At 31.8% G+C, this 288,358-nt stretch overlaps 18 protein-coding genes and 2 long non-coding RNA genes across 55 annotated transcripts in view; 16 read left to right on the top strand and 4 right to left on the bottom strand.

Annotated features, from left to right (window-relative positions):
• Positions 1-11,453, top strand: part of LOC145331027 (uncharacterized) — a 140,387-nt gene extending 128,934 nt beyond the window's left edge. The window contains exon 27 of the mRNA XM_080175629.1: positions 8,664-11,453. Within this exon, the coding sequence (XP_080031755.1) occupies positions 8,664-8,786 (123 nt within the window). The 3' untranslated portion in view covers positions 8,787-11,453. The remainder of the gene's footprint in view (positions 1-8,663) is intronic.
• A 36,217-nt stretch (positions 11,454-47,670) lies between these two features.
• Positions 47,671-65,124, bottom strand: LOC145323697 (uncharacterized). 10 transcript variants are annotated; one of them, XM_080166176.1, is made up of 13 exons: positions 65,098-65,124; positions 64,625-64,768; positions 64,354-64,401; positions 63,808-63,906; positions 61,211-61,259; positions 60,525-60,614; positions 59,057-59,185; positions 58,756-58,884; positions 56,031-56,159; positions 52,131-52,196; positions 51,774-51,839; positions 49,504-49,624; positions 47,931-48,250 (listed from the first exon to the last, which is right to left on the bottom strand). In XM_080166176.1, the coding sequence occupies exons 2-12, from the start codon at positions 64,634-64,636 to the stop codon at positions 49,521-49,523; spliced, it is 921 nt and encodes a 306-aa protein (XP_080022302.1). In that variant the 5' UTR covers positions 64,637-64,768; positions 65,098-65,124; the 3' UTR covers positions 47,931-48,250; positions 49,504-49,520. The 10 variants fall into 10 exon arrangements, with proteins under 10 accessions (XP_080022328.1, XP_080022302.1, XP_080022335.1 ...); XM_080166202.1 differs by lacking the exon at positions 49,504-49,624 and having other exon boundaries at positions 47,671-48,250; XM_080166209.1 differs by lacking the exon at positions 52,131-52,196.
• Positions 65,125-73,746: 8,622 nt separating this feature from the next.
• LOC145328016 (uncharacterized) lies at positions 73,747-88,917 on the bottom strand. The gene is made up of 16 exons (XM_080171557.1): positions 88,844-88,917; positions 81,102-81,282; positions 80,676-80,732; positions 80,326-80,438; positions 79,916-79,979; positions 79,667-79,739; positions 78,434-78,562; positions 78,224-78,352; positions 77,743-77,871; positions 76,017-76,145; positions 75,260-75,325; positions 74,945-75,010; positions 74,719-74,784; positions 74,546-74,611; positions 74,118-74,328; positions 73,747-73,899 (listed from the first exon to the last, which is right to left on the bottom strand). Exons 2-16 carry the CDS (start codon positions 81,111-81,113, stop codon positions 73,851-73,853), a joined length of 1,359 nt encoding a protein of 452 aa, XP_080027683.1. The 5' UTR covers positions 81,114-81,282; positions 88,844-88,917; the 3' UTR covers positions 73,747-73,850.
• Positions 88,918-93,848: 4,931 nt separating this feature from the next.
• Positions 93,849-104,549, bottom strand: LOC145323684 (uncharacterized). Of its 2 annotated transcripts, none has more exons than XM_080166135.1 (9): positions 104,436-104,549; positions 104,061-104,095; positions 100,375-100,478; positions 99,974-100,040; positions 99,061-99,333; positions 98,584-98,597; positions 98,168-98,236; positions 96,430-96,480; positions 93,849-94,495 (listed from the first exon to the last, which is right to left on the bottom strand). In XM_080166135.1, exons 1-9 carry the CDS (start codon positions 104,485-104,487, stop codon positions 94,486-94,488), a joined length of 675 nt encoding a protein of 224 aa, XP_080022261.1. In that variant the 5' UTR covers positions 104,488-104,549; the 3' UTR covers positions 93,849-94,485. The 2 variants fall into 2 exon arrangements, with proteins under 2 accessions (XP_080022261.1, XP_080022267.1); XM_080166141.1 differs by having other exon boundaries at positions 99,974-100,010.
• A 13,346-nt stretch (positions 104,550-117,895) lies between these two features.
• Positions 117,896-131,485, top strand: LOC145323675 (uncharacterized). Its single transcript, XM_080166123.1, has 6 exons — positions 117,896-118,044; positions 118,144-118,196; positions 122,718-122,942; positions 123,327-123,546; positions 124,924-125,083; positions 130,803-131,485. Exons 1-6 carry the CDS (start codon positions 118,040-118,042, stop codon positions 131,178-131,180), a joined length of 1,041 nt encoding a protein of 346 aa, XP_080022249.1. The 5' UTR covers positions 117,896-118,039; the 3' UTR covers positions 131,181-131,485.
• Positions 131,486-132,648: 1,163 nt separating this feature from the next.
• LOC145323666 (uncharacterized) lies at positions 132,649-141,901 on the top strand. 3 transcript variants are annotated; one of them, XM_080166112.1, is made up of 6 exons: positions 132,649-132,801; positions 133,394-133,459; positions 139,112-139,155; positions 139,821-139,975; positions 140,835-140,877; positions 141,503-141,901. In XM_080166112.1, exons 1-6 carry the CDS (start codon positions 132,697-132,699, stop codon positions 141,573-141,575), a joined length of 486 nt encoding a protein of 161 aa, XP_080022238.1. In that variant the 5' UTR covers positions 132,649-132,696; the 3' UTR covers positions 141,576-141,901. The 3 variants fall into 3 exon arrangements, with proteins under 3 accessions (XP_080022238.1, XP_080022218.1, XP_080022229.1); XM_080166092.1 differs by having other exon boundaries at positions 132,657-132,801; positions 133,379-133,459; XM_080166103.1 differs by having other exon boundaries at positions 132,658-132,801; positions 133,379-133,459; positions 139,821-139,966.
• A 3,108-nt stretch (positions 141,902-145,009) lies between these two features.
• LOC145328009 (uncharacterized) lies at positions 145,010-155,079 on the top strand. The gene is made up of 11 exons (XM_080171545.1): positions 145,010-145,188; positions 145,586-145,635; positions 146,704-146,745; positions 147,054-147,115; positions 147,479-147,619; positions 148,417-148,494; positions 148,989-149,091; positions 149,939-150,116; positions 150,613-150,724; positions 154,339-154,519; positions 154,962-155,079. Exons 2-11 carry the CDS (start codon positions 145,619-145,621, stop codon positions 155,077-155,079), a joined length of 1,032 nt encoding a protein of 343 aa, XP_080027671.1. The 5' UTR covers positions 145,010-145,188; positions 145,586-145,618.
• A 2,817-nt stretch (positions 155,080-157,896) lies between these two features.
• Positions 157,897-160,183, top strand: LOC145312381 (uncharacterized). The gene is made up of 3 exons (XM_080151652.1): positions 157,897-158,701; positions 159,355-159,441; positions 159,957-160,183. Exons 1-3 carry the CDS (start codon positions 158,433-158,435, stop codon positions 160,138-160,140), a joined length of 540 nt encoding a protein of 179 aa, XP_080007778.1. The 5' UTR covers positions 157,897-158,432; the 3' UTR covers positions 160,141-160,183.
• Positions 160,184-170,737: 10,554 nt separating this feature from the next.
• LOC145323577 (uncharacterized) lies at positions 170,738-183,928 on the bottom strand. Of its 18 annotated transcripts, none has more exons than XR_013881032.1 (5): positions 183,733-183,928; positions 182,425-183,273; positions 178,855-178,923; positions 172,295-173,712; positions 172,005-172,125 (listed from the first exon to the last, which is right to left on the bottom strand). XR_013881032.1 is itself a non-coding variant. In XM_080166077.1 (4 exons), the coding sequence occupies exons 2-4, from the start codon at positions 183,254-183,256 to the stop codon at positions 170,860-170,862; spliced, it is 1,041 nt and encodes a 346-aa protein (XP_080022203.1). In that variant the 5' UTR covers positions 183,257-183,273; positions 183,733-183,928; the 3' UTR covers positions 170,738-170,859. The 18 variants fall into 18 exon arrangements, 16 of the variants coding, with proteins under 16 accessions (XP_080022203.1, XP_080022099.1, XP_080022163.1 ...); XR_013881033.1 differs by having other exon boundaries at positions 172,326-173,712; XM_080166077.1 differs by lacking the exons at positions 172,005-172,125; positions 172,295-173,712 and adding an exon at positions 170,738-170,999.
• Positions 183,929-184,490: 562 nt separating this feature from the next.
• On the top strand, positions 184,491-189,722 carry LOC145331005 (dnaJ homolog subfamily C member 9-like). Its single transcript, XM_080175600.1, has 7 exons — positions 184,491-185,405; positions 186,465-186,574; positions 187,313-187,412; positions 187,961-188,045; positions 188,832-188,953; positions 189,140-189,217; positions 189,460-189,722. The coding sequence occupies exons 1-7, from the start codon at positions 185,292-185,294 to the stop codon at positions 189,613-189,615; spliced, it is 765 nt and encodes a 254-aa protein (XP_080031726.1). The 5' UTR covers positions 184,491-185,291; the 3' UTR covers positions 189,616-189,722.
• LOC145331021 (homologous-pairing protein 2 homolog) lies at positions 189,690-193,529 on the top strand. Its single transcript, XM_080175619.1, has 7 exons — positions 189,690-189,812; positions 190,212-190,304; positions 190,810-190,932; positions 191,294-191,353; positions 191,627-191,677; positions 192,402-192,531; positions 193,110-193,529. Exons 1-7 carry the CDS (start codon positions 189,738-189,740, stop codon positions 193,205-193,207), a joined length of 630 nt encoding a protein of 209 aa, XP_080031745.1. The 5' UTR covers positions 189,690-189,737; the 3' UTR covers positions 193,208-193,529.
• Positions 193,485-202,914, top strand: LOC145330977 (rhotekin-2-like). 2 transcript variants are annotated; one of them, XM_080175574.1, is made up of 10 exons: positions 193,485-193,632; positions 194,259-194,383; positions 194,788-194,874; positions 195,619-195,748; positions 196,172-196,305; positions 196,773-196,926; positions 197,096-197,172; positions 197,423-197,711; positions 201,205-201,339; positions 201,676-202,914. In XM_080175574.1, exons 1-10 carry the CDS (start codon positions 193,552-193,554, stop codon positions 201,823-201,825), a joined length of 1,362 nt encoding a protein of 453 aa, XP_080031700.1. In that variant the 5' UTR covers positions 193,485-193,551; the 3' UTR covers positions 201,826-202,914. The 2 variants fall into 2 exon arrangements, with proteins under 2 accessions (XP_080031700.1, XP_080031705.1); XM_080175579.1 differs by having other exon boundaries at positions 197,099-197,172; positions 201,676-202,830.
• A 3-nt stretch (positions 202,915-202,917) lies between these two features.
• On the top strand, positions 202,918-207,540 carry LOC145330996 (uncharacterized). The gene is made up of 5 exons (XM_080175588.1): positions 202,918-202,965; positions 204,169-204,293; positions 205,031-205,124; positions 206,439-206,561; positions 206,834-207,540. The coding sequence occupies exons 2-5, from the start codon at positions 204,191-204,193 to the stop codon at positions 207,315-207,317; spliced, it is 804 nt and encodes a 267-aa protein (XP_080031714.1). The 5' UTR covers positions 202,918-202,965; positions 204,169-204,190; the 3' UTR covers positions 207,318-207,540.
• Positions 207,541-207,550: 10 nt separating this feature from the next.
• LOC145330961 (uncharacterized) lies at positions 207,551-214,434 on the top strand. Its single transcript, XM_080175573.1, has 8 exons — positions 207,551-207,679; positions 208,239-208,307; positions 209,071-209,197; positions 209,851-210,370; positions 210,917-211,037; positions 211,774-212,875; positions 212,965-212,997; positions 213,698-214,434. The coding sequence occupies exons 4-8, from the start codon at positions 210,179-210,181 to the stop codon at positions 213,726-213,728; spliced, it is 1,479 nt and encodes a 492-aa protein (XP_080031699.1). The 5' UTR covers positions 207,551-207,679; positions 208,239-208,307; positions 209,071-209,197; positions 209,851-210,178; the 3' UTR covers positions 213,729-214,434.
• LOC145331015 (uncharacterized) lies at positions 214,399-220,102 on the top strand. The gene is made up of 9 exons (XM_080175607.1): positions 214,399-214,490; positions 215,106-215,183; positions 215,985-216,056; positions 216,474-216,587; positions 216,919-216,965; positions 217,604-217,697; positions 218,683-218,781; positions 219,134-219,204; positions 219,537-220,102. Exons 1-9 carry the CDS (start codon positions 214,434-214,436, stop codon positions 219,571-219,573), a joined length of 669 nt encoding a protein of 222 aa, XP_080031733.1. The 5' UTR covers positions 214,399-214,433; the 3' UTR covers positions 219,574-220,102.
• LOC145330945 (transportin-3-like) lies at positions 220,086-241,436 on the top strand. Its single transcript, XM_080175572.1, has 26 exons — positions 220,086-220,191; positions 220,879-220,983; positions 221,311-221,475; positions 222,476-222,587; positions 223,112-223,233; positions 223,375-223,477; positions 223,647-223,771; positions 224,226-224,283; positions 224,528-224,637; positions 224,978-225,157; positions 225,597-225,687; positions 226,420-226,593; positions 227,443-227,610; positions 229,648-229,765; positions 230,022-230,134; positions 231,394-231,482; positions 231,866-231,972; positions 232,266-232,359; positions 232,896-232,988; positions 235,985-236,049; positions 236,694-236,842; positions 238,272-238,412; positions 239,495-239,606; positions 240,119-240,189; positions 240,635-240,753; positions 240,947-241,436. The coding sequence occupies exons 2-26, from the start codon at positions 220,886-220,888 to the stop codon at positions 240,957-240,959; spliced, it is 2,790 nt and encodes a 929-aa protein (XP_080031698.1). The 5' UTR covers positions 220,086-220,191; positions 220,879-220,885; the 3' UTR covers positions 240,960-241,436.
• On the top strand, positions 241,393-264,991 carry LOC145330898 (putative phospholipid-transporting ATPase IIB). 6 transcript variants are annotated; one of them, XM_080175570.1, is made up of 25 exons: positions 241,393-241,509; positions 241,931-242,012; positions 246,010-246,104; positions 247,643-247,768; positions 247,966-248,067; positions 248,764-248,883; positions 249,563-249,679; positions 250,236-250,365; positions 251,979-252,126; positions 255,522-255,711; positions 256,082-256,188; positions 257,700-258,079; positions 258,686-259,145; positions 259,455-259,593; positions 259,769-259,823; positions 259,969-260,016; positions 260,151-260,236; positions 260,428-260,501; positions 260,839-260,962; positions 261,397-261,493; positions 261,934-261,981; positions 262,330-262,512; positions 262,823-263,016; positions 263,287-263,391; positions 263,838-264,991. In XM_080175570.1, exons 2-25 carry the CDS (start codon positions 241,980-241,982, stop codon positions 263,875-263,877), a joined length of 3,201 nt encoding a protein of 1,066 aa, XP_080031696.1. In that variant the 5' UTR covers positions 241,393-241,509; positions 241,931-241,979; the 3' UTR covers positions 263,878-264,991. The 6 variants fall into 6 exon arrangements, 3 of the variants coding, with proteins under 3 accessions (XP_080031696.1, XP_080031697.1, XP_080031693.1); XR_013883592.1 differs by lacking the exons at positions 241,393-241,509; positions 241,931-242,012; positions 246,010-246,104 and adding an exon at positions 247,040-247,391 and having other exon boundaries at positions 263,838-264,044; positions 264,438-264,558; positions 264,888-264,991; XR_013883588.1 differs by lacking the exons at positions 241,393-241,509; positions 241,931-242,012; positions 246,010-246,104 and adding an exon at positions 247,040-247,391 and having other exon boundaries at positions 263,838-264,044; positions 264,438-264,573; positions 264,888-264,991.
• A 1,780-nt stretch (positions 264,992-266,771) lies between these two features.
• On the top strand, positions 266,772-287,277 carry LOC145328001 (uncharacterized). Its single transcript, XM_080171536.1, has 23 exons — positions 266,772-266,788; positions 267,133-267,177; positions 271,313-271,427; positions 271,499-271,690; positions 272,810-272,920; positions 279,087-279,185; positions 279,602-279,664; positions 279,809-279,887; positions 280,666-280,717; positions 281,035-281,141; positions 281,508-281,666; positions 282,110-282,272; positions 282,662-282,751; positions 283,137-283,177; positions 283,668-283,737; positions 284,224-284,307; positions 284,617-284,651; positions 285,051-285,145; positions 285,297-285,347; positions 285,649-285,726; positions 285,881-285,935; positions 286,170-286,225; positions 286,629-287,277. The coding sequence occupies exons 1-23, from the start codon at positions 266,772-266,774 to the stop codon at positions 286,728-286,730; spliced, it is 1,959 nt and encodes a 652-aa protein (XP_080027662.1). The 3' UTR covers positions 286,731-287,277.
• Positions 273,212-274,797, top strand: LOC145323565 (uncharacterized). The gene is made up of 4 exons (XR_013881020.1): positions 273,212-273,360; positions 273,540-273,607; positions 273,849-274,431; positions 274,648-274,797. It is a non-coding gene; the product is annotated as an uncharacterized LOC145323565 (long non-coding RNA).
• Positions 276,910-278,732, top strand: LOC145323572 (uncharacterized). Its single transcript, XR_013881021.1, has 4 exons — positions 276,910-277,287; positions 277,476-277,543; positions 277,785-278,366; positions 278,583-278,732. It is a non-coding gene; the product is annotated as an uncharacterized LOC145323572 (long non-coding RNA).
• Positions 287,278-288,358: the final 1,081 nt, after the last annotated feature.

The raw sequence follows: 288,358 nt of genomic DNA, 5'->3' as shown, positions 1-288,358 counted from the left end.
AAAGACAACGTATAAGAAAACGTTATTATTAAAATTTGGGGACTAGTGAAGTGAACAGCCCATTGTACCCTCTCTCTCTAAAAAGAAAACTTATAACTAGCAATATTGTTTATGACAATTTATAAAATTTTTACGTATTTACTTTTCATTTGTCTCTGATATTTCTGAAATATTTCACAACACACAAGAAAAAGAAAAAAAAGAAAGATATTTGTAAGTTGAATGAATGTAGTTTGAGGAGTGTGTAGAATTATTTTATTATATTTTCTTCAAGGTATAGTTGATATTAAGGAATATAGCTTGGTTCTTATACATTTCTTAAATCGTCACAGTGGATTTTACAAATTTATGATTGGTTGATACAAAGGTTTAATTGATAAAATTTTATCAACAAGATATGATTTGGCCTTATAGATGAGGTTTGTAGCGTAAACTCCATAAAACAGGTGTACAACAGATGCATTTTAATTCATTTTAGTGATGCTGAATTCTTTGATCAATTTGGAAGCATCTTTCTTGAATATCAAAAAAATATGTCACACAATACAAATGACCAATGATAGGCCAGAATATATATTTAACCATTAGTCAATTAAAACTAAAATGTATACTGGCCTTTTATTAGTCTTTTGTATTGTATGACATCCTTTTTTATTAGGCACTATAAGCTGCTTTAAAATTTGACTTTGCTGTAGCAATCTTTATTTCTTAGTTGATATGGTATTGGTGGTTGGTTAGTGCATCTTTTGTCATAAAAACATATAGCAAATGTCACAATTTTCTTTCTCATGACATAAAAAAATCTTTTGTTTCCATCTTTACGATTTTGACTTAAATTATTATGGTATTGATGAAAATCTAACTAAGATTAGCAAATTATTCTAAAAACTGATTGTTTTTTTTATACAGTAATCTACAAAATGAATTCTAGCTATAAAAAATTAAATAGTTTTGACAAAGCAAAGTTTTTGAAATATATCCTGTGTGTTTATGGGTTGTGGGTAATATGGTAGGTCCACGCATTACCTGCATGATCAAATATCTCATGATTTTTAGTTCTTAATTTCTGACGACTTTTATACAGTGGGAGGCGTAGTGAAACAAGTAAGTTGGGGGGGGAAAGAACCAATTCAACGGTGTGCGGTCATTTCCGCATATTATCACATCAGCATATTGTTTCATCAATACACAAAAGCAAATTATTTTGTATTTTCACATTTTTCTCCATACCTTTGGTGTTTATGGTCCGATTTCCAAAATTTTTTCAGTTATAGATATCAAAATTGAATTTCCTGACGTTGAAAGAAAACAACTATGACGGTGAGACTGCTTTTAAGCAGTTTTTAGGCTATTTTTGTATTTTTCACATTTTTCTCCATACCTTTAGTGTTTATGGTCTGATTTAATAAAAAAATTTCAGTTATAGATATCAAAATTAAATTTCCTGTTATTTCAAGAAAATTGTATTTCTATAGGTCTACCATTGTGGTAACAGGAACAATTCAAAGACTGTTAAAGGTTAAGATTAAGTAAAAAAAAACCTCTCGCATATTTCTGTTAATCGCCGGCTACAGTGACCAGCATCTGCAAAGATTAACCACTGCTGAAAAAAATGTGTTTTAAAAAATATTTCCTTAATAGATTGTTCTTCTTCCTTAAAAAACAAGCAATGAAACGGTAGGACAAACGGATATTAACACTTATAATGTATAAGAGTTGAAGCAAAATTGTAAGTAAATTTGTTGAAAAACTGCTTGATACAGAATGATGTTTTTGGACATTCTTACATTGTTTGGACTTGATTATAGAGTTGCTTCGCTTTTAATATTTTAATTTGTTGTCCCAGGAATTAGTATACCAAAAATCAGATCAATCGGATAATTAGATCACATAAAAACTTGTTGTTTAAAAAGTAAAATATCAACATATTTAAAATGTACGTATGGACATTCTGGTTATGATTATAGGGTTGCTACGCTTTCTAAATCATACATAACTACTACAGGAATCACCATGCAAAGTTTGAAATCAATAGAACAATTCTAACATGCCTAAATGAACGAAAAAAGCTATCTGTACAGACCGACGGACAGACTGACCCTAATTATAGAAAAGCTTTGCTTTTAAAAAGAAAATTTAGCAATCACCATAACTAAGTAACAGGATGTTTGTTTAATTGGGGGGGCCTCATACGCCAACCCCCCCCCCCCCCCCCCAACCTATTGAGGTCCAGAAAGGGTACCGACCATTTAGGGTTAAACATAGAGTAAATTCGCTACTAAAACTTAAACTCTAAAGTCATCAGAGGTGTAACACAAATTTTATTTAGTTTCCTGCGAAGTTGTCTCCGATACCATCGCTAATTTTTAAAATCAAATTAACGTTTTTGCTATACAAAATGAAATATTTTAATAATTTTTAGTCCATTTTAATATGGAATATAAATATTCTAAATAAAAAAAAATAAGTTTTTTCAAGGCGTTGCAAAGTTTTAAGTTCGCCAAATTTGAGATATGCCTGAGAGCCGGACCTACCATTTAAGGTTGTGGGGAATCTGGTAGGTCCACGCATTACCTGCATGATCAAATATCTCATGATTTTTAGTTCTTAATTTCTGACGACTTTTTATACAGTTTTGTACTGTGGGAGGCGTAGTGAAACAAGTAAGTTGGGGGGGAAAGTACCAATTAAACGGTGTGCGGTCATTTCCGCATATTATCACATCAGCATATTGTTTCATCAATACACAAAAGCAAATTATATTAGAAGGGGTATACAGTAGTGGATCTAAAGGGATACTACAATGGCCGATAAATTAATATACATCCCCGGCCCTATGATGATACTTAGAATAACCCCTTCTGTAGATTAAAATTTGTGGTTGAAAAGTGTGAACACTCAACCTAATAACTTTGGGGACTATTGTCATTGCCCACTCTTTCTCTGCTGTACAAAGTTTATACTGTGTTAACAAGGACAAAAGGAGGAAAAGTAGAAAATATTTTTTTCATTAAATAAAAGAAATATATTTTTTTTCATTAAATAAAACAAATATATTTTGTATCTTGTATATCAAAATTGTAGATCCTAAATAAATTTTGTTGAGTAATTTACCACATCGTATTATAGACATCTTTCCGTGGATAATTAGTAAAAACAAGGTTCCGAATGCCTGATCTAACAAAACTGGTGCTAATCTTATGATATTTACTCTAATTCTCATGTAAAATTTCTGTAATATTAATAGTAATAGAGTAGCCCCGCTACTCTAAATTATTTTGTTTTATACCAACTAAGAACTAACGGCAAATTTTCAGATATTTAAATTATTTTTTTTTTAAAGAATTAATTAATGATTATTAAAATCTCAAAAGCTTTTTTTCTAAGTTTGTTTCAAAAATTAATTTAAATACTATGAAGAAAAAAAATACTTTATCGATGTACTTAATAGCTTAATGTACTTTTCTTCAATTTATACATGGAAACGTTTTATGGGGGCGTTGTTCAAAAAAGTGGTTTAAACACCACCAATAATTAAAATTTAAACAAAAATAAAAATCTGTATATTAATGTATTTTATATACATAGATATATTTAAATCTTTTATTACAAGCGACTTTAGATAAAGTATCAATTAATTCACATGCGTCGCATGTGTTTGAATGTATTCGCATCAATGTAAATTATGTTTGCAGGGATAAATGGAGTTGAAATATGGATCTTGAAATTGTTGGCGAATTTTATCTATAATTTAGATGTCTGTCAGCTTGTCATTGTAACTTTTTTTCTGCTTTTGTAAAAAATATTGGAAAACGAATCAGTTTTTTACTGTCAGTGAGTAAATACATATTAGTTTTTTTTAAAAGCAATGCTTTTCTATAATTATGGTCTGTCCGTCTGTATGTGAGTTTATTTTATTCTGGGACAGTTAGCTATTCTGGTTAATTTAAACAGGTTAGAATTGTCCTATCAATTTCAAACTTTACATGTTGATTCCTATAAAAATTAGGTATAATTTAGAAAGTGTAACAACTTTATATTGACTTATGTTTAAAATTCTGCTTATTAAGTTCTGACACTCTACAAGTGTTAATGTTCGTTTGTCCTACCATTTAAGAGCTTTGCTTATATGGATGTTGGCTTCCATGTTTGGTTGTTGTTAAAATGAGGAGTTATGTTATAAGATATGTGCCAGAGGGCAATTCTAGGTGAATTTTGTTAAGGGGGGCAGCAGTTCTGACACTTTTGCGTAAACAGGGAGCATAGGCTTTGTCTTTGGAGTGAGAGGATAGATTATTCAATAAAAAAAGTTTAGTTTTGGGGTGTATTTTCCTTATATCTATTTTTTTGATAGGTCTCCAGGTTCAGGTGCTGCAGGCTGGAAGGTCACTTCTGGACAGGTATAAATGAAAAAAAAATTTGTTTGAAATCTGGCTCCAGGTTTAGGTACTGCAGGCCTCCAGATGGATCCTGGACAGGTAAAACAAAAAATTTTCAGTTTTAAAGTTAGAGAATAACTTATTTAACAAAAGTTGCTACTTTATGGATAGTACTAGCGGCTACGCCCCTAGAGGCCTCTAATGGCACTTTAAATGTTTTTTTTATATTTAAAATATGTCTATGTTGCTTTTGACATTTATATTTGCGTTTAACTCTCTTTCTAAAATTAAGAAACGTAAAAAAAATTTAGATTTTTTGTGATTTCTCTTGGGAGGGTGGTGGTACCCTCCCCCAAAATAGTTAAAAACCTTCCCGGGACCTATTAGAATATACCCTTTTAAGAAGAACCCGATCAGTTCAGTGGTTAGCAAGATCCTTAGGTACAGACAAACAGACAAACACCCTGTTACTTTAGTATAAGGATTAACCAATTTGAAGATAAATTTGAAATCGGGCTCCAGGTTCAGGTACTGCAGGCCTCCAGCTGGATCCTGGACAGGTTAAAAACTAAAAATTTTTACTTTTGAAGTTAGAGCATAACTTATTTAACAAAATTTGCTACTTTATGGATAGTATTAACCAATTTGAAGATAAATTTGAAATCGGGCTCTAGGTTCAGGTACTGCAGGCCTCCATGTGAATTCTGGACAGGTAAAAACTGAAAAATTTTACTTTTGAAGTTAGAGCATAACTTATTTAACAAAAGTTGCTACTTTATGGATATTATTAACTCATTAGAAGAAGAATTTTAAATCGGGCTCCAGGTTCTTGCGGGCCCCCAGGTGGATTCTGGACAGGTAAAAACTAAAAATAATACCTTTGAAGTTTAAACAAAACTTATTTAACAAAAGTTACTACTTTATGTATAGTATTAAATAATTTAAAGAAAAATTTGTAATTGATTTCAAATTTTTCTTCAAATGAGTTAATACCTATTATCCATAAAGTAACTTTTGTTTAAGAAGTTATGCTCTAACTTTAAAAGTAAAAACAAGTAAATACTGTCCATAAAGTAGCAACTTTTGTTAAGTTTGTTTTGTTCTAACTTCAAAAGTAAAAATTTTAAGTTTTTACCTGTCCAGAATTTACCTGGAGGCCTGCACTACCTGAACCTGGAGCCTGATTTCAAATTTTTCATCAAATTAGTTTATACCATCCATAAAGTAGCAACTATTGTTTAATGAGTTTTGTTCTAACTTCAAAATTAAAAATTTTTAGTTTTTACCTGTCCAGAATTCACCTGGAGGCCTGCAGGACCTGAACCTGGAGGCTGTTTTTTTATTTTTTCTTCATATATGCTCATAAAATCCCAAAAGATGAATATTTGGTTTAATAAGTTGATCTCTAACTCTTCAAACATTTTTTTTTTTCATTTACACCTGTCCAGAAGTGACCTTCCAGCCTGCAGCACCTGAACCTGGAGACCTATCAAAAAAATTTAAATATAAGGCAAATACACCCCAAAACTAAACTTTATTTTTTAATAACCCATCCTCTCACTCCTAAGATAAAGCCTATGCTCCCTGTTTACGCAAAAGTGTCAGAACTGCTGCCCCCCTAATTAGTAAGTAGCGAAGCTACTCTATAATTTGAAATGTCTGTCCGTCTATCTGAGAAAGAATAGGGGAAACGATTTTCTCGGCTCCTGTTTAAGATAGAAGGATGAAATTTCTTGTCAACAATCTTTTTAATATGGAGTATAATCAAGTATAAAACATGGATGCCAGTCGGACTCCTTTTTAGCAGGTTTTAGGCTATTTTTAAATTTTTCTATTTTTTCTCCATATCTTTGATGTTTATGGTCCGATTTTCAAAATTTTTTCATTTACAGATATCAAAATTAAATTTCCCGTCAATTAAAGATAACAACCATGACGGTCCAACTGCCTTTTTGTAGGTTTTAGGCTATTTTTATATTTTTCACATTTTTCTCCATATCTTTGGTGTTTATTGTCCGATTTTCAAAACTTTTTCAGTTCTAGATATCAAAATTAAATATTCTGTCGTTTTAAGAAAACAAACATAGCAGTAAGACTGCCTTTTAGCAGGTTTTTGGCTATTTTCCCCATTTCTTTGGTGTCCAATTTTCAAACTTTTTTTTGAATATCAGAATCAAAATAATTTTTCCCAATGTTATGAGCATCTTTTATGTCGTCATTGTACAAAATAAAACAAGGTTTCGTGTTTATTTTCTCCGAAAAATCTATTCTTCATTTTAAAAATACACCTTAAATCTACTTGTACACATTCCCCTCTACGATTTTTTTGTGCTTCGCTACTTATGGATGTTGTCATCCTTGTTTTATTATCATTAATAAATTTATTTGATGAAACCATCTCCCTATTTCATAAAATAATTCAATAACCCCTTAACATTTGGGGGGGGGGGGGGGGGAGAGACTTAAATGCCACCTCCCCCCTTATGGTTTTTAGTAGCGAAGCTACTCTATAATTCGAAATGTCCGTCCGTCCGTCTGCCCGTCCGTCTGTTTGTCCGTCTGTCCGTCCGTCTGTCCGTCCGTCTGTCCGTTTGTCCGTCTGATCGTCTGTTCGTCTGTCCGTCCGTCTATCTGTCCGTCTGTCCATCCGTCTCTCCGCCCGTCTGTCCGCCCGTCTGTCCGCCCACCTGTCCGTCCGTCTGTTCTTCCGTCCGTCTTTCCGTCCGTCTTTCCGTCCGTCTTTCCGTCCGTCTTTCCGTCCGTCTCTCCGTCCGCTTGTCCGTCCGTCTGTCCGTCCGTCCGTCCGTCTGTCCGTCCGCCTGTCCGTCTGCCCGTCCGTCCGTCTGTCCGTCCTTCTGTCTGTCCGTCTGTCCTTCCGTCCCTCTGTCCGTCTACTCTATAATTCGAAACGTCCGTCCGTCTGTCTGCCCGTCCGTCTGTCCGTCTGTCTGTCTGTCCGTCTGTCCTTCCGTCCCTCTGTCCGTCTACTCTATAATTCGAAATGTCCGTCTGTCTGCCCATCCGTCTGTCCGTCTGTCTGTCCGTCCGTCTGTCTGTGCGTCCGTCCGTCCGTCTGCCCGTCCGTCCGTCCGACTGCCCGTTCGTCCGTCTGTCCATCCGTCCGGAAGGGTACCGACCGTTTAGGGTTAAACATAGAGTAAATTCGCTACTAAAAACTTAAACTCTAAAGTCATCAGAGGTGTAACACGAATTTTATTTAGTTTCCTGCGAAGTTGGCTCCGATACCATCGCTAATTTTTAAAATCAAATTAACGTGTTTGCTGTACAAAATGAAATATTTTAATAATTTTTAGTGCATTTTAATATGGAATGTAAATATTCTAAATAGAAAAAATTAATTTCTATTAAGGCGTTGCAAAGTTTTAAGTTCGCCAAATTTGAGATATGCCTGAGAGCCGGACCTACCATTTAAACTACAACCCCATTTAAACTACAACCTGTTTATGCATGTGTTATGAAAATTATTTTTCAATTTACATAACATTTAAAATATCTCGACAAAATTTATAAAAAGACAATTGGTGGTTTTATTATGAGTTTGATATTGCTCTTAAATTGGTATGTCAATTTTACTTTCGTATGGGAAAATCTTATGAATAAAATTACCGTAGATTTTACAAATGATGCAAGGTTTGTATAATTTAAATGCATGACTAGGTTTTTTTTGCATGATTTGTTGAACCATTTATTTCGGCGACTTAAAAAATCTACAATCTACATATGATACTAAAATATGAAACAAGACAGACATCTTTTGACTTAAAATGAGAAGAGTATAACATAGGACAAATATTTTAAAGGGTAATTTAAAGGACTATACTTCATTTAAGGTTTGTCAATATAACAAATCTATAATTCTAAACAAATTGCTTTGGATGCTTTTTCTATGCCTAGATTTTTTTCTAAAAAGCATCAAAACATTGTTTCATTAGTTAGTCAGGCTCTGTAATTGATTGAATTTATCACAAAGTTAACTTTTTTATTATCAATTAAACCTTAAATTTAGCTGTGCATTATTGAAAAAAGTGATTCTATTTTATTAAAAAAATATTAAGAGCCTGACTTTCTGATCAAATTCTTAAACATCTGGCATTATTGGGACAAACAAGCCATGGTATGATGTTTCATGACATGACCAACACCCCACTTCAATATATTTTTTGACATTTTTTTCCTTTTCTCTTTATTATCATTATTCCTTTTTTATTAAGTAGTTTGTTTAACCTGTTATGTAGGTATCTGAACCTGTGTCTACTGTGTCAGGTTGGTACGCAGCTCCAGGATACTAGCCTAGCCCAGGAGGAACTCATACCTGGACCAGATATTAAGGATACAGTCGAGTGTAGGACAATTAATAAAAGAAACACAAACAGTGAACCTTGCTGATGTTGGGATGGATCTAATCATTGCTGGAACGATATTTTAAAATAAAAAAAAAATCTAGGAGAAATTTAATAAATGCATGAATTCTGGACAATATGTTGACTGTATAAAAAAAGTGTAAATATGAAAATATATATTGAATATATATAAGTATAGATGGCTGATGTATGATGATACAACATTTTCTAGATGAATTATGTTGTTATGATAAAGTTATAACACTTTATACAAAATATATATGGTACACACTCTTGTACTCTGCTACTAAGAGTTCATAAACAACAATGTATAAACAAAATGTTAAACAAAATATAGTGATCTTTAAAGTGATATTTTCCCCAAAAAAGTGTAAATAGATTGAAATTAATGACTTATTGCTGGTGCCCAAACACACACACACACACACAAAGTGTCGGTGCTGCTAATTAATGTTAGAAAAATTGTATGTATTTCATTGGTGATAGTTATTAAAAATTAAAAACTTTTTATACAAATAAAGACTATAGCTTGATTTTAGTAAAACTTTCAAAACATATTATAAAAAATGCCAAAACCCCTTTGCCTTCCCCATATTAATCTATTTCCCATTTCATCTCTTTAAATTTAGAAATTTGATTCTCCCCCCCCCCCTTTCCCCCTCCTCTCTAGCATAATATATAATAATAAATAGTGAATAAAATTGTAAAAAATTAATAATTATTATACAATTATACATTTATTATAGTTTTAATGAGTAGTATGATTAAATGTGACTATGTCCAAGATTCATATTATTCCTACATGAAATGTGACACACTGATAATAATACAAATTAATGATATTATATTGTTAACACTAAATGAATATTTGGTGGATACCTTTAACAAGTTTACAAAATTATTTATTAATTCTATTGTTTAGTCAAATTATTAATGTTGAAAAAATTATTGAATAGAATTTTAAAAATATTTCATAAGTCTTAAAATGATAATCTTAAATAATTCTTACCTTAAAAAATTGTAGAAATAATTACCACTTTTGTAAGAGCAAAGCTGTAATAGTTTTGCATTATAAGTGTTAATTATTATTTATAGTTTGAAAATTTAAATTTTTATTATCATTTATTGATTTACGAAATATTTTCAAAATCCTAAATAATTATTGTAATAATTATCTAATTATGAAAAAATTGCCAACCCGGTGAGAGTTTATGACAAAAAAAAACATATACTTTAAATATAATTAATGGTTGTAACAATCAGTAATTTACTTGTTCAAAATCAAGCAATACAGCTGCAAAATATACTTTCTTTTCAATTTATTTTAATCTTTATATTTTTAAAATATTTACTTTACTTTTTATTAAAATAAACCATTTTGAGTATTGATAAGAAAATCTAGCTAAAGGATATAGAAGATTTTTTTAAATGTTGCTAAAAACAATTAATTAAGCTACACATTCTATAGAAAATGACTTATTTTACAAATAACATGCAACTAAAAATCATTTTTTACATTCTTTTTGATCTGATATTTGGATTGAATATTTTCTTTCATAGTTTTATTTTACAGAGAATTGAATTACAAAATATTTTTTTTCTTTTATTGAGGAAAACTTTTTTTTGAAACTTTACTTAGAAATTATGAATGACAGCTAAATAAAATGAATAAGTGCTTTTCTTCAAAACTTTTTCCAATAGCTTTTTATTTATTTTCTGTGAGTACAACTTTTATCTGTTTTGTCATAAAATATGTATAAGTACATTTATAGAAGAAGAAACATAAACATTTGAAAAGAAAAGTCTTTTTAGCAAGAGATAGCTTATTGACAGGTTGATTTACAGTAACATTATTGACAGGGTCTTTAATATAAATTCTCTTGTTTAAATAGGTTTTAATCAATAGTTTTATTTTAAATGCAAATATATGTAAGTTTTAAAAAAAGTTAAAATTGTAAATGTTTAAATATTTGCAGTTTTTAAAAAATGTGATACTAAACCTTAATGCTAAGCACAAATAATACTCAACTATAAAAACTTGGATTACTCTGTCCTGCTCTAGCCCTGCCTGCCTGCCTACCTGGCTGCCATGGTACTGCTGTAAGGAGAAAAATAAAATTTATAGTATAAGCAATTGCAAAACTTTATCTACTGCCAATAAACACAATTCCTTTGCCAAATCAATAGAAAAATTTAACAAATTTTATTTCTTTTTCCAAATAAAGGTTTATCCTACCCTATACAAAATGTAATGAAATGCTGAAATGTTAAGGATATTGGATCTAAAAAAAAGATTTTTGTCATTATTTATTTAATTTATTGTTTTTTATGGCTCATAATCTTATCTTATTTTATGAATAATGAAACAAAATATAAAAAAAATTTGGTGATGAAGCAGAAGTTTTCTTTAGATTCTATTTCTTTTTCATCAAGAAAAAAAATGTTGACTCCATGTTATATCCCTGTGATTATTGAGATTATAAGGAGCCAAGTTTTAATGTTATCATTTGTTATAATTTATTATCATTAAAATAATATTATTAAAGTTATTTTCCACGTCATTTATACATTATTTATAGTTATTGTTTCAGAAGGTTTTTTATATATGTATTACAATTTATGAAATAGTTGCCCGAATTGTAAAGCACAATATGCAACAGAAATATAAAAATAAACTTTTTTGTATAAACAACACAAACTTTGTTATACTCGATATTCTTTAAATTGGCTTTAGGACCAGGGAACGAGGGACAGACGTAATATTTGATGGAATTCGATTAGGACAAACAAATTAGAGTCAGACAGCGGAAAGTACAAACAAATATGAGATAGACTTCAGATAGGACAAACTTCGGATAGGGCAAACACAGGATAGACAAAGTTCGGATAGGACAAACATAGACGAGACAAGCTTAGTATAGGACAAACTCCGGATATGACAAACTTCGGATAGGGCAAACATAGGATAGATAAAGTTCGGATAGGACAAACATAGGATAGACAAAGTTCGGATAGGACAAACATAGACGAGACAAGCTTAGGATAGGACAAACTCCGGATATGACAAACTTCGGATAGGGCAAACATAGGATAGGACAACAATAGAATTAAGATTTCCTTCTTTATTTGTGTTGGTTAGACTTTAGCAAAGTGTTCGATAGCTACCTGCAAATCCTCTTTATTTAAAGGATGAAACCAAATTATTTATTTAAATTGATGCTTTTATGTTATTAGGGTGTGTACCCATTAAATACGATTTAGAAAGCGTAGCAACTCCATAATCTTAACCTAAAGTCCGTAGGTTCATTTTGACAATTATTTAAGGTGTTTTAAAATTATTCTATCAATTTTAAATATGGCATGATGAATTATGTAACTTGATTCATTTAAACATTTCAATCTTTAAATTTTGTTCATACTTTTTTTTATTTGATATGCGTTGATTAATTATCCTATTCACCGGATTTTTAGAATAATGATTCCTGAAAAACAAGGCACAATGTTGCAAGTGAAGCGTCTCTATATATAATCAAGTTCTAAATATTTAGGTATGCCATAAAACATTATCCTGTATTTAATCAATTTCACAAACAATTGTATATATACTTGTAAATTTATATTATGCCTGTAATAAGTCTTGACACTCTACAAGTGTTAATGTTCGTTTGTCCTTAAGTCCGAAATTAAAGCTTCTCTTTTAAGGATGTTGTTATCCTCGTTATTATAAAAACATCATAAAAGTTTATTATTTACAAATTAGATATAATCTCATCTAAATTTAATGTTGTTTAACATTCTCCTTACAAGTGAACAAAGATTAAAAAGAGGGCCTTTCTCTCTCTCTCTCTCTCTCTCTCTCTCTCTCTCTCTCTCTCTCTCTCTCTCCTTCTTTCTTATCTCTTGAAATTAAGAAAAAGGAGAGAGAGAGAGAGAGAGCATTATTGGATATTGGTCATCCCATTTCACTTCCCAAAAACCCAACTCCACTTGTATGCCTCACTTTTTAAGATGGGTAGAGTTCATTTTAGCTAATTAAATGTGCTAAATTTTTTTTTTTTTATTGTAGTGGTGTCCCTAAGTAAAATTTCTTGTTTAACGTACTGTAAAGACTCTGATACACAGCTGGACTGCTATGGCAATGCTTTTCAGATAAGTTTCATTCCAGTCATTGGACTCTTAATTCAAATTTAACTAATGTTTTTTTATATTCATTTAGGCAAAGTTAAAGGCAGTCTTATAAAACAATTGCAATGTTCTTCTACCTACATAAGACTATTGTTTTAATGTCAATACAATAAAAAAATAATACAAGCATGAGCTCTTATTGTTATAATGCTATAAAGCTGACATGACATTACTTTTGAAATTCTAAGTTAACTTTATTCTTACAGACTTCAAATAAGTCTCGTAACTAATCAATACATTATAAATGAAAACCAATTTAGATTGTGTGGAATTAAACCCACACTTGGTATACTCAACCATCCTTGTAAGGCTTTAAAGAATATTGTGCAAGGGTAGCACTATTACAGCCAACACAGACTATCCCACTATCCCCCCCATCCACTAACCAGAATTACAAACTCAATAACCATAATGTTTTTCCACCTTAGCGCCCAATAAAATTGGAAAATAAGTTATTTGCATATCGGAAAGAGTTTTACTGTCTCGCATTTTAAACACGAGTAAAGATAGAATAGAAAATTGGTTTTCTAACTTTTCTTTCTTGTTTTACATCTTTGGCAGTTTGGAGCGCAGCTACTATTTAAGTAATTTTATGCTTAACTTGATTTAGATTAAGTTATATAAGAATTAACTGTATTATCTAAAAAATTGTGTTACACTTTTCTATACAATCAAGAATCTTTAGACATAAGACAATGGCCGATAAATTGATTCACCTCCACAATTTGAAAAAAATATCTCTTCTGTAGATTTAAATTATAGGTTGAGTTTTGATAGTTGGATCAAGATTTAATAAAAGTACTCAAAACAGAGAAAATAAACTTTGGGTTCCAATAAATTTTAAAGTAAAATGCCCCTCTTCCCGTAAAAAAGAGGAGGCATTGCAAATTTGCTCTATAAGTCGTGTTATTGTAATATCTTTTTATTTTGAATGGTAAAAGTACAAAGGTACAAAGTTGGTAAAAGTAGACAATAAAAAACAAAAAGTTTTAAAAATCTATCAAAATGAATATACTTGAATATTATTGGACGTAACTATCCTTGATTTTTACCAACTAAAAACTAAATAAAGTAAAGTTGAAACATATATTTATCTCTCTCAGATATTAGAGAAGTGCATAAAATTGCAATAAGAAGCCCACACATCATTGTGGATCACACCTCTTCTCGCCTAAGTTTAGATTTTAGAATTCAATAGTTTCAGAAAATTATTAATGTAAATAGGAACCATTTTTAACGTCATTTGTTGTGGCCCATAATTCAAACCTATCACCTCCCCGACGACGAGCGAATGCGCTACGTGTTGAGTCACGGTCGCGGAGCCACTCAGAACTTAATATTACCTAATCTTTTCTGACCTAAAGTTCTAAATAAACAAACTAAATTCTTCTCATCCCTCTTCTTTTTTTTTTTTTCTGCTTTCGTCAAGGTACTGTGAAGGGGTAAAGAGGACCCTCCAGACTTTCTTTGGATAAATCCTCAATGAGCCCTCAATGTGTGTAAAAACAAACTGACAATTGTTTCCAATTGTAAACCATGACAGTTACTTAAGGTCATAATAAAACTTGCTTCTTCTAGATTATAGCCAGCTTCTACAAACAATGAAATTAATTCAGAAAAAAATCACGAAACCTTGGAAAATCCTGTTGGGGGGCAACACATCGTAAAATTTACGACCTCTATATTTGCCCCCTAAATATTATTTTATATTTATTTCGCTTGTTGGTTATACCTTATTCCTGGATTATAGCTAAAAATTATAATAACCTAACTATTGCTTGGGAGAGGTGTGGGTGGGGATAAAAGAATATTTGCTCAAATTTGTAATTAGGAGTTTCTAAGGAAAAGTTTGGATTGATGATGGCCCAAACTTTTTCCCAAATAAATAGAGCTGGAGCTCATAGCATCTGTTATAGATATACCACCACCACACAGCACCCCCCCCCCCCCCCCTACACACTCATCCATCCTATGCACAGTACTAGCTATCTGCACATAGTTAAGAAAAGAAACTGGTAGATCATTATCATATGTTTCTCTTTACCTTATATGAAACATTTTATTTATTTTAAACATTAGAGTAAAACAATAGATGGGGAAGGGGTTAAATACTATTTCTCCCCATCCCAATCAACTTGTGCTAACTCTCAAATTGGTCTTTGAAAATCAACCAATGCAATGGTGTCGGAAACATTAACACAGTCAAGTAGCAGAAATCAATTTGCTATATGCATCTATACTATAAACTATACTATTTTCTTTCGTGTTAATTGTATTGGACGTACAATTAAAATGACATCCGTACCATGATAGTTGGAAAAGTTTTGCGTTCAACTAAAAATTCTTTGGTGTTTTAAAAGACCCAAAAAAAAAATATTTTACTGTCACGCAACCTCATACATTTTTTATTTGTCCTCCCTTAACATTATATGACAAGAAATAAATTAAATAAAAGATGAAATAACTTCCTTTGGTATTATAATCATGTGTTGGACGAGAGAGAGAGAGAGAATGAAAGAAAAATGTGAATCATTATTCAATACAATAGCTGGCGAATAAACTGTCTCCAAATAAAAGAGTTAATATTATTAGAGAAATGTATAACATCATGCCTTACACACAAAATATTGTAGCAAAGCTTCTCTGTTAGTTTGTCGGTGTGTCTTCTTTTGTTCCCAGATAGAAAATGTGAGTAGATTGAGAAAAAAAAATATTAAAACAGGTAAAAGATGATGAAGTTGCCGAGAAAAAAAAAGTTCCCGAAAAGCAATTTTTTGGAATTTTGAGAATAACACTATCTAAAGACGATTCAACCCAAAAAAAATTCTTTGTCCATTATTTCAGTTTTTGTATTTACAATATTGTGCTATATTTTTTTTCTTTTTTGGGATACCCTATTCAACATTGAACGGCCAATTGAATTGGAACATTAAAGATAGTATAAATATAAACTTCCTTCATAATTTATTATCTCCATTATTTGGTTCAAAGAAAAAAATTTCTAACTTACCAGAATTTCATTCTAGCAAAAATGTAAAAATCAAGAACTTTTGAAACAATATAAAAAGTTTAATATCCTAATAAATAATATTGATTTTTATCTGAGGGCCTATAAAGGAAGAAGTTACCATAAGAAAGACTTTTGTAAAATAAAAAAATAACCAAAACCTCTACAAACCTCATTTATATAGTTTTATCTTAAAAATTATTAAGAACAAGCAAATATTGTAATCAATTATTCTAAGAGCAGGGTACAATGTAAGATCAAATCAATTAGATATAACAATACTATGGAGTAAAAAGGGAGAGAGGAGAAAAGAATATTTGCAAACTGGGGAGGAAGATAAAAAGTTTGGGGTAGTGAGAAGAGAGAATAAATGGATATTAAAGTAACTCGGGGATTTGGCCAGAATAAGGTTTCTGAAAATGATTGTCGATGAGTAACCTTTTTTTGTCTTTATAATCAGGTAATTAAAAAAATTATACCTAAGAAACCCAGGAAGGCATCAAAAGTTTTTATCTAAGCTCATCTGGAGGGTTCAAACTTGCATCGTATACACTTTTAAAACAATAAATGTAATCTCCAGAAGCGATTATTTTGTCTATCATCATTGTACATAATTGTCTTATCACTATGTTTATTGAAAGTTAATAATTTTTTTGATAATTCTAAAATTAATATTCATTAGTCAGTTTTTTCTACTGAAGCATAGCCCAACCCTGAGGTCATGTATTGAATATATCTGCGGGTTCCTGATTTAGCTCCATTCAAGATATTTATTGGCTTAGCTTCAGATATACATACAGATTACTGATGATACAACCACATTATTACATTATATAGGAATGTATTGACAAAAGAAATGAAAGTAGCAATTTAAGTTCTTTAAAGTTAATGTGTTTTTTAGAAGCTGCATTACTTCTCTATAAGTATGGCGTGTTCTTTCTCTGATATACTTACGCTCAAATTCACAAATTTGCAATAGTCCCATTGTTTACAAATAAATTATAAAAATTCCCAATTGTCTAATATATCAACGTACTTGTACATACAAATTATACACATAGACACAGCTGCTATATGCTTACAGCTGCTATATGCTTACAGCTGCTATATGCTTACAGCTGCTATATGCTTACAGCTGCTGTTAAACTGCAGGACTAATAGTTATAGAAACAGTGATTTGTCATGTCATGAAAATTTTGACAACCCCCTCCCTTAAACCCAAACCAAGTGGGTGTAATTCTAAGGTACGGATTGCAATGTGCAACGTCTGTTTTCAAAGCCCCTTTTAATTTAAGGGGAATGTAACTCTTTGAAATTATCTATATTACTTTATATTAATGTTGTTTAATGGCCCAATGATACCTGAACTTTTTCGGTGGGATAAATTATCTCTTTCTGGTTTTGTGCTAAAATTTTGAGAACGATTGCGTTATAAAAGTTCTTATTAAATTGTTACAGGAATCATCGTCATCCAAATTTTGAAACCGATAGGCCAATTTACAAAAAGGGCTAACCGTTACGTCTAGATGGGCGAGACATGTATTAAAAATTTATAAAAGTAATTGTACTACAACAAGCAAAAACAATATAAAACATGTTTGTATTATGAGCTACGTAGCTGGTACTGGAAAGATATAGTGATAATGAAAAAAAAAACAATAATTTAAACGATCGAAAGTTTTGCTACGCCTGCAGCCGCACAGCTAAATATGTAGCTGGGAAAAAATATCTACGTTGCTGCGTCTGCAACTACTTATTTTTTGCGAAGATCTTTTTTGTGCTTATAAACAAAATGACGTTATACAATACAATTGACCAATGAAAGGCCAATACACAGACTAAAATTACCAATGACAGGCCATAGTACATTTCATTCACCAATGTTAGGCAAGTATGACGCCATTTTTTTAAAGCTTTATTTTTTGCCTACTGTGACAAATAACTATTTTCTGTGGGCTAAATCTTTCTTACATAATTTAAGCAATTGTTAATCTTCAGTAAAAAGTTTTTCTATGATTTGGAATTAAATATACAATTACAGACATGTCTGTGTTAAAAATCCTTCTAAACTTTACAAGATATGAATCCCTCTCCATTATACTTTGTATGAAAAAGTTTATATAATATTAAAATGTCAAGTTAAACAGTGGAGATATGAGAGAAAAAAATGCGTTTATTACAAAGAATATGATAGAATATTTTAGCAAAGCTACTGTATAACAGTTAGTGTATGTTCTTCTGTCCTCTGCAGGGTTGTCAGATTTTTAATAATAACCTTTCGACACACATACAGTTATAAAAAAATTATCATTATGTGAGAAAACCAATCGACATGGTGCTAAAAGTAGCAGAAGCTCGATTAATTTGTGCAAAATGATATGTTTTCAGAGGCATGCAAAGGTAGGGTGTGAGGTAGAGTGAGTAAATAAAACCTGACAATGATCTACACTCCCCTAAAACAGCCGAGGAGCATTTCAAGCTAAAGAGTCAAATTTAAGGGAGATGCTAATATATAAATAGAGTCAAAGCAGTCAGCCACTCATAATTTTATTAAGACTAGGGGCTGGTATTCAACCAATTAATTCAATTTGAAAATGCAGGAAATTAAACATTTTGTTGGCGTTGAGTTGGCGTAAAAAGAAGACGCTGAAAGTCGATCAATGTGACGTCATAAAAATGAGGGATTATCCAAATACATCTCTTTTTTTATGGGTTTTCTTTCCCTCTCCTCATCCCTCATTTTATGACGTCAGAATATTTTTTTTTGAGCGACTTTCTACGTGTTCCGTAAAACTTGTTTTTTTTTAAAGTAGCTGAAGGGATATGGGTAAGAAAGGAATCGTAGAAATAATGGAAGGGGGTGTGGGGAAATTTTTACTTGTTTGTCAGAATCACATTCCCATTTCAAAACATTGCTAAGATGTGCAAAATAATGAACCCAAATGTTCATCTACAATAATCTATGTTGTAAACTGTGAAAGTAAACTAAGGCGCCAACTTTATCAATTATTCATTTCAAACTTTTACATCTAGTCTTTGACCTTTACAACTTTTTATCTTAATAATTTTTATACCCTAGAAATTTTTAATGTCGTAGCTACTTGTAAGTTCTACTGTTTTTTTTATTCCAATATTTATAAAACATTTAAGAGTATGAGGACAACAAATGCATGCAAAAGTAACCAACCTACTGGAAAAAAGAAGTGGGTGGACATTTCCTGGGTGTTAAATCCACCCACATCTCTATACCTACCTTCACAACCCCTAAAACACCCCCTGCAAAAGCCAAAGAGGTGTCAAGCTAAAAAAAGTCACAAACCCTTAAATTTAAGGTAGGTGTTAAAAAATAGCGTTCGTCATTTTATCGGTCAAAGGACGTTTTTGGGACAGTTAAGTATGTTCCTAACTTGTGGACACCCAGGGGTTAAATCCACGCCACTAACTTTATAATACACCCCTCTTATTTCCAGTAGTACCAACCCTCTTACACCTAGGGCACCTTAACACCAAGGCAAATCTAAAAGATTTTATAGGATTTAGCCCATAGTTAGGTTATCCAAAGACGGTCTTTAGAGTAGCTACGCAACTTAAAGAGAATGTTGTAACAATTAGTGATTTATTGATATGCAGAACAGGGCGATAATCAATCTCTATTAACATACTTTTTCATAAATGATATACTTACTGTTTTTATCAGATTACTTAATACAATTCTATTAATATGTACAACTTTTTACATTTATATACTAACTTGGGTCCTACGACAAACGCAGAAGTCCCAAACGTCGGAGTGGACACTTAACCTAACCTAACCTATTTTAGACCACCTTATAGGTTTTAAATGCCTAACCCCTGCTGGGGGCTTATTTGTTCATTCATATCTTTACCTAACCTAATCTGTATAGAAACACTCCTGTATTTGTCCACTCCGACGTTTGGGACTCCTGAGGTTGTCCTGGAACCCTAACTTGGTCACTACTGCTTTTATATTATTTAATAAACCACATCCGGCAATTTTTTTTCAATATTTGGTTGAATTCATTAAAAAATTTAGATCTTTCTTACGAAATATGTTTTATGCGCATATTCTATTTAGACTAGAGTAAAACACTAGAGGGAGAAGGGGTTAGATAATTGTCTCCTAATCGCAGTGTCCTTGTGCCGATTCTCAATTTGGTCATTGAAAATTAACCAATGCTTTCGGCTATATTAACACAGCCCAGTAGCAGAAAACAATTTGGTAGCAAACGAAAAAGGTCATTAAAAGGGGGGAGGTATTTATCTTTATATCCATCTATCTATAGATCCATAGGCGTCCAAGGGGGGGGGTAATGGGCCATTTGGCACCCCCAAAATTTTTTGAACAATACCCCCCCCCCAAAATAAATGTTCTTTAAAAAAAAGTTTTTGGGGGGGTATTTACCCCCCCCCCCCCCAAATTGAATGTTCTTAAAAAAAAAATTTTACTGAAAATTTTTTTTTTTGGGGGGGAGGGAGTAATCCCCGCCCCCCCCCCCCTAAACCATCCCGGGGATCTATGATGTAATTGTAAAGCACTGAAGATTCCATAAAATAGATACCTAACTAAATTAAATATTTCATTAAATAATGAAAAAGAATTTCTATAGGCGATTTCTTTTGGGAGGATGTCAGGGTGTCTCAAAACTAGTTATAAAACTTACCAGGACCTATAAGACGCTTCACTTTAAAGTATAATCATACTGGTTCATTGGTTAGTGAGTTAATTATTGTATTTTTATGTTCTAAAGAATGAGATACTACTATATATTTGAATAGTAGTGGCGCCCTTAGCATCTAAGAACTCGTGTTTTCTAAAGGGTAAAAAGGGAGGAGAAAAATAGCCTAAAACCACTCAAAGGATTGACCTATAATAGTGTGGAACCATCATGGGATCTATGTGAAGCTTTCCTAAAAAGGAGAACTCAGTATTAAAAGTAATGAAATCTGAAGCTATAGTCAAATAAACCTTACTTACTACTTTATGTTATAGGATAGTACTTATTAACTTAATAGATTAGGTAGGTGCTTTTTTTACATAATTAAATTAACCCCCCCAAAAATTTTACCCCCGGGGTAAATTAGTTTGGGGGGGGGTAATTACCCCCCCAACAGATTTGGGGGGAGTATTTACCCCCCCCAACAGACTTTAGGGGGGGTAATTACCCCCCCCAATCAAATTTTACCCCCGGGGTAAAAATTTTGGGGGGGGTAAAAAAAAAAATTTCGGCGCGCTTCGCGCGCCATTTTACCCCCCCCCTAAAATTTTTTACCCCCCCAAAAAAAAAAGCTTGGACGCCCCTGTATAGATCTGTTCTTGCATGTATTGTTTATTGTGTTAAATGCTTTGCTAACGTCAGGGAAATTATTTCGCCAGTTTTAAAATTTAAAATTGTGTTTATAAAAAAAGGACTCATTTTGAAATTAAATTAAATTTTGAAAGGAAGGGAAGGTATAATGGCAGTTTAATTCATTTCTAGTCTTTCTTACCCTCTGTCGTTTACCTGAGCTGGATCTTTTAATCCTTTTAATGGTGCGCTAGATCGGGGTGCGCCAAATTTCAGCCAATCACAGCGCGGCATTCCATACAATGCTGCGCTCTCATTGGTGGAAAGTTGGATCGCCCCGATCTGGCGCACCATTAAAAGGATTTAAAGATCAAGCTCAGAACCTGGGGTAGCAATTCAAGCAAAATTATATAAAGAACTGGTTTTTCATCAATTTTCCATCCCTGAATCCCTGAAATTTAGTACACTAATTACTAAGACATAGGTAATAGGAGTGAGTTTACCGCTTCAATTAGATATGTCAACAAGTAAAAATGAGTTAAATTACACACATACACACACACACTTACACTATTAAGACGAAATTATCAAAATTGTTTGCTTTTACTGAAAAGTGGTAATCTGTTAAAAACCGCATTGCGGAAAAATAAATCAAATCATTTTAAACCTGACCTTGCAACAGAGATAATTAGAGATGAAGGGCTAGGTAGCTTAATCTGCAAACTAGATAAACTAGAACTAATAAATTTAAAAATTGTCTACAGCAGTTCTTTTACAAGACCTATTTTTTTGTTTTTAGTGGCTTCGCCTCTAGAATCTTCAAGATCTTCGTCGAGAGGATGTTTCTCCCTTTTTAGTTAAAAAAGTATAAAAAAGATATAAAGGTTTATTTTTCTCGTGGAAATATATTTTAGGGGAGTTACGCAACCCCCTGCTAAGTATTCTAAAACTTAAATCGACTTAGATAAATATAAATCTTGATATTTTATGAATTTTATGAAAAGTGTTTTGACTATTCAATTCATCTCAATTAATAACAAACAAAAAGTCCAATTATGTCTAAAGGTGGCGAAATTTAAATTTTATTGAAATAGTTAAGAAAAAAAAACTACAGGTCTTACAACATATATCATACAATTAAAATTAGGTAAGGGACTTAGTGTTTTACAAAATTGAAAACATAGATAAAGAATAGCGAATAGGATTTCATTTTATTTCGCAGAGCGTCAAAAATATAGCCAAACTTGCATAATCTCATCATAATCACAAAGAACCTGTGCTACTTGTAAACAATGAATACCAATATTGCTAACAAAAAGATGCCAAATAAAAAAAAACAATATAATTTGTTTCCTTATGTCTCCAAAGTCAGGAAGGGAGGGAACAATGGGATGTTTATTCACTAACTTCAATAAAGACTAACTTTCTTTTCTCATTCGTTTGCTTAACAACATTGGGGACTTTTATTGAATTTTCATTGGTTAGTTCATTAATTGAGTGTTTCAAACATTAATTTTAATCTACAAGGCCTAATCTTGTGTATCATCATTGGGGAAATATATAAATTTATTGGCCATTGTCTTAACCCTTTGTCCCTGCTTCTGAGTACAAATATTCTCATGGAATCAAGAAGCATAAACAAGTGATCTTCTTATTATAGCAAAGCTACTCTTCAATGCGATTCTAGATCAGTATTTTTTAATGCATTATCTTATTTTTCTCATACATTTAATTAATGTTATTTTCTTGAAATAACAAATGATGTAGGTATTAAGAGATATAAGTTTTCCGGAATTGTATTGTAGGGAGTAGATTTGAAATCTGCATCAAATTTTAAGGATTTTTTATAAAATTCGTTTTTTGTATAATTCTTTATCTAAAAGCGGAAATACAAATTAAGTTAATTAATTTTGGCATCTGTGATTGGTGGATTTAAAAAATCTGCGCTCTGATTGGATGTCGTACATCATTCAACCAATTAGAGCGCAGGTAGTTTAAAATCCACCTATCCTATTGGTCAAAATTAATTAACTTAAAATGTATTTTCGCTTTTAGATAAAGAATTTTACAAAAACGAATTTTATAAAAAATCCTTAAAATTTTATGCAGATTTCAAATCTACTCCCTACATTAAAATTCCGGAAAACTTATATCTCTTAGTAGGTATACCTAACTAATAACATGATACCTTTCTGTTAGAAAGGTTTGCCTATTTTGGGAAATTTTCTCTAAAAATAAGATAGTTATTCCTTAATAAAGGTCTTTTTAATGGAACAAAAGTGTTTCTTAATTTAGCCCACTTTCTACTACTATTGGTTAACCCACTACTACATTAGACAAAATGAATTGAAAATAATAATTTGAATAGTGCTATTTTTTAAAGATTAGTTGAAAAATATTTAAAATATTGTAATAATATAAAGAAGAATTGTTCAACACTATGTTTGTTTTTATCCTGCATTCAATGACACTTTTAGTGAGTATTTTGGTAATATTCTTTTTAAAGAAAGATTAACACGCATACCCCCCCCCCCTCTCTTCCCCAAGGGATCTAAAGGGATAAGACAATGGCTGAGAGACTGGTGTGTATCTCCAATTAAGATACACAATATTACCCCTTCTGTAGGTTACAATTAGTGTTTGAAACATTTTGACACTCAACTTAATGAACCAACCATTAAAATTTCAATAAAAGTCACCAAAGTTGTTAAACCAACTAATAGGAAAACGTAATAATAAAAACTTTGGGACTAGTGTAAAAAACAGATCATTGTCCCTTCCTTCCTAACCTCACCCTCTATTTTTGGATATTTAAGATATTTAAACCAATTTATAATTTTTCCTATATGTTAGATCAAGTCATTTTGTGAAAACTTTATGTAGCTATTATATGTGTACCCTAAAGAAATAATAAAACATATCATAAAGTAGATAATATGACTACTTTATTCATGACCTTAAGGTAGGTATCAATAAGTATTAATTATTCCACATTAATAATAACATATAGCCACTTTTGTATAATTCCAAATAAAGGTTTACTTAGCAATTTGAAGGACTCTACTTAAGTTTTTTTTCTGATTTTTTATTGTGTCTCTGAAGATTTGTTTTTGACAATTATATGTGTAGATATATTTATTGATATTTCTTAGCATGTTTGAGGAGTAAGAAAAAAACACGTGTAACTTTACTTAATTGTATAAAGTAACAGTATATGTGTCTGTCTGTCTGTTCTGAAGGTTCTCTGTTACCGCTGAACTGATATGGTTCTTCTTTTCAGGTCTTGGGTAGGTTTATAACTATTTTGTAATAGTTTACCACCAACCTCCAAAGTGAAATCGCCCGTAAAATAAAAAAAATATTTTTAACTAAACCAAAAAAAAATGGGGGTTGGTCGACTTCCCCCTACCCCCCTTAAGTATCAAATGAGAAGGGGTATTAATTTGCTTGTTTTCTTGTAATAGAACCAGGGAAAGTATACAAAGTCGTGGATTAGGTTACTTAGAGTTAGCGCGCGTTTATTCAGGCCACACTTACACTCCCAGATTCCTGTTAATAACTTATCTATTACTCCAAAACAGCATATTATTTTTTAACATTTTTGCTCTTCCCTTTTCCCTGGAGGCTATGTGTAAGTGAAAATGGTTTGTTTTCATGTATTTAATCTGTTATGGAATCATTAGATCTACTTTTGATGCGGCAAAATCCTTTGTACAGTTACACTTACTAAATAGTACATGTGTAAGGATCATGGACATATTTTTTGTGATTTTAAATTATTTTGAAGTAAAGTTATCCCTTCTAAAAAAAATTGTAAAATACATACCAGATTTACAAGATATTTATCAATTTAAATCACTTATTCAAAATGAAAGGTATTATTATTACTGCTTAGGTTATAAAAATATATTTCTATTTTAATAAATTTTAGTTAAACCTAATTTTTTGGGTAAAAACGTGGTAAATTGGGATAAAAATTTAATGTATATAGTTTTAAGGAATAACTGTGATGTCTGTCAACTTTCACTCAAAAACATAGAATATTAAAGAGCAGAGGTGAATTCTTTAAAAAATTTGCCCCACTAATCGCTTAGTGGGGCAAAATTGTTTTCGCGAAAAATCCTTGGAAATCACATAATAAATCTACAAAAATTAAATAAAATCTTATGTTAAAAACCCTTCTATGATTTTGTTTAATTTTTGTAGATTTTTAATATGATTTTGGTGGATTTTTCACGAAAACAATTTTGCCCCACTAAGCGATTCACCTCAGGATTCATTTTTAATGAAATAGAATTACAAATATAGTAGCAACAAGATGTTTAGGTATATGTGTGGGTCCTAGGCAGGTTTTAATCTATTTTTTCGGAAGTTTTTTGTCTGCTAGGACTAATTTTATTACAAAAAATTATCTTACAACTACGTCTATGAATACTACTCTTTATATAATTATTCTATGATAATGAATTTATATTCTTATCCAAAGAGAACTATGTCTACAAATATTACTCTTTCAATAATTATTCTATGATAATGAATGTATATTCTTATTCAAGGCAACTATGTCTACTTATTTTACTCTTTCTATGGTTATTCTATGATAATGAATGTATATTCTTATTCAAGACAACTACGTCTATGAATACTCTTCTTTATATAATTTTTCTATGATAATGAATTTATATTCTTATCCAAAGAGAACTATGTCTACAAATATTACTCTTTCAATAATTATTATATGATAATGAATGTATATTCTTATTCAAGGCAACTATGTCTACTTATTCTACTCTTTCTATGGTTATTCTATGATAATGAATGTATATTCTTATTCAAGACAACTATGTCTATGAATACTACTCTTTCTATAATTATTCTATGATAATGAATGTATATTCTTATCCAAAGGCAACTATGTCTACGATTAATGCGTCACTTCAAAAGAGAAAAAATGCTTGTGTGCTGGGATAAGCAAATTATATGAGGAAAAAAATGGTTTTCCCTAAAAATACTACATTGATTGATATATACAGGTATTCTTTGAATTTAGAAAAAGACTTTTTGCATACCGAACATTTTTGCTTGGCTAGTGAACATTTGCTTAAGGTTCTATTAGCCCTTGAAAGGGGTGTCCTATGTAAGTGAAGGGGAGGAGAGTGATGCTCATACCTGAAACTTGAAATTGAGATATCATTTTCATAGTTTTTGCTTTTGAGTAATAATTCCGTAATGTTATTATTTTATAAAGGCTTTGTTAAAGTCAAAAAAATCTCTACCTGAATAACCCTGCCAGGTTTGCTGGCGTTCTGTTCCCGTCAGTCAGGTGATACATGTATCTAGTACCTAGTTCAAAAACTCATTTATGACTTTACATTGATTCAAAACAAACAGGGAAGAAGTTTATTATTCCTACATTCCTGTGTAGAAGAGAGATGGAGACCTGAGCGAGCTGATCAAAGAAAAGGTAAAATGAATTGTTTATGAGGAGAAGTCAATCTATGTTTCTTAATACAGTGTGTTTCATGAAAAAAGAAAATTTTCCCCTTTTTTCAGTCTCAATTATATCTTTATCACATTATTCCCTAATAATAACGTTTTCTTAATCGTTGGCTTATTAAATTTGGGAACTTTTCTTGAATTTGATTCGTTAGTTCATTAAGTTGAGTGTCCAAGCGTTTAATCTGTTTAATCGACAGAAGGGTTATTTTGAGTTTTATCATTGGGGACGTATATAAATTTATCGGTTAGTTTCTTATCTCTTATCTCCCTGCTATGTACGCTCTAAAAATTTTCTGGTAAATATATGTCCTTTCATCTTTGAAAAAATCTTAAAATTGTGAAAGAACTAAAGGCAGCTTTGCAGACAATTCCAACTCTATCAACCGAGCAATTTCTATGATCTTTCTAATCAGAGAGAAGGACAAACATAAATTGATTAAACTCAACTTTTCTTTTAATGAACATTCATACATAAAGTTTCAATTGGAATGATTTAAATTATTTAGGCTGTAAAAAACATTATTAGAGTAATTTTACCAAAAAAAAGTAATTGCCTTTTTTTTAAACCCCAAAGAACAATTTTTTCAATGAATCACCCTGTGTACCTCTATATTTTTACGTATAAAGTTATGGTATACTATATATTGTATAAAGATGTACATATATGTTTACTTTTATCTGCAGTATTCTCTTATACACGTACAGTTTACCTATTTTATTTATCTATTTCAAATAAAACTACTCAAGTAAGGATAAATCAATGCTTTTTATAACTTAAGTTTAATAAAAAATCTAGGATACATTATACAATCTTACAACGTTATTATGTATTCTAACACATATTATACCAACTCTTTGCTTGCATAACCTTTGTCTTTTATGGTATGGGTTTATGGTATTTCCTAAACTCTAACTATTAATGCATGAGACCAGCATAACAGCAGCAGGTAGCATTTTAACGTCTCTGGTATGAAGCTATTTTATTCAGACTCGAACCCATGCCTCATTGTATTATCAGATCTTTAATATCAGGTAAATAAATACCTAACCCTGAAAAGACCCAACCTCTGAATAAAAACATTCTCATTTAAAGTAATTAGAATTATTAAATTCAATTTGCAAAATGAAAATTTCTCTTTCTATGCCATTTTCTAGGCATAGACACGGATTTCGGAGATGAGGAAAAGAAGTCAAAAAAGTCTCAAAATCAAAAAAAAAATTTCGTTTCTCTGGACAGGTCTGGAAAACTTGATAGTTATTTCACGCATCGTATTATAAACGGCTTTCCGCGGATATAGAATGTACAATTATAATATTAAAACTAGTTTTTTTTAGCCCCGAGGTGCCAAAGGCACCGGCTAAAAAAACTGTTTTTAATCTTATGATTGTACATTTTTATATTCGTAGAAAGCTGGATATAATACGATGCTAGACATAGTTTTTTCGTATGGATGAGAACCGGTTTCTATCCACTGGATTCGAATGAATACGAGAAAAGCTGTTATTTTTCTTCAGAGTTTGATTTTCTTTAATTCACCTAACATATTCGTGAAAAAGCTATTAAAATGATTTGAATGTAGAATAAACTTCATCAAAAATCTTATAGTGCGTAATAAAAAATGACGTCATACAATACAAATGACAAATGATAGGCCGGTATAGATTTTACCATTGGTTAACTACAACGTATACTGGCCTATCATTGGTCATTTGTATTTTATAGCGTTATTTTTACTAGCATCTATAAGCTGCTTCAAACTTCATTAACCGGTACAAAAATGATAGAAGAAAATATTTTTCTGCAGGTATAATATCCCTTATCTTCTAATGCCTGGCTGGTGTAAACAGAAATGTGTGTGAATATTATATGTTTAATTACATAACCTTCTGTGTGTGTATGTTCGTGTGTATGTGTGTGTGTGTGTTTGAGTGTGTGTATGTTTGTGTGAGTGTGTGTGTGTATGGGGAGTTTGTGTGTAAACACTAAACCTTCAACAACTTTTCATTTCAAATTCTAGATTCATCTCATTTGAAGTTTACAACTTGTAATTGAAATTTAATTTAATGTGTTGAAATTATTGAAAGTTAAATGAGATTATGGACCGAAAATGTTCTCAATATTTTGCTTCCAAGGCAACCCAAAACAAGGTCGTCATTGTTGCGAAGATGTTAACAATATGAAATACATAACTTTCATTCGACTTCCTAGAGGTGATTAATTTAATTTAATTAACCTCGTAATTTAACCTTTTGATTTCAATTTTCATAAATAGCTTGGGTTATTCCCAAAATGGATATAGAATACGTGGATATATTGACAGGAGAAAGTTTGTCGTCAATTCAGGTTGCAAATGTGGACCTCATTTATTGGTAAGTTAATTACTAGGAGGGGAGAGAATATGGTTAAGGAGGTGGCTTCCAAGACAATCCAAAACAAGGTTGTCATAGTTGCAAAGATGTTACTGACATATATATTATTACCTGGATGTTGCACCAGATTTTCATGTACTTTGATAAATTTATGCTTGCAGCTGCCTAAAATAACGATACCCTCCATCCACCTATTTACCCCATCCCCTCTTTCTTCTGGATGAACGAACCGACCAAATGAGTTTCATATTAGCAAGCTAAATTGACGACAAATTTTTCCCTGTGAATATATCCACTTATACCCTATATCCATTTATAAAAAAGACAACATTGATTTAACTTTCATTCAATTTCCTAAGGCGATTAATTCAAACACTTTTTTAACTTTAGAATTAAGCTTGAAGTAAAAACAATTGTTTGTTTTTTTCATTTTATATTATTTAGACTGAAAAGTCACAAAATCATTCATTTATTGTTTTCTATATTTAACTCCCGAATGTAAAGTGTTACTCTGTAAGAAATGTCTCTGCAAGGGATTACAAAGTCTAGAAATAATGCAAGTTGTTCAGTCACAACACACAAAGCTGCCATTTGTTTGTTTTTCAACCAGACATCATTATTCAGCAGGACACTTACAATTAGATTGATCATTTCACAATTAAACTTTTTTAACTAAAGCTATAGAATAATCAATAAATTATTAATTGTGTTATTTTCTATCTCGCAAAGCGTGATCTATGAAGCTTAGCCCCTCCCCCCCCCCCCATGCTGTATAATGTAACGCTATTATTTCTATCTTGAATATAAGGTTCCAGGACAAACACAGGAGTCCCAAACGTCGAAGTAGACAAACACAGGAGTGTTAAAATATTAATTTAATTAAGTATTTCTATACAGATTAGGTTAGGTTAAGATATGAATGTACAAATAAACCCCCCGCAGGAGTTAGGCATTTAAAAACCTAAAAACTGGTCTAAAATAGGTTAGGTTAGGTGTCCACTCCGACGTTTGGGACTCCTGAGTTTGTCCTAGCACCGAATATAACAATGAAATGTATAGATATTTAAAAGTATTCATATTTGTTTCATCCACTTTAGCTCGTATATTTTACACCCTTTCCGTTAATTGTAAATATCTTTAGTTCATTTTCTATGATCTATCCTAACAATTAAAGTTTTATTATCAACGTTTTTATTTTGTTTTAATTAAAAGCAAAATGTACAAAAGGTTACAAGGTAAAATAGGTGTGAACAGTAAGGGATGACATGCATAAAATGTATAAATATTAATAGGGATGATATTGGGAATCTGAAAATCTGTATGTGTGTGTGTGTGTGTGTATATGTGTATAAATGTGTGTTTGTGTGTGTGTGTGGTATAGCCTGAAGGTTTCCCAGGGGGGCAGCGAGATTCATTTCATAGATTGGTTTCCAATACCCATACTGCAGATATACACAGACACACTATGCTCATGACCAGAGAATGTTAGAGGGCTAACAGACTCACTGTTGATGGAAAGTTTGTGAGGGAAGAAAGTCGCTCAATAAATATTCTAACGTCATACAAATGAGTAATGAGGAGAAGAGGAGTAGAAAAGAAAACCCCTAAAAAATAGATGGATAATCAATCATTTTTATGAGCGACTTTCTTTACTCACGAAAGTTTACGCAAGTTAATAAAGTTCAAAGGTAATTAACCACTAAAATACTACTTTACAGCATTTAGTTCATATTTGGGTTATAGAATTTTTTGGTTGTACACTGTTATTTAAAGGTCTAGGAAACCCCTTATGTACAAAATATTGATTGTACAAAATCAGACCCTGAATTAACCATCCACCGTTGACGATAAATCCGTCAAATTGTAAAAAAAATCAACTTGATATAATAAACAAAAACCTTTTCTATCCCTTCAAGATTTTCATTGTATCCTAAAACTTTGGATTTAAATTAATACTTCAAAGACAACTACATACAGTCATAACACAAAGCCAAAAGAAAAAAGGTAAAAAATGATTATAAAAAATCAAAATTAATAGATACACAAATTAAAAGTAAAAAATTATTTGCCTTTTTAAGAATCATTTTCTTTTAAAGGTATTAAAGTCCTACACTACAAAATTTTAAAGTATGTTCTTTTCAATTATGTGATATTTAACTTTTCCTGATCAAGAGACTAAAGTGCAGCATAGCAGACACAGGCGGGTACAGAGGGGTAGGATACAAAGCAAATTTGAGGGATGGGGGGAAGTGACAGGTGCAGTAATATTGACTGACCTTCAACCATTTTTTGTCCAGGTACAAATGCAGCTTTTTTTGGAGAACAATATGCATTATATCAATTTTCTATAAAAGTAAAGCCTTTCATTAATTAAGGTATATCCTTGCTTTCGCTGTATAGCTTTATAAAGAATTACAGGAAATATTAAATTTCTTTGCACTTTTAAACTTTTAACATTGTTTCAGTTTCAGATTTAAAAATTTATGGCATTTAGGTAGATACGGAAATCGTCTTGTGTGACGTTATAAAAATACGTCTAAATTCATCTCTTTATAGGGGTTTCCTTTACCACTTCTCCTCTCATCCTTTCATTTTAGACGTATTTTTATGACGTCACTTTCCGTATCTCCACATTTAGATGCAAACTACTTATTAAGGGACAGTGTCTTTCAGTCCGTATTTTTTATGAACGGATTATCAAGTAAAAAAAATTAAAGTGATACCCCAATGGCCTTTTATCATGAAGTTAAGTATTTACCTATTTATCTATGTAAGATGCGCCTCTCGTTTAATTTGTAAAATTGGCACTCATGCTGTATCATAAATTGCAAATATGAGGGAAAGTCCTCACCTTTGGTAAAATTGACAGGTATTGAGGGCATGGAGCAAATCTTCAAAATAAATATTCATTCATTTCAAGCAGAGCATATAGTTTTTTTTTTAGTTTTTTCACCAATCAAATAAAAGAAAATTTAGTAAGGCCTAAAAGACAATGGTCTTCAAATGTGTTTAGGGTTTTCTTTCCCACTTCTCCTCTCATCCCTCATTTTTATGACGTCACATGGCTGATTTTTTAAGACACTTTGTAAAGCTTTGGCCCTTAAAATAATTTCAAGTGATTGTATTTCTATCGGCCAAAGTACATAGTAGGCTGTATAAAAAAACGTATTTTCATTTTAATTTTTCAGTTCAAATACCAACAAAAATTTTAAAAAATAAACAGATTGCAAATTAGAACTATAAAGTAATCTTGAATGCATTCAAAAGGTGACAATGGCATTTTTTTTTCATTATTTACTATGCAGTAAGAAAAACTGTAAGGAAACAAGGATGATATCTTCCATAAATGAGGATTTATATATTGTTCTAAATCGAAACTGTTAAATAATGAGTTTTTGTTAATTGGCACTCTTAAATTAACCTTATAAAACAATATTTTTTATTCTTTGAGTATTGAAAAAGCACAAGAAATATTTGTTGAAAATACACATTTAATAACATTTTGTGAAGCTTACAAATTAAGATAATTGAATGTAGCTGCACTTCTCAAAACTGTATAGATGTATAATGTATATAATCTGTAGTGTAAAGAAGTATGGAGGAACAATAAACAAAATTCTCAACCTTTCCAGGATATACATAAAATTACTAAAATTGTAAGAATAAGCACGTCCATAGATATTTGCAAGGGGAGATGAGCCTTGGGGTTGCTAAGAATAAAAAGCACATAGACAGTATTCTTCAATTGTTTACTACCCCCTTTTCCATACAGGCAGGCATAGAACAATACAAGATGATTTACATTCCACCTTTTACAAGGTGCAATGTCTGCATATGTTAAAATGGGACAGGAAATTGTTGTAGATAAATTCAGTAACAAAAGGATTTAAAAATTAGATATAACAGTTTTTTTTCAGATTTGTAATGCCATGTTAAAGTATATTTTTCTAGGTCAAAACATTTCCCTACTCTATTAGAGCAACTTTAGTAATCTTTAGTATGTCCTTGTCTGTAAGCTTCAACAAACATTTACATCACCTTTTTTAGTGGCTACGTCACTTTTGGTAATATACATCCCCCCCCCCCTCAAAATAACACCTATTTTAAACGAGTGGGAGGGCATTTTTTTCTAGGGGCGAATTCTCCTGGGAGTGTGTTGGTACTCTCCCCAAAATAATTATGATCCTTCGAAGGACCTATGATAAGCTACTTTATAAAAGTAAACCGTATCTGTCCAGCAGTTACTGAGAGCCTTTAGTACAAATAGACAGACAGATATCCTGTTAATTTTATTTTCGATTTATTTTTATAATCTCCATCCGTGCAGCTGATCCTTATACCTGGGAAACCAGAAATTCATAGAAGGAAAAGATTTTGCAAACAAAAGAGAGGAATGATAAATTATCCTAAGAATCCTGAGGAGAGGTGAGCAGTGCTGGAATAACACAGTCAGGCAAATAAAAAATGGCTTCTTCTTTACAAGATATTTTGTAGCAAACTATTGCCCACTTGCCTGTACTTGTATGTAAAACCTTGGTTAAGACTAAAAAGTGTGAACTATTTGTTAAGCTATTTACAAGATCTTATTTGATAATTTGAATAATTTAGCATTAAGGAAAGTATGCAACCCTTTTTCTAATTACTCTGCAAATAATTGCGTGTATTATATATGTAAATAATCGGGTACCCAAATAATCTTCTTGATTTAAATTATGAAACCGGTAATATTATTGCTGGTATGGCTTAAAATTTTTCCAATAGACAGTCGTAGACAAGTTTACTGCAAATAAAGTCTTCATGGCGATACTCTTGCAATATAGGGACTAGTAACCTACCCCGAAATACAGGAGAACAGGAGAAATATTTATGTACATCAATTGAGTAGGACATTTGTTCATCTTCCCAACATTGTAAGGCTGAATGTACTATTTCAATAATTCTATTATACATACAGGAAGGTTTTATTGTGTTTAATAATTAGGGTTTAACAAAAGGTGTTGAGGCAGTATTGAATTATTGCATATTTATCCTGTGTCACCTTGAAAAGATTTGTGTACATGCTTAGGCAACAAGTATTTGTTGCATTTATCATATGTGCATATAACAAGGACAAAATTATATTTAAAACCATATTAATAGAAGGGTATAAAGGAAAATATTTGAAGCGACAAAAAGGCAAACAGAGAGAAATTTCTGTATTTATTATTTGAATGCTTTTATGAGAGAAAAAAATGAAACACTACGGTTAACAGAATTTAAAAAATCAAACGAATAGAATGATTTTTAACACATTAAAATTAATAGTCAAAATAGCAAAAAGTTAGTAACGTTACATTAAAGTGTTCTTAAATTATATTTTGACTTAAACTAATTAATTTAGATTGTTATAAACACGATTTTGATCCCTCAAGCAGTATTGTTTGCGAATATTTAGCAATAATCTGTGGAAAGGTGTAGATATGAGTTCTTTAGAAAAAGATGCACTGTTAAAATTCTTAAAAAGACTTAATGATTAATTAAGTGATGTAATTAAATAGGAAGGTATTGGCACAGAGTATGTTTGCGAATATTTAGCAATAACCATTGGAAAGATGTAAATATAAATGTTGCACACTATTTTGCAACTACAACACACAAGGTACCATACATACATATGTAGTAAACTTCAATTCCTCAGGAATAATGGACTATTCATAATTGACTATTGGTTATTATTTCAAAATGGTACTAAAGGCTACTCCTCTAAAGGACTTTATGGGGACTTAAGTTTGGAATAGGAGAGGAAATCGAACCCTCCTAATTCTCAGTTTAAGTTTCTGAAAGGAAAAGAATTTTTTTTTATTGGGTTGACCTGTTTTTATAATGGCAATTTCTCTTGGGAAGGAGGAAGAACCCTCCCCTTTGAGAAGCTACATTGTAAAAGAGAACCATATTGGTTCAGTGGTTAGGCATATTCTTTGGAAAAAAAAAGGAAGAGACACATAAACAACTTGTTTCTTATTATCCTAATTACTTAAATATTTTATATCTAAAATTTGGATTGGTTGTTTTTGTCTTGCCTTTGAATTAAATGTTAAAAAATGATGTTCTTTAATTGTACATACTAGAAAATATATTTGATATTTTTGTTGTCCTTATTTAGCCTTGTGCCTGCAGCATAGGTAAGTAATGATGTTGGCAGGGCCTAACTATGTACACTCACAGACACACACACACACACCAATACAGCAACAGCAAGAAAAGAAGAAAAAATAGTAGAGAAGAAGAGAAAAGAAATGCAGCATGACAGGAAAAAGGCAATTGAAGCTTATTGATGACCATTCTTGTATGCACTTTCACAAGACCTAACCCTTTATATACAATACTCACTCTTAAATTTCATTTTTAAATCATAGGAAATTAGTCTATTTAAACTATCAATGTTGAATAATGATAACACTGTTTAAAGAAACCAAGAAGTTTTTCTTTGTATAAATGTTAATATGAAAACATATTTTTCCTTACTGAAGTGTCCAACCATTCCACAAACATACATAACATTTGGCTGCAGGTCATAACTATGAATTGTTCGTAGTTATACCTTCTACTCTTACTAATAATGTTACATACAACAGTTTTAAATACTTAAATCAACAAGAAAATATCAAATAAAAGTAGCAAACATTAAAATCAAAAAAGTAAATGGAGAGTAAATCAGTTTTTTCAATTTAAAGATTTTAAATACTTAAAGTTTTTAAGAGTGTATTTGCATGTTGGGAGCCAGAAGCTTTTACAACCTTCAGGCAACCTGGTCCTCATCCTGAACTCTCATACCTTTCATACAACTATAGAGCAATGGTCAGGTAGCTTGTTAGTCTCTTTACAACCTTCAGGCAACCTGGTCCTCATCATGGACTCGCATACCTTGCAACTATAGAGCCTTGGTCAGGTAGCTTGTTAGTCTCCTTACATCATTCAGGCAACCTGGTCCTTATCATGGACTCTCATACCTTACAACTATAGATCACTGGCCAGGTAGCTTGTATGTCTCCTTACAACCTTCAAACAACCTGGCCCTCATACTGAACTCTCATACCTTTCATACCACTATCGAGCAATGGCCAGGTAGCTTGTAAGTCTCCTTACATCCTTCAGGCAACCTTGTCCTCATACTGAACTCTCATACCTTTCATACAACTATAGAGCAATAGTAAGGTAGCTTGTTAGTCTTCTTACATCATTCAGGCAACCTGGTTCTTATCCTTGACTCTCATACCTTACATACAACTATAGAGCATTGGTGAGGTAGCCTAATAGTCTCCTTACATCATTCAGGCAATTTGGTTCTTATCACTGGCTAGGTAGCTTTACCCATGATTTGCATTTGTTTTAAACAACACATATCAATGTTTTGATAGAAATAGTTAGAAATTATTCCAGAGTTGTCAAATTTCTTATCTTCATTTCATTCACATTTGATTTTTACTGCCTAAGATACCTCTTACATATTAATATTATTCTGTGTATCAAACTCTATACTCCCACACTTTACAATTTACAATCCAATACCTATACACACACTCACACACACACACACACACACACACATTCACATAATCTTTGGGTGCATTGTGAAGAAACTCATGAACTTGAACTTGAAAGTTAATCAAGTTTATTGATTGGAAGAAACTAATTTTGAACTGGTTTTCCCTTTCTAAAAAAAATATGAAAAAACACTTAAAGTGGTCATTTACTTATGATATTATCAAATCATTAGAACAGTACAAAGCTACCTCTTTAACAAGATTGTTTATACCCCTTTCTCTTCCCTCCTAAGGTGAAATAACTCCCGATCCAGTTTTTTAGACCCACAAATAAAAGCTTGGACGTCCGTATTTCTAACATACATTTCATAGGATTAATACAGTCAACTCTCATACCTCTAATATTATGCTTTTCATAGAATCTTCGAATTATCTATTTGAATTTTTTAAAGAAAACTTCTAAACTTGACAAATGTATAAAAAAGTACGGTAACACAGTATTTGTTTTCATTATAGATTTGTGTTTGTGTGTGTGTGTATGTGTGTGTGTGTGTGTGTGTGTGTGTGTGTGTGTGTGTGTGTGTGTGAGTATAATAAATATTGTATAATGATGAGATAAGGATTGATGATTATTCTTTGCCATGCAAGTCACAGCTGACCTTAGTCAACATAACAATAAATTCTTTCTATCTCTTTGTCGAAAGCGAAGCTTTTCTTAAATCTTTGTCAGTCCATTTGATCTCCGTTCGTCTAAAACGGATTGCTTTGGTAGGTAATTTTTGAAAACTTTGTATAATGATTCATGTTACAATATTAATTGTATAATCTAAAAACTTAGTATTAGTTACCAGAAAGTCAGTCCGTCCATTTAACCTTTAACAAATTCTAGAATTTTTTATGCCAAATTTTTATATAATTTTTTTAATGATGAATCCGATTCCAATTAGAAGTAATATAATGAGCGTAGCATCTGTAAGTACGTCCCTAAATGTAAGTAAGTTCAAAATTATGACACTCTATATATGTATATACGTTATTGTATGGTTTCCAGAATGCTAAGCTCCGCTTTTTTCGATGTTGTGATTCTTGTTTTTAATGTATTGGCCACCAAAGGATCTATAGAATTCCCTGGAGAAAAAAAGAATGATAACTTATACAAGTGAAACAATAAAGGGATAGTCTGTCTTTAATCTTTTGAGAAAAAAATAACTTATTAACGAAAATGATTACATAAAAATTAAATACTTTTTGTAATAATTAAAATAAATATTCCTCAACCCATACTTGTTTTCAATTTCCTTGCAAATGAGACCTTTTCTTCATCTTAAAAATAAAAACTGTAATTTCATACAATAAAACATTTTCATAATCATTTTTAAAAGCGAAGCTTTTTTATAATTAGGGTCGGTCCGTCCGTACGTCCGTCCTTAACGGATAGCTTTTTTCGTTTATTTAGGCATGTTAGAATTGTCCTATCGATTTAAAACTTTGCATGGTGATTTTTTTAGTAGTTCAGTTCAGAAAGCGTAGCACCTCTATAATCATTACCAAAATGTCCGTACGTCCATTTTAAACATGTTGTTTTTTTACTTTTTTTAACAACAAATTTTTATATGATGTAATCATCCGATTGATCTGATTTTTGGTATATTAATTCCTGGGACAACAAAGTATAATATGTATTATAAGCAAAGCAACTCTATAATCAAGTCTTAAAAATGTAAGTATGTCCATAAACATTATCCTGTATCAAGCAGTTTTTCTACAAATTTACATACAATTTTGCTTTGACTCTTATACATTTATATTCTGATCATTCAGTTCTGACACTAGATAAATGTTAATGTCCGTTTGTCCTACCGTTTCAGTGCTTCGCTTTAGTATACTATAGGTCTGTTACTACTACTAACTGATTGGTTGTCTGTTGAGTGTCTCTTAGCCTAAAATACATATTAATGGTAAAACAGCAAGCCCATGGCTCTCAGATGAACACAAAAAGTAAACGCTCCTATTATGTATTATATAGTTTTTAAAAGCGAAGCTTTTCTATAATTAGGGTCGGTCCGTCCGTCCGTCCGTACGTCCGTCCGTCCGTACGTCCGTCACGGATAGCTTTTTCCGTTAATTTAGACATGTTAGAATTGTCCTATCGATTTCAAATTTTGCATGGTGATTCCTTTAGTAGTTAGGTACGATTTAGAAAGCGTAGCAACTCTATAATTATTACCAAAATGTCCGTACGTCCATTTTAAACATATTGATTTTTTTACTTTTTTAAATAGCTTTTTTTCGTTAATTTAGGCATGTTAGAATTGTCCTATAGATTTCAAATTTTGCATGGTGATTCCTGTAATAGTTAGGTACGAGTTAGAAAGCGTAGCAACTCTATAATCATTACCAGAATGTCTGTACGTCCATTTTAAACATGTTGATTTTTTTTACATTTTAACAACAAATTTGTATGTGACCTAATTATCCGATTGGTCTGATTTTTGGTATACTGATTCCTGGAACAACAAAGTACAATATTATAAGCAAAGCAACTCTATAATCAAGTCCTAAAAATGTAAGTATGTCCATAATCATTATCCTGTAGCAAGCAGTTTTTCAACAACTTTACTTACAATTTTGCTTTGACTCTTATACATTCGCATTCTTATTATTCCGTTCTGACATTATACAAGTGTTAATGTCCGTTTGTCCTACCGTTTCAGAGCTTCGCTTTTATGGATGTTGTCATCCTTGTTTGTGTACATTTTGAATTATATATATTAGATCTTTTCATGAAAATACTCTTTTTCGAATTTTAGTCTTCTGCTAACCTAAAAAGTTACTTTAGGAGCCTATAAATACATGTACAAAATTTCAGCTCTCTAACTCTAATGGCGACCTAGCGCCAGGCATGTAAAATATCAACAGATAACGGTAGCACGGCGGTTTTAACAATATCTCAGCAATGTGCAGGTTTTAAGCTCTTCTGCATATTTCAATTTAAACACATAAGGACAAAGATATATTATCCCAAAAATCTTTTGTCAAAGTCTACTCTACACCTAGCGCCAGTCAGTTTTCTAAAATCATGCATTTTATACCTGTGAAAATAGAAATCGCCAGCGCTAGGTGTAGAGTAGACTTTGACAAAAGATTTTTGGGATATTGTATCTTTGGCCTTATGTGTTTAAGTTGAAATATGCAGAACACCTGAATTCATCTTCCAAGCCATTCTCTAGGCATTTCAATTTTTTTTATGAAATAACGGGATTTCAAAACTGCCCTTTGAAAAGGCCCCAAAAATATCTTTTTTTGTCACTTTTTTCTCTGCTTATAGTTACAACTTTTTAAGATATTATGCTCAGTTAAAAAAAATCGGCGCCTCCAGCACCAAAACCGGCAAAAACTGGCAGTTAAACTTCTGTGCCCCTACTTGCCCCCCTCTTTGGTAAACAGTAGTTATCTCAAGAAGTAAAAGAGATATCAACACACAGAAAGAAAGCTTTTTAAATAAAACTGAACTAAGTAACTATTACATATTTAATTTTGGGACTTTCCTTCTAGGGGCTTGTTTGGCAAAAGACCCCCAAAAACTAAAAATATGAGTTCTGGACTTATTTTTAAATATATCAACCTAATTTTTTTTGAGAAAACTTTTTTCATATAACCAAACTCAGCAACCTATACAGATTTCATTTTGGGACTTTCCTTCCAGGTGCTAGTGGAGCAAAAGACCCCCCAAAACACAAAAATTATGAGTTCTGAGCTTTTTTTTAAAGATATAAACCTGATTTTTTTAAAGAAATTTTTTTAAATAAAACTGAACTCAGTAAGGATTACACATTTCATTTTTGGACTTTCCTTTGAGGGGCTTGTGGAGCAAAAGACCCCCCAAAACACAAAAAATATGAGTTCTGAGCTGATATTTAAAGATATCAAACTGATTTTTTAAAGAAAAATTTTTTAACATAACCAAACTCAGCAGGGGCGTCCAAGCTTTTTTTTTTGGGGGGGGTAAAATTTGCTTGGGGGGGGGGGGTAATTACCCCCCCTGAAACCTGTTGGCTGGGGCAAATTTTGTTTACCTTCCCAAAATTTACCCCCAAATTTTTAAAGAAAATTTTTTAAATAAAACTGAACTCAGTAATGATTACACATTTCATTTTGGGACTTTCCTTTGAGGGGCTTGTGGAGCAAAAGACCCCCCAAAACACAAAAATATGAGTTCTGAGCTGATATTTAAAGATATCAACTTGATTTTTTTACAGGAAACTTTTTTAACATAACCAAACTCAGCAGGGGCGTCCAAGCTTTTTTTTTTGGGGGGGGGGGCGCACCCTTAAATTAGTTTGGGGGGGTAATCCCCACTTTACCCCCCCTCTTGGATGTCTATGAAACTCAGTAATGTTTACAGATTTCATTTTAGGACTTTCCTTCTAGGGGCTAGTTGGGCAAAAGACCCCCAAAATCAAAAATATGAGTTCTGAGCTTATTTCTAAAGATATCAACCTGATTTTTTTTTTTGAAAACTCTGTTAACATAACCAAACTCAGTAACATTTACAGATTTCATTTTGTGACTTTCCTTCTAGAGGCTTGTTTGGCAAAAGACCCCCAAAAACTAAAAATATGAGTTCTGGACTTATTTTTAAAGATATCAACCATTTAGGAGGGGGTATTTTAGGAGGGGTAAACAAATTTGAGTACCCCAAAAAAATAAAAAATACTAAATTTTTAATAAAATTTAAATAACCCCTCCCAAAAAAAAAAAATTACCCTGGGGGCAAATTTTGTTACCAACAGATTTCAGGGGGGGTAATTACCCCCCCCCCCCCAAGCAAATTTTACCCCTCCCAAAAAAAGCTTAGACGCCCCTGCTGAGTTTGGTTATGTTAAAAAAAAATTTCGGATCATGGAAAGAAAACGAAGTTTCTGGTTTCGTCATTTTTTCACAGTAGCTTTTCTCCTATTTCTAGCCCCTGCGGGGGGCTCTAGCCCTGCGGGGCAAAAATTAACTTTTACTTAACCTAACCTAACCTAAAATAACCCTTCAAAAGCTACTGTGAAAATACGATGAAACCGGCAACTTCGTTTTCTTTCCATGATCCAAATTTTCTTTAAAAAATCAGTTTGATATCTTTAAATATCAGCTCAGAACTCATATTTTTTGTGTTTTGGGGGGTCTTTTGCTGCACAAGCCCCTCAAAGGAAAATCCCAAAATGAAATGTGTAATCATTACTGAGTTCAGTTTTATTTAAAACATTTTCTTTAAAAAAAATCAGGTTGATATCTTTAAAAATAAGCTCAGAACTCGTATTTTTGTTTTGTTTTGGGGGGTCTTTTGCTCCACTAGCACCTGGAAGGAAATTCCCAAAATGAAATCTGTATAGGTTGCTGAGTTTGGTTATATGAAAAAAGTTTTCTCAAAAAAAATTAGGTTGATATATTTAAAAATAAGTCCAGAACTCATATTTTTAGTTTTTGGGGGTCTTTTGCCAAACAAGCCCCTAGAAGGAAAGTCCCAAAATGAAATCTGTAAATGTTACTGAGTTCAATTATGGTAACAAAAGATTAAAAAAAAATCAGGTTGATATCTTTAAAAATAAGCTCAGAACTCATATTATTAGTGTTTTGGTGGGTCTTTTGCTCCACAAGCCCCTAGAAGGAAAGTCCCAAAATTAAATATGTAATAGTTACTTAGTTCAGTTTTATTTAAAAAGCTTTCTTTCTGTGTGTTGATATCTCTTTTACTTCTTGAGATAACTACTGTTTACCGAAGAGGGGGGCAAGTAGGGGCACAGAAGTTTAACTGCCAGTTTTTGCCGGTTTTGGTGCTGGAGGCGCCGATTTTTTTTAACTGAGCATAATATCTTAATAAGTTGTAACTATAAGCAGAGAAAAAAGTGTAAAAAAAAGACATTTTTTGGGCCTTTTCAAAGGGCAGTTTTGAAATCCTGTTATTTCATAAAAAAAATTAAAATGCCTAGAGAATGGCTTGGAAGATGAATTCAGGTGTTCTGCATATTTCAACTTAAACACGTAAGGCCAAAGATACAATATCCCAAAAATCTTTTGTCAAAGTCTACTCTACACCTAGCGCTGGCGATTTCTATTTTCACAGGTATAAAATGCATGATTTTAGAAAACTGACTGGCGCTAGGTGTAGAGTAGACTTTGACAAAAGATTTTTGGGATAATATATCTTTGTCCTTATGTGTTTAAATTGAAATATGCAGAAGAGCTTAAAACCTGCACATTGCTGAGATATTGTTAAAACCGCCGTGCTACCGTTATCTGTTGATATTTTACATGCCTGGCGCTAGGTCGCCAGTAGAGATAGAGAGCTGAAATTTTGTACATGTATTTCTAGGCTCCTAAAGTAACTTTTTAGGTTAGCAGAAGACTAAAATTCAAAAAAGAGTATTTTCATGAAAAGATCTAATATATATGATATATAAACTATAACTGGTTTGTTTATGTTATGCTTATTAATTTTTTTTATCTTATTGTAAATTATCGTACTTTCCTTTTTGGAGAGACATTTTCTTAATGAGCTGACTAATCCATCTGAGTGTATACATACTTATTAGAGAGCCTAGCAATTTGTTCATTTCAAATAAAATATCCTCACTGGAGAATTTATCGTTAGGTTAGATTGAATGAAATAGATTTCTAATAAAAATATTTCTCGCATTCATTCGAATCCGGGGGATAGTAACCGGTTCTCATCCATACGAAAAAACTATGTATAGCATCGTATTATAACCAGCTTTCTACGAATATAAAGATGGTTCTAATACGATGCGAGAAATAGCTATTATATTATTCTTTTTTTAAACTCTCTAAAATAAGTTATTTTTTTTCAAATGCACTTTAGGGTGGCATTTTTACTCAACTAAAATAACTAAAATGGGGGTTTCTTTCAAAGTGACTAGTCGATCATATAAATGTCTCCCCCTTATTTCCAAATTAGTTAATTTTTTCATTTGTTTGTTTATTGTCATGTTAGGTTGCTTTTTATTGGAAATTGGGTAGCCCCGCATGGTTAAGATATTTAAGTATATGTACATAAAGGAAGGGGTCAGTTAAAGAAAATGAACACCAAATAATTAAATAATAAAAGTCTGTAAATAAGCAAAACAATACTTTTTATCTTATAAATCTGGAATCTGAAATTTTCCAAAATTAATGAAGCTTTTTGAAAATATATACGTTTTCCATGTTGTATCTTTAAAAGACCATTTTTTATAGGGTCAGGTTTTTTACTTTCCTCAAACCAAAATCAAGGTTCACTACATACTTATATAGACATCTTCTTATATATACACATAAACATTAGACAGGTATCCATCAATTATAGGTTTTTTTCTCTTTCATTATGCTAAGGACATTGTATGACCTTGGGGAGAGAGCTCCACTAAATATTGATCACTTATTTAAGACCTGGAGTTAACTTAGTCAAGAATGGTATTTCTAAGCAAGAATTAAAACATCTCAACTCTTCATAGAGACTGTTATATTAGTTAGACTTAGTTATTTGTTAATCATCTTAAAGAGTTTTATTATTAAGGTGGATTAAGAAAACGATAAAGAATTGTGTTGCAATAGAAAATGGATAATTTAAAAAACTATTATGTTTTAAAAAAGAATATCTCTCTTTGAGGAGTAGGACCTTTTTATTAAAAATAATAAAATGAAACTTGACTTCAACCGATACAAAGCAGATTATCAGAGTATACTGCTGTGCTAAGATCTTTCTACACATGCATTTGCATACAAGATACACACCCAGCTACTTTTTTTAATATAGAATTGAAAATTTTTTCCATCTCTTGAAGAAATTTCTCTTAGACTAGTGAGAGTTCAATATTGGATTGTACAGAAAGATAATTATTATTTCCCATAATAGGGATAATATGGAGAGATAAATATATTTCCTGTAATAGAGATAATAAAGAGATATAATTATTATTAGACAAATTGTATCATTTTCAATAACTGATTGTCTAAACGAGCCTTTAAAACTACCAAGTTAATTTATTTGTTCTTTTAGGTAAATCTTTAGAATGGCTTTAAACTTTTTGTTAAATCAATCTCCTTAAATGTAGTTTTTACCCCCACCTCAATCAGAGGCTAGATGCGGGCAACACAATCAGGCCAAACAAGTGTATTTTCCTAAGTTTTCTAGATGAATTGTTTTTGTACCATGAAACATTATGCAAAAAATTAAGGGTTTAAAAAAACAAATTACTTGTTAGGATATTGCTTTTTTGTTGTGGTAATATTCAATATTCCTTCTTTCTTTTTTTGATTACAATAGTACATTCTAGTTAATAAAAAAGAATGGTCATGGAAAGAAAACGAAGTATCGGGTTTCGTCGTATTTTCACAGCAGCTTTTGATAGGTTATTTTACGTTAGGTAAATGTTAATGATTGTCCCCAAGGGGTTAGGAAATTGACTCATCAGGGTTAGAGCCCCCCGCAGAAAATTTTACAGAAATTTTATATTGCACCCCCTATTTTTCATTTTAAGTTTTTAATCTAAATTTGAATAGAGAGGAAGACACTCCAAACAAAGCAGTGTCCCTAGAGGTTTAAGGCAAAGCCACTACTAAAAACAGAAATGTTGGAGCTATTCAATCTTTGGTTAATCACAGTTTGAATCACATGAATAAATATAATTTTCTACTTAGATTGGGTAACCTAGCTAGGCATACCTACTTGCTTTGATTGCACCTCTTTAAATGAGTGAAGTTCAGAAAACCTACTATTTATTTAAAGAGTTCCAGCTAAAAGCCCTTAAATATTTCTTTGCGGCTCCACTTCTACCATCTACATTAGAATTGGTAGGAAAGGGTAGAAAATAGCCTAAACTCATCCCCTGATTTAAATCTGAAAATACAACAGCCTTAAACCTTCTATGGATATATGTGAAGCAACCCTTAAATCAAGAACTCAATAGGTCTAGTAGTTATCATAATTGCAAGATAGAGACCAAAAAAACTTACTACTTTATATAATAGGATTGCTTTAATGGGAGGTAATGTTTAAATGTAGTACACTTTGGCTATAAGAATATTATTCATTTCTTCCTTTCTCTCATGACCTTCATACTTTTTTACTCATCTTCTCACAGAATATTAAGTTTTCACTTTCATTAATATTTCTTGTTTCTATGTGATGTATGTATGGAATATTAGGTGCGCTTTTACTTACGGATAATATATCTCTTTATATTCATCGCAACCTAGAAGCCTCAAGGGGCACAGGGTGATGGGTTTGAATTTTTTATTTCAGTTTTAAAAATTAATTTTAAATTTTTTTGGGGGGTGAGGGATTTTTTTCTAGTGGCGATTTATTTTGAGAAGGTTGTGGTACCCTTCCCCAAAATGATGTTAAACCTTCCCAGGACTTATAACAAGCTTCTCTTTAAAGGAGAACCATATTGGTTCAGTGGTTAGCGAGTTCCTTTGGTACACACAGACAGAGATCTTTTTGCTTATTTGAAAAAGGAACAAAAGCAAATGGTTTAACGAGGTAAAGTTAAGGGGGATATTATTTCACGTTTTAGCGGCTTATTCGAATAAAAGAAAGAGCAGTTATTATTCAAAATAATAAATAAACTCAGCATCCCAGCCATAAAAAAAATATTATTATAATTACTTTGCAATAGATCAATGTCCTACTCTGGGAATATGCAATGCAACACTGGAACAATAGATTATGATCGATGACTGTACACGTTGTTAGAAAATTGTTTCTGTACATAGTTTTGTTATGACCAGACTCAATATAACAACACAAGGTATGTACAAGTTTTGGATTATTGAAAAATAAAACTTTTATTAGTCTATCAAAGACAGAAATATTTATTGTTTGTACAAAAAAAAACATATAAACAATTAATTCAACCAATAAAAAGAGCATGAAACTCTGTTGAATCATTTTAGTAACCTGATAGCTTTGCCATTAAATTTAATCATTTAAAATTTTAAGGCTTTGAAACTTTTTCCATTTGCGGGGGGGGGGGGTATACTTCTCCGGCTAATTGTTATACCTCCATTAGAAGTAGTCTGAAACCTGACCTTAACATAACCATTAACTGAAACTACCTTATTTCCTAAACTGGTGAAGGAAAATTACAATAAAGTAAAAACATTGGATAATATACATTTCAGTATGGCTTTGAAACAGATTAATATTCGCTAGATTATAAATGTTTCTCAGCCATACCAAAAAAAACATATATAGCATCGTATCATAGTCAATTTTCGACGAATATTGAAATAGAAATCATAGAATTAATACCAGTGAGCCCGGACCTTTGGCCCATCGGGGTTATTAAAACTGGTTTAAATCTTATATTTTTTATTTTTATATCCGCGGTAAGATTGTCTGTAATACGATGCTATGAATAACTATTCCAATTATTGAAATCCCATTCACAATTTCAGAAACACTTATTTGCACTTTAAAACTTTTTTTCACCCTTTGCTTTTGAGTTCCTGTTAAGTTGGTCTCTAAATCGGTAATTTGCAAACATAACACTGTAATTTTTCAGAAAAGGTTGTCTAATCATCCTGTTAAATCAATATACATGTTGAACTTCAAAACCTGTTCTGGTGGACTTGGTTTTAGAGTTGGGGGGCTTTTATGTGGTTGTTTTTGCATTTTGGTATTATTATGGTATATTTCATTAGATTTATATATATTTAATATTTAATATTAATAGATTTAGATCTATTTAACACTAAAGTATTCAGAGAAAGAGGGGATAATGGGCTGTTCATTACACTAGCCCCCAAAGCGTTTTCTTATTCGTTGTCTTAATAACTTAAGGGACTTCAGTGAACTTTGATTGGTTGGTTCATTCAGTTGATTGTTCAAACGTTTCAACCAATGATTATAATCTAGAGGATGTCAATGTCAATGTAAATTAATTTATCTGCCATTGTTTTATCCTTTTAGATCCTTGATCCTAGTATAAGTATTAATAAAAGCCTGTTAAGAACCTAAGCTGCACACTGTTTCTAAATTGCACAAAATATTTATTTTAGATTACCATAAAATTAATCTTTAATTATAAAAATTTTCAACCATAACCCTTAATGATACATTAGATGATAATATAAATATTAAAATTTCTGTGTTTAGTTAATAATTTTCTGCTTCGCATAACACACAAAAATTATAATTAATATTGTCTCATATTCAGACACTACAAAAAAAAACATATTTACTGCTAATTTTGTAATTATTTATTCATAATTGTATAAAAATTGCCAGTTTTTGTAATTTTAAAATCAAATTTTATCACAATTAGTTTAGTATCACATAATATTTCAAAGCCTTATTGAATGCCAAGCTACTCCATAATCTGTACAGATGTTTCTTTTAAAAATAGACTTTTTTTCTTGTTTGATCTAAATTATTAAAAGTATGTTAAGATATTGGGTTTCCATTTTTTTAAATCAATGATCAAAAATGCTTAACTTATCTAATGATGTCTTTACTTTGGACAAAGAAACTCAAACTGTTGACAAAGCTTTGTGTTGCACACCTCTTTGTTCTTTGTGCATTGAAAAACCGTCACATCTTTACTGGCACCTAAAAAAGAAAATATTACATTATTTCAAATTCAAATCATTAAGTATATTTTTAATGTTTATGTTTGAAAATTGATTCTTTTTTATTATTTTTGGTACAAAAGCCATTCTATATTTCATGCTTGATTGCTTGTATATTGTTTCGTCATGTTAAAAATAGACCAATATACATATATATTTCTGGCGTTATGACATGGACCGTAGTCACAAAAACGTCATAAAAAATTTTAGATTTAAAAAATTATTTTTTGTGTCTTGAGACAATTGTGTTAAGAAGCAGTGTAACATTTAAATATTTTGTTTGCCTATGTAATGCAAAAATAAATTAATAAATAAATTATATAATCTTTTTATTTTTGCAATATGAACAAGACTAAAGAAAATATGTAAAATATTTAGCATATTCTATAAATTTAAGACATTTATTCCGTCTGGCCTGATTTGAATCAGAAAATAATTTAATTTTTCCTTTATAAATGCTCTCTGTCTGTGGTATGTATTTGTTTTCGCTGCATTAATTTATTTAAACTTCATACTTTTTATCAGGGCTCGGCAGCCGCGCGTCGGCCGCCTGCAAGCATAAGGGAACTTAACGACGAACCCCAATCTGTCCTACTTTGAGAAAGACGATTCCAGTGACGTCATATACGTTTCGGGAAAGAAAAAGGGAAGGGGGAAAGAAAATCTCTTTAAAAAAGAGATGGGAGAAAAGAGAAGAGATTTTCTTCCCCCCTTCCCTAAACGTATATGACGTCACTGGAATCGTCTTTCTCAAAGTGGGACAGATTGGGGGTCGTCAACTTAACCTTTTACAACTTTAAAAATCAGCTGGAAGTCTAAACTTAACCCAAATATGGAAAATCCTTCTTTTGATATATTTTCAAAGCATCCAAGTTGGTTTTAATTTCAAGCTCCGTCGAGGCTGACGAGCCCTGCTTTTGATAGCAGAACATTATTGTAAAGTAGAGAACATTCCTCCATGAAATTATTTGTGTCTCTTAGAAAGACCACTAGTGAAGAAAACATCTAGTCTCCAAAAAAATTAATTTGCTTGAGCTAAGCGCTTTGACCTAATTTTTGGAATAACGTTTTCTAATCTTAGCCAACCAACTAACAAACACATAAGATAATCAGAGTATCTTAGCTAAAAAAGTAAATCTATTTTATCCCATCAGATTTTATTTCAACAAAAATCATGTATCAACATCAACAAAAAAAATGAGAATTATATTCACAAAAATTATTTACACTTACTAGCCGACAACCAATAACTAGGGGCAGAAATCTTTGTTTGGAACTCTGGCTTCGCATATTTTGGATCTACAAACGTCTGCGTTGGATGTGCATTGGAAAAATGTGACATCTGCCGCGGCTCCTACAATTTCAAACTTTATATTTTTCTATAATATTTCCTCTATTATTTTGCCTTTTTAAATTATCTTATGTTTATTATATGAACAACAATAAATAATTTTGCATATTTTTTTGAAATTTATGAAAAATCATTTACAGCATTTGAAAGTTGGCGATTAAAATTTAGCTGTTTTATAAATCATTTTTACGCCACATCAAATCAAATATTCAGAAAAAAAGACGATTATCATAATTATTCATGTATTTAATTGTCAAAAAATTATAACAAAAATAAAAAAAAATCACAGTAAGTTTAGTTTAAAACAGTTTTAGCCATGCTTGACGAAACAATATACAGGGAGATTGGATTGTGTGGGACATGCAGATAAATTTAGGACACTTTTTGCATATACTATAACTTTCATCTTTTTTTACTCTGAAGAACAGTAAGTGTAAGTATAATTAGATTAGTCCAGCTAGTTTCAGAATACATAAAACGTCCCAAATTTATTTGCTTAATTTGAACATAGTTATCTTGTTGAACATGATAAGAACATATTAGAAAAGTGATTTTAAACATGATTATTGTCCAGCTTTAATTACATTAATGATATTTTTTATGGTAAATTATTATTAAAGTCTACAGGCAAAATAGTTTAATTATAATGCATAAAAATTTAACCAGATAGAACAACAATATTCAAGTTTTAAAAACTTTTCTGATATGTTCAGAAAAGGATAGTTTTACATTCAAACATAGAAGTTTTATTTTAATATGTATTTATGTTTTCAAATTGTTGTATATGTAATGCTTTTTTTTTAATTTGAATTAAATTGTTTGTCTATTGAACTGTCCTTTTCCCTAAAAAGATGGTTTATTGTGGGCAAGATCCTTTATCTCTAACTTTCAATTCACAAAGCTGGGACAGACAAATATCTCTGGAGCGAGTACATCTAAACACAGAGACAGACTTCTGTGCAGGCAAACAGTCCGCGCTGTTGGCCAGCTCCAGGCTCTGGCTGCAGATGTCTCCCAGGAACTTGGAGCAGCCCTTGGCCTTGATCATTCTGAGGTCACCGTTCACACAAAATTCTTTGGGCAGCTTGGCATCTGCAAATTTACATTTTGTGAGGGTTTATATCAACTAACTGATCAACAAGTTTTTTATATAATTAAAAAAACCGAATGGACTACGCGCATTTTCTGTATCGTGTGCATTTCTTGGGTCTTGGATATTTGAAGGTTGTTTTACTAGTCTAAGAAAGTGAGATGTGCTGACAGCTGTTTAGCAATCTGCAGCTCTACATTTATTGTTTGAGACCTTTCTATCTTTTCTTTCCCATGGGCCAAATTTTAAAAAATGAAGCTATGCATAAATGTATGTGTATTTGCACAATTCCAAATGAATTCTACCAATTTCAAATACATGTTTCTATTTAACCCATAGTCATATTGGCAAAATCCCTATAAAATCTATTTTGCTAACTAGCATCCCAAAATATAAAAATTTTTAAAATGTGTTTTCTTTTGATGCACAGAATTTACTTTTGAATAAAAAATATACTTAAAACAACAATATATCATAAAGTATTTAATGAGGAGAGGTTAAACTAAAATCTATGAATCCCAAACAGGAAACTGCTATTGTATTCCTTATCCTTGTAGATATTGAGATAAATTTGAATTTAAGTAGGTATTATTCAGGGACTGATTGACTATAGCTTTCATTCACGGCCAGGTCAAGTTAAATGTACTCTATTTCACTTTCACATTCTATCTTTTAGATTTATAAAAGTAATGTAAAGTAAAAATCAAATGAACTCTTTACAAACATTATGTTTGACTTAATCAAAGCATTTAATATTTTTATATTTAAATAGTATTTATAAATTATACTTTCCTGAAAGAATAATTTGTGATTAATCCTTCTTTTTTTATTTTTTTGAAATTATTTGTTAATAGTCTAAATATGAAAGGCTAACTTAGATAAATTTAAATTGATATTGATATAGAAGTTTCTGTTCAAGTATAATTTTACTAACTATTTTATTTTAAACTTCTTTTTCTAAATAATATATAATATGTATATAAGCATTATATTTAAATATGAGAAATACAGAACATGTATAAATTCCCAAAGAATAATATTATCCAAAAGAGCGGAGCCTACCTTTACAATTATCAAGAAGAGCAATTTGAACGCTGGTTGTACAGAAAGACGCCGGGAATTCAACACCTTAAATAGGGAGACCATGAGAAACATGTTATTTGGACAATTTTTTGATGATCTAAAGGCAATACTTCTAAAAAGTTATAGTTTGAATACAATACATAATTTTTAAAATGTTTTGTTACATCCTTTGTTTTACTAAAAGATGGTCTCCCTACATTTTTTAAGGAGAAGTATTTCTCTACAATAGTTTTGTAGGGCTTGTAAAAGAAGAAAAAAAGTCAATAAATAAACAATGAATAGTGTGCCATAAAATTGTTTTTCTAAACTAAGGATCTTTAATTTTCTATGATTTACCTTTACAATTATCAAGAATGGCAAAGTTAGCATTACTTGTACAAGCAGAGGCTGGGAATTTTACACCTTAATTAGAAGCGATGGAAAGTGTCATGTGTGACATCATAAATATACGTCTAAATCAATCACTTTTTAGGAGTTCCCTTTCCAATTTCTACTTTCCTCCCTCATTTTTAGAAGTATTTTTATGACGTTATACATGAAACTTTCCAGCACTTCCCTTAATTATTATTGAAAATTTAATTAAATGCTTTGCTAATATCAAAACATTCAAGCTTTAAAATTGAAATCATTATCAGGGCTCGGCAGTCGCGCGTCAGCCGTCTGTAAGAAATAGTGAAATCTTAATAAAATAAATTTAAATTACATCATGATGTTTAAACCTGTTCCTAAACAGACAATCCATCTTTTTGAAATTTTTTATGCTCACAAGAAGTTTAAGTTTGAGTCCTAGTTTTTATTTTATGAAAAAAAATCAATAACAATTGTGAATTTTAAATATTTCTTGCAGGTCATAAAAGAACTAAAAGATTTTTAATAAAAGGTCTTTATTTGACTCTTGATTGAATTAAGGTACAGCGTGACTATAAATATGTATTCTTAACAGAGAGAGGGGGACAATGGGCTATTTATTACACTAGTCCCCAAAATTTTATAAAAACGTTTTTTTATTTGTTAGCGTAACAACTTAGTGAAATTTGATTGGTTGATCCATTAAGTTGAGTGTTCAAACGTTTCAACCACCAATTTTAATCTACAGAAGGTGTAATTTTGTTTATCATCATTTTGGATGTACATCAATTTATCGGCCATTGTCTTATCCCTTTAGATCCCTGATGAATAAATGACCTCTGTTGACTGGTAAGGTAATGATCCCTATCCTGATTTATATGAAGTGAAGTCAACTATATGCTACAAAAACAAAAAGAATTTGTCTCTTTTTTTATATTCAATGTCTTTTTATACACAAGTCGCTGTAGTCTTCTTATGCTCTGTAGGTCAAAATTATTTTCATACCAATGAACCACAAAAATTTCTGAATGTGTAGCTACTATAAAGTTAAAATTTAAAAGATGTATATATAGATGATATACGACTCCTTGCCTAAACTTTTATTTTAAAGAATAAGACAATCCACATGAGAAATGGTAAATTTAATGAATATTGATACTTAAAAAAGATGAAAAATAGGTATAAATACAAATGAAAAACTATGCTTTACACCATATATACATATATTTTATATCTCCATTGACTAAATGTAAAACTAAGAGGAACTGATGAACATTTGGAATGTAATGGTCTCAATTCAATGTAAAAAGCAGGGATGCGGATCCTTGTTTTTCAGTCATGGTGCAACACTTTTGAATATGATGCTTTTATAATCAGAATCATTTTCAAGGTTTGCTTTTTAAGACCATTCTGGGCATTTCTCTTGAGAAGTTGTCTTAAACGTTATTTGCTCTAAGTAGAATCAAAAATACACATGTATATAATAATATTACTGCCATTTCATTTACTTTGTCCCTAGTGGTTGCGCCCCTATCATCTAGAGGATTTTAATGGAAGGGGTCAGGAAAGAAAGATGAAAGCCTAAAATAATTCAAACATCTACATAAAAAAATTCAGTAGCATAAAACCATCACAGGACCCAAGTTAAACTTCACTAAAATAGAGAACTCAATCGGTTCAGCAATTATCAAAATCTTTAGACTTTATATAATAGGATAATCCAGAATCCAGAAAACAGGAAGGATAGTAAGAAGCTGGTGGCTTGCAAGATATAATGATAGAATGGCCCCACACCTCTGGAAACAGGAAGGATAGTAAGAAGCTGGTGGCTGGCAGGATATAATAATAGAATGGCCCCACACCTCTGGAAACAGGAAGGATAGTAAGAAGCTGGTGGCTTGCAAGATATAATAATAGAATGGCCCCACACCTCTGGAAACAGGAAGGATAGTAAGAAGCTGGTGGCTGGCAGGATATAATAATAGAATGGCCCCACACCTCTGGAAACAGGAAGGATAGTAAGAAGCTGGTGGCTTGCAAGATATAATAATAGAATGGCCTAACACCTCTGGAAACAGGAAGGATAGTAAGAAGCTGGTGGCTGGCAAGATATAATAATAGAATGGCCCCACACCTCTGGAAACAGGAAGGATAGTAAGAAGCTGGTGGCTGGCAAGATATAATAATAGAATGGCCCCACACCTCTGGAAACAGGAAGGATAGTAAGAAGCTGGTGGCTGGCAAGATAAAATAATAGAATGGCCCCACACCTCTGGAAACAGGAAGGATAGTAAGAAGCTGGTGGCTGGCAAGAATCCAAATATGTTGGAGTAAAAATGAGCACCACAAGTAAGAAATCATTATCCTCACTATTTAACTCTCAATATACCACTGACAGACAACACTCAAATAGGATAAACAAGGACGCAGACGTTCATAATTCATTGATCAAAATTTTTAAATTTTAAATTCTAAATAATTATCTTTAACTTATAAAGGTTTATTGTTTGTCTGTTAAGATCTCGCTAAACACTTAACCACTTCACATAGGTCTCTAAAAGGTTCAAGGCTATTTCTTTCATAAATTAAACTAGGCTTTTCCCTCCTGATTGAATACAGAGCCTTTAGTTATAAGGAGCTTTTTTGAGAAGGGAAAAGAGCAGATAAGGCCTCCAGACAATGATCAGGCAATAAAAAGGTTGGCTGTGCCTTACCCAAACCTTGAAAAGAAAAATTAATACCCAGTTTTAAGGTCTATTTGTTGGAGACAAATTTTAGGTTCTAATTTCATTTATCTATTTAATATGTTCCTTTAAGTAGCTAGAAGGTTTTAGTTCAATATCAATGTTACAGTGGCGGCGTGCACAGGGAATTTTTTCAGGAGGGTTTGAAAAGGGAAAGACTGCCATTGCCAATTTAGTTTTAAAGGGTGTTAACTCCCTCAGTTCACATCCTTTCCTAACGACTATGACTAGAATATTTGTTTAAAAATAAATACAAGTTCAAATTACTCAATTCTCCTCTAATCTAAAATGCAAATTTAATTTTGTACATTTTGTAATCTATGTGAACAATTCGTTAAATCCAGGGAACTTGAGGGATAAGACAATGATCGATTAATTGTTATATATTTTTATTAATGAACAACATAATTACTCCTTCTTTATATAAAAAATATTGGTTAAAAGTTTGGATACTATAGAATCGAACCCTTAAATCATTATTCATAGAAGTACCCAACGAATAAGATAATGTGGTTTTAAAACTTTGGGCAACAGTGAAATTTACAGTCCAATGTCCCCGCGCCCACCTTCCCTGCTTGAAATGAGTATCTAAATTGCAAATTAATTAGCTTTCAGCTGTAAACATTTAATTAACTCCTAGACATTCAATAGATTTTATGGATTTTAGGAAAGATTTTACCACTCAACTAATTAGTGTATTTGAATAGGTATTTGCCTTTATATTTATCAAATAAATAATATATGAAAAGTTGAACTTTGTAAGATAATATAATATTTTTTTATAAAGTGTGGCTTAGCCTATAGCTTCTAGAGCTTATTCCCAAGAAATGGGTTGGATTAACAGACACTCTCCCAACCCTCCAAAACATTGAAAGGAAAAAAGTAATACGTTTGAGGTTATGATAAAAAAAAGCTCCTGAATGAAAAAATACTTCACTGAAATTTAGGAAGGATTGGTCGACACGTTTACAATGTCTTACTGGACATACAATTACACACACACAAATTACATCTTTTGTTTTATAATCTTCCTTAAACATGACCTTATTTACATGAACTAGGATTATTTCAACGTGTCATATCTTCTTCTAAATTGATTTAATAATATTTAATACAACAGATATTAGTAAAGATGTAAGCTAACCTGCACAATCAGAGCTGACCGCAAGGCTAACATCAGCTGTGCAAAGGTCAGTCAGGTAAGATTGGCATCCATTGGCCTTAATTAGTTTCACTGCATTGGCTACACAGAAATCTTTTGGAAACTCAGCATCTAAAATATTTTGATTGTTTCTGTGTGTTTAGTTGGGATAATAATTAAAGAAAATATCTACGCAACAATTAGCATAAATCATTTGTTCAGTGTTTGAGACGAATTCTTATGTATTTAGAATAAGATTTAAGATATCAATTTAGGGTTCCATTGAAATTCCTCCTATATGAGATTCCTCCAACAAACATTTTACTTAAAAGAGGCTAATATAAATGATTACTTTTAAATAATACCTTCAATCAGATCAAACATATGTTAATGATTGATTATTTTTTATCTATTTGGATATCCATAGAAAAATATTATCTTTATTTTTCAAGCCTTTTAATATTAACATCATGCACTTAAGTTTTAAAATTCATCGGCTAACCTCCACAATGTTGCGAAGTTGCAAGAGTAACATCTGTGGTGCACATGTCTGTTAAAAATTTTTGACAACCCTTAGTCTTGACCATTTGTTATCATTTGATGTACAAAAGTCCTTCGGATATTGAGCCTCTGAAGAAAAAATATCCTTTGAAGAAGTAAGGCTGAATATTTTGGAAAACTTTCTTCTTTATATTAATGTTTTTAACATCTTTGATTACATGAAACTTATTTTTATTGTAATTGGATAATATACAGGGTGCGGCACATAAATCCGGACAAATTCTAATTTTTAAACAAATGAACATAAAATCGTCAATTTTAAAGATTTTATTGAATTTTAAAAACTGGGAAGCAAAATAGGTATATGACTAGTAGTTTATTCAACAAAATTGCCGACAGCCTCAATCACCGCCTCTACCGGCCTCCTCAACCGCCAGCAGGTCCAGGTCAAAATGTACCTGTCCAAGCTGGCGTAGTTCTCATTGATAGTGGCAATGAGGGAGGTCTTTGTGGTATGGGCACGTCTATTGGTGCATGCTTCAAAGTAGCCCCAGGCCCAAAAGTCCGTTGAATTAAGATCGGGCTGCTGGGAGGCCACATTTCCTTAGGAACATGAGTAACCGCCAAATTGACAAAATCCATGTTTTTGCTCTCATTTGGGCTAGGATTTAGCTACAGTGGACTTTAAGTACTCAAAATGCGTGTCTCAATGAGCTTAAGACACACAAAAAAAATTTGGGTCAAATTTCCAACTCCTTCCCTATCGGGCCCTACTGTTTGTGATTTCTTAAGGCTCAAAATCTTGAAAAATCAACCTCATTTCGGCTAGTATTGAGCTAAAATGGATTTAAACACGGCAAAATGTGTGTCTCAATGAGCCTAAGACACTCACAAAATTTGGGGTCAAGATTCCAACTCCTTCCCTGTCGGACCCTACGTTTTGTGATTTTGCGCATTAAACCACCAGCGCATTTGGAATCTGCCTTGTTGAACATATGCGCGGCCAGCTCGGTGTACACGTCCATCTTCGTCCAAAGATTTTTTTGTGCTAATAGGTCATTACCTAAGCTTTCTATAGTGGGGTCAAACGTCCTGATTGGTCAAGTAGTTTTGACGCTATGGCCGTTTTATAAATATCCGGATTTATGTGCCGCACCCTGTACATATTTTGCTAATCTACACAAGGTTGCAAAGTTGCAAGGCTGATATTTGTGGTGCTGCATATGTCTGTTAGAAATATTTAGTCTTTACCATTTGGTTAGCATTTGATGTACAAAATTTCTTTGGATATTGAGCATCTGAAGAAAAAAATATTCTTTTGAAATGTGTTACTTTAAAGGACGCCTGCAAGAAATATCACGCATTAACTGCTGAAAGACTGCCAGAAGAAGACCCAATACCCCAAATTTAAAGCCTTTAGCTTCAATAACAAAAAAGTTCTAGGCATTTCAAAATAGCATTTTATGTACAAAGGAATTTTTGAAAGATTTCCAATGCTCATAAAAGAAAAAACAATATTAAATTACGTCGCCTAGACACACAATTATAACCTTATCTTTGTCAGAAACTTAGATTGCCTGTAACTGATTTCATAGTCAAAATCTATGAAAAAAATTCGATTTAAATTGCATTTTTAAACGAAAATCATAGCGGAAACAAAGGGGTAAACTAATACAAGCTTAGCTGTGATTGGTTGTTAAGCTGATTCAGCCTTCTGATTGGCTACAGTACATTCGGTACAACGCAAGTAAAACTTAATTTTTTTTAATGATTTTGACTATAAAAATGGGTATTTTTATTGTAAAAATATAATTAGTTACTGGAAACCTAAATTTATGACAAAAATAAGCTTATAATTTTGTTTCTAGGCCACGTAGTTTAATTTCAAAGTTTTCAACATGAGCATTGCAATTCTTTCAAAATTTTCATTGTACATAAAATGTCATTTTAAAATGCCCAGAACTTTTTTGTTATAGAAGCTGATGGCTTCAAATTTGGGGTATTTGGTCTACTTATGGCAGTCTTTCAGCAGTTAAAGCGTGGTATTTCTTGCAGGCTTCCTTTAATAAGGCTTATTATAGGAAAACCTTTTTTCTTTAATTTAAAGTTTTATTTCTTTGATTGCATGAAACTTATTCTGATTTTATTTAGAAGACTACACATTTTTTAAAGGAATCTTTAATATTTTGTTATAAATATTCAAAGGAATCTTTAATATTTTGCTAACCTGCACAGGGTTGTGAAGTTGCAAGGTTAATATCCATGGTGCACATGTCTGTTAGAAATTTTTGGCAACCCTTGGTCTTGACCATTTGGTTGGCATTTGATGTACAAAAGTCCTTTGGATATTGAGCATCTGAAGAAAAAATATCCTATGGAAAAGTGTTTCTTTTATGAGGCTGAATATTTAGGAAACTGTTTTCTTTTTTTTTGATAGTTTTTTTTACATCTGTGAATACATGAAACTTATTTTCATCATAATTAGAAGAATTTAATTATTTCAATTGAATCTATAATATTTTGCTAACCTGCACAGGGTTGTGAAGTTGCGAGACTAATATCCATAATGCACATGTCTGTCAGAAATTTTTGGCAACCCTTGGCTTTTACCATATTTGCAGCATTAGAGACGCAGAAATCCTTCGGGAATTTGGCGTCTAAATGAGAAAATTTATTAATCTATTGTTCGTAAAATTAATGGTTTATGGAAAAGGAAATTTATATTTCATGAAGGTCAAAGAAAAAAGGTTAGCAAAATATAAATATAAAAATTACTTCTTTGATGAAATGCATTTATAAACTTTTTTTAAAATCAAAGCTTTTATGAAATTAGGATCTGTACGTCAGTACTTTCAACCACACATACGTCACGGTTAGCTCATTAATTTAGTATGTTAGAATTGTTCTATCATTTCATACTTTGTTTATTTAATTTTATTTAATTTTTATTTCTTTGACAACAAGGTACAATATTTTAAGCGAAGCATCTCAATAATCAAGTATTAAAAAAATAGATAGCCTTAAACCTGATCCTGTATTTACGCAGCTTTGGAGCTAGTTTTATATAGTATATTTTGTTTTATAAGTTTTGACACTCTAAAAATGTTTATGTTTGTTTGTTCTGCCGTTTGTATACAGAGCTTTACTTTTACGGATGTTGTCATCTTTTTAAATTCATAAATTAAACAAAGAAGCTTTCAAGACTTAAAATTTTGATTTAGTTTTATTATCTATAATACAAAGTAGAATGATGTCTGTCCGTCTGTCCGTCCGTGCTTCCTTTAATATCTCTTCATGGAATATACCTACTGGTCCTCTGGTGGTTTTAGGCTATTTTCTCGGGGGGGGGACACCCCCAACCTCCCAAAAACAAAAAAATCCTTCTCAATTTTAAAAAAATCAAATTGAAATTAGTTGTTGTATTTCCATTTTTTATATTACCTCTTTCTTTAATGTTTTAGGTTGTAAAAGGTTGTGCTATTATTTTTTTAATGTAAACTACATATATATTATACAGTAAAACAAGTTTTTAATTTTGTTTTCTTTAGCTAGATAGCGCCAACTAGTTTAGTGACCTTTATACATATTTTCCTTGCTTATCATGCAACTGGCATAGCAGAGCGTATATTAAGCATTACAATGCAATGTGTGGTCTTAGAACTACTACCACCCAAACTTTATTGTTTTTAACCTAACCTAAGTGCATATAATACCTTTACATCCATCCAGCAGTGCAATCTGAACACTTATAGTACACACACTCGCTGGATACGTGTTACCTTCGCATGCCTTCAGCGGGATAAACTCAGGGTTCTCAATGCACACCTCGGCAGGGAAGGCACACTGGGGAGTGTCGACAAGGTGCTGGTTCAATAGACACTGCTCGACGGTCAGTGTGTTCCTGTTTGCGTAAATATGAAGGGATCGTCTTTTATCTCACCTTATGCAACTTTAGCCGTAAATTGTTAAAGAAAAAGTAATCAATCCTTTTTTTACCTGCACAAACTTTAAGAGGAGCTAGCCTAGGCATTGAGATGCACAGTTCAACAGGGTAAGAATAATCATAGCCGTCACAATGCACAGTTCCTGTACACAGGCATTGTTAATTCAATTTTGGGTCAGGGATCTAGAGGGATAAGACAATGGGCGATAAATTGATGTTCATCCCCACACAATTATCCTTTCTGTAGATTGAAATTAGTGGTTGAAACGTTTGGACACTCAACTAATAAACCTACCAATCAAATATAAGCCAATGTATAAGAAAACGTTGTTATAAAACTTTGGGAACTAGTGTATTAAACGTCCCATTGTCTCCCCTCTCTCTGAATTTTGGTAGTGTCCTGATGCAAAACTTTTTTACGTGGGTTATTCTTTTAATCCCTTTTGGCAATTTTTTAAAATTCAGGTTTCATATTATGTTATAATTATCATGTTTTTAGTTTGAAAATGCTTCTTATCCTAAGGTAATGTGTCTGTCCAAGTGTCAGTCTGTTTATCTGTCTCTGTGTCTGTACCTAAAGATCTCACTAACCGCTGAACTGATATGATTCTTCTTTACAATGAAGCTTTATATAGGTAAAGGGACAGTTAATGGCTAAAATGGTAAAATGTAAACCCTTCCAAGAGAAATTGCCTTCCTCACCCCAAATAAATGTTTCTGAATAAACATGTGTGCCTGCCTGCAGTTTCAGGGTTGTCAATGCATTGTTCTAGGGTTAAACTGTTTCTGTTTCAAAGGACAGGGTAAAGCAAGAATAATTACAATTTGTTATTTATGTTAATTGTCAAAAATTAGTATTATAAAGCTTTTTTTTAAAGTAGGGATCATAGAAGTGGTTTTGAAGGTTTGTAGCCATTTTCGCTGGCTTAAGACCCAAATTAAAATAAAAATACAAGTTCCTTGTACATTTCCACCCAAATGTTTTTAAGAATTTAATTGTTTTAAAAAAGCATTAATTTCAGGACCCATGCAATATTTTTTTATTGACATTACATGACTTATAGTTTTACCATATTTTATATTTGAGTTTGATTATTTCATCTACAATATTGTGTTAATCATGTAAATGTACAAAACCTGTTGTAATGATCAAAAATTTACTAAAATTGTGTGCAGTGAAAGTAAATGCAGTTACATCCGCCCCCACTCCTTCCCACGGGATAGAGACAAATCCCAGTGGTAAAACTTGCCAAAATGCGGGAGAAGAAAGAACTTGCAATAGAAGGAATATGACACACCTGGCTTCAACTAAAGTGCAGGTTTTTTGGAATGATGAAATATAATCTGATTACTTCTCTGTATTTTGAGGCTTTAAAAGAGCAAATATTAGCCTATAGTGGATTTAGTATTTCCTGGGTCTTACAACAGATTATTTAGTACTCTAAATTTAGTACTGAAGTGAAACTTCTAGCTGGCCAAAAGACAATTCACTGCAACCTCCATCCCCTACTCTCCCCCCCCCCCCAACTGGATGAACAAACTGACCACTTAGAGATATCCATGTTAGCAACCTAAATTGACAAATGTAATATTATACAAATATATTCTATATCAATTTAGCCTTTATTTCTACTGATATCTGAAACAAAATGTAAATTTTATGCACTTGATTTAAACTTTTTGATCTTGTGCTGTTCATAGTAAAATGTTTTATGAATCAATTATTGCTTAACTAAAACTGTGAAATTTCTGAAAAACCTTCGTTTTATGATTTTCTAGCATCTAGATCAAATCTACAATTTGATTTTAAAGGAAAGAATTAATAAAAATTATGAACTTAACAATATTAAGGGTTGTGCAAAAAAAAAACTTTTAAGCCTCAAAAATATTTAAAATCATCTTTATTTACTTGTGTTCAAGCCAGGTGTGATTAAGAGAGAGAGAGAAAGAAAAGTTTTGAGCATAAAGTTGTATGTGTGTGATGCACTCCTGCTAACAAATATACTCAATCAGGTCAACAACTACTATATATGACCAGTAAAATGGACAAGGAGGGGGAGAGAGAAATAGAAAATATAGAGTTGTCACATGGGGGAACAAGAATGGAAATTCTCCAAAAAGCAAACTTGACAAAATTATGCAAATATCAAAAATAAATTAGTAAATTAATGACACAAAACTGGCCAAATAACAGTTGGGGTGTTGGTTTGACCTGACAGCCAAACAGGTTTAAACATTGAAGGAATCTACACACAAAAAATTGCTTGAAAAAGTCACAACAATCAGTTAAGGCTTGGTCTACAAATTATTAAAATCGAATGATTTATTATATAATTAAATGATAATGAAAAGTCATGGTTTGATTTTACATGCAAAATCTTATTGTAGGAAAGTTTTGCTCTAAATTGAGAGAGTCAGAGGAGAGAGAGTGAGGGGTAAAAGTTAGTTATCCTTACAAACTACACTTTTTTGCGCTCCCTGCGGTGTCCTATGTTGTGGTCATTGAAAACAGGGAAATTGTTTGGGTTTGTTGGAGGGGGGGGGGTGTTGTGTGGTCATTTTGGGCACAATTCTTTGCTCTACAAATAGACTTATTCATCTATCCCCCTTTTCATATTTCTTAAAAAATAAAATAGAGTTTAAAAGTTTGAGGGAAAATTGAAGTTATTTAAGCGCAGGGTATAGAACTAAGCTTCGCTGAGAATCACAGATACACTAAAGGGTTGGAGGTTTTCAAATTGCTGGGGCATTAGTGGGGGGCAATTAGTGGTGCACTTAAAGAATACAAGATTCTGTAAGTTTTGTGCTGCACTTCACAAAACTTTTTTCATGTTGGTCTCTTTTATCAAGACAACCTTTTGAGGATGTGAAGTTCACAACAGATTTTTTACTAATGAGGAAAAGAAATTTTCCTTTGACTTTAATTAGGAATGCCAAAACTCAAATTTATTCCTATCGTTTTTAATATTTCCTTATTCCGTTTAGAAAAGATTAGTGTAAAACATTCCAGGGGGAAGGAGTTAAATAATTGTAGGTCCCCACCCCGTGGACCCTGTGCCGACTTTCAATTGGGTCTTTAAATACAAACGAATAGCATCGTAAATATTAACACAGCCAAGTCGCGGAAAGAAATTTGCTAGCAGACAAAAAAGGTCCCTAAGGAACAGGTCAGGTAGTTGTCTGGGTTATACATCTATACTTATTACATTTAATTAGACAAGCACTTACAGTTGCGCGTCAATCATTTATGCTTAACCATTTTATAAATTAATATTGAATTTGTAAGCATATAAAATAAAATATGATTTCAAAAATTTAGATTTGCCCTTCATTCCTTGCTTTGTATCCGAATCCTTCTTTAGGATGTCTTCCCCAGGCCCAGGAGTCTGGCTGTTCTATAGGATCACTTGGCAGCTGGCTTAGCAGCTGGATGTTCTAAAATATATTTTTGTGTAGCAAACTTTTTAGTGAAGTAGTTTTCTATTGGGATTTTATATTTTATGTAAAATATGTTTCTAAATAGCCTGCCAACGTGGGATTTTGAAAATATATGAAAATGTAAATTCTTTGGACAATTAGACAGAATACATTATATAAGCTACGTTTTCTGCGTCTCAATTTTATATATGCTTCCATTTACCACTACTGCACCCCAAACCACCCACCCTGACAAGAGTCTACAACCTCCCCCCCCCCCCTTGTTACACCCCAAAAACCAAAGGGGAGTGTAAAGATGGGGAAAAAAAGTCAGAGCCCATTCTGCAGCCCCCTGGCAAAACATTTTGAATGCTACTGCTTCTTAGTAGTATATGTGAGTTTATTCATATTTGTTAGTTTTTCGCTTTTATTAGGTTATCATCCTTGTCTCAATAAAAGTTTTACCTGTGGAAATGCTTTAACTGAAAGGATTGTAGCAATAAGATATGTAACCTAAAAATTTCAAAAATTAATAAAAGAATCTTTGTAAATTGGTATTTACAGCTCAGGTTATGAAAGTACCAAACAATACATAAAATTATGTAAATATGTGTAATAATATCATTTGTTGTATGCTTATGTTGAAATACATATCTATCTGACTGAAAGACTGACATACATACAGATAACAAATTATTAATTATGATTTAGATTTGAAAAGAAAATTTAAACTTACTTTTGTGATCATTTTGTTGATTTAATATAATTTTTTAACTAAGCTAAAATTCCTTTTTTAAGGCTATTAGCAAATGGAAAGTGTTGTTGTTCTGTTTAAGGTTTAATCTCCACCCAATTCTTGAAAACAGCTGTGGCAATAAACCTAAAACAAATCATATTGATGTTCATTTAATTAGTACTTAGTGAGGAAAATTAGTTTTGGTTTAATTGAACTAATTGAAATTTGAACCAAAACTTATTTATTAGGTTCTATTAACGTTTAATCTATAAAATTACTGTGCAATAAGTTTTAAAAATAAAAATAAAAACAAGAATCCTTTTTGGTTTGGTTAACTTTAACGTTATTTATATTTGTATTTCAAACAAAATTTATAATAAAAAGTATTTTAAGTTATAAATTATGTAATAGATTTGAAATAATACAAAAAAACATAAATCAAAAAAATATTATTATATAGAGAAAGTACCAACCTTATTCACAGTTCAGTGGCAAAAAACCAACTAAAATTTGTACTTTGTTGTCATTAAAAAATAAATTTTAAACACACTCCTTTTCTTTCCCCTTTCTATCTATTGTCAATCATTAAGCAAAAGTTCATTAGATCATGTTGTGCATGTAAATTATAATTATGATTACGGCAGCTTCTCTTCGATTTACCACATTAATAAACGTGATTTGTAAAGATTTGTTTTTAAGCAAGGTTAAATTAACTTAAACCAGAGAGAGAGGGGACAATGAGCTGTTTATTACACTAGTCCCCAAAGTTTGATTGGTTAGTTAATTAAGTTGAGAGTTCAAACATTTTCAACGCTAATATTAGTCTACAGAAGTGATAATTTTGTGTATCATCATTGGGGATGTACATCAATTTATCAGCTATTGTCTTATAACCTTTAAATCTCTGACTTTAACAATATATTAAATTAGGTAAATTTCTTAATTGAATTTGTATACCTATATTGTGGATGTATATATGTATATAATTTATCAGGTTCCAGCTAATGTTTCATATTTTCTCCGGCAAAATTCAAGATACTATTATTCATTTTTTGTCCTAACTCAACAATTACTTATGATAATGTAAAAATTAATTGGAATTCTTTCACTATCTGTATTTTAAATACAATATTTTAACTATTTAAGTTGTTTTGTCTCAGGCTAATAAATTTAAATAAAACTATAAATTTAGTGTTGAAGGGGCAATTAAACCAAGGCTTTTTCTCTCAGAAGGGTTCGTCTCTGGTTCCCAAAAATACCAAAAGAATAGACCTTAACTTTACTTAAGCATGCTAGGACAGCAAAACTTCATCTGTCCATCGGTATAAATAGACTTACAAACAAACATCCTGCTTATTTTGAATACTAAAAATACTAGTTAAGCTTTTAAAATTCAGTACTTTTAGATAAGTGTATACTGTATATCTTTTAGAAAGTTAACTTATCCATTTATCTCAATGCAATTGTATTATGTTTTTAGTACTTACAATCGGAGTCGCCTTTTCATCATCTCATGATTCAAATGATCTCGGAAATAACTAGTCCAAAATTAGTTTTTCTTTTCCAAAGGGATTCAATTTGTCTTTGGGTGCACACTTATAAGAAAACACCAACCAAAGATTTTTTTATTCAATCTTAACCAGACAAATGCCATCTAGCTAAAAAAGATGTGTAGATTTCATATCTGGCAACCAGAAAATCCGCAGAAATCGCATTTACGAGATCCAAAAAAGTTTCATTAAAAAAAACCTTACACCAAAAATAACAACTTATAAATAAAAAGACGACTTAGTTTCTTTTTCCTGTTCAATACTAATATTGAAACTAATTCACAGGCATGCATGTTTGTTGGGATAGTACTTTTTTAGAAACCAAAATACAGACATATTCAAAACTGCTATAGTGCATATTAGTTATTAGAAAGATTATATTTTCTTTCTTGAATCAAAACAACTTTTTGTACATAAAAACCCGTAATGTCTTCATTATTGACACAAACATGCATGCTGTATAGTTGAAAAAAATCAGTCATTTAAAATTCTCATTAGAATACAATTTAAGAAATAAAGGTTGTCAACTCCCTATGAGCTTTTTCTGTTAAATAAAATTTATAAAAAAATAAAAGAGTTTTAAAAAAATAGTGAAATAACAAATTGTTAGATGTATAGGTGATATTAAAATAATCAAAAATTGTTTCACGTTCTTTTAAATAACATATATATGCTCAACAAAGGTTGTTTATAGTTATAAATTCTACCAAACTGATTTTTAAAAGGGGAAATAGTTTATGAAGACAACACAAAATGATTTGTAAAAATTACTTATTTTTATCTTTTTTTTTAATCTTTAATAGTTTTAACGTTTTTTTTTTATGTAAATGAATAAAGTATTATTCAAACTTAAAGGATTTAATCTTTTTCTTTGAAATTTATATGTCTAAACAGTGTGAACATGAAGTTCTTAATCACGAATTTTCAAATCATTAGATTTTAAGCAAGTTTATTACAGAAATAAAGAATAATTTCGACCAAAGAAAATTGCCACAAAAAGGCTTACTGCATTATAAAACTGGCTTAATTGTATAATTGCATTCATTTTGTTTTATTACCTTAAAAAATGAGTGTTTATATGCAGCATGCTGCCTTGGTTATAATTAAACCTAAAAGTGCTCTTTAGTCAGTGACAGAGTGAAAAAAAATATATCATGTTTTATGGTTTTTGATCTCTATTTTTTATATACTTTTATCTGATTTGTATATCAAAATTAAAAAGTATTTATTTCTTTAGATATTCATACTTTGCTAAAATGCCTTGGTTACTTTTTGCACTATATTTGCTCTAAAAAGGATTCTTTATCTGACTTTCACATTTAAAATGATAGATTTTATATCAATTATTGTGTTAACTTTAATTAAAATCATAATTTTGGTTTATATGCATTTTTTTTTATAATGAAATGTAATAATTGCCTTTTTTCATATATAAGGTGAAAAAACTGACACTGAAGATATTTTTTGTCTTATATATGCTCTTAACTTATAGATGAAAAACTTTTATAAAAAGATTTATTCAAAAATGTCATTTAAGGCATGAAAATAATTTTGCAAATTAACATTGCTAAATTTTGCAAATAACTTTTAAAAATGATTTCTGCGGATTTTCTAATTTACATGGGTGTTTTCTACACATTTTCCCCTTTCCAAAAATACCTTCCTCGTAAAGATTGACTTCAAGAAAGTATATACTTTCCGAAAATTAATTGTGGGTGGTTATGGTTTTCGTCATGTCTATTAGTTGCTAGGAGGAGCTGCTATATCCACAAAAATCAATAGAAATCGTAGATCATTGAGAATTGTACTTTAGAAAAATTTTCACTACCAGCAACAACAAAAAACTGTTGTAAAAATGTATTTAAATGATATATTTCTGTTTGCCAAAACTTTTGCACATTCGGACTTTCCAGTACACTTACAAATTACTCAGGGATAAAGGGACAAACAAATTGAGAATTAACCATCTTTACCAAACCAAAATTAAATACAGGGTGCAGCACATAAATCCAGACTTTTTCAAATTTTTAAAGAAATGAACATAAAATCGTCAATTTTTAAGATTTTATTGAATTTTAAAAACTGAGAGGCAGAATAGGTATTTGACTATTAGATTATTCAAAAAAAATGGCCGCCAGTCTTATTCGCCGCCTTTCCCGCCTCCTCAACCGCCGCGCCAGCTGGCGAAGTTCTCCTTGATAGTGGCAATGAGAGAGGTCTTTAAGATATGGGCACGTCAATTGGTCCATGCTTCAAAGAAGCTTTAGACCCAAAAGTCCATTGAATTAAGATCAGGCTGCTGGAAGGCCACATTTCCTTAGAAACGTGAGTAACCGCAGGGTCCAAATTAACACAAATTTCAAGCTACCCTTAGACACGGAGGCTCTCATTTGGACCACAGTTGAGCTATAACGACGTTTTTTACGTTTTTTTTTGTGCTAAAAGGTCATTATCTAAGCTTTTTATAGTGGGGTCAAACGTCCTGATTGGTCAAGTAGTTTTGATGCTATGGCCGTTTTAAAAAGTCTGGATTTATGTGCCGCACCCTGTATTTTATGTTTTTTCAACATTAGAGGGAGAAAGGGTTAAATAACTGTATCTCCCCATCGCAACCACCTTGTGCAATGTGCAACCTTTCTATTGGGTCATCAACCAATGGTGTCGCTTATATAAAGTAGCAGAATAATTTAGAAGCAGACGAGAAAGGTCGTTTAAAAGGAAGGGAAATAGTTGTCTGTATATACATCTATACTATAGATCTGTTTTTTCAACAAACAAAAGGCTAACTTTCTGTTTGGAAGCTAGTAAAAGTGGCTGACTCAGATTATGACGTCCAAAAAAATTAACCAATGAGAGGCCAGTATACACTGTAATTGACCAATGGTCAAATTTATAGTGGTCTCTCCTTGGTTATTTTTTTTACGTCATAATCTGAGTCAGCCACTTTTACTAGCTTCTCTTTTTGCTATGTGTTATATTTTTTGTGTACTATTTTAGTGATTGTAAGCTTTTGAATTAATTAAATATTTAAATTAATATCCATTGAACTATCCCTGAAATCCTAAAATTACTTGATTTAGATGAAATTTGACAAACAGCACTAATTTGTCAAGTTGCCAAATGCAATCATTCATATTTCTTGAAAGTACCACTAGGACAACCATAATATTGTCAATGTCATGTTTGCAATGGAATGGTATTTCTAAATCAATTTAGGAAAAAGTAGGGAATCTAATCTTTGATAATTCTAGCAGCAAATTTACAGACAGGCATATAAGTATGTCTCTAAAATGGTTGCAGTTGTGCTTTACTTGTTTAAATATTACATTTACTGAACGTGTCATATAAATTTATATTTTAAAGCATTATACATAGTTTATGTTATCTAAAGATAATTAAGGTAATATCATACAGTATACCATAAATATGGTTATGGAGTTGCTACCTTTTCTACAATCAACAAATCAAAAATAATTAAACAAGATTTTTCCCGGTTGTTAAAAAAATAAATAATTTCTCAATCAATCATTATAGAAATTTTTACATTATTGTTATTTGTCAGAAAATTATATCTTGGAAAAATATAGTTTTTTGGTTCTTATATCCAAAATATCATTAGCTTTAAAATACTATTTAACAAAATTATTAGAGGCAATGTTACTCTATAAGTTTTCTCACCCGTCTGTAATTCACTATGTCCTTCTTTCTGTAATTTCTAATCATATACTAATATTCTGTATCCCCTGCTCTCTCTTTCTTTCTTTTTTCTCTTTAAGAAAGAGAAATGAAAGAGAAGGACTAACTATAAAACATGTGACTTTTAAATCATGACTTAACTAAAAATAAAAGTTCAAACTATGCCCTTGTATGTATAATTCTTTTCTCGTATTTATTCGAATCCGGTGGACAGGAACCGGTTCTCATCCATACGAAAAAACTATGTCTAGCATCGTATTATATCCAGCTTTCTACGAATATAAAAATGTACAATCATAAGATTAAAACCAGTTTTTTAGCCTGTGCCTTCGGCACCTCGGGGCTAAAAAACTAATTTTAATCTTATAATTGTGCATTCTATATCCGCGGAAAGCGGTTTATAATACGATGAAAGAAATAACTATTATGTTAAAGAAATTTCGCAAATAAGCAAGGAGCATAAAAAATATATAAATCTCAGGAATACAGGAATGGCAATTATTTTTTGGTTGCCTATTTTTTTTCTACTGCTGCTGATATGCCAGGTGCGCGTCATAAAAGATAAAATAAAGTAGAGGGAATACACTGTCCCAAAACTCATTAACATGCACAGTTAGGACTTTTATATATAGGTCGTATTATCAAAGAGCTGGTTGTCTAAAGTGCGTTTAACCATATAATCTTGCACATCAAGATAAAAGATTTGATTCAGAAGTATAGAGAAATAGGATATTCCATCAAAGCTCTCATTACTGAACTTTTAGAATATTAATAGATTTTTCTTCCCATTGCATGGGAACAATTCTATATCCGTGCTGATAAATCTAAATTTGAATGTGTAGCTAGCTGGCTGTTTCTTGCCGTATCTTTGTTGAAGGGAAACTGTCTAGTCAGTTTAGTAGCAAAACCTTGTCATATTGTCATATTCAATTATTTGCCTCAGCTCATACCACAAGAAAATAGGGTTGGAAACAGTGGCGTACACAGGGGGGGGGTGTATTTAAGAGGGTGAAAAAAGGGTTATGCTAGCCTTCCTAAATTCAAATTATAAAGGAGGTCTCGACAATTCTTTCATTTTTCTTCGCACGACTTGTCACCAGTGGCGTGTACAGCGTTTTACCAGGAAGTTGTGAAACTATTATGGAGTGAACTGAACAAATATGAATTTCTTTCAATTTAAGGTTGGTGTCGACACCCCACTAAATCTCCCTTCCTTGCAACTATTGTAACAATATATTTTTTTGGCAATTTTTTGATTTTCTGTTTCTACAGTTTATTAAAAATTTGCTTTTTTCATATTTTTAACTAATTTTAATTTCTTTTTGTAAATAGTTTTTATTCGAGCCTAATGTCTTTTGCATGTCATTTTATATAAATTACATTGTTTTGAAATGTTGATACTATCAGAATGTTTTACTAAATTTTCTTTGTCATTTTTTTGTGTCCTTCTGTAATGGTTTTTTTACTATACTAAAATTCCTAGGGTATTATTGAATATCTGATTTCCTTTGTTGTTTCATTGACTCATTTTTTTAAATTTCAATAATCTTATGTAGAAAATTGGTTTACTTGTAAGTTTTTACGGCATTGAAATCTTAGAATCATAAAAGAAATTAGAATAAAAACATGCTCGTTTTAAAAACAGATAAACAGACAAAGAATAGAGTAGATACAAATGTGTTAGGGGATTCTTTACAGGTAAACGAAGACATTTTATATAATGACTAGCGGCTACGCCCCTAGAGGCCTCTAGTGGCACTTTAAATGTTTTTGTTTGTTAAAGTTAATTTTTTATGTACGATACCACCTTATTTGACGTTGAAGTCTCCCAGATTTTAAGACAATTTTCAATTTTTTTGTCATTTCTTTTGGGAGGGTGGTAGTACCCTCCCCCAAAATAGTTAAAAACCTTCCCAGGACATATGAGAATCTACCCTGTTAAGGAGAACCCGATCGGTTCAGCGGTTAGCGAGATCCTTCGGTACACACAGACAGACACACAGACAAACATCCTGTTACTTTAGTATAAGGATAGACCTAAAGATAACATTACTCGCATAAACTTTTACTACCATTACATTTTAATGGAAAGACATAGACAGTGTCTATCCTTATAATAAAGTAAGAGGATCTTTGTGTATTTTAACCAAAGGATCTCGCTAACCGCATAACCAAAATGGTTCTCCTTTATAATGTAGCTTCTCATAGGTCCTGGATAAATATTTTTGGGGAGGGTACGACCATTCTTCAAAGAGAACCCGCATATAGAAAAGAAACATTTAAAAACCAGGAGAGGGGATTTTCCTACTAATAAAGGGGGGATCAAATTTAACCCCTCACTACCACAGGTGTCCCTAAAGGCCTCTTGGGACGTTAGCCGCTAGTAGAATATATGCTTATGAAAATAATCACATAATTTTAGACAATTATCTTAAAAGTGGCTAAAAATCATTGTATATAGTCAGATTGACAAGCAAACGGTCATTTTGAATAATGAAGAAGTACAATAAGTACATATAAAATGATAAAAAGCCTCCAGATGATATGTAGGACAAGACAAGTAGGCCAAGATATCCTATGTTGACATATGAGATACAAGTTGGAAAATTGCATTACCCATATTGTTTTTCAACCACAACCATACTTGTTCTAACAACAAAAAGTCGTGTTACATTTCATCTTTTGACAAATTTTGGTTGCAAAGTTTAAAGTCAGTCTATTGGACAGCAATGTTTATAGTTTTGAATACATGCTATAGTTTCTCACAGGGATCTAAAGGAATAAGACAATTGCCGAAAAATAGATATACATCCCCAATGTTATGACACAAAATAACCCCTTTTGTAGATTACAGTTAGTGGTTAAAACGTTTGGACACTCAACTTAATAAAGCAACCTATCAAAATTCATTAAAAGTCTCCAAAGTTGTTAAGCTAACGAATAAGAAAACGTTATTATCAAACTTTGGGGACTAGTTTAATAAACAGCCCATTGTCCTCTCTCATACTTTCGCATTATTCAACAATACACTGCATTAAGATTGTGAAAATAAATGTTAACTTCAAAGAGGTCTTTATTGATAAACAAGATTAAATATGTCCCATTGCAGCACTGTGTAAAACCCGAGGCTATGGGCGAAGCCGCTAGTTTTAAATAAAAGAAAAGGTTTACAATAAAAAATATAATTTTGTCGCCTGTATAGATAGTGCAGTGTTTGTTGTAGTAGTATAGTGGAGTGTATATATGCATTTCTCCTTTGGATTAAATTCATTTTTGCTGTGGAAAATGCAATAAACCATTCCATTCAAAATAGGATGCATCTAGTTGTAATTTATTTATATATGTGTTATGTATACTAGTCCTCCTCACATGTAAGTTTTGTAACAAGATATCTATATAATATTCATACTATTTGATGGCAAAGCTACTCTACAGGTCTCATTTTCTTATCTGTTTTGCTATAAAGTTAAGACAAGATATCAACTTTCTGTCTTTATTCTTTGAGGGAAAATTTAAAGAATAAAGATTTTTATTTTCAAAGGTAGATTTAAAGTGAACTATTTAAAAAGGCAAGTAGAGAAATGAAGAAAGTGGTTGGAATAGAAAAATCTTCTAATTCGTTTAAATAGGAAACTTATGAAGCTGATCATTAAAAGGGGTGGGGAAGGGTTACCTATCTTGATAAATAAAGATTTGAAGAACTAATAATCATAGGGCAAATTATTGGCTTATTATTAATTGTTATTTATTTACATTTCACTTAAAAGTTTACTTTACTATGGCGTAATCATTCTTGCCATTTTAAAATTATTTTTGACAAACAAAACATTTCATTCCAAAAATTGTTTTCCTTTTATCTTCATAGAAAATAAAAAATTTTGAAATTAAAAAGATATATTTCTTCGCTAAAACATTTACAAAAATATTAGAAATAATGTACATAGTACAAGGTTAGTAAATTTAACAGTTTGACAGTTGCATCAAGCAGCAGGACAATCATCCTTGTTCTTTACCTTCCATTCACACAACCTTGATAAATTTATTAAAATCATAATTAGAATTACAAATAAAAAAGATGAAAAATGTATCTAAATTTCGAAGTAAAGAACAACATACTAAAAATTGAATAGATAGAAAATATCTAGAAACAAAGTTCTTTTGACATTTTAAACTTATTGTTATCAATAATTTGGAAAAGAATTTGCTCAAAAACTGTTAGTTTTTAATGATTAGAAATAACAACCAACCTTGAAAGACATATCTCCCTTCCATTTTTGAGACACTGAAACCTGGAGACCTTCTTTTGACCCTCCAGGCAGGCATCACTCTTGGCCAGCTCCAGGCTTGTTACACAGATGGTTCCAAGGTGTTTCTTACAGCCAGGTGCTGACACAAGCTCAGCAGCAGCTGCCACACAAACAGCCTTCGGCAGTGGTACATCTGCATTTCGCAAAGATTCTATAAATTATTTGGCATTTTACTTGAATTTTTTCGAAGTAATTATATTAAAGATTTTAAATCAATTTGAAACCTTTATCATATTATTTTATTGACTTCAAACTTTAAGAAAACAACAAGGAAATAAGTAATATACCTGCTCAAAGTAGAAGTAGTAATCGTTTCTGATCTACAGATACAGGTTTGAATTCCTATTTGCTTAACTATATGTGATTACCTGCACAACTAGGAAGCACTGCAAACTCTACACTACTGGCACATACAGATGCTGGTAATTTCACTCCTAAACATGAAGAACGCCATCTATCACAATGTCAAGAGTTAAATTTAAACAAATTGGAAAATATTGGAATAGAAAAGGATTCAACATTTTGAAATGTTCAAATCTACCTTTACAAGCATCAAGTTTAGCAAATTCAATACTACTACCACAGACATCAGCTGGGAATTCAACATCTGAAGCAAGAGGTTACTTACAATGATTCATGGCAAGAAAGGTATCACTGAGGAAATAATTTGTGAAAGCTATGTTGTAATCATTCAAAGATAGCTAAAGCACAATTTTATATTAATTTAATATACATTTTATATTTATTGGAGAGATTAGCTTTAGTACCTTTACAAGAATCCAAAAGTGCAAATTCCAGGCTAGAGGTGCAAACATCAATTGGAAGTTTTATGCCTGAATTATTTAATATTTCTTATCCTTTATATTAATGCTTTAATATATATTTGTATCACAAACATAAGTAAGCCAAATAAATCTGAATGAATTTCCTATGAATCATCACTTGTTTAAGAATGTCTGTATCAATTATATAAATATAAAACTAAATTAACAGGAAACCATTTATTCTACCACATAGAAATAAAGATATTATTTGAGACAGACAGCTGCCCATTTTCAGGGACATTTAGTTGTTTTAAGTACCTTTACAAGAATCTAACCTAGCAAACTCAATACTGGAGGCACAAACATCTACAGGAAGTTGGATTCCTTAAATTATAAGGCAATTCATTGAAAGTGGACCTATTCAAACAATCTAATAAAAATCATCTAAACCATTCACAAAGATATCAAATGTGAGGAATTTTTACTTTTGTAGCCGCAAGAGCTCGAATATTTATAATAAGTATAACTTTTTATTAGATTCATTTATTTTAACTTGTGTATTTTCTATTGAATTTAATTTGGATGAATGTTTTAATTCCAATGATGAAGTTTGTTTGATGTACAAGTAACTATACATAAATTCTATAATATATGCTTGGATAATGAATGCTGGTGCATGATTTTGAGTAAGTCTGGAGTAGACAAGAATACAAACTTTAAAGTGGTGTTGTGTGTGTGTACTATCTGATACAAAAATGTATTTATAATAACTAAGACTTTGGAAACAAAAATAATATCAAAAGATGATCAGAAAATGAGAATGAAAATTATCGAAAAGATTTGCTTTCTTTATTAAATTCCCATTCACCGTTAAGAATTCAATTAGAATATACAACTGAATCTGTACAACAATCATTAACAACCAATATCAATCAGTTTTACCAAATAGAAAATAAAAATAGGACCTAATATGACTTACCTTATATAAGCACCTTAATGATGTTATGATAGAATACTTCCTACCTGTTTTACCTAGTTTAAACAAGAACTTTACTTAATCACATGGTAAGCTGACCTGCACATTGTGGACTGGAAGCCAGGCTAGGATCAGATGAACAAAGATCAACAATAAACTCCTGACATCCTTTAGCGCCAAGAAGTTGAGCAGCATTGGCAAGACAGAAATCTTTGGGGAATTTAGCATCTAAATATATTTCTTTTATCAGAAAGAGGGGTAATTTTTACAAAATGTTTATATATGAAATGGTCAAAATTAAAAACAGTTTGACTTAATAAGCGCATTTAACTAAACGCTAACACACAACTTTATGGAAAATATGCAAAAAAAACCTCTTTGTTACTTTTTTCTTATGTCATTATTTCTAGTGTTGTATACTTTAAACTTAATTTAACGAAGACGAAGAAAGTCTCTCAAAAAATCAACATGTGACGTCATAAAAATGAGGTATTATCCAACCATCTCTTTTTTAGGTGTTTTCTTTCACACTAATTCTCACCTAATCCCTCATTTTTATGACGTCAGAATTTTTTTGAGGGATTATCTTCGTCTTCGAATTTAACAGGCCTTTAGTAAAGAAATTTCAGAAACTGTTGATTTTTATTAGATATAAATAAAAATGTACAATTAAAAGTAAATTTTCTAATTTTCCTTAAGAGAATTCTAACAAAGGTTAATAGATAATGTTCTTGTCTAAACAACATAAAACTTTTATTTTATATGAGAATTTGAACCATGTCACAAAGTTAAAAATTTAAACTTATTTGACACCTAACTTGGGTTTGACATAAGTTTCTGCACAAAATATTTCTTTTGATATAAAACTATTAAAAACAAAAGGAAAAGTTTTCATTGATAGTTTTGGATAGCATATCCATATTTTGCACAGTTTTGATAAAATGTAAAAACTTTTGCATAAAATTTTACAGTTTTATGTATGCAATAAAGTTGAATTTGCAGACAATAACCAGGATGAAATGTTATGTTGGGTTGCACAAATAATGAGACCTCACAAATTATATTATTCTCACAGCTCATAATGTTTTATTTTTTTCCCATTTAAATTATATTATTATGGTTTTAATGAAGATGAAAACAATGAAAACTAACATCAACAAGTAGCACAGCCATAGATATAAAATAAATTATTTATTTGCCAAACAAAAGAAAAGACAGAGCAAGTCATTCTATTAGATGCCCAGTTATCTAATTGAAGTAAATAAACTCATACATTAGCCAAAAGTTTACATTTAATCTAAGAAAACTAATTCACTTTGTAGCATTATGTAAGTCAAAGTAACCTTAGAAGTATTAAAAGTTCACTCAAAAAAAACAGTCTATTTAGAAAATACAGCTGGGAATATCAAATATCCTTCAGAGAAATCCAACGTCCTTCATGATATTGCAGTCAGACAAAATAATTGTATACTAAATGCTCTTTGGTTAGAGAAAAATAAATTACTGCTGAACAAAATAATGTTTCCTCAAAAGCAGTGTGAATTGACAATGGATATAAAATATGTGGATAAATTGACAGGGGAAAATTTTATGTCAATCTAGGTTGATATTATGGACCTCATTTTTTAGTCAGGTGGTCCAAGGGGAGTGTATGGGGTAATGGGGTTGGGTTTGGGGAAATGTTATTTCAGCCAGCTGGGAGTATTATGGTACTTGAATCTCTGGTGCAACATTCAAGTAAAAAAAAATCAATTGGATTTGACAAGAAAGTTTAAAAACAATTAACTTTGATTTCAATCGATTCCATAAGTTCTTATTCTCTAACCTGAACAAGACTTAGACACAGCCAAGTTAATATCAGCAATACAAACATCAACTTTATGAACAGCACAGCCAGCAACTGAAACTAGCTTAGCACCATTTTCAACACAAAACTCTTTGGGAAACATGGCATCTAAATATTGACAGTTATTTCATTTAATTGTGTTGGAATATTTGATAAGAAATATTATTTGATCTTAAAATGTTAGGAAAAAGATATTCCTTGATGAGACTTTTGATTTTTAAAACATGTTAAAACTTAAAACTGATATCTAAGACTGTCCTGTTGTGCATTATTAAACTTAAAAATCAAATTTTGACCTGTGCAGTCTTTGCTAGTGGCAAGATTAATATCAGCCATACATACTTCAATTAGAAAAGGTGCACATCCCCTTATTTTCACCAATTTTTTAAACTATCTCATATGAAAGCTTTTCTTTAAAAATTGCTATACTATCCATTAAAAACTATAAACTAAATTTGACCTGTACAGTCTTTACTAGTGGCAAGATTAATATCAGCCATACAGACTTCAGTAAGAAAAGGTGCACATCCCCTTACTCTCACCAATTGTGCAGCATTTGAGATACAAAAATCTTTGGGAAACATGGCATCTAGATATTTAATGTATTTTAATAAGATTTTTAAACTGACTTATATGTAAGCTTTTTTAAAAAAGAAAATATTAGTCTGACCTGCGCAATCGCTGGAGGCTGCCAGGTTAACATCGGTCATACAGACTTGAGTAATAAAAGGTGCACAACCTCTGGCCCTAACTAACAGTGCTGCATTGGCCACGCAAAAGTCTTCAGGATACATCGCATCTAAATATAGTCTAGGTCACTTTTTTGACTTTCCCCACAATTTAGGTAATGTTGTATTTAAGAATGTCAATATTTGTAAATTATCTCTTGTAAAAAAAGGTTTTACTGTTTTAAGTGTTTAATTAATTTTTGTATTGTATTGTTGAAATTCCACAATCAACTAAATTATTATTGTCCAGCAAATGTATTGCTTGATTTACTTCACTGAGAGGTATATGCATATTGCATAATTGTGTTTGACTGCAAGACGAAAACTTTTGAAAACAAAACTGCAACAGAATAAAAATGCAGAATATTCCTGGTTGTAAAAATCAACACATAAAAACAAAAACAAATATTCCTGAAAAAGGGCAACACGAAAAACTACAAAACAACCAACTTGCTACATCGATTATTTTCCACTTACCATCTATTTCTTTCAAGGAACAATAAATGTTTAAGTATATATGTATAGCCCAGACAACTACCTGGATCCAGTAATGTAAACATTTTTCGTCACCTGCTTACTACTGTTTTAGAGGGACTTGGCTGTGCTATTATTTCCAAAGCTATTGGCTGATATTCAAAGATGGGGAAGGAACATACAGTTATTTAATTTCTTGATAATTGAAATGTGACTTGGCCCTAATGTTAGAACTAGATATCAAAACTACACTGACTTTCATCTACCTGCACATCCAGGAACCAGAGCAATCTGAATGCTGAGGGCACAAACAGAGGAAGGGTAGGTGTTACCTGCGCACGCCTGCAGGGGTATGTAATCAGGGTTCTCAATGCACAGTTCAGCAGGGAAAGCACATTTGGGTGTGTCAATAAACTCTGTATTGGAAAGACATTGCTCCACTGACAGTGTGTTTCTAGTTTTTGGGCATTTTGAGAAATCTTTTCTTTTACTTTTAAAAATCTTATTATAATTGATGATTTACTTAACATCGTGTATTAATTTAGTGTTAATGATTTATTGAGTAATAATTTAATTTATTTAGTTTGCCTATTGACATACTTTGGGTTTTATTAAAATGTAGAATTCAATATCAAGAACAATACAATACATTTTTCAAATAAATATTTTATACCAGAATTGACAGAATATGTAAGGATTACCTTCACAAACTTTTAGAGCAGCAATCCTTGGAATCTGAATACAGATCTCCAGAGGATAGGTATAATCATAATCCTGCAATTAGCATATCACACTTTTTTTTAAAGTAAGATTTATATTTATTAATCTTTTAACTTAAAAGTTGAAAAATTATAATGAGGGCCTTAGGTAAAATTTTTACTGCTTCTAAATTTAAAAGAATGTAATTCATTCTTAGCTTTTTAGGCTTTTATTTGTGTGTGTGTTCCTGCCTCGCAGAAGACAGTGCCTGCTGTTTCAGGATTATCAATACATTGCTGCAGGGTTAAACTATTCCTATACATATTATGCTATAATGAAGGGGGATCTATAATTTCTACTTAGATCTTGATTGTAATTGGGTTTCATTGCCCTTATGAAGTACTCCTACATTAAAGTGTTTGTGAATAGGTATTTATATCTAAAACAATGTAAAGACAATTTGTTGTATGATATGGTTGATGGTAACATATGAAATATGAATTGATAACGGTCAATTTGGATGATACTTTTTTTGAAGGGTAAATAAAGTTGAGAAAAAAAATATAATTTGTTAATTAAGGAATTGATTTTAATATTAATCATATACTAAATGTTGCATCAATTTTAATTAAATGACATTTTGAATAATAGAAAGATTTGCCCTTCATGCCTTGCTTTATATCCGAATCCATTTTTAGGATGTCTTCCCCAAGCCCAGGAGTCAGGGGCTGGCTGTTCTATAGGATCATCTGGCAGCTGGCTTAGTAACATTACCTTTATAACAAGGACCCTTGTTAGAAAAATTTACCAGAGTTTTTTAGTTTATTCCACCAAATGCTAACTGCTGAAGACAAGTAGGCCCAAATATTGGGTTTATTTGTGGCAGTCTTGCTTCAGTTAAATATGTGTATTTCTTGCAGATATCTGGAAAATTAAATAGCGCAGGAACAGAAAAATATCCATATATAATAACCAAAATTTCCAAATTAATCCCTACTAGAATATCCCTACCTGAGGTAAAGAATTAACTGGATAGATTGACAGGCATGCAGCCATTACAACTAAAACCTAAACAGATAAATTATTTCATTTTTATTCATTATAATCTTCTTTTATGTTAAAGTAAAATAATATAAAAAATATTATTATAATGAATTATAAATCTAAAAGTTAAATGCTGGTCTAAATTAGAAGTGCTTTTCCTCCAATCAATTATTGACAACATAACCCCCCCCCCCCTGGCTTCACCTCCCCCATTTAAATTTCACATTGAATGTTTTCAACACTTCTAAGGCTTAACTAGGGATAAAACATTAATACGATTATTTTTATCAAAAACTACACCTCCACCCTTGTTCTATTTTTTTTCAATTGAAAAGGGGTTTCTGTATGTGTTAGGCAAATAAAATATTTTTAATAATTGCATAAAATCCTTACCTTTGAAAACATGATGGTTAATACAATTAGGCTAGGATAAAAATCTAGAACTCTTAAGGCTTTAAGCTTCTAGAACTTCAGTCTTCGGCAGGTTTGACTTCTGTGTGTTAATTTTGTTTGGTTAATATCTGGTCTAATCTCCACCCCAAACACTTGAGATTTGATGGCTGTGGCAATAGACCTAAAATTAAAACACAATGTGAATAATAATATTCTAATCTAGGTTAAAATTTTAGATAGGTAGTCTTTAGACAACTTTTTTATTAATTAAAAAAGTCCATAAATAACTCTCTCTCTCATAGTATGACTTTATTTCAAATTTATTTTAGAGTTTGTTTATATTTATTCTCTGTAAAGGAAACCCATCTGTAAGGAAACACAGGCAGACATCATTTTACTCTTATATAAGGATAAAAGCATAAAAAGTGTAAAATCTTATCTAGTTCTTAATTAAGAATAAAATTGAATATAAAGAGAATGTAAAACCGAATGAAAAATGTACAGACAGAGATAATAAAACATTCCCATACATCAGTTGGTTGCATAAAACTGTAATCCCATGCATAGACGTCCAGAGGGGGGGGGGGTAATGGGGCGATTACCCCCCCCCCCCAAAAAAAAATGAATTACCCCCCCCAAAAAAAAAGCTTGGACGTCTATGATCCCATGTCGAAATTATGAAAAGCTATTACATCAAGATAAATACAAAGTCATAATATCACTACAGTTATGTCCCCATGTGTCTGCGTTTCCAACTTTTGTTATGTATAAGATAGATATTACGATATAGATAAAAAATAGAAAAATATCTCGCCAATATAGTGCCATTATTTAATGTCATACTGTTTAAATTAACCATATTGACAGAATTCTACTAGAATTCATTTACCCCTAAAAAAAACAATTAAAACGAAATGGATATACGTGGATATTTGGACAGGGGAAAATTGTCGACAATTAAGGTTACTAACATGTATTTCATCTATTGGTCAGTTCGTCCATCTAGTAGGAGGGGATCGAATGGGGTAAAGGGAGTTTATGGGGGTCATCGTTATTTTAGCCCGCTACAAGTTCCACTTAGTTAGAAAACATGAAAATGTGGCGTAACATCTAAGTATTAATATATCCATTTAAAAAGATGATTTTCATCTTGTAAACTGACTGACAGACCATCCGCATTTTATTGCACTCGCTTTGTATGATGTTCTAACTGTAAATAAACAGGGCCTGTCAACATCTTTAGTGTAATTTAGAATCTAACACCCGCATTCTCACCAAAAAATAAGAATAAAACCATTTTGTTCAGGGTTAAAAAATCTATGATTATTATTTCATATAATAAAGTTGAATTTTAAGTTACATATTTTATAAAAAAGAATTAATATTTTTTATGACCCTAACTGTACGTCTAGCAGACAATATTTGCATAATTTTCCATCTTATTGTCAAAATAATTTCCAGTAAAAGAAGGCTGCAGGGAGTTAGAGATAGATAATTTATTTTATTTTTCACTTATCTGGTGATTTATAATGTATGCAAGGAAAGTATATTATGATTGTTAGCATTAAATAGATATTGCTCCATAGATTCTTCAAGTATAAGTTTTAAAAAGGTTCTAAACAGAATTCGCACTACATATAAACGTACAAAAATATATTGAGATTGTGTAGCTTAAAGGAAAATATGTATATCAAAATGAAAATAGCTCTAGTGAATATATCAAAGGGTGATGTCTAAAATAATCTCTATTGTCTCACACACATAGAATGCTGTACTTTTCAAAATCATAGCAAAGTATCTATCCCTGTATTACAAATATTTATCATTATCACAGCTTTTCTACAATTAATGTATGCTGCTAGTCCATCCGTCACTTTTTATAGTATTTAATAGGTGCATGAGATGATATTGATACATAACAAAACAGAGATTAATTTGAAGCTCATTTTTTCGTGGAAAACTGTCTACAAACGATACATGATTTTTAAATATTGCTAAGAATCGGTTCTAATCCAGTGGATATTAATCAGTTTCGAAGCTATAATTGAATATATATTCCCTCCTTATATATATGTTGGCAAACTACGCAGTAATCTAATTAGTTCAAATTGCAGAATATCTTAAATTCTACATACAAATTCTATTGAATTCTTTGGTTTTCAAAACAGGGAACAACTATTCCTAATACAGTTGGGGGTGTGAAAATATTCTCACTCCTAACATTGTATTGGAATATTTATAAACGCTTTTTTATGAATATAGATGGGCAGAAAAAATAATCATTAATCGTTACCAAATATGTGATGTGATTACCTTTCAGGGTTATTTCTTATCCCTAAAATTTTATTGGGGAGGGGGGGAGTTAAAATTTAATATATAGGACGTCTTTGATCTTAGATATTTATAAGCTGGGTAGCCTTTTCATCTTCCCAACTGTGTTATGAGATTGAAGAAATATAGATTTTAATCATGTAGAACTAGATATGTGAAATACTAGCGGCTCAATTAAGCCGCGTGTACAGTGTTCCGACGGAAGTGAGGGTTATTCCTTTAAGATTGGACCTCAGGTCACTGGAGCCGCTCAAAGATTATTTAAGACAGTTTTGTAAAAAAGATTTTCTGGGGGGGGGGGGATACCCCCATAAAACCAATATCGCAAGGGGTGCCGGGGGTGCTTAAGTCTTTTATTTAGAGTTAAGAAAGGTGTTATAGTCAAAACTTATTAGATAGCTAAATTTGCGTGCGAGGCAATTTACACCTCTCTTGATTTTAAAAAGTTTTTTTAAAATTTTTAAACCCTCTATACTTTTGAAGGGGGTAAAACAAGGGATGTAGACTCATATCAAGAGAGGTGTGTAGGGGGGTAAAATTACATCATTACTTACATTAAATGATTTTTACTATTATGGAATATCACAGAATTTTGTCAGTTATTCATGCTTTTTGAAAGACATAACTCCGTTTTGCTATTCAACCAGCAAATTTGCTGTAGCAGCAAGAAAGGTGATATTCCTTGAATTTTATGTAGGTATCTCTCTCTTTTGATACAAATAACCAAAACGAGGCCTATATTTCTTATGGTAGAGGGATTGTTGTAACTCTCCCCTATGCCCATCATACACGCCCATGGCTTAATTCAAAACTTTTAAAATTACGCAAATATTTTAGGTTTGATACTGATTGACCTTGGCCAAGTTTCAATATAACTTTTTTAATGGAGGTTTTAAAATATTCTTTCTACTGAAACAATAAACCTGCAGCTTTAGCATAAAAAGTGTAGGCTTACTGTCAGGCGTCCCTACCACACTATGCTATGTTAGAGACGTTAAAAATTGTACCCGCTGCGGCAATACCCATTACCGCATACCATAAAGGTGAACTTTAAAAGTAGTGGGTATGATGCCTTTTACTAATACTAGCGGCTTTGCTAGAGGTGATAAAAAAAATTAAGGTGAAATTCGTTAAAGGACCAAGGAAATCTTCAGCAAAAAAAAAAAATGGGGGGGGATTTTTTTTGTTTTTTGGGGGTTGGGGGTGTCCCACCCCCCAAGAAAATAGCTTAAAACCACCACAGGACCAATAGGTATATACCCTGAAGAGTAGAATCAGATCGGTTCAGTGGTTACCGAGATCTTAAGGGACAGACAGACGGACATACAGACATCGTTCTACTTTGTATTATAGATACAGGTGCAACTTATAACCATGCAAAATTAGGACTTTTTAATTTTCAAACACTTTTTTTTATTGAACAAAAAATTTATTGAAATGTTGATCTTTTAAAATGGACAAAAATATATATAAAAAAGTTGCAAATAATCAAAAAACATTATTCATTCTTTAGATTTCAGTACACAGTTTGTATTCACTTCCGCATTATAAGTATCAAACAATCAAATAAAAAAAATTATCAATAGCACTAAATCCCATTAAACCATCCGTCTTTCTGTCTAAAATAAACAGATTGGATGAAACGTAAATTTCCTAGATTCTGTTCAAGATAGACAAATAGACATTTTTATATAAAAGATTAACTGAGCATTCGGTCTATAATTTACATGATAACTTGGTCTGACTGGCATGTTCTCCAATCTTTTTCTATAAACATCTGCTTAGATATACGAATATGATAATATGCAGAAGTGAATACACATCTTAGTAGAATATACATCTCCTGCAGAGAAAAATATTTATGTCTTTAATTTGGACAAAATTGTATTTTATCACAATATTTTATAAACAAGGATGACAACATCCATAAAAGCGAATCTCTGAAATGGTTGGACAAACGTACATTAACACTTGTAGAGTGTCAGAACTGAATAAGCAGAATACAAATGTCAAATCAAAATTGTACGTAAATTTTTTGCAAAACTATTAAATACAGGATACCGATTAAATTACATACTTTTTAGGACTTAATTATAGAGATGCTGCGCTTATGATATTGTACTTTGTTGTCAGAGGAATCAGTGTTCCAAAAACAAATCAGTAAGATAATGATAATGATATGATGTTAAAAAAGTTAAAAATCAACATGTCTGAAATGGACGTTCGGACTTTCTTGTCTAAATTAACGAAAATGGCTAACCGTTACGGACGAGCAGACCTACCCTAATTATAGGATGCAGAGATTAATCTGCTTTCCTTAACAGGACAGAAAATATTTTTTATCGTTCTTAGACTTTTTCTATTTGAATTGTGTTCCAAAAACCCAATGTGAAATATCAACATATAATTTTGTCAGAAAAAAAATAAATAGGTTGAGATTTGAATATCAAGTTGGCTCTAGCTACTATAGATTTTTATGGTAAATTAATAACCAACTTTTGTTTAAAAATCAAATACCATTAACTTTGTAATAATTGGAGTAAAGTTTTTTTCTATTTCAATTTTCATCTTTTTAGATATTTTACTTATGTTTTTATCCCATCCTATGACAATTTATTGTTATAAATATTGCAATATTTTCTTTTTATAGTATATTGGACAGTTTACAGTACAGAAATACAGTGAACAAAGTACAAGAACTCTATTAAATTACCCACCCATGGATCTAATAACATGAATAATTGGATTAAGTAAGATAATTAAATATAAAGGTTTTTGCACTCTGTTATATGTACTTTACTGTACAAAGTTTACAATAAAAATGTTAGATATTGAGATACCAATCTTTAGCTGGTTTGCCTTACATAGTTTCATATGACTGCATTGTGTTTTATGTTAGATAACAAGGATGACATCGTCCATAAGTAATAAAAAAAAGCACAAAAAATCATGGATAATAATACGGACAAAGAGATTTAAAGAGCATTTGTTTATGTCAATAATAATGATTTATAGGAGAGAAAAAATCACTATAACTACTCACGTATTTTTATATTTTTTAATATCTATATTTTGTATAATGACTGAAAGACTGACGGTCAAAGTAAATATATCATAGAGTTGCTTCGCCACTAAAAAAACACAATTGAAAAATAAAAGTTCTTTGACGTCCTTGCCTAATGATACAAAGATTACCTCCCCCCCCCCCCCCCCTCCAAATGGATTAAATTGGATTGTATTCCAAAAACCCAATGTGAAATATCAATACATAATTTTGTCAGAAACAAGGATGACAACATCCATAAAAGCGAAGCACTGAAACGTTAGGACAAACGGACTTTAACACTTGTATAGTGTTAGAACTAAATTATCATAATATAAATTTATAAGAGTCAAAGCAAATTTGTAAGTAAATTTGTTGAAAAACTGCTTGATACAGGATAATTTTTATGGACATACTTACATTTTTAGGACTTCATTACCTTCCCCCCCCCCCTCCAAATGAATTTGGGGTCGTTAATTTATGCTTTTACCCCCCCCCCTCCCCCTTAAATGAAAAAGCTTGGACGCCCTAGCCTTGGAAAGAACAGCTTTTGCATTATTAATAATGTAAGATAATGAATGCTTTTGTCAACAAACAAAAAAAAATGCAAGTGTTGTTTTAACGGAGTGGGGACAAAACACCTAATTTAAAAATGCCTAACTAAAAATGCCTAACTAAAAACACCTAAGTTTAAAAATACCTAATGTTAAAAACACCTACGTTAAAAACACCTAATTTAAAAATGCCTAATTTATAAATGCCTAATTTGAAAACGCCTAACTAAAAATGCCTAACTAAAAATACCTAATTTTAAAAATGTCTAATTTTAAAAACGCCTAATTTAAAAATACCTAATTCTAAACTATCAAAACGCCTAATTTAACAATAGACTATAAAAGTTTTTTTAATTTTTAATCAATATAATAGATTTGAAATCTGCATAAAATTTTAACCCTTACAGATCGGGGGGGGGGGTCATATTGACCCCCCCCCTCTGTTTTTTCAATGTCATTTTTTTTGTAGGTAAGATAGAGAGTTGTGACTTCATGACTTTTTAAGTTTAGTAATTATACGTCGGCAAGAGTTGATCTTATAAGGATATCTGGTCTGTGTCGGTCGTGGCGTCCGGTCAAAGTCGGTTGGGTGGAACCAAATTTAGAAAAAATTCTAAATAAATCTTAATTTCTACATTATGACTTTTGTTTATATGGTAGAAACCTTAAATTTTTTTTGGTGAATACTTAGATATCAATGACCTTCTGAGAAAAGTGGTGTTATGACCGTTTGACCGCTCCCTGACCGACTTTATGACCGATTTTTGTCCGGCTTTTACTACAGACATATATCATGAATATCGTGGCTTCTATTACAGCTAGAGGCCTAAAATTTTTTTTGGTAAATCCTTGAGCAACAGGAAACCGATAAAAATATTTTAAAATTAGGTATTTTTAAACTTAGGTATTTATAGTTAGGTGTTTATAAAATTAGGCATTTTTAAAATTAGGTGTTTTGTCAAATTAGGCATTTTTAAAATTAGGTATTTTTAAATTAGACATTTTTAAATTAGGTATTTATAAATTAGGTGTTTTGTCACATTAGACATTTTTAAAATTAGGCATTTTTAAATTAGGTATTTTTAAATTAGGTGTTTTGTCCCCACTCCGTTTTAACTCGTTGGGTTTCTAATACTTCTTAAAGCCATCTAATTTCAAAAATAATAATATAATTTTATCTAAGATACAAAGTAGAACGATGTCTGTCTGTCTGTCTGTTTGTCTGTCTGTTTGTTTGTAGCGAAGGATCTCGCTAACCGCTGAACCGATCGGGTTCTCCTTTACAGGGTAGCTTCTCATAGGTCCCGGATAGGTTGATAACTATTTTTCTTGGGAGGTGGGACACCCCAACCCCCTCAAAAAATGAAAAATAGCCCCCCCCCCAAAGAATTTTTTTTAAAATTTTTCTTTTAAATCTAAAATACGAAAAATTGGTTTGATCAAACCTCTTGGGGCAGGGCCCCTAGAGGCTAGGGGCGAAGCCGCTAGTATTCTTTAAAATAGCCACTTTAATTTTTCAGCTTCATGTCAGAAGATAAAACTAAGTTCTACATAATCTTACCCCAGTCTAAAAAAAAACCAGGTGGTTTTAATCATTTAAAAAATAGTAAAGGTAGAAAGTAAAGATTAAGAATATAATTTAAATTTAAACTTATGTTTTCCTTCTTATACATAAATGAATAATTTTACTTCCATTTTTATGTAAAAAAAAAAGGTAAATTACAGTTGAATTTTCTATTAATGATAATTTCTTTTTTATGCTTTAATAATTTTGAATTTAATTTTTATAATAAAATAAAACAAATAATCATTACCGATATGTTTCCAAGCCGAACGCGCAAACCAAACTGACGATATTTTCAATGCCAAAACTACATCATTTTCATCTGATAATATTATTATTTGATTAAAATTAGCAAAACATAATTTTGGCAGACATTTTAATGTTTATGAAATAAAAATAAACTAAGTTGAATTATATAGGGTGGGGCAAATAAGACCGGACAAATTCTAACTTCTAAACAAATGAACATAAAATCGTCAATTTTAAAGATTTTATTGAATTTTAAAAACTGGCAAGCAAAATAGGTATATGACTATTAGATTATTCAATAAAATCGCCGCCAGCATTAATTACTTCCTCTACCCGCCTCCTCAACCGCCGGCAGGTCCAGGTCAAAATGTACCTGTCCAAGCTGGCGTAGTTCTCCTTGATAGTAACAATGAGGGAGGTCTTTGTGGTATGGGCACGTCTATTGGTGCATGCTTCAAAGTAGCCCTAGGCCCAAAAGTCCATTGAATTAAGATCTGGCTGCTGGGAGGCCACATTTCCTTAGAAACGTGAGTAACCGCAGGATCGAAATTCGCCCAACTTTCAAGCTACCCTAAAACACGAAGGCTCTTATTTGGACCACAGTTGAGCTAGAACGACGTTTTACCTTTTCAGAAATGGCATGAAGTTTCAGCTAGGGTTGTCAACGCAACCCATAGTCTAAAATGAGTTTTTAAGTTTAATATGGGTCCCTAAAGTCAAGAACCGAGAAATTTTCACGGTTTTTGACGTTTTTTACATCTCAAAATCTGCCCCGTTTCACTTTGCTGGTGTACTACGGCCAAGCCATTTCAGATAGAAAGCTCTTGTCTTTTCTAGTGTCTTACTTATGTATCTAACAGTATTCCCAGCAATTTGCATAACTATACCTCACCTACAGATGGGCTGAGGTCAGATTTAGTGGGCCCTAGTCGAGAATCCAGATTAAACAACCGGCGCATTTGGAATCTGCCTTGTTGAACATTTTTTTGCTAAAAGGTCATTACCTAAGCTTTTTATAGTGTGATCAAACGTCCTGATTGGTCAAGTAGTTTTAACGCTATGGCCGTTTAAAGTTTGTCCGGTCTTATTTGCCCCACCCTGTAATTATGTTATTTTAATAGCTTTTTTGTTCAATTATATCTGGCTAGACTCAACCTAGACAATTCATGCATGATAACATATGTTTAAAGTTATTAAATTATTAGTATCGAAACCACTCTATAACTATGGTATGTGTTCGTCCAACCGACCTATTGTAAATCACAGTTTCGTGATTATTTTAGCATTTTCATTCTATAACAAGCAATTGTTCTTTTCCATTTCCAAGGTTCTGTTAGTTTTTTTTTCTGCTGCTCTACTTATGGACGTAATTATCCTTGTTTTTTAACGTCAGTTCTCTACAAATATTTCAACCAGTGCTTAATTATTCAATATAAAAATAGATATTAAATACGATTTATGTACCAAAGTGGATATTTTCAATATTTAGTTACATAGTGAAATTCTTTAAAATTTTCAGTAACTCTTTTTGTTCTTGGATTAAAGGTAAACAATAGAGGGGTAAGGGGTTTAATAACTGTATGTTCCAATCCCGTCGACCCTGTCCATACTTTCAATTGGGTCATTGAATCAGCCAATAGCGTCGTATATATTACCACAGCCAAGTCGCTACAAAAGAGCAGAAGGCAATTTTCTAACAGACGAAAAGGTCCTTAACACTGGGGCTACGTAGACTCTCGAGTATACATCTAAACTTATAAATTTATTGTTCTTAAACGAAAATATTTTTTGCTGATTAAGTAAGTAGCGAATTTCACATTCCATAAATAACAGGGATTAAAATGTTCAGTTTCTTAAAAAATATATTGAATTCCATTTCAATCTTAAATTCTTTTTTTTGGTACTGCACTACATGCCTTCGAGAAAGATTTAAGTCTTAAAGTAATAAGATTTTTTGTCCGAAGATCTTAATATCAGCTGAACGAACCGATTGTGTTTTCTATTTTAAGAAAGCGTCATATAGGTCCTGTGATAATTTTAGATTTAAATCTTTGGATAGTTTTAATCTTTTTTTTCTAGCCCCTCTGTTTCTTCGATTACTGATTGATACCCCAGATGTTAGGAACGTAGCCATTGTTTGTTATATTGTTATAGGGGGGGGGGGGGGGAGGCAATTCTCTCTATTCCCCAAAACCTCCTAAATATTTGTTATAAAAATGTCAAAATATGAAAAAAGTAGTATTGGTTAGCAAGATCTTAAGGTACAGACTTACACTACACAAATAAACAGAAACCTACAAATCACAGTGAGCCCAGGAATCCAATTTTGTGGAAAAAATTAATAACTTCCTTATTTTTCAACCAAATCAAACAATTTTTTTTTAATTAAAAGGTTTTTATAGTACCTTTTACAGAATTAACAAGATTATCCCTTCCTCCCTCTCTAGATGATTGGGGGGTCAAAATATCACCCCCAAAAATTGGTTTTTGGTCGATTTTGACCCAGGCCACTTTGAATGGCCATCACGGCCAGGGAAGTGATGGGAAAAAAATTGTGCAAAATAGCAAAGATGGGCAATGGCCCAGTGTGTCAGGTGACATGTGTCCCAGGCCTGTCAGCCAAGCAGTCTGGCTGCACTGGCATGCCAAAAATCCTCAAAAAAATTTTGACAATTTTTGCGACCTTTAACTGCGGCTGTCGGCCAAACGGCCGGTCAGACCACCTCTGGCCGCACTCCCGCCAATCCGGCTTGGAATGACCTACAAAAAAGTGGTAATACACGTGGCTGCGCCACAAACACACGCCGCCCTGTGTGGAAAAAACACAACAAAAAATTGTCATTTTTTTGGTGTGCTAACTTTGCCGCCAATTAAAGGACGGAAGGCGGCCGGCAATTATCTCTGACTTCTTCTGAGTGCAGTTAGAGCCGGCCATTGTGGTTCTAAAGATACCTTCAGATTTCTGGTAGCCCCTCCAGGAGGCCCTCAGGGTCCAATACACAAGGGCATAGTAAAATTTTATTTTGAGGTGCTCTAACTTTTCCACCACTGGTGGGAAAATTTTATGCCATGATTTTTAGGAAAGGCATTTTGCCAGATTTTTACCCTGTAAAAGGATTTTTCTCTATAATGAAATCCGGCAACAAATTATATAAGGATTATACACTAAAAATAGCTTAAAACGACCTTTACAAAAATATCTTTAGAGGTTAAGCAACTAAGTGAAAGTTGATAAGACCAATGGGATCCTCTTATATATTGCCTAATTAATGCTAGAACTTCATCCTAAAAATTTTCACCTCGTTGCTAAAAAGATCAAGGTATTTGAATCAGAGCTTAAAAAAATATTCAACGTGCTTTTTTTTGCATTTTCACCAACTTTCTTTAATATGGATTCAAGAGCTTTTTTTTTATACAAAACTATTTAGTTTCTTGTTATCCAGCGTTAGATAATTGCACAACCTTTCTAAAATGTTATTACATTACGTCCTAAGTTAATATTTGATTAAATGGCAAGTAAAACAAAAAAAATTTAAAAATATTTTTTTTGGGAGATTTTTGTATCTAAATTTCGTTAATTCCAGGGTAACAACTTCAGAAGGCCATAAAAACTTTAATTTTTTAAATTTTTCATTAATTTAAAATGGCAAACCTCCTCTAATATGATGAATTTTAACATGGACTTTTAAAATAATTAATTTTCTAAAGTTCGATTTTGGGCATAAATAATTTTTTCCACAAAGTTGGATTCCTGGGCTCACTGTGCAAATGAAATTTTTAAAAATTTTGTCTATAGTTCTTTTCAATAAGAAATACACATATTTAGTGAATATTATCGTTCTACTATAATATTATAAATAATAATAAATAAAAACGCCGCCCTGGGCTAGTATATACATGAATATATTAAATTAAATTGAGCAAAAGAAAAAGTAGAATGAAAATTAGACATAATTAGTATTTTCTTCTGGTGGAGACAGTTTCAACCATACTCTATTTCCTACATAGATAAAGATTTGGGAATTAATTTCATTGTAAATTAGTTTATAATAGTATTGAATCATTCCTTATTTATACGGGCCATAAAAGCACAATTCATTCTATTACATAAAGTTGTAAGGGTTTTTAAGTTTAAAGCTTTTGATCTCAATAACTAATCAACCGATTGCGTTCTCCCTTTTTGGGAATCTTCACATATGTCCAGTGATGGTTTTATTATTTTTTTTCTTGACCCTCAGCTCTTTACCTCTTAAATACAGAGACCCTAGATACTAGGAGCTAGTATAAAATAAAACAGTCATTCAATCAACTTCTATAAGGTTAAGGATGCTGAAATTTTCAAATATTCTAAAGTACACATGTATTAGTAGAAATAGTTCCCAGATATACAGATCAAAAAGATTTATATTTAAATGTTGATATCTTTAGTCGTAAAATGTATAGATTATATATTTTGTTTGTAAATGACAGTTTTCTAAAAAGAAGTAAATGTTTCAGAACTAAATCAAAGAGTAAGATTTGAAGAGCAGCAAGTATCTGTCTTTTATAATGTTGTAGTGAAATAAATTTTAAAGTTTTTTTTTTAAATTCAAAACTCAAATTGAAAATGGAAGGGGGTCGATTTTCCTCCTCTCACCTTAAGTGCCCCTAGAGGCTTCTAGGAAGAGTAGCCGCTAGTATATTCATGACGTAAATATGATAAAAATAAGCTAATATTGCTATGCATACAATTGAAGTAACTGAGTGTCCTTTGATGTAAAAGACAGGAAATATGTTCTAGAAGAGTGTGTCTGACAAACTCAAATCCGTTCACCTGAATAACATTATACCTCCTCATTTTAGAAGAATATCTAATTGACATTATTAATTCTGGATAGTCTCATAGGTTTTTTTCATCCTATAAAACAATGATTTTGAGAAAATTAAAGTACACTTTTACATTTTTAAAAAACATTTAAGTAAAATATTTTTGAAATGCATCACACAAAAGAAACAAAAAACATATAAAAAAATTTTCGTTTATTTTAATAACATTTTACAAAGTTAATTAGATAAAAACAATCGTATACAAACTAAATTTAAAAAGCACATTTTAAGGGCAAAATTATTATTTAGAATTATTTTTCTAAATCTAGTGTGCATTTTATAACAAAGCATTTTATTTTGACATTACTTTCTTAGTAATATGAAATTTAAAGCCTTAAACTAACACTTTACATACTAATCTATAATTTTATATCTAAATTTTTAAATAGTTATTTATCGTATCGTGTTTTCGGCAGTTTTCGCGGAAATCAAAATGAAAAAAATCAGTTTTGTAAGTCTTGATGGCCCGTAGTCATGCACGGTTTAACAAAACTGGTATTAATTTTATAATTTTTACTTTGATATTCGTGGAAAATTGTCCGTAATACGATGCTATACATGATTTTTCAGTATGGTTGAGAACCGGATCTAATCCAGCGGATATTAATTGATTTCGAAGCCATACTGAAAAAAAAAAGTTTACAAACATCACAATCAAATTTGATTTCATGCGAATTAATATTTCAATTATTATAATTAAAATGTATTTTAAAATATTACGATAAATGCAGCCTCTTTATTTTTTTCTTTTCGCCTCACTCGTTCTTTGCATCCTTGTTATTCGTCTCTAAAATTAAATTTGGTAAATCGCATCGTATTATAGACAGTTTTCCGTGGATAATAAAATATAAAAAAATTTAAACGAGTATCGTGAGCTCCAAGGGGCCGAGGGCCCAGGCTAACAAAACTGGTACTATTTTTTTTAATATTCGTGGAAAATTTGCTCTAATACGATGCTATATATTATTTTCCAGCATGGGTATTAATCGATTTCGAAGCCATACTGTAAAATCAAGATTATTCACTTATTAAAAGTCTGTAAAAAAAGGTATAAAAGAAAAGTGTAGCTATAAATTTATAACTGTTTTTTTTATTACATTATGCTGATTAATCCTTTAATTGATTTGTAACTGTTGAAAATTTTACATAATTTGAAAAATTATCTATAGTCACGGTTCCTTATTATTTTTTGAACTATTTTTTTTAAATTTAAAAATATAATTCTAAATATATTGTTTTTATGTATTTCTATCTTTTAAATGAAATGCCATAATCTATGATTTATTGACAACACCTGACTGTCAACAGATTTGTCTTTAAACTCATCTGAACATTTTTAAAACTTAAATTTGCAAAACCAACCATTCTTATATTGTCAGCAAGTAATGCTGCGCTTTTTTGGCTATGCCTATCAGGAAGTTATTATGCTTGTTATTTGTTTATTATTATCTTTATATTCCATTTTCGTCATGGTTGGTATAAATTTGGCATGATTACTATCAATCTCATCACACCTTTTTTCTTTATTCATATCAAAAACATAACATTCGCTTCTCTTCATTTGTTTTATTCATGTTTGGCACATATTTTTATTTTTGAGAAGCGAAGCTGCTCTGCAATTCAGTCTGTATCCTAACTTTCGTCGTTTGTTGGTAACTTTCATGTATCTCTTCTCATTATTATATTTTGTTTCTCATTATGTTTCCTATCCTATTATATAAAGTAGGATGCTTTTTTGTCTGTAGCGAAGGATCTCGCTAACCGCTAAACCGATATGGTTCTCCTTTACAGTGAAGCTTCTTATGGGTCCTGAGATGGTTTTAGGATATTTTTATGAAAAAGTCTGGGTATTGTTCTGGCTATTTTTCTGCCCTTTCATATACCTTCAAATATAGAGACCCTAGAGGCTAGGGGTGCAGTGGCTAGTTACTTTATAAACTTGTCAGGTTTTAAAATCTCAATATTTTACTTTTTTTGTTGTTACTGTCTGTTATACGGGAGACATGATTATGAAACAATATTAAGCTAAGCTTGTCGAGAATTTTGGACGTAAACGTTCTTTTTATATGATCTGAAATATTAATGATGAAAAACTGTTACAGATAAATTATTTTTTACATTTAAAACTTTTAGTAGCATATCTGCAATAAAAAGTTTTAGCATCAGATTATAGGCCGATAAAAAAAGAGGTGTCTACCCTATAACTCTTCCCATAAAAAATTGGGGTACTGTATGCATCCCCAGAAATTGTGGAAGTACATAAGATTACTTCCCCCCACTCTCTCAAAAAAACCATTAAAATCACTCATTTAACCTCCTCCCCCCCCCCCACCCCCCAACAAAAAAAATAAAATCTTGGATGTCCTTCAGCTTTATTAGTTTTATCGTTTAGTTGCCTTTCAATTAATGGTCTGATAGGTTTTGTGATTTTAATAAATAATAAATTTATAGCTATGGTGTTTTGTATTAAATTTAAGGTAGAACTATAATAGCTTAAGCTTATGCTTATGCTCCTGAACACAACAAAGAAAAAGCCAGGCTCGGCGGCCGCGGCTGAGCTATGCATAAGCCTCAAAAATAAACCCGTTTGTGTGAAAAAAATCTTTTAAGATGGATTGTCTACAGACATCCAGCTGAATTTGATACATGAAGTTATAATATATTTAACTGAGGTTTACACTTGGCTGGCGCGCGGCTGCCGAGCCCTTGAAACATACATACCTGGAATTTGTTTCTTTGCCTTCGTTCTGTTTTAATTCTTCGCTGAATTTTCTGAATACAAAAACCTATGTCAGCAAAAGTATTGAGTGCCAGAGATATCTGGGATACAGGGATATCACAACACAATATACTTTATTATCTTTACACAATATAAAATTCTTTTGCTGCTGTTATATCAACCTAATCTCAATGATCAAAAATTCGATATTTGTAGAGTTTAAAGAATGCATAATTTCTTAGTAATAATAATGTCGATGTAAATTTTAATCAATACAAGGCATGTCTGTCGATGTTATTTAAACCATGATCAATTTTTGAGGATGATTTTAGAAAACATCTTTCATTGGCCTATCTCTTTTTCCTCGCGGAGATACAAAGTTGGATCTTATCTGATGACGTCAATTGTTTAAAATTTACATTTGCTAGGCACTTTTCAAAAGCGTGGCTGTTCTAAAAGTCCGAAGAAATAAATCTTAATAGGTCAACATCCAACGCCAACAACTTTCTAAATCCAAACTTTCCTTGAAAGGCTTAACAAATTTTTTTCTTGTTAGATTTAAATTTTATAAATCAGACAAGGCTCAATGTAATTTTCCATTAATAATTTAAACTCGAATAGGCGAGGCTGTTGTAAATGATATTTCAACGTTAGGTACAACAACTAAGGATAACTAAGGAGAGCAAAGTCTCCTTTTGACACAACCCAATCTTTCCAGATTTTGTATAATTTTTTGAGGAACACGACTCCAGTGACGTCATATTTTTCTTTCCCGAAAAAGAGAAGGGGGGAAGAAAAAAAGAGATGGGAGAAAAGGGGGTTTTCCCCATCTCTTTTGAAGAGATTTTCTTCCTCCCTTCCCTTTTTCGAGAAAGAAAAATATGACGTCACTGGAGTCGTGTTCCTCAAAAAATTATACAAAATCTGGTAAGATTGGGTTGTGTCTCTCCTTTTCGGTCCAAACACCCAGGGTAACACTCATAACACTGCAAACTTTTTGATTACACGAACTTAGTATGGACGTCCGTGTAATAAGTTGGGCCTGTTTTAGGCCGAGACGTTCGTCCTACTCTAACTATTAATGTCGAGCATCTGACATAGAAGCAGTCATAGTGAAAGTATGATGCGGTATAAAAATCAGGATTCCAACCCAACTCCTCCCCACAAACGAGAGGATGCGCATCTTAAGCCAAGATCGGGTGTCACCTGTATTGATATTATCATCCTTGTTAGAATTAAGAATTATCTATTTTTAGAATATTAAAAGTATTTAAAAAGTCAATTCAATGAAAAAAAGAATAAAATTAGATTTTAAGAATCTTTTGAACCATTATTAAATTTACTCTTTTGACTCTTTAATCTTGAAAGGTTAAATACAATTATACAAATTAACATTCACTTAATGCTTTTGATTTTCAATTTAATAGCTGTTTGTTATTTGAAGAAAGTATGAATTTCTAGGTGAATTTAAAAAAAACAATGATGCTTCACTTCTTAATGTAAGTAAAATATGGTTAAATAATAAAGAAGCTATTTAACAAAACAAGGATGACATTCATAAGTAATTGATGTTTCTAGATAGGCTTACAGACGGTCAGATGAACAAACAGAGAAACAGACCGATACTTCAAACCATAGAGGAACCTCGCTTCCAAAAAGACGTGTAGAAATGCATTTAAGAACGTTTTTAACATAGTTTTGGGTGTTTTTGGAATAAAAATTTATGTGTTTAAAATATACCTTATAAGGTTCCTATAGTGTGACAAAACGGAGCTAGCTGTAGTTCTTTTCTTCAACTGAGAAAATTTTCTAAAAAAAGATTTTATTAAGTAAATACTTTGTTTAATATTAGGGTTTTTTAACAAAGATATTAGAGTATTTTATCGGCACATAGTCCCCCTAAGCTGTTTCAGTAAAGATCGTTAATTTACATTTTGTAATCTACCTACCTCCCCTTCATATAATTTATATTAAGTCCCAATCCAATTCGTAGCTTTTTTACCCTCAATAGATACGAGTCCCTTACCACTAATGTTGCGCATGAAAAAAGTCATAAGATCATTACTGGCTAACTAATTTATTAACCAACATATGATAATTATAGAAAAGTCCCGATTTTAAAAAAGACCAAAAAGTTTCTAGCAATGTTTTCTTACCTCAAAAAGTTCCTAAATAAAAAAAATCCTCTAAATGATAATAATTAACTTTATAAAAAAATCCCTTTTTTATAAAACTAAAATTAGACATGGTTGCATCATAATTTTTATATTTTCTGTATTTCCTTGTTACAATGACTAGGTATACAGTATAATTATGTTTATTAGTGACTAATTTTCAAAGATGACAGTACATCTATTTTTTAGTATATCTAAAACAAGGATGATAACATTCTCAAGTAGGAAAGCTCAGTAAAAGTTCTCAGTGGCCATGGAATTTTTAACAAGAAATGGTATCTGTTTTTTTTAGCTGACTAAAACTCAATAACTTTTTTGTCACAAACCGACTAACAGACTGACATAAATTATATGCTTTTGTTAAGGTCTAAATCTAATTAATATATTTCCATACATCTAAAAATTAACATAAATTGGAGTTAAACATGGAAAAATATATATCATGAAGAGGATTTTCCTGTAAAGAGGTAGGGTTTTATCAGCCTTGCGCATTCTAACCGGTGAAAATGAGAATCCATCAGACTTGCGCATGCGTATGGGGTTAAAGGGAAGATCAGCTGACCGTCGTACACGATGATGCTCATCGGAGGAAGAGTCGACTGATCTGCGCATGCGCACCGGTGAAAAGGCTCGTCGCATGCGCACTGTGGAGAGAGCGCTCCATTTTTTAACAGGAGCAGCAACTAGGTTCTCTTCTTCAGGTTCTATTATTATGTCCTCATAGTCTTCAGTCTAGAAAAGAAACGTTTGTTGAAATCTTGTATCATCTAAATGACATTCATATGTAAAATGTATTACTACTGTAAGGAAGCAAAGTTGAACATATCAGAAAATAACTTTTTTTCTTGGATGATTCCAACAAAATGTTTTTTGAATCTGCCTTGCTTTTGCCTATATATTATACCACTGGTGCGCCCCTATCTTCTGGGGAGCTCTGTATTCAAAGGGGTAGATATGGGGCAAAAAAATTGCATAAAACGGGGGTTTTTATGCAATTTTTTTGCCCCATATCTACCCCTTTGAATGATTAAATCTAAATTTAAAATAGCCTAAAAAGCCATCGCGGGACCTATGTGAAGATCACTTTAAAAAGAACCATTTTAGTAGTTTTGAAATCTTAAGCTTCAGACAAAATGTTCAGTACATAAAATATATTAATAGACACATGACGAAGCTGTGTATAGCGCCTATATAAAAAATGACGACATACAATGCAAATAACCACTGATAGGCCATTACATAGACTAAATTACCAATGGCAGCTCAAAATACATTTTAAATGATTTCATTTTTTATAGGCACTATAAAATATTGTTACCATGACTTTAGCAAAGTACGTCATGTTCAAAGAAACAATTAAAAAGTTTGTTACCTGTTCTGCAATGGCTCTGGCAATCTTGTCAATCAACCTAGAGAAATAACTTTTGATCAGAAGACTTCTAATCAAAAGTTTAACATAGTGAAATATTTTATTTTTACTTTTAGAAACAATTTTAAATTTGATATACATGAATATTGTTAGATATTTTTTTAATCAGAGCAAATTTTTATGGCTGTTTTTCCCCTTTTTTTGATTTAAAACACCAAAACTATGTGTTTCTCTGTAAAGTTCCATGGATATTGATTATATAAAAATTCAAATAATTTAATTTAAAATCACGCACTATATTATGTTTAATTTTCATAGAAATTACTTTTTAAAAAAAGCTGAAAAAAATTAATTTAGCTGTAGGTTTTTCAGAGTGTGGATGAAATCGATTAGAAAGGCTTTACCCATCACGGTTAATTCTGTCCTCTGGAACATGCTGTAAAACTGGTTTTGGGGAGCCAAGGAATGAAACACAATTTCTGATGTCTCCGGCACATTTCCAAAACCTCTAAAAATTAAAAATTAATTATTTCAAGCTGATATCTTGGTGGTATAGTTCTTAAAGTCTATAAAATAGAATATTTAAAAAAAAACGACTTGCACTGATTTTGATTTAAAGCACCCATAAACATTATTTTAATATATTGAAAACTATAGAACGCTTTAACACATTTAGTTAGTTCTAAAAAAATTATCTTAGGCTAAGAAGAAGGGAGACAGCCTCACGTCAGCCGCGAAGAAGCCTTAAATTTAAAACCTATTTGGATGCTTTGAAGTTTTTTCTTGAAAAGAGTGATTGCCATATTTTAGACTTCCAGCTGATTATTAAAACTGTAAAAGGATGATTTCCCTGAGGCTTACAGGCGGCTGACGCACGGCTGCTGAGCCCTGGAGAGAGAGAGAGATTTGTTACAGATAGAAGTACAGAATCGATTACTTATAGAGTTGCGTTTCTTCTAAAGAAAAATGTTTTTTAGGTAATTATTAGTTAAGACACATATCATGAATAATATATTTCTTATTGAGAGATTTGCATTAATTTCGTAAGAATTAGATATGTAATGTAAAGTATTTATATAATATTCATAATATTACATGCTAATAAATCTTTGTACTAATCTTAACCAAGAAATAGATTTATCAAATATGCTTCTCTGATAAGTCTAATGTTCTTTTTAAGGACATATTTTTACAAACGGTCATTTAGAATATTTATGTCAACTAAAAAGCACAGAAATAACAACTTAAAAAGATATCTTAATTTTTATTGTTTTCAGATGGCAAAATCCATTCAATTTTTTTAAATATATAGTTTCAAGTTTTTAAAATCATTTTACAAACAAGGATGCTGTGAGTATTGGTGCAAAAAATATGACGTAACAAAAAAAATTAGCCAATGAGAGGCCACTATAAATTTTACCATTAGTCAATAACGGCCTCTCATTGGCTAATTTTTTTTGTTACGTCATATTTTTTGCACCAATACTCACAGCATCCAAACAAGGATAGTAAACTTCCTTGACAATCATAAAGATTTAGTTCTCACTTAATTTTACATAAAGCTTCTTTTCTGGAAGCCATTAAAAATATTTTTCATTCCTAATTATGCTTAAAGATCATAAACATTATGATGAGTAGTAGCACATTTTATAAAGGCTAAAAGTTGATGTTTCCCCAAAGAAAAAAACCTACAATTTATCCTATATATAGAAATATGTAATATTGCCAGTAAAAAGATTTATTTTGCCCCATTTAACTTACACAAGAAGAAATAAAGAAATCTCAATAAAAAATTTACAGCCTTTCTTTGGATGGTCGAATGTAAACAATATATATGATACAGTATAGTATAGATTATAGATATGTCCTATGGGCTTGGTATATATATTATACTAGCGGCTTCGCCTTAAATTACCCTCTCCAATGAAATAAATATTCTTCTTAAGACCTATAGGAAGTTTTAATTTAAAAGAACTCCTTATTATTCTAGTAGTGAACGAGATCTTTTGGAATAAATAGAGAAAAAGAAAAAATTCTACATCTTTTGATGTGAGTATTAACGTATACGTCCTAAAGGGCCTCTGGGGGAACTTTAATAAAATTCTTTCCAATGTTCTTGGGGGGGGGGGGATATTTTCACAGTAAAAGAGAACAATGTCGGAACAGCGGTAAGTACAATCTTAAGCTACAGACACATAGACATCCTATTTCTTTCATATAAGGATATGTACAATACATACATGTTTCTCCCTCCTAAATGCTTCTTAGTTGACTTATGTTTACTGCTTTTGAATCTATTTTATAGATCATTAAATATAATAGCTATATATCTTCTATTTCATGTGTAAGTAGAAGTATATTGAAGATAAATATGAAATTCTAAATATATATTGTACTAAGAATTTTCTAAGCTGATTATTATTTCTATTTTTATTGCAGTTTTATATTGTTGGCAATAATTGCATTTGTCACGTATTTGAATAATCATGCTAAAAGGGACTGCAAAATATCACTAAAGTCAAGTTTTAAAAAGCTATTTGCAAGTTTTATCACAAGTCATAAAACTTTCATATAATGGTTAAAAAATTTGATAATCAGTAAGTTTTTAACTACAAAAAAAAATAATTTGAATATGATATTATTCAACAATAAAATTGAATGAAATCTATTGTGATACAAAGATATGTGTCGGAAGCTAAGCTTTGTAAAACACACAATTGACAATTAAAAGCAGAATTAAATATAAAATCATAACTGAAGTGAACAAAGACAACAATATTCTTATAAGCGAAGGTCAAATTAATTCTTGAACGCAGTAAGCTTTATAAGGACATGGTTACATTTTTAAAACTAGAATATAAAGATGCTTCGCTCATTACATTAGAGATAATCGTCTTAGCAATCACCATTTAACAATCAAGATAATATCATAATTATTCCTTTTAAGTATAAAATGTAAAGCAACCAAAAAAATTCAATGAGTTTAAATTAAATATAATTTGTGCCTTATTGTTACAGGAATCATCAAGCAAATTTTGAAATCAATCTATCCGTTAAAGACGTACTAACTGTTCCTTTAGGTAGAAAAACTACGCTTTTAAAAACGTTTTTGCTTGTCCTTATATATCCTAATACAAAGTAGAACGATGTCTGTCTGTCTGTCTGTCCGTCCGTCTGTATGTCTGTCCGTCCGTCCCTTAAGATCTCGGTAACCACGATCGGATTCTACTCTTCAGGGAATATACCTACTGGTCCTGTGGTGGTTTTAGGCTATTTTCTTGGGGGGTGGGACAACCCCAACCCCCAAAAAACAAAAAATCCCCCCCCCATTTTTTTTTTTTTTTTTTTTGGTATTTCCTTGGTCCTTTTACGTATTTCGCCCAAATTTAATTTTTTTATCACCTTTTGGGGCAAAGCCCCTAGAGGCTAGGAGCGCAGCCGCTAGTATATATATAAAATGATTTCTCTTAAGGATTGTAAATGTAGGTAAACCAGTTTTTGTTTTAATAATATTACTTTTGATAAATGTTGAGTCCTGACCTAAATATATTTCTCTAATACTTTCCATCATCAGTGCAAGCTACACTCATATGTCATTCAGGGAAAATAAGGGAGAAGACAAATGACGATAAATTGATGTTTATATACACTAAAATATGAACAAAAATACCCCATCTGTAGATTAAATTATTGGAAAACTGCCTTTTTCTAATGCCCATATAGGGTAATTAAATTACCGAAAGCTTAAAAGCTGAGGAAAGAGAAAACTTTGGGTACTAGCATAATTCTAAGTCAATTAAACGACCGCTCCTTCATTGAATATCAAAGAAATTTAGCAGGACGAACAAATTAAGATTAATTCATGGTTAATTACTGTCGACAAACAAAAATATTTTGTTTCATTTTTTGTTGGATTTCATCTATTTGTCTTCAATAAAGAATAAATGGGTCGAAGCATGAATTTTCCGGGACCCGTAAAAAGCTTTATTGTATAAAAGATTATATCGATTCTGCAGTTCTGACTTTAAAAAAAAACACATAGACTGCTCATGCGTAGACAGACAAACATCCTATTACTTTGCTGTCTTACCTGATTTACAGCGAGTGGTAATGAGGAAACATAACCTAAAATATTTTTACTTTCAACTAAATTTTTGAGATACGGAAAGTACCATGTGTGACGTCATAAAAATAAGTCTATATCCATCACTTTATTAGGGGCTTCCCTTCCCACTTCTCCTCTCATCTTTTACTTTTTTGATGTATTTTTATGACACTTCCCAGAATTTTTATTTAAATCTCGCTTTATTTTTGCACCTTGAAAAATATTGTTTAATTTATATCCTTGTCATAAAGGTCTATTTTAAAATAAATTCCTTATATTTTAACTTTTTAAGCAATTTACAAGTTTGTTCTGTGTCAAACGCCTTTGTTAAATCCGAAATTGAATAGTTAAAAATTTGACCTGTGGTTGTTAGAAAGAGAAAGAATGCCAGAGAGATGTTATTTGTTCTCATGCCCACAAGATTATGCCAACTAATCTATATAGTCACAACATTTATATACCAAGGATGGAATACGAGAAACAAATAGACAAATACATTAACTCTTAAATGGAAAGTAATATAATTATGTATTATCTGAGGGATTGACTTCAGCAACCGCAAACACAAAAATTCTAAACTCTTGTTATAATTTATTTTATTATTTACAAAATTTCAAGTTATTTCATTTCAGCAACAAGATAACAAGCACAAAGTGTTCTATAAAACTTTGTCTCCCTCGCTCATTATCTATGTATAAATTATGATTTCTTTGTTGAATATTTGGTTATTTATGAAGTAAATGTTTAGATAATTTAAGTTTACAACGAAGCTCTCTATAGTGCCTATAAAAAATGTCGTCATACAATACAAATGATAATCCGATACACAGACTAAATTATCCAATGGAAGGCCAATATACATTTCAATTGACCTATAGTAGGCCAGTATGACATTATTTTTATAGGCACTATAAAAAGCTTCTTTAAAACTCTTTTTTTACCCCTTCCTAATAACTAATTAACACTAGATTTTGACCAATTTTACGAAACTATTTGTAAGTTAACATAATTCAAACAACTAACCAATGCAACATGCAATACAGGTAGATAAATAGTAAAATATAATCATATTTTTATCTTCAAAGCATGTTATGACCGCTTACAGTCTTGTTTAAATATAACTGAAGGGAAGTTTATCTGTCTGCAACTTCCAATAATTGATTCTAAAAATCTATAATTACATTTTCTTGTAAAATGTTTGGTTACTTATCAGGGGCGTCCAAGATTTTTATTTTGGGAGGGGTAACCATTTTTTTAAGGGGGGGGTAATTCGGTTTTTGGGGAGGTAAAATGGCGCGCGAAGCGCGCTGCAAATTTTTTTTACCCCTCCCCAAAATTTTTACCCCGGGGGTAAAATTTGCTTGGGGGGGGGGGTAATTACCCCCCCTGAAATCTGTTGGCAGGGGTAAAATTTGTTTACCCCCCCCCCCAAAATTTACCCCCGGGGTAAAATTTTTGGGGGGGGTAATTTCAATTTTATCAAAAATTTAGTATTAAAAATGCGCGCGAAGCGCGGAAAAACTTTTTTGTTAGAGATTTTCTATTTTGGGGGGGGGGGTAAATACCCCCTCCTAAATGGTTGGGGTAGGGGTAAATTTTAAAGGGGGGGTAATCGCCCCTTTACCCCCCCCCCCCTTGGACGTCTATGTTACTTATATTCTCTAAATCTGTTACATATAAGTTGGTTTATCTTTGTTGATGAAAGAACAGCAAAATACTAACAACATTATACAGTAACATTACAGACAAACATCCTATTGACTACTCAACAAATGCAAATACCCCTTCTTCCTTCTAACATTTTAATGCACGTTTAGCTCCAGTGGATATGTTCAAATACTGAGGGGCTTTCTAACCTTTAGCTAACCTAACCTGGTCAAAATTAAGAAAAAGAAATCGTTTAAAAAGATTGTTTGTAGTTAATTTTCATTGTTTAACGGTTGCACTATATTATTGTTCTATATCTTTTTTTTACTGAGCAAAATTTTTCGCATCTAACGATCCCTGGTTCTGAACAAGAACAAATGATTCCAAAGATGCTACAAGTTTTTATTGCAAATATTACAAGAATATTTTTTCATGTTAAATGCTTTTCACTATAAGAATAGCGTCATATTTCAACGCTATTTTCATAACATAAAAGTAAAAGTGAGGTAGGAGTAGCTGCAAAAAGTAACAAATTAATTAAGTAATTCTTGGTACCTATCAATTAATTATCTTTATCCATAAGGGACATTTTAATTGTCGATTTATGTTAAATAATAGAATGTTTAATGGATAGATTGATTAAAGTAAATAAGGATTTTTATTATTCACAAAAGTGGCAACACCCCTTAAGGGGCGATTCGTCGCATTTTTAAAATGGCTTTTTAGAGGTTATTTTATGTTAGGTTCACGCTAGGCTACAATTGAATCAAGAAAAGTAAGTGCCGAGTTCTGGGACCTATGTATGGTGAAATTAACCATAAAACCTTGATGATTCCAGGTAAAATCAAAATATTTCAGCGGGGTCTTTTTGAGAAAAATAGATTCGAAAATTTCAAATTTAACTTTGCTATTATAAAGTTCTTCATAAAACCACTCCTAAAGGGAGTTAATTAATGGCCATTTTTATCAATTGCTTTGCTAAGGTCACAGAAATTCAGCCTTAAATAAATCATATATAGAGAGGTTTTATGAAACACTTCATAAAAGCAAAGTTATTCAAAATTTTAAATAGATAATCTTTGCTTTTCTTGTTATGATTATGTGGCAACTCCTAGGGGGTAAAAATTGAACTTGAAATTTTCAAATCTAATTTTCTCAAAAAGACCCCGCTGAAATATTTTGGTTTTAAATGGAATCATCATGGTTTTATGTTTAATTTAACCATACATAGGTCCCAGAGCTCGGCACTTACTTTTGTCTTGATTCAATTGTAGCCTGGCGTGGGTTAGGTTATATTAGGTTAGGTGATTGCCCCCACAGGGTTAGGCAATTGGCCCTGCAGGGGCTAGAAATAGGAGAAAGGCTACTGTGAAAATACGAAGAATCGCCCCTTAAGGTGCGTTGCCACGGAAGGGACTTTACCCGTAAATTGATATTAATTTATAACCTTATTTCGCACTAGTTTAAGTTTTTGACCTACCGTTCCGTCAGATTTCTATTCTAATAATTTTTATGTTGAATTTCTTTGCCTATGAACAGGTGCTGGATCCAGAATGGAGCAAATCTAACTAAAGGCAGCAACTCATTATCGCTGGTTATTTGCCATAGTGGGGTAGTTTGAGCCACTGGACCTTTTACAACTCCGAAAGCCTGACCTTATGTCGATTTCCTTCAATGGGCCTTGTTAGGCACATAACCCCCCACCCTCCTTATTTCTTTTTAATGAATTCGTGGTAGATTTTTTGATTATCAATCCCCCACCTCTAATTTTCAATTTATTTCAAACCATTTTGAAGAGAAGCACTTTTTTATCTGGTCTCGCTCAAGTAACCTAATGTAATCCTATTCCTTATCAAATAAATTAATCCATTTATAAATTTTGTGTTTAGGGAATATAAAAAGATAACATGGGTAATTAAAGAATTAATTATTAGAGTGATCTTACAATGGATTATAAAGAACAAATTATCTGCAATTAAAAATATTCTTAGGGGATTTTTTTAAAAATAAACTGAATTACACAAAAACAGACGTCTTTTAATGTATTACGTTCATTGTAACGCGTTAACCCTATAAACTATTCATGAGAGCCTTGAAGCTTATTTGGTTATTTAACAGATCTTTAGTATATGCAGACAACTACCTCCCTTTCTTTTTCTAAGACCTCTTTCGTCTGCTTCTAAATTATTTTCTGCTAATTGGCTGTGTTAATATAAGCGACACCATTGGTCATAGGCGTCCAAGGGGGGGGGGGGGGGTAATTGGGCGATTACCCCCCCCATTTAAAATTTACCCCTACCCTGGGGGTGCCCATTTAGGAGGGTGTATTTACCCCCCCCCCAAACAATTTTGGGGGGGTAAATACCCCCCCAAAATGAAAATCTGTAATAAAAAAAAATTTTGCGCGCTTCGCGCGTATTTTTAATACTACATATTTAATAAAATTTAAATTACCCCCCCCTAAAAATTTTACCCCGGGGGTAAATTTGGGGGGGGGGTAAACTAAATTTACCCCTGCCAACAGATTTCAGAGGGGTAATTACCCCCCCCCCCCCCAAGCAAATTTTACCCCCGGGGTAAAAATTTTGGGTGGGGTAAAAAAAATTTGCGGCGCGCTTCGCGCGCCATTTTACCCCCCCCAAAAACGAATTACCCCCCCCAAAATAAAAAGCTTGGACGCCCCTGCCATTGGTTGATTTTCAATGACCCAATAGAATGGTTGCACAAGGTGGTTGTGATGTGGAGATACAGTTATTTAACCCTTTCTCCTTCTAGTGTTTTACTCTAATGGTTATTTGGTAAATTTTGTTATTTAAACCTAAACAAAAATATATGTATCATGATCATATATGTATGTTTGTGTCAAAAATAATTTGTGGTTTTTATTTACAGTGAAACTTATTAAATGTGCCAAGAAGGTTTTTATATTTATTTATGGAAAGAACTAAACCCTTCAAGAGAAACAAAAAAAACCTTCAATATATTATTTTTTCGCTGAATTTTAATTGTTTGTTATTGCTGCGATACATGTAAATATAATTATACCTGTTAGGGTTGGGCCGGATACTTTTTTGGCCGGATACCGGATACCGGATATCCGGCTGATTTCAAATTACCGGATATCCGGCCGGATAACCGGCCAAATTACCAGATATTAAAGTAGTAAAAAAAAATTTCTTCAGAAATCTTATATAAATTTACATAAAGTTAAACTTATTCAGAAAAAAGTTCTTCTAGCTTCAATAATAAGAAAATTATAGCCATTTAAGATTTTAAAAAGCAGAGATTTTTGGTGTAAAGTATAAAAAATTATATCCAGCCGGATAGTTTCAATATCCGGTATCCGGCCGGATATTGAAAATGGCCGGATATCCGGCCGGATATCCGGCCCAACCCTAATACCTGTATTATATTTATAAGCTCTTTTCCAGTATGGTTTTTAAAACGATTAATATCCGGTGGATTAGAACCGGATCTAAGCCATACTTAAAGATCATTTATATCATTGAATTACGAAGATGATTAAAGTCCCTCCACAGATTTTGACGTCACACGATAGAAAAGCCAATAAGAGGCCAGCATAAATTTTACCATTGGTCAATTACAGTGTAAACTGGCCTCTCATTGGCTATTCTATCGTATGACGTCCTAATCTGTGGAGGGACTTTAATCATCTTCTCGAATTACATACAGTTTTTCACGAATACTAAAATAATAATAATAACATTAATACCAGTTGTGTTAGCCCGAGCCTAAGAATTTCAAGTTTTGCAATGAGATAACAAATTGCCAGAATATTTGAAAAACCTATTACAGCATTATCAGCATTACCAAAATAGGATAAATAACTATTCTGCTTGTTCGCGGTTTTATTCAGCCCATATTATTTGGTATGATGTAAATAATGCAAAAATAAGATTCCATCTTCTGCTGGGGGCCAAAATTTCAACAAAAATTTTCAAATCCGGGACACTGTAATGCCTATATATTAGGGCGGGTTCATATGGGAATTAGACAAAGAGGGGATGTGCAACAGATAAAACTAACTTAAATAAAATTTCTGACCGAAAAAGAATCTTAAAAAATTGATATTTAAAATGCGACCACTAATAAATGTATTTCATTAATAAAAAATATGCAAAGACGACATTCAAGTCATCTCTACTTATTATCTCAGTTTCTATTAGTGCTAGAGGGCTAAATATTTGTATGCATTTCCCCAGTTATATAATAAATTTCCGACTATAAGTCAGTCAAAGGCATATTTCGCTTTCTTATCCTTTATTTACCAACCTTTTACCAATGACCAGACATAAAAATATATAGCTTTTTGTCAATGATAGTAAAAAAATTATTGAATGAGAATGATGGCTTCATGGTGCTCCTAGGAACGGCCTTGAGGAGTAGAATCAGGAACTTTTGTCCGTTTCAAAATATCTCATTCCTAGCCTTAGAAATGACTAAAAAACCACCATTTTTAAAGGTTTATTGAGAATTGTCCAATTTGTAGATGTTTTTTGAGATTTTCTCAGGCTAGGAACGAGATATTTTGAAACGGTCAAAAGTTCCTGATTCTACTCCTCAATGCCTTTCCTGGGAGCACCATGAAGCCATAGTTCTGATTCAATAAATTTTCGACACTTATTTACAAATAGCTATACAATTGAACGTCTGGTCGTCAGCGGTTTTAAGACTTAGGATAAATTTCAAATCATCCAGAGGTGTATTATACTCATAAAAATCGTTTGCAGATTCCCGCTTTGGTCTCAAGAAAAAAATGTTCAAAATCGACCCACCCTACTATATATGAAAGTTTAACTTACAATATAAATTTTATTCATATAGACCCTTTAACTAGCTTTGTCTGTATGTCAATCCATGATTTTTTGTTCCTTGCTTCTTGTGGATGTTGTCATCCTTGTTTAAGATTTATCACATAATTTTTCTGAGTTGAGTAAATAAAACATATGTGCTAGTGTTAAAAATAAATATGCTAACAATGAATTAGATTTCAAATAAGTTGGAAATCCCTCCCTCAGGGCCCATAAAGCCATCTAGGGGCGTAGCCGCTTGTATGTATAGAAGAGAATAGAAGCAATTTAAGTAAGACTATGGCCAATGGATTGATGTACTTCCTAATGAAAGATAATACTACTTTTGTAAAAAAAAATATTGTTTGAAAAACTTAAAGAACTCTGCTAGTTTGCTCTAGCTAATCATGATTCAATAAAGTTTCCAGAGTTTTGAAGCTAACGAATGCGAAAACGTGCTCAAAAAAACTTGTATAACTTATTATTTCTGAGGCTGATTGAATACCTATCAGTCTTCCTGGGTAAATCTTCCTATAAAAAGATTATTTGAAGATAAAAAAGAATAAAAGTTAAGTTATTTTGAAAAAAAATTCTTTTTAAAGCAATTTTCTAAACATTTTTTTGGTCTAATTTCTAGAAGTGCATTTTTAATCACATTTAGTATTAAATATATTCAAAATGAAATTAATGCCACGATTGATCACTCATTGATCACTATAATTTAAAGATGTACTCTAACTTTGAGGACAAAAAAGTGTCTTGTCTAATTGTAGTAATTTGTTCCACTTCATGCATTTCACATTTTTTATATGTTATATAATATTATATGTTTTAGATTTTTTAAAAATACTAAATTATTGGTTTGTCCTTTGGCCCTGACACTCCTTGTTTTCTGTCACCATAGCTTCACTCACATTTTATAAGTATGAATTTATCTGCATGTCTACTTTCTAAAGACATAAGGTTTCAGCAATAAGGTAAAGCCAACAAGCGAAATAAATCTAAAATAATATTGGGGGGGGGGGGGGGGGTTGCAGATAAAAAAAAGTCGCCATTACTACGATGAGTCGACTTACAAAATCTTGAAAAAAAATGGGCTAAAATTCTTAATATTTTTTCGATAAAGCTTTTCAAAGTGTCTCAAAAATCAGCATTGTGACGTCATAAAATCATCTCTTTCTTAGGGGGTTTCTTTCCCACTTCTCCTCTCATCGCACATTTTTATGACGTCAAACGGTTGATCTTTTGAGACACTTTGTAAAGCTTCTTTTCGAATTAATCCAGTTATTGGTTACAGCTGCATAAGGATAGAATACTAAGACATTAAATAAAGCTTAAATCAACAGTAGGATCTCTATCTAATAATATACATTTAAGATTTAATGTCTACATATTTTAAGCATGTTTCAAAATTAAAACTTCTCATCCATTCGAAAAGACTATGTCTAGCATCTAATTATATCCAGCTTTCTACGAATATAAAAATGTACAATCATTTAAGATTAAAACAAGTTTTTTTAGCCCGTGCCTTCGGCACCTCGGGGCTATTATAATTTTCCATTCTTTATCCGCGGAAAGCTGTTTATAATACGATGCGATAACTAGCTATTCTTTAATTTGCCTACCCCTTCATCCCTGTTACATTTATGTATGGCCAACATGTCAAAAATGTAAAACTATTTGAGTTTGCTTGTTATGTAAGATTTGAACAAGTTTTGTAATGTTAAGCAGTGCTAACTGTCAAGTTTGTCCTTGTTCTTGTCTTGACATTTGTAAATATATTATCTTTCAATGAATTTATTATTACTTTGATCTTACACCAGATCAGGGATAAGGGATGGGAAACCTGACCAAAAATTAGGTCTCAGCCTCCTTTTAAAATTGATGGGGCAACTTTTCTTTTTTGCCTATAAAATCAACTCATTTCCCCCAGTTCCTCATTGGCTGTAGGCCAATATCCAATAGCCTGAAACTTGCTTTTAGCATTAACCAATTAATTAATAACAAACGCGTCCCCCAGTTCATTATTGGCTAAATTAATTCAACCAAACATAAATTTCTGCTATTAGAAAGACAACAATGGAAACTTTCTGCTATTAGAATGACAACAATATATATGACGTTCAATCACATCAACTTATCATTAAATTTACACATTAATAAATGTCCATATAGCAAAACATAAATTGAGAGATCGTTTTTTGAAGACTGAGTAGGATTCAACATTTTATACTTTAGAACAATGTGAAAAACTCATGTCTTTAGACAATTTAAAAGTTACATTTCATGTGGAATTGATAACCCATCTAAATGATCACAAATACAAAACTAGTTCAATATGTAAATAAAAGTGTACTGTGTTTTGTTAAAAAAAAAATTCATTAATTTTGTTAAAAATTATTGCACACTTAATTGAACTTTTCTGTTAATATTTAACGTAAAATTAATTTTTTTTTTAAATTCTTAATTTATATGTTTGCTATGGAACAATTAGTTGATAGAATGTTACCCATGTACTTATTCAATTCTACTTAATTTATTTATTAATGCTGGGGAGCTAAAGCGGTGTTTATTTCTATATACAAATTTTGGGGTGAAGTATATCCCCCCTTAAAATGTTTGAAAATAAATCAGATTTAACCATCTCAAAAAAAACTTTTTTTTAAATGGGGGGGGGGGGGGTTGGCGAAGTAATAACGGGATTCTACTTAAAGCCACTAACATATTGGTTCTTTGAAAAGTTTTTATTATATATTATGATAGGTGAAATCAACTACCTGAATTCTATTCTATACTTTTTTTCTTTGCATTCATATAATAGCTATTTCATCATTGTTCATAGTTTTCAAATCTAACTACTGCGTCACCCGAAACTAGTTTTTTAGGCCTAGTTGGAAAATAGGCCTGGAATAATATTTTCTTACGTTTCCCATCCCTTATCCCTGCACCAGATTTTATGTTTATGTTGAATAAAAAGTAAACTCTGTAGAGGGCTAAAATAACTATCTCCTCAATTCCCCAACTTTACCCCATCTCCGGATAAACGGCCCTGACCAATCAATGCGAAGAGATATTGCAACCTAGATTGATGACAATTTTTCACCTGTCATAATATCCACGTATATTCACATCCATTTATCTATGAGGCAAGTGCACACGAATTTGGCTGGAGGGTAACCTTTTATTTCTCCTTTTCTTTCCCCATTTAAAAACCTTTTGATTGTAAGGCAAAATTCAAATTTTACGATTGAAAAATTAAATTTTATATTTTACTTTATGAATATGAATCATTAAGTTGTATTTAAATGTAATAATTGTGTGAGATATGGTATTGGATTGTATTGCCTTTGTCATGTATTTTTAATTATTACTTTTATTTAATAGGCTTGGTAGGATGTTCATTTTGATATGATTTTTATTTAAACAAAACAACAATGACATTAATGTCCATAAGTAGCGAAAATGTTAAGTTGATCGAAAAAATATTTGTAAAATACAGCTTAATAAAGACAAAAATATTAGTATGCACAAAAGTTCAAAGCTATTAGTTTTTAGAAAGCAAATAGCAAAAAATTACCGCATTCCTATGGAAGTATTTGTGATTAATTCTTATAAATCAATTATCAAACATAGTCAGGTTTAAATATTTTGCGAGAAGAACATGAAAGACAGAAGAAAAGACAGATAGACCTAAGTTATAGAATAGCTTCGCTACTAAAGCACTGTTTGTTTTGTTGTATAGCAACTAACAAAGACAAAATAACCGCATGAGTCACTAATCAGAACTTGCCTACCATGGACAAATAACAATAGAAATTATCCTTGAAATATAAATTTCGGTAATTTTTACTATGAAAACATCTTCAAGGTTTCGCGCTTATGAAAATAATATGAAATCATCAACAAGCCTGAATAGCAGAACCAAATGCTGTTACTGACAACGTTTAATTGAGGTATACCTACTGATGAGCTTTGAAACTGACATGCATTGTTTACTTTATTCATTAGGCATTGTAATTTATATCTATCACACAAAGTAGTATGATGTCTATAATACAAAATAGTACAATGTCTGCCCGTCTGTCTGTATGAAGATTAATATTTTGGTAACCGCTGAACCAATTAGGATGTATTGGAGTATATCTTCTGGTCCTGTGATGGCTTTTACTTTTTTTTTTGGGGGGGGGGGATAACTTACCAAGAAATTGTTTTTTTTCTTGAATGAAAAAATATTGTTAAATCATCCCTGCCCCTCTAGGGGCAAAGCCACTAGTAAGTTTTAAATAAAAGCTTCATTTAAAAATTTATGAATAAAAATCATTGTTTTGGTTTATTTCTTAAAATGCAGTCAGTTTATAGGTCAAGGCTTTCTACTATTTTATTGCAGTCTTTAATTTTAAAATTTTTTAGGGTAGTAATAAAAAACAAGGTCAAATATATACACATAAATAGAAACATAAGCGTGCTTAAGAAATACAAATGCAACCCAGGCAAAAAACCCTGTGCACGACGATCAATAGAAAACTAAGAAAAGTATTATAAAATTATGATACGTTTACAGATTGAAACATTGATGACATGATGATTTTGACCCTAGTCATAGAATTGCTGCGCTCAGTGGCGGGCACAGGGTGTATTTCTTAAAGGTTGAACCAGAGGAAGCCAGACCTTCCTAATTGTAATTTTAAGGTTGATGGGTGTTGACATCCCCCTACATCCACCTTTGTACGACTAAGACGAAGTTTGCAAAAAAAAATTGCAAAAATGATTCTATTTCCTATTTTTCTATGGGAAAACCTGAAATTAAATACCGGAAACATAAAGTTTCCATATTTCTGAATAAAAACACATCCATATAAAATATCATAATTCCAAGAACAAAGAATTGCAATAATAAATTTTGATTTTTACAGTTGTACATATGTAAAATTTATATTTAGCAATAAATCTGTCAAAATCTAAATTTTTACCCTTTTAAGTAGTACAGCTACTCTGTGAGCAAATAAGATATTCTGAAAAAAAAGTATTCTGGAAAACAATTCTGAAAAAGTGAAATATTTATTTTATTTCCTCCTTAGTACCCGTTTCCTTTCATTTCCATCGCCAATTTTACACCGATTTTACCCCTTCAAAATATCAAAATTTTAATCTTGTGCGTTATCTTGTTTTTGCTGTGCTGATAATAAATATGATGGTCCTTGCATAATTTATACAATTTGATTTAGGAAATTTGATTTTATTTATAATTGGCTATAATTGATAGGAAGTAGAATTTCTACGAAAAATTCAATTAATTTGAATTATGATTTTTACCAATATTTCCTTCTTAGGTATTATGAAGGAAAATCATTTAAAATCTACACTCCAATCTTTCCCCGCCCTAATATCATATGCAACCAATTGCAAATTAGATACATATGAACAAAGACGTTCAAGCTTTTTTTTAAGGGGGAGAGGGGTTAACCATCTGATTAGGGATTGGTTTTTCAAGTGGGGGGATGGGGGTTAAAATTTAGGAGCAATCAGGGGCTATTCAGCCAATTAATTCCATTTAAAATTGCCGAAAATTAAATATTTTGTTGGAGTAAGGTTGGAGTAAAATTTATTTTTTGTGTAACAGAATGGGAAGTGGGTAAGAAGGGGAGAAAAGGGGAAGGGCGTTGAGGGGAAATTTTTAGTTAGAATTGTTTGTCAGATTCACATTCCTTTTCCCTGGGAGCGATTGATTTATCATCCCTTCCTTATACCTGCGCGAACGTTTTCATATGTAAATCAGAATTTGCAAAGAAACAGAAAAGAAAGTTTGGAAGGGTAAAAAAGAAGAAAAATAAAGAGAATTAAAAATAAAATCTTTTAAAATTAAGAAGAAATTTTAAAGAGAGGTGAAATGTGGAACGAAAGGGTAGGGGTCAAATGGGCCTTTGTGGGTAGTAGTAACTAACGCAAGAGAATGAAGAGAGGTGGGGAGGGTTGCGGGGTTTATGAATGATGACGGGTAAATAAAATCTGAAATATAAATTACGCAAGTGAGTACAAAATATATACGCATATTTTGGTCAATTTTAGTGTTTTTTTAAAAATGCAAAATATAATGATAACTATTAAAACAATTTTTAAGTATAACTTTTATCTTATTAGGATTACAATTAAAAAAGAAAAATATTTTTACTATATGCAATTCGTGTTCAAACACCTAAAGAAAAAAATAATGCAAGATAGACTAGGGGCAACGCCCCCTAGAAGCCTTTAGGTATTATTAAAGTAGGAGGGGGATAAGTCAACCGCCTTTCTACTTTTTTAATTTGAGTTTTAATAAAAAATATTATAAAAAAGTTTTAGGTAGGGGATTTGAAATTGGCGCATTTGTATAAACACCAGTTAATGCACAAAAATAAGGGGGGGAACAAAACAAGTTTTTAAAAATCCGAGATTTCGAACTACTGTCATCTTATGAATTTAAAAGAATTGGGAAGTGGGATAAGCCAATTAAATTTGATCCAACTACACATTAGATTGGCACAAAAATAAGTTTTAACATAAAAAAATAAATAACCTTAAAGTGATGAAAATAGGGGAGGACAATTTTTTTCAAATTTCTATATGCTTGAATTATTAAGAAATAAGTTTTTTAGTAATGATATAATCCTTTAATTTTCATTATCCTACTCCATTATTAACCAGCTAAATGTTCCCTAATTTCAGGGATGAGAAGAAGTTGGACTTTTAATACACTAGGCCCAAAAGTTTTTAAATAATTTTCGGGTATAGTTCTTTCCACGACATCCCTCCATAAGAAGCGATTCTTCGTATTTTTAAAATGGCTTTTTATAGGTTATTTTAGGTTAGGTTAGGTTATATTGTGTTAGGTGATTGCCCCACAGGGTTAGGTAATTGGCCCCGCAGGGTTAGAGCCCCCCGCAGGGGCTAGAAATAGGAGAAAAGCTACTGTGAAAAATACGAAGAATCGCTCCTTATGGAGGGATGTCGTGGAAAGGACTATACCCCAATTTTCTTATTTGTTAGCTTAAGTTTATATTTTAACTTGAGTTGATTGTCCAAACGTTTCAACTACTTTTTAATCTCAATAAGGGGTAATTTTGTGTACGTCAATTTATTGGCCATTGTCTTATCTCTTTAGATCCCTGCCTAAATTTAAAAATGGTAACTATGTAGGAGTGAATAAACTAATGTTAATTTTTATCCTTTTTTGGTACAGGCTACTGCACACATACTCTTTTATTAGGCAGCTGAGAAAGTTCCGGAAAACCCAGGTTGGACTGAAACGATTAAATAAGGACTAGAGCGACGCGGCTAGACGCACCACACCGCAAGGGAGAACAGAAAGGATACGGAGTAGTAGGGGAAGGCTGCAGCTTGCCTTTATGTAATAAATATAAGTTTGGGGGTAAACACTTAAAGCGCTCGTAGTCAGAAAGTGGTTCAGTGTTAGATCTCTGGTCAATTAAGTTACTGAAACACAATAAATTTTAAACTTTTATAGCAAAAATGAGGTAGGATTTCTATTATCTTTAATTTATTAAAAGATGTTGCTTCATCAAACTTTATCTTTATCAATAATTACTTAAGTTAAAAGATATTTTTTGCTTTAGAAAATTTTTGGTGTTAAGCGTATTGGTTGCAGTTACATATAGCAGGCCTCAAGGTAATATTTGTTTGTTACTATGCATATTTTAAAGCTACGCTATAGTTTTAAATGTCCGTAAGCCGTTTAATCTATGTAACGTAGATAAATACTAAAAAATGTGACGTTATAGTGCTAGACCATGCAAATAAAAAAGAGTAGGCTTCTCCAGTACAAAATTTACCCTGTTTTATTCAAGCCTTCTCAATTCTATTAAATGATAACCATATTTGCAGAAAAACAAGATTTTACAACTAGTTTTACTTTATAAGTTTTACTAAAATAAGATTTAAAATGCGTGTTAGACATGCATAAAATCAAAAGCGTTGTATGACTTAATTAGTCATTTAAAAGTATTAAAGAGAGAAAATCTTTTTTTTTGGCATTATTTGAATTTAATTATTCTTGTTATCTCAGATGATTGATTGACATAATTGTACGGATCATTTCAAAATTTTAAAAAAGCAAATTGATTTTATTTTATTGGTAGCACAACTACTATATCATTAGAGTATGCACTACGTACCATTGGATATAGAATATACAATATACATAGACTAGCGGCTTCGCCCCTAGCCTCTAGGGGCTTTGACCCAAGAGGTGATAAAAATTTTTTTTAGCGGCGAAATTCGTAAAAGGACCAAGGAAATCTTCAGCAAATAAAAATGGGGGGGGGGTTTTTTTGTTTTTGGGGGGGTTGGGGGTGTCCCACCCCCCAAGAAAATAGCCTAAAACCACCACAGGACCAGTAGGTATATTCCCTGAAGAGTAAAATCCAATCGGTTCAGTGGTTACCGAGATCTTAAAGGACGGACAGACGGACAGAGAGACGGACAGACATTATTCTACTTTGTATTATAGATATACTAGCGGCTTCGCCCCTAGCCTCTAGGGGCTTTGCCCCAAGAGGTGATAAAAAAAAATTAAGGCGAAATTCGTTAAAAAAAAAAAAAAAAAAAAAAATGTGGGGGGAGATTTTTTGGTTTTTGGGGGGGTTGGGGGTGTCCCACCCCCCAAGAAAATAGCTTAAAACCACCACAGGACCAATAGGTATATACCCTGAAGAGTAGAATCCGATCGGTTCAGTGGTTACCTAGATCTTAAGGGACAGACAGACAGACGGACAGACAGACAGACGGACAGACAGACATCGTTCTACTTTGTATTATAGATTGACAGGGGAAAATTTGTCGTCAATGTAGCTTGCTAATTTTATTGGTCAGTTGGGTGGATGGAGAGTATCGTTATTTTAGCCAGCTGCAAGCATAACTTTATTAGAGTACATGAAAATTTTAAGCAACATCCAAGTAATAATATATCGATTTTCGTGCCTTACCCAAAATACTAGTGTCTTAGGCTTCAAGTAGATATAATTACTTAAAATTTTGTCATTTTTGAGGAAAGATTAGTATCACTAATTTTTTTCAAAATTATTTTTGCTTATTAATGTTAAGAAATATAGGAAGGGCATAAATTTGAAATGTTAGTCACAGAGTAATAATAAATAATCCAACTTTGTTAAACAATCTTTGCAGTTGACAGGATTTCTGCTTCGCTGAATATTTCACATAATATGAATATCTGCCAATATCCCTATAATTTGATTTGTGGACCGCGCTGCCTTTTTGAATTTCAAAAAATAAGTCATCATTTAATTTTTATGTCAAATTTTGATGCTATGTCATCTATAACCACTTTTAAATAATGTCCTAAGAGCGACAAAAAAAATGCATATCGACATAAAGTGATAGGTGGGAGGGTTACTAATGGTACAGTAGTTAATTAAAGGGATTTTGCTGAATTCATCTGTTTGTTTACTGTATTACTCACTTTAAACACTTTCTATATTTATGCAGATTAAAATTTTGTTACTTATGAGTCATAGTATCAGTTAATCTACATTAAATAAATAAATTTTTATGTGCACAATTATTTTATTATAAAAATCATTTTTATTTTAACAAAATAAAACCATTTAGATTAACAATAATAGTTTGGTTTATATAAAAACTAGCAGAAAAAATCTAAATCAAGATGATTCCCGAGGTTTATAAAACGGATTGGTTCATAAATTTTCATTTGGTTAGTAACAATTCAAGCCAAGTTTTACACAATAATAGTGTTATAGGTGGGATGTCTGTTTAGGTTTGCATTTGTCTGTTGCTGGGGACTTTTAGAAAGCGACAGTTATTACACATCCGCTATAATTTAGGTTCAAGATTAGTTTTCTTGAAAACAGATGCCTTTTCTAAATGAAATAAAGATTACTGTCCCTTCGTGTTCAGACATATAAACCCCATAGAACGACTAGAAATTACTCTCCTACACAAACTAAAAATAAAAATAAAATTGAATATGCAAAAGTGAAGAACCACAAAATTTCACTTAGATATACAGACCTACATCCTACTATTTTGGCGGTTAGACATCCAATTACTGCATAGTAATATAAGGCATGAAAAATATTTTTGCTACTTCTTTGTTTTTTGTTTTTTTTTTAATGAAAAAAAGGTTAATATTTTATCCAGACATGTTTGTTGTATGTAAAGATGCGACCACAGCCTTCCATTGCTGCACCGGAAATTTGTTTCCTTGTATATCCTTTATATACAGGCTACAAAAACATATATTGCCAAAAATTATACACCCCACATATCAATATAAATACATTACAGTATTTTTATTCATGCTTTTAGTTATAGTAAGTAAGTCTATAGAACATGTTTTTTTTATTGGAGTTGAAGTGGTTTCAAACAGTAAAAAAATGCAATGGTCTACCGATGAAAACAGTATATTGAACCATACAAGAAATGTATATTATATATTCAATAATCTACAATTTTTCTAAGGAATAGTAAACATTAAACAAGCATGATATAATTATCAGTTGAACCAAACTTAGATTTAGATGGCTATCTTTTGAAAAAATAAGGCGTGGCCAAATTTAGTTAGTCCTAAACAATTGGCCATCAACCGAAATATATAAAACTGTAAATTACAACAAACCAAAAATAATTTTATTTTCATGTATGTTATAACTAGAAAGATCTTGGTTTTAAAAGAGAAAACGTAAAGGCTATAAAGTACCTACTCTTAAAATTTGTGAATTACAAACAAAATGAAAAGGGTGATTCAACTTTAAAGAAGATTTTTTTTTTGGTAAATCACAAACAAAAAAAATATTATTTTCATGTATGTTATAACTAGAAAGTTCTTGATTTTATCAGAGATAACTTTAGGGCTATAAAGTACCTCCTTGTAAAACTTGGTATATCACAAAAAAAACTTTTTGCAACTAGATGAAAATATACCACACCAATGACTTTTACCAAAAAGCTTTAAATATAAGTACCCTAAAGTTTTATGATAACGTTTTTCTATTCGTTGACTCATCATCTTTGGGACTTTTACTGAATTTTGATTGGTTGGCTCATAAAGTAGAGTGTCTAAACGTTTCAACCACTAATTTTGATATACAGAAGGGGTAATTTGGTGTATAATCATTGGGGATGTTCATCAATTAATTGGCCATTGTCTTATCCGTTTAGGTCCTTGTTTAAATATAGCCCATTGATGACTTAAATCAAAAAGCTATTAAAGTACAAAGCAAATTAATTGAGTGTCAGAAATGAAATATATTATATTATTTGTTAGCATGCTAATTTCAATTCTTACATCACCAGACTTTTTTTGTTTCCTTGTTTCGTAATACCTTTCTGTTTATTCATCAAATAACAAGGACAACTATGTCCATAAGTAACGCTATTGTAATAAGCTTATAACATTTTGATTGTAGAAACCACTAAAGTATTGTAAGTATGATTAGAAGAAAGTTTTCTAGGCAGTGTCAATATGTCGCTGAAAATGCCATTTTCATAAGGCAATTCATTTGATATTTTCTAAAGCATGGTCTCAATTCTTAGAATTCTTTGGTGATTAGTTTTTATCAACGAATATTTAGTGAAGGTCGAATGGACTGCAATACGGATATACCAAAATCATATAGTAGCAGCGCTGTTAGAAATGGCTGATTCATAAAACAAATAAAACAAAACAATTAAGTATCATTTTACAATGTAATAGTTCTCAAACAAACATTTTTGAGAAAACCTATTTGTTTATATTCCTTCAAAGAAAATATTTAAATTTTAAAGTAAACTCGTGGTAAACTTTATTTTTTAATGGTCATAGAAAAGTGGGTTTAAAAGGTAATAAACATTTTGGTATTGTCGGTGATTCGTCCTGTTTTCACAGTAGCTTTTGATAGGTTATGTTAGGTAAGGTAAATGTAAATGAATGCCCCGCAGGGTTAGAGCACCCTGCAGGTCCTAGAAATAGGAGAAAAGCTATTGTGAAAATACGACGAACGCCCTTTTAAGAGGCGATGTCACGAAACTGACAATAGCCAAACATTTTTTACTAGCGGCTTTAAACCATAAAGTTGCAAAAGCACTCTAAAAATAAACAATTTTGTGGAAACAAAAAGATTTACTCCCTTTTATTCGCTTACTATTTATCCTAAAATCCAAATATTGTTTTTAGAGCTTGCCTCTGAGGATGAAGTAGAGCTTGTCCCCGCCATTAACACCAACGACGGCGAACCTTTGGACGGCGAGAAGGACCCTGTTGTAGTTGTCCTGCGTCTGCCCGGCCTTGGCGGTAACAATCGTGGCGACAATGGCGGCGGATTCGGTGGTTTCGGCGGTTTCGGCGGCGGTTTCCCCGGATTTGGAGGCGGAGCTCAGGATAATGGTTTCCCATTCTCAGGTAAGGTGTTTAATTTATAATTGATTGAACTTGGCATGATGATTCCTATAACATTTCGGTACTCCAGAACCATTACCAGAAAGTAAGTAGATCCATTTAAAACCGTGTTGATTTTTAGCTGTTTTGACAACAATTTTTCGTATTTATCTGACTTATCTAAAAATGATTTTTAGAACGATTAGGCACAATATTCTACGCGTAGAATATCTAAAATCAGGTTATAAAACATAACTCTGTCTGTATCTTGTATTTAAATAATTATGGGATATATTTAATATTCATACAGACTTTTTATTTAGACTTCTTGATAATGTTGGTTATTGATTGGGTTATTAATTAGTCGGGTTATTCCTGTGATAATCAGAGAAATTTTTATCTCTTAAGGTTTCCTTGGTGGAAGTGGACGTCCTAGAGTTCCCCCTCAGGCCGCCCAGAACCCCTTTGACCTTGTTGGCGACATCTTTGATAGTATTCTGCCTAATCTACCCAGGGGTGATGTCAACACAGATGTTGTGGGGGATGACGAAGTTGAGTTTATTGAGCCGGTTGATAATACACCTGCTCAGAGGCCTACTGGCTGTGGACTTCTCTGCGCTATGTTCGGGTAAGGATATTTTTCACATGTTCTAGTTGTGTAGTTATTCTATAACTAGAGTTTTTCCGTAGGACATTCATTTATCTTACCACAAAATCGTCCATATCCTGTTATAAGTTTTTTTTGTCTGAAGCATAAGATTTCGTAAATTACTAAACCGATTGAGTTCTCCTCATTATGGAAGCTTCGCCTAGGTTCAGGGATGATTTTAGCCCATATTAGGTTAAGATGTTTTAGGCTATTTTCAGACCCTTTGAATGCAGAGCCACTTGATGCTTGGGGCGCAGCCGCTAGTAAATATACATATATGGTAACATTTTTAAAGCTTTGGGTTGTTAATAACTATAGGCTTATTGGGGAAAAACTGAGGTCATGAGACTAAAACCACCACCATGACATTTATAACGCTTTTCTAAAAGTACATTTAATTCGGACTAGCTTTTTCCGAGATATTTCTCTTCTATCAAAAACAAACTTACTACTTTATACTATACTTTCCCCAGTGTCCACTATAGTCCAGGGGCGAAGCAGCTACATAGTATAAATATGAAACATCAAAAGGAAATTTATCTCAAATAAAATGTAAGTACATGCTCTCTATCTTTCTATCTCTCCTCCACACTACTACAACTATACCAGACTAGAAGCATATTAGCTGGAATAAATGATCCGAACAAATAGGATGAGTAAAGTTCGCGTTTATTGTCATTCTTTACAAAGAATGCACATAAAATCAAATGAGATTAACTAACTTTAAATAGAACTTTGCTTCGGAAGAAATTTTATCCTCACTTGTTATCAAGGCTCGGCAGCCGCGCGACATACAACTTTATGCTACAACTAAAGATTTGAAAATCTAAAATAACTGGATATCTAAATCTTTATCTAATCTATGGCAATCTCCCGGTTCACAACATTTTTTTTTTAAACACTAGATATATTTAAATTGGCGGTTTACGCGCGACTGCCGAGCCCTGCTTATAACATCGACTCACTCTTGTAGGAAAAGTAAACACTTTTCTATTTTCAAATTTTGTGTTTTAAGTTTCAATCTTTTAGTGCTTCAGAAATTGTTATCCAACTGAAATGATTCATATTACTAAAAAGATTGTATGACCAATAAAACATTTATAATTAACAATATTTATGATTTTTAGCCGACACTAAACGTATATTTCGTATGGTATCTATATAAGTTGTCCAGTGATTAGAAATTGAAAAATTACCGCTCGACTCTAGACAAAAAAAAGAGATTAATACAATCAACTTTTTTCTATTTAAATTGGACGATTTGTATAAAACTAAAATGTTATCTATGAAAACAGCCGGGTTGAAAATATTTTAGGGACAAAACGATTCTTCTGTTTTAAGATTTTATGTTTTTAGAATCTTCAATGAACTGCAGGGCGAGATTGACAATATCAATGATGAAATCCACGGTGGAAACGGTTTCCAGGGCTTCCCCGGCATCGGTGGTTTGATTCCCAGGCGCCCCAATGTCCAGGACACTGAGCTGGATGTTAACAACTCTACCTATGAAGTTAAGGTAAGCGGACATTGCTCATGTTTATCTAATAGCAAATGTCTATTGTAAAACACAACACAACGTCAATGTTAAACTTAATATTTCAAAGTTGTGATTGTATGAGTATGTTCTTAGCTTATAGTACATAGTACGAAACAGACAGACAGACAAACACATGATAATTTTATACAGTATCCTTGCTACTAAAACTTTTTAAATTCATACAATGACACGGAGAATATTTAAATTAACTGGTTATTTTCAGATTTTACTTGCAATATCACAAAAGAAGTTATTTAACCTTTGTTTGTATATGACACATAAGTTTTCTACTTATAACATATCATGTCCCGCTACTGTCAACGGTCTGTCTTAAAAGGTCTGTTTGTCGGTCCAGATTGATTTGAGATTTTCTAACAAAAGATAATTTAAAAGTCAAAGTTTCTTTCTGAGCTTGGTTGAACAGTTCTGTGAAATTTCCAGGATTTTTTATTGTTTAATAAGAAAATCTTTTAAAAATTCTATAAAAACTATATAAACTATTAAATTGAATCTTAATATTCGTTAAGCCAAAATGAAGTCTTAATAAATACCTATTATCACAACAAATAAAGAAGCATAAAGTTTAATTGCTAAAAATTCTAACACCTCATCTAGATTTTAATTTTAATTAATTAAACATCATTACAACTACTTTTTATTTTATTTTAACTGCTGCTCATTATACAGTTGAGTCATTCTATTTTTCACAAACACAAAGTTTTAGACTCATATTTTATGTATTTTATATCTATTTTACATTTCTAGTAGTAGTAGATACATTTGTGTATTGTCACTTTTAATGTTAGTAACCACTGCGTCCTTGTATATTTTTTTTTTAAATCGAAATGAGTAACGACAATTTAAGCATCAATTCTACATGACATTACTCTTTTTGTGAAAGCCACACTCCTGTAATGCTTCGTTGGCTTTGGCAATTGTGAAAAAGATTTTAGGTGCCAAGATTTGGCGCTATGTCGTAGCTATGTGTCTGACAAGGAATATTCATTTCTAATATTAGATAAATATGGAAATAGAAAATAATTTTAGGTCATTTCTGTTTTATATTTTATTTTCTATCACGACCAAGAAAGAGTGACATATTTCTATCATCAATATTAAAGTAAAAGAATAGAGGGGACATGAGCTTTTATATACCTCTCCCCACAAGGCGGGGACCTTGTCTCGTTTTTGTAATGTGCCTTTGAAATCAGCTAATAGCGTCGGCGAGTACTTTCAAAAGAACAAGAAGTAATATGCGTGCAGACAAGAAAGTTTTCCACCATGTAGTTGTCTGGATTATACATCTATACTTATACATTTATTTTATCAAGAAAATACACCTTTTAGGATTACAATTAAAAATTGGTTGATTTCTTGGACATACAGTAAAAATATACACTTTTCCATAGATTTGTCCCTTTTTTACAACTTTTTTCCAGAATTCACTAAAGAGAAAATAATTTCTTTAAATAAGGAGGAAAAAACGGCAAAAGTCATAATCCTATTACCATAAATATATACTATTCTACCTAATACATGACATCCTTTACTAACTTTTCCTTATTTATTATTTGGAATTTTCTTTTTCTGACACATAATATACATAATTAGTTTTTTTTTGTATTTAAAAAAAACGAAGCTTATGGTCTTATGTTTTATTACTTGTTAATGTAGAATAATTACAAAAACTCAATTACGTCAGAAGGATTTGCCCTAGTCACATAGATTAGCTTACACAAAACATAGATAAAAGACAAAAAAGCATTATTAAAAGTAAAGATATGAATAAAAATATTTTTATTAAATAAAAAAATTGGCAGCTTCCTGTTGTATGTCAATATCTGTGCAACAATTTTATACATCTTTCATTCCTGGAGTTACTATTCTATCAGGAAGGGAGGAGGCATTGGTATGTAAAATGTACTGGTGTCCAAAGTATTATAAACACGTTCTCTCATTCATTGGCTTACAACCTTCAAGTACTTTTGTAAAATCTTGATTGGTTGGCACTTCTTAAACAAAAAATTTTAATCTACAAAAGGAGACAGTTAGCTTATATAAACTAGAAAGATAGAAATTAAGGATGAAATTTGAAAGACAGACATTTAGAAGGAGATAGAAATAGAGAGAAATATACAAACAAACAAATATAAAGACATACAGACAGACACATAGCTTTAGACCGAAAAGGAATGGTCAAAATTAAAATTTATCTTAAAATAAAAAGACAAATTAAAATCCAAATATACAATCTCTGATGTGTTTTATATTTCATCTGTTAGTAAATTATTGTGAATGGTTTGAATTGACAGGAGGATTGGCAAGTGGAAAATACTCACTTTCCTGATCACAGTCGTCTTTAATAGAATCAAGACAATTTATTTTTTGACCTATTACATTTCTGGTGAGAATGCTTCAGATCTAGGTTAAAATTTGATTGTCAAAAAATATATGACATTATCTCTTTTCTTTTCTTATTTTCATAGATTTTCCCTAAGAAGTTTTAGAAACCTTACTTAGTAAATTATGTCCTAAGATTTCTCAATTAAAAACTTTTTGTCCGATAAGAGCAATAACTCAAAAAAAATGGCAATTAACCCTTTGATTTAACAACCTTAAACTTAAAATCCTGCGCATGGTAATGATTTGCGCCTGTTTTGAGCCTAAGCATTTTTCTTATAACTCCTAACTTATAATGTGAGATACATGTTCTGCCACAGCCGCGGGTTAATTTCGGAAAATTAAAAATCCTGTTTCATTTAAAGTATGGTGTGTGGTTTATATCAATATAAGATTATTTCTTCTGTAATTTTACAACCTGCTAATCTTTTCCTGTATCTCCCCCCACTTTTCTGTAGGGAAATAAGTCTGTACAGTTTTATTTCCATTGCAGAACGATTCTATTGAAAGTAGCATGCACGCCATCGATTCACCAGGGCAGTGACAAAAAAATAAGGAAGGTAGTTCTTCCTAAAATTCCGTTTCATAGAACCGTTGTACTCCCCTTCAACCCCTTCCGCTCGCCATATTGGTGGTGATTCTTTTAGCAAACTGTCTTTTACCAAAAAAAAACCTATTGATTTTATGGCCCATTTTTTCGGGTATTTACCAAAAAGGTCAATAACAAGTCTGTACACTATCTAATAAAACTTGTAGAGTAGCTTGACCCATAAAAATTGGCAGACACTTGGTGTAAATAAGTTGGCTTGATTCTGGCTAAAAAAACTATGGCTTCACATCCAGTGATTGTAATAATTTTGTTGGCTGTCATCAATGTAGATTTTTGTGTTTGTCTATCTAAGGGCTCGGCAGTAACGTGTTATCAAAATGTAGGCTGAATAAAATTCGACATTTTGGGATTTTAGAAATGAGTTGGGTCTAACCTGATTATAAATAGCAAAGTACCTTTTATCAGAAACCCAAACGGAGGTTAAATTTGCGGCGTAAGAGCGGATGCCGAGCCCTGGTACACAATGTAGCTTTGGCCCCTATCTGATGCTTCATTAACATTTCTGGATGTTGTTTTTCATACCTATTATTTTTACTTTTTTGGGGTAGAAAAGCTACCTTACAAGTTCCAAATGATCAGTTGGTATGTTATCATTTTTGGGCTGTTAATTATACTAGTCCCCAACGTTTGATAATAACGTTTTCTCATTTTCTGGCTTAACAACTTAAAAGAGCTTTTATTGAAGTTGGATTGGTTTATTAATTAAGTTGAGTGTCCAAACTTTTCAACCATTAATTGTAATCTGCAGAAGGAGTAATTTGTGTATCATCATTGTTGATGTATTTACATCAATTTCTCGTCCACAATTTTAAAATTTCAATAAGATAGATTCTTGTTTGCTAATGTTTTTTTTCTTTTTGATTGCTATGCGATCGAAAATTCAGAATATGTTGTTTTCTTGTTAAGTACAATATCTCTCTTTTATATTCTTTATACACGTGTTCTAAGGTTTATAATTGATGCAAAATTATATTTATTTTGACATATGAGTGATTTTCTTTTCAAATAATAGTTCATTTACCTGTGTTAGAGTTTCTTAAACTTTTAACTAACTTGGGGGAAAGAAAATATTTTTAAAAAAGGAGGAAATGTTGATTAGAATCAAATTATTGTTTTTTAATTGGATATAATCCAAATCACTAATTTCTGTACATTTTTGTAGTAATTGATGTTTACTGGTTATGCCTTAATTATTTTGAATCATCATGTTTGCACCTTGTCTACTTTACTTCTTGTTTTTGCACTATCCTGTATATTTCAATTTATGGTTCAATAAATCTCCCCCCCCCCCCCCCCCACCTCAAGCTCTCTAAATAACACCTTTAAAACTTTATGGCTACCCTAATCCAACTTCCAAACCTTATCATACCTACAGGTGAAACAATCTTTATCTTTTATAAATAAAGTTAGTAGAGGAGGATTTTTTTGTTTTTCCTTCAAAATGTGGGATTTTGCCCGTGCTTTAGTTTTTTTTTCTAATTAATTGAATGCACAATCATCTTTGCAACGGAAGACCAATTCTAGCATCCACTCATCATCTTTTAAAAATTTCTGTTATACTTGAAGATTTTGATACTGTAATCAAACAAAACCTTAATTTATTGCAGGAGCAACTAATTTGTATTTAAAGACTGCTGTTTAATTGGTAGTGGGACAAAGTGTCTCAAAAATCAGCCATGTGACGTCATAAAAATTAGGGAGAGGAGAAGTGAGAAAGAAAACCCCTAAAAAAGAGATGGATAATCCCTCATTTTTATGACGTCACATGGCTGATTTTTTAGACGCTTTCAATTGATAAAATTTTTTATTTGTTTTTATTTTGATATTTTTTTTAAAAATTCTGTTGATTCATAGTGTTATATAATTTTAACACCTATTGATTTCTTTTCTCTTGGAAAACATAAAAAATAAAAAAATGAAAGGAAGCAATAAATTAAATGGAGTAATGATTTCATTTATCAAAGCCTATTTTGTTATTAAAACTTAATAAATTACTTAAGTTGTTTCCTTTTGATATTGAGTTTTTGAAAATAGCAAAATAAACATTTTTGGTGTATAATTGCAAGAAATAATTTCAAATTAATATTTAAATCTATAACTGTCCTGTCATTTATTTTTGTTTGTCTTTTTTTGGATAATATTAGTTTTAAGAGAAAAATTAAAGACTTATGTAAATCATCCATTAACAAACTATTAAAAACTTTGTAAATCCAAAAGAAATAAAACCATGATGTAAAAACATTTTGTGAACAAAATTTAAATCCTAACGAGTCCTATAAAATTTTTCTTTGATGTTATGTCTTCAGATTTTTCATATTTTAAACATGAAACTTTAAATTAGAATTTTGCGAATACTTTTTTACGTAATATTCCTCTTTTTTGCATACAAAATGACATGTTTTTTTAAATACTTAAAATTTACAGGGGTGTATTTTTATTTTTAAGACACAAGTCGTATTCTTTGACATCTGCTTTCCCCACTCTGTAAAATTGCCTGTATTTCTGTATAATGCATGCTTTTATAATAAAAAATAGTACCTTGACTTTACACGTTTAAACTTTTCAAAAGTAGGAGTATTTTAAGTTTTGTAATTTCAGTTTAATGTTTACTAAAAACCTCCCAAATCACCCATTTAATATTTGTCTTCGAAATAATGAATTTTTAATTAATTTTATTTTAATGTTCAGATCCTTGATGACGGAACAAGAGTGGCCGTTAACACAACAACATTTGCTGACAAAGATGATAATGGAAACACATTCTTTGTGCAGACCACATTCACTCAAATGATTAATGACAACAACAATAACAACAATCTTCCCGCACTTCCATCTGTTGAAACTGTGGCTGATGATTATTATGTTGATGCTGAAGGTGTCACTGAGGCTGATGTCACAGCTCTTTTCAACGATGCTGATTACGGAACTGATTATGAGGTTGTCAATGAAGCTGAAAGCGAGACTGCCAGCGAGAGCCCCATCGATGATGACAATGTTCTTCCCAGTGAAGATCCTTCCTTCAATGAGATCAATGATGGTATTGATACAGGATTAAAGCAGGAGTAATGAATCCTTAAATATGGCCATATTATTTAAAATTTAAGAAATAATATAAAGTAATATTTTTCTTAAAAATCATCATAATGGCCTTTTAATTATTTAACCATTTTAATTATATAAAATTATTCTAAATTATCTGCATTTATCCGGCTGTAAGCATCACAGGAATATAAAATTTATAATATTTTAATTCCTTCCTGATATTATATTTATTCTTTTAATAATTTCTAATATTGTTCTTACACCAATTTGATTTCTACTTCAACAGTTAGGGAGTTGAATCAATTTTTATAGAAGCAGAAATATAATCTATGATTATGGTTTGGACCCTCTAAAACTGTAATCTACCTTTCCACTTTCCCCTCTCTTGGTGAAGATATCTTCAACGCCGATACGATTTTTGAAATGTAAGATTCTACTTTCCCTTCTCTTGGTGAAGATATCTTCAACGCCGATACGATTTTTGAAATGTAAGATTCCACTTTCCCCTCTCTTAGTGAAGATATCTTCAACGCCGATACGATTTTTGAAATTTAAGATTCCACTTTTGCCTCTCTTGGTGAAGATATCTTCAACAAGAGAGACAAAAGTGGAATCTTATATTTCAAAAATCGTATCGGCGTTGAAGATATCTTCACCAAGAGAGGGGAAAGTGGAAGGGTAGATTACAGTTTTAGAGGGTCCAAACCATAATCATAGATTATATTTCTGCTTCTATAAAAATGGATTCAACTCCCTAACTGTTCAATATGAGTTTTTACTTGTGTACAAAAATGTAATAATAAAATATATTTCTGTGATAATATGAAAATGTAATCTCCAAAATAAATAAAAAAAAGTTATAACACGTTGTACTTAGTTTTTTTTTGTTGGAATGACACAATGTCAATCATATTTTTTAACGTAAATAAGTAAGCATAAAAAGAACATTGATATACTTTTTTGGGCAAATTAATGCTCTCAAAAGATTGTTTAAGTGTTCCTTTTTAACTTTTAGTAGCAAAGCTACTCTTTCACTAAACTTGATTGTCAACCAAAATTATCTAGTTCTGACTCTCTCTCTATAAATCCATCTATCTATCTATCTATCTATCTATCTATCTATCTATCTATCTATCTATCTGTCTATCTATCTATCTATCTATTTATCTATCTATCTATCTATCTATCCCTCTATCTCTCTCTATTTCTCTCTCTCTCTCTCTCTCTTCCTCTCTCTCTCTCTTTCTTTATCTCTCCCTCTCTTTCTCTCTCTTTCTCTTTTGTAATACAAACAACAGCCCTAGTAATGAATAAATGAATGTCCAAGAAAAGATACATCTCACAATATTTAGACAATTAAGGATTTCATCCTAACTATATAAGTAATTAATTCCCCCGTGAAATTCTAAAAAGATCCGTTTCTACCACTTAACCAATTAATTCATTGCAATTTCTCTACGACTATGTCCTTAGGGGAAAGGAGAAGTTTGTATATAAACTGTGGATTAACCAATTGTTGGATCATTCCAGCTTGAGTGCGATGTACTCAGGATGTGTTTTTATTATCCTCTCCGCACTGACCGCTAGCACCTTCTCATTCACATTTCCTTTCATATCAAACAGGCACATTTCTTCTCTTAACAAGGTAAATAATTAAATCACAAGTATATCAAATTAGGAAATTTTACAAAATTAGAAATTGGTTCAACGATTTCCAAAGGTCAATTAAATTTGCGATGCTTTATACAAGCAATCATTTTCTATAATATTTGAGAATCTTAATTTAAGTATGCTATGTTTAATTTAGAAAGCGTAGCAACTCTATAATCATTCGTAGTTAGTCGGTATGTCGTCCATTTAAAATATGTTGTTCATTTTTTTATATAATTTTCTTACTTTGTGTAATTATCTTATTATCACGATTTAAAATGATGAGTCCGTAAACGATCAGGCAACATCTTAATAATCAAGTCGAAAGATTAAGCTATTTTGATTATATAACGGTTATTATATTTCTTTAATATTTATTGTGCAGTCACTCTATGTTTGTGGATGTTTGTTTGTCTGTCTGGCTGGTATTATGGATGTTGTCGTTCTTGTTATATTTATCTTTAATTCATAATAATTTATATAGTAATCACGGTAGTCCTAATTTGTTAGTTGTTAGTCCTAAATTGTATATGTGGTGATCATATACTTTTTAGTTCTAATTTGTTGTATAGTTTCGCATATCGAAGGCACTTGAAGAGCAGAAGGCGGCCCCAAAATTCTCCCAGCCACAAGAAATCATTTTTGACAAGGAAATCACAAGTTTTAATTATCATGGTTATTTTATAGGAGCGTGGCAACTCTTTAAGTCTTTTTTGATCGTCTCACAATGCCATCGAAGGTGATTTGACTTTTGTGTCAGAACCTGAATTGGGACATAGTGCATTTCATTACCCTAGGTTAGGTAACTTCATTTCACTTTTCAATAAAATCTAAAATGCAGCCGTTTTTGCAGGAGGTACCATTTTCTGTGAAAATTTTAGAGGAAAATTAGACAGTTTTTAGTTAATTTCTACTTCTATTTTCAACTGAAGAAAAAATCCTTTTGTGTATATACAGAATCATTGTTGTTACTTAATCTTATTAAAAAAAAATTTAAAAACTAACCCATAATAGCCGATTTTTTATTTTGTTCAATATGGGTAAAATAAAAATATTACCATCTCCAAAGGGTTAAAATCAAAATTTCAAAGGTCTAAAATGTTGTTCATCGAAAATAAATAGCAGTTTATAAGGACTTTTTGCATCCATCTTCTCATTTAGCAGGGGAAAAAACCAAAAATAGAATCTATTTTTTCAGTGTTGACATAAAAAAAGCATTTGATAAAAAACTATAAAAAAAATTATTTTTTAAAAGTGCTAAAAAGTAATACAGACTATTCAGTCTTTACCTCTGATATTGAAATAGATGTAAAAAAAAGTCAATTTAGTATAGCAGCCAATTAAAATAAATTTTCTTATGGAAATTCTCATCAGAGCATTACTGATAAACCAAGGTCTTATTGGATAACATACTAAATGCTCCTTTAAAAATTTGTATTCTATGAGAAAATCATGTTTTGAAACGGACATTTCAAATTAAAGAGTAGCTTCAAGTGACTAGCTGTTCCCAGAGTGAGAGATACCAATGTTTATTACACTAGTCCTTAAAGTTTTACAATTATGTTTCTTGTTCGTTGGTTTTACAAATTTGAGGACTTTTTTTAATTGGTTAGTTTATTAAGTTGACTGTTCAAACTTTTCAACCACTAATCTTAAGCTCCAAAGAAGGTAGTTTTGTGTTTCAATATTGGGGATGTACATCAATTTATTGGCCTTTATCTTATCCCTTTAGATCCATGAGTTGTTTTACCCTTTGACTTTAGGGCGATATTGATCTTGAAAATAGTCTAAAACCACACCAAAATAAAAGTGCAACCAAGTTGGACCAGCGATTTCCGAGAATTTTGGATACAGACAAAAAACCTTAGTACTGTATGTATATTAGAATGACAAGATTGAATGTTTAATGTCTATTTTATAGGTAAAATTGTCTTTCTAACTCACGCTCTCTTATGCTCCCTCTCTCTCTATCTCTCTCAACCAATCTCCCTCTCTCTTTGTTTCTCTATCTCTTTCTCTCTGTATTCAAGGGTGATAAAAGGGAAATGCAGTTCTTCATAAAATGTTGTTTCATGGGGTTGTATACATCCCCTTCTGCATGCTTATGATCTAAAATATTGCAGACTATATTGTAACATACCTGACAGAGCAGCAGTAGGTCTTTATTTTGTCTTTAGTTATAAAATTTGTTTAGACTAAGATTCGTACCTTTCTCTACCATGTGCAGATGTTGCACCAGATTTTCGTGTACTCTAATAAAGTAATTCTCACGGCCAGCTAAAGTTACAATACCCCAATCCACCCCCTGGATGAACAAACTATAATAAACGAGGTACATATTAGCTAGCTAAATTGGCAACAAATTTTCCCTTGTTAATATATACATGTATTCTATATACATTGCTAAAGTAAACTAGTTTTAAAAAATATAAAAAAGATAAACGGACATTGGAATTATAGAGTAGCTTCGCTACTAATAATGGATATATTATTATTTGGATTTTCATGTTCTCTAATAAGGCTAAATTAACATTTCCCCCTCTACCACATTTATATCCTCCCCTCTTTCTGGATGAACAAACTGACCAATACATGGGTTTCGTGTTAGCAAGCTTAATTGACGACAATTTCCCCCTGTCATAATATCCATGTATCAATGTATATTCTACATCCATTATTAAAATTGTGACTATTTCTAAATTATGTTTATTTGGGATTAAGTCGGACAGAAAAACATTGTTTTTAATCATATTTTGTAAAACTAGGGGATGCGCCACTAGCATCTAGAAGCTTTTAATTCAAAGGGATGGGGAAATTTCTAAAATCATTCCGGGACCAGGTAAAGGCAGTTAGTGAAAGGTTAGTAGAATAAAACCTTTCATCACATTTTCTACCGAATCCAACTTTTGAATAACATAGTTTAAATTAAGCGACACTTTTCAAGTTCGAGAGTTTAAACAAGAACTATTTATAAAATAATCTATATTTCTAATTATATACTGCCATGCTAGTCATATATATGTCAATATAAATTCAAAAACTTTTTTATTCTTTATTTTAATTCTTTAAAGATTAAATAGATTCTACTTTTTAAAAGCTACTCTATAATTTTAAATGTCCATTTGAAAACATGATTTTCTTATAGAATACATTTTTTAAAGAATCTTTTTACAAAGGATCATTTAGTATGTTATCTAATAAGTCCTTGGTTTATCAGTAATTCTTTGGTGAAAATTTTGTAAACAAATTATCATTATTGTCTGCTATAATAAACAGATTTTTTTTACATCTAATTAAATGTCAGAGGTAAAGTTGAATAGTCTGTATTACTTTTAAGCACTTCTTTAAAAAATTATAATTTATATTTTTAATCAAATGTTTTTTTTATGTCAACACTGAAAAAAAAAACAGATTCTTTTTTTGGGTTTTTTTCCTGTTAAATGAGAAGATGGATGCAAAAAGTCCTTATAAACTGCTATTTATTTTCGATGAACAACATTTTAGAGCTTTGAAATTTTGATTTTAACCCTTTGGAGATGGTAATATTTTTATTTTACCCATATTGAACAAAATGAAAAATCGGCTATTATGGGTTAGTTTTTAAATTTTTTTTTTTGATAAGATTAAGTAACAACAATGATTCTGTATATACACAAAAGGATTTTTTCTTCAGTTGAAAAGAGAAGTAGAAATTAACTAAAAACTGTTTAATTTTCCTCTAAAATTTTCACAGAAAATGGTACCTCCTGCAAAAACGGCTGCATTTTAGATTTTATTGAAAAGTGAAATGAAGTTACCTAACCTAGGGTAATGAAATGCACTATGTCCCAATTCAGGTTCTGACACAAAAGTCAAATCACCTTCGATGGCATTGTGGTCTGTTGGTTATTCGATGGACATATTATATTTTATTTATAATACAAAGCCTAGAGGCGCTGCAGTAAATATATCATAAACATTTACATTAACCAATTTGGCTTTCCCGAAAAATGTTTAAATTGTCCTTGTTTTTATATTTTTTGCTTTAGAAACAAATGTGTAGAAATGGTTCAGAATATGATATAAGAAAGATATTCTAAAAATATGAAGATATTACTGTATGTCTGTCTATCTTCCTTTCACTCTCTTACTTTCTCTCTCTGTCTCTCTCTCTCTTTGTCTCTCTCTCTCTCTCTCTCTCTCTCTCTCTCTCTCTCTCTCTCTCTCTCTCTCTCTCTCTCTCTCTCTCTCTCTCTCTCTCTCTCTCTCTCTCTCTTTCTCTTTCTCTCTCTCTCTCATTCTCTCTCTGTCCTACAAAGACATTGCCATCAATCATTACAGTGAGTTAACTGTGAATGGAATACTAATAAACCCTTTCTACTATTATCCCTCCTTCTACTATAACCATTTCTTATATCTTACTACGTAACACTTTTACAAGTCTGACCATAGTTAAAATAATGTTTATTTGAATTATGCTTCAATTGATTTTCTAAAAGAATTAGTCGTATAAAGACAGGAAATTAAAAGTACTCGTTGTTTTGTCCCTAGCCTCTAGAAACTTCCTCCTAAGGGGGGGGGGGGGGTTAGCATTTTCATCCCCTAAGAAAATTGCCTAAAACCTTGGAGAAAAACTAAAACACGCAATATCTTAAGTTTTATCCAGACGGATTGACAAACAGGTGGACGGACAGACATTGTTCTATTTTGAATGATATAATGCAACCTAAATTAATTTTCATGCGACTGTGTTTTATTCTTTATGTTTTTAAGTTTGCCATTCCCGTTTTAGGCTTACTTTTCTTTCTCGATTCTATTGGACCATACATTTGTTAGTATGCTTTTCTCTTATTTTAAATGTATCTTGTCGTTGTTATTATTTCTTTGATTTTTTTTGCAAGCGAAGAAACGCCATACAGACTAAAATAACTATTGCTTTTATGAGTAGATTCGCTTTGTAACACTCTATTCCAAATCTTTCATATTTGAATATACCCACTTTGATGGAAATCCAGGTATACTGAAAGCTACGTATTCACACATACACATACCAATTTGCATACTACTACTTTTTCTGATACAAAGCTACTATATAGGTTTTATTTGTTTCTCGATGGGTGGATAAATCATCATGTAGTGACTATATCTTATTAAAACTTTGCCTCTTATGATGTAAAATAAAATCGACTTTTGATAGCGAAAATTAATCAATCTGAAAAATAGATCTATAGTATAGATGTACATACTGATAACTACCTGGCTCCCTTTCCAAGGACCTTTTTCATCAGCTAGCAAATAGTTTACTGCTACTTGGCTGTGTTAATATTCCTGACACTATTGGTTGATTTTCAAAGACCCAATTAAGAGTCGGCACAAAGTCCTTGGGATGGGGACATACAGTTATTTAACCTCTTCTCCCTCTAGTATTTTACCCTCATCTCTGAAATAAGAAACTTAAAAACTTTAGCCAGTAAAGCTACGCTTCTTTTGATATAATCATTCTTTATTATACCCTAGTTAATTTATATTGATTTGGTATTGCTAAACTGCAGAATGTATTATCATTATACAACATAGTATATACATAGGTATTAAGATTGATTATACATTAGAGAGATATTTACATCATTATTAGGTAGAAATAAGTCCATTGAGAACTATAAAAAAAGGTTTAGAAATACATGTTAGGTAATTTTTATGAGATACAATATCTTTTTGTGCAATAATGTCTTAATGATGCAAAAAAAAACATTTAAAACGTTATAATATTAACCAGCGAACGTGGCTCAACACTTGGCGCATCCGTGTCGGGGAGGTTCCAATCTAGGCTTAACACCACGTTATAACTAAAGACGTTACAAATCGGTCCTGCTGCTGCCACACGTCAGATGCACTACATTAAGAGTTAGATTAGGGGGAATGCCTTGGCCAAAAACAAGCGCAACTCTTTACCAACACACTTACCAGGACTTACCAATGTCGTTCAATCAAAGAGTTGCTTTGTGTTACTTTACCTAATATCCCGGTTGTTTGGACAGAATGGGAGAGATTTGGCTTTCCTTAGTTATCCTGGGTTGTTGGACTTGAGTTTGATAGTCATCGACAGCATCCTCGTCCGTATGAAGAAATTGATAAATAATTCACATGAGAAAGGGGAAATCATGATGTAAAGGTTTTGTGACTTTTCTCCATAAAATATAACAATAATGTAAGAAATCATAACTGCAAAAAACTAAAACGAAATAAAATTAATAAGATTTACATTATTTGAAATTTACCAACCCCTGTATCTCTGAAAACTTGTGAACTGTGAATGTCACCAGGAATGCGATCCAGAAGTAAATCCTTTATGCCAGCCGCTGCAACCCAGGTACACCTCAGATAATTCCCTATTCCTCTGCAACCCAACAAGATACTCTCAAAGTCATTATACTTGCATCATTTCTCCCATGATTATTAGGTCTAGAAATTTACATATTTTTTTTGCTTTTTATATATAGTAGCCTTAAAAAAGATTTACCTCAAAATTGCTGTAACTTTTTATTCCTCTTCAAGTATGCATTTTTGTTCATTCAAACAAATGACGAGCAGGGAGGGAAGGGACAATTTAGCAGTTAACAAAGGCCTAATTTGAAATATTAATATTAAATGTATATGTTGTTTTGTCCCAATAAATATCTAAATTTGAATTTGAGAAAATTACTTTACATTTAGTGGAATTCCTTTACTTACTAGCCCTTGTTTGAAAATACAACCACAAAGTCTTTCAATTAAGGACCACAATCAACCTAAACTCAGGAATGAGGTATAGCCAACAAGCGAAATAAATCTAAAATAATGTTTGGGGGGCAGAAAAATAGGTCGTCAATTCTACAAAGTGTTGCCCTCCCCCCCCCCCCCCCCTCCCAAAACGACCAAACCTATTATGAATAAAAATAACTGAAAACAATGAAAAGGGAAGAAAATGGAATGGAATGGGTTTCAAATTATTCAATAGTAATACATTAGTATGATTTACTCCTGTATATTTTCTAGCGAAGAGGAGCACGCCGTTGATATGGGCGAGGAGGACAACGAGATGGGAGAGGAGGAGCTGAAGGACATCATGTCTCTGTATCTCTTGAAGAAGAGGTCCGCTGGTGACCCATACCTGGACAACTACTATAATGATGGAATGAATGGTATTAAAAGTAAATTATTTATAATGTCCATTCCCCCCATTTTTACCGAACATTGTTAAATAGTTTCCCTTGTATTGAAAACCGTCCCTATTATTTTATCTTTTTAGTAGCAAAGCTACTCTATAATTTAAAATGTTCGTCTGTCCGTGTGTCCGTCTGTCTTAGTTTTGGGGAAACGTGATTTTCTCGGCTCCTATTAAAGATAGACAGCTGAAATTTTAGTGAAGATTCCCATTATATATGCCCATCATATACATTGTTTAGTCCATATGTCGGTTATGTGAGGTGCTAGATCGATTCCTAGAATTTTACGTTTTCGGTATTTTCAAGATAGAGGGATGAAGTTTTCAAGGATTAATTAATTTTATATTCTACATATTTTCACCAAGTTTTATTAAGATTTGTCAATAACATGGGATGCTAGATCGATTCCTACATTTTTAGGTTTTTTTTCTATTCCTATTCAGGATTGATGGCTGAAATTATCAGCGATTAATTATATGCTAATATTCTACATTTTTCCATCAAGTGATCGATGCCTAGATTTTTAAGTTTTCATGATTTTAAATGTTGCGTGATTTTTAAGGTTTAGAGATTTCCCTATTCTATCAAGTTTAATGTTTATTGTATGACATTGCTCTTTATAAATTTTTTCTTCACTACTTTTGGATGTTGTCATCCTTGTTTTTTACCTATTTTACTCCTTTGACTATGAGTAGAATATTTATATAATCTATAATAATAATTGTTGGAAATTAATCATACTTAATTTAAATGCTTTTCTCATCACCTTTTTGTTTTGTCTTGAAAAAAAATTCATAATATTCAATTTTTGTGATACATATTTTAACAACATGATTATTTTAAGGATACATTAGAGTTGCAAGGTCATCTGCTCTTGGATCTCTAAGGTAAGATATTAAATTAATTAAAAGTTGGATGAAGCTTCGTTTATTTCTTTATATGCAGAGAAGGAGGGGATATTGGACGTGAAATTTTACTTGTTCCCAAATCTTATAAACACATTTTTTTTTCGTTGTACAAACCCAAGGCGTTCATACTTTTCTACCAATAATTTCAAAGCACCGAAGGGGTAATTAGTTAATCGTAATTTGGGGTGTACATCAACTTAACGTCTATTGTCTTATCCTTTAAGATCCCTGACAAATAGCTTTTGTAATTTTACTATGCAGGGGCAGCTATTCAGCCAACTAATTCCATTTGAAATTGCCCAAAATTAAATATTTTGTTGGCGTTTTGTTGTTGTTGTTTTTTATTGCTGTTTTTTGATGTAACTGAAGAGAAGTGGGGAAAAGGGGAGAAATAAGGGAAAGGGTTTGTGGGAAAATTTTCACTAAGAATTGTTGTCAGAATAACTTTCCCTCTTCCTTGGGAATATAGTTTTCTGGAGCGCAGCTAATCTATAACTAAGGAATATCGGTAGTTGAAATTAAAATATTGTTGCTTGCTTTTGCTGTCCTACATAGATTTACATTATACATAATATATTACCATTTACCATTATTTATCATTTAGAATTGGCAAGCGGGCTGGTTTGAACAGGCTGAGAATCGGCAAAAAGGATCTCCAGCGCCTTAGACTCGGTTAAGAACCCAATCATATTACATCTAGCATCAAAATAAAATAACATCATTAATTTGTACATTATATCTATAACAGAAAAAATGTATATATATTTATATATAAAAAAAAAATAATTTAATAGCATAAAATGCAAATATTTTAATCATAAAAATTGTTTATGTTTTGATAATTGTAACATTAAGAGGAGGAATATTATAATTTCAAAACATGTAAATGAAATGTTATTGTATAATTGTAATCATAAATAAATATTCATAGATTTAATTTCTCAGATTTACTAAATTATTGATATGTTTATTACTTTTGTTCATAATAAAGCAAATATAAAAATGTTTCTTTTTATTTAATATATATTTATTGCCTTGCTTCAACTAAAGTTTTCACGGATACGGAAATAATAAAATATTTTGGCTTTTTACTTTTTATTTACGTTTCTGTTGGCAACAAACTAATTGTTCGGGTATAGTCCCTTTCGTGGCAACGCTCCTTAAGGGGCAATTCTTTCCACAAAAGCTTTTCTCCTATTTCTAGCCACTGCGGGGGGCACTAACCCTGCGGGGCCAATTGCGTAACCCTGTGGGGCAATCACCTAACCCAATATAACCTAACCTAACCTAAAATAACCTATCAAAAGCCACTTTAAAAATACGATGAATCGCCCCTTGAGGGGTGTTGCCACGAAAGGGACAATTCCCAATTATTTTAGGGAGGGGGTTAATTCATTTCTACTATAACTACACTCTCCTACTTTAAAATTTGACCAGGACTTATTCAAAGCCTTCTAAAAGACTATAAATATCGATTTCAGCCATTTTAGAGTCCTTAAGTTACACGCAACTAGCTAAAAAATTTAACGCATAAGCGTTTGAAAGGGGTGTCAATAACCAATTTAAAATTTGAATTGGCAAGGCCTGCCTTCCCCTTTTTACCACCTTAAGAAATATACCTCCAAGGCAAATCCCTGTGCACGCAACTGGTTCTATAAAACATTTATCTTATTATATAAAACACCGTTGTTAAACATCTAAAGCAAAATGACATAAAAACTTTCATTTATTGAAAGTACCGTAATTGCGTCGCTCGTGGTCCGCTAAAGTTGGGAAAATTTATTTACTGTAGCATATTTTTAGTTGTCACAAGACAGTTATAGACGCTAAAAAAGAGTGAAAGTCGCGGAGAAAAAAAATAATATTAAATATAAAGTAGTTTAAATGGTATAAAAGCATTAAAATATTTTAAAAATAAAAAATATGATATAATCTATATAAAATTAGTGATATTATGTGACAAAAAAATGTAAAAGTACAAACTAAGAGGTTTTATCTAAAATAGTGTAAAATAATAAATCAACCATGGACGTCAAGTTTTCGATGGCATTATTAATTATTCTTAAAGGTGAGAATAAAGAAAATAAAGGGATCTTAAGGGATAATAGGATGGAAGATAAATTTATATACATCACCAATGATAATAAACAAAATGACCCTTTCTGTAGATTAAAATTATTTTTAAAAATTGTTAACACTTCCACCAAATTCAATAAAAGTACCCAAAAAATTTTTGCTAACCAATAAGAGCGTGTTTATAAAACTTTGGATACCAGTATAATTTGCAGTCCAATGTGTTCAGATTCCCTGAGAATGTAACTATTAGGTGTTAATATACATCAAAATGGAATTTATTCATCCAAATAAGCAATTATCTTAAAAGTTTAAACTAACTATTACAATGATAATAAATAAAATTTTAGAGTGACATATATAGAAATAAAAAATATTCCTTATTCCAAATTATAAATAACGAAATTATCAAATACAGACTAACGTCGTAACTTTTTTTTGTCAGTGCAGCTTTTTTATAAGATATGATTTTGTTTTTGTGTAATTATTCTTTCCAATATATATGATTTGATATATATTTCCTTGGATGTTGCACCATATTTTCATGAACTCTAATAAAGTACCACTACTAGCTGGCTAAATACTCCCTATCCACTTTAAGTATCATGTGTTGCAAGCGCTCTTGCTGAATAATAGGACAATGGACGATTCATTTACTCGTCCTTGTAAATTTTTTGCTAGCGACTGCGCATCTAGCATCTAGAATCTAATGAAGTGACGAAGGAAATTCCAAAAACCTTAACAATATAAAGACTTAAACTAGAAATAAAATGGCCTACCCTGTCAAAATTTTACTGTACCAAAATGACATTAGATTGACAGATTAACGCCATGTCGATTATATCTCAGTTATGACCATTTTTCTTCGACTTTTCTTTGTTATGTTAGAAGAATGGATGTAGAAAATACGTGGATATTTAGACAGGGGAAAAATTGTCGTTAATTTAGCTTGCTAACATGGATCTACTTTATTTGTCAGTTCGTTCATCAAGTAGGAAGGGAGGGGATTGGGTAAGGAGTGTAATCGTTATTTAAGCCCGCTGCTAATTTTTACTTTATTAGAGAAAATACAAATCTGGTGTAAGATCCAAGTAATTATATATCCATATTGGTAGAAGAAAAAAATACGCTAAATTTAATAGATCTTTACTTTAAGGTTTATGTTATATAGAAGGATTATTGTTATATGGATGCCAACAACTACAACAACAACAAACACAGCAACAAACACAACAACATGGAAACAAAACTTTTACCAGCTCTCATAATATTCCTACAACTAGTAGTAGTCCAAGGCAAGGATATGCCACTAAAGATCAATATTTTGACTTAAAGTTGAAATATTGCAATCATTGCCAGATAGTTTTAATTTGTGTGGCTGTTTTAACTGTTTATACGACAAGGCATTTACTCTATATTTACTTCGGGGTAAAATAATGGATTCGCCAACACTTCTGCAAAATTTTGTGAAGCTCTCTCTCAAAGTTACTAGCGAGCATAGAATGTACCCAACCCAATATAACCTAAAGTAAAATACTATTACACGAAAACTTTACATCTTAAATGAACTCTATGATTTTTTCTATTGTCTCTAATAGAAACACTTTTGAATCAGTCCTAAATCAATCCTTGTATTTACACATTTATTATAAGATTATTTTTTTAAATAAGGGAAAAAATACTGATTTACCGGTGCCAAATCTCTATCTTTTAGTAGTGTTGGTGTAGAACTTTACAACATTTCAAGTTCTCAACAAATGGTCAACAAATCTGGGCCACACAGGAACAGTGCTCCTACATATCAGCTAAAATATAGCTTTATTTTGTATCAACTTAAAAATTCTTGGGATTTTATTAAATATCTTCTCTCTTTGGTTATATAACAATGAGCGATAAGTGGTTGAAAGTAAACCTTTAAACATAATTAAAAATAGGAAAGAATCTTTTATAATCATAATCTAGTTCTAATTATAGCTAATAAGACAATAAAATGTATTTTTGGCATAAATAAAGATGTAGGAACACTGTTATTACAGGCATATACAAGACAACCAACAATTTCAAATACAAAATAAATATGGACTAACCCCAATAGGTGAACTACAGAACAAGAAGTCGTCATTAATATTTGAAAAATCCGCGAAAATTAAAGTTTTTGGAAACAGCCATGAACAAAGAGAAGCAGGACAGGTTCTTAGAAGACAGAAACGGAACCAGGTACACTCAATACTATACTATACTAGCGGCTAAGTTCTAGGGACTTTGTATTCCAAAAAAAAAATAGGGAGTGGGGAGAATTATAACCTAAAACACTCAAACGACTTGAACGAAAATAAAAAAAACATTTTTCGTTATCTTAGATGTTTAGAGATTTTTAGAGATTAATTTGATTGAACTATTTTTTAATGAAAAAAACTCCCATTAAAGCATCTTAAAATAAAATTTTAAATGTTAAATAGATCGTCTTTGAAAAGAAAACCAGTTTTTTTTTCGAAAATGGGGAAATATTTAAATACAGTCCAAATATTTACCATTACCCTTATATAACTTGAAAAATCAAATAAAAAAACAGAATGAACAAACTTAATAAATTCATCAAATAATTTGATTGTAGGGCGCTGGATATTATGCATTACCTCTGCCTATCATGCCTCCAGATGTCAGGTACTAAATAAAGAAGCAAAAAATCACGGAACCTTTATCATGTTTTCTTTATATGTTATAATATTCATATTTTTGTGGCATGACTGACAGACCGACGGACCAAATAAATTATATACTGGAAGCTTATTGGTATAGGGTATCTTTACCCAAAAATTTCAGCCTTCTATATTGAATAGCATCCAAGGATATCATGTTTCCCCAATAGCGTTACGGACTGACAGACAGGCGGACACACAAAGTGAATTTTGAAATGATTACCTTTATTGAAATGATTAAATTCATAGATTTAAATGGGTATCTATAAAAGTAACAAGGAAAATGTAAAGACAAAAGATATAAAAGCATAAAATAATGTGTTAGAAAGAGTGTGTGTTAGGTAATTCACGGCCTTAAGTTGGGTTCTTCAGTCATTTGATAACTGCTTAACACAATCATGTGTAAGTACTAGTTATTCTGCATTTTAAACTGTATTATAGTATGATAGCGTCTATCTAGAACCCATATTTAGCTTTGTCTCTGTATCTTTATTGGAATGTAATCCTTAAGACTCTTACTCTCAATCTTTATAAATCCTTCGCCTCTTTGTCAAAGTCAAGAGTCAACCTTTTAGTTTGAGACAATGGGCTTTAGTTTAATACCATTTAATGATGCTTAATTTTATACACATTTGTAAGACTAACAAGACCGAAAACGGTCATAGATGCGTTGATGTAAATTATATGATTTAACATAAATTACCCTTAAGGACTTGAAGAATATCAAAATACGGAAGGTCTATATTAAGCCCATGAAATAAAAGGATAAATTTAAAAACTTTTGGCCCGAATGACGTCATAATAGAATATTCCATTATTCTAATATGACGGCATTCGGGATACTTCTGCTAAAAGTTTAATAATTTGTCTTCTTTAATAGGCACTATAAAGAACCTCAAAGAGGGGTCAACATTTTTTAGTGTAACTGTACAGTAGAACACAAAGTGCCAATTTTACAGGTGTACACATTTAGAGACTTGTATATTAAAAAGTGCAAAAAAATATAACTGCCATATACATATATTTGTTTCAGGAACCAACTAGGAAGGATGCAGTTAGCAACGCCTGTTAACCAGTAAGTATTTTAATTATAATTAAACAATTTTATCATTGGTGGCTTAACCTCTACAACTACAAAAAAAAACCTCTAGGGGAAATGCGGGATTTCTTGGCAGAGGGGTGATTAGCCATAGTTTTTTTTTAGGGTTTGGACCTTCATGGAGTATGGAGTAGGCTCTTTAAAGAAGAACCTTATTGGGTTAGTGGTTAGCGAGATCTTAAGCTACAGACACACACACATCCTATTACTTTTATACATTAATACCTTTTATATAATAGTTTATACTCATATCAAAGCATGAAAGTGCAATCCAGCTGTTTTAGGGATCTTGTTGGACTGGCAAATTCTCTATTCCCGGGCAGTACAGTTACCCAAGTAATATCAGGTACAAAAAATGATCATTATTGAGAGCAAAGTAAATCCACCTCCATTACCCCATCCCCTCTTATCCTTATGAATGAACGAGCTGACCAATAAGTGATGTCAATGTTAACAACCTAAATTGACGACAATTTTTCCCCTGTCAAAATATCCACGTATATTCTTCATTTCTATATCCATTTGATAGAAATGCATAACAGTTCTTACTATCTGATACTGATTTAATCTACAGGAGAAGCTTTTAACCAAACTTTTGATTGTTTTAGACTCTTTTCTGGCCCTGTTATTTTTATTTAAGGACTATCTTTATTACTTTTAAAAAGTTAAATACTAAAATGCAGTTTCAATAAAATGTTATTTTTGTAAGGATCCGAGACTAGCAACGTGGATATAAACCCAGCCCTGCTGTCAGGTGATCCTCTAGGTGCTGTATACCAGTCTGTTCCTGGTCACCTGGAGGCTGGTATTCCACCAGAGGTCAACAATCAGGATCAAGAACAAATAATAGGTAATACTTAATTTATCTAATAAATTTGTGGCTGCTTTTATTTATTTACTACTTTTTATTATTGGATTGTACTGTATTTCTGTTGATTTATACTATATACATTCTAATTTTTATTCTTTTCCACATTCTAGTCTAGTTATTAGCAAAAACAGTAAAAGTGTCTGACTATGACGTTAGAAAAAATTAACAACTAACCAATGAGAGGCCGCTATATATTTTACCATTGTGAAAACTGGCTTCTCATTGGTTAATTGTTAATTTTTTCTGACGTCATAGTCAGACACTTTTACTGTGGCCGTTATTAGCCTATACAAAAGTAACAGGATGTCTGTCTGACTCTGTAGCCTTCTTTTTATTAATGCTTTATATAGGTCCAGTGAAGGATTATAACTATTCTGGGGAGGATACCTCCACCCTTCAAATTACTATTCCCTTTTAAATTAAAAGTGGAGGGTTGTCGACTTTCCACCCCCACCCTTTCCTTAGGGAGAGTAGCCAGTAGTAGAGTAATAAACCAAAAGATCTACCATTCAATATATGAAACTTGTATGCTAATACGTCATTCAAGTTGTATCAAATGTTGTGCCAGCCAGCCAAGATAAAAGAAAATTGTCGTGTATGCAATTCTGAGTAATATTAAATTGAATAAACATTTTTATAGGGATATGTAAGATTAAATAATCTCTTTAAAATTATATTTTATCTACCTAAAGAAAGACGTTTGTACTTTCAGTTAGAGGGGAGGGGGGGTAATTTATCTCTCATGCATCTATCCTTGTATCCCTGCTTTATTTCAGACCGAGACTTTAGTGGGTATCCAAATTCAATACAAGATATTCTATTTAATCTTGAGATGCAGGATTTATTAGAAAAAGGTAAACCAAAATATTTCAATATTTCACATAGTTTTCATTTATTTTCAGTCAAAACAAGGAGGACAACATCTATAAAAATGAACATTAACCCTTGTAGAGTGTCAGAACTTAGTAAGCAAAATAGAAATGTATAAGTTTTGACAAAAAAAAAATTATTTGTTGCTGTTAAATACTGTGTACTGTTTAAAAGACGTACTTACATTTTAGGGCATGATTATATTGATGCTTCGCTTATAACAATGTACTTTGTTGTAATAGGATTCAGTATTCAAAAAAGAGATGAATACGATAATTTTAACATACAAATTTAGTTGACAAAAAAGTGAGAAATAAGCATGTTTTAAATGGACGTACAGACTTTTATGTAACGATTATAGATAATTATAGAAAAGCTTCGCTTTTTAAAAGTCTTCAAATAGAAGTACAATATTTAAGGAAAAATTTTAAACATACTAGACAAATAACCATTTTTTAAAATCATCAAAAAAATTTAGATCCTATTGAAGAAGAGCCTACGACACCCAAAAATCCGCCACTGAATGAGCAATATGAGCAACCTCCAATTAGAAGAGGTCCTACACAGAAACCCCCTGAAAGGTATATTATACAGATGTATGTACATGATTTTTAGCATTTACACTTTACTTTGATTAAATGTAACATTAAACAAGGATGACAACATCCATAAAAGCGATGCTCTGAAACGATAGGACACACGGACATTAACACTTGTATTGTGTCATAACTGAATAATCAGAATATAAATGATTAAGAGTCAAAGCAAAATTGTGAGTAAATTTGTTGAAAAACTTCTTGATACAGGATAATGTTTATGGACATACTTACATTTTTAGGACTTGATTTTAGAGTTGCTTTGCTTATAATATTGTACTTTGTTGTCCCATGAATCAGTATACCAAAAATCAGAACATTCGGATAATTAGATCACATAAAAATTTTTTGTTAAAAAAGTAAAAAATCAACATGTTTAAAATGGACGTACGGACATTCTGGTAATGATTATAGAGTTGCTACGCTTTCTAAATCATACCTAACTACTACAGGAATCACCATGCAAAGTTTGAAATCGATAGGACAATTCTAACATGCCTAAATTAACGAAAAAAGCTATCTGTCTCAGACGTACGGACGGACGTACGGACCGACCCTACTTATAGAAAAGCTTCGCTTTTAAAAATAAGGATTACAAACAATCGTAAGGTTAGAGCCACCCACAGGGGTTAGGCATTAAAAAAAACTTCCTTATTTTCAATCTATTATTAAAATATGGAGGGCTTCTGTGATTGCCAGGCACTTTTAGAGAAAGCATTCTATTTTATTGCTTCTTCCCCCAATGCTAATGCTCTGAGAAGCATATATGATTAAAAATTCTGGCGTCGTAGTGATCTTAAAAGACAGATTTCCTAAGCATTTAATTTTTTAGATATACTCCAGTGTCAAGACCTTTGCCAGACCCGTACCCACCAAGGTTGGACCAACCCTACACCCCCACACAACCTCCAAGAAGATTGGACAATAAGCGCCAGCCTCCCAGAAGAGTTGGCAATGTTCGCCAGCCACCAAGAAGGGTTGATAATCAGGGTGTTTTTGATCCATTCGAGGTAATGCATATGAGTTTTAATTTTCATTCTAGTATTGCTTCGAAACCGATAAGTATCCGGTTCTGAGCCATACGGAAAAATCATGTTACTTATTGTATTATAGATAATTATCCTCAATTATTGAAATTAAATCAATACAAGTTTTGTTGTCCCATTTGTTGCCTTTCGGGACCAAAAAAATGGAATTTTCATTTTTCTATCCGCGGAAATACTATGAGATTAATAACTGAATTTTTGTAACAATTACAAAGAAGCAATTTTTTGGCCAAAATAGCTAAGTTTAGACCAAAAAAACTGGAATTTTCATTTTTCAATCCGCGGAAATACTATGAGAATAATCACTATTATTTTCTTTATTAATAATTACAGAGAAGCATTTTTTTTGCCAAAATAGCTAAGCTTTAAATCTTTAGAACTTGACACGGGTCCTAAAGTATAGGACAATGGAGGATTAATTAATGTACCAACCAAAGTTTCGAAAGTTTGTTTTTTGTAGGTTCCTAAAGATGCTTTGTTAACCCCCGACCCTCCCCACAAGAATAACAAGGAAACAAGTACACATAAATACAATGCGCCCAAACAAACTCCACATTCAACTGCTCCGAAGGGTAAGTTTGAGTAGCGTAGCTACTTTTCAAGTATTAGTGTTGACACCCAAAACTTTTGCACTTTACTCCTCTCTTTCATAAAAATACTAGCGGCGCTGTATGCTTATGAGTATGGAAAGAAGGAAAATAGCTCAAAACCTAATTTAGATATAAAAATATCCTAAAACAATCCATTAACCTATAAGAAGCTTCCATAAAAGTGAAAACTAAATCAATAAGTAGCTATCGGAGCTAAAGTAAAAAACCTTACTGCTTTATATTATAGGATTATCCCTAAAATAAAAAAACTTCAGACATCAAGATCGTCTACTTGCTTTGTTTCATTTGGATGTTATCATTCTTGTTTTTTCTATATCCCTTATATGAAAAGTACTCTTCTTTATAGTTTTTACACATTTTAATCAAATAAATTGACAAATATTGAAGCATTTAATTTTCAAAATGACACAAAAATGCAATAAAATATAAATAAAAATATTTAAAAAGCATGGAAAATGCAAAAATTGTATGAAAGCGAAATATTGATGTATGGTTAAATACATTTTATATATTTTTGTATCTAATTCTAAGATTTCTAGGCAGGGAATGGATAATGATGTTTAAATAAACCTACAACACTTTCTTCCCCTGAATATTAATCAAATACAGAAATAAGCATTTATGAATGAGTGTAATAAGATTAAATTATAATTCATTGTTGCATATCCCCATATCCCTGATAATTTCTAGCATTAGAGAATCTGAGCAAAAACATTGCAAGTCTGTATTTGTATAGAACAAGGTTAGGCCCAGTAATTTGGAGCTGAGGCCGTTTAGGGTAAAAAAAATATTTTTTTAATTGAAAGAAAATTTCTTTGAAAGAACCAGCCGAGGTTCAGCCGCCTGTAAATCTAAGAAAATCAACGTTTACAATTCTAAATTTAGAGTCTAAACCTGACCCAAATATGGCAATCCCTTTCTTTTCAAAATTTGCAAAGCATCTAAACGTGTTTAAATTCGAGGCTTAGTCGCGGCTGCCGAGCCTTTGAAAGAACTGATTAGATCAAGAATGAGCTATTTATTTTTACCACAATCCGAATACTACAGTCAACATGGCCTCATCTATTTTACATTTCTCAGCCGCCTGGCAGTCGCGGCTAAAATATCCTTTTTCAAAGCAATTTTTAGTGTCAAAAGGTATACAACAGCTAAATCTGAATTTGGCAAAAAAAAAGGGTAGCATTCTGAATTTTCACATAAATTAGGACAAATAAAACCTACCACCCTATATTATATGAATCTTATTTATGTTTTAGATGCCTCTATAGGGTCGACTCCCCACTTTCTATTGTAGTTTTTAAAAGAAAAAGTTTTTGGAAGGGGTTCATTTTTTCTATGGGTGATTTCTGGTAGCCCCACCCAAAATACCTAGATATAAACTTTCCCAGGACCAATGCGACACAGACAGGCGCACACAGATCCGGTTACTTTATTATAAGGATAACATGTTTTCAAATAGATATCTCGGTTTGTAGCTCCTAATCTCTGGTTGATGGTCCAGATTCTATCTGTCATCAAAACAATTTTTCATAAATAGAAGTAAACGTATGACATGACAGAAGAAAGGTTAAATCTTTAATTCATGTTTTATTATGGATAATTGATTAATTTTACAGATATAAATTATGGGCTTTTTTTGTTCTGATGGTCCACGGGATTTGGCAACGAAAAAGTGTTAAATCATTTAATATTGCATTTTTGTTTCCGCGGCAACTGCATATAAATTCAAAATATGTATTTTATTATTGTTTAATGACTTTATTAGGGTTCATAACCTTGATGTAATACACATTAATGGTTTTAGAATAATTTAGTTAATAATTCGACAAGCAGTTTATCTTTTTTCTACTCTTCCCTTTTTTTACACGTTTTCATTCACATCAACGCATAATTTCTTGGACTCTTCAATTAAAAAGATTTATAAAAATACATGTTTAAAAACATATTAAATTTGTCCTTAAAAAAAAATATTTTTAACCCCCTATATGTTAAAAGGTTAACCAAACGTAATAATTAAATGTTTCATGTATGTTTTAACATCTAGAACACGACACGGATAGAATTTCTAAATATTGCACTAAACTTAATGAAATTAAATATCATAACTGCATTACACAATTTAACATTTATACTCCTACTTCAGAATTCTAATTATTATACATTATTTTACATCTTGCGGTTCGCCCCTAGAGGCCTCTAAGACTTGAGGAAAGGGAGGGGTATAAGTTAACCCTTCACTAAAAATACAATAAAAAAAATTCTTGGGAGTATGAAGATACACATCCCCTTGCCAACTACCTGAATCTATAGGAATTTTCACAGTAAAGGAGAATCATACTGGTTCAGTGGTTAGAGATATCCTTTGACACAGACACACACAAAGACATCGTGTGACTTTTTTAGGCTACAAAATTCAGTAACAAGGTCAAGCTTTTAAGAAGCGGAGCATTTCTTCTTTAAGGTTCGGTCCGTCCGTACAAACGGCTCTTATTGTAAATTTAGGCATATTGTCAGTTACAGTTAAGAAAGCGTAGCAACTCTACAAACATCACAAGAAAGTAAAGATTTTTTTGTAAAATCCTTATAAAGGAATAAAATGTTTAAGCTTCAAACACTTTTTCAATAATATAATATTTTGTAGTGTTGAAGAAAAAAACAAGAATGCATTGTTTGGCTTTAAAAAGTTGTAATTAGTTAAAAATATTTTGTTTTACTAAAGTTTTCCTAACATTTAAAACATGTTTTCAAACTACATCTTTATTTTTAAAAGCGAAGCTTTTCTATAATTAGGGTCAGTCCGTCCGTACGTCTGTTTTTTCATTAATTTAGGCATGTTAGAATTGTCCTATTGATTTAAAACTTTGCATGGTGATTCCTGTAGTAGTTAGGTACGATTTAGAAAGCGTAGCAACTCTATAATCATTACCAGAATGTCCGTACGTCCATTTTAAACATGTTGATTTTTTTACTTTTTTAACAACAAATTTTTATGTGATCTAATTATCCAATTGATCTGATTTTTCGTATACTGATTCCTGGGACAACAAAGTACAATATTATACGCAACTTTATAATCAAGTCCTAAAAATGTAAGTATGTCCATAAACATTAACCTGTATCAAGCAGTTTTTCAACAAATTTACTTACAATTTTGCTTCGACTCTTATACATTTATATTCTGTTTATTCAGTTCTGACAAAATACAAGTGATAATGTCCGTGTGTCTTACCGTTTCAGTGCTTCGCTTTTATGGATGTTGTCATCCTTGTTGGTTCTTTAATTTGCAAGAAAAGAGAGATAATAATTGAAGATTTTTCGATAACTACGTAAATACGTCATAGTATGAGATGTTTATATGTTTTTAAAAGTGTCTCTTCATTAAAATTATATTTTGGTCCATAAGGATACAGAATAAGGGGATAGGTAGAGGGGTGTCAACACCCCCTTCAAATCTTTTCATTTATTCTCCTCATCAATACTTGCCTTCCCCTGGTGTGACGATGTGCAGGCCACTGGTAAGGTCCCAAACATAAAAATTGCGCGTTTTAAACTTCTGAAATGAATTAATTTTCTAGACCCCAAGGACTACTACGCAGTAATTCCCTACAAGGACATCAACAAACTATTTGACCTGCTGAACAAGCATGTAAATGAACCTATCAAGCATGATGTACCACAAACGTATCAACACAAAGAAAAGGAGAAACCTAAAAAGAAAAAGAAAGAAAAGCCAAAAACTACAGTTACAACCTTCAGGCAAAAAGCAAACAATAATTGTACATTGGAAACTATTTAGAGCAAGCGATTTTATACAGCGAAGCTTCTATAATATATAAGTTCAAGCAATTCAAAATTGTGTTCCTTAATAAAATAAGGATTATTCCTTTGAATCCTTTTTTTGTTTTGTTTTTATCGCCGAACCCAATTTTTGCAGATAAAAAAATATTTATAGCCACTTCGGAGGGCTATCTCTACGAAGCCCCTCTAACTTTTTCTTAGCATAAAATAAGCACCAAAATGGCGTTTTCCCCAAAAGGTTCGTTTGTGTTCAAGATGAAACAAGAGTGAAACTGCCCCTCTAAATAATCAAGGCCTCGTATAAACTTTACATGATTTATTAAGATGGCTTTATTCAAAAAAAATTGTCGCATTTTTCAAATGTTGAAATTATTTCAATAATTGTTGAGTTTAACTCTAGAATTCCACATGAGAAGAAGAAGCACAAGGGACAGAAGAGAAAGAAAGTTATAGAGATCTGCGCTCCAAACAGCCACAGTCCGTTTATATTCTTTGCCTTTATAGGAATGCATTCATAAATTTTTCAACTTACACATTATTTGGATACTAAATTTAAGTCATTTGTATTGTATTACGTCTTTTTGAATCCGAATATACAAACAAACTGACAATTAAATGAATTGTAGAGTATCTTTACTCCAAAAATTCATGAATGTATAAAAATTTAGTTGAGAGCTTGAGTATCACAATTGACATCATGTTCAGGAAATAAACAGTTTCATTTTATATTATCCATCAAAATGTTAATTTATATTTTATCTAAAGAAACTCAAGACTTGTAACTCATCATTTTTCGTTCTTAATCATTCCTATGACGATATGTCATTAAGTGAGTGTAGCACCTCTTAAAAAGAAACCTTAACCAAGTCTATTTAAAAAAAACAGTTGTTTGCACCTCTTGAAAATAAAACAATAATTATGTGAAACTTTTTGTCCTAAATTTATCATTACTTCAAAATTCCTATTAAAATCATTTTTTACTTAACTTCAAAGTTTTTATCATTCTTGTTGGAGAAGCACGGCGAGTTAAATCACTACTAATTGGATTTCTGCTATGTAAGAAATTTATCCAATAAAAATCAGGGTTGCCACATTTTGTCGATATATTTTCCCAAAGTTTATAGTGATTTTTTACATGTAATAAAACAATTTTTGAAGTTAAATTATAGCTTAAGATAAAGAAAACTAGTTTATTTATTTATATTAATTCTTAAATTAACTGCTTTATACATAAAATTTCTCAAAAATGACGACTAAAGTTTAAGAATTTTAAAGTCTGATAATCTTTAAAATAGAGCTTTTACACTCATTATTTTGAAAATATTTAAAAGAAAATACATTTTTAAATATACCCTAGCAATTTCTTTTCATTCTGATAACTAAAACCAACTATCTTAACACTTTTTAAAAAAGGGGGTCATTTATGTAATTATTTTCCATAAGGTATGTGTTCTTCAAGACTTTAAAACATGAATAGAACACTAAAACTTGGCATGGAAGTTGCTCTAATATGGTAAAATGTTGAACTGTGAAGAAATTTTATTGAAACCACCCCTTATATCAAATTTTCATATCGAAATTTGCCAGGGGATTGATATACCTTCCTACACCCTGTTTTGTACACTTTTGTTTTTGACCCCAACTCCCTACAAAAAGTATTGAAATTGTGAAGAAATGGCTGCAAAACTGCTGTTGCCGCCAAAAACTGTTTATCCCCCCAAAAAATTTTGCTTGTTCTTACTTAATCAGACAATTTTGTAAAACTTTAAGGCTAAACAAGTAAAATCAATGTCCCAGTTGGACCCAAGTATAACTGAGATAAGCAAGCCTAAAGTAGAAACCAATCCATTGCTTTGAGCTAAGAAGGAAGGCTGAAATTACGGGTAAGACGGTACTAACCACTACCGCACGTAGTACAGCTTGATATCTTATGGTCAGACATGGATTTACACAGTCATATTTAAAGTTTTAATTTGTGCTTTAGAAATAAGTTAAAGTGCTCTTAAAACAGAGTAATACATGGACATCCAAGCTTTTTCATTTTTTTATGGGGGGGGGGGAGGGGTGGAAATTGTAAATTCAAACTTTGGGGGTAATCTTTATAACATAGAGGCAATGACGTCCAAGCTATTTTTTATTTGTAATTTTATTTTTATATTATTTTTTTAAATTTATCTTCATTTGAATATTATAAAGAAGGAATCTGTAACATTAGGATTTAAAAAAACACTTAGCAAAACATTTAAATATTTTTTTTTTGGGGGGGGGTGAATTTAAAAAATATATATATATTCCAAAGTCTAAGAAAGGAGGACGAAACCACATGTAAAAAAATATTGAAATATTTATGAAAATATTCAAAAGTTTCAAAGTGGCAACTCTGTTTTGACAATATTCTTACGCGGCATTCACGCGTATTCCCAGTACATGTAAATGTGTACAGTTAACAACACGATTACAATTAATTCATATACAAATGTTCTGTGATAATTTGACACTAAGTGACTTTAGAACTCTATAGCATTTGTGTGATGTTTGATTTTTCATTTGAGAAAAGGTAACAGTCTAAGTTACGGTGGAAGATTTATGTAAGATTTGTGCGTAAAAAGTAAAGTAGGTGAAAAATGCTATGTAAAATATAGTAGAAATGTTATTTGCTTGGCCAGCAAGGGAAAATAGTTGGAAAATATGCAAAGAGAACGATTCATCATAATCCATTCACCTCGCTTCCTTATCCTTTTTGTCTCTACACTTCTTTATACAGTCAGGCAGCTGTTATATTTATCTTCTCTTATCTATCCTTTTTGTCTTTTTCTCTACACTTCTTTATAGAGCGAGGCAGCTATACCTATTCTACTTTGATTTAACCACCAGGGTTCCTTATCCTTGTTGGATTTACCCTTTTTCTGTTTCTAAAATCTTCATAATCAATTCACCTCCCTTCTTTAGTTTTCTACATTAAGCTGATACAATTACATTTTTCCTAAATCATAATAATACGTTCACCATAACATAGTTTTCTAATTGTCAAACTAATTTTCTTCATAAAGAAACCATTGAAATATCCTGAAATTAGCATTCAATTTGTTGGATTTAGGCATTTTTTCTGACTGCATGTTCCATTCTACTTTGTCTTGATTCATTCTTAGATAGGCGTGTATTTCATGTAAAATTGGGAGTCATAACAATTAAGTTATTCATTAGTTGCCATTTCTATCCATGAGAAAGAAATCTTGGCTAAGAAAATGTAGAAATTCTCAACTGCATTACTGTTTGTGTATGCTTTACTCATACTCTAATTTTCTAAGTGGGTAAAGTAACTTAACAATTGAGATAGTATAGTAGATAGAGGAATACCTCTATTTCAGCAAAAAATATCATAGAGTTATTGATAAATTATTTGAATTAAGAAGGAATGGTTTAGGAACAATTTAAGAAGTATAAATTTATACCTAAAGCTTTATTTTACAAGTTTATGAGGGAGGGGACATCGGGCTGTTTATTACACTAGTATCCAATGTTTTAAAATAACTTTGGGGACTTTTATTGAATTTTGATTGGTTGGTTTATTAAGTTGAGTGTCTAAACGTTTTAACCACTAATTGTAATCTCTAGTAGGGATAATTTTGTGTATCAGCATTAAGGATGTACATCAATTTATCGGCATTGTCTTATCCCTTAAGATCCCTGATGTTTAGCAGTTTACACTTTTTCTTTGTTTGGTCTATATTCTTCTAAAATTAGAATCTTACTCATTCATTCAAGAATAAGAATCAATTGTTTTTTAATACAAATTACATGTTTATAAAATTCTAAGATAATATTAATTTTTACATTGAATTTAACTAAACTGTTTATTAAATCTAGTTTTATGCTTGAAGTGATGATTTCCTTTTCTGGGCCAGCTCAGGGAATTATCAATGTTGTTAATGTTAATAATAATAATAACAATAACAACAACAATAATAATAATAATGATAACAACAACAACAATGGACGCAGAAGAAGATCAGCTGATGAGTTGCAAAGAGTATCACAAGAAAAATCTACCAAAATGCAAAGAGTATCCAATTTAAATTTACAAAGAGAACTGCTGGAGAATGATCTCTTTGGCATGTTATCCAATCTAGACCTAGAAAGGTAAATTATTTAACAAATTGTATTTAATTGAACAGAACAAGGAGGACAGCATCCATATGTAGCAAAGCTCAAAAATTCTGGATAGACATCCATAAACATTAAACTAAAATAAAAAACGAATCCTTTTAAATCTTATAATGTGTAAATCAAGGAATCGATCTAGCACCCCAACCAATAAGCAAATCTTTAGTAAACTTTGTGGGAACATGTAAATGTGAACTTATTTAATCCCTGAAAATTTTAGTTGTCATGAAAACTTAAAAATCGAACTAGCAGCCCAACCAATTAGCATATCTCAAAAAAATTGATAGAAGCATGCAGAATTTGAAAGTATTTAATCCCTGCAAATTTCAGCAATCTATCTTGAATAGGAATTTTAAAAAATCAACAAAACTAAAAAATCTATGAATTGATCTAGCACCCCATCTATTTGACGAATCTTAATGAAACTTGGTGAAAATGTGAAGAATATAAACTTTTTTAATCCCTGATGGCGTTTTTCTTAAAAAAGAGCCGATAAAATCACGTTTCCCCTAAAACGCTCAGACGGACGGACATTTCAAATTAAAGAGTAGCTTCGCTACTAATAATAGATTCTATGTATAACATGGTTTTGTACAAATAGGTTCATGTTAGTGTTTGATTTTTTTTAGTTTGTTGGAAGATGATGGACTAAGCTCTTCAGAATTAGAATCTTTGGTGATACTCAGATCCTTTGATCTTATGAGATCAGTTTTTAGGTAAGCAATATTTATTTAAAAACATTTAAGCCCATATTACCAATATTAGTTTGCTAGCAAGATTTAAAATGGAGGGGCTATATGTAAGTCCTTATTCATACAACATCCCTATTTCATTTCTTATTTATTACGATCCCATGTTCCCAGGGAAAAAATTTTGAAAATGGGACCATAAACACCAAAGTTGGAGCTGGAAAAATGTGAAAAATAGCCAAAAAAAAACCTGCAAAAAGGCAGTCCGACATTTCAAAGTTTTTTTTTCTCATATAAAACCAAGGTGAAACTTATTTTTTTAAATTGATATAACGGTATCAAACATAGCCCTAGTATATTCACACAAAAAATAGAATCTCTGATGCAAAGTGCTTAAAATCACTTGTTCTTGTTTGTGCATAGTCCCCTACCCTTTTATTTCAAAAAGCCTCCTAGAGGTCATCCTCATCTCCTTAAAAATACTGCTCATACTGGCTAGGGGCGAGGCCAATAGATACTAAACAAGTGCAAAATTTTTACAGGTCACAGAAATGCAGAGATCCAGGCCGACTAAACAAGAGCAAGCTGGAAACCCTGATAACAAATGCACTACACCCAGAAGCAAGAATCAGTTTGTCCAAAGCATTTGACAAGGAGCTAGAAGATCCGTTTTTGGTAAAGTTATTTCACCAAAATTTTGTATCTCATATCAAAACTACTATATAATAAAGTAACAATTAAAATACTGTTCCAATTTAAGCAAAGCTTTTCTATAGTTAGGAACAAAATGTTAAATCATCATAAGAACATTATGTCATCAGGAACTTTAAAGATTATTATTTATTTTGGACTAGTGGCTGCGCCTTTAGCATATTCGAAGAAGTAGGAATGGGGAGAAAAATACACTAAACCCATACCAAAACTTGAATATAAAAATAGAATAGCCTTAAACCATCACAGGACCTATGTTCAGCTTACTTAATATATAAAAATTAATAGGTTCAGTAGTTACTGAGATCTTAAGCTTCAGACAAAGAAACCTTGCTACTTAATATAATAAGATAAAATGTTATAAAACTATTCAAATGTTTCAATTACACGTCTAGCTATCCAAAATGTTGTTAAACTCAACTAAAAATGGAACAAATTTAATATTAAGTCTGAGCTTGAAGATTGCCTAAGGTGGGTGAAAATACTAATTTCAGTGTAATATATCGAGATCCGATATTGCTGTTCTCAGCAATAGAAACTGGAATAGAGAATAAGAGGAAGAGAGAAAGAAAAAGAGAAAATTGTGAGAGAGAATACAATTTAACATTCTCCTCAACCACTCTGTTGAATTTAAAGGCAGTATGTCGACAATTTTTTTCGCCTTTAAGTTGACACATTCTTGATTGAAAAAGCTAATTTTAAATCGGTATCTCATAAATGATATAATAGATTTTAACAAGAACAATAAAAAAGGTGACGCCGCCGTTTTTAGTAGCGAATCTACTCTATAATTTGAAATGTCCGTCTTAGTTTGGGGGAAACGTGATTTTCTCGGTTCCTATAAATGATAAAAGGCTGAAATTTTATTAAGGAGCACAATTAACTATAAAACATAAATGGCGGTAGGACCGCTTTTTAGCAGGTTTTAGGCTGTTTTTGTATTTTTCACATTTTTCTCCATATCTTTGGTGTTTGTGGTCCGATTTCCAATTTTTTTCAGTTATAGAATCAAAATTAAATTTCCTGTCGTTTCAAGAAGACAACTATGACGGTCAGACTGCCTTTAAGCAAGTTTTAGGCTATTTTTATATTTTTCACATTCTTCCTCATATCTTTGGTGTTTATGGTCCGATTTAAAAAATTTTTGTTGTTAAAAATATCAAAATTAAATTTCCCGTTGTTTTGAGCAATCAGTATGTAATTTACTTTGACCTTCAGTCTGTTAGTCATAGTACTGAAATATAAGTATTAAGAAATTTAAAAAAACAAATGTTGAAAAGGTTTCGCGATTTTTAAATAATATACATGCTTTTGGCAACTAATATCAAAATTCTTATACATATTTTTTGTGCTTCGCTACTTATGGATGTTGTCATCCTTGTTTTATGTTGAATAGGCAAAAATAAAGACAAGGGTGTCTAAATCTATAAAGGCAAAGCTTAAACTGTTTTTAACCTATTTTTAAAACGTATATAAAAAATATACTATGACACCAGTAAAATCAGACTGCAGAGCCTAAATTTGAATTAAGTCCCCAATAAACTTTTTTGGGGGGATTTAAATATTAATTTTTACTGTTGCCGTGGTCATTTTGACCAAAGCAAAAGGTCTTTTTTTTATTTGGGTAAAATTCGTAGCTTTTAGAGTGTTTTGCTTCATAAATATTGTATTCTGGTATAGAGTAAAATTAGGCCTTATGATTTTACTATAAAAATTCACTAAAAAGTTAAATCTTTACAATATACCAATGAATTAACATCAACATGTTTGTGTTCGTTCACCTATTTTAAACACATAAAAATTGGCTGTAAAGGGTTAAATTTGATGACAACAAGATGACATGATGTCAACAAATGTTTATGCAATACAACAAAATTATTTTTGACACATATACACATATGATATAAAATAAGATTATTCAAACTTATTTTTTTAAAATATTTTTAAAAAGTATGTATCTTTTACGTGTATAGTTTTCATTCTTTTCATTTTAATTAAATAAAAATTATTTAACTACATTGTAAATAAGTCAATTTGTGAAAACATTCTTTCGGAAATTATAAATAATTGAAATGAAACAAGAAATCTTATTAGTTTAACTTTAGCATTATGTGTTTTATTGTATTATGTTAAATTTTTTACTAAAATTGATTGTTTTAGAAAAAAAATTATTTCCATCAAACAGAGTAGAGTTTTTTTATTATTGTATTGATATAAACTGAATCATATAAAATTGTTCTGTAAGAAACAATTTAACCCCTAACTAAAAGTTGCTTATGCTCCCGTCAAAATGATCACAGCAACATATAAAATTAATTTTTAAATCCCCCCAAAAAAGTTTATTGGGGACTTAATTCAAATTTGGGCTCTGCAGTCTGGTTCTACTGGTGTCATAGTATATTTTTGATATATGATTAAAAAATAGGTTAAAAACAGTTTAACATTTCAGAATATATAAAAGAAAACGTAAAGTAAAAACACATTTTATTTTAAACAATTTTTAGAAGTTGAACAAATATACCAGCATATCTATCCAAAAATCTATTAATTTATACAAACAAACTTACGTTTTAAGACTTAATTATAAAGACGCTTTTACTGTAACATAGTGCTAATTCATTTAAGAAATATATAGTCATTTTGACTAGAGCAAAAGGTCTTTTTTTATTTGGGGTAATATTGTGGCTTTTAGAACAATTTATATAATTCACTTTATATTGATACAATAAAAAAAAACATTACTCTGTTCAATGGAAATATTTTTATAAAACAATTAATTTCATTGAAATACCTAACATATACAACTAGAGTTGGCTCGATATAACTATCTCCCAATTGGCTAGTTTTCTATATGCATATATATTTCTCAATAAACCTATTTTCCTCACCCGGCATTACTAACTAAAAGAAAGTAAATGTTTAATAATTTAAATGATTTTAAAAAAGATATTTTAAATAATATTTTTTTACATTACCATCGCCAAAGGGTTAATATGATTACAATTTTAGTTTAATATTTGAACACACAAAGTGTCGTTACTATCGAATTCTTTTAAAACAGAGTTTTCTTAAATTTATTATATTATAAATTTAAATTTTCTTTTTTATGATTAGAAATTAAATACTTCAGTATAATGTAAATAGCAACATGAAACGAAAAAAATGAATTTATTTTTAATAAAGTAAAATAATGGGTCTTATCGTTCTGGGCAATGAGAGTTAATTATGGATTACTGGAGCACTATGAGTTTCAAACATATATTCCTTGGAAAATTTGAGCTTGATTATAGACATTTATTTCCTATATAGATCTGACATGGATCTTGAAGCAATTAAGCAGGCCGTTTTGTACATGTTAAAAATTGGAAGATTTCATTAAATAAAAATTATTGCAAATATACTTAGTAAATAAAACATATAATTCTGAAGTCTGAACCAATAAGGTGTCTTCTTTCATTTCAATTCTTTACATTTCAAAAAAGAGTGATTTCACAAAGTGACTTATTTCCAATGTAGTTAAATAATTTTTATTTAATTAAAATGAAAAGAATGAAAACCATACACATAAAAGATACATACTTTTAAAAAATATTTAAAGAAATAAGTTTGAATAATCTTATATTAGATCATATTTGTATATGTGACAAGAATAAATTTGTTATATTGCATAAACATTTGTTGTCATCTCAATTTGTTTACCCTTTACAGCCGATTTTTATGTGTTTTAAATAAATGATGGAAAACAAACATGATAATGTTAATTCATTGATATGTTCAGAGCGACCACCGCCTTTTTGATTTTAATATTGAAAATAACGTACTACAAAAAAATTACAATGAACACAATAACGTACATTTTTTGAAAAAAATAACGTACAATAACGTACCATAAAACACACACATATATATATATGTATATATATATTACAAAGTAGAACAATGTCTTTCCGTCTGTCCTAAGCTTAAGATCTCAGTAAATGATGAACTGATTGGGATCTACTCTTCACGAAATTGATATCCTATTATATTATAGTAGTAAGCTTTTTTATTTGTAGGGAAGGATCTCGCTGACCGCTGAACCGATGTGGTCCTCCTTTATATGGAAGCTTCTTATAGGTCCCTAGATGGTTATAGGCTATTTTTCTGCCCTTCATATTCCTATCAAGAACTTAACAGGGTAACTTCTCATAGGTCCCGGGAAGGTTAATAACTATTTTGGGGGAGTACCACCACCCTCCAAAGAGAAATCGCCCCTAGAAAAAAATTACCCCCCCTTAATTTTTTTTTAAAATAAAATTAAAATGGGCCGTGAAACCTTCCCCCCCCAAAAAAAAATCACCCTCCCAAATATTTTTTTTTACTTTTTCTATTATAATCTAAATTAAGCAATTGGGTTATCCAATTCAATTCCCTTCTCCTCAAGTGCCCCCCCCCCCCCAGAAGCCTCTAGAGGCGTAGCCGCTAGTATATATATAGAAAAAAGTATACTAATCCAAGTTTACTATTTGGAGGGGGGTATAAAAAAACTCAATTTGTGAGGGGGTGGGGGACAGTAAAATGACACGCAAAGCATGCTGGCAATTTTTCTACCCCCCTGAAATCTGTTTTGGGTGTTAACTACTTAATGACCTCCCAGGGGTGTATATTCTGCACAAGATTTATTTTTTTTCCCCGGCTAAAAATTTTTAAATTTTTTTTCCCCCCCTAGTTTTTTCTCACCAAGAAGGGGGGAAAATGGAAAAGTAGTTTAACAACTCTATATTTTATTTATTTTATCCCTCCTACCACACATTTTTTTAGTTTTTTTCACCAAGGAGGGGGAGGAAATGGAAAAAATGTTTTCAGTTTTCTTAATTTTTACATTTTTTTTCCCTCCAACCACTTATTTTTTATTTCCCCCCCCCCCCCCCCCTGAGCCGGGGATCCGATGTAGAATATACACCCCTGTGACCTCCCCTAAGAAAATTTACCCCAATTAAATCATGTAAAAAGTACCTACCTCATAATGAAGTTTTTATTCATCTATTTATGTACGATTAAATCTTCCAGCAGCTTTGCCCCTAGCCTCTAGGGGCGTCACTTAAAGAGGTATTTGAAAGTCCCCCTCTTAAAGGTATAAAATTGTTCGTTCGTACTTTGTAAAAAAAACAAGGATGACAACATCCATAAAAGCGAAGCACTGAAACGGTAGGACATACGGACATTAACACTTGTATAGTGTCAGTACTGAATAATCAGAATAATAATGTATAAGAGTCGAAGCAAAAATGTAAGTATATTAAAAAACTACTTAATACAGGATAATGTTTATGGACATACTTACATTTTTAGGACTAGGTATAGAGTTTCTTTCCTTATAACATTATACTTTGTTGTCCCAGGAATCAATATACCAAAAATCAGAACAATCGGATGAATAGATCGTTTAAAATTTTTTTGTTTAAAAAGTAAATCAACATGTTTAGAATGGACGTAAGTACATACTAGTAACGATTATAGAGTTGCTACGCTTTCTAAATCGTACCTAACTATTAAAGGAATCATCATGCAAAGTTTGAAATTAATAGGTTAATTCTAACATGCCTAAATTAACTAAATTAATTATTAGGGTCGGTACAGACCGACCCTAATTATAGAAAAGCTTCGCTTTTAAAAAGAAAAAAAACAAGTGGTTTTTTTTTAAAGGGAGTTTCCCAACCCACTTACCTACTTGTTAAATTTTAAAAAAATAGAAAATATTTATTGGAGGGGGGATTTTTTGATTTTTTGTAGGGGAGTTGGGGTTGTCCCAAACCCCAAATAAATAGCCTAAAACCACAACAAGACCAGTAGGTATATTACCTGAATTGTAGAACCAAATCGGTTCAACAATTGCCGAGATCTTAAGCTTAAGACAGACGGATATACAGACAGACATTATTCTACTTTGTTTTATAGAAAGTAGTATCTCATTCCTATAGGTACATGAAAACACAAAAATCAACTAAAAAATATCTCGCTAACTGATGAACAATTATAATACTTCTCATTTGTCCTGGTAAGGTTTGTAATTAGAGGATTTTTTTTTGATATTTACTGAAATGTTTGATTGGAGTATAGTTATTTTATGGCAGCTGCACAATTGCGTCATAGATCCCAGGATAAATTTATAAAATGGCGCGCGAAGCGCGCAGAATTTTTTTTATAATAGTTTTTAAGAAATACAAATACATTATTGATTTCTAATACTAATCATACATTACAGAAAAACGTACAATAACGTATGCTGAAATGTTCATATTGAACACAAAAACCAATAACGTACAAAAACGTACCAAAAAAAACTTAAAATGGTGTTCAATATGAACATATTGAACATAACGTACATGGTGGTCACCCTGTATGTTGTAAAGAATTAACTTTTTAATGAATTAATTTAGTTGAAATCAAAAGGCCTAATTTTACTATGTACAAGAATACAATATTTATGAAGCAAAACACTCTAAAAGCTATGAATTTTAATCAAATAAAAAAAGATCTTTTGCTCTGATCAAAAAGGACCACAGCAACAGTAAAAATTAATTTTTAAATCCCCCCAAAAAAGTTTATTGGGGACCTAATTTAAATTTAGGCTCTGCAGTTTGATTCTACTGGTGTCATAGTATATTTTTGATAAATGTTTTAAAAATAGGTTAAAAACAGTTTAAGGATAGCCTTAGCGGTCCAGCAGACACCGAAAGCAACAAACATAGAGACAGACATAAAAGGAATTCGTGCCTATATAATTTTGAATGAGGGTTTTTAAAATTTTTTTAAAAATAGTGGGAGGGGGGGACGTAATTTTGATATAAGGGAGATTTCTGTATAAACTTTCTCAGTATCTTTAAAAAGGCTTAACTAAAAAGGAAAACCATATCAGTTGAACCATTAGTGAGATCCTCTGCTACAAACAAAAAAAACCTTCTACTTTATATAATAGGATAGACGTCAACATGGCTGTGAATAGCTGATATCATGTTACGTAACTTAAAAACAATAACTAAATTGGCCTGGTCTGTCAGTGTATATTTGCATCAATTTAAAAATATATTAGAATTTAGCATACAGCCATTTTTGTACCTACTTATCAATTACCTCATAAGGGCGAGGCTGCTGTCCATGACACATTGACTTTGATTGCAAGACCTTTGTCTGAGAAGTCCTAACTGTGCATGGTAATGAGTTGTGCCTGTATTGGGCAAAGGCTTCTCCCTGCTCTATCTATTTATGTCGTGCACCTGACACAGCAGCAGCAGGAATCATTTTAAACGTCTTTAGTTATGAGGCGGTTACGGGCCGAGATTCGAATCTATCACATTCCCGACGACGATCGGATGCGCTACGTGTTGAGCGACGGTCGCGAGGTTTTGGGCCTAAGCTTCCCAAAATTGAAAATTCAGTAGTAGCGAGATCGTAACAGACAAACAAAACTTGATATAATGGGTTATTTATCGCTACGTATTATATACAGCTTTCCATGGATAGTAAAAAACAAGATAATAATTGTTTTTAATTTCATTATCCAGTTCTGATCCATGGGATATAAATTGGTTTGGAACCCATACTGGAAAATCCATTATTTGCATTTAATTTTGTTCATTCCTGAAAAGCAAATACTGTTTAAAGATGCACTATTTGAGGAAAACCATGCATTTAAACCTTAGACGAGTTGAACTATAAAATTGTTCTGATTCTTTCTAATTTTCTTTTGATGCATCTGTCTTTGCCTGTAAAGTACAACAAATTTTAAATTTGATTCTTAAAGTTTCTAGACAATGGCCTCTATACAGATGTAACATCTTGTAAGTAACCAGGGACAAGGGAATGTCTGTCTGACAAACAATTCTATTAAATTCATGCCAATTTATCACGAAACCTCACCAAGTATGTAATGTTATGAATGGTGCAACTATTACAAAAAAGGGCTCTTAGTATAATACATAAGGGTATTCATAAGGGTAATTCACTAAACCTCATGAGAATAGTGTACACTATTAAATAATAAAATAGCAGACGGATTCACAAAAACATCTTACTAAACAAGTCAGATGTAGGGAGATTAAAAAAATATTTTTAAATATTTCCTAAAATTAAAATCTTTAAATTTTTTTCTTATCCATAAAATTTGTAACTGTTTAAAGACAAAAAACAAAATATTTTGACAAATTTTTACTTCGACTCATTTTTAAACACCACAATTAACCCCTTAGAGCAAGTTTAGGCATAAGTTTCAAATTGATTCAATAACTAAAAAACATCTTACTTTAAAGTTAAAAATAAAATTCATCGTTCATTTCTTATTAAAACAAGGATGACAACATTCATAAAAGCGAAGCTCTGAAATAGAAAGACAAATGGACATTAACAGTGTCAGAACTGAATAAACTGAATATTAATGCATATGTCTTTACAAAATTGTAAGTAAATTTGTTGCAAAACTGATTAAATACATGTTACGGTTTTAGAACATACTGACATTTTTAGGACTTAATTTTAGAGATGCTTTGCTTATGTATTTTGTTGTAATATGAATCAGAATTCAAAAAATTAGATGACTAGGATAATTTTAACATACAAAAATTTGTTGTAAAAAAAGTAAAAAATCAGCTTGTTTTAAATGAACATACGGACTTTCTAGTAACGATTATAGAGTTGCTGCTCTTTCTAAATCGTACCTAACTGCTATGGGAATTAGCATGTAAAACTTGAAATCGATAGGACAATGCTAACCTTTTTAAATTATCAAACAAAGCTAACTGTAACGGATGGACGTACAGATGGACGCACGGACCGACCCTAATCATGGAAAAGCTTTGCTTTTAAAAAATAATAACCATAAATCATACAATACTAAATCTATTTGACGATCAACTTAATTTAAAATAAACATAAAAAAACATATATTGGTGCCTTACAACAAAGTTGCCTATGAAGCACTGATTCCCCCCCCCCCCCCATATTTAAATTATATCTGCTGGTTTCTTAAATGCTATACCTAAAGCACTCCCGCCCCTTTGATCGTTTACAGTTTGTTTTAAAATTAATGGTAGGGAAAGGAGGATTCTGTGCTCCACTAGGCACTTTGGGAGAAACTACCCATATTTTAAATTCTGTAAACTTCCTTCCAACTTGTTTCGCAATTAGGGGCAAGATGTTGTCGAGAAATACAAAATTAAACCACAACAAAAATTATAAAATGTTTGATTTGGAAAAGCATAGTTATATAGTTTAAAACTTTATTGCTAGGTGTCGCAAAAACTTTTTTTCTTTTTAATTTTTAGATGGGATAAATGTTTAAACAATCTGAAATATGTTTCAAAGTATCACAGCTATCCACTGTTTGGATTTTCAATAAATTTTATTCACTATTTAACCTATAATTTACGAGTAGTCTATGATTTAGATAAAATATCTAAATAATGTAAAAAGCTTACTCTATGTTCATTTATCTCAAAAATAAACATAGTACTAATCTCTGAAAATCATTTTTGAATGGCTTATAGTAAATTAAGCAAAAACTGACAAAATAATGTTTTAGATTCTTGTCAAATTCTGCCAAAAGTTGCTTAATCTCATCATCTAGTTTAAACTGGAAATCTATGAAATCAGCTCTAAAGCATTGTTTGCCAGAATAGCCTTCCCTTGTCCCTGGTAAGTAACAAGGACATGTGTGCATTGCAAAGGCGGCTCAACTTCAATCAGTATTGTCCTGTTCAAAAATTTTCATTCAATATGAACTATTTTCTTTTTATCAACCCCTTCTAATAAACATAGCATCGTAAAAATGGATGTGGATTAGGAATATACGTGGATATTTTGACAATTGTCGTCAATTTAGGTTGCTATTTTCCCTGTCATTTATATGTCAGTTCATTTTTCCAGTAAGAGGGGAGGGGAAAGAAGAGAACGTTATTTTAGCCCGCATATTAAGGGATACGAAAAGGAAATTTTTGGATGAATTTATTAGCCTCAAAACAGAATCGGTGATAGGCCTTGGATTAAAATATGACAAAGAGTTTTGCTACAAATTCGTTATTAGCAATGATTGTTTTTAAACGCTATTACTTTTTAAAAGCGAAGCTTTTCTAAAATTAGGGTCGGTCCGTCGAGACAGATAGCTTTTTTCGTTAATTTAGGCAAGTTAGAATTGTCCTATCGATTTAAAACTTTGCATGGTGATTCCTGTAGTAGTTAAGTACGATTTAGAAAGCGTAGCAACTCTATAATCATTACCAGAATGTCCGTACGTCCATTTTAAACATGTTGATTTTTCTACTTTTTTAACAACAATTTTTATGTGATGTAATTATCCGATTGATCTGATTTTTGGTATATTGATTCCTGGGACAACAAAATACAATATCATAAGCGACGCAACTCCATAATCTAGTCCTAAAAATGTAAGTATGTCCATAAACATTATCCTGTATCAAGCGGTTTTTCAACAAATTACTTACAATTTTGCTTCGACTCTTAAACATTTATAATCTGATTATTCAGTTCTGACAATATACAAGTGTTAATGTCCGTTTGTCCTACCGTTTTAGTGCTTCGCTTTTATGGATGTTGTCATCCTTGTTAAACATATCGCCGCATGATGAGGAATTTTTATTGAAAATTAATCAAATAACATCAATAAAAATTAGTGAAATAATTCAAATCTGTTACATATTAAACCCCAATCAATAAAGTTGGCCATAAGTTGAGTTGCTCCTGTTAGAATGCATCACTGAGATATGCTTCTTTAAGCTGTTGTCTGTAAGATATTTCTTGCCACAGACCCTTGCAATGGTGCTCCTTGCCAAAATGGATACTCTCCACGTGGTCTTTCAGGTTCATCTTTCTTTTGATTACCTGATATTTACGTTTCATTTCAAACTAAACAACAATGGCTTTATTAAATAATCTCAATAATTGACTGTACTGTGATTTTTAAAACTAACTTCTACAAGATAATTTAGAATAAAGCTTAAAAAGAACTTTATTTGTAGCGAAGCTATAATATATTAGGGTCCTTCATTTACGTAATACAGAAATTATAGCAACTGATTTACGCTTTAAGCCAAATGATCTTTTTTTTATTTTAAATGAAGTTTATAACCAGGTGAAAATTACTGTCTTTGTATATTTTAATGATCCATAAAAAAAAACCAGATAAATTAACTGATAATAGAAACTATGACACAAACAAAGTTATATATTTAGAATTCTTTACATCAGCAACATTAAATCTTAATGAAAAAAATTGATTTAAAAATCGAGAAAATTAAATCATTAAATTACTAAATCAGATTAAGTGTAAAAATCTAAAAATATATAAAATGCCAACGTTGCATTAAGATATATATTAATTGAATTGATCACATATGATACTGATTTAACTTCATCTTATTGTGATAAGTAGACATGTGATTTTGTAGGCTGTTTTTAGTTGCATATTTTTTATTACATATATCACAAGTATTAATTCTTCCCTGATGAAGACTTTCAATATGATCTTTCATTATATTCTTCCTCTTTACAACCTGTATTTATCAAACTAAACATAGATACCAACCTATATTTTAGATTAAAATTATTGGTGGATTATTTTGAACACTCAAGGTTTGTACTACCTACCTAATAAGGAGTTCAAAAAAATCTCAAAAGGTTAACATCCTAGCAAATGAGAGATTGTGTTTTTTATAAAACTTTAAGATAACAAGAACAATATAATTCCAAGTTGCATAATTTTAGCTTTATAAAGAACAATTGAAAACCCGCTCATAATTTTGTTTAAAACAATCGCCTCGGACGGACGGACATAAGATACAATATTTATAGAGAAATAGTAATGGTATGCTACTAAACAGTATAAGGCATTAACATAATCAAAATATATTTTTGTTGTTAAATTACATTGATAGAAATATTAGGTACATTAATTTTGTTTAATAATTCACATAAATACAGAAGCTCATTTGGCGAATTCCCCCAAAGTGCCTAGACAAGCACAGAACCCCCCCCCCCCTTTCAGTTATTTAAAATGAAAATAAGAGGTATTATCTGGTGTATATAAGGGTATGGCAAGAAAAAAAACTACACTTTCCCCCTTTTTTGAAATTATTTCAAAATTAATAATGTGAGGGGGGTTCTAGAGCTCGCTAGGCACTTTTAGGAAAAGTACTGCTCATTTTGACTACAGAAAAATAAAACATGATTGATATAGAGGAATTTAAACACTTCTTAAAATCAAAATATAAAAACTGCAGACAAAATTTTAACAAATTCTAGGACCTAGGTTGAAAAAATGAACTGAAGGAATTTTCAAAATTAGGGTTGATCCTTTTTTAATTAAAGGTTGTAAGGAACTAAAATCATTATACCTACCTATCTAGATTTTGAATTCTATTAATTTTTGGTGGAAAAAAAAGTTAGAGTTAAGCTTATTTAGAATTATGATAAATAGAAATGTGGCTTAGTAGACTGTTTCTAGTTGCATAATTTTTACCACACAGATGACAAGTATTAGCCATGCCATAGTGTATTCCACGAATATGATCTTTCATTCTATCTTTTCTCTGTATTGTCTTAAATAATCAAATCTAAACATTTGTTTTTAGTTAACAAAATTACTTAGTGATGATATCTTGACATGTGATTTAACAAACTATGTCTTGTTGCATAATTTTTACCACATAGATTACAGGAATTATCCATTCCATAGTGTATTCCACGAATATGGTCTTTCATTCTATCTTTTCTTTGTATTATCTTAAGTATTTATAAACTAAACATTTGTATAACAAAAATAATATCAAATTAATCTTTTTTAAACGGGTGAAATCTTGAAATGTGGCTTTGCAGACTATTTTTTGTTGAAAAGTTTTTGCTGCACAGAGGACACGTACTTGCCATTCCAAAATGAATTCCATGAATATGTTCTTTCAGCCTATATTTCCTTTGTATAACCTAAGTAACAACCAAACTAAACATGTTGAGAAGTCTTACTTTGAAGAATAAAGTAAGGTGATAATGAACATAAAAACCTTTTTATGTAATTTTTTTGTAATATAAATGAATGATATCTGGAAACATTGGTTGACAAACTACTTCTAGCGACATTGAATTTAATGCAGGGCAGTTAAGGAATTATGAAACTGCTTCATATACATTACTGTGTAGTTAACTAAAAAACATTGATGATTTAACACAAAAATCTATTCATGTAGAATTCCTTTAAAAAATATGTTTGGTAATGAGTAATAAATATCTAGATGCATGATTTTTTGAAACATGAGTTAACAAACTGCTTATATTAACATACTTTTCCCATAATTGCGAGTATTGCAAGTTTGTCCCTCTCAAATAGTCTTTAAATCTAACCTTTTATTACAAATGTAAAAAATAAAAAAATGAACATTAAATAAAAAAAGATTTAAGAATGATTAAGTGTATGATATCTGGAAATATGACTTAACAAACTGTTTCTGGTGGAAAAATTTGTATTACAATGTTGACAAACATTCATAACTCCAAAATGCTTTCCTCTTAAATGGTCTTTCAAACGGTCCTTCCTCTTTATGTTCTAAATTAAACACCAACTAAACATATTTTCTTTCCAAGTTAATGAAGAATATTAAATCTACATTAGGCTATAGATCAACATCTTTTATGATAAATAGAAATATGATTTTGAAGACTATTCTTGGTCAGGTAGGTTTTAGAACAAATATTACATTGATGGTTTTCAATCTTTAGATGTATACTTGCAACATGATCCTTCAAGCGAGCATACCTTTTGTCAATCTATAAGAAATAACAAACTAAACATCAAATTTGAATGAAAAAAAATGATATAAATTCCTAGGTGATTCAATTAAAATGAAATATATGTGTAAAATCAAGCGCATTTTTCATGTTTCTTACTATGATAAACAGACATGTGATTAGTAAGACTGTTCTTATTTCTGTAAACTCTCATACAGAGTACACACGTGTGGGATTCATTTCCAAGATGATTCCCTTTAATATGATCCTTCAGTCTATACCGTCGTTTATCAACCTTTAGAAAAACATAACTAAACTTTCATTTCGATTTAAAAAAAAATCTGTTATTATTTCTTTCAATGACTTTGATTTTTATGATATTTAGACATATGGACATGCAAACTATTTCTGGTAAGGTAAATCTTTCCACAAAAAGGACAATTATTTTCACTTGTATTTAAATGGATACTTCTTATGTGATCTTTTAGTCGCCATTTCTTATTCTTCTTATCAACCTTATGAAAACTAAACTAAACATTCACATAAAATATTTATTACTGAAAATTAAAATGTGATACACACAATCACATATCTAATAAAAATGTCCATACATCTTTTTCACAACAGAATTATGATATTTAGAAACATGCTTATATAAACTATTTTTGGTTAGATAAGTCTTAAAGCAATGAGGACAGATATTTTTTTTTTTCTGGTGAATGCTTTGAACATGATCTTTTAATCTCTGCTTTCTTTTATCCGTCTTAATCATTTAAACTAAACACATGCATATTTTAGGGCAATCATAAATATAAAAATTAAATATGGTAGGTACCTAGATTTTTATTAAAAGTTAAGATTTGTTTACAGTTGAATACCCATAAAAGATTTCTTATTATGATAGACACACATGTGCTTATTAAGACTATTCTTAGTTCTATAATATTTATCGCAGATATGGCACCAATTTTTTAATCCCTGGCCGCTGTGTACGCTCAGTACGTGGTCCTTGAGACGGTGCTTTATCTTATCAATCTGAACATTTTTATAAACTAAACATTTATTTATCATATATCATTTTCAGAAAAGATTTGATTGGTTTTGGGTATGGTATAAAATAATGTAGGGCAGAAAAGGCATATCAATGACTTATAGGGGACCCTTTACTATAAATAAATCTTTTCCCAAAACATTAGAAACAATAACTTGAATCGGGTATCTTATTTTTTTTTATAAGGTAGAAGTAACAATAGAACACATCTCTCAAAAAAATTAAAGGAAAAATTAGTTTATCCTTATTTTTCAACCACTGTAAATGCTCTAAATATCTTAACAGAAAAGAAATTACTTGAACTAAAATGGCTAAGTGTCCGAATCCTTTAAAAATACTGATAAAAACTCTCCTATGTCTGAGTAAAGAATTAATTTCAAATGTTTTTTAGACAAACATAATAAGAAATTTGGAATTAAAACGGATCATTTCTGATAACGTCTATGTTGGTGAAATCTATGTGAATTTTTGCTGTTTTTGGTTTTGAACATTTTGCCACAAACTTCACATGCAGAAAGCTTGCCAAAGTGATGTCCCTCCACATGATCCCGCAGGATGTCCCTACGCTTGCAGATCTTTAAACATTTAAACATTGCTTTTTTTCTGATTGCTGTTGTTTTCTAGCACAACTACTCACTATAGAATGAATGTGCGTACGTCCGTCTGATAAAAACTGAAACAAAGTTGCATAAAATTAATCATCCCTCAACTATTTACTTTACAAGAGATTACTAGGTATTTTTTACCATAATAGACTAGCACGGCCTTCAGAATAAACAGGTTGTTCCTAATTCTCTTAATATTGTTACTCTTACAGTTTAATGTAAAAAAGGATGACATTAGAAATGTGAAGTTATCAATACCATCATTCTTTTAAAACAAGTAATATTAATTTAATCCTAAAAATAATCTATTTTTGTTTATGGTATATGTACATGTGAGTATTGAGACTATTTCTGGTTTTAAGTACTTTGTCACACAAGGTGCAACTATGTCTCTTTCCAAGATGATAACTTTCAGCATGATCTCTTAAGGTATCTCTTCGTTTGCATACCTATAGAATAATTTCAAAACTAAACAATTTTTACAAAGAAATACAACTCAAATAAAGTTAGTGTAATGGAAATTTTTTTCTTCATTAAAAAAAAAAATTTCTTCCCCGAAATAATCATTATTTACTGGTAATCAAATTGAATCCAGTTTCTATTTCATCATGCCAAATATCAATTGTCTGCTCTAGATGCCATAGAAATATTAAATCTGTGGTGTTTATAAATGTGAGTTTTCAGACTGTTTTTAGTCTTGAGTACTTTATCACAAAAATTGCAGCTATGTGTTTTTCCAAGGTGGTAGCTTTCTACATGATCTCTTAAAAGATCTCTTCACTTGCACACCTAAAGAACAATTAAAAACTAAACAATTGTCAAATATTTTTGATTAAAAACCCTCTCAATGACAAAAACTTTAATTTTTCGGATTCTTTACAGCATAGAAATTATTTGACAGACAATTTACTTCAATGGCAAAAAAATGATGTTTATCTATGATAAAGATACATGTGAGTTTTAAGACTGTTTTTGGTTTTAAGTACTTTGTTACAAAGAGTGCAGCTATGTGTTTTTCCAAGATGGTAGCTTTCTACATGATCTCTTAATAAATCTCTTCGCTTGCACACCTAATCCAAAAGTTGAAACTAAACAATTCCTTATTTCTTACCAATAACTTCAAACAAGAAGTCCCTGTCATTTCCCAGTGAACAATATGAAGTTCTACATAAAGATAGAAAGCCCTTGTATTCAAATAAGATAGAAATATGTCCAGAATTGCTTTATCCTAATTTTTACAATTAGGTAGGTGCTACTACAATATATTTTTAAAAAGATTAAAATCTTGGTTTAACTTTGATATTCTTATGATAAACATGTTGGTGATTGTTTAGGCTATTCTTTGTTCCATATGTTTTTCCACATAAATTGCAGGAATGTTTCTTGTGAAAATGATAACTCTCAACATGGTCTCGACAAATATATTTCCACTTGCAAACCTTTAAAATTACATTACTAAACTTTTTCCTATTTCATAGGCGTTACTGAAACTGATATCTAAAACTCTCAAAAATCTAAAACAAGAAGTCCCTGTCATTTCCCAGTAAACAATATGAGGTTCTTCATCAAGATAGAAAGCTCTAGTATTCAAATTAGATAGAAAAATGTCCAGAATTGCCTTATCCTAATTCTTACAATTAGGTAGGTACTACTACAAAATATTTTTGAAAAAGATTAAAATCTTGGTTTAACTTTAATATTCTTATGATAAAGATGTTGATGTGTGTTTAGGCTATTCTTTGACCCATAACTTTTTCCACATAAATTGCAGGAATGTTTCTTGTGAAAATGATAACTCTCAACATGGTCACGACAAATATATTTCCACTTGCAAACCTTTATAATTACATTACTAAACTTATCAGTGGTAACGAGACATTGAACAAAATGAGACAATAAAAATAAATTTAAAAAGTATTCTTATGGATAAATATATGTTAGTTTGAATTATTAGTACCTAATTAAAAGGTTAGTAACATTTTTGATAATTTTAAATAAAAGTATAAAGTTAGATCAACTATTAGTATGAAACTGTTTCATATGATTGCGAAGGCTATTTTTACTTGAAAACATTTTTCCACAAATACTACAGCCCTTGGGTTTGCCAAAGTGGTGAGCTTCCACGTGGTCCCGTAGTATACATTTCCGTTTAGTATCCTTTGTAAAGCCAATTTAAACTAAACATTCTTGCTACGGGCATGTAAAGTTAAGATAAATACTTTTTACATTTAAATTTGTGATACCCTAGCATTTAAAATTGAATTCTTATTGGTGTTATGCGGGTGCCATCCTTGAAATCAAAACACTACAATTATTAATAATAAGAATTAAAACACATAGTGAAACTAAGCCTCCCCCCTCACCCTCTATAAACTAGGCATTATTGAAATATTTTATCTTAAAACAGCCAGTCTTATATTTATAGCTTTTTTTAAAATCTACGAAATCAAGTAAATTGTAAGTTATTTCTATTGGGGCATCTTGAGTTATGCGCGTATAGACTGTTTTTAGTTGCGTACACTTTAAGACATAATTTACATTGGTGTACTTGATTTAGTAAATGTAAACTTTCAATATGATCCTTCATTCTGCATTTCCGTTTATCAGTCTGAATAGTGGCTTTTAAACTAAACATCTATCTAATAATTAATTTAGATAAGATTAAATGTATTAGAATTATAAAATTATAATGGGTAAACAATACCTTACCTATACTATTTCACATTTAGTGAGTAAAAAGCTTTTCAGTTTCACTATACAAAAATCTAACAGGTCTTAGCGATTTCTAATGAATGCTTATAAATTCAATATGTTTTACATTAATATCCTTTTTTAATAGTAAAATAAATACCTACCTTATAAATTACATATTTATTTAATGTTCTTCTTATTTTAAAAAATCTTATAGATTTTTAATAGAAAAATCATACAAAAGTATTTTATGACGATATTATGTAGATATTTTGTCCCTGTATATAAGTAATTTACCTTACTCTTAAAAAAAAAAAAAAAGACAAATACAATACTTCCTTAATTATACGACAAACAAGAAGATCTATTTATGTATGCATATTGCTATGAATATGATATCTGAAAGATTATAATATTTTTATTAGAAATAGACTATTTTAATTTATTTATACAACTACCCATATACCTTTAAAATAAAATAATGGATTAATATTATAGAAGAAAAATATACCTTATATTTTTACGAAGGTACATACACAAAAAGTCTTATTATAGAATAGATATGCAGCTAAAGTTTTAGGTATATAAAAATAAAAGAATGTTTAGTTTGTTCCTTGTAGCATATCAAGCATTGCCAACTTTCAACACCATTCTCTGTCAGACACTGCATGTATTCTTCTACGTCTAGAAAATAATACGAATAAACAAGCATGAATAAGTTCACATACTTTGTAAGAAGCGAAGCTCATAAATATAAAACAATTCATTAAAAAGAGCACCCTAGCAAACAAAGATATAAAATAAGTTAATGTAGATACTTATCAAAGTTTGAGAAATCTTCACAATTATCAAATATCCTTTTACCATTAACAGCATAGAAAATCAAGTTTATCCTACGAACGAGTCAATTACAAAAAAGCTTCGCTTTCGAGATTATGTTTGTTTGTTAATTGTTACTTCATATCGCTTAAATATTGCATTGGGATCGAGCAGGCTTTGCTTTTAAGTAAACCTTTGCAATTGTTCAGTTCATTTTACAAATGACGTCTTGTTGTGGTTAAACATAATTAACATTTTTATGTTAAATTACTTCATGTTTTAATCCAACTAAAATTGAAGAAAATTAACTGAACCAGATTGTTGAACTTTACCCTCGAATCTAATATAAAGTTTATATTGTGAAATGTCTGTTTTACATATACACTTTTCCATACATACAAATATATACATATATAAATTCAGAGTTTGGAACATAAACATGAATAGAAAAACAATTTTCTTAACTGTAATTGCCAAAGTTAAAAGAATTTATCCGACATTGCAAAAAGTTTACAAGAAAATGGCTGTTATATCTAGGGTAGCAGGTTAAATGAAATAAAGTATTTTATTCTAATAACAAGTAAATTGTAAGTAGATTTTCTCAAAAGATCTCGTAAACGGCTGTTCAGATCGTTCCACATTTTATGGCAACTTTAGAAGACTATGGCAATTTTTAGGCTCAATGGCGGAGTATGTCACCATCTCAAAGAAGGTACAGGTTTATGAGAGCAAAACATAAAATAATAAGATTAAAAGAAATAGAACATAACGACATCCATACAAACGAAACACAAAAAAAAACAAGGATGGACAAACGGAGAAAGCGAATCATAGAGCAAGTATTCAGCAGTCACGAAAAAGAGATGAAGAAAAAGAGAGGCAGATAAGAGTAAATTATAAAGAAGCTTCGGTAATAAAAAATTGAAGGCCTGTTTAACAAATAGATTTTAAGGGAAACATTTATTACAACGAAATCTCATTACTGCATCATATTAGTAATAATCAGGGGTGTATACTCTGCATAATGTATATTATTAAATTGTGAAGAAAACTTGAATTAGCTGAATGCATTTAAAAGGATAGGATAGAGGGTGGGGTATTACCTATTTCATCGATTTGATCTATTTTTTCCCACCTTGAGGTAAAAAACTAAAAGGTGGGGGGGGGGGGGGGGGGGGGGAGATTTTTAGCAGTCGGGAAATAATTAATCTTATGTTGTTAATATCAAAGCGAAAAAATTGAAAAAATAAGAATTACATCTCACTATACCTAATATTAAAAAAAGCTCTTTAATTTACTATTTACAAAAAGTAGGTAGTAATATTATGTTTCAAAGTTAAAGTAAAAGCGCCAAAATATAACTAATGTATAAATGTATATAATGAAAAAATACACTTAAACACTGCATGTTAAAATCGATAAAGATCAATCACTATTTGTTCATAGTTTTAGAAATCAATGAAATGTGAATATTTTTAACAATGACTAGGTAAATATACAACATTAGGTCATTTTTAAATTGACAGAAATTTGAGGATGATTTCGCTTCATATGCATTCTCAGGGCACCCTTGGTATTCAACACTTTGCCGCACTGAGTACAGAAGTACTCATTGTGTTGATGCTGTCCCTCGATATGTTCTCTTAGGTTCTTCTTGTGCTTGACAATCTTGTTACAGATGAGACACTGCAGCATCTTGCCCTGGTCGGTCCACACTTCCCTCGCGTAGTCTTCCAGGTCTAAATAAGATGGTATATCTCATCAAACAGTTGAGGTCAATATTCTTGCTTTTGATAGTTACCAGATTCAGAATGTAACTTGCCTTCTTGACCACAACAAATGTTTAATTTGTATAAAATTTTAATATATTTACTGTTATACAATAATACAGAGGAGAATTTTTACAAAAAAAAACAATAAATAACAAATCTTATTACTAGGTATTTCCTGCAAAGTGCCTTGTCAAACACAGAACCACCTCATTATTTTGATTTGTTACTTTAAGAATCTAGGTCGGGTTAGGTTAAATTTGATACTGGGTAGCCCCGAAGGGTTAGTTCTTGTAGTGGTTAAAAATAGGAATTACCCCCTCCACGGGTTAAAATAAGAACCTCCACCAAATAATTTATTTAACCAAATAGGGTTTAGTTTTCGATGGGCTCTTTGAAGGAAAGTACTAAGCAATTTACATCATGAGTTTTAGGATAAATGCTGATTTTATACAAAAAGAACAAAATAAAATATAATATACAATAAATAGAATTATTTGGCTCCACTTATAAGCAGGACTGGCAATCCGAGGAAATTATACTTGGAACGCATAGGCTATTAGTAAAAAGGTATAATTTTTTTGTGTTCGAGTCTCTGCTTAAATCATTCCATAACTACAGACTAATGCTTCTGCTAGATCAAGCCCGTGACATCATTAGTAAAAATAGGGATATTTGTAGCTCATTGGGTCCAAACAATAATTTTATATTTTTTTATCTTAAATTAGGATTGCTATACCTACTTATAAGTTCTTTTTTTGCTCAGTAAGAAATTGTACATAGGCCTCTATTTGATTAATATAAACATAAATAATAATACAAAAAATGTAGGAAGGTTGTTTAATAACATTAAGTGAAAAAACTTTGAAAAATTCTTAAATATCATCATAGCTTGGTTTATATGAAAAGAAATAATAACATTTATTTTTTTTTAATCAAAACACATAGGATAAAAAATATACCCTCAAAACGTTTTTTTTTTCTTCTCATTATTCGTACTTTTTCACTTAACAAGCTTCATGGATATTTCTGACATGTCCACGCAAAGCAGGACCACTCCCGCACACCTTCTCACACCCAGCATAGGGACACCTGTACTCAGCCCCAAGATGTATGGCTTCTACGTGATTTTTCAGGTTATCCTTTCTTTTGAATTTCTGATCACACAGTGCACAGATGTGAATTTTTGATCTGGTTATTGGATCAATGTCGTGTCTTGCTAGTGCCTCCCAGCCATCTAAACACATATTTTGCTCTTCTCTCGGTTAGATAGGTAACAAAACAAAACAAAAAAAAACATAAATCACAAAAAGCACAAAACATGAAATAAAATACAGACAGGCCACAATATAAATTCAAAAGTACTTTAGCTTTTTAACATACTTAACATATTTGAAATTATTTTACTTCCTTACTAGGTAATAAGTCTGTCTATCTCGCTATAATTATACAAATTAAGAAACAAAGAAAAAGGATTTGTTCAAAAGAAGGCTAAATGGAAAAATCTTTGTCAAATATGCAAACTAAAATGTTTCAAGTATTTCACTAGTTACCTATCCTAGACTGTATTTAAGATTATAATTAAGACTGTTCTTACCTTTACTAGGATCAACACTAACAGAACTGTTCATATTATCCATCATTGGTTCCTCAAACGCCCCTTCATCCTCATACCCTCCTTCCCCATAGTCCTCATAATCACCAGGATAATTTTGCGCAGTTTCAGGGTAACCACCGCCGCCTTGCATCACCAAATTGCTGTCATCTTCTGTGCTATCCGTTATAGGAATAGTAGGGGGCATGGCACGGCTACTGGAAGGTTCAGATTTGACGGGTATGATCTCTTGAATTTCGTCGGAGTCATTTGAGGTAGATGGGTAGCTTGTATGTTGAGATAAAGAAGGCTGTGCTCGAGCTTTTTTGATCGGAGGCTGACTAAATGAGGCTGAATTACTGTCTTCCCCACCGCTTATACTGGAAGAATCACGTGAGAGTTTTGATTTTGTTGAAGATTTTGGCGTTGTAACTGGATGAGATAAGGATGAATTTTCTTTTTTCTCCTCGGACTTTTTCTGTTGCGTTAAACCCTTTACTTTGAGTTCTTCAGCAACAGCAAGAAAGGAATTAAGATCCTCTTGAGCCACATTCACCTCGCCGTGATACATAAAGTTCAGTATGGCGGTTAGATCAGTGTGCTTAATGCCTTTTAGGTACAATAACGGATGCTCATGCTTGTTTCGCCGCAAAATTGAACGGAAAAACGGACTGCAAGCAGCCAATATCACTTTATGAGCAGAAATTTGGTTTTCATCATCACAGGCAAGTGTTAAATCAAAAAAGTCTTTGTCTTCTCTTAACTCTCTGAAGGAATGGCTGATGTTGGACTCGAAGTCGTTCCACTTTAAACAGAATTTCTCTGTCACCCCCATCTTGATTAAGGGGATGCCTAAAATAAAATCATAAATTGTAGGAAGGTAATAAATATAATAAATTAAGATAATTATAAGCAATACCTAGTCTCTTTCAGAAATTGTTTAGTCTCAAAGATCTAGATAGCTTGAGTAAAACAAGATAGCTTTATATGTTTGAGAAAAATTGAGGAATTAGGATCCTAGTGGATGATTTCTTTAGCAAATTAATGTTTTAATTACTATTAATTGCCAAAAGTATGAGAAATGTAAGGAGAAAAAAAAGAGCTTATAAAGAAAATTGGATCTTATAATAAAATTCCAATACATGTATATTTAATTAGTTATAAAATAAAAATGCATAGAATTTCACATAACTCTTACACCAAGTCCAAATTACTACACTGCTATTAAATAGAATAAATTAAACTCGACGTAAAGCCTTTTACCCTTTATACTTAATTTTGTATTTTCATAAATGTAGTAATGTAACTTACCAAATAGTAATATGCAAAATTAGTAACTGTTCACGGTTTTAACTACATCTTATATATGAGGGAAAGTGTTTCATATGCTAATATCTGAAAATGAATTAAATAAATAAATAAATAAATTAAATAAAGAAATTATTAAATATTTGCTAAAAATTTTATAATACCCATCGGATGCCGTTGAGAATGAGATAGCAAACAAACAATAATAAAGAATATTTCAATTCTCATTGGTTGAATTTCATTTTTAAAAAGAATTAAGAAATATTATTGGATAGATTTTAATTAAATTAAAATCTTATTGGTTAAAAAACTTCAATTCGTTTACCCTATTGGACATTAAATTTCAATAGAAGATACATGTTGCCTGAAATAATATTTTCTTTTTCGGGCCAAAAATATAAATAAAAACTAAACATAGCACATACAATTATTTCTTATCTTAAGCTTTCAAGCAATGGGGAAAACTATAAGTCAAAATTTTGTTTTATAAAGAAGTTCAACTTGTTATAACAGACTCAATAGTTGGATAAAATGAAAAAAAAACCTGCTTTATGTTTCAAAATGTGTACATACTATAATGAGACCATATTGTTCCTAAACTAAATTAAAATTTATTGATTATGGTATAAGAACTACTATATTTTTTTAAAAATTTCAATATCATGTGGAATTCTTTGTAATATTGAGGCTATTTCTAATTGAAAAGATGGCAACACTTACTCTGAATGCGCGAATGCCGCTGAAATTAATAAACAAACTTCGGAGCGAAATGGCTCGTCTCGCCTTACTTTTAGTCGAGCTAGGCTAGTTGGTAGGCGGTTAGGGATCATTGAAACAGACAGTGCACTCAATAGTTCGTTTGTGGGAAGGAAATCTGTTCTCACGGAAGGATACGGCTTAAAATTCTTAAAACTAAATAGTCATATATAATGATAAATATCTGTATCAATTTATTTCGGAATGTTAATTGGATTAAGATGTTCATATTTTTAAAATGAAAATTAAATCTGTTTTTAGTAAGTTAGTCCCTGTCCCTAGTTGTCAGGTTCCGTGCCGGGTCACACACACATAAAATTCAAAATAAGGCGCGCGGATGTATTCAGTTCCTATTCATGAACCCACCCTTTTCTATTAATTCTCCCTCCCCCCTGTCATTTGAGAAAAGATTTTTTTATTTTTTCCCCACGGGTATGCTCACTATCATATTCATGAAAAGGGGGAAAGAAAGGGTGGGATTAAATAGGATGTAAAGGAGTGCAGTTGGAATTTTCCCAGTTTCCTCCCCCTTCCTGCATGCTATGTTATCTCCCCTGGTTCTTTCTCTCATCTGTTTTTCATCTTTTCTAATTTCATTTCATTGTTATGTTGCGGCTGCATTCAACTGTTTACAGAGAGGATTAAAACGGTCAATTTCCTTCAGTATTATCAATAATACATAGTGATTGAATTTCAGTTTTTGTAAATGTGATATCAATGTTATACCTTACCATAAAGTGTTAAAAAAGAATTGTCATAATTCATTTTAAAATCGTGATTTTTTTAGTTCTACCTAGTTATTAAAAATGCCAGGTCTTTTAGACACATGTGAGGAGTTATTCCAAACCAAAGATTTATATCAAGTGATCGGGATAGAGAAAAGTGCTAATGCAAGCCAAATAAAGAAGGCTTATCACAAGGTGATATTAGCAAATAATATTTGATCTAGTGGTAACATTTCAATTAAAATTAATTATAACCCAACACATTCTAACCGTGTGTTATCGTAGTGACGAACAATAAAATGTTTTAACGGTTTTATATTATCTTTATTTTTTTTTACTGTCATTTTCTTCCTTTGAATTGAAGTTAGTTTAAAATAATTTTCCTATCTATGCGCACCTATAATTTCATCTTAATATCTATTTTTTTATTAAGAAATACCTTATGGTTAAGAAAGAAGAAAATTATTTTACTGATGGCAAATCTTGATAAAAAGTCTATTCTTGTATTAATGCGTTTATTGGTATGATTAGCACCGATAACAATCTCTTATCACAACTAAATACACCTAGCCGCATTTTTTACTGTCTATAAAAACGGATATCTTATCTTTATGAGAGATAATTGGAAATAATAAACGGTCGTTTAAATTTTTGTAGTTTCTACTCAATTCTCTTTGATAAAAAGGCAACGATTGTTAAAATTAATTCTTTTTCTATGTTTGTAGTTACAGCACTGATTAAATTTTTCTGAGCTAGCTTAAAATTCTATCAAGTTATAATATCCATATCATGAATTCTTGATCTTAATACGCAGGAAATTAAGATATCAATAATATTTAGCGTCTTCAGATAAGGTCATGCTATTTTAATGTTTATTTGGGGAAAGTTTATATTAATGATATATGAAAGGGAAGGTTGTCATTTATGACAGGAAGGTGGGGGGGGGGGGGGTGTGATGAAATAAGGATGAGCAAATAATACATATAAGGGGTTATATAGGTGAATAGAAGTAGGGGTTGGCTGTTTCCGGTCATGTAGACAGTTTTTTCATGGGTTTGTTGTGGCTTTAGCATTGATTGTGATTAGAAAATAATTAAAGGCGTGATCCATTCATTTATTTTTAATAACTGTTTCTTAATTTAATGAATGTAAGTTTGGTTGGGATTTCAATATTTGTTTTTAAACTAACAAAAGAAATAGTTGTTTTAATGAAATAACAAATACCAGCATATATATTATTGGTAAATTTTTTAGGTTTCTTTGAAAACTCACCCCGATCGAGCTGAGGAATCTGAAAAAGAAACCGCTACCCGCAAGTTTCAATGTGTCAGTGCCGTTTATTCTCTCCTATCTGATGAAAATAGGTAACATAATACGTTTCTATAATGGTAATTTAAGACATAAATTGTATCTGTAACTTATTTTACATAAAGTAAATATCGTTGGAAAATTTAGATTTATTAAACGACAATCTTAATTAAGAAAACCAAACAATAAAAGATATTTCCCTGTAATTGTCTATTCAAAGACACCGTCGTTTGTTTAATGAAGTCAAGAAAGTTATATTATTGAGAGAAATTAAACCCTTTATTTTATTGTTTTCTGCACTGTGCAGATGTTTGTAAAGAAAGGAACCACCTGGCTCTATTATTCAGTGTGGGGGGGGGGGGGGGGGAGTTTATAAACATCTGACTTTTTATAAATACGCAAATATGGGTTCTTTTGAAAAAATTTCACTTTCATTATTTTTATTTATGGTAGGTTTTTGTCTGTTAGCAATAGTTCTCATAATAGGAGAAAGGTGAAAATACAAGGAAAAATGTGCAAATGTTAGCGATTTTATATTGTATAAGTCAGTCTTTTTCCATGTGTAAACCAAAGATTTTTAGGTTTAAATCATAAAAATATGCCATTTTTAAACCTTAAGTCTTAACAGCGTATACGCCTCTTGGTGCACTTGAGGAAGGGGAGGGGGGATCAAGTCGACACTCCTTTTCAGTTTAAAAAAGTAAAGAATCATATCGGTTCAGCGGTTAACGAGACTTTTAGATACAGACAGACATACATCCTATTACTTTTGATAAGAATAACAAATATTATAGGCGTGGGCTATATGATGAGTGTGGAGAGGTTGATGACGAAAATGATCCTCTCCAACAGAATAAGGATTGGGAAGAATATTGGAGAGTTCTTTTTCCAAAGGTAAGGGGTATAGTAGTTGCTCGAAATGCATTTGAACTTGAATTTAGTAAACCACATATGTTTTCCTGTTTAATGGTTTAAATTACATTTAAATGGCATATATTTATATGGGTTTAAACTTTTTACTTCGTAGGTAAAAAATATTAAGTCTTGAAATCGTTATTTTAACTATACAAACTAGACATTTTCGGACGTTACTCAAAAACCGCCTTGTGAAAGTTTTTTTTTTACTTATATTCAATGCTTACCTATATTTATATACAAAAACATTTAAAGGTTCACTACTTCAAGTACCCCAACTCATTAAATGCGCTTCGTGCAACTATCCCTTTCTATTAATGCACTAATAAATCTTAATCCCGGCTTAAAAGTTGCCATGTTCTATGGTAGATAAATTTGCTTTTCATTTAACAATTTTGGCTGGTCATATTCTTCATTCTTTCTATGATTACAACAACTTTTAATATAACAAACCTTCTGAATATTAATTTTATCACGAAACCTTTTTAATTTTAATTGAAAGTACAAATTCAGTGAACTTCTTGTAGGTGAGCTTGAAGGATATTGAAGAATTTGAGAAACAATACAAAGGATCAGATGAAGAGAAAGAGGACATAAAGAAAGCTTACCTTGGTAAGTAAGATGTGGAGTGAAATGTAGAAAATTAAAATTTACCTATGTAAAAAAAGAAAATAAAGAAGGTTCTTAAAAGGGAATAGTAAGAAAATAGAATACAAAGGGATTAAAATCAACAGTCTATAATTTGCTAGAGTAATAGGATGTTTAGCTGAATGTTATACATATTTGCTAAGGTCAATTAAACAACTGTCCGATCGATCCTGAATTTTCAGGGAAGATCCAAGGAATTGGATTTGGCCCTTACAAAAATATCACTTCCCCAAAAATACAAAGGGGGGAGGCGGATGTGCCACTTTTTGAAACCCAAACTAAAAGTCAACAAAGGAACACAACTAAAAAAAGAGTTACAGGTCTGAGATTTTGCATGGCAGTTGCTTTATAGAGGTACAATATGGAACTGTGAAGAAACGGCGGCGCAACCGCAGAAAACCGCCGTTTCCCGCCGATTTTTTTTGTTGCAATTTCTCGGCGGTTTTCGGCGGATGCTCCGCCGTTTCTTCACTGTTCCATATTGTAACCCTATAAAGCAACTGCCATGCAAAATCTCAGACCTGTAACTCTTATTTTAGTTGAGTTCCTTTGACTTTTAGTTTTGGTTTCAAAAAGTGGCACATCCGCCTCCCCCCTTTTAAAAAGTGGCCTTTCCAGAATCTTTAATGAGGCAGGAGCTCCCAACCCCTTCTTGGATTGAAGCCACTTGTTAGTATAAAATATCTTAATTGTGTCATAATATGCACTCAATATTTTCAATGAATAGTAATATATAAACTTTTCTCATAGACAGCAAGGGTGATATGAGTTTGATATTGGATTCCGTGATGTGTGCTACTGTTGACGATGAAGCTAGATTTAGGAAAATTATAGATCAACTGATAAAAAGCAAAGAAGTTAAAAAGTTGAAGGTATACCTACTTGCTCAAATAAGTTTATATTAGTTTACGTTGTTTCCCAGCATTTGTAATAACCATTTTTTCTTTATTATATGCATACGAATTTTTGTTTTATTAGTTACCATCTTTTTTATCTTGGTCTAAAAGAAAGTTATAAATACAGAATGTTTGAATTATCTTAATCTGTAAAATATTCAGGCATATACAAACGAAGATGCGGCTGCCCAAAAATCTCGAAAGCGCCATGCTGACTTAGAGGCTAAAGAAGCTGAAGTTGTAAGTAACGTTCATTCTTTTCCTACAGACAGAATATTTTGATATTGGAAAAATTATTTTTAGCAGCAAAGATACTCTATAATAAACTTTTTGCGTCACTCAATCGTTAATGGGGTAATGCAATTTATGAGCATCCAGAATATGATTTATTCTGTAGTCTGTCAATCGCTTCTTATGGATGTTGTCTTCCTAATTTTAGATATGAATATCTTAATGTCAATACAATATCTTACCAATTTCAGGCAAGAAAAGAGATGGGACTTGATGGATCAGACGCAAGCCTCGAGAATATGATTCTAGCCAGACAAAAATCTAGAGGCCAACAGGCTGAAAGTTTTCTGGACGGTCTGGCAGCTAAATATGGCGCCAAGGGAAGCCAGAAAAAGAAGAAAAAGTGATAAAAATATTAGTGGTTTTTTCCCGTGTTTGACTGTGATTTTTCGGATACATTCTTTTTAAAAGCATTTCATATCAGCATTATACATATAAATAAATCTTATTATAATTTCAGAATTTGACAATGTCAAAGGAAGCGGCAGCCACTGGGACTGTGCTCAAATATTTCGAAAATCAAAACAGACCATATTCAGCACAGGTAGTTCAAAAATTTAAAATAATTTCCACTTTACTTGATGTTATTTAGACATAAGAAATTCCAGTGAAAAGAACAGAACTATCCAGAAATGTATTTAGTGTTAGAGCAGCTAAATTCTGGAATGATCTTCCTGATCATGTGAAAAGGCCATGACTTTATCTACATTCAAGAAAAGACTTGATAGTCATATTCAGACTTTGGCCTAGATATTCAGACCTCTTACTATGACCCTACTTGGGTTCTTAAGAGTAAAATAACAATAAACAATAAAAAGATAAAATAACGTTTTTATCGCAGGAACTTCAACATTACTGTTAGGTGGAAATTTAGTATTAATAACTTTTTTATTCACGTTATTTTTTAGTTAAGCAGAGAACTGATGAATATTAAAAATTTCAGGATGTGTTTATGAATCTTCACAAGGAGCATGGTAAGCCAGTGATCCAGCGCGTCATAGATCAACTTGTTGCAGAAAATAAGCTTTCAGAAAAGGTAAGATAAGTTATTTAAACTCCCAGAAAGTCATGGGGGAAGGAAGAGGACAATTTAATGTAAATAACTACACTTATTCCCTTAATTCTAAAAGGCACGTTCTCTCATTTGTTGGCTTCAAAACTTGAAAGTCTTTTAAGTAGATCATAATTGGTCTGAAAAAAACCAACAGTGTCTAATGATTTTTAGCTACACAAAAGATATTTTTTGTTGTGTGGATGTACATTAATTTATCGTCCATTCATCACCATTCATTAATATCTATGAAAAGTAAACTTTTTAAATTGCTGATAGTAACTTCTGAACTGTCATAAATAACTAGAGACGAAATTCAGGGTAATCATACACTCAATAAACTTATGCAACTTAAAGAATAAATATAAAGTCGTTTGTATTAAAAAATGTAAAATTAGAGCAATAGTATGGTGCAAAATGAATTTTATTTAAATTTCGGACGATTTTTATAGAGTTGTTCTTTCTCTATTTATGTGATTTTTCTTTTAAGGTAAATGGTAAGCAGAAATGTTACGTGTTCAATCAGAACGATATGCCCTCAGCTAGCGAAGATGAGCTGGTTTTGTTAGACAAAGAATGTGCTACACTTGCAGAAACATTAACTTCCAAACAGGTTGGCAGAAATATTGAAATATCCTTATTTAAACTAACAGTATGTGTGTGAGTCTGTCTGTACCGTAAGATCTTGTCCCTATAGTCCTCTGAGAACGTAGCCTCTACTGTAATTCGTAAAGTACTGTTTGAGTTTTTATTATTCATTCTTCAAAGATTAAATTTTAATTTGTTACACTACTTCATATGATAGTAAATGATGTCTCTTTTCGTTATGTAATATGTATTGTATAATCAATTTATATTCGTCATTTCAATTTGTCATGGAATGGAAAATCATAATCATTTTAATAGGTAAGCTCTTTTTAGTTAAGATATTTGCCAATTGTCATTTTTTTTATTTTTACTTTCTGTTTCTCTAGGATGAATTAAAACAGTTGGATTCAAAAGTTAAGAAGTTAAATAGTGCTCTCACCTCCCAGGTAAATTAGCAACTCTGTTATTGTAGTGTAGTTCCTCATTTACTAGACTTTGTAATTCGACCATCTCTCTGTAAGATAAATATGTTAAAATGACAGTAGCTTTTTTTTCATTAGGGATTTTGAAAAGTTAAAATCCACAAATAGTTTAACACTGAGCTCTCTTATATCATTCAATATTACTTTTGCATTGTTATATCTGTACTTTAAGGACAAAGTTAACAAATATTATTGATACAACATGACAGTCTTTATGATAATGATATTTTTGTATAGGAAGCAGAAGAAAAGTTGGCAGTTCTTGAAGAGGAAATTATAGAAATGGAGGTTAGTTTTCTCTTAAGCTCTGTATAAGAAAATTTATGTAAAAATATTTCAAATGCATCCTTTAAAGAACTAAAGTTCTTAAATGCTGTTTATTATCAAACCTGCTTTAAACCTAATCTAAGCAGGGATCTAAAGGGATAAGACAAGGGCCGATTGATGAACTATGTATTGTACATCCACAATTTTTATACATAAAATTATCCCTTCTGTAAATTAAAATTAGTGATTAAATGTTTTAACTCTCAACTTAATGAGCAAACAAATCTAAATTCAATAAAGTCCCCAAACTTTTTAAGCCAACGAATAGTAAAACTTCAGTGACTAGTGCAATAAGCAGTCCATTGTCCCCTCTCTCTCTGTAATTCAAGTGTGATGCATTTCCTATTATATGACTTAAACTTATTTCAGGGGTGTATATTTTCAAAATTGGCCCGGCTGAGGGGGGATGGGGGGGGAGCAAAAATATGTTGTTGGGGGAAAAATGAAAAAAATAAGGGAAATGAAAACATTTTTTCCATTTTTCTCTCATCCTTGGTGAAAAAAAAACTAAAATAATGTGTGGGATAATATAAATAAAATACCGAAAGAGTTTTAAAACCTTTATCAATTTTACCCCTTCCTTGCTTGAAAAAAACCAGGAGGGAAAAAAATTAAAAATTTTGCAGCAGGGTGGAAAAAAATGAATCTTGTGCAGAATATACACCCCTGACTTATTTTTCTCTAGGAGAGACTTGACAAGTTGAAGAATGAAACTGTGCTTATAACCCCAGAAGAGAAAGCAAAAATAAACAAAGGACTAGAAAGTGCTGTGGCTACATGGAGAAAAAGAAAGAGAATGTGCATGAATGCCCTGGGTGAGTTTTACATAAAAAGAATACAGGGGTGTATATTCTGCATGGTTGACCCTGCCAAAATTGGGGGGAGGGGGGGGGGGAGGTAAAAAATCTGGTTTGGGGGGATGTAAAAATTAACAGAACTGAAAACATTTTTTTCCATTTTTCTTCCCTACTTTGTGAAAAAAAAACTAAAAGAATATGTATGAAGGGGGGGGGGGGAGATAATATGAATAAATTAGAGAGCTTAGCTCTGAAAGTATTTTTCATTTTTTCCCCTTACTTGCTGGAAAAAGCTAGGAGGGAGAAAAATAAAAAAAAATTGTAGCAGGGGAAAAAATTAAACTTGTACAAAATATACACTCCTGAAAAAATATTAACTAGAATATTTATTAGTATTATATATAAGCAATAAAAAGTTAACACACTTACTATTTATTTGCCAAAAAAATCTCTCAAAATGACTAATGCATTATTTTTAAAATCATTTAGTTTTAAAATTTCATTTTGAAAAGCCGCAAATGAATCAGGAAGTTACCGTAACTTTATTGAGGTACCCTAAATTTATTTATATTTTAATTCACGTAAAATATTTTTAGATTCAATCTTGGAATCGTGGCCCAAAAAGAAGAAAGATTTACTGGACGATATTGGTATTGAAACAGACGAAAGCGTAGGAGCTGTATTTCCAAGTTAGGTTGGAATACGTGTTTCAAATGAGAGGCTAATTATGCTTTTCAGTTTTGAATTAATGTATTATACCAGTGACTGATAAACCTAAGATTCCTCTTAAAATGTACTCTCGATTTAGGGGCTATGTGAAAATTGTTAGCCAGCGCGTTCTTATCATATTGAGAAAAATCTATTATTTCCATGAAATAATAGAATTAAGAAATGTCTTCTCCTTTAAAAATGTGTTCTGGAATCTAAAATCAAAGCGATGTACTTTGGTACCATGAAAAATTATTGTGGCTGTGATGATAATAAGAATTATATTGATGTCTATTTGTATTTTCAGATGATTATTGTTGTATAATAAAAATGAATACTATTCGGCGAGGATTAAAACGAAAGGAAAGAGAGGATGAGGATGAATACCAGGCGGGGCTTAACCAGTTTCAGGTACAGTTTTGTTTTGATGCATCTTTTTTTAATGAGATTATTTTTTTGTTAGTTGACAGTTATTAATGTGAGGGATCTAAAGGGATAAGACAATGGCCAATAAATTGATGTACATCCCCAATGATGATGCACAAAATTACTCCTTCTGTAGAGTAAAACTAGTTGTTGAAACGTTTGAATGCTCATCTTAATGAGCCAACTAATCAAAATTATTTAAAGTTTCTGAAATTGCTACGCCAACGAATATGAAAACGATATTTCAAAACTTTTGGACTAGTGTAATAAACAGTCCTTTGTTCCCTCTCTCTGCATTAATGTCCACTTTTCAAAGATCGTTAAAATAACTTTATATGCGTAATACACATTGTCTACAGTTTCTTTTGGGCTACAAAAACACCGGCTTTAATCTACAACTGAAATAGTTCGGAAAAAATATTCGTGAAGGTTTCTTGATTTTGGGGAGCAACGCACCGCAGTGAAGACGATTTTTTATCTACCTTTATAACATCTAACGCTTTACAATTCCAAAAAATGACATACTTTGGTGCTTCATTATCCCATATTGCTAAGCAGCGAGCAAGTCAAGTATTATGATCGCCTTATTAGTAATCTGAGAACTTTTACAGGCAGCTGTACGGAAAAGAGAAAGTATACGACTCAAACTACAAATGGGTTCAGCTCCAGGAATGCTAGAGAAAGAAATTCAAAACAAAATTAGAATTGAGGAATCAGTGTGCCAAGGAACAGCAAAGTAAGTTTTTCTTATATTTTTTAAATTTAAAAGTAATAAGATGTCTGCGGGTCTGTCTGTATTAAACAAAGGATACTGATAACGCCTATATAACTGATATGGTCCTCCTTCATTTTGAAGCACCTATTTGTCCAGGGAAGGTTATGACTAATTCGGGAGAGGATTTTCAATGAGAAATCACACTTAGATTAAAATATCCAGCCACAATAACTGAAAAAAGAATACCTATTTCTATTTAAAGCTAAGATTGAAAGCAATGGTTGACTCCTTTCTTCTCCAAAGTGTTTCTAGAGGCGTTGACTATATAATATTAAAAGTTTATTTATACTTAATTGAACAGGACACTTTTACATGAAATAATAGTTATTATATCCTAATAAAATAATTCATAATTTCTATTTTAGGTTTTTAACAGCATGTAAAAATCAAGCACAATCTTTAGAGGCAGCCAAAAATTTGTTACTTGGAAATTTAAGAGTTGATATGTTAAGGTAATACAGGAATTTATAAGTGTGGTATTAAACATTTCATAATTTCAAGCGATTCCATGAAATAAGATAACGTTTTCATGACTCCTAACTAATAGTAAAACCAGGGTGTCGGAGCCGTATAATTTTGATGCGGCTCCGGCTCCTACCTTAAAATTAATATATAAATTTTTGTTCATTATTGAATTTGATAAAATAAAATAAATAATATAAAATATTTTGCTTTTATTTGATTTAAGCTTTATAAAAGTAGAAGGATGTGTGTCTATTTGTTAAGTAACAATAGTTTTTTAGTTTATTATATGTAAATAGACCGTTGCCAAATTATAATATTACTTTAAAAAATTAGTGGTTGGAGGGAAAAAAAATGTAAAAATTAAGAAAACTGAAAACATTTTTTCTATTTCCCCCCACCCCCTCCTTGGTAAAAAAAACTGAAAGAATGTGTGGTAGGAGGGATAAAATAAATAAAATATAGAGTTCTTTAAATATTTTTCCATTTTCCCCCCTACTTGGTGAGAAAAAACTAGGGGGGGAAAAAAATAAAGAAATTTGTAGCCGGGAAAAAAAAAAAATCTTGTGCAGAATATACACCTTCTGCAATTTTCATTAAAGTTCCTCACAAAAAATTAACCTAAAAATTAAAGACTATAAGTTATTGGTTTTCGTTTTTTGTCCAACCTTTTTTTAATTGAAGGGCGTAAGTTTTCTTAAAATACACCATAATCTACATCTTTTCTTCTTTAGATTTGAATTGAATAAATTGCGACGAGGTCGGGGTAGTCCAGTGGTAAAGAAAGGAAATCCAAGTTACGCAGCTGTCAGCCTGTCTGATATTAGAATACCTCTGTTGTGGCGGCCTAAAGATCATATGGAGGTAAAATTGCTTTTTTAGGTAAATGATATCTTATAGGTTAAAGTAAATTCAAAAAGGGGGGTGCGAGGATATTTCCACTTTTGCAACCAGAGGTGGATTCTTAAAAAAAATAGGTTTGCTTCTCGCTGGTGAGGCAAAAAACATTGACTCACTCCACCAAATCAAAGGGCTACAGAACTGGGATTTGGCATGGCAGTTGATTTAATAATGTATAATGTTGAACTACTGAATATGGGAGACATTTTTATTCTGTTGAAAAAAATAAGTTATCTTAAATGAATCAAAATTATCAAATTTGGATAGTTTAGTACAAACACTATTCAAGTTTACTAGATGCACATTTCGTCTTTAAAACGCTTTGATCTTTATTATTCAATGTATATTTATAACTAGAAGTATTTAAGTTATTGACTGTTATTGTAGGATACCGGAGATAACCGTAGATTTGCCATGTTCTGTATTGTCCGAGTTGGATCCCAGATTTATGATACAGCCCTTATCTCTCCTGTGGACAGAAACAGTACAGATGTTTCCTTCAATGACGTTCTCCTTTTTAGGTAACATTCAATTTTGAAAAGCATAGCTTTTTCATAATCAGGTTATTTCCGTATTAAATTGACTTAACTTGTCAAATTTTAAAGAAAAAAAGGGGGGGGGGATACAATATTTTGCAGCAGTAGAGAAAAAAATATATATTGTCCAGAATATTTAATATACACCCCTGAAAAAGATGTTAACTTAGATAGGTTTTTTTTGCCATTTTAAATGATATTGATAACATCAGCACGTGGAACATAAGCAAAATAATTCTTTATATATCTCATAGTTGTTTCTCATATCCTTATACATGAGAGTACTAAAATACATTGGATTTACAACAGCATTTAACCTTTAGAAGATGGAAAAAACACCTGAAATCCCTGAAAAACATCAATAGTCATAACTTCATAAGTAAACTTCTATTAATCCATTCACTAATAAAATTGTGTCTTGTTTACTTATTAAACCTTTTTATTTTTTTTAGCAAAATGCCACCTTACTTTGAGTTGAAGTTGGAAGTGTACAGCTACCTGCTAACAGAACCAGTTACCTCCGCACATGCAAAGCTAGTCAAAACATTCAATAAAGCAGTCGGAACTATTCAAAAAGTCTTAAAGGAGAACAACGAACAACAAGTGGTAAGCAAAACTATTAAAATGGCTAAATAAAATTGAAGAACAAAAGATTATTTGTACAAAATCAGTCTTTCTGTTATACCTACCTTTTTTCATATTTCTTACACTTAGATTTTTTATCATTTCTAGAATGGTAGGGATTATTCCATATATTTAATCCACATTTTTTTAGCAGGACGATGGCATGCCAAAGAAAAAGAGTTCGAGACCCGGCCCTCAGTTTGATTTACTTGGTACTGCAGCTTTAAGGTTTGTTGGTTGTTATTTTTTTTTGAGTTGAGCTAGTATATGCCTTAAATTTGTCTGGCTGTCTGTTTTTACGTCGATGATTATTATTATCAGAGTTTATCGTCATTGTTTATTACAATTTTTCAAATAAAAACTTACCTATAAAATGCTTAATATTGAAGATAACTTAACAATATTTTTTTTATTAAAGACTTCATAGAATTAATTTTATTGTTATATCAAACAAACTATTATAAAATTAATATTTCAGGCTTGAACACGCGGGTGAAGATGTCAGACCACACGAACTTTTCCTGGAAGACAACGAAAACGACCGACTACCTCCTATGTTTGGCCAGTTTTGCTGTCGGCTGGCAGTTCAGCCGTACTGCAGAGAAGAACCAGTTTTGGTTGGCAGCTTATCCGTCCGGTATCCGTTGAATGAGCGGTATAGCGGCGGCAGATGGGCGGAGAATTGTTGGGCTCGCCTCATGGACTTTAAGTTATGTTTGTGGCAGAGTTTGGAACAGTATGAAGCTGCCAGGTCTCCCTCAAAACAGGTAATCTTTTTCGAACTTCCTCTATACAGGGACTAGGGATCCGAATGTTATTCAGACAAATAATTCTAAGTGAAAATTTCCCCACAAATCTCTTCCATTATTTTCCCCCCTTCTTACCCACTTACCTTCAGCTAAATAAAAACAAGTTTTACGTCAACTCAACGCCAACAAAATATTTAATTTTCGGCAATTTCAAATTGAATTAAATGACTGAATCACAGCCCCTACAAAAGTTTAGCTTTTTAAAGACATAATTTGTGTTGTTATTTTGTAAGCTACGTTACGCCACTTAGGTTTATTTAACAAGGACGATTTTGTCAATTTTATGCGCATAAATACCCTAATTTAAGAAATAAATCGGAAATAGTTTTTTAATGCACATCAACATTGGGCAAATGTTTTAATGCTAAACTACAATTTCTTGAATATGAACAAAGATCTTACATATTTCCAGGGGTGTATATTCTGCATGGGATCCCCGGCTCAGAGGGGGGGGGGGGGAATTTGTGGTTGGAGGGGAAAAAAATGTAAAAATTAAGAAAACTGAAAACATTTTTTCCATTTCCCCCCCTCCTTGGTGGAAAAAAAACTAAAATAATGTGTGGTAGGAGGGATAAAATAAATAAAATAGAGTTCTTTAAATATTTTTCCATTTTCCCCCCTACTTGGTGAGAAAAAACAAGGGGGAAAAAAATAAAAAATTTTGTAGCCGGGGAAAAAAATAAATCTTGTGCAGAATATACACCCCTGCATATTTTTCGATTCAAAACGCAACGAAAAAGGACTCATTTTTTATCAGGGACAAGAGAAGGTTTCTCTGACCAAAAAGTTTATTAAAATCTTGTAATCTAATCACGAAACCTTTATGAGTGTGTAATATTATCGATGATTCAACTATTATTAAAAGGGGCTTGTAGTAATTATGTAAGAGTATAAATTCGCTAATCTAAATTCACTAAACCTCATCAAAAGTAAGTAGATTATAAACAGGGATCGGCAGCCGCACGTCAGCCGCGTGTAAGCCTCAGTGATATCGTCATTTTATTACTATAATATTCTGCTGGATGTATAAAACTGCTCTTTAGCAGACAATCCTTCTTTCTGAAATTTCTTTTTCTGCTCACAAGCAGGTTTAAAAGTGAGGCTGAGGCGCGGCTGCCGAACCCTGATTATTAATGTTATTAGCAGACCGATTTAAAAAAATAACACAGTAGGGAGATTAAAAAAATATTTTTAAATACTTCCTAAAAATAAAATCTTTAAATATTTTTCCTACCCATAAAATTTGTAACTGTTTAAAGACGAAAAACAAAATATTTTGACAAAGGGAGAGGTCATTTTCTAGTAAATCCCGTAAAGGTGTGTGTTATAAGGCCTAAAAATAGTAGTAGAACGATAAGGTGCTCTAGATATATGTATTCCCTATTGAATAGAACAATAGGGAATTTTTTTTTTTTTTTTTGATAACCGTACCTGGATTATCTAAAAAAATACGAAATTTCTATCAAACGCTTTGTTTGGCTCAAACTGACAAAAATTTAAAAAAAATATAATTATAATAATAAAGTTTTCTATAGGTACAAGGTAAAGGTTAAGAGCAATCTATACCATTAAACAAAGGAAGAAGTCATTCTTTACAGGTTGATTTATTATAATTATATTTTTTTTTATTTGTGTCAGTTTGAGCCAAACAAAGCATTTGATAGAAATTTCAGATATTCCAGGTACGGTTATCAAAAAAAAAAAAAAAATTTCTTCCCTATTGTTCTATTCAATAGGAAATACAAATATATAGAGCACCTTATCGTTCTACTACTATTTTTAGGCCTTATAACACACACCTTTACGGGATTTACTAGAAAATGACCTCTCCCTTTTTACTTCGGCTCATTTTCAAACACTTCCTAATTAACCCTTTAGAGCAAGTTAAAGTAAAAGTTTCAAATTGATTCAATAACTTAAAACATCTTACTTTAAAGCTCAAAAATAAAATCCTTTGCTCATTACTTATTAAAACAAGGATGACAACATCTATAAAAGCGAAGCTCTGAATTGGAAGGAAATCGAACAATAACACTTATAGAGTGACAGAACTGAATAAACTGAACATATGTCTATGCAAAATTGTAAGTAAATTTGTTGCAAAACTTATTAAATACATGTTACTGTTTAAGGACATACTAACGTTTTTAAGACTAGTTATAGAGAAGCTTCGCTTATAACACTATACCTTGTTGTAATAGGAATCAGTATTAAAAAAATCAGATAACTAGGATAATTTGAACATATAAAAATTTGTTGTAAAAAAAGTAAAAAATCATCTTGTTTTAAATAGACGTACGGACTTTCTAGTAATGATTATAGAGTTGCTGCGCTTATCAATTTGTACCTAACTGCTATAGGAATTAACATGTGAAATTTTAAATCGAAAGGACAATCCTAACCTTTTTAGATTAACGAAAAAAGCTAACTGTAACGGATGGACGTACGGACGGGCTTACGGACCGACCCCAATTATAGAAAAGCTTCGCTTTTAAAAAATAAATGACCTAGAAACATAAAGAACTAAATTCTATTTGACGATCAACTTAATTTTAAAAAGCATAAAAACATATAATGGTGCCTTACCACAAAGTTGCTTATCAAGCACTGATCCCCTTCCTTATTTGAATAATATCTTTAGGTTTCTTTAATGCTATACCAAGACTTCCTCCCCTTTGGTCGTTTACAATTTGTTTTAAATTAATGGTCGGGAAAGTGGGGATTCTGTGCTCTACAAGGCACTATGGGGGAAATTACCCATATTTTAAATTCTGTAAAAAGTTTGTAAATGTTAATATTCGGAGAAGATTAGTTGTTTATAGTATTGCAGTACATAATAAATCATGATTTCAGGGAAGCTTCTAATTTACATTACCCATTTCGCCACTTCCCTCCAACTTGTTTCACAATTAGAGGCAAGAAGTTGTCAAGAAATACCAAATTAAACCACAACATATATTATAAAATTTAGGATTTAGAAAAGAATAGTTATGTAGTTCAGAATTTTATTGATAGGTGTCGTAAAAACTTTTTTTATGTAAAATTTTTAGATGAGATAAATATCTAAACAATCTTAAATATTTTTGAAAATATTGCAGCTATCCACTCTTTGGGATTTTCAATAAATTTTATTCACTATTAAACATATAATTTACGAGTAGTCTATGATTCAGATAAAATATATAAAATATGTAAAAAGCATTATTCAACTCGTTCATCTCAAAACTGAACATGGAACTAATCTCTGACTATCATTTTTTGCATGGCTTGTAGTAAAGTGAGCAAAAACTAATAAAATAATGCTTGAGATTCTTATCAAATTCTGCCAAAAGTTGCATAATCTCATCATCTAGTTTTAACTGGAAATCTATGAAATCAGCTCTAAAGCATTGTTTGCCAGAATAGCCTTCTCTTGTCCCTGATTTTTTATACCAATTTTCTTTAATTTTAGATTCGCATAGACCAAGACACAACAATTAAAGATGGCGGGGATATATTCACAATAGAAAATTATGGAGAAGGTATCATTGAGTTCAAGTGTGACACAAAGGAAAACAAAGTTATGTGGCTAGCACATTTATATCAGGTATACTTTTCTATACGATTTGACTCTTTATTTGAAGAGGTTTTTGTAAATTGTTTGTTACATAATGTTTTTCTTTCTATATTTTAAGAACTGAAGGTAAACGTTTTATGTTCATAATTCTTACTCTTAAGTATATTCAATAGTAAATCAGAATTAAAACTTGTTATGCTTGTGAAAAGTTAACCTTAAAAGTTGGCTTTTTTAAATTGAAGATGATAAACTACTATTACATTTAATTAAGGAAATAGTTAATAAGATACAATTTTATTTTAAACCAATAATTGTGTTCATTGAAGTGCTTAGAAGAATAATAATAATGACGTGTACTATTTTTAGCATGCATGCGACCACAAGCGGTGGAAGAGCGCGTCCCAGGAAAGAATGGAGGTGTTGAGTCCGGACGCCAGACCTATCAACAGGACAAAGAGCATGATGACCAGAACTCGCAGCAAGCTTGTACTCATGTACAATGAAACAAAAATTTAGTCTAATTATATTCTATACCTATATTTATTGTAATTTGTAAAGGTTTTTTAGTATTTGCATAAAATAGAAAGTACTACAAGTTAAACGATCCAATATCTTATTAGTCCCTTTAGACTACTTTTTTTTCATTGCACTCTTGTCTTAAGAAATAAAATTAAACAAACATTTGGGAAAGATAGGTGAGACACTTTTTAAACCAAACCTAAATCACAAAGGAATTCTACCAAAACTAAAATTTGGCATGACAGTTGCTTTAATGAGGAACAAAGTGGAATTGTGGAGAGAAGGTGGTGGAACCGCTGATGCTGTTTCTTTCTCAGATGCTCAATATACTACATAGAAGAAACTGCCATGTCATATTTCAGTGCTGCAACTCTTTTGGTTGAGTTAATTTGTGTTTTTGTTTGGATTTAAAATGTGTCTCATCTAATATATATCTTCAAATAATTTAATTATTTAAAAATTGTTGAGCACAAAATTATGTAATTGTTAAAGCTCAATTTAAGCCAGATGTATACATTTCTCTTCTTATTCTTGTCGTTAATTGAATTTATATCGTTGTATTTATAGTTCATATTATGATTATTTTTTACCTACTAAGTACTAACATAATTGATTAAAGTTTTATGACTATTCTGTCATATGAAGTAACTTGATGTACCTATTATAAAACTATTACGCTTTTAAGAATGCCTAAAATGTAACGAAAAGAACTGACTTAATTTTTAGTGGAAGTTTATTTAAAAAGACAAATTAATATTTCGGCCTACTGTAGTATTAAAACCTAAATAACATTTAGATTTTTTTTTGAAAATTAAGTATTAAGATTTGTTATTATTTATCTTGTTATGTACCAAATTTATCTAGTGTATTATTATATTTTGAATTTCTTGTATTATACCTCATGTTTGATGTTGATGAATACCGTGTAAAATAATATTTTATTATGAACTAATACAGATAATTAAAATACTAGTTAAAATAAAAAAATAAAAGTTGACGAAAATATAATCAGAAAGTCAAAAAATTTAGAACGGGGTATTTTTATTGCTCTTACGTTATTATTTTGACATTGCATGGTTATTTAGATAGTAATGTTTCAAATCAGTATGATAAAACTCCTGATTTAACACATAGGTGGTAAGTTTATTATTATTATTATAATAAGGGTAATATTATAATATCAGCATATTCTTTAGCTCCAGTTCATAGCTAAATCAGTGAAAAAATTTCAATATTATTGTTAACTAAGCATTTTAGTTAATGATTAATTCACTAGAGTGAAACAAAAGTTCTTTATGATTTATTTAATAATATATTTCGGTGAACATGGCCCCTTTTTCAGTCTAATGCAGTATAGCTGGATGTCAAGTGTTAGTTAAAGGGGACTATCCACGAACGAGAGCAAATGATTTTAAGTACCTTAAGCATTGATCCATAGTATTTTTTTTAGTAAATATACTAGGTTTATGTTTAATATTTGGTTTATCGACTATAAAGATAGGTTGCACCATGGTTTTATGTGAAAAAACTGTTGTTTAAAAGCTTAATGCAAAAGTATATTATTTTGATTAGAAATGTAGGTATATTAAAAAAAAAAAGGGTAGCTAACTTGTAATATTGTAAACAGTTTAACTAATGTACTTTTGCCATTAGCAGCATTTGATGCTTTTCTGTCGTGTTATTTATTTTTTTCCTTTGAACTAAAGCGTTTGATGATATTGCATCAAAAATTGCTTTACATTTCAATGGCGAAACCTAACTTTTTTAGTCGATAAACTAAGTATAAAACATAAACGTATTCACTTGAAAAAATACTATGGATCAATACTGGAAGGTGCTTAGAATCACTTGCTCTCGTTCGTGGATAGTTCCCGTTTTTAATTATTTCCATTAGCAAAACTGATCCTGAAGTCTTATAGAAGATTAGTTAATCCTTATATACTTTATGCAGACAATCAACATTGTACGGACATATTTATTGCTGGGAAATTTTAATTTATGTGTTTTTTGGCTTTGCTACTATTGGGCGTTTTCGTCCTGGCCTCATTATTCATTCTTTTCAAGTGTAGGATTTAAATTGGCGTCGCGTAGTTGAAACACAATCCAGAAGTAAACTTATTTTACTCGAATCAATCATAGAGCTATGCTATGTCGTCCAATCTACACACGCTCCCAAATAACAACTGAATATACCCAAATTACAAGTATTCCATCAACAAAACCTGAGTCTGGATTGAAAATTACGCGTAGATACTATAAAGATAATGCGTGGATGAACCAAAGATATAACAAGAAGGCAGTAAATTTAGGCGATCAAATACTTCATATTGATGATTTAAGTTCCCCTTGCAAAGACCATGAAATGGATATAGATGACATGCTTGTTGTTCTAACTGAGGATACTGTAGAGAACGAATCTGAAGAAATGCTTGGAAATAATACAGTAGTTTCCATTGATTCTGAAGGATTGTAAATTCATTTAAAAGTTTATTTGGCGCCATCACACAAATTACATCTCGTGCACTGATAGAAAAAGTAGGGGGGAAGGAGTTTTTCCTCTTTATTGATTAAGTTTAGGTTATATATGGTACTAGGTAGCCACTCAGGGTTAGGGTACCACAGTTATGAGCCCTCCGCTGGGGCCAGACTTAGGAATGAAAAAACAATTAACCCCCTCATTTTTAATTTATTTTAAAAAATAGGATGGGTTGGTAATATCAGTGCTTAACTAGCCACTTATAGGAAAGCACCGTTTCTTTTATGTCTGTCAGCAGGGGTGTATATTCTGCACAATATTTATTGTTTTCCCCTGCTGCAAATTTTTTTAATTTTTTCCCCTCCTAGTTTTTTTCAGAAAGGAAGGGGGAAGAATAGAAAAATATTTTTTTTATATTCATGATTATCTCCCCTTCCACATATTCTTTTAGTTTTTATTTTCCAATGATGGAAAAAATGTTTTCAGTGTAAAGTTTTTATCTTAATTTTTACATCCCCCCCCCCAACCACATATTTTTTATTTTTTTTACACTCCCCCCTCCCCCAGAGCAGGGTCAAATTTGAAGAATATATACACCCATGTCTTAAATTAAAATTACAGGAGTAAATCAGTGACTTAAATTCCACGTTACTTTTAATAAAAATCACTGATCTAGGAACAATAACATAGTACCTAAACTAACATTGAATTTACACAAATGAACAGAAGCTGACGAAACCTTGGACGAAGTATTGATGAATTTTCTTGAAGACCAGGATATAGAAAATTACTTATCTTGTCCTCAAATTGACTCAATGAGGTATTCGAAAATATGCGGCGAGTTTACCCTACAAAAAATTAAACGCGTTGTTAAAGTCAAAGTGTCCCTCAAATTAGTTTTTAAAACCGAAGCTTTTCTACAATTCGTGTCATTACGTCCGCATTGGATATTTTTTCGTTAATTGAAGCACGCTTTGGATGTTCTATCGATCTCAAACTTGGAATGGTGATTCTTATAAGTTAGACACAATTTAGAAATCCTATTAAATCTATTTATACTCATTACTATCAATAACTTTCCTGAAATTAAGAATTTTTGAAATAGATTTAAATTTTGTCATTTTGAATTACCTTCCTAGAGCTTCTTTCTTTATTTGTAAATGTTTGTTTGTGTGACATTCTGTTTGGTTTTTGAACTGTATACTTACGATATTTCTCAATTTACTAAATACTTGGTTTTATTAGATCGTGTCCCTTTTCTTATTAATTTGATAATTTAGTGTTACAAGCTGATAATACGAAATAATGTACTTTAACGCATCGTATTAGAGACAGCTTTTCGCGGATATATAAATTATAAGATTAAAACAAGTTTTGTTTGCTCTAAAGGCTCTAGCTAAGAAAACTGGTATTTGTTATATCAAAAGGGGGGAAGTTTTGACACATTTGCGTAAACAGTGAGTATAGTTTTTATCTTTGAACTGAGAGGATAGGTTATAAAAGAAAAAATAATTCTTATATGATGAATTCTCCCAAGTTTTAAGATTTTTTTGATAGGCAACCAGTTTCAGGAGCTTTAGGCCTCCAGTTGGTCTCTGGACAAGTATAGATAAAAATTTACCTTTTTTTGGAAGAGATATAGGTCAACTTATTAAACAAAATTTGCATCTTTTATCTTCAAATATGTAAATAACATTTAAAAATATGCATATTTTGTTAGATGAAATGACCTCTAACTCTTAAAAAAAAATTTAGATTTTGATTTTTACCTGTCCTGAGACGTTGGAGGCCAGAAGCTCCTGAAACTGGAGGCCTCTAGCTCCTAAACCTGGAGGCATATGATCATATCCTAAAAATCTTAAAACTTGGGAATATTTATCATATAAGAATGATTTTATCCCTAATAAACTATCCTCTCAGTCCAAAGATAAAGCCTATACTCACTGTTTATGCAAATGTGTCAAAACTTTCCCCTCTCTTATATTTTATTATTGTGTGTAATACGAAGCTATACATGAGTTTTTAGTATAGCAAAGAACCAGTTCAAATGCACTGGATATTAATCGGTTTGCGTAGCCATACTGGAAAATATATTAGGATTAACATATAACAAACTAGTCTTTTTTATTTCAAGTGATCCTACTGATGAAATTATTGTAAATGAAGCTTCTTTAAACAAGCAAGACTGTTCCGCTTTGTATACAAGTGCTACAGATAGGAACAATTCTGCCAATTATACTCAAATTCATCCTGCCAGGAAAACAAAATTTGATGATACCAAAATTGCTGCAATGAACAGATTACAGCTTTGATTTAATGGCTCTAGTCTTCTTCCTTCCAATAGTTTATGTAGGACAGATTTGTATTCCATTGTACTATCCATAACCTAACAAGTAACAGATAGATGGATTTATTTTGCTTACACTCAAGGCTTTTAAAAAGCAGTGATTGATGATAATATTGACTTATATCCATTTTTCTCTATGAATGTTAAACGAGACTAACCTAAATTTTGTTTTTTTCCAACAGACTAGAATCTGCTTCATGTGCTGTATATGATCATTCTAAAACATATACGCCTGAAGAAACTATCAATGATGATTCTAATAACATGGATACAGTAAAGGCACCAGTCAACATGAACGAATCTGATAACATGGAGACAGTGGAAGCATTAGCTCAGGAAAGCACTCAAGCAAACAACGATCCTGACTTTACACCACCAAAGAAAAGAAGGATAACTAGAAAGCCAGGGAAGAAAAATCCGAAAGAAAAGATTAAGAAAATAAAGAAGAACAATGTAAAACCATCCAAGCAGGGTTTCGGATCCGCATTGATTTTTTGCGGATCCGGATCCGGATCCTCCAAATTGGGTCAGTGCGGATCCGGATGCGGATCCGGATCCGGATCCGGATCCTACCGGATCCGGTTCCGGATCCTTGACAATAAAAATAAAATCACCAAATTTTTCAAAAATATTTATTCTTTAATTCGAAGTCAAAATTACTTTTAATTTTCAAGTCTGACCCTAAACCTTAAAGATTGGCTCTCATCAAGAGAATGTCTGAGATTTTATATAAATTTAGGTAGATTTTTCCATTTTTTCCGCATTTTTTTGAGTCCAAGGATCCGGATCCGGATCCGCATTTTTTTGCGGATCCGGATCCGGATCCTTGGACCCAAAAATATGCGGATCCTTGCGGATCCGGATCCGGATCCAGATCCGGATCCGAAACCCTGCATCCAAGAAAGAATTTACCGGAAGGCGAAAAAATGGTCAAAATAAAGAAATCAACATAGATAAGGAAGGGAAAGTGTACTCTGTAACTTGTGGAGATCAAAAAGGACAATTCTATCTTGATAAATTTAGCTCAGGTAATTGTTTCATTTTGTTATTTATTTTTATTTATTAACTTGCAATTCGCCCCAAGAGACCCAATTTTTTGTGATACATGTTTAGTGGTGACACACAACCCGTCGAATAGCAAAAAATTGTCCTGTGCCAATACTAAACTTCCCTGAAAATAGTGGGACTATCTCCGACGTTTACGTGATTTTTTTCTACAAATGAATGCAGTACACTGTACAATATATTTCATAGTTTCTTTCTGTAAATAACAAAGAATATGAATATTTAGTCAAATAGAAAATTTCCGCATGTTTTTGTTTTTAGAATTTCAAAACAGGACACTTTTATGACAAAAAAAAACAACTTAAACCAACAACGAAATTATGTCGGAGAAAAAAACGAAACCTATTTGAGATTTTCTGCTGTCGTTGGGGAGCAACATTTAGTAGAATCGGCGAACTTTTCATATTTTTAGATTTATTTAGCTTGCTAGCTATACCTTATTTCTATGACCAAAAAGGCAAATGACGCCGTGACTGAAGAACTCCGACTAATGAAAAATTATGATATTGTATATTTTATTAGGGGGTGTTGGAGAATGCATTTTGTACAGAGGAGAATTTGTCACTCCGCGCAAGTTTGAAATTCTAGGAGGTAATTTATTTTTCAATAATAAAGAGTTAGTTTAATATCCTATAAATTATTTACGAACGAGAGCAAGTAATTCCTAGTACCCTCTAGGAGCGATGCCATGCAATTTTATGTAAAAGTACAAGTTTCTTTTGAAAATATCCGTTTGGGAACTAGCTGCATTTAAAGTTATGTTATTGAAACAAATTCCTTGTAATTTGGTACAAATCCTTTAATATAAAAAACACCCTGGAAAAAAAGGTTTTTGATGCACAATTTGTTGAAGTATTTACTTCTGATATAAAACTCCCCAAGTCAATGAAGAAATTAATATATTAATATTTTATTAATATCAGGAGTAAGTGGGTTAATTTAGTCAATACTTTTGATTTAATATCATGAAAAACACTGTATATATTAAGATAGCTGGCAACATATTAATTTTTCTTCGAATTTGACCATTTTTAAATATGGAAGTCAGTGAGGAAGAGAAGTAGACTGAAATTTTTTTCTGCTGGTTAACAAACAGTGGGTATAGTCCCTTCCGTAACAACGCTTTTTAAGGGGCGTTTCGTCGTATTTCCACAATAGTTTTTTAAAGTTGTATTAGATCAAGTAAGGTTAAGTTGGGTTTGGTGATTGCCCCGCGGGTTAGAGCCCCCCGCAGGGGCTAGAAATAGGGGGAAAGCTACTGTGAAAATACGACGAAACGCTCCTTAAGAGGCGTTGTCACGAAAGGGACTATACCCCAAACAGTTACCTATTAAATATGAAAATACTATTGTAGGTCGCGAGCAATCTAAAAAGTACAAGCAGTCCATCAAAGTAAACGGGAGACCCTTGGAGGAGTTACTCAAGCTAATCGGCAATGAGGGAATAAAAAGGCCTAGACAGCTTATCAACAAAACTAAAAGGTATAATAGTTTCTTGCATTGTTGGTTTCTTTGCGTTTTATTAAAGAAAAATTAAGTTTTAAATGTTGTTATAATAGCTTGTAAAATTAAGAGAAATAAAGTGTTTGATATCTTACAAGGGGCTGGGATTCTGCATTCATTTGAGATTGATAAAAATTTGGATATTTTAGCGGCGTAATGTTGGCGTTAAACTTGTTGTGGGGAAATTTTCACTTAAAATTGTTTGACAAATTCCTGGTTTCTGGATTTTACTCAATTCTTTTGTCTGTTCTCAGCAGATAATAAATAAGCTTTCCATATTTATATTTCAGTAACCTATAGCTCTGATCGTTAGTTTAATTGTTTTATCTATTTTAGACATGATGAAAGATTAACCTTTTATATTAATTTATTAGTGGAATAATGATTATTTGAATATGATTTATCACGATGGGTCACAAAGCAAAGCATCTATAGTAAGATCCAAGTATGCTGATATCATCTATATTTAGATATTTACGACATATTAAAATTAATTTTTGTTTAGATTTTGAATAAACAATTTGCTTCTTTGATATTACCAATAAATGGTCGTCAATATTCGCTTGTCCGTCTGTTTATTAATCTTCGCTTTTTGAATTTTGAAATCCTTGTTAAATAATCAATATTCCTAGGATTTCTTGCAAAGCTGCTATTGATAAAACTAAAAACAAAAAGAAACTCAAGAATGGTCGCAAGAAAGTACAGCCAAGAAAGCATAAGCTTGTGCGAACCAATGATCAAAGTCCTTCCAATATATCTATCGAAAAAGAATTTGACGACAGCAAAAGAGACATTCTTAACAGTTATGATGAAAATTTTGACAATGAAGATCATGTGCTTGACACAACCTTTGGTCTATTCAATGTAGAGGATGAATTTGATTTCAACGACACAAACACAAGCTTCGAATATGAATTTGATGACATTGAACTAGCTGAAACTTCGGAGAATTATAATTTAATGAATGTTGACGGCGCTTATGATCAAGACATTCTAGAATCGAACAATGAACTTCCATGTACAACTAAAGGTTATCTTCCTGTCGAAGTTCTGTCTATTTTGTCAGTCAACGAGTCAAAGAAAGAACATTTCAATATTTACAATTCTGGAACTCCGAAAGATAAAAAGAAAAAAGAAAAACGTTCAAAGAAGGTTAGTTAAAGTTTTTTTAGAAAAAAATATTTAATTTTACATATTCCATCAGAAAATCTTTTTAGTGCTTTCTCGACATTATTATGATCATTAGGACATCTAAAACGATGGTCTTCAAAAAGTTAAAAAGTTTGTCTGTGTATTACACTTTTTACTCTAATTGGACCAAGGCACTAAGAAGCAATAACTTAAACATTACACAATTACAATAGAGCTTAAATAACTTTATATGAATGATAGATGAAAAACGTCGAATGAATAGTTAAAGAGCAGTGTGGCTAATATTGTTATTTCATGAGCTTAATCTTTAAAAACCATCTAAACCAACAACTGAAAAAGTTCGAAAACAATATTTGGTAATTTAGGCAGATTTTTTCGTGATTTTGGGGGTCAACGCTTTTAAGTAAAGACGACCTTTTTATCTGCCCATCAAATATTATTTTAGATTTATTTCGCTTGTTGGGTATACCTTATTCCTTTTTATTATCTAACATTTTTATTATGAAATTCTTAACATATGTTTTATCCCTGCTTTTACTATTTTAGAAAATGTTAAGCTGCAAGGATATGAACGCTTACAAGATACCAAAGCATAAGAAGGATGGAAAGAAACAAATTAAATTACACGTATACAAAAAGTTTCACAATATCAGGGACATTCATCCAAGTAAGATTTAAATCTCAACTAATGTAATTATATCCTATTAAATAAGTAGTAAGATTATTTTGTCTGAAGCTTAATATCTCAATAACTTCTAAACTTTGAGTTCTCTTTTTTAGCTAAGCGCAACATAGCTCTTGCATACATATATTATACTAAACAGTATCGCTCTATTTTCTTTAAGTAACAGGATTTGCGACTGTCTGTGTCTGTTCTCCTTTTTAAATAAAGCTTCGTATAGGTCCATGCAGGGTTATTAACTATTTTGGGGTAAAGCACCTCTAAGCACCCAAGAGAAATCGCCCCTGGAGGACTTTAGTTGCGTAGCCGCTAGTTCTAAATACTAAACAGTTAGTCATATATGCTAAGGCAAGTAATCTTTATAATTTGCACTCAAAGTTTTCGCTATTGAAGGTAGGAACATCAAAGATTAAAGGGGGGGGGGGGGATTGCTGGTATGTCGTGTTATGAGTCACCACATTACCACTCCCCCCCCCCTTTCACATCCAGAAACATGGCATAATTAAATAAACATAAAAAACACATTACCTTTAAAAAATTTATTTTAATCGAAATTTTTTATCAAACCAAATAGGTAGGTATACATTTCTAATTGATTTTGCAATACTTTTTCGCTTTCCAAGAATCCATATTGAAATGTTACAATTTTTAAGGAATAATTCTAATTGTTCTTTATACCTCGATTGCTAGATCTCTAACTAAACTAATAAAATATATTTAGAACTTCGTGTGACTTCCTACATGCCACAGTGTGAAGGAATCAATTACGTTTCTGGCAATTTTACATCTACTCCAACTAAAGAATGCATTGAGAAAGGAACTGAACACCCAATGGCCCAGTATATACCATTTACCATTGAAGAAGGGCACCCTGATAATCTAATTGATAGCGCTGTAAATGAGCTCGAAGAAGGTGAAATACTTTCACCAACAAATATTCAAGAAAACGCAGATGACGATCCAAATAGGATATTGACAAGAATGATTGAGTGGCCCAAATATTCTACCAGCAACACTGAATCCGGTTACTTTGGCGAGATAACCGGACATCAGGGCTTTGGTCGGATTCCAGATACAGCTCAACCCAAAGATAATGCAGACAATATTAATCCCAAATACTCCGGCTGGTATGATCTTATAAAGAAGGTCCAAGAAAAAAAGGATTCAAATTGCACCATTGATACAAACGAGGGTACTGATCCAACTTTACCAATGCCAGGCACTAGTTCAGCAAATAATGCATCTGTATTTAAACCTATTCAATATGATTATGATCATCAGTATCACAACATTGCCTCTTTAGATCCAGTCGTTTGTAAAAGAAATTTAATGGCTGTCATTGATGATCACGGGTACGCTACAAGAGTGGAAGGTGACGCAAATGAAGTGGTAGGAAAAAGAGACACTTTCTGCAACACAAACAATAAAGTCACTGAAAGCATGTACAGGTTTGAGCAGAATAATGAGGCTGAAAGTTATTGCCTTCACATTCCCGAAGTACAAGATCCATCCACCGACGATACTTTCAATGCTTCAAATACTGCGGATATTCATTCAATGAATGATGATATTAATGCACTAGTTACTGGACAACTTGAATTTGGAACGGATAATGTTGCAATGGAGGGTGAAGATTTGTATTCTTACAAGAAACTACAAAATCACAGTAACATTGAAAAAGAGTTTACAGAGGGAGATAGATCTGAAGAATCCCATTACAACAATACTAATATACATGAGCTTAATTTAGAGAATGCAGAATTTATTGACCTTTCCCCGTCTATGCAAGCTGAACATGATGCTTTAGATAAGCTTATGGAAAGGTATTTAAACATTTTATCTTTCCCATTTTTTTAAACTTCAAAATTCTTGATTTGTATTTTTTTATTTAATAATAATTTTCTTTTTACAGATATAACATTTCAAATCAAGATATCGACATCAGGTACTACTTTTTTACAAAGTAAATCTCCGTATTTTAGAATAATTGTAGTTAGACTTAAGTAGCGCGTTTGATAAGGCTTTTTGGCTTTGCTCTTATAATTTTTATGCATGATGATTTCTTTTTGTTTGATTTAGTTAGAGGGTGTTTAAAAAAAAACAATCGCTTACAATTTAACCCTCTTAAGTACTTCAAATCTTGATAGTTTTTGATGGGACATGTAAAAACCTTTCTATAGGCACCCTAACCAGATTTCTAACTTAATCCATGCCAATTTGGCATAACAAAAAACAGACCCATCCAACATTGAGACATGACGGTTTTGTTCTCTGTTATTTCTAGTTCTTGATGTTAGCCAGGTCTTTCTTTTTGATGCCAAACTGGCTGAGAATATGTTAGAAACCTGGTTAAGGTGTCTATAGAAATCTGTACATGCCCCATCAAAAACTCCAAACATCATGGGAGTGATCTGGAGAGCTGAGGAGATTCAAAATTTAATATTGTTTTCTCATTGTCATTGCTTGGGCATGAACAGAATTGTATTATTATTTATTAGTTTTGGACCAAAACTGTAAGGTTAATATTGAAAAAAGTGAAGCGATTGTTTTTTTTCCAACACACTTTAATTATTATAACTATATGTTTAACTTACACGGATAGTCCACTTCAAGTTTTTGATAATAATCATCTTTATTTTATTCAGTATGTGTACTCTTTTTACTGAGTACATGTAACTCTTTTAGTTACCAGAAGATATTCTTCACAAGACTGTGGCAAAATCTGGAAGTGATAAATATTTTTGATCAAACAAAATCTTTGTTAAATTAAAGATGTTTCAAAATGACAGACTTGTAGATAGAGTAATTTATTACCAATTTGAAGATCTCACATCTTTCGTATTAACCTACTGTGAAAAGCTAAATTTTAATGTAATATTGTACCTATTTATGACGCTTATAAAATATTATACGCTTTACTAAAAACTACAAAAACAAATACTTTACCTGTGTTACAGTAATGTAGACTGAAATTAACATTTCTCCTAGTTTTAAGATTACCAGTGCTGTTAAAATTATCATGATTACCTATGTAACTAATTATTATAACGTAAATACTGTACTTGTACTATTACTGTATATTTTAATCTTGTAGAACTCTACGAAATTTTGATGAAAAAATAAGAAATATGTTGAATGTGGTTTTATCTTCCAGATTTTACCCCGTTTTTAAGCAATATGTAGAGATTGCCTTTAAACTTTCTTAAACTTCTTTAATTCATTTTATTTAAACGTTGTGCTTTTTTTAACTTTCTTTTAATTTAAACAGAAAAGCAAAAAATTTTCTCATTAAAATCGTATACAAATATTTAATTAGAGCATTAACATTTTTATACACATTCAAGCAAAACATTTTACATTTTTTGTATTAAAAAGTTTCAGATGTTATTAACAATGCTAACCGAAGAAAACATCCAAACATTTTTAGAGGAGTTGAAGGTTTTTTTTTATAGCTGTTAGATTGTGTAGAATAGCTTTATTTAATTGAAGTTGCATGCTTAGCTAAGTACATTTTGTCTTTAGTAAGATTATTTTCACTATTAGATAAAAGTACTTAATTGGATGAAAATGTTTAATTCCCGGATATATGTTGATCTTTATTAATAAATTAAGCTGTAAGACATGAAATAGTGATAATAGTATTTAGAAATAGCTGATACAAGGACGTCCAAGCTTTTTTGAGAAAGGGTTAAAATGAGGGTTTTCAAATGTTTTAGTGGGTAGATTGAAGCTTCCTAAGATTTATTAGTTATTTAGAACCATTAGTTATTGGTATAAAATTGATTGAATATTTACTAGCAGCTTCTACCAACAATGAAATTAATTCCTAAAAATCACGAAACCTATACGCGTTTTTTCAGCTGTCGTTGGGGGGGCAACACATCGTAAAATTTGCCCACCACAAATATTATTTTAGATTTATTTCGCTTGTTGGTTATACCTTATTCCTGAATTACTAGTTAAGTAGTTCGAACTCCATTAAAAAGTATTCCCTTTTATTTATATTAAAAACAACATATTTTTTTTTAATGTTTTATTTGGTAATATATAAAGGCCGAATGGAAGAGAAATGTAAATGGAAGCCCTGAAGTCAAAAAGGCAAAGAGCGATCTAGATATTCATCGCAGGAAGGTGAATGCATGTTTTCATCGTTTTTAGTTGCGAATATTTTAGTAACAAAAACACTAATGTTTTGTCCGTTGCTTGAGTGTCATTTACTAATTTATTTTAATGATTTGCCTTTAATATGATGCTTTTTTAATTAGGTAGGGGGTTGATGTGTCACTTTTCAAAGTCAAGTTTACAAAATGAGAAACTTAAAAATCGGCCGCTAACTGTCGTTTATCGCAAAATATTTTGCCATTATCTTTTCCAAATTATAGGTACTCAATGGTATCATTTGAGATCAAGCTAATTTATCAACAATAAAATTCCTAGGATCAGCACTCAACAGTTTTTCGGAAAAATATTTGAATTTCAAATAATTTTAGTTTTCTCACAGTTGCACATTTTATCTCATCAAAGCAAATCTTTCGCTATGTTCATGTGCTGTAAATTTTTTGGCTATAGTCCCTTTCGTGGCAACGCCCCTTAAGGGACGTTTTTTCGTATTTTCACAGTAGCTTTTCTCCAATTTCTAGCCCCTGCGAGGGGCTCTAACCCTGCGGGGCTAATTGCCTAACACTGCAGGGCAATCACCTAACCCAATATAACCTCACCTAAAATAACCTATCAAAAGCCATTTTCAAAATACGACGAATCGCCCCTTAAGGGGCGTTGCCACAAAAGGGACTATAACCAATTTTTTTTTTTTGGAATATGTAACTTGTCTTTGTTTTTAAAAGTGGCATGTCTGCTCACCCTAATCCTGAACAATGTTAATCAATTCTATATTTTGATCTTTTTGCTACCAACTTATTGATATTTTTGTAGATTAAAGAACTATTTCATGAACTTGAAGTAGCTGAACAATATGAAAAGAAACTTTTGGAAGAAGAGGAACAGGTAACCAGGGAGAGAGGGGACATTGGGTTGTTTATTGTCATACAAGTCCCCAACAACGGGAATTATAGACTAGCTTCTCTGCTTAAAATTCGGAAAGGATCCAAATACAGAAACCTACTTTTGTTATTTTAATATTAAGATTTAAGAATGGAGCAAAAAAGGATTTACATTGGTTTTAAATTAGAGTAAAACAATATAATTATAGGGGGTTTATGTCTCATTCCTGATGACCCTGCACAGGCTTTCAATTGGGTCTTTGAAAATCAACTAATAGCATCGGGAATATTAACACAGCCAAGTCGCTACAACAGAGCAGAAAGCAATTTGCTAGCAGACGGAAAAGGTCCCTAATAGGGGGATCTAGTAGTTGTCTGGTTATACATCTATACTATAGATTTATTTGTATTACACATTCAGATGGAGAATCAGGCCAAGCCAATCCTTATGAGATTCTATGAAAGTCTGGAAAGGCCAGACACAGTCAATGTTCCTCTCATCCAAGAAACTGTTAAAACTCAGAATTGGGATAAGGTACGTTTCATAATCTTGAAATTCTGCTTTTGATTAACAAAGACAATTATTTTTATATGTAGCGTAAACACATAAGCTCTGGTGCTTAATGAAAATCTTGTTATCTGAAGTTTTAAAAAAACTGCAGGTATATTATAGTATGTGGGTGTCTGTTTTGTTCGTCAATGTTTATAGTTAAAGAATGAATGAAATTTTTAAAAAAGTAATATTGCATCTTTTGTGGTCAATATTTTATCAGTGCTGATTTTACTGACAATTTTAGGTAAATCCACTGGTGGCTGTAATAGAAGATTTTTATCTAAAATATTAATCAGATTTGTTTATTTTTCAGATTGTTTCCCTAACAGGCGAGAAAGTGAAACATGTTGACACAACCAGGAACAATTTTTATTTTTCCCCTTCAAGTTTCCAAAAGTACAAATTTACTTGAGGAAAAAGAACAAGTAACATTTGAAATCTTGTGACATTTAAGAATAGGTAGGCCAATGTAATGTGATTGTAATCTAAAAAAATGAAGTGACGTGGCGCGAGGTCCTGACTTAAGTGTAGTTGCTTCGCTACTTACAATATACATGGAACTATTGTACAATAAACATTTGAATATATGAAAACATATTAATGTAGTCGTTTTAAAATATACAAACTACAGCAGCTATATTAGGCCTCTAGGGGCACTTGAGAATAAGGGAGGAGGAATCGATCCTCCAATTCAAATTTTAGTTTTAGAAAGAAAAAAAAATAAAACTTTATTTAAAAGTTTTACTGCAAAGGAGAACCACAGGGGTTATTGAGAACCTTCACTACATACAGACAGCTAAACATCCTGTTACTTTGATATAGGATGATGACAAATAATATGAAAGGCGGGGACTTTATGCTAAATGTGGAGAGGTTGATGAAATAAATAATCTTTTTCATCATAATAAGGATCAGACAGTAGACACAGACAGCAACGTCACATAGAAGAGCCAGCAGAAATCATGTTACTTTTATAAAAGTACACAAATTGTTTGTAGAAGGAAAGACATAATACATTTACTGTGGATAGTTCTCAAGCTGAGAGATGAATACACACAAAAAGAACAAAATCAGCCTTTACAAATTTTACAGGTATAGATATTTTATATATTGTACAGGGAAGGGTGCATAAGGGTGGGTCCTTTTCCCCCTTTTTTAGATTTTACTGTTATCATAAGTTGCGGAAGTCATATATATGTATGATAAGCCCCATTCAAGTTTCAAAAGTGACTTGGCTCTTATGGCTGCCGGCGCGCGGGGGGTATAAAAAGTGCCTACCCCCTTATAAAACCAATAATTTAAATTCCTTCAAACACAGGCATGTTGCATATCAAAATGACCGCATTGAAATGCTGATTACGAATCTGAAAACCGTTTTGAAAAATATTGCTCAAAGTTCGAATAAGATCTCATTAAGTACAAAAACAGCTGATTTAGTCAAAAATGTTCATTTTGGTAGGTTATTTGAAAATCATTTCAGACTAAACCAATATTTTTCAAAACGGTTGTCAGATCTGTAATCAGCATTTCAATGCGGTCATTTTGATATGCAACATGCCTGTGTTTGAAGGAATTTCAATTTTTGGTTTTATAAGTGGGCGGGCACAATTTATACCCCCCCACGCGCCCGTTGTTTTTGGATGAAAAAACTTATTTCAAGTTTCACAGGGTTTTATATTGGCCCAGTAACCCTTGCCAATGTCTACTAATGTTAAATTCCAAAATCGACCCACCCTCGGGTGCATTACCCTAATTGTCCCGTTTGTAGTAGCGTATCTACTCTATAATTATGGTATGTCCAACAACAATGATCCAAAATTATCAGAATTGGATCGGTTGTGCTACGGCTAGAGGAGTACGATAATTAAACCGGGCTTTTATTCCTGATTTTCTAGTTAGAAAACATTTTTCGGCTCAATAGTAGTTGAGTATGAACGCAAATTTCCATTGAGTAGTTGAATATCCACAATATTTTTCTATCCGTTTTTCAAATCCTATTTACCTCCATCTCTTATCAATTATGGATACTAAATTAAGGTATGTTCAAATTGTCCTTTTAATCTATGTTTATTATCAGAACCAAGGGCGTAGCTTGTTAAAGAAACTGGGTGACTCGTCCATCTCATGGCTTGGACTGGCAGACAAAGAGGTTCTCATCATGCAAGAAATTGTTCAGGTACAGCCAGTCATAACATTAATTTCTGATAGATTAGAATATCACTGGGCCGAGGTAGTTTGTGGGTTCGAATATGGGCTACAATAGCGGCTGAACTAAAATAAGTCAGAAGTATATACCTATTGCTGTTTTCTAAGATATGTGACATGACCATCTAACAGACAACACTAAATATTTCTTTGCATAATACCTTAGCTAATAAGAAAATAAAAATAAATCATACCAAAGAATTAAATATATTTTACTACTGCCTATATTACATAAGTACTTCAGAGGTCTTACTATTTTAGTTCCTTGGTAAATTCAAAAATATTTAGCAGATATTTAACTTTTACTGGTTTTATTATTTCAGGAAGTTGAGAATATTCCACCATTTGTGCGAAGAATCGTGGAAACTTATCTTTCTAGTCAAAATCAGTTCAGGTGTTTTTTTTTGCTTTTTCCTTTTTAGCCTGTTCTTTGTAGCGAGGCTACTCTAGAGTTACATATGTCATTGTCCGTCCATCGAGCAGTAACGGAATATACATTGTTCTGCTGGTTTTATTGACTTTACAATAGTTATTTTCCCCAATACTCTATTCCATTGGCGTTCAGATGGTTTTTCCAGGGGGGTGCACGGAAAATTTGACACCCCCCTTCTACCTAAATCAAAGTGGGTGTAAGGGAGGTGTAAGCTTTAGAGGGGTGTGTTTTTATGAGCAGGGTTATGCATGCCTCTTTACCAAAGTAAATAAATTTAATTAATATTATTATAGGATTATCTACAGAGAAACTTCTGCACAGACTGATTAGGTAATTCTGACGGTTGGAAGAAACAAGAAGTATTAAACGAAACCACAACATTTTTTGTACTGTATGCACCAAGTGATTCCAGATTTAACACAGATAAAATTAAATGAATGCAAAAGTTATCAACTAAAATTGTAATAAAAATTTGAATCTTTGTATGCTTTTAAAATTACTGTTATATAATAACCTTTTCTTTATATAACCCTATGTATAAAACTTTGATTATACAGCAATTATTTTTCGTTATAAATTACCAAAACAGTGACTATTTGTATAATGTATGAAATTCTTGTTATTCTAATATTGTGAACCATAGAAATTAAATTTTTTTTATCTTTTTATATAATATGTTTATACCGAAGATGTATTGATTTTGCTATTGTATATTTTTTAAAGTATTGGCTTGTTATTCCACTTTACAATCTTTTTTTTACATTGTATGCTCTATTTTTTCACTCTAAAGATTGAAAAGATTTTAAATTGTTGTTTAAATTTGGTATACTGTACCTAATATTTTTTTTCAGAAAAAAAATGATTTTATGAAAATGTGAATTTAAGCAATAAGCAGTTTGAAGTTAAAGATCATAAAGAAATTTATAAAAAATATTTTGTCTAACAGAGGTAAAACCATATAATTATACAAGTCTTTTATCCGTAATTTACCGCTATATCTATTAATCAAGATTGAGCAACTCAATAATAATATCCTTATTTGAGAGCAAATAACTGGACGCGGCATATTTGAAGGTTTGCGCGTGACGCGTTTTTTTTGTAAACTTGTCATATCTTATTATTTTTGTTGTTTTCCTTTTATTATGAAAATAAATAGGTATTGTTCCTTTTTGCTTCCATGACTAAAAATATGCTTTATTAATATACTGATTTTTCAATGAACTTCATATATTTCACAATGCTCTTTTTTTATATATTAAATTTTCACAGATTATTTCCATAAATTACACAACATCGTTCTTGGATAGTAAAATTTTAACAAACACATCTTTTCATGTAAATAGTATTTAATTGAAGAAAGTATTTTTATTTTAATGCCTGAGTCGCTAGTTTTATACAATAAATGTTCCAATCATTTCGAGGTAATCAGCTCACTGTCAAGCTTTAGTATATAATTAACCGGCTGCACCTAATTAGGTTTAAATGCGTGCACGTACTACAATGTAAGGTGTAATATCATCGTAGAGCTTATCCTCCAGAAAACAAAGAAAAGAAATTTGAAATCAAATTCTAGGTAGCAATAACTTCACCATTGTTTTTTTTTGTTTACTTTTTCAGTATTTGTTAAAATTTCAGAGGTGAGATGGAAGGGGCGCCAGCACCCTCCCTGGAGCTTGTGGCGAAGGCCATAACCTCGCTCTACAATTCTCCAGACTGCACAGAGAAGGCGGATGCTAGCAGGTTACATATATATATTTTTTTTTATAAAAGAATGTCAATGTACTTTTATATTTCGATTAACCACACATTATAAAATGTGATGACGAAACCTAGGATTAAAGATATTTGTACTTACGTAGCTGATGACTTGTTTTTGGTCTATTTATAAAAATTTCTTACGATCGTTTAATATTTTAGCAATATGATTTTCTTCATTTTACACTAGGTACAATTTATTTTTAATTTCGATCATTTTCGATTTTTATAAAATCAAGATATTAAATAGATCACTGATGTTTGTTTGTCCTCTATTTCCTAATACCTAGGTACCTATGTTTAATATTTTAGATGGCTGAACGAGTATCAGAAATCTGTGTACGCCTGGACCATTTCAGACCAGCTGCTGCAACAGAAGCTGAACATGGAATCCTGTTACTTTGCTGCACAGACGCTTAGATCAAAAATACAATCCAGCTTTCATGAACTTCCTATGGATGTTCATGAGTCATTAAGGTAAAATTAAGCTACACCAATTATAATTGTAAAGTGAATGTTTGTGCAGCCATTGTTTCTTAGGACCTAGGTACTGTAGTCATAGAGTAGAACGAGACACTTATGTTTAACCACTAGGGCTATTAAGCTACTTTTTATTATCTCACCCTACCCGGGTATGGCAGGTGTCCCAAATTAAGTTACCGTGATAGTAAGGTAGGTTGTTGAATGTTGATCTATCATGATCATGATTTGATATGAGATAAAATATACTGGATTAAGATTTTATTTTGTAATGGGAATGGGATCATCGTTCTCTTATCAGACCCGCATCCCTAATTATCACCAAACTCTGGCATGAGTATTTAGTATTTTAATCCAAGCAATGATTAGAAGGGGCGTCGTGGTTCAGTGGTAACACACTGTGCCACGGTGGTGAGAGTTCGAGTTCAATTCTCCATGTGTTGACTCGAATTTTCTTCGCATTAATAATCACACAACTTCCCCTGGTTGTGTAGGAAGGGGATTATTGAGTAAGTTTGGATACTCAATATTCACGTACATAATATCAGTACTTCCCTTATCCCAAGCTCCTCTGCGTCATTTATTACGATGACTTAATTTGGGACACCTGCCATACTCGGCGAGGGTGAGGTAATAATGAGTAGCTCTCATGAGATTGCGGGTCAAGTCATAATGTGCTTGAACGTGGAGCTTGATAGCCCTAGTGGCTAAACAAAAGTGTCTTAACCTACTCTATGACTACTTAGGTCCAAACCCTAAGAAACTATGGCTAATTAATCAATCAATCAATGATTAGAAGATAAAACTAAAAGTAAGATTCAAAGAAGAAATTGAAACTATTCAAAGCTTAATGATGCTGGTAGGTAGAATTGAACCATCTTTCAATAGATAAGTTTGCAATTGCTTTAACCACTCCCCCTCAATAGGTACCTAGAATATAATGTTGCAATAAGGTTTTACATAATGCTCTGTGAATGTAATTTTTATCTATTTCTAGAAATTCGTTGCTGGAACATCTACGAGCAATAACAGGATCTACAGACACAGCTATTAGAACACAGCTCTGTTTAGCCATGGCAGATCTCATTCTCCTCATGCCAGAATGGAAGGTTAGTTGCTTTAATCAATCATAGGAAATCTTTTAAGTTTTCATGTATATTTTATATATTAGTGTCATTCTACTAAAAAAATACACAAAAATTAGCATGATATTTTAATTTTAGAACAAAAAACTTTCTTAACTTGACAGGGATGTATATTCTGCAAAATTGACCCTGCTAAAGGGAGGGGAGAATAAAAAATATGTGAAGAAAAAAAACTTTAAAAATATGAGGAGGTAGGAAAAAATAAATAAAAAAGGTATGAAGTTTTTTTAAAAATAATTTACCATTTTTTCCCAATACTTGGTAGAAAAAATAAAAATTTTGTAGCTGGATAAAAAATAAATCTTGTGCTGAACATACACCACTGGAACTCGAAAAAAAAACTATTTGTATTTAAGTTTATATCACAAAGTATGGCATATATGGCTTATTAAACACCCCCTTAGTAAAACAACCTAAAAGTTTAATTTTGAAACCAAAATAACGATTTAGTAATTTTACCTCGAGTGTTCCATTTAAGTTATTTTTAGAACTCAGTGCCAGAGTTGATGACCAAGATGAACTCCATGACAACAATGTTGACCTTGCTGGAGGTGTTAATGGTCCTGCCAGAAGAGGTGGACTCCAGGCACCTGAGACTTGGTGCTAACAGGTATGGAAATAAAATAATATGGTCCTGATGTACAGTAAGTTTGCCTTTTTTTTTTTAGAAAAAAAGAATATCTATTAAACTTAGATAAAAAGATATAAACCATTATATGCATGCATTCTTTAATACCACTTTTAATTTTAGACGGCAAGAAGTAAAAGATGAGTTAAAGAAAAGCTCCGACGCCTTAAGCCAGCTATTAGACTCTTGTTTAAGTAACGCAACAGACAACCAACTACATATACAGGTATAATCAATCAATTTCAGGCCTATCACAGTGTCATATATTATACCTATTTAAAATCTTTCAAAGGGCTGGATTTTTTAGTAAACATTTTCTTTGGTCTGAAGATGGTAATCCTATAGGTATAAAAAAGTGTTTTTCTTATATGAAAATAACCTCTACTTTATTTTAGAACATGGTGATTAAATGTTATTCCAGTTGGTTAATTCTTGGAGTGCTACCTGTAAATTCCGTGACCACTAGTGGAGTTATCCATCTGGCGGTCAGTGTACTATCACACCATGCCAGTCCTGCAAGGTATTGTTATGCGTTTTTTTTATCATTTATAACGATTATATGAGAAAAAGGCATGGTTTTTACTTCATCCACTAATTTGAATAATGTCATGTCCCAAGAAAGTTTCTTTATTTGGCATATCTTATCTCATTTTCATCGAAAAATTTTTTTTTTTGAATAAGAGCATTAGAATACATTCCAGTCATTTTGTCTATAGAAAGAAATAGGATGCCTGTCAATTCGTGTCTGTCTATATAGAAATTCCCTTTCCAAACAATTTATGAGGGGTTGTTATCATAAATATTTTTAATGTAGATTTTATCAAATAGGTACCAATGTTTTTGTGGATAAATTATTATAAAGATAATTCCCTTTTACAACAAGCCTTATCAATGTATGAGTTACCTACTGAGCTCTTAATTCTTGCTCTAAAATGAAATTAAAGATCCTGATTTAACTACAAACTATATTTCAGCCTTCATGAATCTGCATCAGATTGTATCATAAACTTATTAACAAGATTAGAGAAAGAGGTAAGATAATTTAAAGTACTGCTTTCCATTCGATTAATTTCCTCTGAATAAGAACCATGATGAAAAATTATTTATCGTGTTTGAGACAATTCCCACCGAAAAATTTAAAAATCATAGAAGCGAAGAACTGTGTATAATAAGATGGGATGAATAACTACTTATAATGTGTTCTACACTTTACATATAATTTTCTTTTTCTGTATGTAAAAAAATTTGGTAGATACCTAGAGTATATTTAATTTAGAATAACGAAGCTCTGGAGAGACAAATCTTTGACACTGTGATAAGATTTGAAACATCGTATCATGTAGCTGTCAGTGAAGAGGACCTTGATAAGTGCCTAAACTATTGTAGGTATTATCAACTTAGAATAAGAATCATCCTTATATAGAGAGACAGGTTGTCCGTCAGCCTCTTTGTTTCAATAGATCTCGCTAACTTCTGGACTAATATGAGCCTTTTCTGATTTTTGGGGATAGGTTAAGTTCTAAGTGCATCTTAGAATTCCAGATTTTAGTGGTTTTTTTTTAGATCAAAAGCAAGTTTCCATATATTTAAATACAACTATTTTAGTTTTAGTTCCAAATGAAGTTGATCCTTTATTGGTCAGCCCTTCGCTTGAGCTTTCATGCTCTTATATTAGTAGGAATAAAAGTTTATCAAACTTGAATTTCTATTTCTGATTTATTTACAGAATATTTACTGAAACTGGTGAGAGTTTTCTGACCCGCATGGTGGCCAGTCCCCCCTCCAGCCCCCATTTCTCTATACCTGTGCTGGATACAGTCCTGTTGTGCTGTACACATCCGGACTATGAGATGCCAGATGTAACATTCAATCTTTGGTACAGGCTATCTGAAGAATTGTATAGTAGGTAAATGTATAATTTATATGCCTGTGAACCACCCTAAAATTTGTTGCAAAAAACTGATGCTAAAGAGGCAAAAACAAGTTTATAATAAAACAAAAAGGCAAAGCAGTCCCAGGTTATTTCAACATTACGGATTTAACTTAATTTCCATTTCGAAATTAGCACATTCTAGCTCGAGTAATCCATCCCCCCCCCCCCCTCCCCCTACTGCCAAAATGGTTCTTATCCACATCCTTCTTTGTCTTTCTTACTTCCAAAATATTTGTTTACTGTATGAATGAATTACCAGAAACGGTAATCGAATGAGCTTTGGATCAATAAGCGTTTAAGAAAATTGAATCCATTTCGGACACAGATTTCGTAATTTAAAGTAGGGCGGAAAAGATTGGAATTCCCAGCCTTTTGAATTAAAGCTTCTTGATAAATTAGTTGATGTATTTAGGAACGATGATAACCTGATAGAGATATTTAAACCTTATATAGTGAAACTAATACTCTGCTTATCAAGACATTGTCAAATGGAACCAGATATGGTGAGTCACATCGAGCGTTTTTCAATCAATTTGAAGTTATTATTTTCGCATTTAGCTTTTTAATTGTTTAATACTGTTAAATCCATTCGTTGTGCAATTCATCCAAAGCATTGCGTTAAATACCAAAGTTAGTGTATATTGAATTTGAACATGAAAGTTTGGTTTTATTTTCTGGTATAAGAAACGTCATAATCCTATGAGTTTGTCAAAATGATGTTAATTTCTAGTCTACCTACTAGTGGCTATGCCCCAAAAACATATCTATAGTATAGATTTATATACAGATAACTACCTTCCTCCCTTTTTCAATGACTTTTTTCGTCTGCTGCCAAATTGTTTTCTTCTACTTGGCTGTGTTAAAATAAGCAACACCAATGGTTGATTTTCAATGACCAAATTGAGAGTCGGCACAAGGACATTGCGATGGAGAGTACATTTAAAAAACAATTTCTCCCTCTAGTGTTTTACTCTAAGGCATCTAAGGTGTCTGTGATTGCAGGGGTAGAGAGTGCAGAAAATAGCCTAATATGTTATTCTAGGAATTAAATTCATAAATCATATACCCTACTGTATAAAGTGAAGGTTCCATTAAAAAATAAAGAACTCAATCGGATCAGTATAATCAGACAAAAAAAAACTTACTTTAATATAAAAAGATTGATCTTTCTGCTTTGAATTTCAAAGATCATTGTCATTTGTTTATATAAAGTTTGTACAGTTTTATTCTTTCAGGTGAGCGTTCTCTCCGATGACGAAGATTTTTCTGAATTCCGTAGCCGTGTGTCAGATCTTATCAAGGATTGTGTGTTTATTGTTGGTAGTAGTGCTGTTTTCATTCATATGCATCAACAGCTGAAAGCTACAAGTCAATGGGAACAAATAGAGGCGGCGTTGTTTATTATGCAGGTAGCTATAATATGTAATTTTTTTCTTAAAAAAATGTTTAAGTTGAATAAGTAATTATGGATATTTAGTCTTTACCTAGATTATTAAAGGTCGCAGGGATTGGAACCATTTTTATCGCCTTTGAAATTTGAATACGACTTTAGAGAAAAAAAAATAGAAGAGAGGAATCGAAGCAACTAGAAGACGAAAATAGGCAGTGGGTCCAGGGGCCTAATCTGCGCTGTTGCCGCGCTAAATTTTTATTGCTATTCCACCACTTTTCAAATGGGAGGCTTACAAAATTAATATGTAAAGTTTTAATAATTAGAATATAATATTTAAATTAAAAATAAAAAGAAAATTTTTGTTATTAAATATGAAAAATACTAAAATAACAACATCTAAAAAAATATTTTTTTTTACTTTTTATTTTTCCATATTCAGGGCAAGACTGTATGACTATGCATATTACAAAGAATTTTTTTATATTTAAAAAAATTTGTGCATGAAAGATGAATCCTTCCATTTCTAAAAAGGGGGAAATTTTTTTTATGATAAACATTCAGCTGATTCTGACCGCCCACGGCTGTTTGCTAAATATCGCTTTTCTTTTTATTCACATTATTATTTATGATTGACATACAAAAAGCCCTGGGCGGCTTTTGATTTTCGTCTGCTAAATTTTCTTTAAAAATTTAGGGATGGGGAAGTAGTATTTTACCATGAAAAGGGGGTAAGTATTCATCCTCTTATCCTTTTTCCTTATGAATACGACGCTGTTTGGGTCGCAATTCAAACTGTAGCCTTTCTGATTACGAGCAGACGTGGTACGCTTATTTTGCCGGAGTTATTTTTAATACATTTTTGTAGGCTGTAGCAAGAAATATCCATCCTGACGAGCTGGAAATAGTTCCTCCTGTGCTCCAGCAGGTCCTGGCCATGCCAGCTACAGGTTTACACCAGGCGGTCAGAGTAACAGCCACCAGGCTCATTGGAGAACTGGGAGAATGGATTAGCAGACATTCTGATACTTTAGAGGTGAGAATCTTATATTAATAGTTGTTTGTATGTAAGATCTCGTAAACAACGATATGAGGAACAATATTTTGTTTGGTTGAAATTGCTTAACATTTCAATAAATGAGTTTTACTGATTATTAAGTAGTGTTTTTTTTTTGTTTATAAAGCGTCATTTATGAAAAACTTGAGTTATTTTTATTATTAGTCACAAGATGCATAGATTAAATTGAAACAAGTTGTTTATTAATGAGTAACAGTGAGTTGAATTGTTATCTATAGTAAGATTGATAAAATAATTGAAAATTTATATCACGTTTATATATTACACAATAATATTTCTAATTACATATATAGATAGATACTCACACACTCATAATGTTCATTCGTACACTCATGAAAAGTCAGGGAAATGGAAATAGGAAAATAGACAAAATATTATTTGATATATCGTGGAAATTTATTATCACTCCAAATTAAAAAGTTTAAACAATCAAAAACTAATTTCTTTTTCAAAATTGGCAGTAATTAGGGTAATTACGTGTTTTTAGTGATGAAATAGGTTGCTGTTTATTTCCAAGTTATCGACGATCTACTCTCCCCTATCTTCATTTAAAACTTAACTTTAGTCTGTTATATAATGCAGGTGTAGGACATCTGTTATCTTAATTATAATTTAATTTTCTGATCCCTTTATCTCAGCAGAAATATTGAACATGTAGATCTGACAGTACTATTCCATGCAGTAAAATTAAACATATTAACTCTCACTACTCAGTGATTGACTTTGTCTTCCATTAAACACTTGTGCACTAGTATAATCAGTTGCAAATATTATGATTAACAACTCATGTTTGACAATAAGTAAAATAATTTAAAGATTAGTGTGTACTGTGTACTTTTGAGTACTTAGGTTTTCATGAGTGAATTGTAAAATAATTTTACGCCACTATATAGTCGGGTTAATATTACATTGTATACTTTGTAAGTTTCTTGGTCTTAGTAACTTTTCATAAGTTGCATATATTAAAGTTTATTTAAATCAATAAAACAATTTTACCAAATAGTAAAGCATTTGAGCTGTTTTCAGAAATAAAGCATAAACATTACAAAATATTGTAGTTGGAATTTTTCTTTGATGTTATTCCTTTCTGAACATTAAATATTACAAATTGTGATCTATTGGCTTATTTATATACAGGGGTTTATATTCTGCACAAGATTCATTTTTTTCCACTGCTGCAAAAAAATAATTTTTTCCCCTCCTAGTTTTTTTCTAGCAAGGAAGGGGATAAAATGGAAAAATATTTTCAGAACTCTTTATTTTATTCATATTATCCCCACATATTCTTTTAGTTTTTTTCAACTAAAGAGGTGAGAAAAATGGAAAAAATGCTTTTAGTTCTCTTAATTTTTACATTTTTCTCCCCAACCACATATTTCCCCCCCCCCCCCTCCCTTTTAAAAATTTGTAGAATATACACCCCTGTTTATACATTTAACTATAAGTTTACTATTAGAATGTTATAAATGGCTTTTCAAATTGAAAGAGCAACATTTTTAGTTCAAAATTATTTCAAGAATACGTGGAATCAAGCATATTCTTATAAATCAAACACTATTTAAAGTTACCTTAAGTTGATTGCCAGGCTGCTACTCTGCAATTATTCATTATTGTGTATATTAGGCCGTGTTGGGACACCTGCTGCAAGGTCTGCAGGATCCTGTGGTTGCCAGGGAGGCTGTTACTCCATAATTATTCATTATTGTGCATATTTAGGCTGTGTTGGGACACCTGCTGCAAGGTCTGCAGGATCCTGTGGTTGCCAGGGAGGCTGTTACTCCATAATTATTCATTATTGTGCATATTTAGGCTGTGTTGGGACACCTGCTGCAAGGTCTACAGGATCCTGTGGTTGCCAGGGAGGCTGTTACTCCATAATTATTCATTATTGTACATATTTAGGCTGTGTTGGGACACCTACTGCAAGGTCTACAGGATCCTGTGGTTGCCAGGGAGGCTGTTACTCCATAATGATTTATTATTTTGTATATTTAGGCTGTGTTGGGACACCTGCTGCAAGGTCTACAGGATCCTGTGGTTGCCAGCGAAGCTGCCAACTCTCTTCAGTCCATTTGCTCACAATGCAAGGAACAGATGACTCAACATTTTGGTGGTAAGGTTTATGTAGTTTATTTTAAAACCTTCTAATTAATGAAATGGGACTTTGTTATTGAAAAGGAATGACCTATTATGAGATATAATGGTGTATTGATTAGATCGCCATTTTAAAAAAAACTCCATACCAAGAAAATATTTCGAACGGTAAAACATAAAATATTCATTTTTCTGTTTTAATTTCTTTGTATAGGAAATAATTTAATAATTTTAGACGTTGTTTTATGTCCAATTGTTCAGTTTGACATTTTTAGGTTTGTTGCAAATTCTGGAACAGCTGGATAAGTTTAATCTGAAGGCTGAGCCAGCCAAGGGCCTGGTCAAAGGAGCAGCTCTCATCCTCAGTATTATGAAAGAAAAAGAACAGGTAACAGAATTTCTTTTCACATTAACAAACACTTAAACGGCATAGAAAAGCTTCGCTGCTTATAAAATTGAAACTTTGAAAAAGAAAAACAAATAATTTTTAATGTATGGTACATTTATTAATAAGAATCACAGTAAAAAATATTTATCCAGTATTAAACAATGCTTGTTGGAACTTTAGAATAATCCTTAATTATCGGAGATAATTTTGCTGTTCTTAAAGGTTCGATATTCTTGTTATTACTTCTCTTTGATTTTATAATACAACAAAATAGAACAAGAGTTGAAAAAGTAACAATAGTTGTAATTAAAGCAAGAATAAATAGAAGAATATCTTGAGTAGAGTAGGCGGAGATTTCTGTGGATTCTGGTTGATCAACAAGTTTTTCATGAATAATATCTGTTTCAACTGGTGTGGTAGATGTTGTTGTAGGTTTAAACTTTATGATATCCAACATCCTTGAATCTTGAATACCAGAGTCTGATACAGCAACCACAGCTAGATGTTTGAATCTGTTTTGTGTATAATGGTCAAGTTTGTATTGTGTGTAAACTCCAGGTTCTCCTATTATACTCCACATTTGTGTTGAGTCCAGACCAAGAAGGATAGAAACACTTGCACCATCCATTCTCCAGAATACTTGATCTTCATCCTGCCAGAGTTGGACAATGTTTGCCTGGATACCAGAATTACTGGAACATCCCTGGATACATCCATCTGTACCTGTACACAACCATGAATATTCACACATATGGGGCTCCAGGCACATTCCCATACAAGAGTCATGATCTAATCCAGAGGAATCAAATCTGGAACATTTGCTCAGGCATTGGGCAACTTCCAGTCTTCCAGATAATACAGATTTTACATCCAAGTTTAGTTCACTTGCTTTGCTGGTTTTCATCAATGTAATAATGACAAGTAGTTTTGAAAACATTGTTGTTTATTTGAGTTATTCAGTTAAACTGATGACCTCTTCTTTTCTTCATTGTGTATTTATATTCGCAATAGGCGGTCAAAATTGAGTTCCGGTCGTATTTATTTATTACGGTCATGGAGGGGGGATTAATTCTGTTTTTGTAAAGGGATGGTTCCGGTTAAAGTGTTAAATCTGGTCAACCTTTGGGTTTGTATAAGTGGCTGTGTAAAAGGTTATAGAAAGGGTTGTAAATGGGGCGGAGTCTTAAATTACATTAAATATTTATATGAAGAAAAAAATGAATATTTTTCGGAATAAAGAACATATATTTTTTATATAGTTGGATGCTGCATTGAGAAAAGTATGCGAACTGCAAGTAAATCCGTTAAATCAACTCATGGAATCCGGGTCTCAAGCTAAAATTGTCAGGTACGCTCTTGTTATCCTTTTTTTGAAGACAAATTTTAAAATCTTAATTAATGTTTCATATTAAAGAATCGAATGGAATGTTTTTCTTTGTTAATACATCTGATGGATAATTCATGACATAAGAATGCAATTTTCAAACCCGCAACTTTAGCAAACGTTTCGCATCAATAACTTCGTCATAACTTGAGACGTAAAAGTGCTTATTAACATAAATAACTCATTACCATACAAAATTAGAATCTCGGGACAAATACAAATTTTGTGAAATCAAAGAGTTGGTTATGTGAAAATAGTTTGGATAAATAGATCATTGGAGTTTATAATAAAATCTGAAGTTTTTCACTAGCCCTAGATGTATTTCAGTTTAATTGTATTTAATTTAGGAATACACCTGGAGATCCTGTTTTATACCTGGACAGGTTGTCCGATGTGTTCAGATACGTTTCTCCAAGTAATGGCTGCAGGGTCCCAACGCCACATCCATGCAAGGGTAAATTCACTTTCTGTTCATAATGTTTGAATCAAACTTTTTAAATATATAAATTGGCGCAATTTTTTACTTATTCTAAAAAAAGCCATCTATCTCAGACGGACGTACGTACGGACGGACGGACGGACCGAGCCTAATAATAGAAAAGCTTCGCTTTTAATAAAGGGATTATAGTTACACAATTTTCGGGTAGTTTAGTGGTGATCCAAGAAAATCTACAAATTTTAGAGGTTAGGAGCGAAGACATTACCTTATTTAATAAGACTCAGAATTTTATTATTTTAATTGCTTAGGAGTTATAGAAAGTAGTTGGCCCGTGTTATCCCGAGCATGTGACGTATATGTGGATGATGAAAGAATTACTGAAAGAGTTTGTAGAACCATAAGGTATGATTTCTTAATTTAAGAGGACGATTAAACTTCCACCCCTTTTTTATCTTTTATTTTTAACTTTAATCCTGGGGGTGGTTTTCGGCTATTTTTCTGCGCTTTCTTACCCATATGAATACAGATATACTAAATGCTAGAGGCGTATCCGTTAGTATTATTGTAGATAAATATTTAACTTGAAGAGAGCCACGTAAAATCTAATATAAAAATCTAGCTAGAAGTAACACATAACAAGGACAATTATGTTGAAAAATAGCACAGCTAAAATTTTATACCTATGAAAGAAAAATAGTAAATCGAAGAGATCTATGTAAAACTTAAATTAAACTTCTATCAAAGTCTTTTGCGGTCATAACTACGGGCAAATGCATAATTATAGAATAGCTGCGCTTCTGATTTTTTTTGTAGCGTTTAACAAAAAAGTATTATTTTATTTATAAAACAAATAACAAAAATCACAAGTAGGTTTGATTCAATAATCTTTAGAATGGTACTACAAGTATGAAATCAATAGATAACAAAATATTTTTCAGATTTGCAATTCGTTGTCTTGGAGTGCAGTCCTCTGGAATTCTTTCCGACCTTGTACAACAACTTATCAGATTATATACTTCACATAAACACAGGTTGGTTTAATTAAATTTTTATGTTACATATCAAGGGGGGGGGGGGGAAGTTTGTACAGTTATAGGAAATGAAATTCAGTACTAAAGTTTGGGAGGGCCGTGTAAGTTTGTTTTTAGAGTTATCAACCTAATTCTTTTTGTGAGCTCTCTTATATGACTGGATCTACACATAAAACTTTGAAAATTGAATTTTGGGACTTTCCCTCTAGGGGCTAGTGGAGCAAAAGACCCCCCCAAACACTAAAAATTTAAGTTCTGAGCTTATTTTTAGAGATATTGAGATGATTTTTTTTTCAGAAACCTTTTTTAACAAAACCAAACTAAGTAATCATTGGAGATTTCATTTTGGGACTTTCCTTCTAGGGGCTTGTGGAGCTACAGACCCCCAAAAACACTAAAAATATGCGTTCTGAGCTTATTTTTAAAGATATCAACCTGATTTTTTTTAAATAATACTTTTTTAACATAACTAGATCAACGAACCATTACAGATTTCATTTTGGGACTTTCCTTCTAGGGGCTAGTGGAGCAAAAGACCCCCCCAAACACTAAAAATTTAAGTTCTGAGCTTATTTTTAGAGATATTGAGATGATTTTTTTTTCAGAAACCTTTTTTAACATAACTAAACTAAGTAATCATTGCAGATTTCATTTTGGAACTTTCCTTCTAGGGGCTTGTGGAGCAAAAGACCCCCAAAAACACTAAAAATATGCGTTCTGAGCTTATTTTTAAAGATATCAACCTGATTTTTTAAAAATTATACTTTTTTAACATAATTGAATCAACGAACCATTACAGATTTCATTTTGGGACTTTCCTTCTAGGGGCTTGTGGAGCAACAGACCCCCAAAAACACTAAAAATATGCGTTCTGAGCATATTTTTAAAGATATCAACCTGATTTTTTAAAAATAATACTTTATTAACATAACTAAATCAACGAACCATTACAGATTTCATTTTGGGACTTTCCTTCTAGGGGCTTGTGGAGCAACAGACCCCCAAAAACACTAAAAATATGCGTTCTGAGCTTATTTTTAAAGTTATCAACCTGATTTTTTTAAATAATACTTTTTTAACATAACCGAATCAACGAACCATTACAGATTTCATTTTGGGACTTTCCTTCTAGGAGCTAGTGGAGCAAAATACTCCAAAAACACTAAAAATATGAGTTCTGAGCTTATTTTTAAAAATCAGGTTGATAACTTTAAAAATAAGCTCAGAACGCATATTTTTAGTGTTTTTGGGGGTCTGTTGCTCCACAAGCCCCTAGAAGGAAAGTCCCAAAATGAAATCTGTAATGGTTCGTTGATCTAGTTATGTTAAAAAAGTATTATTTTAAAAAATCAGGTTGATATCTCTAAAAAAAAGCTCAGAACCTAAATGTTTAGTGTTTGTGGGGGTCTGTTGCTCCACAAGCCCCTAGAAGGAAAGTCCCGAAATGAAATCTCCAATGATTACTTAGTTTTGTTATGTTAAAAAAGGTTTCTGAAAAAAAAAATCATCTCAATATCTCTAAAAATAAGCTCAGAACTTAAATTTTTAGTGTTTGGGGGGGTCTTTTGCTCCACTAGCCCCTAGAAGGAAAGTTCCAAAATGAAATCTGTAATGGTTCGTTGATTCAGTTATGTTAAAAACGTATTATTTAAAAAGAATCAGGTTGATATCTTTAAAACTAAGCTCAGAACGCATATTTTTAGTGTTTTGGGGGGTCTGTTGCTCCACAAGCCCCTAGAAGGAAAGTCCCGAAATGAAATCTCCAATGATTACTTAGTTTGGTTATGTTAAAAAGGATTCTGAAAAAAAAATCATCTCAATATCTCTAAAAATAAGCTCAGAACTTAAATTTTTAGTGTTTGGGGTTTTTTTTTGCTCCACTAGCCCCTAGAAGGAAAGTTCCAAAATGAAATCTGTAATGGTTCGTTGATTCAGTTATGCTAAAAAAGTATTATTTAAAAAGAATCAGGTTGATATCTTTAAAAATAAGCTCAGAACGCATATTTTTAGTGTTTTTGGGGGTCTGTTGCTCCACAAGCCCCTAGAAGGAAAGTCCCGAAATGAAATCTCCAATGATTACTTAGTTTGGTTATGTTAAAAAAGGTTTCTGAAAAAAAAATCATCTAAATATCTCTAAAAATAAGCTCAGAACTTAAATTTTTAGTGTTTGGGGGGGTCTTTTGCTCCACTAGCCCCTAGAAGGAAAGTCCTAAAATGAAATCTGTAATGGTTCGTTGATCTAGTTATGTTAAAAAAGTTTTATTTAAAAAAAATCAGATTGATATCTTTAAAAATAAGCTCAGAACGCATATTTTTAGTGTTTTTGGGGGTCTGTTGCTCCACAAGCCCCTAGAAGGAAAGTCCCAAAATGAAATCTCCAATGATTACTTCGTTTGGTTTTGTTAAAAAAGGTTTCTGAAAAAAAAATCATCTCAATATCTCTAAAAATAAGCTCAGAACTAAAATTTTTAGTGTTTGGGGGGGTCTTTTGCTCCACTAGCCCCTAGAGGGAAAGTCCCAAAATTCAATTTTCAAAGTTTTATGTGTAGATCCAGTCATATAAGAGAGCTCACAAAAAGAATTAGGTTGATAACTTTAAAAACAAACCCACACGGCCCTCCCAAACTTTAGTACTGAATTTCATTTCCTATAACTGTACAAACTTCCCCCCCCCCCTTGATGAAAAAATGTTTTTAATACATTCTAAAGAATCAAGTTAATGCCTATATTTACTTATTTAATTGTATGTCCGCTAAGATCTTGTAAACGACTGATAATTCCACATTATTCTGAGAAATTTTATATTGGTTCAGATAATGTATTAGGCTATGCGTGCGGGGGGAGGGACCCTTACAACCTCCTAAGGCATAGTCACTAGGGGCCTAGCTTATAGTTTTTTTTTTAAATTTAATTTATTTGTTTATTCTCTTGTAATAGCTAAGTTAATAATATAAAAAAAATCTGTGTACCTAAAGGATTTTTTTATTTTTACTCAGTTGTTATCTGTATCTTGGTTCAATTCTGGTGGATGAGTTTGCCTGTGAAGACGGCTGTGTACAAGGTAATAAAGGGGACTATGCACGAACGAGAGCAAGCGATTCTAAGCACCTTCCAGCATTGAACAAATCTCAGGTTCAATGATGGAATGTGCTTACTATCACTTGTTCTCGTTCGTGCACTGCATAGTCTTCTTTAGGAAAATGAATTTATGAGCATGTGGCTAACTCTACCTTTGCTATCCAAAGCTAAATAAGATAGAATTATATCTATTAAAAATAGAATAGAAATCTTAGTAAGTCATCAAATAAAACTTTTATCCCTTATTTTTAAATCAGCCATTCTTAAAATTTTATCTGTTATCTTTCGTTATCTTCAAACTTTGTTATTTTCTACAAGAAATAAAGTTAAGAGAACAATACACAGCATGATGTAATTTTACTATCGGCTACACCGCGCCCTTAGCATCTAGGGGCTCTGTATTAGAAGGGACAAAGAGGAGCTAGAAAAATAGCTTAAAACCATTCCAAAAATTAAATCTAGAAAGAAAGGAAGGAGCGTACATTACAGGACCTATATGAAGCTTGAATAGAAAAGTAAAACTGAATCGGTTCAGTAGTTTTTGAGATCTTTAGTTTCAGACTAAAAAACTCACTAGTGTCGATCTACGATCCTTCTTTAATTTTAAAAATTACATATTTATTTTAGGTTTGTTAAACATGGTGAAGAGTTTCATTGCACCGACCTATTGTTTACTTGAGCGAGAGAATGGCCTAAGAGACAATCCTGGCACCGTCGACGATTTTTTCCGCCTGAACAACAGATTTCTACAGCGTGCCCCTATGCCATACTTACAGGTACACGAGTTATTGTATTTTATAGTAGCTATGCTCCTGACAATATCATTAAAATGGAGTTTTTGCGTTTTTACTTAAAAGCGGTAGAAAAAAAGTAAGTTTTCTGGTTTTTCAAAAAACATATCCAAACCAAAATCACTTGAATTGAAAAGCGAAACTAGAAAAGGGGGAGGGATAAAGGGCTGTAAATTATATTGGTACCCAAAGTTATTTAGCCACGTTATTTTATTCGTTGCCTCAAAACTTTGGATACTTTTAGTTTAGTTTGTTTAGTTTCAAACTATTGGTGTCGAAACTTTTCCACCAGTAATTTTAATCTTCATTGGGACTACTTTTGTCAATCATCTATGGTGTTATATATAAAGGGGGGGGGGGGGGAAATGTGGTGACTCGTGCCACGACATACCAGCGATTTTATTTTGGGTGCTACTCCCTTAGTTTTAGAGATAATTGGGTGGAATCTTTTGGGCTGGGTCACTAATTACCCCAAGTTTTGGTATCTTTCAAAAAAAACGGCGGCGGGTCCGCCGTTCGCCGCCATTTTCCGCCGCCGCCAAAAAAAAATTTTTTATTGCATTCTTCGCCGAATTAGGCAATTTGAAATCATTTGAGACCATTTTTTTCAAATTCTCGTTTATCAAGGTATATCTTAAATTCAGTGCCTCTCCTAAGCTTTTAAAGATATTGAGACAAAACCTTTTGAGGTAGATCAGTAAAAAAATATTTGAATAAAAAATGGCGGCGGTACCGCCGCTCCCGCCATCCACCGCCATTTTCCGCCGCCGCCGCCAAAAATTTTTTTATTGCATTTCTCGCCGAATTAGGCAATTTGGAATCATTTGAGACCATGTTATTTTTTTCAAAAATATTTCCCTTAACAAGTCGTCCTGTGGGCGGCGGAAAATGGCGGTGGACGGCGGGAGCGGTGGTACCGCCACCATTTTTTATTTAAATATTTTTTTGCTGATCTACCTCAAAAGATTTTGTTTCAATATCTTTAAAAGCACAGGAGAAGCACTGAATTTAAGATATATCTTGATAAACGAAAATTTGAAAAAAATGACTAAAGTTCCCCCGCAGGGTTGGTTATAAGGGGAAAATTTTTTGGAAAAAAATAACATGGTTTTTTTTGGCGGCGGCGGAAAATGGCGGCGAACGGCGGGAGCGGCGGACCCGCCGCCGTTTTTTTTTGAAAGATACCAAAACTTGGGGTAATTAGTGACCCAGCCCAAAAGATATCACCCAATTATCTCTAAAAGTAAGGGAGTAGCACCCAAAATAAAATTGCTGGTATGTCGTGGCACGAGTCACCACATTTCCCCCCCCCCCCCCCCTCTTTATCATCCATTGCCTTATCCCTAAGATTCCTGATGCAATTTATATTAAAACCAAAAGTTTAAAACAACATTAACATTTTTCCATTATTTAGACTGAGTTTTTGAAATCGGTGATCGAGTGTGGGTTGATGTCAGCGAATCTTGACCACAGAGACGCAAATGCTAGCGTCATGAAGTACTTTGAGACATTGTTCAAGTCGGCCCACACCAGGCCTGATCTACAAGATTTTCAGGTAAAAAACATTTTTAAATCGTTTATTTTATTATTGGATTATATATAATACTAGCGGATTCGCCCCTAGCCTCAAGGGGCTTTGTCCCAAGAGGTGATCAAAAAAAAATTTGGACGAAATTCGTAAAAGGACCAAGAAATCTTCAGAAAAAAAATGGGAGGGATTTTTGTTGTTTTTTGGGGGGTTAGGGGTGTCCCACCCCCCAAGAAAATAGCCTAAAACCACCACAGGACCAGTAGGTATATTCCATGAAGAGTAGAATCCGATCGGTTCAGTGGTTACCGAGATCTTAAGGGACGGACAGACATCATTATACTTTGTATTATAGATTATGGGCAGGGGTAGCTATTGTAACAATCAATTCTACAAAAAATCACGAAACCTTAAGTATTTGGAAGAATATTTTGTTTCCTCATGTAAGTTAAGAGGGGATGGGTAAGAAGGGGAGGGGAAGGGGATTTAGGGAAATTTTCCTTTGGAATTGTTTGTCAGAATATCATTCCCTTGTCCCTGAATATGGGATTATTTGGAATATTGATTTAATATGACAATTTTATATTCTTTGGTTAGATTGAAATATTATATCTAAACTTGTTTTGGGTTAACACATCTTGTAGACAAGAGCTGGACTTTTAGATAACAACGATGCCACTGTCGTTGCATCTAGTGAGCCGATTTTGAAAGTGGCTCACCTTATAGCGTTCTCTAAATCAAAATGGCAGTGGTGAGCCGAGAAACACTTTGGAAACACCCACTGGCTCAGTGACTATAGTCATTTTGCAATAACAGTGAGCCGCTATTGTTTCTCAATTGTTTTCTGACTCACCACTGACATTTTGAATTAAAGATCGCTATAAGGTGAGCCGCTTTCAAAATCAGTAGTGGCAGGACTAAATGATTTAAAGATCCAGGTAAGGGTATGAAAGGAACAAATCATAGAAAATGAAATGAAAGAATTCGTTATGTACCTTAACATTTATAATTGCTGAAAATCTACAATTTCTCCCTATCCATGAAATAACAGTATTCTTATTTTATCCTATTTGCCTTTCTGTTGTACTTATATTTAAAAATATTTTTAGATTCGCCAGCATCTGGTGGGAAATTTGTACAAAGAGTTTGGTAGCAGACTTGTTGAGACACTTATCACCTCGGCTGTTCTCAACCTTCCTTACTACACATATTCTGATATAGGTAAAGACATTTCCAGTATGGCTTCCAAACTGATAATATATCCGGTGGAATAGAACCGGTTCTCAGCCATACTGAAAAATCATGTATAGCACCGAATTACAGACAATTAATTCCATTAATATTGATAGAAAAATCGTAAAAACCAATATCTGTTTTGCTAACCCGGGCCTTTGTTCCCTCTGGGCTACCAAAACTAGTATTGTAATAATTTTTCATTTTAATATCCGCGGAAAGCTGTCTATAACAAATTGCATTAAATATCTATTTCAATATGTCTCCCAATCCTATTAATTTACAATTAGTTAGCATGTTTATGAGCCTTGAAACCGAGAAATCATGTATCGGATCATGTTATAGAGAATTTTCTTCTAAATAAAATGAAAAATTTTGATTTAATTCCAGTATATGTCAATAAAGAAATAACAACCCTTTACTTAATAATTATGGAAGAAAAATGTTTCATTACATGTGTTTATGTGACATGTCTTATTAATAAAACTTGATAATTATAGGAGATGTGTTGTATTACCTATCTGAACTAGACAAAGTCACCTTCTGTGGTTGGCTTGAAGGTGCTCTACAGGTTAGTTTTTTTTATTGTTCTGTACATTTTCTTTATACGTTTGTTAAAATAGAAAATAAAGATGACGATGGTTCATAAAACATAACTCCTACACAATATAAGTTACTAAAGGCATAATTTCACATTATTCCTTCAACATTTTAGAAATATTTGAAAGAATAATTATGCAAGTTCATGATAAAAGTAAAACAATAGTGGGAGATGGTGTATATAATTGTATGTACCAACCCCATAGACCCTGTAATGACTTTCAATTGGTTTTTTGAATATCAGCCAATAGCGTCGCAAATATAAACACAACTGAGTCTCAACAAAAGAGTAGAAAGCAATTTGTTAGCAGTCGAAAAAAGTCTCCAACACTAATTAATGGTAGTTGTTTGGGTTATACATTTATATTTAATAAGATTATGTCATTTTTAATTTCATAAATTTTCATATTTATCAGAAGCTGCCAGCCAAAGGTACGGTGGCCGTGACAGGTGCCCAGCTGGAAGAGTTCCACCAGGGTGTGGCTAAGGCTGAGGACCCAGGGGATGTGGCACATCGACTTAGAGAATTTGCCAGGTAGTCTTACACTTGTCAAGGTTTAGGCTATTTTTAAACCCCCCACTTTGCCTATTTTTTTTTAATTGGTAAATGTGGCCGTTTGAGCACCAATAACCCCTCACTCCCCTCCCCCCTTTTATTTTAAAATAAGGTGTAGGTTATATTTTTTCCTATTATAAAAAATTACAGACTTTAAAAAAACATTTTTTAGGTTATGGCGTTAAACCAAGAGAAAGAAATTAAGCGAAGAAAGGAGATCATAATTATATACACACTAAATATACATTCAGCTAATAATTAAACATTATTAATATATAGTACCCCATATTTAAAACTTTAAGGCATCACACTTTGTAAAATACAGTTTTAATTAGATAAAAAATCAAGATTGAAAAACATATTTGCTTGTAAAATATTTCCAGTTATATCTACATAAGACAGTTCAAATAGAATATCAAATTATTTATTTTAATATTAATCAATTTAATATAAATTCAGCAATAATTAATGTAATAAACTTCTTCAAATATCTCTTAATTATCATTATTAAATAGAGTTTAAATATTTTTTTTTGGCTTCTACACAAAATATGGCCTTGTTATTTTTGTTTGTATGTTCATTGTTATTATTTGCAATGATAAAATGACAGATTTGTTGATATTTGTTAATTGTGAATAAATCATGTTAATCGAATTGCTTAGTTTCAGAAAATTTAAAATGTTATAAGCTCCTGTTAGCGTTCTTAATTCATGGTTTAAATCTTGCTTTAAAGAGGTAGTTTACAGACTTTTATAACTTAAGCGCAGCCACTCTATAGCTGGAATGCGCCTGTCTCAGTAACTTCCTTGTTTGTTTATGCATCTAAAGCAAATGCGGTCCTAGCATCTAGGAGCTTCGAATTCGAAAATAGCCTAAAACATACTTAATTATATAACCCCATAAGCAATAAGGAACCAAAAAGAAAATAGCACAAAATTGAGAGCTCAATCGAATCAGTAGTTATCGAAATCTTAAGCTTCAGACAAAAAAACCTTAGAATTATATGAGCCATCTTTGAAAAATGTAATATTTAGAGATTTTTGGAATTCGTATTTTAATACCGTCTCTTTCTTCTGTAGAACATAATTCAAAATTGTTCTTGTTCATAAAAATTTAAGTTTCGCATTTTTGGTTTTATCATGCAAATTTTATTAAGTTATGAATGGCTGTTAGTGTGAGGTCTGAATTAGAGAGGGTTTGTAGGGATGGACGAGGTAGAGCTGGTCACTAGAAATCAGGTTAGTAAGCTAGTTTGTAGGGATGGACGAGGTAGAGCTGATCACTAGAAATCAGTTTAGTAAGCTAGTTTGTAGGGATGTACGAGGTAGAGCTGGTCACTAGAAATCAGGTTAGTAAGCTAGTTTGTAGGGATGGACGAGGTAGAGCTGGTCACTAGAAATCAGGTTAGTAAGCTAGTTTGTAGGGATGGACGAGGTAGAGCTGGTCACTAGAAATCAGGTTAGTAAGCTAGTTTAGATCCGCGTGTTCTTGTTAAGCAAACGAAAGATGTCAACATCCATTAAAGCGAAGCTCAAAGAAGCAGAATGTCGGACAAACGAACATTTACTAAAATACGTAGAGTTACAAAGCATTTGATATCATTTGATTTAATAAAAGTAGCAACATGATGTTTGTGTGTGTGTACCGAAGCAACCTTCATCTCATTAACCAGTAAACGGATATGGTTCTCCTTTAAATATCTTCTCTCAGGTCCTTGGAAAAGTTTCAACTAATTTTGGGGTGGGTACGGCCAATTGATACCCCCCTTCCCCACCCCCAAACAAAAAAATATATAAAAAAAATATCATTGGGTAATTGGGTAGCTGAGGGTGAAGGTTTATGTTCAAACTGGTTTCACTTTTAGCGTTTGTTACCTAATTTTGTATTTTGCATCACCTACTTGACGTTTCCTTTTGTTCTTAAAGCTTTGTTAAATGAAGAAAGAAACGAAGAAATATAGAGTTGCTCAGAATATCAAATATAATCTGATAATTTCGAGGAAAAGGAAAAAGTCCTTGTAGAATAATTGAAAGTATATTCTCATAATGGTTGTAGAAATTTACTTAAAATGGATATAGGTGGGTTCTATGACGAGGAAAAAAAATTGTCTTTAATTTAGCTTGGTACTGGACTGAGAGGCAGAGCTTTTTTTTTTGGGGGGGGGGGGTAAAATTTTTTTAAGGGGGGGTAATTCGGTTTTGGGGGGGGTAAAATGGCGCGCGAAACGCGCTGCGTATTTTTTTTACCCCCCCCAAAATTTTTACCCCGGGGGTAAAATTTGCTTGGGGGGGGGTAATTACCCCCCCTGAAATCTGTTGGCAGGGGTAAATTTGTTTACCCCCCCAAAATTTACCCCCGGGGTAAAATTTTTGGGGGGGTTAATTTAAATTTTATTAAAAATTTAGTATTAAAAATGCTAAAATTATTTGGGGGGGGTAAATACCCCCTCCTAAATGGTTGGGGTACGGCACCCCCAGAGTAGGGGTAAATTTTAAATGGGGGGGGGGGGTAAAATGAAAAAAATTTTGGGGGTGCCTACGACACTCCAAATTCGTTTGGGGGGGTAATCGCCCCATTACCCCCCCCCCCTTGGACGTCTATGCTGAGAGGATAGGTTATTAATGATAAAATCATTCTTACATGATGAATTTCACCAAGTTGTAAGATTTTTTGGATAGGCCTCCAGGTTCCGGAGCTCCAGGCCTCCAGGTGGTCTATGTACAGGTAAAAATGAAAAAAATAAATTTTTTTAAAAGTTACAAATCAACTTATAAAACAAAATATGCATCTTTTTTCTTCAAATATGTGAATAATATTAAAAAAGATGCAAATTTTGTTTTATAAGTTGACCTGTAACTTAAAAAAAAAAAAATTTTTTTTTTCATTTTTACCTGTACAGAGACCACCTGGAGGCCTGGAGCTCCAGAACCTGGAGGCCTATCCAAAAAATCTTAAAACTTCGTGTAATTCATCATATTAGAATGATTTTATCACTAATAACCTATCCTCTCAGTCCAAAGATAAAGCCTAGGTGCCAGGTTTACGCAAATGTGTCAAAACTTCCCCCCCCCCCCTTAGCCCGTTGCAAGATTTACTTTATTAGAAAACATGAAAATCTGGTGTAAGATTCAAGTAATAATATATCCAGAATTCTCATATTGCCTTAATGAGGCAATTTCAAAAGTTACAACTGTCCATTGGCTATCGTTTTTATCGTATTGTTTTCTCTTAATCAACAGGCAAAGTCCGAGTAGTAAAACAAAGGCATGATTGTATGACTAAATAAAAATAAAAATTGGTTCAATTATTAAAATTATAAATATTTGACCTATATATCCCTACATTCCTGGATAACACGGATAACAAAAAGGGCTAACTATGTGAAAAGGGGGAAGATATAAAAAGAGGTGGGTAGATCATATTACACCACAGTGAACTCAAATTTAAATGAATTAACAGAGCATTACAAAGTAAATTAATATTATAGTAAGATAAAGAATATTTATTTATAATGTGTTTTTGATGAATAATTTTTGGTTTGATTTTATTTTATGAAAAAATGCGCTAAGTTTCAAAATGTTCTAATGCAGTGTATTTTTGTTGATTTCCTAGTAGAAATTAAACAGTTGATTTTGCGTATCTTTTGAGCAACAACTAATGTTACTTACACAAGTTAGTTAGTTAAAGTGGTTCCTGCGATTAACTTCATGAAAAATCACTCTACAATCCATACTACGTAGAGAAAGTAAATTACTGTTACAGGCAATTTTTAAAAGCGAAGCTACTCTATAATTATGGAGACGGATAGCTTTTTTTTCGTTAATTTAGGCATGTTTGAATTGTCCTATCGATTTTAAACTTTGCGTGGTGATTCTTGTAATAGTTAGGTAAGATTTAGAAAACGTAGCAATTCTATATTCATTACCAGAATGTCCGTACGTCTATTTTAGACATCCTGTTTTAAACATTATCCTGTATCAACAAATTTACTCACAATTTTGCTTTGACTCTTATTCATTTATATTCTGATTATTCAGTTCTGACACTATATAAGTGTTTATGTCTGTTTGTCCTATCGTTTCAGAGCTTCGCTTTTATGGATGTTGTCATCCTTGTTTATGTTTGAATTAACCATGAGCCAAATCGCTTAACATTTATCTGTATTTGAATACTATCTTTTTTTACTGATAGGATAGTACATCCTTAGTTATTTCGCAATTTATATTCAACCAACAGTGTTTTGTTTTAACTTTCAATGTTCATTAAAAACATTTGATATTGTTAGTTTTCTTATATTTGTATTGGAATTATAATGCTAATCAATTCATCAAATTGGCAGTTTTTTTTTTAATGAAAATTCGTGTTGATGAGAGCGAAGCGAAGATTTTTAAGATTAAATTAAACATTATTTTTTATTGGAGGGTCAGGCCATAGCCTCCATTGGCTTCGGTACTGAATGCATTACCTCCAAATTTACTGTTTCTTTGTGAAGACAAATATAATTTTTTTGTGGGGTGGGGGGGGGGGCTCTAAGAGCTTCAACCCAAAAAGTGTTAGAGGTCATGAACAAAAAATGTTTAGTTTTATATCTAAAATTTTGAGCTTCGCTTTCTGGATTTTATTATTTTTGTCTTTAGTGATTTATTTGTTTTGTCTTTAAAACCTGTTTTATTACAACTATTGAAATGATAATGATTTGAACATTAGTGTATAGAAAGAGAAGGGTTTAGGTGTTCAATTTATTATATCGGGATAAATGGATCTTTAAATTGCCTGACCATTTTATCTCAACGGGTACAGAATATTATGACATGAGAAAAATTGTCGTCAATTTGGGTTGCAATTTCCCCTCGCCTTTATTTATCGGGCTTTTTATCCAGTGGGTAGGGATGGATGTAAAGGAGGGGGATGGGGGAGGTCGTTATTTTAGCCCGCTACAGAGTTCACTTTATTATAGAACATGAAAATATGGTATATGATCCAAGAAATAATATATCCATTTTATCTCTTATTTTAAATTATTATATTTAGCTAGCTAGTAGCCAGCGTTATAAACACACTTACTACATGTCCCTATCGCACTCTTTCTTTTTTACAACTTTTTGTCAAATTAGATTTTTTTATTTCTATTTCTAAATAAAATATTTCCTCTTCATTATCGTATACTTTATCCCTGTTTTTTTTAAATTATTCACGTTGTTATTATAAGTTGACCGCTCATTTGCTTTGTTGCAGGGCAATGAGAGTGACACTAACACAGACTCCAGCAGTGAAACTGAACATCTTCTCTCCCCTGTTAAAGTCAGACGGCCTGCCATGAATCGGAAGAGGTCAGTTTTGTCGTTTTTTCAATTGAATTATTTTTAGTATACTTAGTATTTTATTTTGATCTCATACTAAGTTTTTATTCAAGCCTTTATGTTATTAAAACAATCAATAAAGTAAAAGGTATCAGACAATGAACGTTGAATTAATTGATAATAAACAAAATAACCACTTAAGTAGATAAAAATTATTGGTTGATAAGTTTGGATACTGCTAGTTTAATTTACCAATAAATATATCTAATAAAAAGTGCCAAAAGTTTTGAAACAAACAAATATGAGATTGTGTGGTGTTTGGGTTTATAGTGAATTATGATAGGATTTTTAAACATCTACGATTTAACTTGTTTTGTCCGTTCAACTGTTAATCTACTATTTAAAAACAAATTGATTTGTAATCATGAGTTTGGCAACTTATTGAATTATTCATACATAAACTCAAGAAAAAAACATTTATTGTGTTTATAACACTTAAAATGTACTACATGTAGTATTTACGATCTTATTACTTAGTTAAATGCATCCAATACTTATTCAATACAAAGCCTTTCTCTTTATTGCTTTCTACTTACCTTATACACCGCTTACCTTTCTGCTATTCTGTGTTCTGAATATTTAATTTTCTACCTCTCCCACAGTTACTACTTAGAAATAACAACAACACTATTATAATGTTATTATGTATACCTAGTGAATATGTTTACTTTATGGCTTAACTGTATAATTATGATCTATATTAAAACACCTGTTTTTAAAAAGAATTAGTAATACGTATATAGTAAAAGACAAATAAAGTATCCAATATTAAATATTGTTCTAAAATTTTGTTTTAGTTTTATTATAAATGTTAAAAAACATATGAGAGGCGTTGAGATAAGACTAATGTTGCGTCATAATTATAGATAAAATACAGAGCTATACATTTTTATGTTATTTACTCTGTAGTGCATAGTTTGGCTTGGTGCAGAATTGAGTCATAAATACGTTTTTAGTCATAGTCAACGAGAAAATTTCAGAAACATAAATTGTGAATTTAAATAAAATGTTTCAAAAATAACTTTTTTCTTGACCAAAATAAGTGAAAAAAAGAATGACATTATTCCGCAGTAAACGGCCTAGCACGGATGAAATATGTTTAAATTCATGCACCGAGTATCACGGCGGGGAAGGGGGCGATTACAGTGATACTAATATGCCGGTGGAGGGTCCTTATAAGCGGACAAACAGCCGCCGCCGACATCGTACTGATTCGGAAAGTGCTAAGTTATTAAGAGACAAGTCTGCTGACGGAACGTAAGTTTTATAGCTTATGTGTCAGGCTTTTTGTTATGATAACTATTTGGTTGACTTAAACATTGGGTACAAGACAGCGATTGGGAACTTTTTGGTTCACTTTGTAAGTTTATTCACATCATTAGTACCATTTTGTATGTTTTTAGACAGCTCAGTGATATACTCAAACCCAAAGAAACTTTCTTTTGTTATTAAAATATTTCCTAAACTTTGTAAATCATTGTGTCCTTTAAATGAAATTTTATGTTCAGATGTTGTATGAACCTGTTATCCTGGTGCCGGCGGAAGGAGCCCTCCAGCCGGACAGTATGGATTGGGAGGTCGGCGGCATCGTCCTCTGGCTTTCCGGCCAATGTGATAAAGAACCAAAAATACAGGAAAGCCAATATTTAACGTGATACCTACATGTTGCTTAAATAAATTTTGATAACAAATATTATCTTTTTAAATTGAAAATGCTGTTAAACTTATATTTTTTCATTATTTTGTTTTTATTTTATGACATTGAAGTCAACCAAAAGAAAAACAATGCCCTTTCCTATTCAAATAAACATAAATATTGGTTATATTTCAGTATTATATCCTTTATTCCTGTGGTACTGTTCAACCAGTTCAAATTCTTTCTCAACCTTTACTTCTTGATCATGGCCTGTAGTCAATTTATACCTCAACTAAGGTAATATTATAACTTTTAACGGATTTTTAGAGAAATCCTTAATGCTCATTTCCATAAAATGTTAACTCAATGTGAAAATTCTTTAATTTTTTTACTGAATTATATATGAAGAAGAATATTTTTTTGGCGCGTCTTATCTCTCTTTCTGGAAAGTTTCATCTTTAATCAAAAGATCACTAGAAGAAAGTATAAATTTTAAGAATATTGTCTATTGGATTCCTAATATTTAACTCTATATTTGTTTACTGTAAGAAAACAATACTTATATCTGGAGATAATTGTAGATATCATAATCTAGTAAATCATGGTATGAACGACACTTAAAATATATCATAGAAAGCTATTGAAATCACGTGTAGCTTCCTAATTAGGTAAATACCGTGCAAATAACACGCCCATTGTTGGTGAGTTATCTAACAGATCTAAAGTATAGATGTATATATACAGATAACTACCCCCCCCCCCACCTTTTTCAATGACCTATTTCGTCTGCTAGCAAAATGTTTTCTGCGACTTGGCTGTGTTAATATTCCCGTTACCATTGGTTGATTTTCAAAGATCCAATTGAGAATCTGCACGTGCACAAGGTCATTGCGATAGGGAATTACAGTTGTTTAAACCTTTTTTTCCACTAGTGTTTGACTCTAATAGTTATCCCTCAAAAGATTTGAAATCATAGCTTTGTTTATGATTTAGAATTGGATATCTGTACACATACTGGGGACCCTTGGGATTTGTTATTTTTGTGACGATGGTGAGAGAAGCAATCGATGATATTAAACGGTGGCAAAGAGACAGAGAAGTCAACCAATCCAGGTATAATATATTTGATTTTGGACTATTAGGCCACTTCTCAGGAGGGAGGGAGGGGACATTGGGCTGTTTCTTATTCGTTGACTCAACAATCTTAGGAACTTTTATTGAATTTTGATTGGTTGTTTCATTTAGTTGAGTTTCTAAACGTTTCAGCCCCTAATTGTAATCTACAAAAGGGTAATTTTGGGGTTGTACATTGGGGTTATCGGTCATTGTATTATTCCATAGAATCTCTGGCTACTTTTCCACATTTAATAAAATAAACCTATTTATGGTTTGAATTTCCTAAAATCCACTATTTTTAACTGCCTTTTTCTTCTTGTTTAAATTGTCAAGATCTTTTCCATTTACAGGCAGACACACAACCTAATTCTTCTAAATCAAAATACCTATTTTAATTTATATAGGTTTTATCTGAGTAAATGTAAAACAAACATCATTCATTTTATCTCAAGAAACACTTGTAAAATTTCTATGCAAATACAACAGGGATAGAGCTTTAGAGGTGACAATTTACGATAAATTAATTTTCCTCCCCCCCCCCCCCCCCCCCTATGCTATTGATTATTTCTGCTTAAAGATGCAAGATTTTACATTTTATATTTGTGGGATAGAATAATTTACCGTCAAAAACCTATTCTTGTATCCTCAAAACAAATAAATAATGTTGTTTGTGTAGATATATGAAAGTGACTGAGCGAGGTTTGGTTAGTGTTTCCAGTGCCAACTTGAAGGTCGGAGATATTATTGTTGTAGAGAAGGGTGTAAGAGCTCCAGCTGATTTAGTACTTCTCAGGTTATTAAAAATTTAATTATTAGGAATATGTTTGGCGGTTTCCCCCTAAGTGCCTTGTTGAGGTTTATTGTAAAATAGATTAAAAATAATTGAGGGGTATTGTTTGTTTATTACTTAGGTCAGGTTTTATTGGGTACTGGTAACACTGGGGGTTAATCTAGAGAGTCTGTAAACAATCTTTTTGACTTTTAAAAAGATAAGTTGGAAGGGCGTACAGTGCTCGAGAGTTACTTTGAGGGAAAGCATCACATATATTTCTTAATAGAAGGCCTTTTCTCACGATATTTGTCTCACCCATGTGATCACACTACACTTTAAATTAAACACTTTCTGAATGAACTTATGAAGGCTTGTTAGTGTGTAAAATGGTGAGAGAACCAAAAAATATAAACTAAATATTTCCCGTATTTTTATTCTATTTCTTAAAGCAGTTACAGTAAGACCAAATTTACTGTTTGAGACAAAAAAAAGTTTGTGGTAAAACAATGGTATTGCTCAATTTAATCAAGCTTCAATAGCTAAAAGCCTCTGATCTTAAATTAGTTCTTATTTATAGGACTACAGAATCGTCTGGTGCCTGTTTTATCCGAACAGATCAGCTGGATGGAGAGACAGATTGGAAGCTTCGGCTGGCAGTACCCTCCACACAGGCTCAGATTAGAGATGAGGATCTACTTAGAATGCAGGTAATGTTAAAAAGCCGTAAATTTTACTTCGTCTTTAACTTTAATATCATCGCATAATCCTTCTTATCGTACATAATTGACCCAAAATTAAAAAAAGAATTTGCCCTTATTTACCTAGACACTAATGTTGACCGCTCATAACTTACTCTAACCGCGCGCCAACAAACCTCTTACGACTGGAAATACCCCTTGCCAAAACTAACGAAATGAGTAATATTTAAATTCATTATTGCTAATAAAATGTATTTATTCATCAAATGTATCTTCTTCTACAAAACATGTAGTTGAAGACTCCGCCCACTTTTAACCCTTTCACCCGAACGTTGAACGGATTTCACACTTTGACCGGAACCATCTCCTTTTCTTGACTTGAATTTTTCCCTCTTTATGACCGGAGTTAAGTAATTTTGACCGGAACTAAATTTTGACCGCCTATTGCGAATATAAATACACAATGAAGAATAATAGAGGTCATCAGTTTAACTAAATAACTCCAACAAACAACAACTATGTTTTCAAAACTACTTGTCATTATTACATTGATGAATACCAGCGAAGCAAGTGAACTAAACTTGGATGTAAAATCTGTATTATCTGGAAGACTGGAAGTTGCGCAATGCCTGAGCAAATGTTCCAGATTTGATTCCTCTGGATTAGATCATGACTCTTGTATGGGAATGTGCCTGGAGCCCCATATGTGTGAGTATTCATGGTTGTGTACAGGTACAGATGGATGTATCCATGGATGTTCTAGTAATTCTGGTATCCAGGTAAACATTGTCCAACTCTGGCAGGATGAAGATCAAGTATTCTGGAGAATGGATGGTGCAAGTGTTTCTATCCTTCTTGGTCTGGACTCAACACAAATGTGGAGTATAATAGGAGAACCTGGAGTTTACACACAATACAAACTTGATCAATATACACAAAACAGATTCAAACATCTAGCTGTGGTTGCTGTATCAGACTCTGGTATTCAAGATTCAAGGATGTTGGATATTAAAAAGTTTAAACCTACAACAACATCTACCACAACAGTTGAAACAGATATTATTCATGAAAAACTTGTTGATCAACCAGAATCCACAGAAATCTCCGCCTACTCCACTCAAGATATTCTTCTATTTATTCTTGCTTTAATTACAATCCTTGTTACACTTTCAACACTTGTCCTATTATGTTGTATCATGAAATCAAAGAGAAGTAAACACATAAGAACTAAATCCGCGAAACCAGTAAAGATATCTCCCATAATCAAGGATTATTCTAAAGTTCCATCAAGCATTGTTTAAGAATGTTGAAATATTTTTGTTTTAATTACCTGTGATATTACCTTCTTAATTTTATCTTTGTAAGACTAAGTTTTAAAATAAATGTAGAATACATTAAATCTGTTTTTTCTCTCTTTTACTTAGAAGTTTTTTCCTTTGCCTTAAAACCCTGCATTGCTACCCAGTACTAAATATAACCTAATCTAAAGTTAAAAACAAACAAACAAAAAACTCTCCCTATTTTCATTTCATTCTTAGTGCCGCCACCCCCCCCCCCCCCCCTTTAAGAATATTTAGTAGCACAAACCTAAAAATTAATTTTGATTTTGGTTTTTATTTAAGGCAAGTGTTTATGCTGAAAAGCCACAGAAAGATATCCACAGTTTTATTGGGAAGATGAGCGTACTAGACGCAGATACCACTGAGGAAAGTTTGGGTATAGAGAACACTATCTGGTGCGGGGCGGTTGTCGCCAGTGGAGTAGCCACAGGTAATAACCAAGCCTACTTTTTTACTAGCTAAGGGGGGGGGGAAGTTCTGACACTTTCGCGTAAACGGTGAGTATAGGCTTTATCTTTGGACTGAGAGGATAGGTTATTTGGGATTAAATCATTCTTATATGATGAATTTCCCCCAGATTTAAGATTTTTTGGATAGGCCTCCAGGTTCCGGAGCTCCAGGCCTCCAGGTGGTCTCTGGACAGGTAAAAAAATAAAAAATTCCTTAATTGAACAGTTAGAGGTAAGTTTATTAAACAACATAAGCTTCTTTTTATATATTATTCATATATTTGAAGAAAAAATTACAATCGGCCTCCAGGTTCAGGTGCTGCAGGCCTCCAGGTGGCCTCTGGACAGGTAAAAAATCAAAATTTCTTATTTGAACAGTTAGAGGTAAGTTTATAAAACAACATAAGCTTCTTTTTATATATTATTCAAATATTTGAAGAAAAAATTACAATCGGCCTACAGGTTCAGGTGCTGCAGGCCTCCAGGTGGCCTCTGGACAGGTAAAAAATCAAAATTTCTTATTTGAACAGTTAGAGGTAAGTTTATAAAACAACATAAGCTTCTTTTTATATATTATTCACATATTTGAAGAAAAAATTACAATCGGCCTACAGGTTCAGGTGCTGCAGGCCTCCAGGTGGCCTCTGGACAGGTAAAAAATCAAAATTTCTTATTTGAACAGTTAGAGGTAAGTTTATAAAACACCATAAGCTTCTTTTTTTGTATTATTCATATATTTGAAGAAAAAATTACAATCGGCCTCCAGGTTCAGGTGCTGCAGGCCTCCAGGTGGCTTCTGGACAGGTAAAAAATCAAAATTTCTTATTTGAACAGTTAGAGGTAAGTTTTAAAACAACATAAGCTTCTTTTTATATATTATTCATAAATCTGAAGAAAAAATTACAATTGGCCTCCAGGTTCAGGTGCTGCAGGCCTCAAGGTGGCCTCTGGACAGGTAAAAAATCAAAATTTCTTATTTGAACAGTTAGAGGTAAGTTTATAACTTCTTTTTATATATTATTTAAATATTTAAAGAAAAACTTACTATCAGTCTCCAGGTTTGGGTGCTGCAGGCCTCCAGGTTGTCTCTGGACATGTAAAAAATCAATATTTCTTATTTGAACAGATAGAGGTATACTTGTAAAACAAAGTAAGCATATTTTCAAATATTACCTACTTACCTCATTGAAACCAAAAATTTAAACTACCATCCATATTTTATTGTAATGACCATTGGGAATCAGGCCATGTATTCGAAAATAAAAGTTTACCTTAAGAGTTAGAAGTTAAATAAAAACAAACATAAAATTAATTTCAAATGTCATTAACAATTTTAATAATAGGTAAAACTATCATCAGTTATTAATTACAGCTCCTAGTTTTGTGGATTCCAGGCGAACTCAGGAAAGGTATCCAGTGATAAAAACAGCTTTTATTAAAAATTGAAAATTTTATTGAAAATATGCTTACTTTGTTTTACAAGTATACCTCTATCTGTTCAAATAAGAAATATTGATTTTTTACATGTCCAGAGACAACCTGGAGGCCTGCAGCACCCAAACCTGGAGACTGATAGTAAGTTTTTCTTTAAATATTTAAATAATATATAAAAAGAAGCTTATGTTGTTTTATAAACTTACCTCTAACTGTTCAAATAAGAAATTTTGATTTTTTACCTGTCCAGAGGCCACCTTGAGGCCTGCAGCACCTGAACCTGGAGGCCAATTGTAATTTTTTCTTCAGATTTATGAATAATATATAAAAAGAAGCTTATGTTGTTTTATAAACTTACCTCTAACTGTTCAAATAAGAAATTTTGATTTTTTACCTGTCCAGAAGCCACCTGGAGGCCTGCAGCACCTGAACCTGGAGGCCGATTGTAATTTTTTCTTCAAATATATGAATAATATAAAAAAAGAAGCTTATGGTGTTTTATAAACTTACCTCTAACTGTTCAAATAAAAAAAATTTGATTTTTTACCTGTCCAGAGGCCACCTGGAGGCCTGCAGCACCTGAACCTGGAGGCCGATTGTAATTTTATCTTCAAATATATGAATAATATATAAAAAGAAGCTTATGTTGTTTAATAAACTTACCTCTAACTGTTCAAATAAGAAATTTTGATTTTTTACCTGTCCAGAGGCCACCTGGAGGCCTGCAGCACCTGAACCTGGAGGCCGATTGTAATTTTTCTTCAAATATGTGAATAATATATAAATGAAGCTTATGTTGTTATATAAACCTACCTCTAACTGTTCAAATAAGAAATTTTGATTTTTTACCTGTCCAGAGGCCACCTGGAGGCCTGCAGCACCTGAACCTGGAGGCCGATTGTAATTTTTTCTTCAAATATATGAATAATATATAAAAAGAAGCTTATGTTGTTTAATAAACTTACCTCTAACTGTTCAAATAAGAAATTTTGATTTTTTACCTGTCCAGAGGCCACCTGGAGGCCTGCAGCACCTGAACCTGGAGGCCGATTGTAATTTTTTCTTCAAATATATGAGTAATATATAAAAAGAAGCTTATGTTGTTTTATAAACTTACCTCTAACTGTTCAAATAAGAAATTTTGATTTTTTACCTGTCCAGAGGCCACCTGGAGGCCTGCAGCACCTGAACCTGGAGGCCAATTGTAATTTTTTCTTCAAATATATGAATAATATATAAAAAGAAGCTTATGTTGTTTAATAAACTTACCTCTAACTGTTCAAATAAGAAATTTTGATTTTTTACCTGTCCAGAGGCCACCTGGAGGCCTGCAGCACCTGAACCTGGAGGCCGATTGTGATTTTTTCTTCAAATATATGAATAATATATAAAAAGAAGCTTATGTTGTTTTATAAACTTACCTCTAACTGTTCAAATAAGAATTTTTTTATTTTTTTTCCTGTCCAGAGACCACCTGGAGGCCTGGAGCTCCGGAACCTGGAGGCCTATCCAAAAAATCTTAAATCTGGGGGAAATTCATCATATAAGAATGATTTAATCCCTAATAACCTATCCTCTCAGTCCAAAGATAAAGCCTATACTCACCGTTTACGCGAAAGTGTCAGAACTTCCCCCCCCCCTTATTTCGTATTAAAACTTTTAAAGATACAACTACAGTTTATATTAAGTTTCTTTTTTTTATTATTCCCCCTTACTTTGTATTTAATGAAATATTTCATTTTTCGTAACTAGTGTACCCTAGTATTCTTAATACCAAAGCTAATTTTTCTGAAAATTGTACGGCTATCAATCCATTGGTTTTCTTAAACTATAAAAAGACTCTCAAAACTAACCCCTATAGTTGCCAGAATATAATCTACCCATTTTAATCTTGTCATCCTATTCTAAATTATTTTGCCTTAAACTAATATTATGCCTTTAGGTTTAGTCGTGTATACAGGACCCGAATGTCGGGCAGCTATGAACAACAGTCAGCCCAGAAGTAAAGTTGGACTTATTGACCAGGAGCTCAATGGTATCACAAAGGTTCTGTTTATCGCCACTATTGTGTTGGCTGTTATTATGGTTGCACTCAAAGGATTTGATGGTCCCTGGTATCTTTATATGTTCAGGTAAACTTATTTTATGTTTTTCGTAAGAGTCAATAGCCTAGTCAAGCACAAACTCCCCAACTCGGCCTAATTTTTATTCAAATTCAAAATAGGAAGGGTAGGTTTTTGTGTTCATTTTTAACCCTAAGGTTAAGGTTTGTTATATTGGGTACCGGGTAGCCCCGCAGGAAAAGTCTTGAGAAGAATAAGAACTACTCCTCTTATTTTTCATTTATTTCAAATTAGGGGGGGGGGGGGGGTTCTGTTTTCGCTAATCACTAAAAGGTACCGCTTTTTTTTAAAAGGGGAAAATGTTTGAATCAATTCATAAGTTTAAGCTTATTTAAATACAAAATAAATTAGTTTTGATACTAAATATTTATTGTTTTAGGTTTGTTCTTCTGTTTTCCTACCTTATTCCCATCAGCTTGAGGGTCAACTTGGATTTGGGCAAAATATTCTATTCCTGGAGTATTGGCAGAGATAATGAAATCCCAGGTAACAATTAATAAGAAAGTCGTTAAAAAAATTAGCATTTGTTGATTATTTGTTTTCAAAGTTACCTAAGCTTCTAAAAAAATATTGTCGATAGGTACGTTGGTTTGTAATTGTTAGACGTTAAAATTTTCTTTAAGTAGTTATCTAGTTGTAGTTATTTTTGTTAACCATCAATATAAAGAATTACGGATTTTTGTTTGAATTTTTTTTTTATAAGTCTAGATATATATTCTATATATAACTACTAGCGGCTACGCCCCTAGAAGTTTTTAGGGGCAGTGAATGTGGAAGATACCCTCCCCCAAAATAGTTAAAACCTCCCCTGGACCTTTTAAAAGCTTCATTGTGCAGGAAAACTACTTCGGTTAGGCAGTTGGCGAGATCCTTTGCTTACTTTTATATGATAGGATTTCTTACTATGTATATTATAGTTAACTTATTGGTACATTCTCGAAATTTATATTATACATAGTTTGTATCAGGGTGTCGGAGCCGTATAATTTTGATGCGGCACCGGCTCCAGCTCCGGCTCCTACCTTAAAATTAATATATCAATTTTTTTTCATTATTGAATATGATAAAATAAAATAAATAATATAAAATATTTTGCTTTTATTTGATTAAAGCTATATAAAAGTAGAAGGATGTGTGTCTATTTGTTAAGTAACAATAGTTTTTCAGTTTATTATATGGAAATAGACCGTTGCCAAATTATAATATTACTTTAAAAAATCATTTTTAGCTAATCCGGAGCCGGAGCCGTTTTTAACGAAAAATACGGCTCCGGCTCCACCAAAAATGTTGCTGCTCCCGGCTACGGAACACTGGTTTGTATAATTGCCGCTATTTTTTTTAATTAGGTAGATTTTAATGTTTTCTTAATAATAATTTGTATTATATAAAGAACAGAAAAAGGATCTTTTTTACTGAAACTTTCAAAACATTTTTATTGTTTAGTAAGTTACATATATAATACAGGGGTGTATATTTTCGAATTTGACCCTGCTGAGGGGGGGGGGGGGGATAAAAAATATGTGGTTGGGGGAAAAAAATGTAAAAATTTAGAGAACTGAATGCATTTTTTTTCCATTTTTCTCACCTTTTTGGTATAAAAAACTAAAGGAATATGTGGGAGGGGGGATAATAGGAATAAAATAAAGAGTTTTTAAAATATTTTTTCATTTTATATCCTTCCTTGCTGGAAAAAACTAGGAGGGAAAAAAAAAATTTGCAACAGAGGAAAAAAATGAATCTTGTTCAGAATATAATACACCCCTGATATAATATAAATCAATTAAATATCTTTATTAATAGGGTAAGGAAAGCAAACAAAAAATATCTTAAACCCATCGATCTTAAGTATTAAATATCCTACACTCTTATTTTATACCTACATCTTAATTGGAAGGCTTGTAATTATTTTGAGGGAGGGTTTCACCCCCCCCCCCCCCATCTATTCCATAGGGGCGTAGCTGCTGGTTTTAATATATTTTAATAAATGTTACATTTAGGCACACAGGCAAGGTCTACAACAATCCCCGAGGAACTAGGTCGTGTTACCTACCTATTATCAGACAAGACTGGTACCTTAACCATGAACCAGATGATCTTCAAGAAACTGCACATGGGAACCACTTCATACAGTTCAGATACGTTTGATGAGCTGCAATCAAGCATAGCCAGTGAATTAAGTGAGGGCAGACGATTGTCCAAACGGTCGGGGGCGTCGGGAAAACGTCATTTAGGAGAACGGGAAAAGATCACCGAGGCAGTTACTGCACTGGCGTTGTGCCATAACGTGACGCCTGTGTATGATGAAGGTAGTGGACAAGAGGGTGGTGACAGCCTGGCAGAATCAGATAGATGTAGAGAAGGCCCTGTCAGCTATCAGGTAAGATTTGAATTTTCGGGTTTAGCCCCTTTAGTGACATCGCCTCTTAAGGAGCGTTTCGTCGTATTTTCACAGTAGCTTTCCTCCTATTTCTGGCCCCTGCGGGAGGCTCTAATCCTGCGGGGCAATCATCTAACATAAACTAACCTATCAAAAGCTACTGAGTAAATACGACGAAATGCCCCTAAAGAGGAGCGGCGATGTCACGAAAGGGACTAGGTAATAGTAGTTACCCGAATTTTCTCCTCTGAACGTACTCATTTTACGTGTACACAACCTAAAATATTACACTTTAGTGCTAGATATTATTTTGACTTGCCACTACATGTCATTTTCCTTGCTTATTTTTCGTTTCTTAGTATTAGAAGATAATAAGACCGGAAGGGCTATGTATGTTGTTTTAAAACTTGTTTTAAGGGATGCAGATGGACAATGATTGGATAGGACAAAGTAAATTAGTACCTAACTTTTTCCAAACTTTTAGTCTGATAATTTTTGAAAATCTGCAATTGCAGTTATTTTGTTATAGAATTAGGCTTGTAATTGTATTTTTTTCGAACAATTTATTTTTTAGTATAAGATTTAATTTATCTTGATTTATGTTAGGCGAGCAGTCCGGACGAAGTGGCCTTGGTGGAATGGACCGCAACCCTGGGACTCAAACTCACAAACCGAACCCTGAAACACATCACACTTACTGGGCCGGACGGCTCAACACTCGGATACGAGATACTCAAAATGTTCCCCTTCACCTCGGAGACCAAGCGGATGGGAATTATTCTACGCGATCAGAGCACGGGGCAGATTGTGTTCTATATGAAAGGGGCTGACACAGTCATGGCTCCTATTGTAGAATATAATGACTGGTTGTCCGAAGAGGTGGATAATATGGCTCGCGAGGGTCTTCGCACCCTGGTGGTGGCCAAGAAGAATCTGTCGGATGAAGCGTATGCTGATTTTGAGCAGCGGCACAGCGCAGCTATGCTCAGCGTGGTCAATAGGTCGGCACAGGTGGCAGCTGTTGTTGAAAGCTTACAGAGAGACATGACATTGCTTTGCGTTACAGGTTACCTATTTTTTTTATCCAAACTAAGCTTAAGCAGCTTTTTTATAAAAATTAAGTTCAAATATCATGCCTAAATAGTTGCAAAAATTAGATATGACATATTACCAATTCTACAAGAATTCTACAACTTGCTTTTCATTAGGTACCCTAGTAACAATAAGTTTACAAGAAAAAGTTAAGTATTTGCTACACTAATGAAAATCACGCATTAGGAGTCTAAAGGAATCTATTTTCATTACAGATAACCTTTAAAAAAAAGAGAAACTATAAATATAAAACATACGCTTTAATTGATTTTTTTACGTTTAGGTGTGGAAGATAAGCTACAGGACGGAGTGCGTCAAACTCTGGAACTTTTAAGAAACGCTGGAATTCGTGTGTGGATGTTGACTGGTGACAAACTGGAAACTGCAACCTGTATCGCTAAATCCAGCCAGCTTGTTTCAAGGTACATATAAAATTTAGTTCCCAAATGATTCTGATTGCGGAATTATTTAAAGTTAACTCAATTGAAACCAAATTAAATAACAATTAATCATTACTTCTATAGATACCTTTTTAAAGATTGGAAATAAATTGAACTATTAAAGGATACATACCTATTGCATATATTTTTATTTTAGGACTCAAAATATTCATATTTTCAAGAATGTAACCTCAAGAAGTGAAGCACATCAGGTTATTTTGTTTATATACATAGTAAAAATAACAAATATATCACAACTTGACAAAATCCAAAAAGTTTTTAAGTTAAAGATATTTCAATTTAATAGCATTATTTTTATAAGGTACCATTGTGTAAGCTTAATGTATTTATTTTTAGGAATTGAATGCCTTCCGCCGTAAACAAGATACAGCTCTTGTCATTCAAGTAAGATTTTAATAATACATATCTCTTTAAAATGAAACAATATGACAAAATTTAGCATTTCACTCGGATTACTATTAGTTGAAGACGAAGTATTCAAATGAATATGGCGTTTAATGTTTTTTTTTAATTTTCAGGGAAGTTCTCTGGAGGTTTGTCTGGAATATTATGAGCATGAACTGATGGAACTGATCGCCCTTGCACCAGCTGTCGTCGCCTGCAGGTCAGTTTCTAATAGTTATTATAGAAGACAGTTTTCCGCGGGTAGTAAAATGAAAATTATATGATTGATTCCAGATTTGTTGGCAGAACAGGTTCCAATCCAGCGGATACTAATTGGTTTTGAAGCCAAACTGGAAATATTATTTTGAAAAAAAAGATCTTTGTTTTGATTAATAAGATCTAATATTTTAGGTGTTCACCTGAACAGAAAGCTGCTGTAGTTAGACTTCTAGAAAGGCATACCGGCAAAATATCTGCAGCTATAGGTTTGTTTATTTGACATAATGATAATAAACTATGTCCTCCTTAATATGTCTAGGTCGAAATAATATATTTATTTTGGTATAAATTTTGATTCAAATTCATTCTGTTATATTTAAATTTCATTCATTGCACCATTATTTTAATAGATTTTAGGGCTTCGCTCTAGGGGGATGTGAAGTAAATCTAAAGCTTTTCTTGCTTTAAAATCAAATAAAAAGAAGTAATGTAATGTTTATAGGCTATATACATATATTGAAATGTATGATTTTAATTAAACCTTGATTTTTTAACCTTATTAGGAGCCTTTTTGAATTAGAACTTTTGACCTTTTTTATTCAGGCGATGGTGGTAACGATGTAAGTATGATCCAGGCAGCTAGCGTGGGAATTGGTATTGTTGGAAAGGAGGGGAAACAGGCTAGTCTTGCCTCAGACTTCTCACTGTCCCAGTTTTCACATATAGGAAAGGGTTGTCAGATTTTTAAACTTATTTCTAGTAGATTAGATTTTGGAGAGTCATGCACCATTACAAATAAACAAGATATTCTGGAACTAGACTTGACAGTATAATATTACTTTACATTTTCCCGTATGTCTTCGAATGCGATTAATTTTATTTAGTTAGAGCCGATTTTTAGCTAAATTATTTATCTTATCGTATTACAGACAATTTTCCAATATAAAAATTATAGAATTAATCCATCTGAGCAGATAAAACAGAAATTATTCCTAAAAATTTTACTATCCGTGGAAAGCTGTCCATTATAATATGCTAAAATACTATCACTGTACAACAATAAGGATTATAAAAGCCTAAGAATGAAGTTTTGAATATTTTTTATGGGAATTAAAATTTATATAATAAAATCTAAATCTGACAACATAACTGTGGTGTAGGTCGTCTTTTATTGGTCCATGGAAGAAATAGTTACAAGAGATCTGCAAGTTTATCTCAGTTTGTCATTCATAGAGGTCTCATTATTACTGTCATGCAGGTGACAATTTTTCAACCAGTTATTGATTTCTACAGTTTTCAGGGGTGTATATTCTGCATAAGATTCAAATTGGCTTTTCTTTTATCTTATTAAATAGCTTTTCAGAGCTGCAAATCATTAAGGTCATTCATTATTGAGCTTTACTTTTCCTCTCTCTGTCGAAAATTGTGTAAACTTGATGACAGATTTACTTTTTCCCTCTCATAATTTTTCCTTTTTTTCTCCCCTCCCAATAGCAGGGGATCCCATGCAGAAAATATACTATACCCCTGGCAGCAGTTTTTTAGTTTTTAAGAACAATTTTATCTGTATTTTATTAGCTTTCTAAATGAATAACTTGAACCTTTCTTTTTGTTTTTAGCTGTTTAATAGTTGATATGTTTTTAAAAAAATTTTATCTTCAAGATTAATATTTTATTAATCTATTATTGTTATTTTAGGCTGTTTTCTCTGCTGTATTTTACTTTTCCAGTGTTTCATTATATCAGGTAGAGTTTTTAGTAGCAAAGCTACACTATAAGCGTTGTTTACAGTCATAGGAACACACTAAAGTCGGTCCTTTCCCGCCCTTCTATATTTTTTAATTATGAAAAAGATTAAAGATGTTCGCCTCGATGGGATGTTTAGGTATTTTTTTTAAAGAAGAAAAAAATTCATTAATTTGAATATTCCTATCTCGAACGCTTCTTTTTAGGAGGCTACAGAGTTTTTTTTAGCCTTTCATACTACCTATTTCATATTTTAATTACGAAATGTCTACAATATTGACCCCTCCCTTTTAAGGATAATGTTAAAACATATAAAAATCATAAAGATAGAAGTATGATTTTTTTCAGGGCTTCTTGATGGTCGGGTATGCCACTGTGTACACAATGCTGCCCGTGTTCTCCCTTGTGTTGGACAGAGATGTGAGTGCCCAGATAGCCATCATGTACCCGGAGTTATATAAAGAGTTGACCAAGGGCAGATCTCTGACATACAAGACTTTCTTCATCTGGTGTTTGATTTCTATTTATCAGGTATAAGTTAGTTTCCCCATAATTAAAATTTCAGTTGCAAAAGTTTAAAATAAATGTCTATGTCGAAAATTTTTGTTGCTGTAAATATTTTATTGGAAGTTCGTACGTAAATGAATTTTACGAAAGGACAACTTTTTTTCAGATTTCTAGTTAAGTTGTTTATTTAACTTTTAAGTTCTGTCACTCTATAACTGTTAATTATATTTGTACGAGATTCGCCTCTATGGAACTATGAAAAAAATGTGAATTAAGAATTTCTCATGCTCTAGAAGAATTGGCATTGGAAAGATTTTAATGTAAATAATTTTAGGGAGGAATAATTATGTTTGGTGCCCTGTTACTCTTTGAGGATGAATTTATCCACGTTGTAGCCATCAGCTTCACAGCTCTGATCCTGACAGAGTTGACCATGGTGGCCCTCACCATCAAGACCTGGCACCCGCTGATGCTCGTGGCGGAGCTCGCCAGCATTATTATATACTTTCTATCTCTTATTATATTAAGGTAACAATTTTAAGGAGTTTGATTTAAGGTGGATTAAGTTAGGTTTTTGACAAGTTTTTAAAAAGAAACAGAAAAATAATAATAGACTCCATATTCTGCACACGTATGCTAAAGTACAATGTAATATAATCTAATGTTAAAACGTAACACCTATAAAAAGATTTTCATCAAAAGCAAATTCCCAAAATTCTAGATTTTTGTTTTTTTGGAGATATACCTACTAATCTTTCAGATTTTTACGCTTTTCTAATATTAAACTTTTTACTTCAGGGACTTCTTTGATTCTGAGTTTATAAAATCAGTTGCATTTATTTGGAAAACCCTGGTTATTACTGCGCTTTCTTGTCTTCCATTATACATTATCAAATTTCTCAGGTAAATAGTGTTTTAGTGATATATTATGATAATTTCAGAGAGTTAGTTTAGGAGATGCGCGCGGTTTTTAAAGGGCTGAGACAATGGCCGATAAATTGATGTTCATCTCAAATGATAAAAGACGAAATTACTCCTACTGTAGATTACAATTATTGGTTGAGACGTTTGGACACTTAACTTATTAAACCATCCAATAAAAATTCAGTTAAAGTCCACAAAGTTGTTATGCCAACGAATATAACGTTATTTTACATAAACTTTGGGGACTATTGTAATAAACAGTCTAATGTTACCTTCCTCCCTGGATTTTGGTACTCTATTATAGGCCTAGGGGTGGAGAGTTCGAGTATAGCTAAAGCATAACAAAGATACAGTATAATCTCATTTACATGCCATATGATTGTCTTTCACCCATGTACAGTGTTTTTAATTCTTTTTATTTTCAGTGAATGGTTCAGTCCACCGGCCTATCAGAAACTGCAGTAAATACAATAACAAATTAAAAATCAAAGCATCAACGAGAAGATATCAAAACCAAGAATTAATAACATGGTTTGCAGTTAAATATTACCCCCTATTTAAAAATTCTTTTTTCATTATGTTGATTAAGATTAGTTTTTTTTTTGGCATTTAAAGTCTTTATTTTTTATCAAGTAAAGAGTCGATTTCCGGACCTGCGTTTATTTATTTTCTTTTGTATCAACCGTAGTAATTAGATATAAAACAGAGATAGTAATCCGAATCTGCATATTTTTCCGTTTGGGATTAATCCGCTAATCAAATTTCGTAAATCCGATATCTGCGTAAATACATGGGTATCGAATCCGTTTTCGATAAATATGCTTATTTTACGATTTTTGTCATCTCTGATATAGAAGGGGATGCATTAACTGGTACAAACGTAGCTTAACTGGCGGAAAATTCTTGAGTAACTTGAACTTCCCCTCCCCCAATCCGATCCCCTCTGATAAAAATTTTGATGTACATCCGCTATTTTATATATACCCAACGGCGCCTTAAATAAATATTTCATTTTTCATGAAAAGTAAAATTAATTTTAATGTGGTCTCCATAACAAAACCAAATAGGCAGTTCTAATTTTTATATATTTTATTTATTATTGTAATTTGTGATATGTGTTGTAGGCAAATATTTATGATTAGACTAGTTAATAAGTTATCTGTGATTTTTTATTTTAATTATTATAATCCTTATAATAAAGTAACAGGATGTCTGTCAGTTTGTTCCGAAGGATCTTGCTAACCACTGAACCGATATGGTAATCCTTGGACATTTACAGGGTAGCTTTTCATAGATCATAGGAAGGTTTATAACTATTTTGGGGGAGGGTACCACCACCATCCCTTAAAGAAATTGCCAACAATAAAAAAAACGCTGGCTAGCGGACATTTTTGGCAATTAGCGACTAAAATATTTTTGGTAAACAGCTGATTTTCATATTGATTGAAAAGAAACAATTTTACGTGTCCCTAAAGGCCTCTAGGGGCGTAGCTGCTAGTAATTATTATTATACCTGATCAGTGCTAAAATTGTAAATATTTATGTATCTAAAAAAAGTTGAATATAGTCCTCATTATTATATCATGAATTTGATTTATATTGCTCGTGATGATTCATTTTGACCGTCCGAAAGTTAGTTCGTAACGCTATGAGGGAAATATATTTTTTCTCGGCTGTTGTTAAAGAATGACTGCTTAAATTTTAGTAAAGATATGTACGACACATGTGCATGTAATCTATATAATGTTTTGTCCATCTGTCTGTTGGTCATGCTTTAAAAGACATAGAACTTGTTTTCAAAAGGATTCGTTACTTGAGCTTTTGCTCTGTAACTCAATTTCTGTTCATTAATTAATTTCTTGTGCTTCGCTACTTCCTGTTGTTGTCATCCTATTTTATTTGAAAAATGTCATCAATTTATTTGATTTTATATTAAAGTTAATTAATATAAATGAAATCGAATTGAAGTTGATGCTCGACTAACTTTTTGTGTAATAGTAAGAAGAAAACCTAAACAAAGTATGCAATTATAGTCTAGATGTCAGATTTATAGGTTAATAATAAGTTTGAAAGTCATATATGTTCATCTTGACTTTGACGCACAAAGAGTGTGGATGAATTTGAAAAAGTATAATATATCCCCTCGTCAAGTTTCATTATTTCTTTTGGTGAATTTCTCGCTCCTTTATGTTTAACTTACTGTTTCTAAAAGCTTGGTTACTACTAGACGACATTGTCCTTGCTGCTTTTAACAATGGTATACAAGGTCTTATGTGACAGTACTTGGAACTTTAAACTATAAGAAGGAAAGGAAAACTTTTTTTAAGAAGCATTTTTTTATGAATATTTCTTAATAGACAGCATAACTTCAACAAGATATTGTAATATTAAGATAAAATGTCAGGTGCTCGTGAGACTCACGTGGCCAAACAAATCTACACCTACACTGGGAGCAGCGTGTCCAGCAAAGTTGGCAGCAGTATACCTGGATGCAGCAGCAGTGTACTTGGAGGCAGCAGCAGCCAGAACTCGAGTGCCAACTTTCAGGAGCGTTGAAGAATAATAGAATTGTGTAGACATCTTCAGAGAACCCTTACATCATGAAAAGCTAAAAATACAAATACAGATAGCTGTAGACAGAACTAGAATTAGGAAGCTCAATTGGAATTAAAATCAAATCTTATTTTTGCCAATTAAATAGCCTATTTCAACAATAAATGGTTAAGTGTAGATGAATAACCCAGACAACTATCTGACCCAAGTGGTGGGGACCTATTTCGTTTGCTAGCAAATGGCTTTTTGCTCTTTTGTAGTGATTGGCTGTGTTTATATTTCCCACACCATTGGCTGATATTAAAAGACCCAATTGAAAGTTAGCACAGGGTCTCCACCATGTGGGTAGTCACATATTTCTCGTGTCCCCACTATACTTTTACTTTTATATTTCAGCTGAACTTCCGAAAACCTGCATATTCAAAGCTTTCTAGAACATTTCTAAATGTACTAAATACAGGGCGACCACTGCATACTATATATACTATTTATACTATATAGGATGAATTTAGATACTATATCATACTATATGACAAAAATTTACTATATATACTATATAATATAACCTTTATTTGACCAAAATTTACTATATATACTATATAATATTACATTTATATAACAAAAAACGAATATTGTCAGTTTTGCGACAACGCCTCTTAAGGTGCGTTTTGTCTTATTTTCACATTAGGGTTTCTCCTATTTCTAGCCCCTGCGGGGGGCTCTAGCCCTGCGGGGCAACCAATGACCTTTATCTTATCTAACCTAACATTCAATAACCTATCAAAAGATACTATGATATGACAAAAATGCATAAAGCTCTACAGTAAGAAAGAGATGAAGAAAATCCATTAAATTATATTATTGTTTGTGATTGTGATTTAAATATCAGTTATTTTTCACTTACTCCATGATTATTAGGCTAGGTATTAATGTGAGACTAAAGGTTATTTGGGATAAAAGTTTACTTTTGGATAATAGTTCACTAATATTGATTCATTTTTTGGATAGGTCTCCAGGTTCAGGTGCTGCAGGCTGGAAGGTGGTTTCTGGACAGGTAAAAAATTTAAAATTTTATTTGATGAGTTAGAGATCAACTTATTAAACAAAATACCTATGCACCTTTTTGGATTTTATTAACATACTAATCTGAAGAAAAAATTGAATTAGGCCTCCAAGTTCTGGTCTTCAGGCCACCAGGTCCACTCTGGACAGGTAAAAAATCAAATTTCTTATTTTAGGAGTTAGAGGTCCACTTATAAAACAGAATAAATACCTTTTTTGATGTTACAAACAATTTTGAAGAAAAAAACTAAAATTGACCTTCAAGTTCAGGTCTTGCAGGCCACCAGGTCCACTCTGGACAGGTAAACAATCAAATTTCTTATATGACGAGTTAGAGTTCAATTTATATTACAGAATATGAATTTATTTGGATAATATTAACATATCAGGCTCCAAGTTCAGGTTCACTCAGGACAGATGAAATATTCAAATTTCTTATTTAAAGAGTTAAGAGGTCAGAATATGCATCTATTTGGATGTTATTAACATATCTGAAGAACAAAATAAAATTGTCCATCAAATTCAGGACCTGTTGGCCTCCAGGTCTTCTCTGAGGTCTGAAGTCATCTCTGGAGGCCTGCAGCACCTGTACCTGGAGAGCAATTTTTTTTTTCTTCTGTTATGTAAATAACTTCTAAAAAAAGCAGATGTTGTTTTAAAAACTAACCTTTAACTCTATAAATAGAAAAATTTAGATTTTTACCTGTCCAGAGTCCACCTGGAGGCCTGCAGCACATTAATATAGAGTTCAATTGTCATTTTTTCTTTAAACACATAAATAACATCTAAAAAGATGCCTATGTTGTTTGATAAACTAACCTTTAACTTTTTAAATAAAAAAATGATTTTATACCTGTCTTGAGTCCACCTGGAGGCCTGCAGCACCTAAACCTGGAGGCCAAATTTTTTTCCTTCAAATATATAAATAACATCCCAATATAAGCTCATTTTTTTAACAATTGTACCATTAACTGTTTAAGTAAGAAGTGCCTGTTCAGAGTCCACCTGAGGCTCTGCAGCACCTGAACCTGGAGGCTAAATGTCATTTTTTCTTCAAATATGTAAAAAAAAATATTCAAATAGATGCATACTTTGTTTAAAATTTTACCACTAACTTTTCAAACAAGAAATTTGAATTTTACCTGTCCAGAGGGGTACATGGCAGATTTACCACTAGCAAAAATACAGTGATATTACTGTCATAAACACAGTTATTTGCTGTCATAAACACAGTTTTATTGTCAAATTCACACCTGCGTTTTTAGGGGGTATGACAAAAATACAGTTACTGCACTGGCATATTCACAGTTTTGCTGTCAATTATACACCTACATATTGACAAAAATACATCTATTAAATTTATAATTTGTCAATTATACACCTACATATTGACAAATATACACCTATTAAATTTATACCTACTTATTTATCCATAATATTTAATATATCTATTACATATAGAAAAATATGTGTATAAACCCACTTTAATGTTGTAGCATTATACATACCCCTTGATTTACCCCCTATTTCTCCCCTCCTCATATCAGATCTGATTTTTGGATTACTGATTAATATTACAAAAAGTTACAATATTTTGAGCGAAGCATCTCTATAATCAAGTCCTAAAAATGTCAGTATGTCCTTAAACAGAATTCTGTATTTAAGAAGTTTTGTTGCAAATTTACATATAATTTTGTCTAAACTTATATATTAATTTTTTGTATATTCAGTTCTGACATTCTACAAGAATAATTGTTTGTCACTCGTAACTGTTGAAAACCATGTCCTTCTTGTAATATGGAATATTCCAGTTTCTATTTACCACGGCATATTACAATCTGTAAACCAGTGCCTGTACCTGTGACCGTACCTGAAACTGTACCTGAACCTGGACATTCAATTCCAACGTCTACACCTGTACTTATATCACCACTAGATCCACTATAATATCCAATATTTGTCTGTTACCTTCTTTTGAAGTTTAGAATTATTGTTGTGTAGATTGATTTAACTATTATTAATAGCTATAAGGTTTAACAACTTGGTCAAAATATTTATAATTAATATTGATTTAAAAGTAGGTGTATTTTTGTCATCAAAACTGTGAATTTGACAGCATACTTGAATTTCATGGGTGTGAACTTGACAGTAAAACTGTGTTTATGGCAGCAGAAAGGTGTAATTTTGACAGTGGATAAAAAAATATTGCCAAAAATACAGCTTAAAACGAAATTGACAAAAACACACCCAATTTTTGTCAAAAACACAGTGGCTGTACTTTTGCTAGTGGTAAAAGTGGCAGCACCCCGTCCAGAGTAGACCTCGAGGCCTGCATGATCAGAACTTTGAAGGTCGATTTTAATTTTTTCTTCATTAATGTTAATAACATCCAAAAAGATGCATATTTTGCTTTATATGTTGAGCTCTAACTCTTCAAATTACTTTTTCAGAAACCAGCTAGCCTGCAGCACCTGAACCTGGAGACCTATCCAAAAATGATTAAATATACATGAAATACTACCCAAAAGTAAACTGTTATCCTAAATAACCTATAGTCTCATATTAATACCTAGCCTAATAATCATGGAGTAAGTGAAAGTGGCAAAACTTTTCCATCCACCTTAAGTTAATTCTATGATGAAAAATAACTGATATTTAATTACAATCACAAACAATAATATAATTTAATGGAGTTTCTTCATTGAATGATGTATATACTATGTAATACTAAATAATTCAATGTCAGATATTATATAATACTATATGAGTGAAAAAAAATATACTATGTATATATACTATATGGATAAAAAAAATATACTATAAAAATACTATATTTTTTTGGTTTTGGAGTGGTCGCCCTGTAAATAGTTATCTTACCATCTTTGTTATATTAGTAGTATAGAAGCTACTCTATAAATCACTGCCTGTCCGCCAGTCAGTAAACACCGTTGTCCTGAATAGGAAACAAGTTTTTTTGAGTTACGTATGACAAGACCTAAATTTCTATGACCGGGCGTGTATGACAATTCAGCACATTTTTTAATTAAATCACAGCTGATCATTTTTGTGGACTTTTTTTAAATTACTATTTTACCCAAATTTTCATAGTTTTTCCCCAAAAAATCACAATATTCTCACATTTCCAGCTCGTATTCTAAATTCATGCAAAAAAGTATAATAAATGACAGCTATAACAAGATCAATAACCTCAATTGACTATTTTAAGATTTGTAGGTAGAACATAGATCCTGGATGTGATAAAAAGTTCCACCAAAGAAGTTTAAACAAATCAGAATTAGCAATGATTTTGTACATTGTTTTCATTGTAGTATTGACAAGTAAATCACTTCTAGATACCAAGCATATGGAGGACTGGTAAAATTATCTCATTACTGAAACCAGGGAAACCTGACAATCAGGGTTCCAGCTACTGCCCTGTCTCACTTCTTTTTCCTGCCTGCATGATTCGTCCCTACCTGAATGATGCTGTTAATCTTGCAGACCAACATTATGGCTTTCACACAGACAGGTTCACTAACACTGCCTTACAGAGTATTAAAACCTTAATCAACAACAGCCTATACAATAAAAAACCAGTTTTCAGAACAGTGCCAGTTGCCATTTATCTTTCAAAGGCTTTTGACACTGTAAACAATGAAGTTTTACTGCATAATATTAATGTACTAGACTTGAATGAGTAAATGAAACGTTTTCATGTGAATACCTTATAGGTAGACAACAATTTGTTGTTATCAGAGGATCTAGATCTGCATAGAAATCTGTCATTCAGACTGTCCTACAAGGAGGGGTCCTATACCCTGTACTCTTCAATCTGTAAATTTCATCAATGCCAACACCTCACTCTAATTACATCAGTTTCCTGTGCTGACAACTCCAACAGCATAGGTCCCCTTATTGATCCTTATGTCAAGAACATAAAAGTTTACTTCTTGATGATTGGTTAAAAAGTCAGAACCCATTCATTTCTCCAGCCAAATTATCTGCAATAGTATTTACCACCTTTTTTAATAAAGCAGGCACTGTAGTCATTGTAAAGGTCAATGTTGAAACAGTACCATAAGTCAGACATTCTAAGTTCTTTAGTTTTACATGTGACAATCTTTTCTTTATCAACCATCTTGTTAAGGAGCCTAGAAACAAACTAAACTCTAAAACAAAATGCTTGAAGCTCTCTCTCTGCCAGAGGGAAAGAAAAGTTAGTCATAGTAAATACATACAAAGCAATTTGCCAGTCCTTGATAATCTACTGCAGTACCATATTTAGTAATGCCAGCTGGGACAGCCTCCTGTTTGCTGGAAAAGCTGCTCTGAGAATAGCCATCTACTTTCACGCCATGACCATCATTGACAAACTGCATGCAAAAACCAAGATTATGCCAGTGATAGACCATTAACAGATGCTAAGCAAGCAAGTTTCTCCTGTCAACAAAAATACTAAATTACCTGACAGGACAAATCTGGTCCTACCTGGTCTGAAAAGACCTACAGATCCAGACTTAAGGAGATACACACAGAATCTGTCAGAAATACCAACAGCAACCAAAATGACAATAAAGTTCTAAACATACCAGCCCCAGCCATCAGAAAACATGAAAACTCATTACCCAGAACAGCTATAACCACCCTGGCTCAATACTTTCAGGTTACAATGTTTACCTGAATACCTTAAAGGCCAGAGTAAACAAGAATCTGGTGCAGTTTGTATCTGACACTGGCAAGAATTTTACACAACCACCATCATTTCAACTGCAACCACAACCCATCAACACCTGGAGACCTTTGATAGCAGCCACAATACTGAACTGACTGTTTCCAATGATGATGAGCAGCAACAAACAATAACTGAGGAACTATTTAGACATCAAGTCAGCAAGGAATCAACATTGACCAAGATAACTAGTCAATATTACAAGGAAAACTTTATACAGAATTCTGATTCTAAAGCATGTTAGTTTCAACTTCATTGGTGGAACCTCAGAGGGACATCTTATTACAGCCAGGAACTATGCTATAACAATTCATGAGGCATGAAAGAGGGACATGAAAAGTGAGCATTTTTTTGTGTTGACTACCAAAACAAACTTAAGTTATGTTTAACTGTTTAGACATTAATTCAAATAACAACTTCAAATAACTCTTACCCAACTTCTAGACTAAAAATCTTAGATTAGTAAATTGATTCTGAAAGATCTTCTTATTGATGAAAACATAATCTTTGGTTAAGCTGTCATCTATTATACTTTTCTTTGAATAAATTTAGATTAACTAAGCTTTAAATATGAGAAAATTGTGATTTTATGGGGAAAAACTATGAAAATTTGGGTAAAAAAGTAATTTTCAAAAAAATCCACAAAAATGATCAGCTGTGATTTAATGAAAGCTATGTGCTGAACTGTCATACACGCCCGGTCATAGAAATATAGGTCTTGTCATACGTAACTCAAAAAAAAACTGTTTCCTATCCAGGACACCGGTGTAATGCCATGGGATAAATGTGATTTTACAGGGTACTCTTTAAGATAGATATGCGAAATTTTCAGTCAAGATTCATATGACATTTGTGTATCTAATCTATACATTGTTTTGTCCGTCTGTTTGGAGTTATTTTCTTGGAGTATTGCATATTCTCTCTTTTTTTCATTGTTATGAGAACTGAACATCTGCTCTATAACTCACTATGTCCGTTATTTCATTCTATGATTATTTGTGCTTCGCTATTCATGGATGTTGTCATCCTTGTGTTTTGAATTCTTTGATTTAGATTTACCGAGAAGACATTTGTTCTGAGGCTGAAAAGAATCAGATTTTGTTTGAATGTTGTCAAGTTATAGCAAAGTATAATGACAAGCTAAACATTGATAAATTAGAAAAGGTAAAAATCTCGTGTTTTTTTCTTAGATTTAAAATGGCTACCTAAATAACTACTTAACATGTGCCGATGTAGTGTGTTTGTTACTAAAATACGTTTTTAGATTTTAACGGACAAACGAAAGAGGCTGTTATATGATTTTGGAGAAACTGGTGAATTCAGCTTCTTAATTTTGTTTACAGAATAGTTTTCCCTCCCAGGGAGATATCGGCAATAAAAAATATACTAAAATGTTAAAAGTAGAAATCTCAACAAAATAAATAAACGAGTAAATAAAAGTAAAAATAGAATAAAATGTATGAGAAAAGTTAAAAATAATTCAAATAAACAGAAAAAATGAATTATTGTACGCCCATTTATCGTCATTCCTTTGGACATTCTTGGAGTGAACGGACGCAACTAAATAAGCGTCTCTCTAGTGAAAAATGTTGGGCATATTATAGGTATGTTGATTTAAATAAATAACATTTACATATAATTTAAAGATAATTTCACGTTGAAAAGTTAAAACGAATGTTGTCAAAATTCTAGATAAAAGTAGACTACAAATCCTTTTTTTATGTCTTCTCCTTTTCCTTGGACATAAAAGTATTAAGTTAATAATAGAAAAATATTTATTCAGAGTGGACCTGTTATGCTGTTTGCATAGACCCTAGTTCCTAGAACACCCTGATAAAGACTGGTTTAAAGGTAGGAATTACCCTTTTTAAGCCATTCTAAAGCTATCGTAGTCATAAGTCATAATTATAGTAAATAGAAAAGGAAAGTCTGTACTAAATTATGTAAAAGTTTTACACCAATGAATTTCTGAATTGAAATACAAATAGATTAAAAGCGCACAGTAATAAGCTTTATCAAGTAATCCAACATTAATGCTTGAGTTAAGATTTTTAAAAATAGGAGTGTCCTTTAACTTTGCTCCTATTTTTAGATTGATCGTGTCGTGTTGTATCCATGCGAGTATCGTGTGATGAATTTTGTGGATTGTGTGCCTGCTGCCCCATATCCTAGTATCGCTGCTGCCGTGTGCCCTAGAAGCTGCCAATGAGACCAGTTGTGTGCCGCGCCGTCGCCCCCCCCCCCCCTGATGAATCTACCAGTCACAGGATAATATAATAGATTTGAATAAATAATAGAATAATAGTTAAGACATCATAAATAGTCTTATTACTTGGTTTAATATTGCATATATTAGACATTATTAGAATAGTTGCGCTGCTTATTATTTGCAGATAGATAATTAGGTTAGAATTATAACATAATCTAATTAAAACATACAGTAAATGGTTCTAGTTCTTTAGTCTAATATTCATATATTAGAAATTAATAGAGTAGCTTCACTACTAATAATAAACACATAGGTATAAGTAACAAATAAAAAGTTAAATTACATAACCAGATCCGGTAAAAAGTATACCACATCACCCTTGTACTCCCCACCAACCATCTGCAGAAGTGTTCCTGCCCTTAGATGTTCGGTTGGTTGTTTGTGAGACCTTAAGCTGCAATTTCCGGTAAGAATCTATTCTTTATTTGCCGGGGTTGTCTCTATTTTCATTTAATTGCAGTTATAAAGAGGTATTAGAATATAGAGGGATAATTGTAAATAAAACCTCTGGGACATTTTCCATATCTTATTTTGATAGCTGGAATCATTCCATGTTTAATGAGATATTACTAGTTGATCACTGACCCTCTTTACAATCTAGTAACTTTATTCTTTTGTTTAGATTCAATTCAACCTGTATCTGAGAAGACCTTCCATTGAATCTATTGCATATTAAGACGAATTTCCACACAGTTCTTCATAGTTTATTTATCTTTAGTTGTTATATCCTTGTTTTAAATGTGTTTCCTGTATAAATTTTACTACAGTTACATTATTATTCTTGATTATTTCGTCGTCAATAGTGTTCCTTGTATAGGAGTAGAACAAATGGTTTCTAGATTACCCATTTCATAGAATAATCTAACATTGAATCGGAAAATTGATAGCTAGCATTAAATACAATAAAGCTTGCTTCTCTAGCTCTCCATAGTATTAGTTCTACTCCTTAATAGTTCAAAAACTTTGAACTAGATTGTTCCTTTCACTATTGGCACATTATAGTACTTGTAACTGTTAGAAACACATTCAAAATGGCAAATAGTATTGTCTCCTCTCTTGCTTATGAGGCCTTAGATATTATCAGAAGTTATCATCGGAATAGCTTATCCATTAATCGGTCTACTGTAGTTTCTAAACTGATAACATTGTATGAGAAAATTTCTCCTTGTTCAGAATCTCAGGATTCATTTAATCTTGCTTTCCATGCTTGCAAAGCAATTAACCAATTCTTGTTTAGAGTAAACAGAGAATCTGGTATTAGTATTGTTAAAGACAAGTTGTTACAGTGTCCACTGCCAAACATTTGTAGTATTGAAAAGGCAACATCTACTGATTTAGATGATCCTGCTAACATAGAGTCCAAAGGAATCCCTCACAAGGTTGAGGTAAATAGATTATTGAATGTTTATCATGAATTGAAATCTATTAATAAACAAATAGTTTTTCATAGCAATAGAGTTTCTGCATTTGCTTTGCAATATGATTTAAAGCAAACAGAATTTGATACACTGTTGTTGAAGTGTATTCCTTCTTTTCCCCTCTTGATAGAATAGATGAGGATTTTTCTTGCTCAAGCGATAATAAATCTAGAATTGAGCCAGGTTCTTCATTTAGTAGCAAGAATCCAGAAAATATTCATGCTTCTTCTTTGATTGAAAATAGTTCAGAAGAAAGTTCTTGCTTAAATCCTAGTGTTTCTAGGTCAACAGATGACTATTATTTTAATAGTTCAACATGTTCTAGATCTTACACAAGTTCCAAATTCACTCCTGCCAGATCAAGCATTAGTGAATCTCATATAATAGAAGAACAATCAATTTCTTCTATGCCAAGTCTTGTTGATCCTCCTGCAGTTGCTTCAAATAAAAAACACATTGAAAATCCTGTTACTGATTCTGGAAAAGTTGTTTTTGAAAGCCCTGTTGTTAAGAGGCCTACCAGTGGTAAATTTCCAATCTTGCTAAGTCCTAAACACTACAGGCAAAGTATGAAAAGTCCTGTAAACTACAGGCATGGTATGAAAAGTCCTGTAAACTACAGGCATGGTATGAAAAGTCCTGTAAACTACAGGCATGGTATGAAAAGTCCTGTAAACTACAGGCATGGTATGAAAAGTCCTGTAAACTACAGGCATAGTATAAAAAGTCCTGTAAACTACAGGCATAGAACTCAAAGCCCTGTAGTGAGTAGGCATAGTACTAATGGATGTTTTCCTACCATTAGTCCATGCAATGAAGGTAATAAACATTCCTATCCAAAGAATGACAGGTATAGAAACCAATGCACATATCAGAATATAACTGAATATCCTGCAGGTTATAGAAAGCAAAGCCCTAGGAATTCTAGGCATAGTAACTATGAAACTTCTAGTACTTGTACATCATGCACTTATAATTGGGTCAGGCCAATGCCTAGAAAAGCACAAAATAAGCCTTTTCATTCTCTTATGACGGAGACACAATTTGCTTCCTCAAACTGCTGTTTTCTTTTGAGAGCAATCAGCAATGCTCTTATTCCTTACGGCAATTATAGTTTCTTCTGATAATAGTACACGGTGTGAGACACCACCCCAAATACACGGTGTGAGACACCACCCCAAATACATGGTGTGAGACACCGCCCCCAAATACACGGTGTGAGACACCGCCCCTAAATACACGGTGTGAGACACCACCCCAAATACATGGTGTGAGACACCACCCCCAAGTACACGGTGTGAGTCACTGCCCCCAAATACACTGTGTGAGTCACAGCACCAAATACACAGTGTTATTCACCTGAAGATTTACTAGTGTACAATACACTGCAATTAGATATAGTTGTCATAGATGGTTCCATTTCTACTTCTCTTGGTGGAACTATGCTCATTTGTTTGCCTAGATGGAAAAATTATCTAGCCAAAATAGTTACTGCAAACAGCTGAATTAACCAGCGCGTTTTGGCGCAGTGTTATATGATTTTGGAGAAACTGGTGAATTCAGCTTCTTAATTTTGTTTACAGAATAGTTTTCCCTCCCAGGGAGATATCGGCAATAAAAAATATACTAAAATGTTAAAAGTAGAAATCTCAACAAAATAAATAAACGAGTAAATAAAAGTAAAAATAGAATAAAATGTATGAGAAAAGTTAAAAATAATTCAAATAAACAGAAAAAATGAATTATTGTACGCCCATTTATCGTCATTCCTTTGGACATTCTTGGAGTGAACGGACGCAACTAAATAAGCGTCTCTCTAGTGAAAAATGTTGGGCATATTATAGGTATGTTGATTTAAATAAATAACATTTACATATAATTTAAAGATAATTTCACGTTGAAAAGTTAAAACGAATGTTGTCAAAATTCTAGATAAAAGTAGACTACAAATCCTTAAATCCTTTTTTTTATGTCTTCTCCTTTTCCTTGGACATAAAAGTATTAAGTTAATAATAGAAAAATATTTATTCAGAGTGGACCTGTTATGCTGTTTGCATAGACCCTAGTTCCTAGAACACCCTGATAAAGACTGGTTTAAAGGTAGGAATTACCCTTTTTAAGCCATTCTAAAGCTATCGTAGTCATAAGTCATAATTATAGTAAATAGAAAAGGAAAGTCTGTACTAAATTATGTAAAAGTTTTACACCAATGAATTTCTGAATTGAAATACAAATAGATTAAAAGCGCACAGTAATAAGCTTTATCAAGTAATCCAACATTAATGCTTGAGTTAAGATTTTTAAAAATAGGAGTGTCCTTTAACTTTGCTCCTATTTTTAGATTGATCGTGTCGTGTTGTATCCATGCGAGTATCGTGTGATGAATTTTGTGGATTGTGTGCCTGCTGCCCCATATCCTAGTATCGCTGCTGCCGTGTGCCCTAGAAGCTGCCAATGAGACCAGTTGTGTGCCGCGCTGTCGCCCCCCCCCCCCTGATGAATCTACCAGTCACAGGATAATATAATAGATTTGAATAAATAATAGAATAATAGTTAAGACATCATAAATAGTCTTATTACTTGGTTTAATATTGCATATATTAGACATTATTAGAATAGTTGCGCTGCTTATTATTTGCAGATAGATAATTAGGTTAGAATTATAACATAATCTAATTAAAACATACAGTAAATGGTTCTAGTTCTTTAGTCTAATATTCATATATTAGAAATTAATAGAGTAGCTTCACTACTAATAATAAACACATAGGTATAAGTAACAAATAAAAAGTTAAATTACATAACCAGATCCGGTAAAAAGTATACCACATCACCCTTGTACTCCCCACCAACCATCTGCAGAAGTGTTCCTGCCCTTAGATGTTCGGTTGGTTGTTTGTGAGACCTTAAGCTGCAATTTCCGGTAAGAATCTATTCTTTATTTGCCGGGGTTGTCTCTATTTTCATTTAATTGCAGTTATAAAGAGGTATTAGAATATAGAGGGATAATTGTAAATAAAACCTCTGGGACATTTTCCATATCTTATTTTGATAGCTGGAATCATTCCATGTTTAATGAGATATTACTAGTTGATCACTGACCCTCTTTACAATCTAGTAACTTTATTCTTTTGTTTAGATTCAATTCAACCTGTATCTGAGAAGACCTTCCATTGAATCTATTGCATATTAAGACGAATTTCCACACAGTTCTTCATAGTTTATTTATCTTTAGTTGTTATATCCTTGTTTTAAATGTGTTTCCTGTATAAATTTTACTACAGTTACATTATTATTCTTGATTATTTCGTCGTCAATAGTGTTCCTTGTATAGGAGTAGAACAAATGGTTTCTAGATTACCCATTTCATAGAATAATCTAACAGAGGCTTTACTACTTTTAAAAAGGACGGACCAGCGGTTGCTCTGCATTCAAAGGGGACATAAAAATAGCCTGAAACCATCTATAACTAGATTTACTAAACATAATGGGACCTTAGTCAATCTTCTCTATAAAGTATAACTCAGATTATACAATTCACTAGTTATGGCTGGTACTTGTATGAAGGATTGAAAAAATGCTTTTATTTTTAAAGCATTCACAGTCACTATAGATTAGAAATATAGCACAAAATTATTTGAAGGCGTTCCAGAAAGAGCATGGAAAGAAATTGAATACCAACTGCTTTTCTGTTCTCGAGTTTATTACAAGAAACTTGTACTACATCCAGTATTCTTTGAAGGTTTGAAATTAGGAAGAAAGCAAATCCATACTTTAGAAAACCAACAATTAAACTTAATATTTTTACTTAAAAGTGGGTACTTGCTATTACTTCGGCTGAAATTAGTTTACAGAATATTTTTATTTTGGGTAAAATATTATTATTTGCCAATAATACATTATTAATTTTATATATTCACACAAGCGACCATACAGAAGCCTCTAGGGGCTCATGTTAAACAATCCACTTGAAATTTAAGTTCCATTAAAATAAAGATTTTTTCTGGGGCCAATTTCTTTTGGCACGTTGAAGATGCCATCTACTAAAATACTTATTAGCGGCTATCGAGAATCGTCGTAACAAACATACCGACTGACACACAAAGAGACAGACATCCTGTTACTTTTATATAAAGATAATGATCCTGTTTTTATCAGAAGAAAACTTTAAGCCTGACCGAAGCTGGAAAGATCCTTATAATACGAAATACTGAAGAACAGGTAATATTATTTATCCTATCTTACAGCTTTCCGCGTATAGAAAAAAAAATTATAAGATTAATTCCAGTATTGTTAGCCCTGAGGGACCGAAGACCCGGACTAACAAAACTGTCAAAGAGTAGCTGCTAATGAGTTTAAAATTAGGTTGCTGAAATAGATTCTAATGACGAGGAAGCACAATGGGAAGATTTACTCAGTGGTGGCAGCGATAAGAAAGATAAAGGTATTTTCCCATGTGTCAGAAACCGTACCACATCCGCTAATCGTTGTGTAGGTGATGACTGATGGGTTCGAATTAAGCTTAACGTGTTAAAAATGGTTTATTTATCATGCTTCGTAATAAGGCCAAAAAATAAATCCCGTTTTCTAGATAGAGGCTTATCCAGGTTAGAAGAAATGTCGAATACAGTAAAGTTTACGGTTAAATGTTACTGGTATCGACTATCTCCAAAGTTCTAAGAACTTAACGGGTTAATGTATATTATATTTCTATAAAATGTTAACCAATAAAAGAATGTCTACAAATAATCGGGAACAGCCATTACTCATTTATACATAGAGTACATAAACGTTTATATCTTAGTACGGGTATAACATGTACTTTCGGCCGTTTGACAGCCTTTAAAGATCACAGAACATTTTACCGTGAACTGCAGAGATCCTTAAAATGATTTTGCAAACCTATTATTGTGGATTATTATAATGATATAAACATAAAAAAAGAAGAAAATATGACACCACTTAGTACAAGAGAACATAAGAGGAGATGTAGTACCTAGAGGATTAGGCTTATGTACCAAGTTTCAAGAATCTAGCTAAATATTTAGACCTTATTGCTCACTGGTTAAGTTTAAATGTCATAACGCCCACCCCCCTTTTAATTTCTATAGACTAACCACTAATTTAATCTTTTAATTCAAGATTTGATACAATTTTTTTTTCAACAGACACACATTTGATTGCTTTGGGTAAATATGACCCTTAATATATCATTTTTATAGAAGTAGAAGTAAAGGGAATTGATCTGAATCGTATTGTTATGGTAAAACCAAGGTAATTTTTATTATAACTTGAGCTATTTATTAAGCAGCTTGACTTTTACAAAGCTTTTGATTAAAGAAATATAGATAATTAAAAATAATCGCAAACTAAGTCAATTTTTAATTTTGATATATTTTATTTTCAACAAATTTAGGGTATAGTCCCTTTCGTGGCAACGCCTCTTAAGGGGCGTTTCATCTAACTCAACCTAAATTAACCTATCAAGAGCTACTGTGAAAATATTACGAAACGCCCCTTAAGAGGCGTTGTCACGTAAGGGACTATACAACAATTTAATATACAATCTTAGTTATTTATTTTATTTCAAGCAAACCAAACAATCCAGATACAGAAATGAAGTTTGGAATTCCAGATGATATTCTTGAAACCCTGCAAGCTCTTATAGGAAGTTTAACGAATATTAAGAAATCTTCAAGTTTATTTTAAAAGAAAAGCTTTTCTATTTCTTAAATTTTCACGCTTAGACTATTTTTGGAGTTTTTTTTCTATGAAAATTTCTTGTGTGTTTTTAGCCTCGATTTAGATGCACACGGAGAAAAATGTAAATTTTTGGAAGCTAAAATGCAATTGATATTTTTAAGATTAAAAACAACGTTTTAACTTGATGATGTCTCTAAAGAAAAAATATATATTTCATTCTAAATTCTACTTACCCATTTTGCGTCAAATGAAAGTATTCATTTGAATATCAACTTTCTGTTTGACAATCTTCAATTTTCCTTTATTTTCTTATCCGCTTTTGAATATAAAAAATTAAATCAATTGTTAAACTGTGTACTAGATGCTTCTTCTCTACGCGGTGGTTTACCCGTCAAAGAGGTTACACAGATATTTAAAGAAAAACTTGGCATAGAAAGCTTCAATCCACAAGCTTATGGATTTTACGATGAGATTTGCCTCTTCAAATATCTTCAATGTTTGGGAATGTGCAAGCTAAAAGGTAAATAAAACAAATATCTTTGTTAGGACAAGCAAGGGTAATATAGATTTTCAAAATACAAAACATCAACTTTGTTTTGATGCTGTTGTCAACATAGTAGAAAATTCTATCCAAAATACAATTTTTTAGTGAAGAGCTTAATTTTCTATTTTTTGTGTATTTGAAATTACAACCTTTCGACTGATTCTATTCAATTGTATAAAGCAGTGAGGTTATTTATCTGAGGCTTAAGATCTCAATAACTAATGAACTGATTAAATTCTTTAATTTAGGTAAGCTTCTAATAAATCCTATTATAGTTAGTTTTCACATTTAAGCCTTAGGATGATTTTAGTCTATTTTTTCCTCTTCCCCTTCGAATACAGAGCCTATAGATGCTAGAGGCGTAACCGCTAGTAACTTTTAAAGTAGCCATGTCAATCAAAATTCCTAAATATTTTTAGATGAAACAGAACTTATAGCCACCTGGAATTTAAAGTTCAATTTGAAAAAAGTGTCAGTGAAGGATCTTTACCTGGCACCTGGAGAAATCCTGCCAGCATCCAACTTTAACCTGGAAAAGGACAGCAAAGTCAACATTGTCGTTTATGAGATATTTGGTTACAAGTAAGGATAAAAAATTTAATTAAATCTGTTCTTTTATACTTTTTAATTAGAATTTGATTATGTTATTTGATAATTTTATGAATAACCGTTTCATTGGGGTAAAAAGATGGAAAAAGTGTTTATGTACAAAAAAAAATAGTTGAAAAGGTACAACTCGGCAGCTGCATTCAGTTGCACTGTCTTAAGATGCAGCTAATTTACAGGAAATCAGCTGCCAAAACCACCGATAAGCCACACGAACCGACAACTGATTGGACAATTTTAAGCTTATGCATTTTAAAATGCTACCCATTCTAGAGATGCACGTTTCTAACAAAGATTACATAACTAGATCAGTTTTACAACTATTTTACAATCTTATAAACAGTTGCATTTGTAATTCTTTATAGGAAATTCTACATGATAACAGAAAACATGATTGAGCATTACAACAAGTTTTCTAATCACATGACTGAGTTCTATAGAAGTTATGAGCGCGTGTAAGTTTTTAATTCAATTTTCAAACATTATTTGTTGCATAAACGTAATTTTCTTGGTATTCCATGCAAACATATTACCAATTTTCAATTGGCATAATACAATAAGCGCAGCAATTTTATCATATTAGACCAATGTTTCATTTGCCTTTATTATAACATTCGGGTTTTTTTTTAACAAGTATTTGAAACTGCGAGTATCATATTGTTTGTCTAATTGATGTAAATCGAACAATACAATGAAAGTAAACATTTTAAACATTCGACTGTTAACATCTTATAGCTTAAAACTTTAGCTTTACTTGTCATTAAAATTTAAAACTTGTTTGTTAAATTTAAAAAATTTTTTGTGTGTTTTCATTTTATGAAATTAGGTACTTTATCGTAGTTTGAAATTTGATAAGAAGGAGGAGGATGATATTGATGTTGGTACATTTGTTGCTGTGCATCACTCTACAAGTGGATTCTGGCAACGGGCCCAGATACTCTCCATGCCCAGGTACATTTGTTGCTGTGCATCACTCTACAAGTGGATTCTGGCAACGGGTCCAGATACTCTCCATGCCCAGGTACATTTGTTGCTGTGCATCACTCTACAAGTGGATTCTGGCAACGGGCTCAGATACTCTCCATGCCAAGGTACATTTGTTGCTGTGCATCACTCTACAAGTGGATTCTGGCAACGGGTCCAGATACTCTCCATGCCCAGGTACATTTGTTGCTGTGCATCACTCTACAAGTGGATTCTGGCAACGGGCTCAGATACTCTCCATGCCAAGGTACATTTGTTGCTGTGCATCACTCTACAAGTGGATTCTGGCAACGGGCTCAGATACTCTCCATGCCCAGGTACATTTGTTGCTGTGCATCACTCTACAAGTGGATTCTGGCAACGGGCTCAGATACTCTCCATGCCCAGGTACATTTGTTGCTGTGCATCACTCTACAAGTGGATTCTGGCAACGGGCACAGATACTCTCCATGCCAAGGTACACTTGGTGACATTAGAGTAAAACAATAGAGCGGGAGAGGTTAAATAACAGTATATCCCAATCCCAATGACCTTGTGCCGACTCTCAATTTGGTCTTTGAATATCAGCCAGTAGCATCGTAAATATTAACACAGCCAAGTCTCTACAAAAGAGCAGAAAGTAAACGATAGCAGAGAAAAAAGGTCCCCAAGTTCAAATAGATTTTAGCAACTGGCGCAAATGTTTTTTTCTATAAATAAATTTTCAAATTAGGCAAAATATGGCTACAATAACAATTTTTCTTCAGTTACCCAAGAAACTTTCCATGCCCATTAGCCTTTGAAAACTTGATTATGTTTTGTTGGTTAAAGAGGCCTAAATCTATCAAGAGCCTGAAAAACGAGGCTATGATAGACCCTAAGAAATCTAACAAACCTCACCCTTTTAATGTTTGTATTAAGAAATAGATGGAAACCTAGACATGAATCACATTAATATTTTAAGGATTGGAGTTTACAAGATTATTTACGTGGATGATGGGGATAGGGACGAGAAAAGTGTTGAAGACTTTAGAAAACTTGCCATCAGGTTCATTGTTTTTGTCAATCAACTAGGATGAACGATATCAACAACCACAAGTAGCGAAAAACAGCATTGAAAAGAATTTTGATTACCTAAAAATATCTTAAATAGTAAATACAGTCAATTACTATTTATCTATGAAATACTACAAAGTACATACTTCCGAGCTAGGATACTTTTCACAAGTAACTTCAAAAGCCTAGCAAACACAGATAGACGGACAGATAGACCAAGTGAGATGTGGAGTATCTCAAAAAAATATTATTTGTTAAAATAAACTTCTAGATTATTGATGAAAAATAGTTACTTTTTTAGGTTTGCATTCTTTCCGAAGCTGGCTGTCATGGCAGGTTAAATAGTTTTTATTTTATTTTTCTGTTGATTTTTAAAGTCACACAAAGTACCCTTTTAAGCCCTGGAAATCCTCCACCTCCTTATTTTGAAAGAAATTGAAAATTTGTGGGGTGGGAGTTTTTCGTTTGTTGGGTTAGCTTATATGCGTAACCCCCCCCCCCCTCCCCCCTCCTCACACACACACTTTATTTTCCAGTTATTTCAAAAATAAGGTGATGTGGATATCAGAGCTCAACCAGCGAATTGTTAGCTATAACCTTTGTACTGTTAGGATTTCAATAACCACTGACCCTATTGGGCTCTTTATATCAGAGAATTATTGGACCGCAGCCGTTAATTTTTAAAAATTAGCATTATTTTAAAAATACACAAAAAGATTTACTTTTACTTCTTAGGCTTGTATGGTTTAGAATCTTCAGGGTCTGCTGATACTAAATTGGATGAGGCAAACAAAATGTTTGTGGACTTTGTTTCGGAAGAAGATATTCAGGTAAGAAGATCCATTGAATCGGAATTGTTGTTTATCGCTTCGTATTATGGACAGTTTTTTAAACTGCACTGTCATTTAATAATTTTATTTTATCATTCGTGAAAGTAAGCTTAACATCTAAAATTGATGATTTAAAATCTTTTTTTTATAGGACAACTCTGAAAATAAAAATGTTGAGCTAGAAGCAGAAATAGATCATAAGGTAAATTAATATCATAAAAAAAGCATTGCTAAACTTGTAATAAAAAGTACCGGCAGTTTAGCTTATATTTAAAACTTTTCACCATACCTAGTGAATTTAGAACCAAGAATTAAAATTTCTTTGTCATTTGAAATAGAAACTTATTACGAACGATAATTTAACTGAAGGGAAAAAGTCCTTTTCTTCATAATTATTTACTTGAAATATATTTTGGCGATCAGTCTATTGCAGCTTAGCTGGATGTTAAATGTAACAAAACTAAAGAGTGTGTCAATTGTTGTCATCAATAATTACCTGTTAGGTGATGACCTGTGTTATCAAGCAGCTGGAACCCACCAAAGTGATTCTAACTGACGCACAAGGAAATAACATCAATCAGGTAGAAATATCGAGCAGGAAAGTTATTAATTACTTCCAGTTTTGTTGCCCCAAGGGGCGGAAGGCCCGTTGGCTACAAATTACTTGATAAATACAGATAGACTTGACCTACATATTGACCTCAATAATGGTTTTGATGATTAATTAAATTTCAGATGTTACTTGATGCAAAATTGTCCAAAATGTCCCAAGAACTGAAATGGAAAGCAGGTAACGAATTTTTTAGCATAAACAAGGACGAGAACATTAAATATTAACAAAGCTTTTTTGTAATATATTTGCTGAATATTAAGGATACATGAAATAAAAAGTATAACTTAAAATAACGCTAAATTGAGTTAAAAATAACAATAAAGAAAGAGTTAGAAACTAACATGAAATACAGAACGACGGACAAACCCGGCAACATATATATAGTAGCTTCGCTAAACATATGTTGTTTAGAATCGCTAACACACGAGGTGAAGCTAAAGAAGGATTTAATGAGAGGCTATCTAAAGGTATTTATTCTTTAATTCTCAAAAAAATGAGATGAATTTTGTTAATATTTGCATGCTAACAAACCACGAAACCTTGCATTTCTTTTAAACTCTATACCTACTGATAATTGGCCTATTGTAAATGGAAAAATTTTTACCAAAAAAGAAAACAAATTTTTATACGGCCATCCTTTTTATCCTAGTAAGGTTTTTGTCTGAACTTTAAGATTTTAATTACTACTAAACTTATTGAGTTCTCATTTTTTTGGGTAGCTTCACATAGATCCTTATGAGGTTTTAGACTATATAATTTCTAGATTTTAGTTTTTGGGTGGTTTTGACTATTATTCTACAAATTTTGAAGATAAAGCCCCTAAACCCTAGAGGCCTAGTCGCTAGTTCTTTGAATAATTTAATATTCAAGGAAATGTTGAGTTTGCAAGGAAGTGGTGAAATAGATGAAGAAGATATTGCACATTTTGTTCAGCTTATGAAACAAATTAAGGAGCCCTCCATTTGGAGTTAAATCAGGGTTAAATCATTCGGGTATATTACATGCCTCTTAAGGGCTTTTCTTCGAATTTTCACAGCAGCTTTTGACAGGTTTTTTTAGGTTAGGTTAAGTTAGGTTAGGTGATTGCCCTGCAGGGTTAGGCAATTTGCCCCGCAGGGGCTAGAAATAGGAGAAAAGCTACAGTGAAAATACGACGAAACGCCCCTTAAGGGGCGTTGTCACTATACCCAATCATTCTTTGTAATGATCTTTTATTCCACTGAATGTAAATCTAAACAGACATTATTATCTGTATTCATCGTAAAGAATGCGTTGATTATTTGATTCCCAAAATTATATATTTTTGGCAAACCATTTAGATTTTCATTTTATTGAACCTACAGATAATTTAGTATTCAGTTTAAAGTTATTTACATTTGATAATTAAAATTAAATTAAGTTATTAACCTTGTTTAAGTTACATCATATTTTATTAAAATCTGTTTCATTCTTTTTAACCCTTTTGCTTACCACTTAATGTATTTGACCGTTTACAAAATAAAGTACATAGTTTTTTTGCATATTTTATTTCTTCTTTGGATCGCAATATGTGTTATTATGAGAGGCATATTTTATCAAATACCGATGTCCTTAGTAACACTATAATTAGTAAAAAATAAAAGTTTTTTAAAAGCGGTGATTCCTGTAACGTAGCAACTCTGTTATCATTACCGGAAAGTCTCTATGTCCATTTCAAACATGATTATTTTTTTAAAACAACATATATTGTATGATAAAATTTTCCTATTCATCTGATTTTTTTATGAAGAACCCTAGAATAATAAGGTACAATATCATAAACAACTAATCTTTATAATCAAGTCCTAAAAATGAATGCCCTTCTGTTATTAAGTAATGATACACAACAAATGTTAATGTTCGTTTGTCCTACCGTCTGATTTTAAAGATTTTATTATCGCTTTTATGGATGTTGTCATCCTTGTTTATTTTGGTAATAATAATCAATAAAGATTAGGTTTTATGGAAGGTAAAGATAATTCCATTTGTAACATTAACTAATCCTGACTGCAAAAAGGATTTACACGACTTTTTTCTGACATATCTTTCTAGGGAAAACCAGGAATAATGTAATTAAGCAATGAAAAATAAAATAAATGTGTTTTTTTTGCATGAAAAAGCATAATTTGAAATAAAAATAGTGTACTAAGTCGATTGGGTAAAAAATAACTTATTTTGTAATCCGTTTTCTGCCTTGCATCCCTGAAAAGACTAATATAAATAGATTTAGATTTATTTACACAAAGAAAAATGTTAATAATGGAGTAACTCTTTCCTATATTACTGACAGCTGCACCACTAGCATTCCAGGACTGCTAAAGAATAGTCTTATTTAAGAAGCATTATTTATTAGGTTAAGTGATTTCAGAAGAAAAATTCTATATTACAGATTTGACATTTATTGATTCAATGTATGAACATTTGACTTTATCAAGGCATTTGATATTTTTACTTAATTAAAATTTTCTTTGATATATTTGCTGATTGAGCAACTACTTTATAACTTACTAGCGGCTTCGCCCCTAGCCTCTAGGGGCTTTACCCCAAGAGGTAATTAAAGAAAAAAAAATAATTAACTCTGG

The sequence above is a fragment of the Acartia tonsa genome, chromosome 1 (assembly GCF_053477335.1).
Source record: "Acartia tonsa isolate MP-2025a chromosome 1, ASM5347733v1, whole genome shotgun sequence".
Taxonomy (NCBI): domain Eukaryota; kingdom Metazoa; phylum Arthropoda; class Copepoda; order Calanoida; family Acartiidae; genus Acartia; species Acartia tonsa.
This window is presented reverse-complemented; position numbering and strand designations above follow the sequence as displayed.

Bases quoted from the DNA above. Each gene is read 5' to 3' on its own strand.
- LOC145323697 (XM_080166154.1), bottom strand. The intron at 63,907-64,353 runs GTAAAACTTTTA...AATATATTTTAG, and splicing joins CAGTTAAAGCATTTCCACAG to AACATCCAGCTGCTAAGCCA. The intron at 51,840-52,130 runs GTAAATCATAGA...TCCCTATTTAAG, and splicing joins CATTCTTGATAATTGTAAAG to GTGTTGAATTCCCGGCGTCT.
- LOC145328016 (XM_080171557.1), bottom strand. The intron at 79,740-79,915 runs GCAGGAACACAC...TGCTAATTGCAG, and splicing joins CAGGCACTGTCTTCTGCGAG to GATTATGATTATACCTATCC. The intron at 73,900-74,117 runs GTTGGTTGTTAT...AAATTTATCAAG, and splicing joins AGGGAGATATGTCTTTCAAG to GTTGTGTGAATGGAAGGTAA.
- LOC145323684 (XM_080166135.1), bottom strand. From the start codon at position 104,487: ATGAGAACAAATAACATCTCTCTGGCATTCTTTCTCTTTCTAACAACC. The intron at 104,096-104,435 runs GTCAAATTTTTA...AAAATATTTTAG, and splicing joins TCTCTTTCTAACAACCACAG to GTTATGTTTCCTCATTACCA. The intron at 96,481-98,167 runs GTATATTTTAAA...TTTTGTATTCAG, and splicing joins CACTATAGGAACCTTATAAG to AAAATTCAGCGAAGAATTAA.
- LOC145323675 (XM_080166123.1), top strand. The intron at 122,943-123,326 runs GTAAGGTGTTTA...TTATCTCTTAAG, and splicing joins TAATGGTTTCCCATTCTCAG to GTTTCCTTGGTGGAAGTGGA. The intron at 125,084-130,802 runs GTAAGCGGACAT...TTTAATGTTCAG, and splicing joins ACTCTACCTATGAAGTTAAG to ATCCTTGATGACGGAACAAG.
- LOC145323666 (XM_080166092.1), top strand. From the start codon at position 132,697: ATGTACTCAGGATGTGTTTTTATTATCCTCTCCGCACTGACCGCTAGC. The intron at 139,976-140,834 runs GTAAATTATTTA...GATTATTTTAAG, and splicing joins TGGAATGAATGGTATTAAAA to GATACATTAGAGTTGCAAGG. The intron at 140,878-141,502 runs GTAAGATATTAA...TTTATCATTTAG, and splicing joins TCTGCTCTTGGATCTCTAAG to AATTGGCAAGCGGGCTGGTT.
- LOC145328009 (XM_080171545.1), top strand. The intron at 149,092-149,938 runs GTATATTATACA...TTAATTTTTTAG, and splicing joins ACACAGAAACCCCCTGAAAG to ATATACTCCAGTGTCAAGAC. The intron at 150,117-150,612 runs GTAATGCATATG...TGTTTTTTGTAG, and splicing joins GTGTTTTTGATCCATTCGAG to GTTCCTAAAGATGCTTTGTT.
- LOC145312381 (XM_080151652.1), top strand. From the start codon at position 158,433: ATGCTTGAAGTGATGATTTCCTTTTCTGGGCCAGCTCAGGGAATTATC. The intron at 158,702-159,354 runs GTAAATTATTTA...GATTTTTTTTAG, and splicing joins TCCAATCTAGACCTAGAAAG to TTTGTTGGAAGATGATGGAC. The intron at 159,442-159,956 runs GTAAGCAATATT...AAATTTTTACAG, and splicing joins CTTATGAGATCAGTTTTTAG to GTCACAGAAATGCAGAGATC.
- LOC145323577 (XM_080165966.1), bottom strand. From the start codon at position 183,256: ATGGGGGTGACAGAGAAATTCTGTTTAAAGTGGAACGACTTCGAGTCC. The intron at 178,924-182,424 runs GTAAGAACAGTC...ATTATTTTCTAG, and splicing joins TAGTGTTGATCCTAGTAAAG to ACGTAGAAGAATACATGCAG. The intron at 174,659-178,855 runs AAGGAACAAACT...GTTTAAATGATT, and splicing joins GGCAATGCTTGATATGCTAC to AAGACGGATAAAAGAAAGCA.
- LOC145331005 (XM_080175600.1), top strand. From the start codon at position 185,292: ATGCCAGGTCTTTTAGACACATGTGAGGAGTTATTCCAAACCAAAGAT. The intron at 186,575-187,312 runs GTAACATAATAC...CAAATATTATAG, and splicing joins CTCCTATCTGATGAAAATAG to GCGTGGGCTATATGATGAGT. The intron at 187,413-187,960 runs GTAAGGGGTATA...AACTTCTTGTAG, and splicing joins GGAGAGTTCTTTTTCCAAAG to GTGAGCTTGAAGGATATTGA.
- LOC145331021 (XM_080175619.1), top strand. From the start codon at position 189,738: ATGTCAAAGGAAGCGGCAGCCACTGGGACTGTGCTCAAATATTTCGAA. The intron at 189,813-190,211 runs GTAGTTCAAAAA...TAAAAATTTCAG, and splicing joins ACAGACCATATTCAGCACAG to GATGTGTTTATGAATCTTCA. The intron at 191,678-192,401 runs GTTAGTTTTCTC...ATTTTTCTCTAG, and splicing joins AGGAAATTATAGAAATGGAG to GAGAGACTTGACAAGTTGAA.
- LOC145330977 (XM_080175574.1), top strand. From the start codon at position 193,552: ATGAATACTATTCGGCGAGGATTAAAACGAAAGGAAAGAGAGGATGAG. The intron at 194,384-194,787 runs GTAAGTTTTTCT...TTTCTATTTTAG, and splicing joins GTGTGCCAAGGAACAGCAAA to GTTTTTAACAGCATGTAAAA. The intron at 197,712-201,204 runs GTAATCTTTTTC...CTTTAATTTTAG, and splicing joins CCAGGTCTCCCTCAAAACAG to ATTCGCATAGACCAAGACAC.
- LOC145330996 (XM_080175588.1), top strand. From the start codon at position 204,191: ATGGATATAGATGACATGCTTGTTGTTCTAACTGAGGATACTGTAGAG. The intron at 204,294-205,030 runs GATTGTAAATTC...ACAAATGAACAG, and splicing joins AGTTTCCATTGATTCTGAAG to AAGCTGACGAAACCTTGGAC. The intron at 206,562-206,833 runs GAAAACAAAATT...TTTTTCCAACAG, and splicing joins ACTCAAATTCATCCTGCCAG to ACTAGAATCTGCTTCATGTG.
- LOC145330961 (XM_080175573.1), top strand. From the start codon at position 210,179: ATGAATGTTGACGGCGCTTATGATCAAGACATTCTAGAATCGAACAAT. The intron at 210,371-210,916 runs GTTAGTTAAAGT...TTACTATTTTAG, and splicing joins AAGAAAAACGTTCAAAGAAG to AAAATGTTAAGCTGCAAGGA. The intron at 212,998-213,697 runs GTACTACTTTTT...TATTTTATTCAG, and splicing joins AATCAAGATATCGACATCAG to TATGTGTACTCTTTTTACTG.
- LOC145331015 (XM_080175607.1), top strand. From the start codon at position 214,434: ATGTTATTAACAATGCTAACCGAAGAAAACATCCAAACATTTTTAGAG. The intron at 215,184-215,984 runs GTGAATGCATGT...ATATTTTTGTAG, and splicing joins TAGATATTCATCGCAGGAAG to ATTAAAGAACTATTTCATGA. The intron at 216,057-216,473 runs GTAACCAGGGAG...TTACACATTCAG, and splicing joins TTTTGGAAGAAGAGGAACAG to ATGGAGAATCAGGCCAAGCC.
- LOC145330945 (XM_080175572.1), top strand. From the start codon at position 220,886: ATGGAAGGGGCGCCAGCACCCTCCCTGGAGCTTGTGGCGAAGGCCATA. The intron at 230,135-231,393 runs GTAACAGAATTT...TTTTTTATATAG, and splicing joins TTATGAAAGAAAAAGAACAG to TTGGATGCTGCATTGAGAAA. The intron at 240,190-240,634 runs GTTAGTTTTTTT...CATATTTATCAG, and splicing joins GGCTTGAAGGTGCTCTACAG to AAGCTGCCAGCCAAAGGTAC.
- LOC145330898 (XM_080175567.1), top strand. From the start codon at position 247,189: ATGACATTATTCCGCAGTAAACGGCCTAGCACGGATGAAATATGTTTA. The intron at 252,127-255,521 runs GTAATAACCAAG...TTATGCCTTTAG, and splicing joins CGCCAGTGGAGTAGCCACAG to GTTTAGTCGTGTATACAGGA. The intron at 260,237-260,427 runs GTCAGTTTCTAA...CTAATATTTTAG, and splicing joins CCAGCTGTCGTCGCCTGCAG to GTGTTCACCTGAACAGAAAG.
- LOC145328001 (XM_080171536.1), top strand. The intron at 279,186-279,601 runs GTTTGAAATTAG...TGTTTTTATCAG, and splicing joins ACATCCAGTATTCTTTGAAG to AAGAAAACTTTAAGCCTGAC. The intron at 282,273-282,661 runs GTAAGGATAAAA...AATTCTTTATAG, and splicing joins TATGAGATATTTGGTTACAA to GAAATTCTACATGATAACAG.